The following is a 288,358-nucleotide window of genomic DNA, read 5'->3' as shown; positions in this document are numbered from 1 at the left end:
TAGCTCACTGCTGTGGCGCTAGGCCGCAGCTGTGTGCTAATCAGGCTGCATGTAGCCTGCGGGACGTGTGTTGAGAATCACTTATCTAGGTTGTATATCATAGAATCATAGAATATCAGGGTTGGAAGGGACCTCAGGCGGTCATCTAGTCCAACCCCCTGCTCAAAGCCGGACCAATCCCCAACTAAATCATCCCAGCCAGGGCTTTGTCAAGCCTGACCTTAAAACTACATTCCTAGTTTGTTCATGAGAAGATCATACGAGACAGTATCAAAAGCCTTACTAAAGTAAGATACACCACATCCAATGATGAACTGCCAAAATATGAAGAACCTGTTCCTTCAGTCACTCTGGGTCTTCGGCGGCACTGACAGACCGACTGCCGAAGTGCCATCGAAGACCCGAAGCGAGTGAAGGACCCCCACCGAAGTGCTGCCAAAGACCTGGAGTGCCACTGGGTGAGTAAAAAGGGATTCTCAAGGGGAGCCTCCCCAGCCGGGAGCTCATGCAGGCCGGACAAGACGGTCCTGCGGGCCAGATGTGGCCCACGGGCCGGAGTTTGCCCAACCCTTTAACAACCGGTTCTAAACCGGCTTCTAAATTTAACAACCGGTTTGCGCGAACCAGTGCGAACCGGCTCCAACTCACCACTGACTGCTTCCCCCCTATCCACAAGGCCTGTTACCCTGTCAAAGAAAGCTATTAGGTTGGTTTGACATGATTTGTTCTTGACAAATCCATGCTGACTGCTACTCATCACCTTATTATCTTCTAGATGTCTGCAAATTGATTGCTTAATTATTTGCTCCCTTATCTTTCTAGGTACTGAAGATAATTTGACTGATCTGTAATTACCTGGGTTGTCCTTATTCTCCTTTTTATAGAATGGCACTATGTTTGCCCTTTTCCAGCCCTCTGGAATCTCACCCATCTTCCATGACTTTTCAAAGATAATCGCTAATGGCTCAGATTTGCCAGAAACTGGAAATGGGGGACAGGGGATGGATCACTTATATGTATTCCCTTGACTTGAAGTATTGACATCCCTCTGGGGCACTTGGCATTGGCCACTGTCGGAAGACGGGATACTTGGCTAAATGGACCTTTGGTCTGACTCAGTTTGGCTGCTCTTACATTCTTATGTCCTCAGATATCTCCTTAGTCATGCCCTTGTGTATTATACAATGTATTTCATCAGGCCCTGGTGACTTGAAAACATCTAACTTGTCTAAGTAATTTTTAACTTGTTCTTTCCTTATTTTAGCCTCTGATCCTACCTCATTTTCACTGGCATTCATCAAGTTAGATGTCCAATTGCTACTAAACTTTTTGGTGAAAACTGAAGCAAAAAAGTCACTTAGCACTTCTACCATTTCTACATTTTCTATTTTTTCCACCCACCCCCCATTGAGTAATGGGCTTACCCTGTCTTTGGTCTACCTTCTGATTCTAATATATTTGTAGAATATTTTCTTGTTACCCTTTAGGTCTCTAGCTAATCATGTCTGGTGCCTTGGGCTTTCTAATTTTGTCCCTACTTATTTATTTATATTCATCCTTTGTATTTTGACATAGTTTCCACTTTTTCTAGGATTCTTTTTGAGTTTCAAATCATTGAAGATCTCCTGGCTAAGCCAGAGTGGCATCTTGCCACACTTGACATACTTCCTATATTTCCTATGCAGAGGGATAGTTTGTTCTTGTGCCCTTAATAATGTCTCACTTTGAATATTCACTTTGAAAGGGTAAAAACAGAAGGATCCTTCTTTTTTCTGTCCATATAGATTTTTTATATATTCCACTAGGGAATGGGCAACTGTTCATTCACTAATTTTAGCCATGTTCTTTCTGTTCTCAGGTTGTCTGCAAACAAACTAATATTTTAAAAATTATTTGATGAATATGTTATACAAACATATTTCAGCCTTTGGATTGTTTTTTAACTATTCACTCTGAATATGGTCTTACCTTCACACAATTTTTTGCACCAATTTAGCTATATAAATTTAGAAACTGATATAGTCAAATTGGTGCAACCCTCTCACATGGAAACAGTTATATCAATTTAAAGGTGATTATATTGGTTAGCTAATGTCCATACATTTACCAATATAGTAAAATCTGTAAAAAAAAAAAACAACTGTATGTAGGCCAGCTCTATGAATTGGTTATTCATGGTGTTCAACTGGTTACTAAAGTGATGTGTTATTTTTTCTGCTCTCTGAAAATGTTGGCTAAAAGTTTTATGCATAGGAATAGGGAAATCTATGATATTTCAAAGTGGTTGCATGAACACTTCCAGCATCAAACTTTAGATGAAGATACTACCATGAGTGTCCACAAGAGCTTTGTTTTCTATGAACATTCTTGAAAACAAGGAACTCGCTCCTATGAATGTCCATGGAAAATTTATATAAAAGGCTGTGAAGATCAAAGCAAATTTCTGCTTATTAATTCAAATTAATATTTTAAAAACAATTTTATTGAAAATCTTTCTATATGTTGGCCTCTTGTTTAAAGCCTCAACTCCCATAATCAAGTGATTACATGAGACTCTTAGCTTTCGTTTTTAAAGTATCTAGTCCTCAGAGATGTGGAAAAAAGCTTGAAAATGTGAATCCTAAAGGCTCAAAACCAGAAGGCAAATAAAAAGAATCCAGAAGTATTTATTTTCAAAATATTGTGTTTTTAAGCCAACTTCCGAGTTTTGGGGCCTGACTCATAATTTCAAAGTATTTGTGGTTAGAATACTGAAAATTATTAATTATTATTATTATTTATTAGTAGTAGCAAAAGTAGTATTATCATAGCACCTAGAAGTCCTAATCATGCCCAGGTTAATTATAACTTTGTCACATTCTAGAAGAAGAGAAAGGGAAGCACAACTCACTCTCCCTTCCTTTTCCATGGTTAGGAGGAGTTCAGTTTCCCCAGAGTTCCTCCTTCTCTTGCTTCTTCTCTGGATGGTGAATGAAGACTCATCTGGCTGGAAAATCTGAAGTGGGAACACCAGAAGCTAGTGACCAGCTGGTGTTTCACTGACCTCCAAGCCTTCTTTCCAGTAGATGGAACAATACCTGCCCCTGGGAGAAAAGAGGAACTGATCAAACCATGAGATCATTAACTGGCTTTTTTCTTCTACAAAGAGATCTACCTCATTTTCTGGTGACAAGTTTCTTCTCCCCAGTCTAGGGGAAGCAGAATGGTCTTGTCAGATTCCTCTCCTCTCCTGGTACATTACAATTGGGTATGTGAGTGGGAAGTGTGGTTAGGTGCATAAGGGATATTCCTACACATAGTTTCACACACACACACACACACACACACACACACACACACACACACACACACACACACACACACATTTAGCTATCTAGGGGCATGCTTGGGGACTTTGAATCTTTTCAGAGACATGTATTCCTTTTATCTCAGGGTGTGTCTACATTTATAATGCTACAGTCATGCATGTGCAGTATCTAAGACAACAAGAGGGCTTCTCTCTTCCCTGAGAGGCAGTAGCTAGCTTGATGGAAGAATTCTCCTGTCAGCCTTGTGCTGTCTACACTGGGGGGGTAAGTAGGCACAGCTACATCTCTCAGGAGGTTGGATTTTTCACACCTCTGAGAGATGTAGCTGTACAATATACATTCCTAGTGTAGACCTGACCTTAGTTTTCATTCTGGTGTCATGTCCCATAGCACACAATGCTGCAATGTCACTTCACTATGTGACTTCTGATGCCATACTGATAAACAGCCACCAGAATGACTGAGTTTCCCTTTCTGTTTAGATCTGCTTTAATCACTCAGTTTAATCATTTGATGCTGAGACAAAATGCACCCTGAACAAAAAGACCAGATACCATAGCAATAATACAGTTGCCATCTATTATATTTTACAAATAAGTTCTAAGCCCTGGTCTACACTGGGGGGTGGGGTGGGAGGGAATCGATCTAAGTTACGCAACTTCAGCTAAGTGAATAAAGTAGCTGAAGTTGACGTATTTAGATCAACTTACCGTGGTGTCTTCACAGCGGTGAGTCGACGGCTGCCACTCCCCCGTCGACTCTGCCTGCGCCTCTCACGGCGCTGGAGTACAGGAGTCAATGGGAGAGCGCTCTGGGTCAATTTATCGCATCTAGACTAGACACGATAAATCGATCCCCGCTGGATCAATCGCTGACCGCCAATCTGGCGGGTAGTGAAGATATACCCTTAGTTTTAAATGCCCTTTTGCTCTTATATTTATGTTTCTTCTTTCTGTAGCATTTACTGGGAACATTATTTTCCTGCATCCTTTAGGTACTTTCATTGCTGCTCTTTTTCTATTTATGTATTTTCACCATCTTCTTTAAATCAAATGCTTAAAATCTATCCCCTAGGGAAGAAGCTGCCTTTGAGCCGGAGTGGAAGCACTTTTTTGCATTTCCTGAGATTTCTTCTTCCTTTGGCTTTTGTTCTTCATCCCTTGCACACTGAACTTTTTTTCTTTTTCTTTCTTATTCCTTCCCCCCCCCCCAAATAATTTGAATTTGTTTAAGGTGTTTTGACTGCTTACTTTTAGTGGCTTAGTGATATCAAAGAGCACAAATAAAATCGTAAACCCATGCTGTTTACTAAAGTCCCAGTTCTGCCATTCTCCTCAACTTCTTGTGCTGTGAAGTATCACTTACAGTAAGTGAGTTCAAAACTTGATTAAATCTGGAGCACTTTCTCAACAATGGAAATTAAAACTGAGGGTTTTTCACTGAGTTAACCACCCAGGAACGTTGAGTGAACTTCAAAATGAGTGGATGGCCTGGACTCGTGCATAGACAATATGGGTGAGGAGCAAAGTTTAAACACTGCAATAGAATAGTTTGGTACAATCTGTCATCACTCTGAAGTTGCTGAAGGGACTTTGATTGCTTGAGCCGCAAATGGAACTGAGGGGATCAAATGAGTTCTAAATATACTTCAATCAGCTGACAAGGGAAGCCCAGACCTGTTCTCTTTTATGGATGAACTGCGCTACACAAATTTAATAAGAAAGATTTGATCTACAGGGAGAGGAAATACAGGATTTCTATTAGAAAGACTATAGCCTAACCAGATCAGCAACACCAGAGTTAATACAATATCTCTCTGTGATCCTCACGGCAGAGATTAAAGCCTGCAAGCACCCATAAGATTAAGAAAATTGCTTACATAAAACATAATCTGTTACTTTTCTGGGATTTAGTTTAACCACACAGCCAGGCAGAACAAGCATTTTTTTTTTGGCTAAAAATAATTGTATAATGATGCTTCTTCGCAAAAATGAGCATTTTTATACGATAGTGATTTCCAATTCTCTTTGAATTGGTGAATTGGCTCCTGCAGGACAGCCACAATGGAAAGTTAAAGAAAAGAATCGGTCTGTATGTCACAAACCATTGCCCAATACTCAGGGTAGTCCCTGCTCAACTGACACATTCTGGATTTCAAGCACCCTCTCCTGATCAATGTAGAAGCAAGTTTCGCCACCCTATACTCCTCACCCTGCACACCTTTGGCATGAGAGTGTTAACAGGCTACAGTCTGGCATTTTTATCTGCACAGCTCACAGGAGGAAGTCTATAAAGGCATTCAAGAAGCTCAACAAAGGGAAGAGCCGGGCCCCTCTGTTCTCTGTATATAACTTTATATATCTTTTCAGAGGGAGATTGTTGAGAGGAAGAGGTTAGATGATTGTTGTTTTATCCCCATTTTCATAAACATGGCCAGTTCATCTGTTAGTTCCCTGTTTATATCTATTGGCTAGCTATGCTCTTTGGTGCTTATTCATAACTGTGTGTGCAACTGCTTTATTTTCTTCACAGCCTCCTGTTTGATGTTTAGTCACTGAAAAAATGTGGCACATCCGACATTTCCCAGGTCTTTTTTCCAACATAAAACACCAGCCAAAACCAGCCATGAAACAGAACTTGAGATTGGCCAATGGTCACTGACCTGGCAAGCTAAGGTAAGAAATGACTTTTGTACTGCCAATTCAGCTCACTAATGGACATCTCCATGCCCAGAACAAAAGGAAGAATGTAAAAATACGTATCTGTAAGCATTAAAATTATTTATCTGAAGATTGCTGGGTAAACCAGATTAATTATTTATGACTATTCTTGTGGAATTATCAGCCAAGGATGTTAGCTGGGTAAATAATTTAGTATACTTATACTGAATAAATCCATTTGTAAAATATCAAGACATTGATCAAATTAATCATCAGATGAACATTATTTGACTGCCTATACTCATGATGACCATCAAAATGATATGCAAAAGTTTTTTACAATGCATAGTGCTGCTGATCACATTCCCAATGAAATAATTAGGCAGCAGTCTGGAGTGCGAGACGTTGTTGAAAGCAGGTCTCAGCAAAATGCAGTGGGTGGGACATGTGGCCTGACTCAGCGACAACAGATGGACCGAGCTATATGTGCGAGAACAGAAATGGCCACGCAGTCAGCCTCCAAAGAGGTGGGATGATTTCCTAACAAGGAGATATGGACAAGCATGACAAAGGATGGCCAGAGTGAGAAAAGATTGGAAGACGTGTTGTGATCGGCTCAGTCTCAACTGATGAAGGACCAACAGTCTGCGCAGTGCTATTGAAACTCCATCTTATTATATTTAGAATAATCATGAGCAATATGATCTAGAAATCTAGGCGGAGATGAGAAATACTGCAGAAAATGTTAGGGAATTTGAGAGTGTATTTAGTCTACGGAATAATCACTCCCATTCCTTTCAGTAACATGTAGCAGAGATCTGCTGCAAGTGGAGGTCACACAGTTGTTTAACACTCTATTATTCTTGACTGATAGGTCCACCCAGTCTCTGCAATGCTCCATAAAATAGCCTTGATTATTAGTTTGTCGTTTGAAAAACAACAGGAGATTTGTACAATATTTATAGTTTATGGACTAATCAGTTCTCTTTGTCATCCTGCTGAGCTTTAATATTTGGGTTATAGCTCTAAGAGTTTTTAATTGTATTATTTATGGAGAAAAGGTTTATTTTTCTTTTGAAACTTTAGATTTTCAACAGGCCCTTATCCTATGAGCATAATACTTAAAATATATATGGGCCACAGATAAAATGCAGCCACTTCTGGGGTGTAACACAGCAAATGAATTTATAGAACTAAGGTAAATTAATTCTACAGTTTGAATATCATGGTGCTGTTTGGGAAGATATTGATGTACTTATTAGAGTTGGGATGATGTTAGACTAAATCTGATCTGAATGCTAAGGTTCAGCATTTGTGGATAAATCAAATCTAGGGTTTGGATTCAATAGTACTGAAATCTTATGAGCTATTGTCAAATGATTTTAGCCCTAAATGTTGGAAATCCCATGAGAACAGCTGCTGTTCTAGGAGTTTGTATGAATCCAAACATTAACCTGAAAAAGGCCCCCTGCTGACTTTCACTTTGACCTGGAACCAGAACTACAGGAATTCAAATCCTAAGTCCTTTCTGAATTTGAAATAGTTGACATTTTGACACCTCCCTAGTTTCTACCAGAGATTGTGTCAACAAATGCTTAATCACTAATGAAACAAGTTCATCCTAATACATTGGTATTACGTATCACATGCTTATAGAAATAAACAGTTGTGAAAGTTTTAATCTTAAATTTAGATTTGTTTTCAGATGACTGGTATAACAGGGGTGGAAAGAGATAGAGATGAGGTCTTACACAGGCTCCTAAAACATATAGGGGGATGGTAAGACTGGCCCTATGCTCTCAGACTTCATACAGAATTAGCGACGATTAGTACAAAAACATTTTTTTGGAAGAATGATTAAAATGTTAAAACATTCATTTAGGGTTCAGTTAGAAGCAAAAAAAACCAAAACAAAAACCTCACATCCAGTGAGTCTCAGAACCCCAGGCAACTGACTCGGACTTGTGTCAAGGCTGATTCCCCACTCTGGCACTTCGAGTGCAGAAGGTGGGGATCCGCAAGGATTCTAAAAATTAATACTGGACACTCCAGGCTTGTATTAAACTCCCAAGGTTACAGCTTCTCTCTGACCTTGGATTAGCAGCTGTTGCCGCAACCCAAGTGCAGAACCCCTTTGAGAGCCCAGGAAGGCGCATTTGGGAATTCCTTCCTGTGGGGTACCTTCAAGCCCTTTCACCCTCCCTCCCTCCGCCCACGCGGAGAAAGAAAAGAAAGGAAATCACCTGTTGCCACCAGCTAATTAAACAACATGTGCACAAACCTCTTAGGACACAAAAATCCAATTATGTTCTTAAAAAAAGGTACATTTGATTAAAAAAAAGAAAGAAAATACATCTGGAAACTCAGGCTATTGCTAGATTTTAAAAGAATAATTACAAGGATTAAGCACCAAGAATAGCTTTCTCTGGGTCCCTCTTAAAAGTTACAAGCAAAACAAAAACACCTGGGGTTAGCACAGAGGAGTCCACAAGCCATAAAGAAATAAAAGAGACAAACCTAATCACGTCTTCCTAGATATTTCCTGGTCTACTTACATATCTGGGGTTTCAAATGAGTAGTTTCTAGGTATGATACTGAGGATTTTTCATACCTGGCCCCAACCTTCTTATAGCAAAACTCTGCCCTTTCCACCTCTCCCTGGGAGCACAACAACAGACAGACAGACAAAGGGGGAGTTTTTTCTTAATTTTAAGAAGTTCTAACCTTACCATTGGCTTTTTTGGCCAGGTGCCCATTTACTTCCTTTTACTTATGCATAACAGTGAGACTTTTTAACCCTTTACAGGCAGAGCAATTAGAGAGCAGCTACTACAAGGGATTTTAAAGTTACTGGCTGGCTAGGTGTCCATATAAGGGAGGTTTCAGAGTAGCAGCCGTGTTAGTCGGTATTCGCAAAAAGAAAAGGAGTACTTGTGGCATCTTAGAGACTAACCAATTTATTTGAGCATAAGCTTTCATGAGCTACAGCTCACTTCATCGGATGCATAAAAGTGGAAAATGCAGTGAGGATATTTTTATACACACAGACCATGAAAAAATGGGTGTTTATCACTTCAAAAGGTTTTCTCTCCCCCCACCCCACTCTCCTGGATTTGTGCTGGAAATGGCCCACCTTGATTATCATACACACTGTAAGGAGAGTGATCACTTTAGATAAGCTATTACCAGCAGGAGAGTGGGGTGGCAGGAGAGAGAAAACCTTTTGAAGTGATAAACACCCATTTTTTCATGGTCTGTGTGTATAAAAATATCCTCACTGCATTTTCCACTTGTATGCATCCGATGAAGTGAGCTGTAGCTCACGAAAGCTTATGCTCAAATAAATTGGTTAGTCTCTAAGGTGCCACAAGTACTGCTTTTCTTTTTGCATATAAGGGAGCTGCATCCACCGCCCTTCATTTATCACAGCCTGTGACTGGGGCTAAGAATAGTAGTGTTGACATTAGGGCTGGGGCTGGAGCCTTCCTCTGAGACCCTCCCCACTTGCTGAGGTCCAGAGCCCAGTCTCCAGCCTGAGACGGAACATCTACATTGCTATTTTTAGCCCTGTAGTGTGATCCCCACAAGCCCAGGTCAGTTGACACAGGCTCTGAGACTTGCTACCATGGGTCTTTTTTTTTGCTGCATAGAAGTGCCCTTAGTAACAAAACATTAGAATAAAAACCAGTTACACTGAATTACCTAATGAAACAGTAAACTGACCTAATCACGTTGATTTGCACCACTGACTTTAATGATTAGTGTTATGGGATATTTCACCCATGTCATAGCAGCAAAACATTTAGTGAAAGGAAGGAATGTGTGAACTAATAGGGTAAGAATTGTAGCACAGATGAATATACTGCAAAGTGACCCACCCGAAATATAAACCTCCTTTATTGTATGATTAGATGAAGATAATATATGCCTTAAAAAGAGAAGCAAGGAAAATTTGGGGTGGCTAATGACACCCAGGCATATGTGCCAATATGTTTGGGTCTGGTTAGCACCAGGATCTTTTGATCAAGCAACTTTTAAATTCATTGCCTATGAGAGGAAAGAGAACTGTGGTGGTGAAAGCACTTGACTGGAACTGCTCCCCAGTTGTAAAATGGGGATAACAGTATTTCTTTAACCCCCTCTATGTCTGACTTGTCTACTTATTTAGATAGGAAGCTCTTCAGGGCAGGGACTTTTGGGGTTACTTAATACAATACCTAGAACAATGTAGGCCAACTGGTACAACTTTGTAACACCTAGCACAATGGGGCCTCCAATCTCAGTTGGGGCCTTTAGACACTACTGTAATACAAATAGCAGTCATAGGGGTTGCTCAACTTATTGAGTCAGATTTATCCTTGGTGCAATCCCAATGGTTATAGGATGGATTAATTTGGTCCTTCAAGTATATCTAAATAGAATTATTCTCTGGAGTCAATTAATGTACTGAAAGACCAACACTCCATTGACCTCAAAGTAATGACATTAGGTTCTTTTCCTTGCAGAAAGAACAGGTTAAGGTTTAAGTCTTACGTATCCCAGGTGACTCTTAGAGAGCTGTGATAAGCTTTGCTTTGAACATAGGTTACTCAATGGTAATTTACATTATGGGTTTATATGCACATGCTATTGCTATTAATGATCACATACACACACACGCACGGAGAGGTGTTCAGATGTCCTGTTAAGGAGACAAAAAGAATAAAGTTACTGAGAAAGAGAAAGCATCTGCTCTTCAGGTTTGTTTAACTTGTGGTGCTTCAGAGTCAGCCAGGAACTGTAGTTTGGGAAATAAAGGAACGTCTTCTGGCTGAGGTACTGTCATGCTAGTGGGTGTCATTCTTGGATCAGATGGCTGGTCTGCAAGGTCTTTTTCTTTGCTTTCCTTGGAAAAGGCAGTAACAGCCTCAGACACCATGCTGTTGTTGCGGTGACTCGACAGGAGCACACTTCTCCCTTGTTTTCCTGGCCTTTTATGGGTGAAAGTCAGGGTGGTATCATTCCACAGAACTTCCCCTGTGATCTTTGGATTGAATCAGGGAATTTTGGGTTACTCACCCCAGCTGCACTGATTCTTGGTCCACTTTTGGAGTTCTTTTAGGGCAAAGTTTCTTAGTCTTTTCCAAGTGTGTGTGTCCTTTGTGAATAAGCAACACTGAAGGAATAAAAGAAGGTGCTGACTTAAAATGATCTCAGCCCATTGTGTTTAGGTGAACAGCTGACACTCTCCAATGACAACTTGAATACTGGCACCTGTTGTCTTCCTTATCATAACTTATTACCCCTTGTCCTTTGACGTACAAAAGAACAAAAATACAAAAGTAGTTTCTTATCCATTTAAACATCTCATGCTTACACTTCTTCAAGATGGACAATGCCTCAATCAAAATAGGAGTTTGCAGAACTATCACCACCTCTGGGATACTGGGTGAAAGGTTATTTCCTTCTACCAAGGCTCAAAATCAAGCTGTGCCAAAGCTACTTATTAAATACACTAACATAAGCATATTAACATATAGCCAATTAAAGTTTATTCTCAATGTCTAAATGACTATGTGCATACATATCCTACATAAGCATGGAGATGTAGGATAGGGAGGAACTGTAAAAAGCTTTGAAGATGCTTGCACAGGTAGCTTGTGAAAAGAGAAAGGAAGCCAGTGAAGGGATGAAAACAAGAGAGTGACAGGTTGGGAGAGGAAGATAATTTTAGTTGGTGGGTTTTTTTTATATAATGTAGTGCGGCAAGATGAGTTGCACAGAATCTCAAAGTGGATGACAGCATCACAGTAAGTATGGTTGTGGAGCTGTCAAATAGTTAAGATTAAGAGATAAGAACAGTCAACTGTTTGCTGAGTATCTACAGATAAGAGTGATTTGATGAAATTAGAAAACATAGAAAAGCTTGTAATGGTTGGGTTCAAGGGTCTTGTATAGAATTTCATGGTTTATTCTTGACACAGATAACTGAAAACCCTATATGATTAACCTATAAAAATCAAGGACATTCATTTGTTAATAGGATGTTATAGAACAGACTGGATAGGAAAAATGGCAACAAGTTAAATGACGGACTTTAATTTTGTGATCAAGCACTAATGTACAGATTAGAATATTCAGATCCAAATATCACCGTGATAACGACTAGAACATGGTAATTTAGAAGTGCTCATTCTGGATGGTGTTTTACATTTGTTTCAATTTGAAGGTTTTACTGGACATTATAACCGATACAGAATGAGCTTCAGAGATGGTTGTGTTGGATTTCTTTGGATGTGCATGTAATATTGAAGCAACTATAAAGCAGTTAATTTGCCATGGTTATCATATTTAATTAGTATCTTTAAATGACAGTGTATGAAAACAGTGCAGGAATTACTGGGAAATTTCAGAGCCAGAGATTATGCAATCAGTATACAGTTCACAGTAGAAAAAAATACTTTGTCAAATATATACACACTATATGTTCCAGGTGTGCAAAATGTTCACAGAATGAAACACAAACGATTCTAAACATCGTCTCAAATCTTGTTATAATCTAAAAATTCAATCAGTCTTCATTTAAAATTTCTCAGGTTCACAAACCTCCTTGATAGGTTTCAGAGTAGCAGCCGTGTTAGTCTGTATCCGCAAAAAGGAGTACTTGTGGCACCTTAGAGACTAACACATTTATTTATCCTCGATGTATCCTAGCCCTGCTTTCGGTAAATGTAAACCCTGTTTTCACCAAATCTAGGTTAATTTATGGTTTTGTATCATATTAATGCATATTTTGCTCTTTCTGAAACCAGGTAGAAATCTATGGTTTCAGATGAGTTTCACTTTCAGGTCTGGGGTTTGTTCAAAACATGATATCAAGGCTTAAGTGATGCCAAAGAAAACGTAAAGCAAGAGGATGAATGGACATGGAAAGGAAACTCAGGTTTGCAAAAGCACTCAGATGAAAAGCTAAGAATTTTTTTTCACCAATTCCCATTGAAGAAAACTGTTGAGTTTTAACCAGGTCAGTTGTTTCTAATTGAGACAACGCTGGTTTTAGGGGTATATTTAAGGTACACCAGGAAGAATATCTAGATTTTCTACCAATTATTTAAAAGACTATTGCATGGGCAAATGGCATACTCATGTAATGCACTGCTAAGGAACATAAACATCAATTTGGTAAAATTAACTTCGAAGTAAAAGACTCCGGGGAGTATGTTAAATTGGAAAGGCGTACATTTGATTGGAAAAAATACAGATGTTAATTAAATGTTTGAATTGCTAAGTGGCATGAGGTCAATAAAAGGGGGGGGGGATTATTAGAGGCGATTGATCCAAAATTTTTAAACCACAAAAGTGCTACAAAGTGCTGTACAAGTGTCTAGCCCAAGGGTATATTTTCCCCATCTGTCACTGTGGGAGTTGGTTGTGTCAACTATCCTGGGAAAATGTAGTTATTTACTTTGCTATTCATGCTCTTACCCAAAGAAACAGTATCTCACATATTAGTGGTCTAATGTTCTAATATTCAGACTAACTACATGCAGAGAAAGACAAAAGCAGGTTTATTCACACAGAAGTTTCATTGTCAGCCCAGCCAACCACACAGTATTCCATCAGTGAGTAGAGCTGGGTCGAATCCAGAGTGTGGCCTCCCAGTGGTTCAGTTCAGATAGACAGAAAGACTATACCACTTCATATGTAGCCACTTCCTTTTCATGTGCATCTTGGGATGTATTGTCTTCTTGAGTATTTCTACCCTGCTCACCTTCCAGTCTGTTAAGAAGGAAACTCATTATTAAGCCAGAAGATGCAATCAGCTTAAACTGCCATATAGGTGTCCGTGATGGAAACTATACACAATACCCCATGAGATATGGATACTGCTATTCACAGTTTCTGGGTGCTCTGACAATATAAACAAAGGTGGGTCAAGGAGCTACAGAGAATAGGGCCCCCCGATGGGATTTTGTCCAAGGAGCTTCATTAGATTGTAAAATGAAAAGCAAGTGAAGACGACACTAAAAGCACCTGCCCTACTGAAAAAAACCTGCAGGACTTCATAACTGGTGTGAGGGGAAGGTTGTGAGACAGCAAATGGGACTATAAAAGACACTTTACATTATGTATGGTCTGCCCCAACTAGAAGTTTACAGCAAAACCTACATTTATTATTTAAAATTACAGAAGCACCTAAAGACCCCAACCAGGGATCAGAAGCCTTTTGTGATAAGCAGACTTTAAGCAACAAGTCCCTGCCCCAGATAGCTTGAAGTCTTATGTAAAAAGAAGAACGAAACACAGAAGAAGGGGGAAGAGGTCAAGTGAACCAAGTAAGTGTTGTACAGTGAACAATAGTCATGGTTCAGCAGCAGCCTAACATTCCCACAGGACAATATCTCAAGTAATAAGAAAACTGAAATTTAAAATTTGAAATCATTATCAGAGCGAAAGCAGGATAAATCAGATTTATTGAACTTAAAATAAGAGACCTCTTGTCCAGGTAGATGGCACTTCCGCACAGTGAATTAATGTGGAGAGCCACACAGCACAGAAATCAGATCTGGAAAGACACCTTTCTAAAACTAAAGTCATCTTTCCCTTGTAGTAAATTGGCTGGAACTGTGGCTTTTTTGTTCATTTGTTTTTGTTTTTGTTTAGAATAAATGATGTGTCTCTTTTCTAGGACAATTATGTGGAAATAGCTTTGTGTTCACCCTCTGATGGAGCAGCAGCAAATAATAGATCCAAGAGCCCTAAACGAAAGGTGCTAAAATGAACCAGTTTGCTTTTTGTGTCTAGAACTTAATCCTAAAGCAGATGCAGAATTTTGTCAAGGTGTCTGTGAGTTGCAAGGTATTCAGCTAGTCCCAAGCTTTGGCATTTTGAAATCCTGCTGAAGTTGGTGGCCACAACAGGTGATGCCGAGTGCCTTGTATGACTAAAACCCCTTTTAGGAAAAGGGGGAGTAGAGGGTTGTGCAGCCAGCAGTGGCAATTTTAGGTAGGGATATATGGCCATATAACACAATGGAACACTGTAAGTGAGAGGGACCTCAATGGAACACTGTAAGTGAGAGAGGGACCTCAGCAGTGTTCACTCACCTTATATATGGGGTAGGTCTCTCTACTCAGCTGCTTTCTAGCTTCCTCCATCCTGCCTCCAAGGCTGAGGAACAGTTTTGCTGGGAATGGCAGGATCCTTGTGTTAGTAAAGTTAATGCAGCAACTCAAGCCTAACAGGTAAGAGTTTCTGGATTGTTGATTAAGCCTTGGTCTACACTAGGAGTTGAGGTTGAATTTAGCAGCATTAAATCGATTTAACCCTGCATCTGTCCACACAACGAAGCCCTTTTTATTTACTTAAAGGGCTCTTAAAATCGATTTCCTTACTTCACCCCCGACAAGGGGATTAGCACTGAAATCGGCCTTGCCGGGTTGAATTTGGAGTACTGTGGACACAATTAGATGGTATTGGCCTCTGGGAAATATCCCAGAGTGCTCCATTGTGACCGCTTTGGACAGCACTCTCAACTCAGATGCACTGGCCAGGTAGACAGGAAAAGGCCAGCGAACTTTTGAATTTCAATTTCCTGTTTGGCCAGCGTGGCAAGCTGCAGGTGGCCACGCAGAGCTCATCAGCAGAGGTGACCATGATGGAGTCCCAGAATCGCAAAAGAGCTCCAGCATGGACCGAACGGGAGGTACGGGATCTGATCGCTGTATGGGGAGAGGAATCTGTGCTATCAGAACTACGTTCCAGTTTTCGAAATGCCAAAACCTTTGTCAAAATCTCCCAGGGCATGAAGGACAGAGGCCATAATAGGGACCTGAAGGAGTGCCGCATGAAACTTAAGGAGCTGAAGCAAGCCTACCAGAAAACCAGAGAGGCGAACGGCCGCTCCGGGTCAGAGCCCAAAACTTGCTGCTTCTATGAAGCGCTGCATGCCATTTTAGGGGGTTCAGCCACCACTACCCCAGCCGTGTTGTTTGACTCCTTCAATGGAGATGGAAGCAGGTTTTGGGGACGAGGAAGATGATGATGATGATGAGGTTGTAGATAGCTCACAGAAGCAAGTGGAGAAACCGGTTTTCCCGATAGCCAGGAACAGTATCTCACCCTGGACCTGAGCCAGTACCCCCGAACCCACCCAAGGCTGCCTCCCGGACCTGCCAGGCGGAGAAGGGACCTCTGGTGAATGTACCTTTTAAAATACTATACATGGTTTAAAAGCAAGCATGTTTAATGATTAATTTGCCCTGGCATTCGCAGCTCTCCTGGATGTACTCCCAAAGCATTGCAAAAGGTTTCTGGGGAGGGCAGCCTTATTCCGTCCACCATGGTAGGACACTTTACCACTCCAGGCCAGTAGCACGTACTCGGTAATCATTGTAGAACAAAGCATTGCAATGTATGTTTTCTGGCGTTCAAACAACATCCGTTCTTTATCTCCCTGTGTTATCCTCAGGAGAGTGAGATATCATTCATGGTCACCTGATTGAAATAGGGTGCTTTTCTTAAGGGTGGAGGGGCTAGCAACACACTGGGGGGAGGCAAAATGCGACCTTGGAACAAAAGCACATGTGCTATGTATGTAATGTTAACAGCAAGGTTTACTGTGAAAGAGTGTATCCATTGTTCTATAAAATGTGTCTCTTTAAATACCACTGTCCCTTTTTTTTTCTCCACCAGCTGCATGTGTTTCAAGGATCACAGGATCTTCTCCTTCTCAGAGGCTAGCGAAGATTAGCAGGTGAAAAAAATGTACTCGCGATTAAATGTTCTCTGAGCTCATACTGTCCTCCCACACTGACAGAACACAGACAAATGCATGGAGGCAGACAATGTCAGAGTGCAGGAAAGCACAAAATGACCGGGAGGAGAGGTGGCGGGCTGAAGAGAGTAAGTGGCGGGCTGAAGAGAGGGCTGAAGCTGAAAGGTGGTGGCAGCGTGATGAGAGGAGGCAGGATTCTATGTTGAGCCTGCTGGAGGATCAAACTAATATGCTCCAGCATATGGTTGAACTGCAGGAAAGGCAGCAGGAGGACAGACTGCCACTACAGCCCCTGTGTAACCAACCGCCCTCCTCCCCAAGTTCCATAGCCTCCTCATCCAGATGCCCAAGAACGCAGTGGGGGGGGCCTCCAGCCACCCGGCCACTCCACCCCAGAGGATTGCCCAAGCAACAGAAGGCTGGCATTCAATAAGTTTTGAAGTTTTAAACTTTTAAAGAGCTGTGTGGCCTTGTCCTTCCCTCCTCCACCACCCCTCCTGGTGCTTCTCTCCTCCACCACCCCTCCTGGGCTACCTTGGTAGTTATCCCCCTATTTGTGTGATGAATTAATAAAGAATGCATGAATGTGAAGCAACAATGACTTTATTGCCTCTGCAAGCAGTGATCGAAGGGAGGGGGGGAAGGGTAGTTAGCTTACAGGGAAGTAGAGTGAACCAAGGGGCAGGGAGTTTCATCAAGGAGAAACAAACAGAACTTTCACACCGTAGCCTGGCCAGTCATGAAACTGGTTTTCAATGCTTCTCTGATGCGCACCGCACCCTCCTGTGCTCTTCTAACTACCCTGGTGTCTGGCTGTGTGTAACCAGCAGCCAGGCGATTTGCCTCAACCTCCCACCCCACAATAAACGTCTCCCCCTTACTCTCATAGATATTGTGGAACGCACAGCAAGCAGTAATAACAGTGGGAATATTGGTTTTGCTGAGGTCTAACCGAGTCAGTAAACTGCGCCAGTGTGCTTTTAAACGTCCAAATGCACAGTCTACCACCATTCTGCACTTGCTCAGCCTGTAGTTGAACAGCTCCTGACTACTGTCCAGGCTGCCTGTGTACGGCTTCATGAGCCATGGCATTAAGGGGTAGGCTGGGTCCCCAAGGATAACTATAGGCATTTCAACATCCCCAACGGTTATTTTCTGCTCTGGGAAGAAAGTCCCTTCCTGCAGCTTTTGAAACAGAGTTTCAAAGTTCCTGAAGATGCGAGCATCATGTACCTTTCCCAGCCATCCCACGTTGATGTTGGTGAATCGTCCCTTGTGATCCACCAGTGCTTGCAGCACTATTGAAAAGTACCCCTTGAGGTTTATGTACTCGCCGGCTTGGTGCTCTGGTGCCAAGATAGGGATATGGGTTCCGTCTATGGCCCCACCACAGTTAGGGAATCCCATTGCAGCAAAGCCATCCACTATGACCTGCACATTTCCCAGGGTCACTACCCTTGATATCAGCAGATCTTTGATTGCGTTGGCTACTTGCATCACAGCAGCCCCCACAGTAGATTTGCCCACTCCAAATTGATTCCCGAATGACCGGTAGCTGTCGGGCGTTGCAAGCTTCCACAGGGCTATTGCCACTCGCTTCTCAACTGTGAGGGCTGCTCTCATCTTGGTATTCTTGCGCCTCAGGGCAGGGGAAAGCAAGTCACAAAGTTCCATGAAAGTGCCTTACACATGCAAAAGTTTCACAGCCACTGGGAATCGTCCCAGACCTGCAACACTATGCGATACCACCAGTCTGTGCTTGTTTCCCGAGCCCAGAATCGGCGTTCCACCACATGAACCTGCCCCATTAGCACCATGATGCCCACATTGCCAGGACCCCTGCTTTGAGAGAAGTCTGTGTCCATGTCCTCATCACTCACGTCACCGCACTGACGTCGCCTACTCGCCCGGTATTGCTTTGCCAGGTTCTGGTGCTGCATATACTGCTGGATAATGCACGTGGTGTTTAATGTGCTCCTAATTGCCAAAGTGATCTGAGCGGGCTCCATGCTTGCCATGGTATGGCGTCTGCACAGAAAAAAAGGGCGGAACGATTGTCTGCCGTTGCTCTGACAGAGAGAGGGGCGACTGACGACATGGCTTACAGGGTTGGCTTACAGGGAATTAAAATCAACAAAGGGGGTGGCTTTGCAAGAAACAGAATGGCCCCCTCAAGGATAGAACTCAAAACCTCAAGGATAGAACTCAAAACTGGGTTTAGCAGGCCATTGATTTCGTGGAGGAAGGGAGGAGAAAATGAATACAAAACAAATCTGGTCTATTTCTTGTTTTGGTCCACTTCATCTATCTTTATACATCTTGTTGGCAGCAGACTGTGCAGTACGACTGCTAGCCATCGTCATCTCCTGGGAGCTCAGCAGAAGACGGTGCAGTATGACTGCTGGCCATCATCTTCTGCTGCACTGCCGGTAGGACTGACTCGCCATGAGACGAAACTTAAAAGGGAAATGACCTGGCTGAGTCCTCCCATGTTTGCCCAGGCGCCCCTGACCTCATCGAGGTCGGTTAAAAGAGCACCCATGACTACGTCAATGACGGCTACCAGTCATACTACACTGTCTGCTGCCAAAAGGCAATAAACTGCTGCTGTGTAGCAATGCAGTACCGCGTCTGCCAGCACCCAGGAGACATACGGTGACAGTTAGCTGAGTGTCTGCACAGGTAACTCAAGAAAAAAGGCACAAAACGATTGTCTGCCCTTGCTTTCACGGAAGGAGGGAGGGAAGGGGGGCCTGACGATATGTACCCAGAACCACCCGCAACAATGTTTTAGCCCCATCAGGCACTGGGATTTCTACCCAGAATTCAAATGGGTGGCGGAGACTGCGGGAACTGTGGGATGGCTACCCACAGTGCAATGCTGCAGAAGTCGATGGTTGCCTCGGTACTGTGGACACACTCCGTCGACTACATGCACTTAGAGTATTTGCGTGGGGACACACACAATCGACTGTATAAAACGCTTTCTACAAAACGGACTTCTATAAATTCTACCTAATTTCGTAGTGTAGACATACCCTAAGAGTCCCTCTTTTGAAGACTTGGTGTAGATTTGGACAGTTGCCACTCAATAGTCAAGGCTCTTTCTGTTCCGGTCCAGGAGACAATTGAACAGCCAGAAGGTGGCATAGTGAACTCTGAATTCTTTCCCAGTAGCTCAACCCTAGCACTGAGCACAGAACTCAGAAGGCATTCACATCAAATATTATAAAGTTAATGTAAGGCCAAGAAGTTCTGTTTTCTTATCAGCTACTGTACTGATCTTTAACATAAAATATTAACATATTAACAATATCTACAGCAATGCACAGTTCAAACTATACATTTTAAACACATAAAAAAACATTTTCCCCCTTTATATTTTAATATTTTCACAGATTGTAACAGCAGTAAAGCCCTCTGTGTAGGGCATTTCTTGACATCTTATAACTGGCTGGGTTAAGACTATCAACTCCTATCTGGGCAGGAACTTTTCTACTAGATGCTCATTATTGGTCAAATATTAAAAGCATTAAAAAGCACAAAGAAAATGTTTATTAAAATAATCAAACTGCCAAAAATTCCAATTAGTTATTTTTGTTTAGAATGGCACCAATAGACCAAGAAATGGGATTCTGGTCTAATTTGCTCCTGTGTAAACTTTCAGGTTAGTTATTCCTGATTTACACCAAATGTGAGAGGAGAACCAGTCCCACAAAAAAAAAACACCAATGAGATTTTTTTTCAGTAAAATATTTGTTTTAAATTGCAGATATACAAATAAAATGTACCCAATTTACATTATAATCTGCCATGTAATCACATTTGCATTACAAACTTACTGATTTAATAATATTAAGCAGCTCTTTGGACAGATCTTTTTTTTTCTCCAACAACAAAATTAGCTTAAATAGCAAGCCTAAGAAGGCCTTGCTCATTAAATGGGTTTATTATTATCCGGAGCTCTATTTAATTACCCCTTTAAAGCCTGTGTTCATTGAATGTTTCCCTTTTAATCAGGAAATATAAAAGAAAAAGTTGTTGATAGAAATGGTTGATTTTACATATATATTAGTACATTGGATTGCTTAATGAATTGTGATCAATGAGAAATTTGTATTGTCCCTGAAACAATCAACTTCTTAATTATTGCCCATATTTTCTGGGGGCTTTTTATAGCTCTCTTTTAGGATTTACTTATTTTCAAGTCCTGCTAATTATTAATTATTATTGTTTGTATTTCTGGTTGCACTAAATGACTCCAGGCCCATGGTGTTAGGTACTGTAAACACATATAAAAGAGAGTTCTTGCACTAACTAGTGTACAATCTCAGCATACGACGAGGCAACAGGTGGATCCAAATGGTAACAATGACACAATTATGATAAGCAGTGGTGACACCAAACCAGCTGTTGAGGGCTTCCAGACATTTTGAGCAGATGTGCATATGGAGAAAGGGCTGGCAAAGTAAAATAAAATTAAATAAACAGACAGTAGTATGGAAAGGGAGGATGATCCAGCTGTTAGAGTGTTATCTTAGAAGTGAAGACGAACAGGTTCAGTTCCTTGCTCTGCCACATACTTTTTGTGTGACCTTAGGCCAGTCACTTAGCCTCAGTCCCCATTTGTAAAATGGAGTGAAAATCACTTCCTTATATCACGGGGGGGGGGGGGGGGTGGGCTGTGAGGATAAATACAAGGCACTCAGATACAATGGTAATGTGGGCCATAGCAATACCTAAGATAGTTGCAATTCTTTCACAATATATCCCTGACCATATTGTTGAACAAGGATAATTTACTTTACACTTGCTTATGCTCACAGAACATGACCCCAATCAAAAAGTAATCAGAAATTTGACCCGACACCTCAAGCTTTTTCAGTATCAGAAAACTGCACAAGAAAGCACTCACCTCAGATTCACGCCTAATAAACCGTGTGTAACAAAGGTCACTAGAGTTGCTGGATCTGGGTAAATTAATACTAAAGATAAGTAAATTTAAAAGTGGCAATTTTTTTGAATTTTAAAATGAATTTTCTTTGGCCAACCATGTGTCCCTCTTGAGTTCTCTTTTTAAGAATATTTGTATGAATAAGTCTAACTAACACGATAGTTTGCAGGAAGCAAATGTCAAAAGTTGTATATGTGAATATTAGCAGAAAACATTTTAAATTCATTCATCTGAGTATTGATGCTAAAAATAGTTGCAGGTTTCAGAGTAACAGCCGTGTTAGTCTGTATTCGCAAAAAGAAAAGGAGTACTTGTGGCACCTTAGAGACTAACCAATTTATTTGAGCATAAGCTTTTGTGAGCTACAGCTCACTTCATCGGATGCATACTGTGGAAAGTGTAGAAGATCTTTTTATATACACAAAGCATGAAAAAATACCTCCCCCCACCCCACTCTCCTGCTGGTAATAGCTTATCTAAAGTGATCACTCTCCTTACAATGTGTATGATAATCAAGTTGGGCCATTTCCAGCACAAATCCAGGTTTTCTCACCCCTCCCTCCCCCACACACAAACCCACTCTCCTGCTGGTAATAGCTTATCTAAAGTGACCACTCTCCTTACAATGTGTATGATAATCAAGGTGGGCCATTTCCAGCACAAATCCAGGGTTTAACAAGAACGTCTGGGGGGGAAGGGGGAGGAAAAAACAAGGGGAAATAGGTTACCTTGCATAATGACTTAGCCACTCCCAGTCTCTATTCAAGCCTAAGTTAATTGTATGCAATTTGCAAATTAATTCCAAGTCAACAGTTTCTCGCTGGAGTCTGGATTTGAAGTTTTTTTGTTGTAATATCGCAACTTTCATGTCTGTAATCGCGTGACCAGAGAGATTGAAGAAATGGGCGCCCCATCATCTCAGGCATTGGCACCCTAACAGCAGGATTGTCTGGCTATGTAGACTCCCTCCTCAGGCCCTACGCTACCAGCACTCCCAGCTACCTTCGAGACACCACTGACTTCCTGAGGAAACTACAATCCATTGGTGATCTTCCTGATAACACCGTCCTGGCCACTATGGATGTAGAAGCCCTCTACACCAACGTTCCACACAAAGATGGACTACAAGCAATCAAGAACACTATCTCCGATAATGTCACGGCTAACCTGGTGGCTGAACTTTGTGACTTTGTCCTTACCCATAACTATTTTACATTTGGGGACAATGTATACCTTCAGATCAGCGGCACTGCTATGGGTACCCGCATGGCCCCACAGTATGCCAACATTTTTATGGCTGATTTAGAACAACGCTTCCTCAGCTCTCGTCCCCTAACGGCCCCTACTCTGCTTGCGCTATATTGATGACATCTTCATCATCTGGACCCATGGAAAAGAAGCCCTTGAGGAATTCCACCATGATTTCAACAATTTCCATCCCACCATCAACCTCAGCCTGGTCCAGTCCACACAAGAGATCCACTTCCTGGACACTACAGTGCTAATAAACGATGGTCACATAAACACCACCCTATACCGGAAACCTACTGACCGCTATTCCTACCTACATGCCTCCAGCTTTCACCCTGACCACACCACATGATCCATCGTCTACAGCCAATACTATACAACCGCATTCTCTCCAACCCCTCTGCGATACAACCGCATTTGCTCCAACCCCTCAGACAGAGACAAACACCTACAAGATCTCTATCAAGCATTCTTACAACTACAATACCCACCTGTGGAAGTGAAGAAACAGATTGATAGAGCCAGAAGAGTTCCCAGAAGTCACCTACTACAGGACAGGCCTAACAAAGAAAATAACGGAACGCCACTAGCCGTCACCTTCAGCCCCCAACTAAAACCCCTCCAACACATTATTAAGGATCTACAGCCTATCCTGAAGGATGACCCAACACTCTCACAAATCTTGGGAGACAGGCCAGTCCTTGCCTACAGACAGCCTCCCAACCTGAAGCAAATACTCACCAACAACCACATACCACACAACAGAACCACTAACCCTGGAACCTATCCTTGCAACAAAGCCCGTTGCCAACTGTGCCCGCATATCTATTCAGGGGACACCATCACAGGACCTAATAACATCAGCCACGCTATCAGAGGCTCGTTCACCTGCACATCCACCAATGTGATATATGCCATCATGTGCCAGCAATGCCCCTCTGCCATGTACATTGGTCAAACTGGACAGTCTCTAAGTAAAAGAATAAATGGACACAAATCAGATGTCAAGAATTTTAACATTCATAAACCAGTCGGAGAACACTTCAATCTCTCTGGTCACGCGATTACAGACATGAAAGTTGCGATATTACAACAAAAAAACTTCAAATCCAGACTCCAGCGAGAAACTGTTGACTTGGAATTAATTTGCAAATTGCATACAATTAACTTAGGCTTGAATAGAGACTGGGAGTGGCTAAGTCATTATGCAAGGTAACCTATTTCCCCTTGTTTTTTCCTACCCCCCCCCCCCCAAGACGTTCTTGTTAAACCCTGGATTTGTGCTGGAAATGGCTCACCTTGATTATCATACACATTGTAAGGAGAGTGGTCACTTTAGATAAGTTATTACCAGCAGGAGAGTGGGTTTGTGGGGGGGGAGGGGGGGTGAGAAAACCTGGATTTGTGCTGGAAATGGCCCAACTTGATTATCATACACATTGTAAGGAGAGTGATCACTTTAGATAAGCTATTACCAGCAGGAGAGTGGGGTGGAGGAGGTATTTTTTCATGCTTTGTGTGTATAAAAAGATCTTCTACACTTTCCACAGTATGCATCCGATGAAGTGAGCTGTAGCTCACAAAAGCTTATGCTCAAATAAATTGGTTAGTCGCTAAGGTGCCACAAGTACTCCTTTTCTTTTTTTAAAAATAGTTGCACACTCGTCCAATCAATAACAATACCATATATCTTATGACAAATCATAGCTAATTAATCCCTCTGGAATAGCAAATGGTTAATTCTCAGAGAGATCTGTTCAATAGTAATTCATTTTTAAAAATTACTAAAGAATAATTTCAGAAATGTCTGATGGAATAGCAAACTGCTGATGAATACTCCCCTATACAAACAACAATAAAGAGAGAGATGGATTATACAAAGCAAAAGCAAAGCACAATCCATATGTAAGTTGTTGTGTGGATTTATTTAATGAGATAAAAGCTTTCTTGTTCCTTAAAAACCTAATCTAGAGATCGCTCACTAAATTCATAAAGGTAATTATTTGCCTACATGTTTATGGTAGACAAATTAATTAGGAAAAATTAAAACCGTGTCTAATTCTAAGGACAAGTTTCAGAGTAGCAGCCGTGTTAGTCTATATCCCATTGTTTCATGTTCTCTGTGTATATAAATCTCCCCACTGTATTTTCCACTGCATGTATCCGATGAAGTGAGCTGTAGCTCACAAAAGCTTATGCTCAAATAAATTTCTTAGTCGCTAAGGTGCCACAAGTACTCCTTTTCTTTTTTCTAAGGACAAGGTATCCCAGCCAATATCCTGCTGCAACCATGCTATTGATTCAGAGATTACACTGGCACTATGAACAGCTGTCTGTGAAGCCAAGAATTACATGAACTCCCCTAAGAATAGCTTTCAAAGCTTGGCACCTGATTCTTTCAATATTTAGCTGTGCTCCAGTGATTCTACTACTGCAGGAGGGAGGCAAAAAAGGAAAATAATCTTGGCTGCATTCTTTTTATTATTTTCCAACTGTATTTTACTGAACAAAAATGTTTTTATTGCAGGCATAATATGAAGAGAGATAAAACCGTACATGTCTTAGAAAATGTAAATGTTATATTCAGAAACATACAGTGATAATAGAAAAGTAAACAGAAATGCTGAGACAACTATGGGCCAGATTGCCTATTGAGATCCAGCCCCTTTGCACAACTCAGGAGGCACAAAGGGGCCAGAAACTGCCCACACATCACCAGAATAAAATTCCCCTGTAGGAGGGATACTTCCCATTAGTACACAGGTGCCAGATCTGTATCCTTACCCTGTGTCCCGCCCTCACTCAGCATACATTGCATGTTGCAAGCAAGAGAGGGCATGTAGGTGCAGGGAGAGTTGAGACAGTGCTGTGTCAGAACTCAGCTCTGATAAATCTGTGCTCCACTGCTGTATGGTCTAAAGATCTTAAGTCAGTAGCACAAATTAGAGCTGTATGGAAGAAGCTGAATGCAAGTTTAAGCTGATCCTCAGAATCCAGGAGACAACAAACTCCTTGATGCCCCTAATCCTGTGCCAAGCGGGGCTCTGGGGCAGAAGAGAATCCGCTCATGAGCTCTAACTAAATGTGGATATTTCTCTCAAATAAAGAGAAAAAAAGTCAGTTTTTCATGACTCCCTTTCCCACAGTTCCTATTATCTAGTTAATGACCAGAGACTCCTCCCATCGTTAAATAACGTGGAAGGTGTGGTTCAGTAAAAGCTCTGGGCCCAAGGTGTATGAAAAAGATCGTTTTGATTCAAGGATGCACTTCCCAGCTTCCTCAGCATAGCAGAACATGGGCTTCTGCAGCACCCCTCCCCCAGACTTCATGTCTGGGGAGCTGAATCACTTAAAAGGTGCAGTTCTCAATACCACAGAAGGGAAGGCCTGTGGTGTTTTCTGATCCCTTTGCCTGAATTCAGAAAAGTAAGCTTTAATTTGTGATAAAAATGATCTTACCCTGCTCCAAGATGGCTTTACAATTCCTTCTTTGTATGCTTTGATGCAGGGAGCCAGTTAGGTATTTCTTAGCTGGGACAGTTAAGCTATAGGGGGTTCTGCATATTTGGGACCAGCTCCCTGTTTGAAGGGAAATGCTCAGTATAGCATAGCAGACAGAGCCTCTAGTTTAAGAAATAACTCAGCACTGTCAGAATTGTGCGGCAAGGACGTAGTTCAGTCTGCGTGAGTAAATAACAGTGAACCAGCTTACCAAAGATCTGCCTGCCTCCCCCCCTCCTGGATTTGACTTGAAATCCAAGTTGGAAATAATGAATCTTTGTGGGCATTCCGTGATGTCCCCAACTCTGCATGCTGCGATAGGTCTTGCCATTGGGAGGCTTGTTTATTGAGTGCTTTTGTATGTCTGTGCAGGTTGGTTCACATAGTGATCATATTAAGTTTTTCTATGGAGTCCAGGTGCTCAAAACCACCTGAATGTAATCTGACAGGGTTTACAGCATAGTTACTTTCACTGTCATGTCTTTTATTTCCTGTAGTTTGGCTGAAATATTTAAAACTGAACCCCAAGACTAGGGTGAATAAATATGCAATGTTCAATCAGAAAAAGAAAGACACTTTAGTAAATTCAATGCTAAGGCCAGAGCTTCCACTTCCAGTCCAACCCTGAAAATAAATCAGGCCATACTCTTATCTGGATCCTTGCAACCTATCAGCATTCCCTCTGTGTATGGTTGGTTGCTCTTTCCCACTTTTTGAGGAGATAAGATGTCTGCTGCCAACTGGGTAGTAATTCTCCCCCGAGGAACTCATGCTAACTTATTAACCTTGAATTGATTAATTGGGTGAATAGCATGCAGAAGCTGTAATGTTCCTGATCAAGAGTTTTTTTCTCTTTTTTAGGTAAGCACTGGGCAATATCCAACCACCTGATAACATTCTGACCGGGAGTTCCAGAGATCAATGGGAGTTGCCTATGTTGTTATTACTAACAAAGGCTTTGTACTTCAATTTTGTAATCAAGGGATGTCATGTGCTGAGAAGGTACGTTTGTTGGGGTTGCTCTGATGAGGATTTGCAGTGGCCGTTAGTTGTGGAATACTATTTTCTGTGTTTGGGGTGTGAAATTTTGACCCAACTCACAGATGCGAGCTAGATTTGTAGGTTCACATCAGTCAGACCCAGTTCCTAATGCAATTATGGTGTAATGCTTACTGTTGGAATCCTCAAAATTATTTTCTTTGATATAATGAAGCTTCAGCCTTTATGTGCCAGTTTGGAGCCAATGTATGCTTAATTGTGGCTGATAAGGGAGATAGGGACATATGTCAGGGTTAATGCATGTAACTCAACAGCCAAGGGAAATCTGCCTTAAGGGAATTCCAGCTCAGTGGGATGCCTTCCAAAGACTACAGAACCTGCAGTTTCACAGAGCAGGTTACATTATTGTGCAGATTGAACTAAAATAGATTTTGAATATTTATATTAATGAAGTTAAAGGTTCATACGGATATTGCAAGTTATTACAGGCTGACAGTAGTACTGCTATAATTAAGACTGAATTGACATTTGCAATGAAGTCTCCAGTTTTTTCTTATTCAGTGTATTGTATTTTATTCAGTATATCAGTATATCAACTGTTCAAAACACATGAGTCTGGATTCATACCAGCTGGAGCCACAGTTTGCACCTCTCCCCATAGTGAGGAATATTATGCCCTTGTAGAGGGCAGTGCTGCCCTCCCTTGGGCATTCCAACAGAGCAGGGCAGATCCTTCCCAAGACAGAGTGTCCCACTTTGGGGCTGCATTGCTCTTCTCAGCGGGGATGAGTACTTGCAGCTACTTCGCCAATCTTCCTTCCTCATGGGCTTTCTACTGGAGCTCCGTTGTATACCTGGGAATGGAGCCAGTCCTTGATGTATTTGCACAGAAAGTTTGTCTTTGAATCGAGGTAAGAAACCCAGGAGTTCAGATTGCCATCTAAACCTCTTGCGTTTGTAAAATTTGGCTGGATATTTCTTGAATAGTCTGGGGTTTGCTGGTATTTCCTGCTTCTAGTCAGATGCCATGAAAATACCTATTCCAGTTATAGCGCATAGGAATTGGGGAGTATCCAGTAAATAGCTGGGGAGCCCTCTAGTGGTATTCACTGTGTTCTGTATTTCAGATCTCACCAGAATCCTGCCAGAGTGCGCGTGCGCGTGTGTGTATGTTTATTTCTAGGCCTGGTCAAATGGGAACCTGAAATTCTGAGGCAAAAGATAGGAGTGAGAGAAAGGAGTCAGCACCAGGAAGCAGTAGCAGACCTTTTTACAGATTTCATATTGCCCTTTCCCACGCTAGCAATACATTGTCCAAGGTAACGGGGCTAAGGGTGGCATCAGCAATGTGAGAATTCAGGGGAGGGTGGGGTGGGGGGGGGGGGGGGTTGTGATGACTCTGGAAAACACTACCAAAAGCATGTAAGCATTTATTTTTTACATCTCATCAATTCAGTGCACTGGGTCATGTATTCTTGTTTTGCCACATTGTGCTAAAGGCTTCATCATACACTGCCTTATCTAATAGTTTAGGAACATTTCTGGTGCGAAAAAATGATAGAGGTAATGTCAACATTCCTGCTACTCTTGGTAAATCATCTGATTTCCAACGCGTTAGTATTCATTTTCAGCTGCATTACACTGACAAGACTATGCTCACAGGCTAATATATTGCATATGTATCTTGTAGCTACCTTGTGAAACGGTTTTAGACTGACTTGCAGTTCAGCATACGTGTCTGCCTTGATCTTAACATAGTTTGTATTTTCCCTTCTGGAGGACAGGAACTCTGACATTTGTGAGTGTCTATTTCTTCATGGCGGTTGTGCCTAAGACCTAACTAGCTAGCCAAAAAAGGATTCAGAACCTACCTAGGTATATGTTATTAACCCTTTTGAATGGATTGCAGCCTCTTAAGTTGTTACACATGAATGAACCAGTTTAGTGCCAACTCTAACTCTTCAACAGCTGCAATTCTTACTAAACCACTTGAATTTTTTAAGTAGGTTATAACTCCTCCAGGGACTGCCTTGTGCCAGTGTCTGGCAGCTGGTACATCAAGAGCAAAAAGATAATAATCATTGCTAAGCTTATTCTCTGAACACAAACCTCTTGGACTGTATTTGAGTATCTGAGTGTGGCTGTGGTTTTTTTTAAAGCCGCTGTGCCACTTGGAGCAGCGATAGTCTTTTCCAGTACAACTATTCTAAAAAGTCTAAGGGTGAGGGGCTGATTATCTTATTGGTTAATGCGCTCTACATTGTCTCCCATCATATATAGAAGAGAACATAATGTTCTGATTTTGCCTTTCTCCACGCTTTAGCCAATCAGAATTATGTAAGATCATTATTCTGCAGTCATCAACATAAAATAGTTCTTAAACCTTTGGGTATTTTCCTTAGTACAGGAATTCCAGAAAAATCCAGTTAACCTGTGGCTATATTATCCTATTATAGATTCCATTTTGTAGCACTGGCAATAGACTTTACCTTGGCTTATGAAATACTTTGCAAAATATATGTATTTAAAATAATTTGGTAGAAAAATTATGCATAGTTGGGCAAAACCTATAGGTGCTGATTTTCAAAAGAAACAGGTGAATTGGGTGCCTCAGTTTCTGGATGTCCAGCAAGAGATGCCTTAAGTGTGCCCAGTGTTCAGAGGGCAGCCCTTGGTACAAATCAGTCCCTTAAGTGGGAATCCCAAAATCCCTGGTTGCTTTTGAAAATGTAGACCTTAGGGTTCACTTCCGAAAAATCAGGGGGTTGGGAGCAACAAAAAAAATAATGTAGTTTTGCACTAATTTTCGTGTAAGCTTCTTGCCAACTGTGCTAGCATAAGCAATTATTTGTTTAATAGAAAAGACAAACATTTCAGAAAGCTTTTTGTGTGGGGTAAGTTTGTGGTTGTTGTATGTACATTTATTTGTTCCATGTTTAGCCAATCTGCTTTTAGTTTTGATAACTGTTGATATTAAGCAGAGCAGCAAAAGAGTTAAGAACAAACAATCTGCTTAGTCTTGCCATGGAGGAGGCATGTGCTTTTCTGTTTTCATCAGCACAGTCTTGTCTTGACCACAGCCTGAGGAGGTTACTTGTCTTCTGTACACACACAATTCTGTATAATATGCTAATAAGAATGGGCACCTGGCTCACCCTCTGGCTCCCATGATTCACTTACAACAGCTGCTGCTTTGGAGGACTCTGCTGCTTGTATTCCCCTTTCTTACTATGTTACTGAACACAGAAGCATGAGTCCCTTAGATTCCCCCCAACTTAATTAAATATTGTGAGCTTCACTTCAGGAGTTGATTGGGTATCTGTTATAGCGTGCCTTCAAAAACACGACACTTTTTACTTGGGTATTTTTATTTACCAGTAACTGTATCCTGAGTTACCAATTACTGCCAGGGAGATATGAGCCACTCACTTGCTTTCCACTGTAATAAGGCTATTGCTGTTCCTTTTTAGTTTTTCTCTCTGGCTTGCTCATCCTGTCTGTGATGGCCTCTAGCAGAAGTAATGCTATCGTTATGTGCCAGCATATGGGCTGTGACTGAATCACAGTCCTAGAAGCCAATAGGTGATGCCCTCTTCTGCTCCATGAGTGGATGCTACTAATAAAAATGACCTCTCTGGGTTATGTGGGTGCTTTTTGCAATGCAGCTGCATACACTATGTGTTAGTAATGGGGAAAAAAGCAGAGACTTCACTATTGAACTACTAGAATGAAAATATACTTGAAATAGGAGAATGAGGTACAAAGTGATCGCTCTGGTTAGTAGCAAGGAGAGATACAGAATTAAGAAGAAATATATCTATTTTAGAGCTAGTCAAATAATATTAATCAACGCACACAAATCTCAATGATTTTGTGTTTGTAAATTGTTCATAAACTAGTGCTGTTAGCTGTGAATATATTCACTATTTGAAAGTATTCACTAAATATTTTGGACAAATACTTTGAGACCATGAGTTGTTCTCATAGAATCATAGGAATGTAGGTCTGGATGGGACCTTTGGAAGTCATCTAGTCCATCCCCCGCTCTGAGGTGGTATTAAGTATATCTAGATATCATCCTTCACAGATGTTTGTCTAACCTGTTGTTAAAACAAACAAAAAACTTCCCATGATGGAGATTCTACAACCTAGCTAGGTAACCTGTTTCAGTGATCATCTATTTTCTAGTTAGAAAGTTTTTCCTAATATCTAACAAAATCTCCCTTGCTGCAAACTAAGCCAATTACTTCTATTATTACCAGACTATTTGACCTGGTATTGGGTGTACATTATGATTGGATAAATGAAAATACCTCACAGATAATGAATGGAAAATAGTGGATATGAACAAATGAGTTCAGTTTCAGGAGTACTTGGCAATCACTCAAATACTGTAAAGTTACAAATAGCATAATTCCACAGTAGCAATGGCTCACTATTTATTTATTTAATTCACACACCCACATTATTCCTGATCTGTATGGGAATGTAGTGAGGCAATAGTGGATTTGTCCTACAAACTAGCATATTTACTTTTGAGTGCAGTTTTACTAGAAGATTTTCAAGAAGACCTCTACAGAATCAAAATGAGTCATTCAGGTCAAAGAGTGAGTTGAAAATTAAAGTAGTGTCTGAGGATACCTTATCTCTACCCCCAGATATGAGCAGCCAACTCCCAGGCAAAAGATTGAGAAGTTGTTTGCTTAAGTGGTGTTGTATGGGGAGGCTTTGGCAAAGTGCCTAAAACCATTATGGCTTATTGCTAAAAGCAGCCAAGTCAGCAGGCTGTAAATTGGCCATTCAGCAGTCTCAGTTTAACCAAGGCAAGGGGGGGGGGGGGTTGGGTGCTACAGAGAGGGCAGCTTGACCCCACATCCTTCCTGATAAGAACTGTGTTGAAGTTGCTGATACATGCATCTTAGAAGAGCAGGATGTGCCCCAGGAATGTCTATTGGGTCCTCACGTCTGCAAACTCTGGAAAACCCCACACCTTGTTAATTGATAATCAGAAGGAACCTCTCGCTTGACCATTGAAACTGCTTACTTAACAAGTTTGCTTTAAGGGACATGTCATTCTATTTCTAATGAATAAATAAGGGGGAAAAGTTTGAGACTCTTCAGGCCTGGACTCTCCCTCTGGATGCATCTTGTGTTCCCCACCAGCAGTGTCTGCAACTGTGCCACTCGAGAGCCACACTCAGCTTTGGTAATTATCAAGCATGGGGGTGTTTTACTAATCTGTTGCGGACATGTGTATAAGTGCTTGAGACTAAGTAAAGTTTAGCTTTAAGTGAAAGCACTCTCGTGTTGTCCTGTTTGTGCCAGCCATTTATCGGTCAGACGGCCATGTCTCCCCTGATTTATTTCCTGACACCACCTCGCACAGAATAAAAGTTACCAAGAACTTTGGGTTGAAAGAACCCCGGGTAACAGTGTTTGATAAGGAGCCCAGCACAAACATCTATTCTCTGTCCCAGAATGTAGTAATAGGTCAAATACACCTCTATCTACAAGACTAAGCCTATTAAAATAAAATATCTCCTCTACTAGGAATCAAGCAAATGCACAGATTTCACCCGTTCCTTAAACCTAGTCTCTCCTCTATCAGGGTCCTACTGCTCCCTTCCTTCCCCAGATATACCCAACAGCTAGGCCTGATAGCTTAGGGAACCCCGCTGCATATGCACAACACCCTTTAACTTTTCCCTGTCTGCATCTACACCTGTGCCAATACTGAAAGAGAGAGAGCGAGAGAGAGCGAGCGCTAGCTAGCTAGCTTAGCTGAGCTGAGGCTGTCCAGGTGAATTCAAGTCCACTTATAAGAGGCTCAGTGACACACAGTGTGTTCCCCATTTGCTTTTACATACTAGCTTCTTTGTGCTTTTTGTTTTGAAGTAAAGTTAATTCAACTGCAGATGTGTTAAAAAGCATCAGTGCTTTTACTGTGTTTTTTTAGTACTCACTGAATCCATTTAGTAGTCACTGAAATTACATTCTATCATAGTAGTCAGCACTGTGTGACGGGGAGGGGGGAGGAAAGAGACAGGAGCAGATACAACCACATGAAACAGGTTTTCCACCCTGTACACTAACCCGAAGTAGAACTATCAATTGACAATGGTGGCATGCAGAAGCAATTGTGTTCTACTTGTTTTCATTGGCCCAGCTATTACCAGTAGTCATCTAGCAATTAGGGGGAAAATTCATAATATGTAGGGTCAGCAAACAGAAAGAGGAGGAAATGGAGCACATTACTGCCCCATTTGGTTAGTGGTGGAGGGGGAGGAAGGGGGCAGCTCCCCATACTTACCGGGGGACTTTGTGTATGCCTGGTGCCTTTTCAAGCATATTAGAAACTGACAAAAGGAGGTGTATAACACCAATTTTCACAGGGGCTGGAGAGCAAACCAGCCCCACGCTCACCCAGCAGTCATGTCTCCTGTGGGGCTGTGCCCATATCCCCACTCCAGGCATTGTGTCATGGCACATGGGGTCCCCGTGGCACATGGCGGCATATGGCCCTGTAACACCATGCACCATCTTGCACCACCACACACTGAAATTTGGGTCGGCCACCCCTCTGTCATGATGGAGGGGCAGGGAGGCCAAACCTGAGTAGCTCTGAAAAACCGTGCACCAGGTTGCTACATCCAGAAGCTGGGTCCAGCCCAATGGAGTTGCCAGTGCGTGCAGGAAGGGCACATCTCCAGCCCTTCCCACCCCAAGCTTTTCCTCTGCACCAGGCTGGGATTAGGGCTGCAGTGCAGGGGTAGCAGGTGCAGCAGGCATGATAACGTGCTACCCAATAGGTTTGACTGAAGGTGGCACCACCAGTGACCCATCGCCCCCTGGCTCTGCTACTGCATTTGTGGTAAATCACCCCTGAAAACATAGCTGTGGTAACAGAAGGTACATTGCGTGCATGGTGAGTTGGGTTTATATATATTAAGTATATTTTTCATTAAAAATGTCATCCAACAAGTACAGTAGAGTACTAGCACTATTGCATATTTTATATAGTGTACCCTTGAAGGTGTTTAGCAAGTTCCTTTTATAAATGATTCTAGCTAGGGAATGTCATAAAAATGGATAACTTCAACCAAAGGTGGCTGTTATTTCTTTTAATTTTGAAAGTGGGGCTAATGTATTTGCATATATAATATGAACCACTCATTTGCTGTTATATGGGTGTCAGGTACCAAGGACTGTAACTATATATATAGACAACAGTCTGTGAACACATGTCTAATTTTGTAATTGCTATTATTCACAATAGCAGCTAAGTCCATTTCAGATAAATAATGTATATTCATCTGGTGCCTTGCTACCTGCAGCCAGAATAAAGGGTCATTTATAGAAATTAAAGCATGGGCAAAATCATCTGCTTCTACCATTAGAGTCATGAGGAAATAGAATTATCTACGAACTGAATGGATGGATTTGCACTGGTGTGAGTGAGGTCATCATATGAGACGGCAGCATCAAGAAGTAAATTCTCTCATGGGTTATGCTGACATGCAGGGCCCAGTTCTTCACTCTTTTGTACCTGTTTAGTCCTTCGCAGCATGTGGAACACAAGCATTCTGATTTGGAAAAGCTTTGTCCCTACTATGCATAGATTTAAATAGCTGCATTGTGACCAGTGGAAACTTTGTAACCCATAGACCCACAGGCATTTTGTTTATGAAATCTATACCTCAGCTGGAGGTCTTAACTAATAAAGTAAAGTAACAAGCTGAGTTTGCCTCTTCCTGAATGTGCAGTCCTAGATTATTACAGCTTGCACTGAGAGATAAGATCTTCCACAAATATGGCATGACAAATATTTGATCAGTGGAGAGAAATGCCATCTTAAGAAACAAAATGATACCCAGGAAATGTTCTTGTCCTTCTGGCTGGTAAGGCTTCCGGTGGCAAATGGCTTTCCCATTCTACAAAAACAAACTGAGATTTCAAGAAGTTCAAATCAGGATAAAAAGTTGAATTCTTAACATTTTTGGGAATTGAAAATAATAATCATAATGCCCACCTTCCCCCCAACCCCCCCCCCCCCCCATCACTCACCCATAGTTTGGGTTGATCAAAACATTGTGTTCTGTTAATTTTGAAACATTTCATTTAGATTTTGACCAAGTCTACTCACACTGGAAATTATACCTCCAGCTCTGGTATAGACATACACTTAGGCCCTGTCCAGAAGAATTTAAAGTCTATCTTGCTATATGTGCATTGCCCAGTAGGATGACATATTGGCTTCTGTGTGCTACTGTAATACAAATAGATAGAAGAAGACTGGGAAGAAATATGGCAGAAGTACACATCATTCATTACCTCTGCGAATTTTCTGGAACAAAATCTTAAAAGGGAGTTTATTGGACAGTTGAATGCCCATGAAAATCTAGTTTAGTTAACCATAGTAAGAGCTGGGTATTCTGTCCTATAATTTTTTCTTGATGCTAAAAAAAAGAGAAAGTAAGAAAGAAAGAAAGAAAGAAAGAAAGAAAGAAATTACGGTTACAATATGGGCTTGCTTAAAGGCCAACTGAAGTCACTGACAGACTCCTGTTGTCTTCAAAAGGCCTTGGATCAGACTCTGTATGCAAATGTCTTTCAACAGCTTGGAATACAAAGATCTACCCCTCTCCAAAAAGTCCATGAACTATAATTAGCAGATGAATTAAAGCTTCTTGTGAATAACAAGAGTCACAATCTGCCTTCCATTTCCCCCCTGCTCTGGACGTGGGAGGGATATATGTGGCATCAGCTCTTCTCATCCACACTCCTCTCACATGAAGGTGGGATGTAACAGTTCTATGCTTTTTCCTCAGCACTAACATCCATAGTATGGGCATCTGGTGCAAGGGGGGTAAGGGCACAAAGGATGGGCCACAATCTGTCCCTTACATGTCTTGCTAATTGTATTGGTTTTGTTTTTGTGCTTTTTTTGTATTTTTCTTGAAAAATCACTAAAGAATTAAAAAAAAACAAAACAAAACCTAAGAAAACATCGTCCTTACTTAGTTTAGGTGAATATCTTAGCTCAGTATCCTAAGAAATTGTGTGCCATTAATTCTGTTATTAGAAATATAGCTTGCATTTTTAACACAAAACAATTCATGGTAGGTAGTGAAGAGAAGTACTTTTTTATTAAAACAAAAATAGTAATTTAAAAATAATACAGTAATTTATGTCTACAGTAGCCACTTGAGACAACAAAGATCTATGTAATAATAATTTTACAAATTGACATCCTATCAAATACTTTTCATTTAAAATAACCACATTGGAGCTTTTTAGCATAAAGAGATGTTAGATATTTTAAATATTTAATAATTTTAAGTAGACAAAATTTGTGTAATTTGGCACTGACAAAAATGTTATCTGTAGATTGCTTCTGTCATCCTTAATTCTCAAATGTGAAAAGCTGAAGTCCCTGTCAATGCTTTATTCTGCGCTTGGCTTGTCTAAATGTCAGAAACACATTAATGATCAGTTCTGCTTTACTGAGACCTTTTATTGCTCATCAACATGGGTAATTTATTAGTCCTCCAACCAATACTCACCTATGCTTTTCCAAAATAAAGAATTAACTGTGATTTTAGGTCAACAACATTGATTTACTGTATATTGTAAGTGACAGAGACCCTGCACTGAACACTGCCTTGCAAAATCACTCAGCACTTACCACTTGCCCTTCTTGTTGGTTTCTGTACAAAAAGGTTAAAATGTAGTTTTTCTGTCAAAAAATCTAACAATTCTGAATTTGTACCCAAGATACAATATGGAACATGTACTCTATATATTTAAATAATGGCCATTTCTGATACTATAATTAATTCACGTGGAATGACTCTGCTGTGCATTTAGACATGGTACGTACTCCAAAGTATGTGCCCAGCAGACCACTCAGACCATCACACAACTTGCAGGCTTTGCTACCTAAACAACACAGTACCAAAATCAACTTTATGTTGTTATTTACAGCAAAATGCTGAGCAGAACATTAATAGAAATCACATATATATTCTCATTAGAAAGTATTAAATAAGCAAAGTGAACAGAGATCTGCAACAGTCTGTAAATACCTTATTTTAATTAAAACCAATATTTCACCTTAGGCCACTTACAAAAATATGGATTAAATAAATGTCTTTAATCTCCTTTACAACTATAATGGGGGTTTGCTTCTGCTCAAATAAATTTGTTAGTCTCTAAGGAGCCACAAGTACTCACTCCTTTTCTTTTTGCGAATACAGACTAACAGGGCTGCTACTCTGAAACCTGTAGAGAAATAAATGCATTTTCATTGTGCCATGAAAAATGTAAAGCTTATACTGTTTGTTAATATTCTGAAAAATATTAATGACATTCAGGTATTAATAAAATTATGGAGAGAAATGTGGTTTTGCATAGTTAAGGATGAAACTAGCCTATCATAAACCCAATTATGGTGCCCTAAATCTTCTAATTTTATGCAAACTAAACTAATTTGTTTGAAATTTCAAGGGGTGATTTTGTGCCAGTCTAGAATTTTTCAGACAAGCATGAAGTATCTCAGTGTCAAATATAGTAAATATAACGGGGGAAGTGACGACATGAAACAACATGAGAGGGTTTTGGGGGATACTCTAGTCAGAGCAGGAAGGAGACAGCCACCTGGGTGGTAAGGGGAGCAGTAGAGGCCATTTAGCTGTACAGAGAGCACTCTCCAGAAAAAGCCACTAAATCCACTTTACATGTCCTTTCCCCACTGTGGGGGAAGCAGATGAGAAAGAGAGAGAGGACCATTCCTGTGCAGCGGGCAATCCCCAAAAGGGCTTCTGTCACTGAGAAGCTTGTGAACTTTTTAAAAATGATTTTCAACATCGCAGGATGGTTAGGGGATCAGTCTTTCATATTAGTCATGTCCAGTCCATACAAAGTCAAACTTTTGACTGCACAAGGAAAGTATGCAATACAGTAATTTAAACTGCCCCCAGGTACAGGAGATGAGCTTAAAGTCCTTATCAAACCCTTTGTTGAAATATTTCTATTTTACATGTACATTGCGATGGATGTGCAGGATAGAAGGTTAGTGCTGAAAGAAAGGCAGAGTTAAAGATGTTTGGATCTTAATTATATTTTCACAGATTCCAAAGTGTTTGTAGTGTAACCTTAACTTTGAACGTCTAGAGTAATGTTGGTTTTTTTGAGAAAACTAATGCCTAATGTGTTTTCAGAAATATCTCCAAATGAAACCCCATCTTAATTAGGGGCTGTGCTTGTGAATTATTTCCAGGCTCAATCCTATTTTTGATTTTGGCCTCTTTGGGGATCCAAATTATATACTGAAGCAAACTAAAATTTGTTTTCATTATATGAGACACCCAGAATAGGTTTCTTGATATGTTGTAGTCTCTTGCTTGCACATATATCTACCTCTAGATGATTTAAATGTAGAGGGAAGGTTAGTAGAAGGTTGTGCCTTCCTCTCCAGAGTTCTGCTCCTATTTTTTTCACAATTAACCTATTTACCTCCCACAAAAATTATAGGGGTTTTTTTTCATTTTCACTTCATAATTTCAGCACTTATTTTCCTGCAATCATAGTCACTCTGTAATTCTGACAACAAGCTATGTTCTTTTTATTCTTTTGTGTCTAACAACAGCTGCAGTAACTAGCAATCTGCTGTTTAAACTGTTGTTTATATTGTGAAGAGCACCGTGAGGTTTGGGAAAGAAAACTTCTAACTAGCCTGATTATTATTTGGAAGCTATTCACAGCTTTTGTTTAAAAATACATACATAACGTTGCAATTTGTAAGAAGATCTATGCAATTTTGAAATTTAAACCTCTAGTTGTGATTATAATGTACACGCTGCATTATTAATGCAATATTTTCTTGTCTGGGAGAAAAAAATCACAATTGATGAGAAATTATTTTTAATACAAACAAAACAGATTCTGTGAGACACAGCCTCCTGGTTTTACAATCAGAGCCTTTTCAGATGTACAGTGTCTTTACTGCTGATGTTCTTTAAAGTTAAGGGTATTTTTATTTCTGATGCGGTACTTGTTCCAAGCTGGGAAGACTGCTGTGTTTTGATGAAAAGCTTTTTCCTTGAATTCAGGAAAAGAACAAACATCTACAAAAGACATTTTGCTTCAGCTGGTAAAACTATATCTAAGGATGCTTCAACAGAATTTTTTCAGTTGGTAGACCTGATTGCTGCACCTTCAATATGCTGCAGAGTTCATTAGTATTTATCACAGTGTTTATCTCCATTTCCTTCCTCCCCTTCTAGTGTTTCATATTATTTAGAGCATTCAGATCTGATGTGATAGCAGCAGCTTATGCTGATCACAAAGTAGGGAGGGATGGTGAGCAAGAAGGGTGGCTTTAGGTAAGTATTTGATAAAGATGGTCTATCTCGTGTTGTATGACCAACTTCGTTGTATCTTTAGGGTCATTTTGGTCCCTGGGGATGGTTCATGTCTATGTAGCATAAAAAGACTAGTCAGAGTAAACTAAATTCGAGGAAGAATTAAGTACAATTCGTACAGTCAGAATTACAATATGGGAATTTAAATTACATTGTAATTGATCTGAGCCAAAAAAAGAGAGAAGTGGTAGAATATAAACCCACCACAAGACTGGTTTTATTTTGAAACATACAGGGTGGGATTTTCAACAGTGCTTGTTGTTGCCCTATCTCTACTCCCACTGAAGTCAATAGCACTTCTCCCCACCTACTGACTTCAGTAGGAACAGAGTTCGCCTAACAATGAGCACTTCTACAAATATCACCCCACAAAGGGTAAAATTTTCAATAATACCCAAATGAATTAGGAGCCTCAGTCCCATTTACAAAAGTGACATACAGATAGGAGCCAAGGGGTGAAATCTTGGCTGCATTGAAGTGAATGGGAACTTTGCTATTGACTTCATAGACTCTTAGCAATGTAGGACTGGAAGGGACCTTGTGAGGTCATCTAGTCCAGCCCCTCATTCTGAGGCAGGACCAAGTAAACAGAGACCATGCCTAACTGATATGTGTCTAACCTATTCTTAACAGTCTCCAATGACAGGGATTCCACTGCTGCCCTTGAAAGATGATTCCAGTGCTTAACTATGCTTATAGTTAGAAAGTTATTCCTAATATCTAACCTAAATCTCCCTTGCTTCAGATTAAGACTGTTACTTTTTGACTTATCTTCAGTGGGCATGGAGAATAATTGATCACCTTCCTTTTTATAACAGCCCTTAACATATTTGAAAACTGTTGTCAAGTCATAGAATCATAGACTCATAGAATATCAGGGTTGGAAGGGACCCCAGAAGGTCATCTAGTCCAACCCCCTGCTCGAAGCAGGACCAATTCCCAGTTAAATCATCCCAGCCAGGGCTTTGTCAAGCCTGACCTTAAAAACTTCTAAGGAAGGAGATTCTACCACCTCCCTAGGTAACGCATTCCAGTGTTTCACCACCCTCTTAGTGAAAAAGTTTTTCCTAATATCCAATCTAAATCTTCCCCATTGCAACTTGAGACCATTACTCCTCGTTCTGTCATCTGCTACCATTGAGAACAGTCTAGAGCCATCCTCTTTGGAACCCCCTTTCAGGTAGTTGAAAGCAGCTATCAAATCCCCCCTCATTCTTCTCTTCTGCAGACTAAACAATCCCAGCTCCCTCAGCCTCTCCTCATAAGTCATGTGCTCTAGACCCCTAATCATTTTTGTTGCCCTTCGCTGGACTCTCTCCAATTTATCCACATCCTTCCTGTAGTGTGGGGCCCAAAACTGGACACAGTACTCCAGATGAGGCCTCACCAGTGTCGAATAGAGGGGAACGATCACGTCCCTCGATCTGCTCGCTATGCCCCTACTTATACATCCCAAAATGCCATTGGCCTTCTTGGCAACAAGGGCACACTGCTGACTCATATCCAGCTTCTCGTCCACTGTCATCCCTAGGTCCTTTTCCGCAGAACTGCTGCCTAGCCATTCGGTCCCTAGTCTGTAGCGGTGCATTGGATTCTTCCATCCTAAGTGTAGGACCCTGCACTTATCCTTATTGAACCTCATCAGATTTCTTTTGGCCCAAACCTCCAATTTGTCTAGGTCCTTCTGTATCCTATCCCTCCCCTCCAGCGTATCTACCACTCCTCCCAGTTTAGTATCATCCGCAAATTTGCTGAGAGTGCAATCCACACCATCCTCCAGATCATTTATGAAGATATTGAACAAAACCGGCCCCAGGACCGACCCCTGGGGCACTCCACTTGACACCGGCTGCCAACTAGACATGGAGCCATTGATCACTACCCGTTGAGCCCGACAATCTAGCCAGCTTTCTACCCACCTTATAGTGCATTCATCCAGCCCATACTTCCTTAACTTGCTGACAAGAATACTGTGGGAGACCGTGTCAAAAGCTTTGCTAAAGTCAAGAAACAATACATCCACTGCTTTCCCTTCATCCACAGAACCAGTAATCTCATCATAAAAGGCGATTAGATTAGTCAGGCATGACCTTCCCTTGGTGAATCCATGCTGACTGTTCCTGATCACTTTCCTCTCATGTAAGTGCTTCAGGATTGATTCTTTGAGGACCTGCTCCATGATTTTTCCAGGGACTGAGGTGAGGCTGACTGGCCTGTAGTTCCCAGGATCCTCCTTCTTCCCTTTTTTAAAGATTGGCACTACATTAGCCTTTTTCCAGTCATCCGGGACTTCCCCCGTTCGCCACGAGTTTTCAAAGATAATGGCCAAGGGCTCTGCAATCACAGCCGCCAATTCCTTCAGCACTCTCGGATGCAACTCGTCTGGCCCCATGGACTTGTGCATGTCCAGCTTTTCTAAATAGTCCCTAACCACCTCTATCTCCACAGAGGGCTGGCCATCTCTTCCCCATTTTGTGATGCCCAGCGCAGCAGTCTGGGAGCTGACCTTGTTAGTGAAAACAGAGGCAAAAAAAGCATTGAGTACATTAGCTTTTTCCACATCCTCTGTCACTAGGTTGCCTCCCTCATTCAGTAAGGGGCCCACACTTTCCTTGGCTTTCTTCTTGTTGCCAACATACCTGAAGAAACCCTTCTTGTTACTCTTGACATCTCTTGCTAGCTGCAGCTCCAGGTGCGATTTGGCCCTCCTGATATCTTTCCTACATGCCCGAGTAATATTTTTATACTCTTCCCTGGTCATATGTCCAACCTTCCACTTCTTGTAAGCTTCTTTTTTATGTTTAAGATCCGCTAGGATCTCACCATTAAGCCAAGCTGGTCGCCTGCCATATTTACTATTCTTCCGACTCATCGGGATGGTTTGTCCCTATAACCTCAACAGGGATTCCTTGAAATACAGCCAGCTCTCCTGGACTCCCTTCCCCTTCATGTTAGTCCCCCAGGGGATCCTGGCCATCTGTTCCCTGAGGGAGTCAAAGTCTGCTTTCCTGAAGTCCAGGGTCCGTATCCTGCTGCTTACCTTTCTTCCCTGCGTCAGGATCCTGAACTCAACCAACTCATGGTCACTGCCTCCCAGATTCCCATCCACTTTTGCTTCCCCCACTAATTCTACCCGGTTTGTGAGCAGCAGGTCAAGAAAAGCGCCCCCCCTAGTTGGCTCCCCTAGCACTTGCGCCAGGAAATTGTCCCCTACGCTTTCCAAAAACTTCCTGGATTGTCTATGCACCGCTGTATTGCTCTCCCAGCAGATATCAGGAAAATTAAAGTCACCCATGAGAATCAGGGCATGCGATCTAGTAGCTTCCGTGAGTTGCCGGAAGAAAGCCTCATCCACCTCATCCCCCTGGTCCGGTGGTCTATAGCAGACTCCCACCATGACATCACTCTTGTTGCACACACTTCTAAACTTAATCCAGAGACACTCAGGTTTTTCCACAGTTTCGTACCGGAGCTCTGAGCAGTCATGCTGCTCCCTTACATACAGTGCTACTCCCCCACCTTTTCTGCCCTGCCTGTCCTTAGTCTTAATTTCTCAAGACTAAACATGCCCAGCTTTTTAACCTTTCCTCATAAGTCAGGTTTTCTAAACCTTTTATCAATGGGCCAGTATTTCTCCCTCTGTTTCATTCAAAATCCATAGGATGTATGAGGGTTCAACTGAGCTCTTCATAATAATTTCAGTTGTAATTAAGAAATTTGAACATAGGTCCTCAAAGATTAAATACTATTGACTTAATTAAACATTCACCTAATAAACACCCACAGAGTTTGCGGAAGGGGAATCAACCTCTCTTTTTTATTTGTGAGAGGATGTATTTTTTGTTGATTTCTTCTATGCATGAATTCGTTATTAAATGTCACTAGTCAGGACAAGAAAAAGGAAGAATAAACTTATGAGAAACTTATGAAGTAGTTCATATAAAAGTCAACTTGCTGGAAATGTATTCATTATGAAAAGCATGCAGAGAAGCAACAATTCTAGACTTCAAAAATAGTGATGAAGAAATACAATATAAAGAGATTTCACTGATGGTTGGAAAGATAAATCAAGTTAAGTTGCCTACAGAAACAAACCAAAAACATCTCACTGCAAATCTAGAAAATTAAATTTGTAGTTTCTTGGGAATGTTGTGACTATTTGTGTTCATTTCCTTGACTTCTCTTCATTTATGTTTTGAGATTTGATCATTATTTGGGGAGCCAAACAACATCAAAATTTGTTCTTCAAAGACTCCAGGGGAACGTAATGTTTACCAAAGTAAAGCCAAGTGAAGAAATCAAAATGGGGCCCAGTACCTTTAAAAAAGAAAAAGGGAGAAAAAACTGGATAGTTAGAACAGGATGATTTTGCAACTGTTTCTTTGACCAAGAAGCTTCCAGCCGATTATTTTTAACCTTAATTGGATAGCAAAAAGCAGAAATGCAAACCATACTAAAAATTGGCTTCCAGTGACTCTGACCTTTGTGTATTTTTACTTTGATCATATTTGTCAGAATTCATAAGCAACTTCATTTCTCTTGATACCTACTGGCCCCTGAAAGTTCAACGGGAAAAAAAGTAAAATGTTCACCCCATTATTTGCTTCTCATTCATTTCATGTTAAGCCAATATAAACAAACTGCATTATTTAGGAAACTAAAACCCACAGAGAAATAATCTTGTTGCTTTAACTCAATATGATTTGCAGTTCTTTGTGTTTGTGTTGAGTTTGGTAGCACTGTTGAATTGAAAGAGAGTGGGATTAAATATGTTGGTGTGCTTGGTTATTGCCATGGCAATGAATTAATGCTTTTGGTATTGTGTTACACCTGAATGTTACCTTAGAGCAGAGGTGGGCAAACTATGGCCCGCGGGCCACATCCAGCCCGCTGGCCTGTCCTGCCTGGCCCTTGAGCTCCCCGCCAGGGAAGCTAGTTCCCTCCCTTGTTGTCCCCCTCCCCCGCGGCCTCTGCCAGCGCTCTGGCCCGCTGCTCTTGCTGGGCAGCGCGGCGACATAGCTGGCTCCGGCCAGGCGGTGGGGCTTCAAGCTGCTGCTGCTCTGACTGGCATGGTAAGGGGGTGGAGAGTGGGAGGGGGCAGATAGGGGGCAGGGCCCAGGCTTCGCTACCCGGCACTCCATATAGTTGCGCAACCCCGATGTGGCCCTTAGGCCAAAAAGTTTGCCCACCCCTGATTTAGCGTATGACTTCCTTAATTTTTAGTGTTTAAGCTTAGGGGATACAAAAGATTAGAGCTCCACCTTCAGCCCTGTGATTAGCAAAGCTGGGTTGTGGGGAGCCAGAGGTAGTGGTCAGAGGCAGAGTGCACAGTCAGGAGTTGTGAGTCAGCTGAGTCAGGATACCAGGTGATCAGAAGCAGGAGACAAACTGGAGTTCAAAACCATGAGTCAGAGGTCAGAAGCCAAGCCAGGTTAGAATGCCAAGAAGTCAAGGCAGCAGAGGAGTAAGGGATGGGAAGGGGAAGAGCAGGAGCAGGGTGGATCCCAGTTGCTCAGACACCTTCCTGTTCCTGTTGCTGGCTTAAGAAGGGCTGGTGGGCCAGTTGCCTGCCCTGAGATTCCACCAATGGAATGTCATGGGCAGTGCTTCAAACTAGGGCTGGGCTTCATGGCTCCTGGGTCAGCACTCATCAGCAGGCTGCTAAGTGGAGGGTTGACGCATAACTGTTCCTGTGAACCTGGGGTCGAGGCATGTGGGTTATGACAGTGATGAGCTAAATACAGGCAGACCTCGGACTCACAACACAATTGGTTCCTGAAAATTGCGTTGAAAGTCAAAACGTCGTAACTCGGAACCACAATCCACTCCACTGTGGTACCAAGTGTCCTAAAGTCGAAACCAATTGTCGTAAGTCAAATCAGGGTGTCAATTCAGAAACGTCATAAGTACCGTTCATCGTAAGTTGAACATCGAAGACTGACTGTACCCCCCACAAGCCCTGAAGGCCTTATGTTTCTGACCCTTCTATGAGCCCTAGGAAAGCTTGGAGACAATGAGGAGGGAATGAAGCTGAGGTGGAGAAGTAGGCGTTTGGTGCAGGATGCAAAGAGTAGAGAGGACTAGGTGGGGGAATAGAGGAGCAGCGGGGATGCACTAGTGTTTCCTCAGCTTCTGAAGCATATGGACCTACAGTGGTTTGTCAGAGGGAAGGTCCTGTGGACTTTTTTTCTCTGTTATTTCTTGCACCATGAATAAGGGTAAGAGTTTGTCATGGAGGTCACGGATTCTGTGACTTTCAGAGACCTCTATGACATTTTCCACTGCAGCTTCAGCTCCAAGATGGTGGGGCTGGAGTTGCCAGCCAGTGGGGACCCCAGAGCTCTGAGCCCCCACAGGCAGCGGGGGACCCAGAGTGCTGCAGGTGGTGGATGCTGGAATCCCTCCTCCTCCAAAGCAGGGTTTAGACTCTCATACCTCCTCCCCCACGCAGAGCTCAGGCTTCAGTTGTCCCCCATCAGCTCCACCCCCTCTGCCCACCCATTATTTTTAGTAAAAGTCACAGACAGGTCACAGGCTTAACCTTAACCATGAAGTATCATGTACTCTTTTTCATGCCATTTGTACTGGGTGACTTGCATCTTTAGTATTGCAAGCTACTGCTGTTCCAGCTGCACTGCATGTTGCAGAGTTAGCCCCAAAATTGAAGCTTCTTGTCTAGAATCCCAAGTACTAGATTATCGCTTACGTGTTCTTTCTTACGGATTGCAAAATCACTACACTCTGTTTGTTCACATGTGCCCAGCTGTGGAACTACAGATTCTGCCTCAATTTCCCCACCCTGAGTCCATAAATAAATCCTAAACACTCTTGTATCAAAGAATGCCTATTTTAATCAACAGAAAAAAACATGCCAAACAGGCAAAGACCTTCAACTCAGGTCCCACTCCTAGCTCCGGAGTTGCATAGCCTTTAGATTTTCTTACATAGCCTTTAGATTTTCCTACAATAAAGAAACTCCTAGTTTCTCTCTCCAGAGAAAGGGTACTTTTCTCACCCATCCTTTGGTTTCTGCTACATAAAGAACCCCTCAGTCCTCCTCCCCATCCTGTGTTATCTTTACCTAAAGCCTTTCCAGTTCTGCCACCCAGAGCTGAGGTTCAGATCTCACCAGTCCATCACACAGCTAGACTGTTCTCTCTCTGGGGTCTTTCCTCATCCAGGAGCCTTGCTTTCTCAACTGATCACCTTTCCACTCCCTTCCAACATAAGTTCTATCTGCCTTCTCATTAAAGATCAGGTAATCACCTACCAATTAAGCCACCTGGGCAATCAATTAGGTCTGAAGCTGGCTTACCAGCCTTGGTCACAGATAGACTGGCTTTGATTCTTCTAAAGGGACAGGTTTCTTAGGAAAGTTTCCATGCTTTATCTGGGCCTCTGTACCTTTTAGTAGAAACATGCACATATATTGTTAATTATTTATGTATTATATTCCTTTCTGGAATGGAATGCTCATCACATGTAACAGGTGGATTAGAGGGCTAGGCAGCCTAGTGGTTAGAGTGCATAGCTCTCAGCCACCTGCTTGGTTGCAGAGCCTCAGTCTTTAAGACCAGAGGGTAGGGAGATCCAGGCGTTCCCTCTTCACCATGTCTCTGTGTACATCAACCCCTGAACAGGGGAGGTCCCTCCCAACAAGGATTCAAAATCCACTGCCCTGGAATACTTCTTACCAGTCTGTTAAGTTTGGGTCATGTCCCCTCTGCTCCAATTTTCTGGGCAGCTTGCTTTCCGTAGGGTCCTCTCTTGGGCGGCACCTTGCCGTAGTCCCAGGCTCCTTCAGCCATGGCACCCACAAGTTAGTGAGGCTGAGCCTCTGTCTCTGAGGTGCACTCACTCAGGTACCTCAGGTGCTGGATGCTCCTAGGTCTCCTCCACAGCCTCCGTGGGCTGGGGAGACAGTGTTTACTCCTTGCTGGCTGCCTTGCTTGGCAGGCTAGTGCTCCTTCCCCTCAGGTAGGGAGGCAGCAAGCTCCTGCCTCTTCGGCAGTCAGCCCCAAACTGAGTCAGGCTCTCTTTCTTTTTCCCCCCTTCCAGGACAGGCATCACAGTTGCCAACTTTCACGCAGTAAATAAGCACCCTGATTTCACAATAAGTCAAAAAACAAGCCAATCCCTAAGAACCCTAACACTCTATGTGACTAGATCCCACCCCGGGGTGTAGTCTGAGACTGTGGTGGGCCTGCTGTGCACCCCTGGCTCACTCCCCTCCCCTTACTCCTGCTTGCCCCCCTCCCCTTTGCCGGAAGCTGATCAAAAAAAAGAAGCAACAAACAACAAGCCAAAAACTAGCCAACAAGCAACTCACAAGCCAATTAAGCCAAAAACAAGCCCAATTTCTGCAGGGTTTTTTCGTGGGTTTGGCATGTCTGCCTGGCATTACCTGCCGGTATAGCAAGGCAGGACTAGCTGGGCTCAAAAGCTCTTTTTAACCCTTGCTGTGCTGACTGTCAGTTTCCTCTGCTTCATCACATCATACTTGAAGGATGATGCCATGGTTCAGCCTTATCCCTTTTCTCAGTAAATGATCAATAAATATTTTTAGTTTCACTCCCTGTTGCATCATCTGGCCTGAGCTCCCTGTGTTAAGCTTCTGTGTGGTTTGGATTAGAATGAAACACTCCTTCCTCTCAGCATATGTGGTGGATTTAGCAAAGTGAAAGCCTTGTGGAGGGCCCAACTTAGTCATTTTTCTTTAGCTCTGGTTTTCCTGCAAAGGTAGGATGCTACTGGGCTGCTACCCAATCTTTTGAAGCACTAGGAACTTTCAGCTTTTCCTGTTCTTTCTTTTCTCTCGTGTCCACCAGTGTTGTCTTGTCTTCCATGCTGAAAAAGAAAATCAATCCACAAAATCTCCTTTCAAATTGTTGAGGTTTTGTACATTCTAATACAGTTCAAATTTCTTCGTTTCAGTTTTCTAGAACATGGGAATGCACCCTGGGATTGGCAGCTCCACATGAAGTATCTATATCAAGAACCTCATTCTTTGAAGCCAGTGAAATCTTTGCCACTAACTGTCACCAGTGTACTACTCGTATTAACACCTGCATCCGATGAAGTGAGCTGTTGCTCATGAAAGCTTATGCTCTAATAAATTGGTTAGTCTCTAAGGTACCACAAGTTCTCCTTTTCTTTTTGCGGATACAGACTAACACGGCTGCTACTCTGAAACCTAAAATGCAAGTGTAATATATGCCTATGGCCCATGTCAGCTGACTCAGGCTCGCAGAGCTCAAGCTGCAGGGCTATAAAATTGCAATGTAGGTGTTCAGGCTTGGGCTGGAGCCTGGGCTCTGGGACTCTGTGAGGAGGGTGGGTCCCAGATCCTGGGCTCCAGCCTGAGCCTGCACTCCTACACTGGGATTTTATAGCCCCATAGGCCAAGCCTCACAAACCTGAATCAGAAGACCTGTGCCAGCCACGGGTGTTTTATTGCAGTGTAGACACATGCTTACAGGTCAAGTGCCATGACACCTGAGATACATGGAGAATCGCATGATGAAGCACATAAATTAGTAGCCAAATATTTTGAGCAATCCGGCTGGACTGCTACTTTCTGATAGTGATTCTTGGGTAAAGTCTGAGCCAATATCTCAGCGACAGATAATCTATAACTCACTCCTTGATTATCCAGCTGAAAAAAGGGTAAGGTCAGTAGTTGTACCTCCAAACCAGATATAAAGGATTCCTAAAAGAAATGGGAAATCTGTCAACATTGTGGAACTGAACCCTCTCCCAAAAGGCTTGAAACAGGGGCAGTTGCATCAACACTGTTGAACTATATGTGCATGTATCTTCCAAAGGCAATCTAAGGAACTGTGAAATCTGTTCCTCCCCACAGCATTATCCTTCTGAAAACCACGCCAGATACTCTGCAACTGAGTTGAAATTATAAGAGGAAACTTTTCCATATCTGAGTCCTGCTGAACCTCTGAATCCACCCTTCCCTGGCAGCCACTGTGTGCTGGTAATGTGTCAAGGTCAGGCTTTAGCTGCCATGGTTCCTGTGATTTCCAAAATTTTCCATGAAATTGTCACTGTGGACAGATTCTTGGGCCCTGCTACAGTCACCCTTGTCTGAAGACATTGCACGAGCATGAGTTCACTGGCTAGAAACTCAAATGTCGGCACCCTCTTTGCCTAAGAAACTGCTGGATTTGCCATAGGGAATATTCTCAATGTTCACTGCTTGGGGGCCAGTCTACCCCACACAGTAATACCAAAAGCTGTCAGTATCAGCAACAGTGCTAACATGAGCACCCACTGCTAATCCACAGTTGCGCAAATTCCCTCATTTGACCCACCAACCGATTGGATTAGGTGTGAAATCAGTCAGTCAGACTTGGCACATTTCTGCAATGACTGGAACCAGCATTGTAGTGGAAATGGTAGCATTTAGAGAAATACTATAGATCAGAGAAAAGTTGTGAAACTTTTAAAACTTCGCAGAAAAGGGAAAAATGACACTTATGAGATCTTCAGGATCCTGCAGCTCATAGAGTAATTATATTTATTAAAGTGACATGAATCTAAACAATAAAAATAAATCCTTTCAAATATATTAATGGATACCCTATATTCTGTATTATCTCAATCCACAGGATGATTCTGTACATGCAAAAAACCCCACAAATCAAGATGACACTGTACTATAAAGTTTTATTAAAGGGAGTTTCTCTGGCATATTATGCATGAATAATAAATATATTTGTAAATATATCAATGTTTTGTTTAATTACAAATATGGCAAAAATGGTACATGAATAAAATTGATTGCAATGGTCCTTTCTGGCCTGAAAAATCTATGAAAATCATTATCCATGCTCCTGGATCTACATACAACTATTCAGAACTGTAAAGGACTAGTTTTGAGTTTTGTGTTACAGTATACACATCTCAGCTGACGTTCTGAGGCACATGATTTGGAGGCAAATGCTCCCAACATCTGAAAAATTACACAAATAGCATTATGGCCTGTCATGTATAGAACATATATACAAGGTTGGCAGTGGCATATCTATCCTAACTGTTCAAAAGGGAAGTCAGGATTCAAAGACAGATGAGCAAACATGCCCGAACACTCATCTGTAATCAGAGCAATAAACTGTTTCTAATAGATGCTCTTCCAAAATATGAAGACCTAAATAATACACCAAGATTCTGAATCAAATCCAGAAAATTTTTATGACTTGTAGCATAAGAGCTTGAAGACTTGGGTTTTTCCCCCAAAGATCAATGGCAAGCAAGGTGGAAGGATACCAATATCGCCAACTAACACCTCATGAAAGACCAAAGAATCCAGTGGCTTTTCATTCCCATGGAAAATATGGTCCACTTTGAACAGCATCCACACCTCACATGGTAGAAGCACCTACCTTCTTCATAAATGGGGACGGATACAATCCTATCTGTGACTGCAGAAATAGACTTCTTACTATGGAACACCTCATCAATCAATGTCCCAAATGATCATATCTCAGCAGTATCTCTGCCATCCACTCTGCATCACTTGAAGCAATCAATTGGATTGCCAACCTAGACTTGGACATCTAACATTACTGGTTTTAAGCCATACAAAAGAATAAGGTGGAGAATAAATATGGCAGCCCACTGTCCATCAGTTTGTATCTTATTTTCATTACAGTCTTATTTAGACACACACACACGATTGATGTTTTCCAGTAGTCTCCTAATTTATTTTCATTAGTTAGCTCTGTTTCATTTTGTGCTCCTGAAGAAAGGGGATGAAATGTTCAATGTTGGCTTTGCCCATTTCTTGAGGAGAATTCTGACACTGGTAAATCTTTTCACATTTGTTTGTGTAGGAAAGCACAGAAAGAAATATGACAGACTCATGTGCAGAAATCATTTTATATTTTTTGAACTTTTGTCTATGGGAGTAAGATATAGTGGAAGGCAGATGTCTTTATTTGTGTTTTTTTTTTTAAATACGTTCAGATTAGGTTTAGGAGCATCATGGCAAGGTGACAAGATAAGCAGCAATATATGATTTTGGATAAGAGTATGTCAACATGTATAATCTTGAAGGGAACTGTCAAGGTAAATACCTTATATTACATGCGTTACTACTAATATCTAATATGCTAAATACTGTTGTAATACAACACATTCTGATCAATTAAATCTGGACCAACTGCATTGATTTTAGTGAAGTTTCTCCAGATTTAGAATGGCAGAACAGAGCAGAATTATGCCTTTAAATTATTGTTGAAAGTATTATTCAAATTGAACTTACATATCACCCTTTAAGGTGCTTACTTTTTGCACTTCACTCTGCTACACTAAGAGAATCAGACTAAGTTTCATGCACTAGTTAGCACAATGGTGTTGTATTAAGGGTTAATGCAAGGGATTAAATAAAAAAATCAAGAAATTATTTTACTTAGATATAAAGGTGACTAGCCTGTCTTCTGATTTAGAGAGACAAATATATTTAAAACTTAAAGCAACACAGGACAAATCACTGGAAATTGAGTGGTCTTCTCTCCCTGGAGTAAGACTTCATGAGTTTAACATATCTTCCATTCATTTAACCTGGAAGAACTTCCTTCTTTTGAAAAATCTATTCACTTTTAGGGGGCCACACTCAACAGTCACACCATATTTACAGTAAATGAACTGCACCTATCTAAGCAAGATACTTCACATATATCTCTGAGCTACACGTAGCTAGACACACATCAGTGAATTCTGGTAGTGACATCCAGATAACCATCAAAGAAAGCTCATAGAGTGTGGGATGTTATAAACTCTCCAAGTTGCATGTTTAGGCACATTGGCCATTTATTATAGTTGGCATATCTGCGATTGTGGCGGGGTCGTCACCCCGCCATGCCTCGAAAGGCTTAAAACAGCCCTAAGAGAGGGCTGTAGCCAGAGAAAAGCTAGGCTGATTGGGGGAAGTAGCCACAGGTGGGGCCATGCCCCAATCAGGCCACAGCTGGCCCTAGAAGAGGGCTGTTAGCCAGGAGCTGAGTGGGATACTCTCTCTAGCTACATGGAGAGAGGAGGACTTGGCTGCCTGGGAAGCTGAGGTGGGTATCTAGGGCAGAGAAGTGCTGGGGAAGGACAGAGGGAGCTGGGGCGTTCCAGCCTAGCAGACTCCGAGACCGCAGGCTGAGGTAAAGGCCCACAAAAGGGTACTAGGGCTGCAGAGGAGCAGCCCAGACCTAGACAGAGGCAGCTGGTCTGACCCCCTCTCCCCTTGCTGATGAGTAGTACAGACTGTAGTCTGCCCCAGGGAGCGGGGGCTATGTGATGACTGACAGTTGCCACTGAGGCAAGGGAGGGATTGGGGGTTCCCCCAGGGAAGGGACCCCCAGACTGAGGGGGTACTGCCAGGGGGGCAGAACCCTAATCTAGAAGGGCAGCAGGGTCCCGGAGGGGCACAGGGCCAGCGGTAGGTGAGACACCGACTGGCAGAGGGTGCTCCTGGCTGAAAAAGCTAATTCCCCGGACAACCAGCAGGAGGCACCACAGCGGTGAGTCGTCACCCCGTGACAGTGATGAATCACATAAAAGATTCCCTCTGTCCTTCTAAACTCTAGCTCACCTCATCCTGAAGTATCAGTCTGGCACTTTAATGAATACAAAATGCACATAAAACTTAGAGCTGGCTGAAATTTTGTGTGAACCACTTTTTTCCCCACAAAAAAAGGCAGATTCAAACGAAACAATTCATAAATTTGGGTGGATTTTGGCAAATTGTTGATTTTTTAAATATTGACAGCTCATTTCTGCCTTTTGGAAATGTTTTCACCTTTTTTCAGAAAGACGTATGTCAGAATTTCATTCAAACATTTAAAGACATTACAAACCCTCAAAACCAAAATGTTTTGATGTTTTGTTCAAGCCAAAACAATTTTTTCTCCAATTTTCAGTTTGGCCACCAAACTGAAAAAATCAGTCATTTTATGTAATGCAAACAACAACATCTACGTAATATAGTGATACTAATAGAACATGGTTTCACACCATTGCCAGTATGAATTTTGGGACCTGATCCTACTTTCACTGAAATAAATGGGAATTTTGACATTCAATGAATGTAAGATTAGGTCCTCTCTCTGTTATTATGCTGCTCTGTTGCATGTGGTGCATCAGATATATTACTTAAATCAAACTGGAGGAAAGTTTAAATAATGAACAAAGATGGAAAAAAATACATTCCTCAAAGAAGCAGCAGAACACTAACATTTTTGGTTTAAAAGTTGGCCACTTGGAGTGCTAAACAATACACACTTCATTTTAATGGTTCATAGACTCATAGAAGTATTGGACTGGAAGGTGCCTCAATAAATCATCTAGTCCAGACCTCTGCACTCAAGACAGGACTAAGTAATAACTAGACCATTCCTGACAGGTGTTCTTAAAAACCTCCAGTGATGGAGATTCCATAACCTCCCTCGGTAATTTGTTCTTGTGCTTAACTACCCTGACTGTTAGGGAATTTTCCCTAATGCCCAACCTAAACCTCCCTTGCTGGAATTTCAGACCATTCTTCATTTTGAATTCTTTGAAGTCATTATTTAAATGTAAGAAGTGGATTTTCTTAAATTGTAAGAAATACATGAGCAATACCTATAGAAAACTTAATTTTACTTGGAGGAAATTGCAAACTTCAGGTAGAAAACGGAAAATCTGCAAAGGATCCAGACTGACTCTAAAGTATTTACATTAGATCTTAACAGAAATAAGCTCAGTAACTGCACGGAATATGGAAAGAAGACACAGGACAGTTTACTCCTCAGCTGGTATAAACTGGACTAGCTCTATTGACTTCAGTGGAACGATACTGATTTACACTAGATGCTTTATATAATTTGTTATTGTGGGATCTATTTTGTCCTCAATGCTCTCAGAAATCTAGTTGACATTAGTAAAAATCTACATAAAAATCAAGGGCAACAGCAATGTGTTCCTCATATATATATAGTAGCTCTCAAAGAGAATACTGTCTGAATTCTAATGCTAGAGACTAAAAATAAAAATTAATTGGCTTAAAATATTTATTAAAAAAGTTAAAATATTTGTTTATACAAAGATGAGAAAATTCTCATGCAAAATCTTCACATACAATAAAAATAACTCAAATATTAATATGATAGTTTTACAAGATAGCTTCTTTATAGTAACTTTTATGGGGAAGTGTTGCTGTAATCTGTGTGCCTGAAAGCACCATTCAAAGAAATTCCAAAGCCATATTTGAAAGTTTTTCTATGGAACTTATGCCAAGATTTACACACTCTTCACTATGATTAACAATTAATACCCTATTACTACTAGTACTCAGAAAACTAGACATAGACATATGAACACTGAGTGATGAATTCCTCAATACCACTGTACTTCTAAACAGTTTGTTAATGGATAAGTTGCCAAAAATAGATTTAGATAATTCCCTTAAATGATGAACATATCTTGAGATTGTAATGGATGACATCTGTTTTCTGCTTAATTACAAATCTGCATTGAATTTATAATTTGTGTATATTACAAGTAATTTGCATAATTAAAACAATTAAGGGATTGACATATCATGGCAATTAGAAATGCATCAAACTATGAATGTTGTACAAAAGAGAGCTTCAATATGAAACATTAATTCTCTGAGAACTAAATATCCTACAGGTTCCTGCAGAGGAATCTGAACAAATTTAACTTGTGTTCACTGAACCTCAGTATGAAAAGGTATTTCTCAGGGATATCTGGTTCTTCTTTAAATTTTTGGAACTTGAATCAGAAAAAGACAAAAAATGCTATTTCTTCATTTCATTTTCTATGGCAGTCACAGTATTGATTTTGTGTGTTTATTGCAGATTTCAAGAATTCTTATCTCATTTTCCGTAGCCTTATTCTGTTTTCTTTGTCCCTCTTTTTCAGAATAAGAATGAACTGGTTGAAAAAATGCTCTTGGTCTTTTTTCTTCTGAACAAGTCGAAACCGCTGATCTCTGCCATGTTTCTCTGCAAACTCTTTAAATGTTGTTCTGCAGAAAAAAGTCATACATGAGCAAGGCATTATTTAAAGCTTTGCACTTTTTAATAAATCATCTGATTATTTAGTCCTTAGTTTTACATCGTACTTTTCTTAAAAGTACCAAGATTGTTCCTCCTGAAACTATTTGTCAAGAAGGTCAAGAGATAAGAGGCAACGCCAAAGTCAAAATCAGCTTTGCTCCACGATTGGCTTGAGTTGTCTGCATTAATCATTATTCCCATATTCATATATTGTACATTTACTGATTTTTGTTTTACCCTGGTGCTGTAGAATCATGGACATGGTGGTTGTTAAAATATGCTTTTTATTTACTACTCTAGCTAGGTAATACTGTTTGTTGCTGAATGATATTTTTAGAGAGGCTTATCCTCTGCTTTTCCATGATTATTTATCATCAGAACAGAAAACACGACATCTAATTAACAGCAAAAACTTTTTCAGCAATACATGGCATATGATACCTAAAGAAACAACTGTAATGTGATCTCTTCTAATAAAAAACAGGAAATTTGCCTAAGAACCACATGATCAGGCAAAGTATTTTCAAAAGTGATTGCTACATATGAAAACAAAGCTGCTGGCTTATATTTGACTCAGATATTATGGTGGTGAGCATGGTAAGCACCTGGATAAATAGACATTTGGCTGAACAAAGTCATATGATGTGTCAGTAAGTTTCTCCTCAGAAATCGCCAATAGCAAAGTCAGGAAATAAGTTAATTAGTTATATAAAAAAAAATTGACATTCTGACTCACTCCAAGGTCATTAATATATTCTTTTCCTGGATGTCCAACTTGATATTTCCCTTAGAATACAAGGTTTTGTTGTTGTTTATTTTAAGTTACACTCAAATTATTTTGAAAAGTCCTGGAAAACTACAGAGGTAACAGAATATTGGAGAAAAGTAATTATAATATGTAGGACCTGGTTAACAGCATGTGCTGTGAACTGGAGATGGGCCCAAACTGCAAAAACAGTACTGGGATCTATTTCTAGTTCTGCCATTAACTTGCTGTGTGACCTTGCATAAAGTTATTTATCCTCTCTGTGCCTCAAGTTCTCCATATGTACAATTTGCATTGTGATACCCTCCTTTGTGAAGTGCTTTGCGATCTTCAGATAATTGGTATTAAACAAAATAAAAGATCTAAATGTCACAAAAGTTTAGTTGTAATGAGATCCAGAGTTTTGTCTTAATATCCAAGTGCTGCATGGATGCATTATTGCAAACTTATAAACACAGAATTATAAAAAAGGGGGGAAAGGGAAGTTGTGACACTTGGATCCAGAATTTAACTCTAAAGTACAAGGGGGTTTATATCTAGAGATGGTTTAGGATCATCTCTAGAATGAATTTTGGGAATTCTGGAGATTGGTTTGCTGTGTGTGCCTCTGTGTTTATTGTGGCAATACTTGTGGAGAGTTGCTTTACACTCCAATTGGTTTATTTTGTCACTGTTGGGGCTCGCTTGCTGCCTACTTCTTTATTTTAGTTACTGTTCACTCCCATATGAATGTTGGCAATGATGGCTGTTCACTAACTGTGTGCTGTTGTGTAGTACACAGATTTGTAATGTTCAGCTTGGAAATTACCTGTTCTTTATTTGATAATACTAAAGACTGATCAAGGATTATTTAAAGGGTGAGATTATTACTGCAGTTTGGGTGTCACAGATGACTAGGGCAACCTGAGAGTGTAAAATCCATGCCATGTAATTATCTTCAATATTTAGTACGAGAACTGTAATTTCTTCTTTATTTCTAATAATTTACCCAGAGTCAAAAAATAAAGAATATATTTATCTTCACATGATTTACAATGAAAAAGCAATATCATAAGAATTTCATTTCTTATATATAGTTCTTGACCCTATTACTTGAAAATAGTTTTGGAGAAACAAGCAATAGCAACTTGAAATCTCATTGAAACACATAGGCACGGTATCAATGATAACTTCTTTAGAAAATGTAATTTCTTTTTTGTCAAAAACCAAACAAATGGAAAATGGTTAGTGATTTTGCATTAAAGACACCTGTATGCTTGTTATTTTTTATCACACTTGTGGTATACTCCCCTTCCCAGTAATGTCACAAGGTACTACAAAGTATTATTGAGAAAGAAAGCATAAGATAACCTTAGTGTTTAGTGCAACAGTAAAAGGATAATCCAATGACTTTATCCCACCCACAGGACTCAATTTTCAATGTAATATTTTTTTTCCTACAAAAATTGACTTTGAAATTTTACTGGATGCCAAGAACAATCATAACCTAATGTTACCAGGCTTCTCCTCTACTTTTTGTTTTTATTAATAAGGGACAATAAGTATTAACTGCTTCACAAAGTAGCTCCATACCTTGGTGACAGTTTGGATTCCTCCAGAAGTTTTTTAAATTCTTCTTTGGCTAGCAATAATTTATTTTTCTTTTCCTTGTACTCGTCTCTTATTCTGGTCTTGACAAACTGCTCAAATATCTTTTTTTTTAAAAAAGGAGACAAATATAGATGTATTTATTAACAAACACATTGGGGTGTGCCTATTTGATCAAAGGGTTAGAGACTTTCACAACTGCAAGGCTTTATCTGCATAAAGGGTTGGAGGTGCCAATTTAGGCAGTTACTGTCTGCATCCTAACACAAAGTACAATCTTAATCAGAACTTCTTGTCATAGATGTAGATTACTTGTCATGCTCACAGCTAAACATTCATAAGATTCACATTGTGTTTGGTTTGAAGTATGCATCTTCCCTGAACTGCTTGAACTCCTGACTGTGGACCAGAAAACTGTCCATGATGCTCAGATAGCAATTTCATGGAAGTTACATAAAGAAAGATTGAATGATCCTTTGATGCACTGCACACATGTATATGAAGCCAATAATGCCTATGTGAAATCAGTGGGATGTAGGCACCTAGATTCTTTAAAAAAATCCCTCAAGATGCCTATCTGCATCTTTAGGCACCTAAATATCTATTTGAATTGTGCTCTAAAAAGAGAGCGCTGTGTAGGCACAAAATAGAAATTAAATGTTTTGCTTACAAATATTTACAATTGTTTAACACTGAAATGGTGGAACAAAAGGCGCTGTTCATCAAAACACTCTCAGTTCTGTTTATCTGCCAATTTCTTGTTTGCACTGTAAAAAGTGCACAAACCTAGTCTGGGCACTAGGGACTTTCCATTCACTGATGAATGATGCATCTGTGCAAATCTACATTTCATGTAAGATAAAGTGAAAAATCATTCAGTCTACTCTATGAAACTGAAATGAAACTGGTACGTAGTAACATGGATTCTTATATGGTGCACAGTAAAGGGAAGAAATAGATCTGGTAAAGTGTACACTCAAAAGTGGTACTGTATAAGAAAGAGGGACCAGGAAATGCAAGCCAAAAATGAAGATTAATTGATTTTAAGTGTTCTTACAAGTTGAGTAAATAAGTGCATGATAGGAAAAAATGAAATACATAAAACCAGTTGATGTTGCCTTTGCTAGTGTTACCACTATGCTTTCACCTTCAATATTGGCAAAGCCATTATCATTTAGTTCTATCTACTGCAAAAGTGCTGGGCTAGCAATCATAATTGTTTCCTAGAAGTACTAACATACGAGAGAGCTTGTCAAATAATATATAGTTTGCCTCTTGGGGTTCCAATGGAAGGCACACCCATCATACTGCTTACACAGTGATTATTCTTGTCCAAATCTCAACTATATGAGGGGAAAATACAATAAAATGTTCAATCTCTCCTCTATCAACAGAGAATGCCAACGAATAATGGAATTTTTAAGCAACCTCTTTGTTAATGTTACAGAAAAGGAGTCCCTAAAATGACACTTGGTGATCTTAATAAATCAGAATTAATAGATCACTCATTATCTAATACAATATCTCCTTTGCACATCACTATTTCTTGCCATAGGTTTCCCCATACTCTAATGTATGATGCTTTCTTTCCACTGAGTGGTGGTAACCCCTTGGGAAATACTGATAAGTAAACAGACCAAACATGTAGAATTCCATAAAAGATCATTCCATTCCTCAGACAGCACCAAGAAGTTACACACAAACATAAAAAACAGAGTTCACATCACAATCAACCTAATGCTAGTAAAAGATCAAGTCAAGAGACTCTGGTCTTTCAGACACCTGCAGATAAAATGGGTTCCTGCCCTTTCTGGTTGTGGGCAAAATTAACCTACACTTTTCAAGCTTCCTCTTCATCTGAGACCAAACGAAGGAGGCTGCATCAATTATTTATTGTATAAAAAGCCATCACCTGGACACTGATTCCTTTATTTTTTTTTATGTGGTCTTCACAAACTCAGAGTCTCCACAACACTAATTCATTCAGATAACTCCAAAACTGCATGGGCATGGATCTACCTAATGCCAGAAACTTACAGATTTACAGCAGAGATGATTTTTCTCCCCAACACACTGATAGTTTAACCTGAAATAAGGCCCTGGAGTCAGTGTCAGACAAGGAAAAATTTTCCATGCATCTGATGACAGGGGAAATAATTTCTCTTACTAATTTTAGCCATATTGAAACTAATATATGATGATTCATTAAGTCAGTCATCTAATCTTGTCCAAGGCCACCCTCCTCCTCAGGTCACTTGAAATAAAAGAGAATGATGGCTAAATAAGCGTAATTGCCTCCAGTCTGAGGCCACAACATCTAAGTGTCTATAATTGCAGTATTCAAACACCACCTACTAAAATATGTTAGACCTACGGCACTTGGCTCACAGTTCAATATTCTATCCAGCAAATCATCTAAAATTGTAAATCTCTATTTTGATTGACCTTTACTTACAATGAAGTATTTTAGGTAACAGTCCTCAAAAATGCATGGATTAGTTTTTAGTATATGCACATTTAAAAATTGTTCCCAGACTGGTTCATTTGACTGCTGGCTCAGAAAATCCAGGGCGTTCTCTCTCTCTCTCCCCCCACCTTCTCCATGCTTTTTAACACAGTGTCTAATTATTTTCCACTTCTACATTGATTTTAAGCTTGAATTATTTTCTGTCTCAGTACCAGCATTAGCATGACTTTGATCTTCTCTATGTAGTTATGCCAAGTCCTTGCTCTTCATAGTCATTTTCCTTGAGTATTTAATATATCCCATAAATGAGGCCCATGTCAGCAATACTTTAAGCTAAAGCCTATATGATATGTTTTTATTATGTGTATTCATTATGTTTTTTATTGTATCATGCATACACTTGATCAAAAGAAAGAAGCAATAAAGCTTGATTGATTGAGCAAGGTCTATATTGTGCCCTTGTTGAGTTACTGAAGGAAATACAAAGCCTTCTTGCTAAGTCATCCCAGCTCCTTGATCAAGTACTAAGCTCCCATTCTAACTGTTTCTCTCATTTTCACAATCAAACATTATAAAACACTTAAAGACAAATAAAATTTGGAACGGGATTACATGGAAAGGGTATGTTAATATATTTTTAATATTAAGGACAAAAGAGTATTACTGTATATGTTTCTTTAAGGAACTTTCTATATGTACTCTGTATCACAGGCAACTGTTCCTCCCTATAGAGCCCCACAAAGTTCAGTGCTCTTCATCATCCCATTCAATAACTATACAAAGCCATTTGGGGAACGATGGAGACAATATGGGTGGAAGCATCAGCAATACAAGGACACTTCCCAGTTCTATCTCTCTTGTATGACAAAAGTTAACATGATCATTTCCCAGCTTCCTCTAGCTCTTGGATGATGAGCATCTGATTGAGAGCTAAACCCAGAGTGATCGAGGTAATGATAAGATGGAAGCATTTTGGAGAACAGACCTTGTTCATAACATTCCTATTAGTGAAGGAAGTTGCCCAGAGGGATAGCTCAGTGGTTTGAGCATTAGCCTGCTAAACCCAGGGTTGTGAGTTCAATCCTTGAGGGGGCCATTTAGGGATCTAGGGCAAAAATTGGGGATTGGCCCTGCTTTGAGCAGGGGGTTGGACTAGATGACTTCCTGAGGTACCTTCCAACCCTGATATTCTATGATCTGATCAGTTTGTTAGGCTGGTTTGAGCCTGGTGTCCTTTTGGTACTAGATACCAGAATAACCATGGCTATAAAAAAAACCCAAAACATCCACTTCCATTCACAGCTTGCCAGAAAACTGTGGTCATCCTATCAGACACAGACCTAGCCATCACATTTCCATTCATCCATTAACTCCAGGGCTGACTACTGCAACATATCTCCATGAATAAAGCCAAACACCCTGAGAAAGTTTTAGCTGGTACAAAGTGCATCCGTCCATCAGCTAAAGTAACACAAATCACTGTTGGAACATTACCCTATTGTCAACCCTCCCTGATTTTCAAAGCTATTTTGGGGATTGGCCCGAGCTGTAGGAGAGCCCATCTATCTGTCTCTACAATCCTGGCCAACAGTCACAGCTGTGTTCTGTGGGTTGATCTTGTAAGTACAGGAGACAGGACTTTCACAAGAATAGCACCTAGACTCAATCTCATTCACAATTTAAAAAAATATCCTTAACTGAGGTTAACTTTTTAAATCCAGGGAGGAAGAGAGGGAGGTTACTCCTGTTTATTTTTTAATTTGGGAGGCTTACAATTACAATGGTAAGTGTCACCAATAAGATGTTGACTAAACAGATAGCATGCATTACCAATTCTCTTTTTAACTCACCTGTTTACGTTCTTCAGAGTTTAGCAGAAGGTAGCGCGGGTCAAATACTATTTTGTGTAATTCTTTTTCCCATGTAGAAAATGCGGAGACCTGAAGAAATACATGAATGCATCTGCTTTAGACAACATTACTAAGGCTCTGTAATAAAAAAGTGTTCCAATTTACAAAACCATGTTTAATTGCATTGATTCCCCTGGCAAAATATTAATTAAAAGGGGTAGAATGTTTCTGGAGGAAAATAAAATGTAGAATCAAAGTTAAGGGGAAAACTGGATGAAGAAAACTAACCTGAAAGTGAGAGGACCATTTCAGAGACTTGTCAACTCAAACAAACAAGATAGCCTTCTATCAGAATGCTTTCTTGAACGAGTGTGGGAAAATATTGTACCCAAACAGGACAAAAATAAGGAAGCAAACATATATGAGCAAATAAACAGGGAAAATTATTGTATTTTTTCAGGTTTCAGAGTAACAGCCGTGTTAGTCTGTATTCGCAAAAAGAGAAAGGAGTACTTGTGGCACCTTAGAGACTAACCAATTTATTTGAGCATAAGCTTTCGTGAGCTACAGCTCACTTCATCGGATGCATACTGTGGAAACTGCAGAAAACATTATATACACAGAGACCATGAAACAATACCTCCTCCCACCCCACTCTCCTGCTGGTAATAGCTTATCTAAAGTGATCACTCTCCTTACAATGTGTATGATAATCAAGGTGGGCCATTTCCAGCACAAATCCAGGTTTTCTCACCCTCCGCCCCCGCCCCCACAAACTCACTCTCCTGCTGGTAATAGCTCATCCAAACTGACCACTCTCCTTACAATGTGTATGATAATCAAGGTGGGCCATTTCCAGCATAAATCCAAGTTTAACCAGAACGTCTGGGGGGGGGGGGCGGGTAGGAAAAAACAAGGGGAAATAGGCTACCTTGCATAATGACTTAGCCACTCCCAGTCTCTATTTAAGCCTAAATTAATAGTATCCAATTTGCAAATGAATTCCAATTCAGCAGTTTCTCGCTGGAGTCTGGATTTGAAGTTTTTTTGTTGTAAGATAGCGACCTTCATGTCTGTAATTTCGTGACCAGAGAGATTGAAGTGTTCTCCGACTGTTTATGAATGTTATAATTCTTGACATCTGATCTGTGTCCATTTATTCTTTTACGTAGAGACTGTCCAGTTTGACCAATGTACATGGCAGAGGGGCATTGCTGGCACATGATGGCATATATCACATTGGTGGATGTGCAGGTGAACGAGCCTCTGATAGTGTAGCTGATGTTATTAGACCCTGTGATGGTGTCCCCTGAATAGATATGTGGGCACAGTTGGCAACGGGCTTTGTTGCAAGGATAGGTTCCTGGGTTAGTGGTTCTGTTGTGTGGTATGTGGTTGTTGGTGAGTATTTGCTTCAGGTTGGAGGGCTGTCTGTAGGCAAGGACTGGCCTGTCTCCCAAGATTTGTGAAAGTGTTGGGTCATCCTTCAGGATAGGTTGTAGATCCTTAATAATGCGTTGGAGGGGTTTTAGTTGGGGGCTGAAGGTGACGGTTAGTGGTGTCCTGTTATTTTCTTTGTTAGGCCTGTCCTGTAGTAGGTGACTTCTGGGAACTCTTCTGGCTCTATCAATCTGTTTCTTCACTTCCGCAGGTGGGTATTGTAGTTGTAAGACTGTTTGATAGACATCTTGTAGGTGTTTATCTCTGTCTGAGGGGTTGGAGCAAATGCGGTTGTATCGCAGAGCTTGGCTGTAGACGATGGATCGTGTGGTGTGGTCAGGGTGAAAGCTGGAGGCATGTAGGTAGGAATAGTGGTCAGTATGTTTCCGGTATAGGGTGGTGTTTATGTGACCATTGTTTATTAGCACTGTAGTGTCCAGGAAGTGGATCTCTTGTGTGGACTGGACCAGGCTGAGGTTGATGGTGGGATGGAAATTGTTGAAATCATGGTGGAATTCCTCAAGGGCTTCTTTTCCATGGGTCCAGATGATGAAGATGTCATCAATATAGCGCAAGTAGAGTAGGGGCGTTAGGGGACGAGAGCTGAGGAAGCGTTGTTCTAAATCAGCCATAAAAATGTTGGTATACTGTGGGGCCATGCGGGTACCCATAGCAGTGCCGCTGATCTGAAGGTATACATTGTCCCCAAATGTAAAATAGTTATGGGTAAGGACAAAGTCACAAAGTTCAGCCACCAGGTTAGCCGTGACATTATCGGAGATAGTGTTCTTGATTGCTTGTAGTCCATCTTTGTGTGGAATGTTGGTGTAGAGGGCTTCTACATCCATAGTGGCCAGGATGGTGTTATCAGGAAGATCACCGATGGATTGTAGTTTCCTCAAGAAGTCAGTGGTGTCTTGAAGGTAGCTGGGAATGCTGGTAGCGTAGGGCCTGAGGAGGGAGTCTACATAGCCAGACAATCCTGCTGTCAGGGTGCCAATGCCTGAGATGATGGGGCGCTCAGGATTTCCAGGTTTATGGATCTTGGGTAGTAGATAGAATATCCCAGGTCGCGGTTCCAGGGGTGTGTCTGTGTGGATTTGATCTTGTGCTTTTTCAGGAAGTTTCTTGAGCAAATGCTGTAGTTGCTTTTGGTAACTCTCAGTGGGATCATAGGGTAATGGCTTGTAGAAAGTGGTGCTGGAGAGCTGCCGAGCAGCCTCTTGTTCATATTCCGACCTATTCATGATGACAACAGCACCTCCTTTGTCAGCCTTTTTGATTATGATGTCAGAGTTGTTTCTGAGGCTGTGGATGGCATTGTGTTCCGCACGGCTGAGGTTATGGGGCAAGTGATGCTGCTTTTCCACAATTTCAGCCCGTCCACGTCAGCGGAAGCACTCTATGTAGAAGTCCAGTCTGCCGTTTCGACCTTCAGGAGGAGTCCACCTAGAATCCTTCTTTTTGTAATGTTGGTAGGGAGGCCTCTGTGGATTAGTATGTTGTTCAGAGGTATTTTGGAAATATTCCTTGAGTCGGAGACGTCGAAAATAGGATTCTAGGTCACCACAGAACTGTATCATGTTTGTGGGGGTGGAGGGGCAGAAGGAGAGGCCCCGAGATAGGACAGCTGCTTCTGCTGGGCTGAGAGTATAGTTGGATAGGTTAACAATATTGCTGGGTGGGTTGAGGGAACCATTGCTGTGGCCCCTTGTAGCATGCAGTAGTTTAGAAAGTTTAGTGTCCTTTTTCTTTTGTAGAGAAGCGAAGTGTGCGTTGTAAATGGCTTGTCTAGTTTTAGTAAATTCCAGCCACGAGGAAGTTTGTGTGGAAGGTTGGTTTTTTATGAGAGTATCCATTTTTGAGAGCTCGTTCTTAATCTTTCCCTGTTTGCTGTAGAGGATGTTGATCAGGTGATTCTGCAGTTTCTTTGAGAGCATGTGGCACAAGCTGTCAGCATAGTCTGTGTGGTATGTAGATTGTAATGGATTTTTTACCTTCAGTCCTTTTGGTATGATGTCAGCAGGAGAGTGAGTTTGTGTGTGTGTGGGGGGGGGGGGGGAGGGGGCAGAGGGTGAGAAAACCTGGATTTGTGCTGGAAATGGCCCAACTTGATTATCATACACATTGTAAGGAGAGTGATCACTTTAGATAAGCTATTACCAGCAGGAGAGTGGGGTGGGAGGAGGTATTGTTTCATGGTCTCTGTGTATATAATGTCTTCTGCAGTTTCCACAGTATGCATCCGATGAAGTGAGCTGTAGCTCACGAAAGCTTATGCTCAAATAAATTGGTTAGTCTCTAAGGTGCCACAAGTACTCCTTTTCTTTTTGTATTTTTTCCAATCCCTTGGGTTAATTTAAATTGATTTCTCACCCTTACTGTGCATTATTTTATAATTTCACTTACTAGACACCTCTATTTAGCCATCTCTGCTTATCTCCAGTTAAATATATCCTTTGATCTTTATTTATCTGTAATCTGACAGTCTGACTACTATTTCCTTAAATAGAGCCTTTAATACTATTTTTTCCTGGAAGTTTCAGTCCGTTTATGTGAAAATGTTTATAATCATAAGCCCCTAAAACAGAAAAAGGTTGGCCTTAACTAAAAAACAACAATAAAAAACCCTCTTTTTGAGGATGTGGTGTGGGGCAAGCACAGTTCAAAGCTGGAGAACAGACAGATAGTTAATGGGGGGGAAGAGAGGAGGCTACAGCATCTGCTGCAGCAGCAGCTAACAGCTCCAGGCCCTCGCCTCTCCGGGGCTGAAGCTACAGGGCAAAATGTCACGGGGGGTCTCTGAAAGTCATGGAATCTGTGACAAATGCTTATCCTTAACCATAATACTTCCTTCAACCACCCTTCTTCAAGTGTTCCAGCAATTCCATCCTGCATTGCTATTATCCCAGTTCCCCACTGACCCCCAGAGCAACCATTTCACCCTAGATTACATTATATATAGTGACAAAGTTCCTGCTCTACCTTGGTGAGTCTTGCACTTATTGGCAGATTTGCTCACCTTGGAGCTTCACAGCAGCCCTCAGCTTGGCCGTTTTTCTGAATTCACAGTCCAGGTCGACTCCTCCTGTGTCTGACCAGGAGTTGGGAGGATTTGGGGGGAACCCGGGCCAGCCCTCTACTCCAGGTTCCAGCCCAGGGCCCTGTGGAACGCAGCTGTCTAGAGCGCCTTCTGGAACAGCTGTGTGACAGCTACAACTCGCTGGGCTACTTCCCCATGGCCTCCTCCCAACACCTTCTTTATCCTCACCATAGGACCTTCCTCCTGGTGTCTGATAATGCTTGTACACCTCAGTCCTCCAACAGTCCGCGTTCTCACTCTCAGCTCCTAGTGCCTCTTCCTCCCAGCTCCTCACACACACACCACAAACTGAAGCAAGCTCCTTTTTAAAACCCAGGTGCCCTGATTAACCTGCCTTAATTGATTCTAGCAGCTTCTTGATTGGCTGCAGGTGTTCTAATCAGCCTGTCTTAATTGTCTCCAGCACGTTCCTGATTGTTCTAGAACTTCCCTGCTACCTTACCCAGGGAAAAGGGACCTACTTAGCCTGCTCTCCTGCTACTGCCCTCCGGCCTGGGCTTTCCTTGCTTTTTGCCCCTGCTTTCGACTTCCCCCCGACTGGGCCAGACGCTCTTCCCCCTTTCTTTTCTTTTTGTTGTTTTTTTCTTTCTCTGCTGTTGCTAGAGTGCTAGCCGGCTGCCGGCCAGCTGTTAGCTCCCCCTGCTCACCCTCGGATGCTGGTGCCACTCCACCTGAAACCCACCCCCCCACCCCGAGGGGGGGGCCTGCTGACCCACTCCCTGGACGGGGGTGAAGTGGAGGGACCCAGCCCCCAGACCCAGCCGCTTGCTGTTTGTTTGTGGACCCGTATTTGGCGGAGAGGAATTTTTATCATCTGCTCCGGCATCCCTGGAATTTTGCAGCTGCAGAGAAAGTCCGGAACAGAGAGAAAGAGAAACAGCCATCTACCAGAGGAACACTGCCCGGGAAACTTACAAATCGCCGTGGAGGGGGTCCAAGACTGAGTAACTTTCGAACTGCGCTCTCGTGTGGGGGGAGGCCTTGACTGTGTCGTGACTGTGTTTGTAGGACACAGGGGGTGTGGTACGGAGCTGCGCCCCAATCCATCTGTGTCCTCCCAACCCCCACAGTACTATCCTCATCACTGCCCCCTCCATCGTCATTGCTGGCTGTTTAACATCTGCCTCTGGACTTAGCTGCTCGCCCTGATTCCGCTGTGTGGGCCAGAAGCACCAGCCAACCAAACAGGACTCTCTGGACAAGCGTACGGTGGTTCATGTGCCCCCCCTCCCTGAACTGCCCATCCCACAGCCTGTCCCTTTTTACCTGACCCCAACTCCTGTTAACCACCTGCCACCGCCCCCATTGGGGCATCGGCAATGGAAGGGCATCGGGGTGTTCTCCGCCGCTGCCATGCCCACCGCTTCCCCAGACTCTAGGGGAGCCCCCCCAACCAGTGGGAAAGGCCAGGGCAAGAAGAAGGGGAAGGCCCCCGCTAAAACCACCAGGCCCTCCATGGCAGGGGCCACCCCCACTGCTGCGGCCCCGCCACCAACCACGTCGTCCCTCCCCGCTGCCCCCTCCACCAGCTCTGCGGGTGTCCCTCCCTCATCCCCCCCGAACATATGCCCGGGCAGTGGCAGCCCCCGCGCCCACCGCCTCCGCCACCATCAACAGCGGCCGGGGCCCCTTCCCCACCATGACAAGGAAGCACAGTGTCCGATGCCTCCTGTTGCCCACCTCGCCCCACGTGGAGACCTATGTGCGGGCGCTGGTGAGGGTGGTGGGGCCCTCGGCCATTGTGGCGGCCTCCGAAATGTATGGGAAGGTCGTCTTCTTCTTAGCATCGGAGGCTGCCGCGCACGAGGCGGTGGAGAGGGGCCTGGCGGTGGGGGGGGGTGTTTGTCCCCCTAGAGCCGCTAGAGAACCTGGGCGTCCGCCTGGTCCTGATCTCTGTCCCTCCTTTTCTCCCCAATGCTGCTCTGTTACCCACCCTTTCCACCCTGCGGAAACCTGTTTCTGTCATCAGCCCTCTCCCGTTGGGCTGGCAAGGACCCCACCCTCCGTCATATCTTTTCCTTCCGCCAGCAAGTGCAGCTTCTACTGCCGTCGGCAGCGCGTGATGGAGAAGCGCTCAAGGGGTCCTTCCTAGTCCCCCACCAGGGGGACCGTTACCGGGTGTATTTCTCCATGGGGGAAGCCTGGTGCTACCTCTGCCAGGCGTTGGGGCATGTCCGGAGGGACTGCCCCTTAGCCCGGCAAGGAGGGGCATCTGGGATCCCTGAGACCCGGCAGGACATCGGCCCCATCATTGCCGACGCCCCTGGCTGCCCGATACCCGAACCCGCCCCCCCTCCTCTTCGGACCACCACTTCTCCCGGTCAGGCCCAAGGAGCACCTCCCCTACAACGCCCAGACGAGCGGGAGAGCCCCGCCCTCGCTGCTGGCAATCTGGCGGGGCCTATGGAGGAGGGTGTGGCAGAGATACCACCACGCATGGGAGAGAGCCTGCCCCAGGGAGAATCCTCCCTCCCTTATGGGGCCCCACTGTCCCCCCCTCCTCCCCAAGTCCCTGAGTCATCGCCTTTACCCCCTGACATGACCGCTGCTAACCAGCCCCCAGATGATGCCATGGAGGGCTGGCCCCTAGTCCAGGGGAAGCAAGGCAAGCGGAAGGCTCAAGCTCTGCCTCATCTACCTGAGGTGGAGGCCTCCTGGCAGACCAGGAAGGGGGGCACCGATGCCGAACCTTCCGCTTTTCCCACGAGTGTGTCCCACCCACCGGTGTCAGCTGGGAAAGATGTGGTAGCACTGGAAGGTAGTGTCTCCCCTCCATGGAAGACCCCCCTCTCCGAGACCCTCGAGGAAGCCCCTTCTGTCCTGACACTACCCGAAGCCCCCGTGAACCCCGAGGCAACCATCGTGGTGGGTGCCAGCAGGGAGAATCCTGGGGCGACGGAAAGTGTCCTCTCCTCCATGTTCGAGGAGATCGAGGCTCTAGATCTGACCCCGGTCGCCCAGGGGGAGGACGACCTTTTGCCAGCAAACTCGATTTGGGAGACCTCACTCCACCCCTTTTCCCCATGCTCCCTCCCCCTAACTCCTGCTTTTGCTCCCACCTCCGAGGAGCCCCTGGACTCCTCCATCGACCCGGCCGATGATGGCACCCCGCTGACGACCATCGAGCCTGCTCAGGTGACAGCTGGTGCCACGCGGCCGGGTCACAAGTCGCCAGGGGCACCCCCCGTTGGTGCAGAGCAATCGATTTCCTTCCCGGGCGGGGGCCCAACAGAAGATAATTCACCTCCTGATACTGTGGCCGCTAAATCCACCATAGAGCCCGAGCCGGTATCACTGAGAGCTCCTTCCCCACCCCCTTAACCCTCGAGTCTGATCAGGAGGCGCCACCATCCAGCTGCTTGCCTCCCCAAACCCAGAAACTTGCCTCTGCCCCTGCCCCTATCCAATTTACCTCCTGCAATGTTATTGCCGCCACCAGGGCTGTCTCCTTCCCTTTCCCAACTGATGACCCCCAGGGAGCGGCCTTTGTGTTCTCCTGCCCCGACCCATTAGGAGCTGCTATTTTCCCTCCACCGCCCCGTATCGCCCCAGAGCTTGAGGCGGGCCTAGAAGCTCCAGCCCATCAGGCACCCTGTCAGGGGTCCGCACCCTGCTTGTCCATTTTAGTGGACTACGGGGCTGCACCAAGGGCCCCGCCGAGGAACAACCGGGAAACCGTAACCCCACCCCCCCCATGACCTGCAAGGAGAGCTGTGGAACTTTTTAGAGGATGTCCGTGGCTCCCACAACAAGGTACAGCTTGCTCTCCAGCGATGGGGGGATTTTTTTCAAATCCTCCGGGCCACAAGGGCCCTCATGGGGGAAGGTAAAGGGACGGGGAAGCAGGATGCTGCGGCCTACTGGCGGGTCTGCGTCCTCCGTGACCAATTACTCACCTACGGGATGGGTCAAGGACTGTTGTGTGGCCTGCTGGGGGATACGAGCATCCCTGCCAGTGAGGATCCCCCCCAGCCCCCCCCATGACACCTCTCACCATCGCAACGCTGAACACCCGGGGCTGTAGGATGGCTCTCCGCAGGTCCCAGGTGCTCTCCTTCCTTCGGGAGGGAGGGTACTCTGTGAATTTCCTGCAGGAGACCCATACGGATCCGACCGCCGAAGATAGTTGGCGGCTGGAGTGGGGGGACAGGGTCTACTTTAGCCATTCCACGATTCGGCAGGCTGGAGTGGCGACCCTGTTCTCCCCCGACCTACGGTCCGAGGTGCTAGGGGTCGCCAAGGACGTGCCGGGTCGCCTGCTGCATCTCCGGGTCCTTATAGAGGGGCTTGTGGTTAACCTCGTTAATGTCTATGCCCCGACATCGGGCCCGGAGCGGCTGCAATTCTATCAGCAGGCGTCCGCCTTCCTCTGCAGCTTAGATTCTCAAGAGTGCCTGGTCCTGGGAGGGGATTTTAATACCACCCTTGAGGAGCAGAGCCCGGCCGCCGTGGACACCCTCTGAGAGATAGCTGAACATCAATCCCTAGTGGACATCTGGCGTGACCAACACCCGGATGACACTTCCACGTTCACCTTTGTCCGGGTGGAAGCCCATCGGTCGAGCCACTCCCAGTTGGACTGCATTTACTTATCACGTTTCCATCTCTCAAGAGCCCACTCCTCCAGCATTCGGCTGGCCCCATTTTCTGACCATCACCTAGCCACCGTGACAGCCTCCCTCTGTGCGGAGAGGCTGGGGCCGGCCTATCGGCATTTTAACAACAGCCTGTTGGAGGATGAAGGCTTCGTGACGACCTTCTGGGAATTCTGGCTGGCCTGGCAAGGGCAGCGGTGTGCCTTTCCCTCAGCGCGGCGATGGTGGGACCTGGGGAAGGTGCGCGCCCAGCTTTTCTGCCGTGACTACACCCGGGGCACCAGCTGACGGAGAAATGTGGTAATAGAGCAGTTGGAATGGGAGATCTTAGAGCTGGAGAGGCGTTTGGTCGCCAGCCCGAAGACCCGCTCCTCTGCGGAGCGTGCCGGGAGAAGCGGGAGGAGCTCCGGGCCCTCGAAGACCAGCGGGCCTGGGGCGCCTTTGTTCGATCCCGCATCCGCCTCCTTCGGGAGATGGATTGCGGCTCCCGCTTCTTCTATGCCCTGGAGAAAACGAGGGGGGCTAAGAAACACGTCACCTGCCTCCTGGCAGAAGACGCCACCCCCCTCACGGAACCGGCGGAGATGTGAGGGAGGGCCCGAGCCTTCTACGTAAGTCTTTTCTCCCCAGATCCGACCGACCCTAGCGCTTGCAGAGTGCTTTGGGAGGAGCTCCCTACAGTCAGCGCGAGCGACCGAGACCGGCTAGAGTTGCCTCTCACTCTGTCTGAGTTCTCGGAAGCCCTCTGTTGTATACCCACTCATAAGTCTCCAGGCATGGACGAGCTGACCGTGGAGTTCTACGGCGTGTTTTGGGACATCCTCGGCCCAGACCTAGTCACCGTCTGGGCCGAGTCTCTGCAGAGCGGGGTCCTCCCTCTTTTGTGCAGGTGAGCTGTGCTCGCCTTATTGTCAAAAAAGGGGGACCTCCGCGATTTACGAAATTGGCGTCCCATCTTGCTCCTCAACACGGACTACAAAATCGTAGCAAAAGCAATCTCGCTGCGGCTAGGGTCTGTGCTGGTGGACGTGATCCACCCAGACCAGGCCTACACCATCCTGGACCACAGTATCTTTGATAACCTATTTCTGGTTCGGGACCTTTTGGAACTTGGGCGTAGAGACAGTCTGTCATTCGCCGTCCTGTCCCTAGCTCAGGAGAAGGTGTTCGATAGGGTGGACCACGGGTACCTCCTGAGCACTCTGCAGGCGTTTGGCTTCGGACCCTAGTTTGTGGGTTTTCTCCGGGTGCTGTACACTTCTGCAGAGTGTCTGGTTAAGCTCAACTGGACCCTGACTGAACCTAGCTTCGGGCGAGGAGTACGGCAGGGGTGCCCCCTCTTGGGCCAGCTGTACACTCTGGCGATCGAGCCCTTCCTCTGTCTCCTTTGCAGGAAGTTGACAGGGTTGGTGCTGCGGGAGCCGGAGCTGCGGCTGGTCCTGTCGGCGTACGCTGATGACGTGATCCAGGACCCCGGCGACTTGGCGTGGGTGGAGGCTTGCCAGGCCATCTATTCGGCAGCCTCCTCTGCCCGGGTCAACTGGGTCAAGAGCTCTGGCTTGGCGGTAGGAGACTGGCGGCAGGCGAGCTCCCTCCCACCCGCGCTTTAGACCATCCGGTGGAGCGCGGGTCCGCTGCTCTACCTCGGCGTTTGCCTTTCTGCCACGCACCCCTCTCTGCCGGAAAACTGGGAAAATTTAGAGGGCGGGGTGATAGAGTGGCTCCGGAAATGGACGGGACTACTCCGATGTCTGTCCCTCCGAGGGAGAGCGCTGGTGCTTAATCAACTAGTCCTGTCCATGCACTGGTACCGGCTCAACACCCTGGTCCCGGCCCCGGGTTTCCTGACCAACCTCCAGACATCGATTCTGGGGTTCTTTTGGTCAGAAATGCACTGGGCCCCTGTAGGGTTTCTTCATCTACCCCTGAAGGAAGGAGGACAGGGCCTGAAGTGTCTACACACTCAGGTCCGTGTCTTCCGCCTCCAGGCCCTACAGAGGCTCCTCTGTGGTGCAGGCAGTTCGGCGTGGAGCACACTGGCGCACGCCATCCTGCGCCGCATCCGAGGGCTCCTATATGACCGGCAGATCTTTTATCTCCATCCGGGAGGTCTTCCACGAAACCTCTCGGGGCTGCCAGTCTTCTACCAGGACCTCCTCCGGACTTGGAAACTCTTTTTAATGACCAGGTCCGTGATGGCCACCGAGGGGGTAGATCTCCTCACGGAGCCCCTGCTACACAACCCCCAGCTCCGTGTGCAGGTGGCGGAGTCCCGCTCAGTGCACCAGAGCTTGATCCTGGCAGAAATCACGAGAGTCGGAGACCTCCTGGACTATGATCGGGGAGATTGGCTGGATCCCCTGACGCTCGCCCGGCGCATGGGGCTCTCCAAACCTCGCACCCCCGGCGCGTACTTCAGGAGGCGAAGGCCGCTTTGCCGCCAGCTGCTCGAGCTTACCTCGACCAGGTCCTGCTCGAGGGCACGCCCAGCCCACCCTCTACCCCAGGCCCACCGGACCTTTTAATTGGACCCCTGCCCCGCAGACCCAATCGACCCTCTCACCCCTTCACTGTGAGCCGGCTGCATGAACTGCAGCCGGTACGCTTCCAAACCGCGACAAGGAAACACCTATACACACTCTTGCTCCACACCCTTCATGCCCTCACCCTAGTGTCCCGCCCCGACACAAAGTGGCAAGACCTTCTGCCACCTTTGAAGAGTGAGCATCCCTGGTGGGCCAGCCTATATTCCACCTTGGTTCCGAGGCCCGTCGGGGACATCAGTTGGCGGCTCCTTCATGGAGCTGTGAGCACGGGCACATAGTTGGCGCGGTTCACCCCCGTCCCAGATACTTGTCCCTTTTGTGGTGTGAGGGAAACCCTAGCGCACATATATTTGGAGTGTGCCAGGCTGCAGCCCCTGTTCTGGCTCCTCGCAAATCTCCTATTACGTTTTTGGTTGCATTTTTCCCCTCACCTTTTTATTTATGCACTCCCCATCCGTGGCCTCACAAAGTCGCGGGATCTCCTAGTTAACCGCCTCCTGGCCCTGGCTAAAACAGCCATCTATAAAACCAGAGAGAGGAGGTTGGCCGATGGAGTTTCCTGTGACTGTGGGGCTGTTTTCCGATCCTCGGTCCGTTCACGTATTCGGGCGGAGTTCCTCTGGGCGGCGTCCACCGACTCCCTTGATGCTTTTGAGGAGCAGTGGGCGCTGTCCGAGGTTCTCTGCTCGGTGTCCCCTTCCAGGTCCCTTTGTCTGACCCTTTGATTGGGGGAGAGAGTAAGGGACCCCAGCCCCAGCCATTGCTGCTGCGGACACCAACACCTTAGAGGGGTCCTTTCACACGTGGGTGCACATGCTCCCCCCCCCCCGATTGTCCACCCCACAGCCTGCCCCTCTTGTTGGGTGCTTTCAGAGGAGGGTATTGTTGGTGACACTCGGGCGTGGTGTCAGGTAACTCGAGGGGGTGGAAGACCACAAGAGTCGATGAAGCCCCCCGCTCTGGGCCCAGGCAAGCTTGAATACTTCCCTCCCCTGAAGCTAATGAGAAAACAATTGTGATTGGTTGCTGTGTTACACATTGCATATGCTGTTGTTTTTACTTTGTAAGTGTGTTATGCAAATAAAAAACATCTTTTGCTTCAAAAAAAAAATACTCTCCTATAGCCATCTGGCCTGACCCTGTCACTATATATATATATACACACTTTAAAAGGGCTTAATTCAACCAAACAAGAGCCATTTAGTAACATTATGAAAGCTCAGCTCAATCTAAACAAGTATATACACAAATCAATGGAATGGAGAGAAACACTCTAATGGGGAGCATCTGCCTTGTCCTTTTAAACTGTATACTCTTCGTTGGAGGGACTGTGCCTCCATCTGTTTTTGGAAAGCAGTGGCACTTTAGGTGAAAGAATAATCTAAATAATAATAATAAATTGTAACAAAAAGACTTCCTGATGTTCACAGAAACATCCCTGTGGTTCCTCACTCTGAATGTGTTATTTCTTTAGGAAGCCATCAGAGGCAAGCATGCAAACGACACTGCCTCTTTTGGTGTAGAATTATCTTTCTAGTGCCCCAGGCGGACTCATTTTGCTGCCATTAGCTCAATTATCAATCAAGCATTTTCCTTTGCAGCCAAGTCCCTGATATCAGAAGCATCATTAAATTCATAAGGCCAGAGGGGACAAAACATCAGAGATGAGGATCTTTTATTTTCTTATTGAACTTTGCCCAGAAACGTTTATGATGTGGCATCCTCAATACATAGGAGTTAAATCCCTAGCATCACTTTCAAATTCCTACATCTAATTACAAAGAAGAGTGAATCACAAAAAATAAAATAAGTAAGTGAAATACATTAACTATTCCTTTTTTAAATAATCAACCAGGAAACTTCTGATTATGTAAAATGGATCTAAAGGAATTGGCTTTGCTACTAGAAAACACTGGGAGCCAGAAAGTTTCAAAGTTATCTCAAGCAAATGTATAGAATTTAAAAAGATTGGTTAACTTAAAAGTTGCTAGTTAAACTGTTACTCTCCCTTATGTCCTTCTCTAACATGATGCCCCTGGATGGGTCATCATCTGTGAGGATTGAATGTGGATCCCTGGATCTAGAAGCACAAATCTCTAGAGCCCTGGGAATTTTTTTTATTCTTTTATGATTTATTTTTCAGGACTTTCATGTTATTTTGTTTAATCTGTTTTATCCATACAAAAGGGGTGTACGCCTGGGGTTGATGGCCCTGGATAGGGTGGGGTTTGCAGAGCAAGCTGGCCCCGTACACACTGCACAGTGGCAGCTCCTGTCCTACGGGACTGGGCCCAGTTTCTTGTTTCAGGTGTTGCAACCCCATGCATGGGGTCACAGTGCTGCTCAGGTTTGGCTCAGTCACCCCTCCATCATGATGACAGAACAGAGGCCGAGCCAAATTTGAGTGAGTGGTACTGTGATCCCATGCACCAGCAGCAACTCCACTCACTCAAATTTGGCCTGGCTGCCCCCTTTTCATGACGGAGGGGCAGTCAGGCCAAACCTGAGCAGTAGCGAGACTCTGTTCATGAGGTCACAAAGCCTGGAACAGGGTGCCAGGCCCAGGCTTTCAGGACACCAGCTGCGACTGCAGGGTGAGTTTTTTGTTTTATTTCATTTTATACACTGATTATGATTTCATTTCATGTTATTTTGCATTTGCAAAAAAAACAGGGCTCTAAAAATTTCTTGTCGCCTGAGCCTAAGAATCAGTGTAACTTAGTTCAAAGGCTGTAGCAGCCCTAAACCCCTAGAGGTGGAATAGCCACTATAGGGGACAGAGAGCCACGTTATGTTAGTGTGGTAACACTTCCCGGGTCTCCTTGTATCTTGTGGTTCAATATCAAATTAGACCAGATGAAGGACTTCTCCATTCTGAGTAATCAGCTCTGGGGATCTCTACTCCTGCAACTGTCTTCTGGAGTTTGTCTATGGCATATGACTGAGGAATGGCTTATCATTTTGTCTTCCCTTTTTATCCTTGGTATTTTTTAAATATCCCCCGAGTATACACACAAATTTTCTTGTTTGGAAAAAAAAAAGTTGGGCTATTAAAGTCATTATTGTTTCAGTTGCTGCTATAAAGCTCTGCATGCTGTTCCAGCTGTTTGTAATGGACATTTTAGAAATGAATTTGAAACAGTAAATATCCTGACTACAATAAACTAAACTCCAGGTGAACATTGTACTGTGGTCTTTCTACTGGTTACATGCTACTTTGTGAAAGATCTGGAGAATGCAGAATGGAAGACAGGTAGAGATGATATCCAGAATTCAAGCAAGAAAATCCTCCCAGAACAAACCATGACCTCTGCAGCCTTATCCTAGCACAGAAAGAAGAGAAAGCAGAGATTTGAGTTTGCTTTTTAATAACGCATTTGTGCTTTTCACCAGTGTTCAAAGCACAGTGAACACATTCATTAAATTCAATATATTGAGTTTGAAGGGTGTGTTTAGAAGTTTAAGGAAGTTGGAATACTTCATATTACTCTTAACTATGGGGCAAAGATACCTGAATAGATTCCAAGGCTGTAAGTTTAATATAAAAATTTATAAGAACAGAAAAGAGCAAAGAGTAAAAGATTCCCAGACTGATGAGAAAGAATGCCAAAGCATGACACCAGTTAGTGAGGCCATGCAAAAGTGGCAAGACATGGTTAGCTAGGCTGCCCTGTAGGAGATAGAGTCCAGGTGATGTTATTATTGTGGGCCTGTCTGGAAAAAGCAGCCTTGGAAGAAACTGTACATTATAGCATAGTTTTAATTCTGCTGCTCAGTTACAGCAGGAGCTATCTATTTAAGTGGACCTATGGGCTGCTTACCCCAAGTACTGGCCAGCCGCCATCAGCAGCAAAAGTTACATCAATGTGTGATAACTACTGCTATCTGTTGCATGAAATTTCAGGCGTGAGTGTGTGTGAGACAGAGATCATAGGAACTCTATTGCCTAAATACTACCATAAAAGTTATTGACATTTTAAAGTGTGTGCAATCCTGACACTCTTTAATAGCTGAATCCCATAGGACTATGAACTCTATTACTACTCCACAAGCATAAACAACATGCACGTCCTTTAGTATAATAACGTTAAATCAACCAGAGCAGCATGCCTCATATAAGGACGAGGGGGCCAGAGGTGTTTTCCACCCCTTTTCCATCCTCTGAATACTGGAAGTGTAACTTAGAGTACTCTCAGGGCTCTCTAAATCAGGGGTGGCCAACGTGTGACTCCGGAGCCACATGCGGCTCTTCAGAAGTTAATATGCGGCTCCTTGTAGAGGCACCGACTCCGGGACCGGAGCTACAGGCACCAACTTTCCAATGTGTCAGGGGGTGCTCACTGCTCAATCCCTGGCTCTGCCACAGGCCCTGCCCCCACTTCACCGCTTCCCGCCTCCTCCCCTGAGCCTGCCATGCCCTCGCTCTTCCCCCTCCCTCCCAGAGCCTCCTGCATGTCACAAAACAGGAGCTGCAGAGAGGGAGGTGCTGAGCGGCCGGTGGGCGGGAGGCGCTGGGAGCCATGGGCGGGGGGAGCTGATGTGGGGCTGCTGACGTATTACTGTGGCTCTTTGGCAATGTACATTGGTAAATTCTGGCTCCTTCTAAGGCGCAGGTTAGCCCCCTAGTGGCCACTGCAGTTGCAGGTGTCTCCTGAATTGAGAGCACTCCAGTCATGCTCTAGCACAGCCATGACAACCGGAGGACTGGTGGTGGGTGACTGAGTGCCAGAGTAGTTATTTCTATGTCTGCCAGGGGTTTCTAGAGTGTGTGTCAAAATCTGACCCTTCATCTCCAGTAAACCTATAACTGCATTAGTTTGTGTCTATATGAGTGCCTTATTTGACATCCCTTCACTCATCGAAGGGGGCAACTACAGAAATGGAGGGACTGGGTTACACAGAATCGCCATCCACAACCTAGCAGAAAATGAAATTTATTTTACTAATGGTTAATGTGAGTAGGGGCATAGTTCTGCAGTCCCTAATAAGGCGAAACTGCCTTTGACTTCACTCTAAATTTTGCCTTTGTACAGAATAGTCAGGACTGGGCCCTGGAGCTGACACAATCCTAAATAGGAGATATATAATTGAGACCTGGCTTTGTAATAGGAGAACTTGCCATACACTTACATGTAGTGCTATTGTTTTACACTATAATAAATAAAATCATATCACTGAAAACTATATTTATGTTTAACATTCTATTATTCACACACACATATACATATTTTATATATGTACACACACACACACACACACTCAAAATGTGGCAGAATACAAACAGAATATTCTGTGCTAAACAGAAGTCTGGTGTGCTTTGTATTCTTAAAAATGCCTGCAGCAGCACTAGTGCTATTCAAAGAAATCATCTTTGAAAAAACAATGGCACTGCCGGAAAATGGCAAACGATATTTAAATAATCAGTGTGAAATAGCAGTAATGACCTCACTCCACTGCACTTCTTGAGGAAGTTATTACCAACTGGGATTAACCATCAACTTGCCCTGGACAGTTCATGTTTAGTAAGTGCCTTGGGCCTCAGTCATTAAGGAATGTAGAATCAATATATATTTAAGTGATAACGGAAATGGCAAATTCCTGATTGTTCTAACAAGTTAATCTGAATTTCAGCAGTGTGCAACAATTTCAAAATGCCTTTAATGCCTATAATTCCAAAATGCCTATAACAACCCTGATCCTTTTAAACTTTGACCATGCCAGAGGAATCCCTGAATCATTGTACATTTATGGTGCTATAAAACATGATTAGTAATATTTTGAAGTATTCTGCACATTCATAATGAAATCTTAATAAAACAAGTTTGGTTTGTAGACAATTTACTGCTAGACTGCAGACACACATCTTAAATTCTGTCACCCCCACAGTTTGTGGATTATTGATTAAAAACTTTCCCGCACCCTACAGAGTGTGTGTGGGGGTGGGGATGGGGGAGGGTAAAGATATGTGCCACCACTTTGAAATGCTTTTGCTTAAAATCACATAGTTTCCTATAGGAAATATATTTGGGGTCTCTATCATCCTTTTGATGCAGGGAACATTAAAGGCCCTGATTCTATAACACTTATATATCTGAGTAGCCCACTGAATACAGTGGGACTATGCATGTACATAGTTATGTATGTGCATAATTGTTTGCAGGATCAGGATCAGTACAATGTCTGTTAATTCCAATAGGATTTTATACTTGAATCCATCAGTGTATTGAGAGCAGAGGAGACATTGGGGGCCTAATTTTGTGGATGCAATTTTATGGCCACAATATTTGACAGATCTATAATTCAGATTGTGGTGCGGATTATGGGACTGATATGTCTGATTTATTCTAGCTGTAATTTAAATGTACACTTTATCTACCTAGTCATAATGTTGATTATACAATATTAAAATGGCCTGGACAACTCCAAGCACTCCAATAACTAATAATAATCTGGGGTCCAGATTCACTGGTCTAGCTGAGGCGTGCTCAGCGCATGATTGGAAAAGGGGGAAAGACGGTTTTATGTCACTTTTGCATTCCCTTGACTCTGTGGTAAGTCTGAGGCCACATAGGCATAAATCCAAGTAGGCTGGTCTAATTTACAGACAGCAACCAATGGCCCTATCATATGGTCAACAATTGAATGCAGTTTGCTCCTCTGCAAAAAAGAGTCAACATCTCTACACCCGAAACCTGCACAACTTTCAGGAACTGTGTGGATTCCAGGGGATCTGCAGGAGGCAAGAGGCACTTGTGCAGATGCTCCTTGCATCCTTGCTCCTGCCCAGCTTCACTGGTCCCTGGTAATTCAGCTCTTGTGGGAAATGTGCTTTCAGGATCTTCTCTCTTCATAAAAGTGAGTTATCAGGCTGTATTAACCTGTGTTGCTTTCCCCTGATGCTTTGAGCAAAACATGGTTTGAGCTCAGCCAGTCCCACCTGCCTTTTAAACTTCAACTATATTAAGCTGGAACCAGGCTGAGTTCCTATGACCAGAGAGAAGAGCAGATGGCATAGTGCCCTACTGTGGCTCCAGTCTCATGATCACAAATAGTAATGGAGGGAAACATGGAGCTATTAATGCTTGTGTCATTCATCTTTGCCTGATATCTAACAAAACACTACATAGCAAGGAATGTACTGCAGCTGCAATTAGTGGAGGCCCCTGGGCTGAAGCCCCCTCCCTTCAGTATAAGAGAGTGTGTGTGGCTGGCAGGGTGTTCGCTGTTAGAACCCTGGACCTTTGGAGCTCACTTCTCCCCCAGGTTTGTAACAAGGTAAGTGTTAGCTTTCAGGGCAACCTCCAAGGTCTCCCTTTCCCTTTGTCTCAGGATGAAATGGGTGTTGGGTAGGGCTGGGTATGGGATTCTAGGGACTGTATGTAAGGTCAATTTATTTCAGTTATATTGATGTTGTTGCTGACTATTTGATTCGATCAGGGGGAATTGACAGATCTTTTAATTTTGGTGTATTTTAAAAAAAAAATTCTCAGTGGTGCCTACACATTAGTGCTAACATAAATCTAAATGAAGAAATAAATAATTAACATTTTCTGAACATCACTGATCAAGTAAAGTAAGCAAAAATAAAAATGTATTTAAATAAAAACTTCCACTTTTTAAAATATTGCAGTGACAAACTATGTATCTTTGCCGGAAGCTTTTATAGGCCATCATGCCAAAGCAAAACATAATTTCATGACAACACTATTTCACAGCCAAAATGCTGGGTTAAGACCATTTACTCTGGTTCATTTTAGGTTACAGAACAGGCAATTTTCAACAATTCTTTCCAAATTCTCTTTTCTATGGTGATTCCTTCATATAACAGTAACATGAAAACATTTCACAGTGCCAGATGTTTACAGGAAACTGACATTGCATGTCCAAGAGCAAGCAAAAAAAATATTCCATTTAATTTGGGGGCTAGAATTCCAAGGTGCTTGCTATAGATTTCAGATTCGGTACAAAGAAAAGGAGTACTTGTGGCACCTTAGAGATTAACCAATTTATTTGAGCATAAGCTTCCGTGAGCTACATCCGATGAAGTGAGCTGTAGCTCACGAAAGCTTATGCTCAAATAAATTGGTTAGTCTCTAAGGTGCCACAAGTACTCCTTTTCTTTTTGCGAATACAGACTAACACGGCTGCTACTCTGAGATTAGGTACAGTATTTCCATAATTTACAAGACTCAAATAAACAAAACCTGTTTCTTACCCCTCTTTCCAGAAGCATATCTCGGAAATGGGCAATGCGTTCTTCTAAAGGAAGAATAATCTGATGTGCTGATGTTTTCACAATTTTCTCTTCCACTTCAACCTTCGCCTGATCAGCATTCTGGGGATCTTCCATTCTTTAACAATATAAGATATGAACGGTTCAGTAAATACACAGTGTAAATTTTTTAACCCTCTACTTTCTCTAGGAAACGCTTCAGGAAAGTGGTTTAAATGCACGATTTCTTTGTAAACAGTATGTAATATTGAAAGCTAATTAGCTAAATCTAATCTTCTGTATTTAATTACTAAAATGGAATGGTTCTTGAGGGCCCTTCATTGAAGATTAGGACAAATATTTATATGGAACTATAGTATTTCTGTGTGGTCAGACTGATTGAACAATGAGACATTACACTGCACTTCAAGTGATGGGAAAACTACTATTCTCCATTATGTTTGACAATGAGTGAAGATTTCAGAGTAGTGACTGGAGAAAATAATCTTATTGCTTTTAAGCTTAAAAATCAACGCTAATCTTTTATGATCCCAAGAGTCCCTTAAATTCACTCCTAGGGGGGACAGTTTGACATATTATTACATGTACACAACCTGCAATGAGACATCAGTGAAGAGTGCCCCTATCAGTGCAAAAATCTTTATAGACATTTATAATAATTTTCCAGGATGACTTCATGTTAGAATAAATAGCTGTTTCCAAGGAACTAATTACCACTGTACTTTACAAGATTCACTGGAGGATGACAGACATTTAGCATGACTATGCTGATTACAGGAGATAACATCAAGTCATCAGCATTTTTACTTAAACGTGTATCAATAAGATATTAAAAATACATGGACAGATTTTCATCAGGTGTAAATATGCAGGGCTGTCTCTAGCAGGGCACGGGTTGGGAAGTGACAAATCCATCACTTCTGAGAACGACCCGTCACTTCTGGGACTGACCGTGCTGCGGGGAGGGATAGCTCAGTGGTTTGAGCATTGGCCTGCTAAATCCAGGGTTGTGAGTTCAATCCTTGAGGGGGCCATTTGGGATCTGGGTCAAAAATTGGGGATTGGCCCTGCTTTGAGCAGGGGGTTGGACTAGATGACCTCCTGAGGTCCCTTCCAACCCTGGAATTCTATGAATTGCATCGGCCCTCCAAAACACAGGGCCTGGAGCAGTCGCCCCAATTCGCCGTACCCAAGGGACGGCTCTGTAAATATGTATAGGTCCCTTGGAACCAGTGGAGCTACACCAATTTGCACCTACTGAGGATCTGCCCCATATATTTTTAACTGAGTCTAGTGATCACTAAAATTACCATTAAAAACTCCAAAACAAAGCAAAACCAACACACAAACAACAAAACAATGCACACCACTTGGACACTACCTTTTACTATTTTTCTACTGTGTAAGTACAGCACTGGTAGTACAAGCTCTGCCTGAACACTGGCTTTGTGAGGAACACCTCCAACAACAGGCTAATTAGAAACTAAACTTCAGCTTGAACCTGTTAATAGCTCTGTCAATAGCAGTTTTGTTTGTTTGTTGTGAAGCAGATATTTGTCCACATGGACAAAAGTGAAACCATAAACTCATGTCACGAAGACCACTGAACATCCTTTTTGGTCTCTACTAATAAATTGGATTACAGTGGCAGATAGGTCCACACTAAAGCTCTGGAGTTGAACACCCATAATTGAATTGTGGAAGTATAAATCTAGACTCAATTTTTTTTGTCTTATTCCCACCTCTATTATTTATCAATATACTGACTCACGTTTAAAAAATAAGGGCCAAAAGATGTGATAATATTGGCCAAATTTTTCAGACCTCAGTGCTACAGTAAGGCACTTTTATTTTAGGCACCTTAATAAAGGTGACAAGATTATCAGAGGCACTGCAGTTCTCATTGAAGATAACTAACTTTCTGCATCCAGATTTGGAACTGTTGATCATGGGGTGGGAAAGGGAGGAAATAATCTCCAAAGTGCTTTAACTTGCACAATTTGAAAATGGAAAAAGTTAAAATATTCTTTTCAGCTAATAAATTACATCAGGCAATAATGCAATATGAGTCCTAGCATATTATCTCCCTTCTATCAATAATTGCATTGTACTTAAATCATACTAAAATTGTATTATATAGCATTAGCAGTTTCAAAGGCATCAAATTGTTACTCTTCATATTATTATGGTGACTTTTATATTGTATTAGCAATTTTCATTTTCCCTAAATCATAATATTTCGTAATATGATCCATGAAACTTCCATTCCAATTTCTAGTATCCACAAAGAACTTTTTCAAGCTGAAACTGATAGAAACCCACAATGCTACTCAATCAGCTAAGACAGCAGGAGAGACTGTTTCTCCTTTATTTTGTTTAACTTAAAACTATCCTTCAAATCAGATGGATTTTTCATTTATTCTGAAACTAAAAACTACAATAAAGGCAACAAAAACAGTGACAGAATGCAATCAAATATGGAAATTCATAGTTAAAAAGACACATTTAAATAGTCTATTTTACTTTTTACTTTACTCCAATCACAGTTTTTGAAGCCTGCAAATCTCAAAATAGATAGGAAGTATTTTTTTTTACAGAGAATTCTGTTTCTTTAGTTGTACTGCAATTTGCAGTTGAATATGACAAACTTTCTATGGGGGGACAAGAATCACAGTAAAAGCTGTCACTCCTGATAGGGGATGAATCTTTCTAGATTTCTACACTTTCCAAATTATCACAGATGATTTACCTTAATATGCTCTTTGGATTACATTCTGACCAAATAAAGCAAGATAGCAGATGGGACTCAGTTTTGAAGATGATCAATGAAAACCTATGACATGAATCGCGCTGATGAATTTTTAAAGTAGACCAAAGCCTTAAGGCAAACTTGGTAGGCAAATGTGGTTGTCTGTGTTTAAAAAACCCTGATCTTAAACCCATGCACTTGAAGTTAAAATCTGGACTTCTAGAGCCTTTAAAAATCTAGTGTAAAAATTACGCTGGATTTTCTAAGCAGATAATTAAGCCATATGTTGCCTTCAGCTTCCACTAAAGTAAATGGGAGCCATGTGGTAATCCAGAGACTGAATAGGTCACATTACATTGCACATTTTGTCACATGAGAACTGAAAATTTTTCACATGATCTCACAAAAACAATTTAGTAGATGTACTCAAAATTGCCCCATATTTTTAAGCAATTAAGAATAAGCAATTTGAAGATGTTACAGATAAACTCCTGCTTCTAAGTAATCTGACTCTTTAGGAGAAAAAAAAAGATTTTGCCACCTTTGTATACAGTATAATTAGAGTGTTGCTTGAGTAAGTATTTGGCCTGCATACTTTAGGTACTATAATTAAACTGTATTTAAATGTAAATTAAACTACAGTAATATGTACAGAGTTTCTTAGAGGCAATAGCTTGTTGAATCCAAAACTACTGAACTGTAAGTGTAGATTCAGGACTGGAAATATGAAATAAGGCTTGATCCAAAGTCTATTGCAGTAAAATGGGAGTCTTTCCATTCACTTCAGTGGATCAGGCCTTAAGCCAGCTGTTGAAAATATATTACCACTGAAAAAAACAATGAAAGGAAGAGAATTAGAGTGTGAAGTATAAACCATTTCTGCTAATGTGCACCTGACCTGTCAATATGAAAATCAAGAAAGGCAACAGACATAAATATACGATTAGTAAACTTTAACATATATATACAGTAGCTTGACTTGCTGTGCTTTAAGTATAATGAATTATGGTTTAACTTTGATGAAAGTGGATATTAACATTAGAATAAGACTTTCTTTGTATCAAATGATTTATTGTGTGTCAAAGGAATAACGTAATTTACTTAGGTAAGTTTACTTTCAATGATGGAAAATAACTGAAAATCCAGTGAGGAACAGGGCAGGTTTTCCAAACCATGGCTGAGCTCAATTATGTTTACCACACTCAACGAAATTTGACATCGTAATTATCAAATGACATGTAGCTACAAGGGGTCTGATGCACAAAAGATAGTCTATTGGTTGGGGCACTAGGTATTTGGGAGTTCCCAATTTCAATTCACTGTTCTGCCAGACTTCCTGTGTGAGGTTGGGCAAGTCACTCTGTGGCAGAGTTAGGCTCAGTGTTGCAAAGCTAACTTTAGTTGCTGTGCCACCTAATGGAATCCACAGTCCGGAGGTAGATGCCCGGGCTCCCTATCCAATGCATGGGGAAAATTAAGTGCCTAAGAATAGGAATCACTGAAGCCAGCACACTAAGTGGAGAGCTGCCTGAGCTAGCAAATAGGTGTAGCCTGGTGGGCTAGCTTACCTCTATTATATTCACTGCTTTTTATTATATTCTGCTTTATTATAGTCAGCAGTACTGCACGGAACCTACAAGCCTGCATCCTGTAAGAGACTGGCTTCAGCAGTTAGCATGAGGCTTCAGGCCTATGAATTTTGGCATAAATAAACTTAGGTAACTCCTACATTTTGGGGAACTGGAAGTAGAGTGTAAGGGGGAATTTTGTCCATAATGATATCAGCCAACCACAGAACCATGAACTAACACCAGCTTCTGGAAGGTTTTGGATGGATCATCCAACTGTAAGAGTGCCACGGGAATGAATTGATATATATGATAATGGGGTGAAATCATAAATATACTAACCTATAGAAAAAGAACACCTTAACATCGGTAAGGGGAGGAAATAGAAATAAGGAAGAGGGAAGAAACCCCCACTGAATATGTATGAGACATGGTAATGGCAGCGTAACATCTTATAAAAGTGGCATCCCCGCCTGTAGGCAGTAGGAGAGAGAAATGTAGCGCTTGGGAGGGACCAGATTGACGGCCACTGGTGAAGATGAGGAAGGGGATGGTGATGAGGAAGATAATGGCTAACATTTCCAGTTGTTCTGCAAGGGATGGTGTAAGTATGGATGTTCAGATGTACTTTCTGTATTATATCCATCTACCTTACTGAGTTAGAGTGTGTGTGACTTTGCTAAATGTATTAATAAATTATTTATTTGTAAATATAGAAGAGATGCTATAGTATGAGTATTGCACCTGTGCACATTGGGGTTCCCAACTATATAATAATTCTAATAAGACTGGGCCTGATCTTGGTACAAGAACCTACGTACCCTCAAAGTGATAACTTGGGACTCTCATACATAATCTATAGATCAGGCTACATAGGAAATGTGGAGGATAGAAGTATGGTATAAACTCCACTCCTCCAAGGGAGTTAGAGGGAAGCACCTATCTCCACCTATCTCCACAGCCAGCCATGAACCTTCTTCTGGAGGTAAGCACCTAAGTGAGGTCTGTCCCCTCTCAAAAAAAAAATTGTTGTGGTAGTGGAGCTCCCCCTAATAGCCCAATGTTTAGAGCGCTCACCTGGGCTGTTGGAGAATGAGGTTCAAGTTCCTGCTCCAATTAATAAGTATTTTATACAAAGTGGAACAGTCTCAACAGGAGAAACGGAGAGACGTCTACCCCAGAATAACCTGTAAGTCTGGCAGAACAGTTAATGGAACTTGGGAATGCCAAATGAGTTGCCAAAGTCTTACACAGATATGAAAGGCAGAACCAAGACTACAGAGCCAAATTGTCCTCTTCATTCTGGACTCTCTGTGCTACTCAGGCAGCTGAAAAGGTGGATAGTCTCAATTGGCTAGAAAAGGTAGAGCTGGCTCCCACATCACCCCCCTTAAAGACTCTTGTGCTCATGCTATTCTTGGGTGGCATAACAGGTTTATAGCTAGCTGGTATATTTAGAGAAGCCGAGAGACTACTGTAAAATATGCCAAGGCAGGGGCCAATGTAGACTAGACCCAGGACTAGACGCTGCTATTGATTGTTCTGTGGCCCACCTGCTGCAGCAGCACAAATGAGAATCTGAAATAATGAATAGTAATATCCTCATGCTTCTAATAACAGTTTATACTGAGGCATTACTACAAATATACGAAAAAAGAAAAGGAGTACTTGTGGCACCTTAGAGACTAACAAATGTAATTAGTCTCTAAGGTGCCACAAGTACTCCTTTTCTTTTTGCGAATATAGACTACATGACTGCTACTCTGAAACCTACAAATATAGGACTTTCCAATGGCATATATATGTCATGACCTCCAACCCCTAATCTTTAGAAGACATTCACAACCCCAGTATTATGGCAGGAGAGCTAATTTGGAGTGTTAACTATTTCAAATTATTCAACAAACTTTTAAAGTGGGGATAACTGTACTATACCTTTATAGATACAGATTCTACCTGGCCCTTATGTGGGTCCACAATGAGAGGGAGGGAACCATCAATCGATACTATGAGCAGCCCAAAAGAGTGCCAGCCACAATTCCTCCCCTTGTGCTTAAGGGAACAGGGACAGCTCCCACTGTACTACCCTGATGGCGCACACAGCCCAAAGGGAACAGGGAGGAGGTGGAGCCATGACTCTGTTGCCATTACCCACAAGCCAGTGGAGCTGGCTGCCTTCATGGAGTTAGGGATGGAGAATATGCTGCAGCCTTCAAAGAAAGAAATTTGTAGGAGGCATTCTGTCACCTTGAGAATGCATCCTTATGCTGTCTCTGAGGTGAGGTATTTCTGCCCCATCTCTTACTATAGGCTATGTGCCCTCATTTTAAAATAAATTCTAATTTCAGCTACAGTACATCTTGTACACACAAACATGCTAGCATAGGGAACTTACTGCACTTAAGCAACTGTATTTCAGTTTCAGGTGCTGCTGGCTTTTCAGTGGTTCCTACTGCTGCAGGAGCAACACATATAAGGTATCGGCTTGAGGATACAAACATTTACTTGTTGGAGCAATTATCTGGAGAGACTAGAAATATACAGAAGGCACATTTGATGGGCTTTCTATTATCAGTGGGTTACACAGAATACCAGAACAACGACTAGTACCACAGGAAAGTCATCTGGACCATTCTCCTATGTATCTAATTAATTAAAAACCCCTAATATAAAAGAGAGAAATAGAACTAAGAAAGAAAGATAAACTCCGTTCTATGAAAAACTGAAGTTTATTTCTTAAAAATTCGTTGAATGTGTTAGTTTTTAATGACAGGTTTCAGAGTAGCAGCCATGTTAGTCTGTATCTGCAAAAGGAAAAGGAGTACTTGTGGCACCTTAGAGACTAACAAATTTATCTGAGCATAAGCTTTCGTGAGCTACAGCTCACTTCATGCATCCGATGAAGTGAGCTGTAGCTCACGAAAGCTTATGCTCAAATAAATTGGTTAGTCTCTAAGGTGCCACAAGTACTCCTTTTCTTTTAGTTTTTAATGTCATAGATTTGGAGCTACAGTCCAAATGTTGATATATTTAAAATATATATTTAGACTACATGTCTTTAAAGCACCTGTTGAAATGTTAGCTTTCTAAAAATCCATGTAAGTGCTGATTTTCTTGTAGGATAATTTGACCATGTCAGGAATTCCTTATGTGTTACTAGAAAGAAAGTAAAATTCAAAAGAATACTGCTTAAACCAGGTAGAAATTTGTGAATGTTAGCTATGACTACTGAGATATCAACACATTAGGAAGGTCAAATCATTGAGGGATTGGGATCACAGCAATGAAGTTTGAAGGACTACTAATTTTTTTAGCCAAATATTATTCTGTTTATGTATATGCATCATGTGAATACTGTCTATGATTTACAAACTGTGAAAGTAAGGCAACCATTCCTCATCAGGACAGTTATTTTGAAAAAGTAGAAAATTTGAAGTAGGTTCAATTGTGGGGCTCTCAGTGTCTTTTAAGTTATGTGTATATCTTCTCACGAATTTCAAATATGATAAAAATTGCACTATTTGTTACACTTGTGCAATATATTCTTTCAGCCAAGAGTGAGAAAACCTTGCTATCAAACTCAAAATTCAACATTAGGCAGTGTATTTTATAGACAGTATGTAATGCAGTTTTACTAGGTGCTATTTTGACTTCTACTGCTATGTAAATTTACTCCTGATAGCAGCCTCTGTTGCTTGTGAATCAAATTACCCTCAGAGTAAAAAAAGAAGGATAACTTGCCATCCTTTATGTACAATTCACTACGGGTAAAATTCATTTGTGGTGTGGATAGCCAATATAAAGCACTCTACAGTAATTATTCATAATACTGGAGCTCCCTGCTCTTTGCTCACTCTCTGTTTGCTGTGGAAGTGGTCTCTGTACTGGCTGTACAATGAGAGCTGTGGTGAAGGAGGTAAGCCAGAGGGGCTATATTTATGCAAGTGGTGCAGACATGCTGCTCTAGTGCATTGGGTGCGGAGGGCTGTGCGACAATTCAGAGGCCTGGGCCTCCGGGTGTGGGGCTGCATTTGACTGCCAAATGAATGGCATTTATGTATTTGTTTTAAAACAAAAATCTGTACTTTATGGACTTTGCAAAGAAAATATAGACAAGGTAGGTCAAATTTGGGGTCTCTCAATTTTGACAGTGCTCTTTTGAATGTAAAGAAGATAAGAGACCATAAAAGAGTCACCTTTTAAAAGATTAGTAAGTAATGGAAATCCAACCAACATGGGACAAATAATCTCTATTCACAAGTAGGCAGTAGAGGAGTCCTGACATTCTGGGTAGCAAGTTTTATATTATCAACACACAAAAATGGAATAAGCATGGTTTTCTTGAGATTACTAAAGGAGAACTGTCTGTGTGAGGAGTTCTTGGAACATATTAACAGTCAGAGGTTTTAACACTTTCCCACCCTGTCTTTTAAAAAACGCATCTTACTAGAATGTTGAAAATATCCACTTACACTGATAGGATGCAACTATGACCTATTGAAGAAGCAAAACTGACACTGACCTCTATAAGGGCAGGTATAATCAAGAGGAACTCCAGTGAAGTCAATAAAACTACAGTGGTAGAAAAGCAGCGTGACTTGGAAGATAATTAGCCCCACAAAGTCCATCTTGGAAATGTAGAAACACTTTGTCTCCACTGTTCAAAATTTGCCCAAAGCATATCAGTTGACATCTATAAAGACCCTATTCTGCAGACAATCCTTATGTCATCTTATATTCAGCAAGCATAGTTAGAAATAACTGACAATTGTTTGGGGTAGGAAAGAGTTTCTCACTAACCATCCTCCAGAATGCATTTATTTCCCTTTTAATTTTTTTTTTCAAGGAACTATTTTTGTCCTGTTCTGGTGTGACATGTGCAAAAGACTATTGGATGAAGACTCGTAATGAGAGACAAATCCAACAACACTTAGCAGAAACATCTTGAAATATAGTACAATTTTGGGACCCAAATTCCCTGATGGTTAAATGAGCACAACTTTGATGGAGTTTTGCCCAGTTAAACCAGCCGAAAATTTGATTCATTGAGAAAAATCCTAGTCCCATGGAATTCAATGGCAAAACTCCTATTGATTTCAGCGGAGTCAGGATTTCATCTAATGTTTTTAACAGTAATCATCTTTCTTGAAAGCTTAATTTAATCATTCATCTGATGTAAACAATTTCCAGTTACAAAACGAATAGATAGTGTGTATGGAACATGGTTCTTTTGAAGCACAAGGGGTACAACCAAAGGAATAGACATCTTGAGAATTGCTGTCACCATTGATGCATGTAGATGGCTATGCAATGAAAAATAAATTAGTTTCTTCTTAGTGCCATATCCATAGTAGACTTTGGCTTCCCTATAGAACATATGAATTAAGAAACAATAAAACTTACTTATTTCTCTTGGTTTTGGTGCTATGGTCATCACTTACTTCCTCTGGACAAGAACTATCACTTTTATCTGCTAAAAAGAAATGCATAAAATTGGAATTATTAGACAGTTACTATCTACACGAGAATCAAAGTCCTAAAAGTCCCCCGTCACTTGTCTTTTTGTTCTGATACTTACTCATAATATTGGCTAATATCTGCTGAGATTTTTTTTAGCTTTAGAAGATACTTTATAAAATCCTCATAGGTGAGCTCATCAAAACAGAGTGATAAATACCAAAAAAATGACGCTTTTCTTATTTTTGCCCTGAAGAGCGTCCCATCGTAAATTTGTGATTTTTTAAAATCTCACATTTGAGTGATAAACTGAAAAATATTATCACAAAGATATTTATATAACATTGTTATATCAATCCTGACAGGATGAATGATTTGAGAATTCTCACTTCCATCACAACTGCTTCCTTCTTCCTACTTTTCATTCCCATGTTACTGAAACATAATGCTGCTTTCTTGTTAAATCTGACACGCTGTGTGGGTATGGAAGCAAAGTTAAGCAGATATTGTGGACTCTCAATGTCACAACTCTCAAACTCACAATGTACCAAAACCTACTTAGGCCTGGATACTCTCCCAAAAAGGGCTTTGAGATCAGGTTGTAACTGATAATGAATGTGAAGGTTATTGCGAGGACATCTATTTTTACAATTTCAAGTACTTCATTGTTTTTTCCACATACAAATTACAATCTCCAACATAACAGTGCTCTGAATTCAAATGCACTGGCTACCAGAATTTACTTTCACGCAATGCCTAGGTTGATTTTTGGAGTTTTAAGTAGTTTACTGGATAAATATCATTCTATATGCGCTGAGCTCCTAGTATAGTTAAACAACAGAAAGACCAACCCTAAGCCTCTCTGCAGCCAATCCTGAGATTCTGCATGATATGAACACAGAACACTATGATGAGATGAAAAAAAAACACAATTTCATTTGTGACTTTAAAAATAGATCTGAATCCAGATTTCCAGATCCATTGCCTTACATGGATCCTTAGAATATAATCCTAGCCCCATTGAAGTCAGTGGCAAAACTCTGACTTCATTGGGGTCAGGATTTTACCTCTGAAGCCTACCCTAAGAAATCATACTAATATTAATATGTTAATTAAACTATATTTAACAATATACATTACTAAATTACTTTAAACCAATAAGTCCTTTGTATTTGTGCTAAATACTAAATTTACATTATGGGTCAAATCCTCCTTATATTGAGGCCAATTGGAATTTGGCATTTTACTTCAAAAGGAGCAAGTCTAGTCCTTGATTGTTTTTGTCTCCTTGTTTTAAGGAATATTAATTGTGATTCAATGAACAGAACATAAACCAAACTGCAGCATAAAGGAGAACTACAATAATATAAAAAGCCTCAAAAACTCTGATCACGGAATTTGGAGGTTAGGGACAGGAGCAGACACCATAACAGAAGGAAATATATACCAGGTTAAAATTATTTAAACTCTGCTGACTACAGAGTAAATTCAGGGGAAGCAAAAATGAATGGCACTTTAAAATAAAAAGGCTATGGCCTATACAATACAATACATCAGCACAAGTATTATGAATATACTTTGATATATGGTAATGAACGTAAGTAGTGTTTTCAGTATCAGTACAATGCATGAAGATAGCTATCCATAGCTGCTAAATTCTTCTATAGAGAAGCCTACATAGAAAACAATTTGGGTACTCAGAAGATAGAGTAAAATAATACAGTCTTGCTATTTTAAAGCTATTAATCAGGAGCTATTCATCCTGCTGAGACAGCAGTGATCTTAACTTTAATAAATTCCTAAGAGAGTAATATGTAATCTTTTAACAGTGTACTTGATGTTGCTTTCAAAGAGAATTCAAGTTAAAAATGACCTGAGATTCAGGGCTGATTGGGCAAACACAATCCCATTTCTACAAAATGGCATCTCTAGTAAAAAAAAAAAGAAAGCCATGCTCACCAGGCATCAACGCCAAATAAAAATCAATTGTCTCTTATCTGAGTTAAGCTTCAACAAGTTAGCAAACATCTTAGACTGAATATCTACAAAACAGTTTATCACACCATAGATAGCCCTCTCAGAGTTGACTAGAAGATATATACTGCAAATGTTATTAATCTCAATGTGAGACCATGTTTCTTAAATAACGTATGTAGGGAAAGCAAGTAGAAAGAATATGAGTCCTGTCTGAAGTTGTAAGATTCTTCCATTTTACATCTGAATAGGACCAGGAAAAGTAGGGAAAGCAAGTAGAAAGAATATGAGTCCTGTCTGAAGTTGTAAGATTCTTCCATTTTACATCTGAATAGGGCCAGGAAAAGTATTGATCAATGACAGTCCAATGAATATGCGAAGGTCTGAAGCAACTGAAAGTTGGATATATAAAATCGACTGAAAAACAGTTATAAGACCCCCATCTAGTTCTCCAAAGAAAACCATCTCTCTGTTAATCATTGCTATGAAACAGATATATAAACTGTAAATCTAAGAAACATAGCAGCAGTCAAAAAAGCTAATAGAATGTTAGGAACCATTAGGAAAGGGATTGATAATAAGGCAGTAAATATCATAATGCCACTATATAAATCCACCTTTAATACTGTGTGCAGTTCTTGTTGCCCTATCTCAAAAAAATGTATATTAGACATGGAAAAAGTACAGAGAAGGGCAACAAAAATGATTAAGGTATGAAACAGCTTCCATATGAGGAGAGATTAAAAAGACGACTGTTCAGCTTGAAAAAGAGACAATTGAGGGGGCGTATAAGAGAGAAGACAGGATACTGGATTGGATGGACCATTTGTCTCACGCAGAATAGTAATTTTTATGTTCTTATAATGTATAGTTACTGCATGCATTTTAGGAAGAAGAAAAAATATCCTTCCTAAATATCCTTCGCCCAGGATCCTGACACTACCTAAATTGATATAATTACAGATTCTCCATTATGTTTCAGCGGTGTGATGCTAGTGTAACTCCATTCAAGACAACGGAGTTACACTAGTGTGAAGCTGGTAATGAGGAGTGGAGAATGAGGTCTTCAGTCTCTAAGCAGCTGAGTATATTGTATTAAATCATACATTCCTTATCATGTTCTTACTTCAACTCCTCCCATAGATTTCAAAGACAATGGAAATTTTGCCCAGTTTTGGACTGAGAGAAATGGCCCAGTATGAACCCATTAGTAAAGAATCCTGACACCTTCATAAATTAGTAAGAACTAATTTTTAACAAAGGTGGAATAATTAATAAATGCCTAATCTTTCAGTCATCCCTGAATTACAAATGCACTTGATCTTTTAGGACAGTGATATGCTGATAACCTATGATACTCTGATAATAATTATGTTTGCCTTTGTGTTATATTTTTGCATATTTTTGTGTGCCTTTGATTTAAAAAAAAATTAATTAAACCCAACAACAGCAACTAAACTAAGTACATTTCTCACATATCTCACAAACATATAGCTTATTTGGTTTATTTATTTACTCAAGATTTTCAGCTAATGGGTATGCTGACAAATAATTTATTTTACCTCATCAGCTAATATATACTAATTATAACCTGATTTTCTGAAATATTCATACAAATCCCATTTAGATCAATGGAAGCTGCAAACTATTAGCAACAATGAAAATCCAGCTATATTTCACCAGAATAACCTGACACAATAGTCAAGGCATAATGTCACACACACAATAGCATGTAAAGAATAGGACACACAACAGAATAGGAATTTCTTAAATAACATGTACCAACAATGGCCTTGGCACAAAGACATTCTGAGGATTAATGATAGGCTATGGATAATGGCCCTCAGTTTTGTCTTGGGTTATCATCCCCACCTACCCAGTCATTAATTAATTCTCCAGAATGCCCTACACTTTTATTGCTATTGCTAAACAAAACTTATGTTGCATTGTGCTTTTGAACCGGAACTTCAGAAGATTTGGTCTTGGAGCCTTTGCTGTAGCTCACGAAAGCTCATGCTCAAATAAATTGGTTAGTCTCTAAGGTGCCACAAGTACTCCTTTTCTTTTTGTCACTGTGTTTATCAGAAAGTTGTCTGCTTCAAATGAAGAAAGCTTTGATTTTGTTCCAAGTCTCTTTTAAAATTGAATTTATATCTATAAAGGCAAGAAACTCATCTCTTAAATGATGTTAAGTGATATATAAATATATCCCCTATAGTAACAACAAGGAGTCCGGTGGCATCTTAAAGACTAACACTTCCTCTATAGTAACAGTCCATGGAATTTTTTCTATCAAACATTTACAACAAAGGTCCTGATTATCACTTACTCATATCAACTTGCAGGAACACCCTTTCATATTCTCAGTTCATCCTCACAACTCCTATTTAGGAGTAGTCCATTGAGACTTGTTTGTGGATCAACAATATACACTATGTCCTTTAAAATTTACTGTGTTTTTTACTTTCATCATAGATGAAAAATAAATCTCACTTGACATACCTTCATGGGAAATGTGGGGACTGTTTTCACTTAGTTACAAAGTATTATATTTTCAAAAATAATGTTTAAGTTTACTTTTCTTCTTCTTCTTCATGGACCTCACCACTAAAGTACAGACATGGATTAAAGGAGCTTTGCAAGTGTAACTATACTATGAAATACATTATTCAATCCATATGTTCTAGTGGTGATGATCCCCCAATCCAAACAGCTAATTAAATATGAACAGTGCTTCAAATAACTGGTCTGCATGTAGACCTGTTCCTAACAAGGGCAGAAAACTTGTTGTTCACCCATTGCTAATGTCCAGACAGCATGGTTTAATCTTTCCAGTGGTTTGCCACTTCAACCAAAAAAAAAACCCACCTGTCAAAGTACCACATTGGGGAGAGGGAAGAAGAGGGAAACAGCTGAGGTCTATGTTGAGCCCAACTCCCTCAGCTGCAGCCAAGAATTATCACACAGATCAAGAAGCAACACTAAATGGAGTGGAAACCAGTAACAGCCCAGGGCAGACAGCCATCAGCTGGCAAAGCATGTTTTTAGGGAGAAATTTTTACTTTTATAAGGCTAAATAACTGGTAAAGGGGGAGACTGAGGGCCTAGCTCATGTTACTGAGCAAATACTGACATGAGTTGTCTCAGTGGGGACTACTCCTATAAGTGGCTACTAATGTAAGTAATTGCTGCACCACTGAGGGCTGAGTGAGCAATTAAATAGGGGGTGGTAGATTAGAAATACAGTGAGTGAGCTGTGAGCAGGAAAGCTGAAAGAAGTGGGGGGTATGGGATAGAGATGGGCAGGGCAAAATAGTTCATCAAATTGATCTTCTTCATGGCAGACCAGATGGCAAATCTTGGTTCTCCAAGAAGCGATCTTTTAAAAAAACACATTTGAAACACTTAACATGCACTACTGCAAAGCAAGTTCTCTCTTCAGTCAACACCAAGAATGTCATTCCAAAATCTACAGTGCTTGAGGGTTGACTGGCGAAGCCATGTTTGGATTGTGGTACCCACATGTCTGCCAAACCTTTCAGCAGTCCTCAGAGATTTACTTTGGGGATTATTTTCTTACAGCTGGGTTAAATAATCATTTATTACTGTACAACTGCTTTTGGTAGCATGGTCAATAAGACATTTGCAGAAATCATGCTATGCTAACGCATTCCCAATGTACGTTGTGGAAATATGCGTGCATTAAAGGTAAAAACAAAGTCTTCCAAGGTGTTATTTTTTAAATCAAAGATTCTTTCACAATAATAAGCCACCTATTTTTTACTTCCTTGCTAACAATGAGAGAACTCCAATACAAATGTTAGAATTTCAGTGTAAATAAAGATTTTCTAAGCAGCATTACTGTTAACAAAATACTTTACACAAATCCAACAGGAAAATCATCATTCTGATCATTTTCACTTAATATATTTAACAATCAAGTTTCATTTAGCATTTGAGTTTAAATATATGCAAATAATCACAGCTTTAGTTACTTGCTGAAGTTTCCAGCTTGCGTTTATGAGGTGGATCTTCAATGATTCTATTAATATCACCACGATTCTTTAGATCCACTGGTTTCTCCCATACTGACAGCTGCATTGTAGGGTTGAAGAAGAAGACTCGGTCATCTCCAGTCCAGACTACACACCTATTTTAATTAATAAACTATGCTTAGATAATCTCACATACACATAGAAACAAGATATTAAACTCATCGCTAAATCAATATTCTCCATAGTCTTATACAGCCTGGGTGAAATTCACCTCAGGCTGATAGCCTGGCCAGGCTGATAGCCCTATCCAACTTAAGGTCTCTGCACTAAGGAAATTTCTCCCCATACTAATAAAATGTCATTATCAGTGGTCAGAATAGTACGCGGGCGCGGGCGCACACACACACACTCTCTCTCTCTCCCCCCAACAGGGAAAAAACAAAAACAAACAAACAAAAAATAGAAACAAGGTAAAAGAATGATGCTTGTAACAATTGAGGCCATGGTAAAGGATTACATTTCACATTTCCAGAATGTATCTGTGAAGATGGTGAACCACAGAGGTCTCAAGCTGTTTTGCATAGTCAATGCCTACTCAACACCCAGATATGATAGATTCAGAGGGTTTGCCCTTGCATAGAAGGCAGCCACAGAAACCTCATGTGGCTGCCTCTGAGGTAGAAGGCCTAGCCAGAATACCATTAGGCCTCCACGGCCATGGATCCCAGCCAAACCCAGGGGTTCCATGCCACAAAGACAGAAAGAGCCTGATCCAAAGTCCACTGAAATCAATTAAAAAAAACCCTCCCATTGATTGATTTAATTGGGCTTTTGGATCAAATACGCAATGTGACCAAGCCATGATTGCTATGCGAACCAGAAATTCCTGACTTGTGCAATTTAAATGTCAGCCTCAGCATTGCATTAACTTAGTTCCTTGCATTACATTTCCTTTTTAAAACAGGAAAAACATTATTTTAATAGGTTTCAGAGTAACAGCCGTGTTAGTCTGTATTCGCAAAAAGAAAAGGAGTACTTGTGGCACCTTTAGAGACTAACCAATTTATTTGAGCATAAGCTTTCATGAGCTACAGCTCACTTCATCGGATGCATGCATTTTCCACTTTAGGCATCCGATGAAGTGAGCTGTAGTTCATGAAAGCTTATGCTCAAATAAATTGGTTAGTCTCTAAGGTGCCACAAGTACTCCTATTATTTTAAAAATAGGTACAATATCACAATGATGGATATTCAAGTAAACCCGGATGCACTTGATTAAATGTATAGTTTTTATAGACATATAGTATATGCATCTGAAGCCTGTACTTTGTGAATACTTAAGAAAAGTAGTATACAACAAATATGCACTATGCCATTCTAAAATACATATAAAGGGCCAGCTCCTGACCTCCTTGAATCAGAAATACCTGGCAAGAATTGAGCTTATTAATGCAAGCTCTCCACCACTTGGCAGTTCTCAATGGCACAGGGGAATACAGCTATCAAAAAGACATGCTTAAAAAGAAATCTGTTCTGTGTAAAAGACTGAGAACATAAAAAGTGATATATAAATGCTAAGTACTATTATTGGATAATCTGAAGTTTTCTGTGAACTAATAGTAAGAGAGCACCATTGATTGCCTGTCCTGGTAATAAAAAATATATAACCTTTGGAGCGGCCTAAAGGGAGACTGTATATCTTCATAGTGCAGAAAACAGAGGCAAGAAATGTTCTATTGGTAAAAGTAAGAAGATAAAAGTAATTAACGATGCATTGTAAATTATGTGCATTTCCAAGGTAGAAGACAAAGTTGGAAGTGAACACAAAACTGTTGACTTCTCAGTTATAGTTATCCCTGATGCAAGTCCCTCGTATCTTTGGAGCTAAAATGAATAGTGGGGACCTGAAAATATTTTAATGATTTTCATATTATTATAATATACAAATGCTTCAGCTCTGAAAATAGCATCCCAGAATGGCTGACCTGTTCTTTTATGTGGTAATAATTAAGTGAAAACAACATTTGGTACTTTGTGTCTCAGAGCTACAGTTCTCAGTTCTATCACAGACACCGTTAATCAGATCAAAAACTCTAAATGTACCATTAAGCATTAGTCTTTGGCTCACAATAGATCAGGATAGAGTTGATGGAAGACTTTAGGAACAAAAAAACAAACTATCATAAATACCACAGTCCTACTGGCAGGCACCTTAGAAGCCAAGCATTAGGGAGAAGAAGGGAGTAATTAGCAGTTAACTGATTTATTTAATAATATGGTTCCATTTCTCCCTTTACCTAAATCTGTGGAAAATGGGCCCAAGAGTGTCAAATGGTGCATGCCTCCCACAAAATGCTGAGCACTCTCAACTGTAATTAGCTTTAATGGCAATTGAGCTCATTCAGCCCTTTTGCAGAATCTGTCCCCATAGGAGTGCTACGTGGAGCTCATGATGTACTTCAAAAGCAGGAAGCCAGTATACTGTGAGTGTCACAGTCATGCCATCATACACATTTAGGACAGTCTCAGCCCCTGCCAATTATGCACATCAGCATCTCTGGCCAGGAGGAGAAGAGAACAAGGTTATTTTCAAAAAGCTGTTGATCCTGCTCTCTAATAATTTAATAGTTACTTCTCCCATGCACAAGTTCAAAGTCTCTGATCTCACACACAGTTTCTGTCACTTTGGGTGATGGGAGACCACATTTGAGGCTGATAATGTATTAGCCATTTGAAGTGTACTGCTAGGCCATCTGGAGTCTCAGCATTTATCTAATAAAAACAAGGCGATTGCTAAAATGGAAATGGCACATTTCCACACCTGACTGAAAGACCAAGTAAGCATCTCCAGGGACCTGCAAAAATGGATCCAAATGGCAGGTCCCTCATGAAACCTTTTCATTTTTCCATAACTAACCCAATTTGACATTTAATTTAAAATTAGTACCTCCTTCCCCCACATTACATATCACCTGTACCTCTCTGGCAAAATAAAAACTTCATTATCCAAAAGGGGAAATATGGTATTTGGTGTCAGTCACAGATCACAAATTGAAAGTGCAGATGATGCTATGTTCTTTATACTGAAATTATTATCTAACTAAAATAATGACATTTAAATATATAAGAAAATAACCTTAATATATTATATGCTGTATTTACGTGGTAGTTAGGCAGGGTTAACTAATATTTCTGAGAACTGTTTAGTCATATAAACAAATCTGGCTAATTATTGCCCTCCTCTAATCTCTCCTTTTTATTGGAATTTATTCATCAGGTGGAGGCCAAGAAATGTTTATGAGACCTGAAGTCCTTAAATTTTAGTCAGACATTAGTGTTCTGGTCTCATTAATATATGATCTTCTCTGAGCAATAAACAATAGTTGGGTGCTCAAGTTACCTCAGTCCTTTTGATACCATCAGAGGTCAATCAGACTGTGGAGAAGAAAAAAGTGGAAGCAGTCCCTTCCCTTTTGGCTCTCCCCTCTTCATCTTGTTCTTTCACCAATGGCCTCTTGTACTTCCACCAACTGTTTCCCTCTTCCCCTGTCCCTAGCCCTTGAAGTTCTCTCACTCTCTCTCTGCTCCCCTTCCATTTCAGGCCCTGAAAACACTTCCTGAACTTTATGCACTGTCCATGGTCCTCATGAAATCAATGGATCTACTCTGTGCATAAAGTTAAGCATGTGTCTTTGCAGGATTGGGGCCTTAGCAGCTAATCTTTTCTTCTGTCCTCTTCTCATGGAGAATTCCATTCAGATCGGAAATTCTCCCTAGGAGTTATGGAATGAAATTAAGGAAGGGAAAATTCTGGCTGAAAAAAATTGGACAAAAATTCCGAATGATGAAGGCTGTGGAAAAGTCATCCATAGCGAGAGGGGATGGAAGCCTAACTTCTTGGGACCTTTAAAAATAGACCGGACAAACCACTGGAAACATAAATATAGTATAGAGAAAAAAGTGGCCCCAGGGGATGTGTAAAGCGACTAAGCAATCGTTTTCCATCTCTGACTACTGTGGTATCTATGGGTAAGTAAATTAATGGGCTGTTTCTGTTGTAATGCATCACTGAAGTAGTTAATGTTGTCCTTTAAATTGTTATTGTTAGGCTTCATGATTAACATCCCACTGGGACTGATGAAACAAGTTCACAGCTCTCATAGCTATTTGTAATTGCTAACTGTCGGAAGACAAAGGAAGACAGGCATAAATAGTTACAGTTTGAACTGCTGTTTTTGCAGACAAGAAACATATCCTCTGTTGTCTGTGATTCCATGGCTGCTGAATTTTCCACAGAATTCAGCAGCACTTGAAACAGAATTCTACACCAGAATCTAAAGCTTTCACTAAAAGATTTAAAGTAGAGATTCACAGTGTGTTCCATCTCTTTCAAGTCACTTTGATGTAAAAAAATTAGTGTAAACCCAGCTTAATTCACCAGCTAAATTTAGTTGTCCAAGCAGTGCAAAGCAGTCAGAGTGGACTGGTGAATTTGGGCCTAAATTTCTAGCCTTTATAGTTGTGAGGTGTATAAACTTCCAAATGTGAGTCCCATGTAAACCAATACTGTGTTTTCTGCCTGAGTCTGTGTACAGATTGCCTGCAACAACAGCTCCAAGAATCACAAATTGCTCGTATTCACCGTAATGGGATGTTAACTTCAAATAATATGCTTCACATGTATTTGTTATTCATTCTATGAAGTGTATTATACATATATTTAAAATCAAAGTAAAATATTTATTTTATGTTGTAAAATTGGTCAATTTCAATGGATATGTGGAAGAACTATATTTATTTAAAATAGTTTTAAATACAACACATTGTATCTAAAACATACTAATGGGATTCCATAGATTTTAAATATCCACATTACAACACATGTACATCAATGCTTTTACAAAGCACAACAAGTGGCTTACTTTTCTTCTTTTCAGGTGACCAGCCAATGGAGGGCTTCACCCTACTTTGCAACTGTTTTGCCTGAATAAGAAGTGCAGGATGGGGCTCAGAATTAGCTCATTCCATTACCTTTGGCACTTTGTGCTGAATGCCCTACAAGACTAAGAGGGACTGGCAGCACATTAACAATTGAAAACTCACCTTTTGGTTTGTTTTAAGAGGCACAACCTCCAGCCCCACTCAGGTTTCTCCAGTATGACACCCCAGCATACACCTAGTGATGTCACATCAACCATGGAATCCTGCGGAAGCATGGAGCCAACCTACAGGTGGAGAGGGGTTGAGGTAAATTCCAGGCTTTTGTTGAACTTGTTAATGTATTTAGCTATTTGGCATGGCTTTGTAAACCTGTTCTTAAAGAACTATTTTATATCCCAAAGGGTGTAAATCATATAGACGCCCCATACAGGCATGCTCCATGTTCCAGTGTGATTCACGGTGGATCTGAGTGCATCAGCATGGTGCATGTTGGGTATTGTCACATCAAGCAGGGGACAACTGTCAGTAATAGGGCTAGTCATTGTGGGACCTAATAAAAAGGGCCAGATTGTGATACCCTTACTCACAATGAGTAATGTCTTGCTCATCAAATAGTCTTATTGAAATCAATGGCACTATTAGAAAAGTAAGGTATTACTACTCATTGTGAGTAAGGGTATCAGAAATCAGGACCAAAGAAAGGGGCAATTTCAACTGATGTGCTGAATGGCCCTTTCACCATTCAGCACAAGCTGCTAAAGATGATGGAATGCTGTGAATTCCTTTTGCAGGTTTCCAGTTGATTACAGACTCTACTGTACAAAAATAGATCGCTAGAATATGCTATAAATGGCTTATGATACTGTTGGATTTAAATGGTTACGGTTCCCTAGATATCACCATTTATACATAGTAGCAGCTGTCATGGAGAGGAGTGGTTATCAAGAATCTTAAATATAGGTCATGATTAATAATGGCATTATGCTGTATATATATCATGTTGACCTGCAATAAGACACAATATAATAATAAATCATAATTACAGATATTTACATAGGACCTTTTATCCAGAGATCCCACAAATCTCTACAGACCGATGAAAAACAACAGGGATCACTTTCCCTGCCACTAAAATGTAGCCATGTCTGGGGTAAAGAAAACACACACACACACACACACACACACAGAGTTCAGGACAGAAAGTGAAGAATTATCTTTGTCCAGTTGAGACCACAGAGGGGTTTTAGTTAGGCAGATTGCCTGAATTGGGATTTGGCCAGAAAAACAAGCTCACAGGACACAACTTACTCATAAATATCACCTGAGATCTATTACAAACCTGTAAGACAATGAGTTTCCTCAACTCCCACTGAAGTCACTGGGAGATGAGAATGATCAGGCCCTAAATAATCAATAGTATTTCTTGCAGTACCAAAGTTTTCTTTTCAGGTCATTCAAGCACTAACCAGAGCTGACCTTCCTTATTTGTGAGATCTGATAAGATCAGAGCTCAAGCTAGTGAGGCTGAAGTTCTATATAACTCTACTTGATATGAACTAGCAAAAACCCCACAATCATTTACATTCTGGAGATAAGAATTGATTCTTAGCTTGAGTTGGTATCAGGTTCACACTCAACTTTTCTTATAAATGCTTGATAGCTGTCTTAGACTGTACATGTGGCTATGTCCTATCATTTTGTGTAGCTATATGAATAGTGATATAAACCTACAATGCTACTTTGTAAAAGAAAATAGGGCAATGTTGTTAAACATCCAGAATTGTATTACTGTTGCTATTATGCACTCATAAAGAAACAGACCACTAATATATGTTTGGCAATAACAATGATATTGATGATTCATTATTATTCATCCTGAATATACTTACCATGGTGACCCTGGTACAGGAGTAGATGCCACAGGCTTGTTGCCATTTGATATGCTGTCATCTTCATTTACTAGTTTCAAAGGATGATCCTTGACATAGAAAGACACAAAAATTAGTCAGCAGGTGAAACTGATGCTTAGGAGTGCTACTATTATATAAACAACTCTGTTTAAACTGGAGGTGGAATATTAAATCATCGTTATACCACTGGAGGCCATACGGACAACCATCTACCTCTAAACCAGCTACGTTAGATTGGAAAGAATATAAACACTGCCCTATTTGGAACGTTATACATGCAAAGCTTGAGAGATAGAGTCTTCCATATACAGCACAGGTACCAACTCACTTAGAATACTGTGTATAATTTTGTGCATTTCACCATAACTAGGATAGGCCACATCATCATCAGAAAGAAGGAAACCAACCAACCATGTGGGTTGGGATACTCAGAAAGCTCAGGATCAGGTGGGGTTTTGGAACCAGAAGGCCAGCGAAAAGTGCAGAATGCTCTGAAGGAACATGAAGGGGCAAGGAAAACTTGCACATCTGGACAGGTGTGAGGAAAAGGCTTGAAGGGAAGGAGTGCTAGTGCTTGTGCCTTGGGTTGGCAGCAAAACACTTTTGTTTGGCAGTGAAGAGCGTATGGTTGCAGGAGGCAGTTTGCACAGTAAGCAACTGGAACTGCTGGAAGTCAGGCATCAGGGAGGTTGAGGGTGCTCTGCATAAGTTAATAATTCAGTCATTATTAGGAATAACACCTATTTGTAGACAATTTTGCATTACTTTGCTCAAGAATAATGCTGTTGAGAGTGATTCTCCACTGGCCTGTGTGTATGTTCTGACAACAGTTCTTACGCTACCAGCCATTGCACTGAGATTTTTGCCCTTTGGCTGGAAGTCTGGCATATGTAGACCTGTTAACTATTTGAAAATTGCAGACAGGCAATCTCCAAAACATTTATTTATCAGGTAGTCTGGAAAGCTACAGGTAATAAGTGTTTTAAGCGTTAAAAATCAATTTATATCAGTAGCTTAAAGAAATGAATGGAAAGGAGGAAGGAGATGCTATGATAGCTCCCGTACAGTGTCAATGCTTGAGAGGATGATATGATTAAAAAATAATAAGCACATAGACAGAGCTCTTAATCTTCAAAGTGCTTTACAAATTGTAAGCATTCAATAATGCTTCTGAGAGCCAGTGCAGCACTCTGGATCAGCTGCAGAGTCTGAGGGATGATGGACTTAGACATTATGATTGCATAAAGCATAATGTCTCCAAGGTGCTGGGGGAAGGTGGGATAGAAATGGGAGTGGAGAGAATGAAACACACTGAACAGTGGCACTTGCTATACCTTTCCAGAAGGTTGAGGGTGCTCTCTACGCAGCGCTGCCTTACTGGGGTAAACTGGTAGGGCAGGGAGAAAAGAGAGGAGGAGAAGAGGCTGGCCACACCTATCACCTTTGAGTTGTGTAACCCTGCCAGGAATGGTCTCCTCTTGTTTTCAAAGGGACTAAGCGGACTCATTATTGTTACCTACACTGTGGAGGTGCTGGAGGGTGAGGTGCTGAGTATAAGGGTAGGACTCTCCCATGCCAGCACACTCATTACAGACATGTATCCCTAATTTGGCCCTAACAGTTTAATCTCCATATTGTCTTCATGAGGAAAGTAAGTCTTTCCACATATCTTAAAAGACTTTGATTCAGGCCCTACATCATAGAATCATAGGACTGGAAGGGACCTTGAGAGGTCATCTAGTCCTGTCCCACACACTCATGGCAGGACTAAGTATCATCTAGACTATCCCTGACAGGTCTTTGTCTAACCTGCTCTTAAAAATCTCCAATGATGGAGATTCCACAACCTCCCTAGGCAATTTATTCCAGTGCTTAATCACCGTGACAGTTAGGAAGTTTTTCCTAATGTCCAACCTAAACCTCCCATGCTGCAATTTAAGCCCATTGCTTCTAGTCCTATCCTCAGAGAGAAATTTTTTCTCCCTCCTCCTAGTAACAACCTTTTATGTACTTGAAAACTGTTATCATGTCCCCTCTCAGTCCTCTCTTTTCCACACTAAACAATCTTCCCTCATAAGTCATGTTTTCTAGACCTTTAATCATTTTTGTTGCTCTTCTCTGGACTTTCTCCATATCCTTTACAATCCACTGAGAAAGAATTTGGGTATAAAAAAGCTACACAGATACTACATATGTACAATGCTAGTGTTGCTGTTAATCTCTATTCTTACATTAGATAAAAATGTAATGAACATTAACAGTTGTAATCCATATATATAAAATTACCATCTTTACGTAATGATCTCATTAATTATCTTGAAGAAGGGGTAAAAGTATATTAATTACATACACAGAGGATATCAAATTGGGAAGTGTTGCAATGACAGTGAGGTAGAGGCCTAAAAATGAGTCCTCATGCACTTCTCTCTCATGGCTTGTGGACGTTTCTGCACACATATCTGGAGTTTGGGGATCTCTAGATGCTTGATAGCTGGGGCCTTGGAGATCCTGATTCTCCAAATCATTTAAATGCGCAAATAAAGGGACAAAAAGAGCTGGTCTCTATTAAAGTGCTGCCTTAATGTCCCCTCTCCTTCACTCCCCAGCACTATTTAGAATGTACAAGGTTACAAAACTGAGTGAGAGATTGGATGAGTAGATAGAAAGAAAGTCTCCCACAATGTCTGTGAAACTAAAACACTGTCAGAATTATAGGGAACTCTATTCTTCTCTTTAGTTTTCCATCAGCTGAGTTTCACACGTAGACATACCCTACACCCACTCACTCCTGCACAAACATAGACAAGTAAATAATAACAAAACAACAACAAGTAGTCTGGTGAGGAAGAAAGACACAGATTCTTATTTCTGTATTTAAATACTTAGGAGGCACTCAGATGCTACCGTAAAGGAGGCCATATATAAAGTACCACAATGGACAGATTTGACAGAAACCTCTAGAAAAATAGAGAGTAGGGAACAATCCTGTCTTGACAGGAAGAGCTCCAGATCATATGATAGTCCTTTACTCACTCTGATTTCTGCAGTTCAATTTTTTTAAAATGAGAACAAAATCCATAATGAGAAACAGACCTTATCCTCATCATTCTCTGTTGGCTTGCTTTTCCTGTCGGTATGCAAAATCAATGTTGGTGGGCAGGAGGCTCTGCTTGATTCTTTGCCTTTATCTGTAAGGGAAATATATATATATATATATTTAAATTCACAATAAATATATTCCTAATTACCCACCGAGATAGCTCAGGAGTTTATATTCTATCACTTGGGAGCTTCGAGTTTAGCTGTAAAGACAGAGTCCCCATTAGGGAATAAGCTGGATGGTGAGACAAAATTTTCCATTATTTAAAATGAGTGATTGTGATATTTGATAGAAGTGATCTATTCAGTTTCCAAGAGTATGTGGCCACATCCCAAGACCTGCTTGAATCCACTTTGAGGTGTTGGGGTGAAGGTGCACTAAAAATGCTAGGTCAGGGATAGAACAATGAGCCTGTAGTGCTGGAAAATATAGTAAATATAAGCATTCATGGGCTGGCTTGACTATGTGTTTATGAATTCCATCCTAGGACGTCATCCAATTCATGACAGCATGTTTTTTCTAGAACAAGAAATATGGAGAACTCCATGGAGATCTGAATCTTCTCCTACCTACCTCAAAACTCTCTCCCCACACATAAGGAGAGGAATATATTACGTTACAAAATGTTGACATAAATTCATACATTTTACTGTGATACATTCAAACACACTGTAACTTGCTGATTATTTATTGTACTGTAGTCTCCATCCTGCTCCTATGGAAGTCAATGGCAAAACGGTCTTTGACTTCTACCGAAGCATGATCAGAGCTTGTATTTGTCCTTAGCTGCTTAGAGCATGGAAGAAGCTGGAAAATCTTTGGAAGTTCATTTGTCTCCAAAGTGTGTTGGGCTATCGTCTCCTCAGTACAGTGAAAACTGTTTTAAGTAAACATTTAAGGGACTGACTGAAGTCTGGCTGCTTAACAGAAGTGGTCTAATAAATGGAGTATAAAGATGCATTCAGTAAGTTTGGGGATATCTTAAAGTTGTTCTTTAAGACAGGAGGTTCATAATGAGTGTGGTCTTCAGTACTACAGATTTCATTCTATTTACTGCTGTGTACCTTGTGTTATTAATCAATTACACCCAAGCAAAGTGACTGCAAACTGGGTGTAAAATACTGCCATATCAGAATAGCACATCTTACACTCACTTTGTATAGGGGCAAACAGCAACATAAGGAGCACAGGGGGTGGAGAATTAGCCCCTAACTTGTGTGATAAAAAGTGTTCAAAATGGAGGATAGGACACTTTGGCTCTTTCCTACAATACTGTTTTGCCACTCAGTGAAGACAATGAAGTTACACTGGTAAGTAGCAGAGTGGACAGCCAGGCCTACGCACACATGCACAAATTTCACCCTGTTTATGGACAAATTTAGTTCCAAAAAAGATAAGATCTGGACTATTTTTGATCCTTAAAAGAGAATGTCTCTCCTCATTCTCCTTTCCTGGATATGTCTATTTATTGATTCCTTCATCATTAACTTGCACTCAGTAATCACAATTTATTGGATGTGATTCTCTTCTTACTTCCAGTAGCTTTAACCTTTGAAACTCAATTGACTTAATTGGAATTACCCCAGTGTGAGTGAGTGAGTGGAGATTCATGCCCTGTATTACAAAATCTGGATACAGGATTGCCACGTTTTACTAGAAATTTTTAGCAGTAAAGGTGATTAACCACTGGAATAAACTACAAAAGGAAGTGATGGCTTCTCAATCTTTGGGTGTCTTCAGATCAAGATTGGATGCCTATATGGAAGATATGCTTTAACCAAACACAACTTACTGGGTTCAATGCAGGGATGAAATTCTAGGGTCTGTGATACACAGATCAGAGATGATCTAATTCTTCTTTCTGGCCTTAAAATCTACTAATCTATCAAATGGACCCCACACCAGGAAGTTCAGATCTCCAAAGTTCAGGGATATTTAGCTGTAAGGTTTCTCTGTTTGGAATCCTCCACTACATCACACCAAGCAGTGATGATGTTTCAACATATAAAAGTTAAAATTTCCTGCAGTAGCATTTACATACAAAATAAACATTACCATATTTTCCTGAATTCATAGCTGAAGAGCTCTGATCACATGACAGCCCTGTACAAATTATCAAAAGGAGAACTGGATTATGCAGAAATGAATCTTCTTACAACTCTTTGGGACTACAGTGCATCTGAGAGTCCTTGGCAAATATTAAGCCTGCTTCACAATGAGATAGGCATTTTCTGTTTTGTCACTTACTAATATTAACAGATTGTTCATAGTCCAAGCAATAGCTTATACTTGAACTCTCAAAGAGATCTGTTAACACTATAACATAAAGATGAGGAGATGCTTCCATCTTAGAGCCAGCTTGGTGGGATGAGGGCAATCCACAAGGGCATTCCAACACCCTCGTTGCCAACCACCTTAGCTTGGAATCCAGGAATGGTTGACAATCTGCAAACTATATTCTCTTACTTTTGTTCAGTATCTTACAAAAGGTATATTTGCAATAATTATTGGAGAATTCATGATAAAGCATGATTATTGCATGCATTATAAAGCAGAACCACATACAAGAATACTACACACAAATAATATGGATTTTACTCAGAGTCCAGAGTGTGAACATGTTAGCAAGCATATAACAGAAAACAAAGTGACACAAACAAGCATACACAACAAAATTCCAGTCTGACCATTACTCTCCTAGTAAGGGAACAGACACATTCTCCTTTTATCTATGATTTCTCCAGTGAAGTCTTCCCATTGGCATTCTATTTACAGTTGGCATGGCAACACCCATTTTTTCATGTTCTCTGTGTATATATATCTTCCTACTGTATTTTCCACTGCATGCATCCGATGAAGTGAGTTTTAGCCCACGAAAGCTTATGCCCAAATAAATTTGTTAGTATCTAAGGTGCCACAAGTACTCCTCTTTCTATTTGCCTATTCACAGGAAGAATGACTCCAGCCACTGCTAGTGTGCTTCCCCTCAGCACACACTTCTCAAAATCACAATACAACCATTATTTTGTACAAAAATGAAGAGGTAGGAGAACCTGATTTTTAGATTCATCTCACTCACACTGCTTTTGCTTAACATTGTAAAATGAGATGAGAGCTGCGAACAGCCTGTCTGACATAACAGCCTCTCACAGATCCCTTCACCCAAATCTAAGGGCTTGCATCCCATACTTCTAGGAAACAAGAAGCTTGAAGTTTCCCCCAGACTGTATTAAAGCCATGATGAACGAGAAACATTTTTTTAAAAAAAGCGAACACCACCCTGGAGAAAAATTGCTGGACGCATGTAAATATTCGACACTGCTCCACCAAAGTGAAAATATATATCATAGGGGATGATGGAGAAATCACTTTTCCAGAAAGGATTTGGATTAGGTGTTCTCTTGTTAAATATTATGCGTAATCAGGAGGAAGACTGAATACATTTATCAATTGATTTCCCCATTAGAGTAGGGAAGAGTGCAGAGTGGCTATTACTTATCAAATAATCTCTAAATATATTTTCCTACACTAGACACCTGTTAATACTGGATCAAAGCATTAAGGGCAAGATTCATATCTAGTGTAACACAATGAAGTCACACCTGGCATGAATTTGACTGTAAGTATTCTAAACTATGTTTCACTATATTTAATTTCTCAACATGCTAATCTCACATACAGAAAGTTTCCCAAATCAAAAGGAACACCACAGTGATTCTGGCAGATGAAACTTCAAACATGCTGAGAAGGAGGCTGTGATGTGCATATATATGTAATTGAAGAGAGATGTCTTGTTAAGGAGTGGCATCCTGGACTGATGCATGACTATGCTTTTTGTGTTTTGGTTCTATTGCTGACTGTAATGGAGTGAGTCATGGGGCTCTCTCTCCCCACTACTCACAACTCTCTCTCCTGAAGACTTTATTTTTGTTTTTATTGTTTGTTCTTTTCCTTAATCTGTAGTAAAAGTTCTCATTAGATTGAAAAATATGTTTTGGGAAAAAAAAGATTAAAAAAACCCTTCAAAACCTGTTTGTGAACAGGACTAGAGAGAAGTGACGTTTGACAATCCAAGCTGACTCTCACCATCATTAGAGAAATGTGGAGGATGCACCTAAGAGGACCTAATCCAGACTCAGCTCTGATATTATGTTATCACTGTTTATCACCTCTGAAATCTTTCTCAAGGAAGAAGATTTGCGATTTCTTCTGAATTGTTTCACAAAGTCATTCCTGTCCATTAGCTCTGCTCTATGATATCCTTCAATTAGTCAGATTCTCTCTTCAGTGTCAGTCTCAGAGCCAACTTCTGGTTGTTTGTTTTCTCTTTATTTTCAATACCACAATAGGTTTAGTTCTCTGCCTGGTATTTTACCAGTGAAATCGCAGATGTTCACCTTTTTATCTGAAACTGCAGAAGCAATGGACAAACAAAATGTGCTTTCATAAATTCCTCCCCCACTGATAGGGATTTTTAAATTAAATATTCTCAATGTGCCTGCTGAAGAAGCTGGAGAAATTTCCTTTTGTAGTAGATACTCCTTTAACAGACATTGATTTTGCTGCAACTTCAGAGGCGTGTGGGTTAACCTGAGTACTCAGGGCTTTTTACACACAAAATTGGCTCTGATGCTGTGCCTATTCTAGCACAGAATAACTTATTCAATAGCTCTCTGAGGGCTAGCGCTAGTATAAAATATAACATGTTTAAGTACTCCTTGCTTTGTGGATTTCCACAAACTCTGATGCTCTTGTCATGAAATAATCCCTGTATGGAAAACAGAATTATTTCACGACGGAAGAGTCAAGACACTAGATGACTATAAAGGTAAACTAACTAAATACTCCTAATTACATAATTATAATCAGAAGCAAGAAAACGTGAGGCAAAATCTTTTGTACATGGATGCCTAATAAAATGGGGATTGTGGTTTTTTCCTCACAGTTTAGGGGGAAATCACAATAGCCCTTCCTCCAGTTCTTGCTTCTGACTTGGATGATCCAAGGAAGAAGCTATTTTATGTTTTATTTATTTCTTTAGTATTGATCACTGTTCTGGTTTCAAAACTGGTCAACAGCTCTTTGATTCTTATTCATATGTATTTATATATATCGTATATATTTATAAGTTTGTGTGAGTAGCTCAAAGGAAAGAAAGAAAGCATTAGTAAGTTTAAATAGTCACAATTGTAATTTAATTGGTAAATATAATAAATTCACTTGGTACATATATGAAATATTGTTGCATATGGGATGGAACACTTAACTCAGCATATCCTCAACATCTTGTTCATAGACCTGAAATTGCACGAACTAATCAAATGAGATACACAAAGACATGACTACATCCCAAGCAGCTAAGACTGAGAGCACACACGATTACTAAATTTCTGCTGAGATACTGACATTGGTGAATGGTGACAGAAAATGGAGGCCTACAAATTCAGCCAAGGCTCTTGTATTTTTGTATATATGGGCACCTAACCTTCCCTCCACCCAAATATCTCCTACTCCTGACAGAATCCTGGCACCGGTGCAATATACTTAAATGGAAGATATGTGACTGCACTCTTCTGCAGATAGGATTACACACATACTCACAAAGCACAATGATTTTGTGTGAAAGAAATAAGAGGGAGTTGAATGTTAAGCAATAAGTATAGCTTCAAGTCCTTTGTGTCTCTCTCTCTTTTCTTCTGTCAGAAGTAACCTGGTTGTTACATTCCACATATATAGCCAAATGTAATGCTTTTCCTTGTGGAAAGGAGGAATTGAAAAGCTTTAAAATGTCCCCAAATTCTATAGTCCTACTCATGGGAATGGGGTGGTGGGAAGTATGATCCAGGATGGTAACATTCAAGATTAGAATTTTTGGGGGTGTGTGTGTGTAAGATTGTATGTTTTTCTAGAATTATTTTGTGAAAGTTCAATGGTCTGGGTTCTACAGAAGGGCAGACTAGGCAGATAATCACAATGGTCCCTTCTGACCTTAGAATCTATGAATCATCTCCTGCTTTCTTACCCTCTCTGAAGTTCTCCCCTTCTAACTATGGGAGAATCAAAAGCCAAGATAATTAAATTAGGTCCCATGCTCACTTTTTAAAGATTTTCGGCAAAATTTTCATAGGAACATAAGAATTGCCATACTGGATTAGACCCAACGTCCATCTAGTACAGGATCCTGGTACTTAGAGTGGCCAGCTCCAGATGCTTCAGAGGAAGATGTAAGATGGCCCTCCTCCCCTAGGAGACAGAGATGGGATGACCTGCCTCTCACATGTTTCTCATCCTGTCCTCTAACAGTTGGATCTTGGCTTAAGTCCTAAAACACAAAGTTTAATATCCCTTCCAAAATTTGTTGCCATTAATTATAATTCTGGATATTGTTGATATCCATATAAATATCCAACTGTATTTGAATCTTCAAGATCATCTCTCAAGGGACGGTTGGTAACAGATTGCCAGTGAAAGATACTTAGGTATCTATTCCCCCTTTGTTCCTTTAAAAATTGCCCCGTGTATCATCCAATTAGAGAACCGATATAACAATACATGATTTAGCTGACAAATCATATACAAAAAACAGAAGATTGTGAGAACAGAACACTTACATGAATCCTCCCAGGAAACAGGTCATAAGCAATCACAATAAAATACGTGTCATGACCCATGGGTCTCAAACCTGGGCCCACAAGTTTCATGGGAACAGTGACTCTCCAACCTTCTGCCTGACAACAGCTTACCTGGGACCCATGAAGCCCAGCTCTATTGTAAAGTTCCATCCCTGAGGTCCAATTGGTGGAGTCCCAGAGCAGCTGATTGGCCCACTGGCCCCACTTAAGCCAGCAGCAGGAAAAGGAAACTGTCTGAACAGTCTAGCTGTTCTAGACTGTATGCCTCATGCTTCCTGCTCCTGCTACCCATCCCTGCTTCCCAGGCTTGACTCCTGGCATCCAACTTGTGGTTCCCAACTTCCAGTTTGTCTCCTGTCTCTGACCCCCTGGTATCCTGACCTGGCCTGATTCTGGTTCCCAACTTGTGATTCTGATCTCCAATTTGCCTCCTGCATCTAACCTTCTAGCAGCCTGACCCAGCTGACTCTTGACTCCTGTCCCGTGACTGTGGACTCTGGCTCCAAGTACTAGGTCTGCCCACCCATGACCCACTCCAAGTACTAGGTCTGCCCATGTGAGAGACCCCATGTGACAATACGTTTGCACAATACATTTGCAAAACAATTTTGAATAGTGAAGGAATTCAACATTCTGACAACAGACCATTCATGAACAGGAAAAGGGCTAACTTCACCAGACACATTGCATGTTTCACTGATTTTAAGCCCAAAAGAAACCCTCAGAACCCTCTATTCTAACTTTCTGTACAGCACAGGCCATAGAATTTCAGCCAAGTGATCCTTGCATCTGACCCAAGAAATTGCAGTAGAACCAGAGTACAGCTAGCTGAGAATTGTTCTTTCAGCTCAAGTCTTGTTGAACTAATGCAGCAGCCTAAGAACTAGAAAAACAATCCATTAGAATTGGATTTGTCAAATAGGAAAGTAAGGTTTAGAGAAGCCACTCTACACAGTGGGAAAGAAGCCTGAGCTGCAAAAATGGGGAATCTTAACAGAGCACCTTGAAGATTTATCTTATCTTCTGAAATGGAGGATATCAAACAAGATGCATGTTTACCCTCTCTTCCAGTTGGTATACTTCTCTTCTACAGTTCTTCTCCTTTTAATCAATTCTTTTCCCACTTCAATTTGAAATAACTGTATAAAATATTCCACAGTATACACTAATGATGCCATTATATATTTTCAGCATAATCAGACATTTTTTTTAAACTTATCATCTTAATTAACAATGATATACTGCTGTAGTTGCTTTACCGCCACCTACTGGTATACTGGAAACTCTGCAAAAACAATGACTGGTTTCTCCAACTTGTTGCAGATTGAGTTGAATGAATAATATATTTTTAAAGTGTAAAAGTAAAAGTTGTATCAGCAACATTATTTTGGTAGCTAATAGTATGTGCTAATGTCTGTACACGTTATTAAAAATAGGACCATACTGAGCTACATATTTAACCAAGAGGGGAAAACAAACCCAAGTGGGAAAAGCAGCATTCATGTGAATGCATGCTATTCCTATCATTTATGTTAATTAACTGTAATGATTCAGGGCCATATCCTCAGTTGGTGGTAAAGCAGGAAAGCATGAATGAAAACTATAGAGTATGTCCTATTTACATCATCTTATATGGTGACCCGCAGGTACAAGATTCCTTAGACAGCATTATTATCATCCAGTTCTTGCATCTATAAAGCCAAATATATTTTTTCCCTTCCCACATCTCTTCTTTCATTTCATCATACTACCCCTCTCACCCCCTGGATCCTTCCTACACTCTTTTGCAAGACAGAAGAAAAATCAAGCTAGTCTCTAGGCTGTAATTCAGCCCTTTGCTAATTCTTGTTGACATGCTATCTTCCACTCTATGCTGACTTCCAAGACAATATCCAGTTTAAGATAGTGGTCCTAATCTTCAAAGTTTTCAGTGGTGTGGGCTCAGGGTATCTTTTAGATCACCTGAACTTCTGGGATGGGGACTGTTGTGGTTAACAACTCTGCTTCTCAGGTGCAACAGGACTTTCTACCACAAGGATAACACTCATTTGTGAAGGAGATAGAGCTTTCCTGTGGGCCGGTCAGACTCTGGAATTAACTCCTCCAGGAATGAAGGGCTAACACAAACCTCACCATCTTCTGTTTTAAGTACAATACATACATTTTTTAAACACATAAAACTTTACTAAAATAAAACACTACACCGAACACCCAATTCTTCCCCCAGGAAAAGGGGGAGAGAAAGAACAAACTGCATGTGACAGCTACACTAGAGAAAGGTACTCAGATACTGCAGTGATGATAGTGGTACAAGAACCTATGTAAAACAGAATAGATTAGCACAGAATAGAATAAAATAGTTCCCAATCCCAATTGCTAACAGAAAATTTAGAGATATAACTCATTTTGATAAAACATATCTGCCCTAATGATTGTAAAGGTATTTCTAGAATTTAGATGGGGCTTTACCAGTTGCAATCTAGTTGAAATAACTAAGCATACTGTATTTGTATGCGATCAGTGATATTTCACTTCTCTTAGTAAGTCTAATAAATGAATGAACTTTTCAGAGGACCATCTCTCTTGTTTTAGCATTGACTCAAGAAAGTGAGTTTTATTATGCTGTGGCTATCACCTTTGTAAAATCCCTTAATTAGAGTTATATTTTGACAGAAGGAAAAGCTACTAATGGGCCATTAAGTGTTACTTGTGATGGAGGAAAAAAATCAATATTATCTGTGTAGATTGTTGTACAGTGTTCTACAGAATATTTGTGGTGAATATAATCTTAATAAAAATGTTCTAGTGAGTGAGGCTAGTGAATCTGTCATTACAGTACAGTAAAATCTGGATTATATGCACTTGAGTTATCTGAAACTTTGTATTCTCTAAAACAGGGTCATACTCCCAAAGTCTATTAATCACATTCAAATTCTCCTCAGTTATAGAACCTCAATACTCTAATGTATTCACCTATCCCCCGTGACATTTGAATTATCACAGTTTTACTGTATTTTTGCCTACAGATAATGTAGCTCCCCTCTGTCAATGACAGTCACGATAAGGAAAGGTATATTTAGTATTGGTCATTGAATGATTAAAATATGTATGGTTATGAAATATAATTACCAGAGAAACATAGCTGTACCAGACCAGATGTCACCGGTTTGTGTCTAGTCCCTGATCTTACTAATATATAAACATATGACTAACTTTATAGATGTAAGTACCCCTATCTATGTAAGTCAATGGAACCACTCACATACATGAATTTAGGCACAAGCTTCAGTCTTTTTCAGAATCAGGGCCCTTTTTTGGTACCTTGGCTACCACAGTGGCAAGTACTTGATGTTTCAGGGAAAAGTTCAGAGCACTAGCTCAGTTATGCAACAGTGTTCCGTGGGGAAAAGAAGATGTTACACTATATCTTCCCTTTTGTATCTCCCCAAATTATATGCCCGGCATGAGAGTTGATAATCCTTGTGACATTTTGACACTTGGACTTGTGGTTGCAAATGTTAAAAGATCTATTGCTTTTTGGATTCCCCCAAACTATTTGCCCATGGCAGTGAATTTCCACAGATTAGTTACACACTGTGTAGGAAAGTATTTCCTTCTATCCATTTTAATTATTTGCCTTTAGAGATCACTTCATTTATGCATTTCCACAAGGTCTGAAAATGTTCAAACTTGGCAACGATATAAAGAACTACTTTAGTACAGTCAGAATACACAAAGTGCAGCACAGCACAGTTACCGCCCTAGCTAGACGATACATATATGATACATTGCACCACTAAGAAAGATAAATCTAGTTCCCCGGAAGGTTTATGTTTTGTTTTGTTTTATAAAGATGCAAATTCTGACCTTTTTAGGGATGTTTTCATCTCAGAGTAGTTTTCTCTCCCCTTTGTTCTGTATCTTGCACAGATGGGAACTTTTAAAATGGAGGATCCTCTGACTCCTTTGCAAACACCTCACAGTGATATACTGCTTTCCCTCTCTTTGCTTCTTTCTAGAGTCCAGGCAGGCAAGGTCCAATAAGCTCCAGCACACTTTCAATGGAAAGAAAGGGAGATCTATAGATGGAGTTTCCCTACCACATATGGATGGATCGGAGCCGGGGGAGAAAGGGAACAAAATGGTCCACAGGTAGGTGTAATCTAATATTTTATAGCCTAGAAGCCCTTTCAACAATCAAGAAAGCAGTGCACAGTTCTTGTGCATGCCACCTTCTTCTATATTTCTTCAAACAGAAACTTTGATATGGCAACACACTGGAAGGTAAGAGATCTGGGTTCTCTGCTCTGTTACTGAGTCACTTTGTGACCTGGGGCAAATCATTTCACCTTTCTCTGACTCCTCTGCAAAATGAGGACAATCATGTTTACCCACCTTTGTAAAGCACTTTGAGATTAGTGGATGAAAGGCCCTGTATAATTGTGAATTGTTATTGCTTATTGTTATTAATTTGATTTTTCCATTGAAGACAAAGACCACTGAAAGTGCTAACTTGTAGTAACCCATGGAAATACTGTTGTGTCATCTTGGATAGTATTAAAGAATAACTCATGGCATGGCTTTCCTTCAGTGAAATTACCAGAAAATTAAACAAGAAAAACTGGGAAAGATGAATGAGTTTAAGAAAAAACTGGAAGCAAAAGTATAATGCTCATCTTATTTACATTACATGGGTAAGTGGAAAAATATGATTGGTTTTCTACACCTATGACATTTCAATGAGCCTGGTGCAACAGTGCTCGTTTGATTGAGGAAACCTATTGAACAAATGTCATACCAGACTTACAGAAAATATTGATAGTCACGAAAAGGCTCTATACAATCAAATCACCAAACATTATTATGGATAAAATGGGGAGGTTGGTTGTTTTTCAGTCTGTCAATAGGAAGGTTATTAACAGGGTCTCAGAACCACTAGAAATCTTGTTACCCACCTGCAATTGGCTACACAACTACATTTCAGAAAGACTCTGAGTAAACTTTCATCTTACTTTCAGTTCATTCCTTAAAAAGTATTAGAGTCTATTTACTCCAAAGAATTTGCTTTCAGTAAGGAAACATAACACAATTTAGCACAGTCCCTTCATTCTTAATGATTCACATACAGGGATTTTTTGGGTCTCCAAGCAACATAACTCTGCAGGTAATGAAAGCAGCTAAACTTCTGAAGAGTAGATAATGACTGAAGAAAGACAAACACACCTGAGTTGAAATATATCAAAAAGGAAACACACACACACTTCTCTGAAGTTTTCCAAAATATCTCACAATGAAAATACGACTAATGCCTGAAAACTGTGTGTCTACGTGTGTAAGAAAGACAGACAGAGAGAATATTCAGTGCAATCACAAATAAATCAGAAGATCTTTTTTGGGGACAGACGTAACAAGAAAACAGGCAACTCTCCTCTTCAGGGGAACCTATGATTCCATTAATGTATTTGTGTAGAACAGCCCATAATTATCGATTCCATGGGACAAACCTTCAGCCCAGCCTACTTCAGACCTTAATTTTTATCCCGGGTGTATTTTACCAGCACAATTTAGATGACTTGAACATGGCTGCACCGTAATTTCTGAGCATGAAAAAGTAGGTCAGCTGCTGAGATGTGACCATCTCATTCTACAGCTCCTAGTGCAACACATTTTTTGTGCTAATATTGCTTAAACATAAGAGATCTGATATAATTATACCAGGACTAGAAACTATTAATTCTTGAATAGGCCTAAGTATTTCTCAAAAAAATATGCCCAAGAACATGTGCTTACCAACATGTCCAAGGGGTGGGGGGGGCTGCAACCACTTTCTCTTCCTTTATGCTAGACAGGGGAGGGGAGTTCCTGAAACTTTTTTCTGTTGTAACACGGGTTCAGGATATGGACAAGCCGGAGAACCTATGGCTTATATATTCTTCCAGCGTCTTGAGGTGCCTCAGCTCAATTCACCCCCTCATTCTAATAAGGAAGAAAAATCACTTTGCTTAGTCCAAAATCAGTCATCCTCCACTAAAGTGCAACTGTATTCATGGTCAGGCAGTCAGTATTTCACATAGTTCGGAAAGCATAATTACAATTTCACATCAACTTCCAGTCTCCCTTTAACCATGACTTGCCATGTGTAAAAGTGAATTGAGACAAATCCTCAAGGTCTCTCACACGTTTGGGAAGGACCAGTTCCCCTCCTTCCAGCCACATCCTTTCACCTACAAACACATGCACATTTAGATGGCTGTGGGCACAATACTTGGATCAGTGGGGCACATGCGGCTTCAGACAGTCTGACTCCACAGACCAACTCTGACAAGGTGGTTATATTACATCTGCAATGCCTGTGAACACTACTGACATGGAACATGGGAGGCCTAATGATGGCTCCAGAAATTAATCTTTTGCACCACCAAATGCAAAGCTGCTGCCAAGTGCCAGGCAGGGAAAACAGGATCTAAAATATTTTGAACAAGCTCATAAATAACCAGAGTAAATTCTGTAGCATTTGCACAGAATTTTTTTCAAAGTTTTGCATTACTATGCAGTATGGGAAACTTGATTTGGTTGCAAGTACACAAATGTGGAACATATGGTTTAGTAATATAATAAGTACACTGGAACATACACACACCTGTTAATGTCTGATCCATGAAATTGGTTGCCATGAAAGTCACAGCTGGCGTAGATACAGCAGCAACCCTGGTGACTTGCGTTGGCATCAAAGGAGTCATATGAGCATCCACTCTAGAAGCAGCACCTGCATACAGACAATAAGAAAAACATTACTTTTTTCCCCACTAGATACATTTACTAAAAATCTACTTTGCTTGTGCAATCTAATTTCAAAATTACTTTATTCAGTTGTCATTAAATATAACTGGGCAAATACTTCAAAACATTTTTGTGAATAATCATTTGAATGTTTAAACTAATCTATTTTCACTGTGTTCATGCCCCTTTTTGTGTTTGTTCATAGAGACAGTGAATTTTAAGCAAATATTTGAGAGTAATCACAGAAGGTGATTCTGAATTAGTTCATATGGAACAGTTTTACCAGGAAACAAATTTTCAGGGATATGCTCATCCAATCAAGGAACAGAATACACCAAATAACCTATTTGCCCATCAAAACTAACCAACACAGATCTATTTTCTAATATGGATTCCTCACAATGAACTGCTTCCAGACAAGAATTATTCTCCAAAATTATTTGGCAAATGATTTAAAACAAGAGTACATCCAAGAAAATCACAATTTTCTCACACAATTCAAAAACTGAAAAAGTCTAAATGAATCAAATACATTATTTATGATGAATTAGTCACTGTCGCTCAGCTCTATTGCTAAATCTATGCTAATTAAAACTGAGCTACTTAGTTTTTAAGATACATTTCAATTTAGAGCTACTGCAAAATTCATTGTTAAAATTTAAGCATTAATTTTGAGGTATGTGTGAGTTTATTCATATAATGTCTACTCTGGCCAAGCATGATGCAATATGACCAGATTTTTCCAGGCTTTTGCTCTATTGAATAGTATAACTGTAGTTGGGGTAGTTGTCAACCCCCGTTTTTCTATGTTATACAGTAGTTCGTGGGGAATATTTCTGTAGTACTTGCTCTTTATTGTAGCAGGAATACACAAACATTCCATAAAAACTCCATAAACACACTTGGAGTCTTTTGAATCGCTGATTACAAGTTTTTGAGGGAAGGTTAATAAGCAAAACTATTGATCAATATTTTATATGTTGTTATACTGTTGACTATAACCACCAATTCACAAAATAAATGATATATCTTAAATCAGACTTATTCCTTAAAAACTACTATTTGTGACTGTTTATACCATTGGTGGCAACTCAATCTGGTATTTCTTATTCATATCTGAGATATAAATAAGCATATACAAAAATGTTAGGACTTTTACATGCTATAACTGGCACCACAAGTACTTTAGAACTCAGCTGTCAAAGATACATAATGCATCCTAGCCACAGACAATTGAAGAGACTTGGCATGTTCAAAGGGTCACACATCTTAGCATATATATCTCCTAACGGATTTTATATAAGCTGCTCATGCAACGAGAATAGAATAAACTACTCCTGTTGAAAGTCCAGTAACTCTCCCCCAGCTCCTCCAGCTTTGATATTCAGGAGACAACAGTGAGATCTATTATTCGACTGAGAGAAACTGCCCCAGAAAGTGGTGCAAGCCACAGTAATTGAATCACTTACACCTTTGGCAAACTCTGGGAATGTACTGTAGTGACCTATGGCAGAGCGATGAAGTGGGTGATTTGATCTGTAGGCTTTGTCCATCTCTAGTTTCTAAGGCACAGATTGTCCTCACCCAACATGGGAAGGGCTAGGACCAAGGGAAAGTCCCATTGATTCCTGTTGCACAGTTTAAAATGATCCTGTCACAAATGGGGTTCTGGCTCCCAATAGGGATAAACTGCCAGGGTCTCTTTTACTTGTCACAGATTCTTCAACTACTGAAGGGGTTTCTACAGCACAGAGGAGTCTGCTAAAAACGTAATGAGTACTCAGGCTGCTTTAACTTTAATTGTTTTCCTGTTGGTGGGAACAACGCTTAACACCCATATCCACCTTTCAACATGGAATCTGGGGACTATACCACAGAGGTGTCTCACCTCCACTCTGAAGCAGTGGAAGATCCCCATGCACAGACTTGGGCATGCATGATCTGGGCCCAGAATCTCTACAAAAATACATCTCCAAGATCACTGACTAATATTTACTGTCTTTTCCAGTTAAAAGGTTATAAAGTTGCTAGTTTAATACATTGTTTCTCCTATTATCAATTACATTTTCCCAAATGAACACTGAATTTTAGGCTATAAACCAGCACCATGAGGTCTACCTTGCTCAGAGGTGAAGAGGATTTTAAAAACACAGTAAGTCATTTTAATGGTGCTCCATTTTTTATAAGACTTGATCTTTTACTGCAACAGAAGTGGCAAAAATGTATAATTTATTAAAGTAATAATGTTTTATAGAACTAGAAAGGAAAAGTTCTTATTAAGGGTTAAAATTACAAAGGAACCACCTAGGAAAAATAAACAAACAAACAAATAAAAGCTCTGCCAAAAATGACAGGTACTTGAGAAAGCGCTAGGAGTTATTTAAGGCATTAAAAGGATGGGATAGATTTTTTCAGTTCAGTGAATACTGCCGGTGATGCATTTTTACAATATAATCTACTATAAACCAGGATGGTTCCAAGACATCATAACATGGCACAGGATAGAGGTAAGGTGATTTAGTCATTTCAACTTTGTTTCATTTTTGTGTTGTGAAAGCAATGCAGATAGGAGTGGCACCAGCCCAGCAGGGATGCTTTCCAGCTCTAATTGACATCAGGAATACAGGACAACCATAGACCAAATGAGAGTCCAAATGTGCTGAGAGCATTGTGGAACTATCAGAGTTATTGAGGAGCAAGGACCTGAACCTATGTAGATGGATAGTTATTTTGGAGTCAGAAGTGATGAGTATGCTGCTTTTGCTATTGGCACTTAAAGCTACTGGCATATTAGTAGTACATAGTTTTGGAATACATAGTTTCCTTTAACCACAGAGTCAATTCCAGCCCTTCAACCTTCTGAGGTTGATAAATTGCATACTGTGTATGTGTGTACTCTGCGCGAGGGACTTTCAGCTGAGATCTTAAAATGTGAGGCATGTCTGCTTCATGAGTACATTAATGATCTAATAGCACTTTTCTATAATAGTAGGAGTTGGGCCTGTGTTCTGTTCATGCTGTGCGGTGGTAATGGTGGGGTTACCTTCGGATCCAAAAGTAGCTGCATGTCAATGGCACTGTTTTTCGACATACCTTGGGAGCTAGTGCAGCAGGAAGGAAAGGGACTCTGCAAGTCTTCCATATGAAACAAAGATTTACATCAAACAGGATTCAAACAGGAGCAAAAAGCCTTAAATCATGCAATACATGGAAAAGGAATGCATTATACATTAAGGAGCACTTTTATCTTTGTATTGCGGTAGCATCCAAAGGACCACATCAGGGCTGGCACCCCATTGTACTTAATGTTGTACTGACACACAAGTAAGTGTGAAAAACACCAGGAGGGAAGGGTCCAGATGTTGTGATGGTAATAGAAATAAGATCACATGGTTGCATAGCCCATGGTGGTTCAAAATCATCTGAAATACTAAATACAATTAGCTATCCCTAACTGCTGTACAATCTAGCCATGCATGGTTGGCTGATTTCTTGTAGGCATCAGAACAGATGTGTGTCTTAAGGGATATGAAAGATGAGAGGGCAGTGGCATTGTGGACTAATCCAGGAGGGCTTTCCAAGCACAAGGGGAAGCATGGAATAAAGCAAGGAAATGATTGCGGAAGAAGCGGTCAAATGAACAGCCTACGCAGGAAACGTTTGGCGGAGCAAAAGAGATAGGAGAGTCGATGATGCCAGAAGACCTCTCTGGTCTGCTTAACCTCCTAACAAAAACAGCCCACACTCTTCTTCCTGCTACCCTCATCCCTTTGGGAGAATAGTTGCCTGCTAGCAATTACCCTTGATGAGCCAGTAGGGGTTACTTGAGGGAAATGCAGAAAAGTTTAATTGCCAGCAGCTGTGGGAAACACTCCAGTAAAGAAGCATTTCATTATCCCTTCTTATTTTTAGTCATTAAATCAGTAACAAGAAATTCCTACAAGACATCTGAGTAGCATGAGCAAGGAATCACTTTGCAATGTACTGTAATTAATTTAATACAGAGACACTCAATGGAAGTCTCCAAAATAGATCATACGGAAGAGATTAATTAGATACAATAATAATAGGCACCTTAAATAGTGTTTTACTAAATATAGAAGCCTTTGAACTTGGCAATCGCTAACAAGATATCAAACCATTCTTCAGTTCGAGGAGATTCAGGTGGTCTTACTTTTTTAGGGCCTGCCTCTGCTCCTATTGAAGACAATGACAATACTTATATTAATTTTTAAAAGAACAGGGTCTTAGAAGATAAATGTCAGAGCGGTAGCCGTGTTAGTCTGTATCAGCAAAAACAACGAGGAGTCCTCGTGGCACCTTAGAGACTAACAAATTTATTTGGGCATAAGCTTTCGTGGGCTAGAACCCACTTCATCAGATGCATGGAGTGGAAAATACAGTAGCAGGTATAAATACATGAAAAGATGGGAGTTGCGTTACCAAGTGTGAGTTCAGCCTAACAAGACAATTCAATTAACAGCAAGATACCAGGGGAGGAAAAATAACTTTTGTAGTGGTAATGAGAGTGGCCCATTTCAAACAGTTGACAAGAAGGTGTGAGTAACAGTAGGGAGAAATTAGTATGGGAGAAGTTAGGGTTAGCTTTTGTAATGACCCAACCACTCCCAGTCTTTATTCAGGCTTAATTTGATGGTGTCCAGTTTGCAAATTAATTTTGGTTCTGCAGTTTCACATTGGAGTCAGGTTTTGAAGTTTTTTTTTTGAAGAATTGCTACTTTTAGGTCTGTTACTGAGTGACCAGGGAGATTGACGTTTTCTCCTACTGGAGCAATGCCCCTCTGCATCAGGAATTATAACATTCAAAAATCAGAGGGAGAACAATTAGGACTCCTCGTTGTTTTAGAAGATAAAGTAGCTCTGAGGAACAACCACTGCTCACAAGGGTTCTACCATCTGAGTCTCAGGTGTCTCTGAATATATAAGAAATCTCCACAGAAGATCACTCATATAAGGTGTCCCTCTGTCTTACAAAGCCTTCCCACCATATCCTTTGACATATTGAGTAAAATCTTGTTTCACATTTATTGGAAAACCATTTCTTAAACTATAATTGCTATGATTTATACTACATAAGCATGTTCAGAAACTAAATATATAATATTTATTATAGAACAAGGGATGCCATTTTAGATTGTTTCCTTTAGCTTTGTAAAATAGTATTAATGATAACAAGGAGGAAATATTTTTCCTATCACTTTAAACAATTACAGAAACAGGTTACAATGATATTCACTCTTCTAGACTCTTCTAATTTGGGTGAGGCAAGAATCAATATGTACATAATGAGTTTCTTGTTATCTCCCTTAGGAAGGAATAGACAGGGAAGGCTAGATAACTAGTTTGAATTTATTGAAAAGGGTCATTTTCAAGATAATGACAAGCTTCATTAAGAAAGTTAGAGAGAAAATGTCATGCTTTGTTCTCTCATATTATCAACATTTTAATATTTCCCTGTAATTTCCAGGCAGACTCTAGGAGCCAAATTCCCTGAAAGCCCATACTACACTATACTGCTGGGTTATTCCCTAGTGGCAGACCATATTCCAAAAGAGAAGGCTGTCGAGGTGCAATGTAAACACGATATACTGAAATTGGAGCCACTGGCTGGAAAGTGGCTATGCCCAGTGTGGCCGGTGCATCAACTGATGGAGTAGTTCTACGGATATTCTCCCACCAGCACAACTCCTCCACAAACGCAAGCCGTTAGAACTGCTCCCTAGTGGAAAACCCATGGAAGACAAGAGCAGAAACGATGCTTGCCTTTTGCCATGGAATTTATACCTCACTGTACCAGTTTTTGCCTTTGACTGAGAGACATCAGAGTGGCTAGTGTCTATAGTATATATCTGAATTCACCCCAGACAGATGATAAAAAAAACCTCTGAGTAACTGATGAAAGTCTAGTCTATGAAAAGAATATAGAAAGTCAAATTATTTTCCTGCTGGAAGGTTTGCAGCTGCTGGGGTTTGTTTTTTTTTTGTTTGTTTAACATGAGAGTGAACTTAGTGTTCATTACAATTTACTGATAACGCTTGTGTTCCTCCACATAGCTTTGCCTAGGTTCTTCAGTATTTACAATGACTTCCAATTATGATAACCTGAGTAGTGGTTCAATGATGTAGACAAATGGCAATTAAGATGAGACCACCTTTTTGCTTGTGAGATAAGAAAGGGTTTGAACTCAAGTCTGATACATGTGGCCAATCCCACACCTCCACCATATGGAACTAATGCATTGATCAGGTGACCTTGCCTGAGATAAGATATCCTTTAATGTATATATTTGGCCTGATCCTGAACCTCTGAAGTTAATGGGAGCTTTGCCATTGATGTCAATGAGTGCAGGATTGAGCCCAGATCACCTGAAGTTTGATATCCTGTCTTCCTTTATAGTTATTTCAACTTTGACACCCTCAAACCACAGATTTATATAAAAAAGTAATCAAAATAACTCATTTCTGATTGCCCACATTGATTTAATCTTTTTAGAAATGCACTGAAGTCCTTAGTCACAGCTTTGCTGCTGTTGATGAGCTGAAATATCATTATAAGCACTTACAACAATTATTCTCATTTCCTATAGTGAAAAGCAATGGAAGTATTTAAATAAAAAAAATATTAGAGATGAGCTTGAATTAGAACCCCAAGTCTATCCCTTCGCATCATTTATTTTGCAGGGGAAGGAGGAGATTCGGGTTCCTATCTGAAGATCTAAATCTTTCTCTGTGGTTTTCTTTCTAAGTTGGATTCAGTTCAGATACAGCACCAAATGCTGCAAATCTAACAAGAACAGCTCGTCTGAAGAGAGTTCCATATTTTTGGGCCAAAATCTTGAGAGAACAGCAATCTGACCCAAAACCTGAACCCCAGTCATGGCTTAGCCACCATGACTTACAAGGCAGCCTAAAGAAAAAAAAAACTAGAACTTTATGAAAACTACTTTAGAATGCATATGAGAAAGTCACAAATGTAAAACTAGTGCAGTGCCGTCCTGTGGCTTGCAATTTATTTCATGTTTGCAGGAACAAAGAAAATCATTCCATGGCTATCTTGACTACCACAATTCAGTGCAACTGCACTTCTATTCCCCCTTTGTGGTCCAGCAAGGGCACCCACTCCAGGCTCCTGACTCCTCAGCTGCCACCTCTCTTGGGCAGAGACCCATCTCCCTCTCTCTCTCTCCCCTCTCCTGACCAGGGTTTTCCCATGCTGCACAATTCCCTGTGAACACTGAGTTCCCTACCAAGTCACACTGCCTAAAACTCTATACTTGTTTCTCTCTCCAGAGGCTACAAACGGTGTAATTACCTACAAGCATAAATTACTATACAGCCCTTTCTAAGCAAGCAGATTTATTCTTAATGTTACATTACAGAAAAAAAAATATAAAACCATAGAAGACCCTACACACATGCTAATAAGTTTACCAGAGATCACCTCAACTCCAACCTCAGGTTCTGGCAGGTATCAGTCCTTCAAACCCCATCAAAGATTTTTTTTATGCGATCACAAATTCATAACAACTTCAGCTCAGAACAAGCATACCGGTGTATCTGTGTGTCACTCCTTTATACAGTTTGGGCCTTTGATCTTGGGACCCTGGGAACAGGTAATCAACAGACCCTCTTCTCAGGGCATAGCTTCAAAGAGCTGGGTTTTTGCATAACCGTTGGCAGGAGGGAGAGAATTTGCATTCACTTCTCCCTAGATATTTCCCAGGAAATTGACTACGCACATATTGTACCAAAGCTCATTCTTGTCTGCTATATTGTTCAATATAGTCCTCTGATCATCCAGGCCCACAATAATACATAACTTTTTGATTTAATACAATGGACTCCAAAACCTAATTTAAAAATGTGTCTCAAAGATATTAAAGGAAGCTGCCATATCTGTCACATTAACCACACATAGTCTGAGATATGAATGAGCCAGCAATTCAAAGCTAGGCATGCAAAATGCTCGCAAATATATGCACACAAATGGTGAGATGTCTAGGCACATCAGGCATCTGCATACAAAAATTAGGGATGCATAAATACCTAATACAATTATGTATGCCTAACTTTGGAAATCGGTGTAACTGTATTTGTTATGGTATATATTTCATTATTTCTTTATAGCTTGCCATATGATTTATATACATGCACCTTTTGAGCGGTTCATTCTATTCATTCTGTCAACATGTGTGTTGTATGTTCAGACATAATTCTCTATATTTCATTGCCTCTTTAGCTCTTTTCTCGATGCTGATTTATTTTCACATTTAGTTACAATAAAATTAATAGTGCAGCTCTCACCATGACTGAAAAAATTAGTTCACATCTCTCATCCAATTCATTCAGCCTTTTTTTTTTCATGTGTATGAACCATGTTCCCTTGTTCAGTTTAAGTGTATCTTGTGCCCATCCCAATACACTTGATTGATGTAAGGCAATCATATCCTTTAAGGAATAAATATTTGTGATTTTTAGCACTTCATGATCATAAAGCAATCTTTGCAATAGATTGCTTTGGTATGCAAATGCTAGATAAGCACTAAGGATTTGGTTTAATGTCATAATGTAACATAAGCTTTCAAAATGAACTTAATATAACCTTCAGGAATGGAATATTACCTAAGCACAAACCACAAAGAACCTAACACACACTCACATCTACAGTGAGCATTTTATGATTAAGTTAAGGAATATTGTGTTGCAAAATGATAATGAAGTATTCAACATTTATTTAAAAAATACAAGCAACTTGTGTGTAAGTGTAACTATGCTCAGGGAAACATTACTGGAAGCAATGAGACCATATTTGCTGGAGGTTCAGAAATCTGAAGAGTTATTGCAAATGAATCAATGTCCTGGTTTGCATATTTGATGAATACATATTACCTTATTTATATAAATGACAGAAAACATCCTGAATACCAGAAATTAAGACTGACATGGTTGCAGCATGGAATGAGCTTTAGGAACATAGCATTCTCTATTATCCAGACTGGCTCTGGTATTGTCTCGGGGCAGTATCCAGGTAACTCTGACAGCTCCTTGGGGCTCTGCCCCTGGTCCAGGACTGGGTGGAGGTCTGCAATTGAGGTGCTTGTTTCCTGTCTGGGGATGGGGAGTTCTGCTGTCAGCTGAGGGATGCTCTGCCTGGGGTGCTGGCTCCTTGCTGGGTGCCTAGAACTGGCAGTGTCTTATTATCTTTTTATGGGGGCTCTTGCTTCTCTGTTTGTGTGTGTTGTGGGGAAGTGGTCTCGCTCCCCTGCCTGGTTCCTGTAGCCAGGGAGAGAGTTTGACTGTACAGCCACAGAAGGGTTGGAGAACTATGCTCAAGGCTACAACTCTGAGGTTAGAGTCTTGGAAACATAGCATAGCCCTAACCCTCAAGAAACAGTACAGACTAGAGTATCAAACATACAACTCTTGGGTTGGGTTGGATCTGGTTCCCAGGGTGTAGCTGAGCAGCCTGCCTGACATATTCATATTGTGCAGAATAACAGCTGTTTTTAAAGGATTTTCTAGCCCTCATGGCAGTTGAGGAAACCCTCCAAATGTGAAGTAATTTCTGCCTGAGGCTTCAAACAGTCTGAAACAATGACTTGAAGAGGTGAACTCCACTGTTCCCTATTAATCTCAAGACGAGTGATGACACGTCATTCTTTTCTGGTTCCATCCCTCAAAAGATCAGCAAAGAGGGTGGGAATGAAGCTGTCCAGGGGTGGAAATTGGTAGTTGCTGCAGGGAGTAAAATGCAGAGAGAAGAATAGAGGAAACATGTAAGAACAGAAAAAAGGAAGAAGAACAGAGAAAAGACATTTGCGAAGAAGGAGAAACAATGAGCACAAAAAATTCCGGTTTAAAAGGGGTGGGAGAGTTCTCACTGAGTGATACTGAATGTGAAAATAAGGAACTGAACAAATAGGGTGAAATTGCAGTCAATTAAATTCAATGCATATTTTTACTTCAACAAGGGAAAACTGTCACGCATAATAAATAAAAATGTAGTTATTGCATAAAAATTGTATTCATCCCTTCATCCCTGTGCAAACCTTGCTGTGACATTGGTGACTGATCTGCTGTAGATTCAGAGGAATATGAAGTCCTGAATTATATATCCCAGCCCAGGGACCACAATTAAACAGGAAACCTAGTCCTCTCCTCCGAATGAGTTTGATACCTTTGACACAGGAAAAGGAGGAGGAGTACTTGTGGCACCTTAGAGACTAACAAATTTATTTGGGCATAAGCTTTCATGGGCTAAACCCCACTTCATCGGATGCATGCATCAGATGCCCAGCCAAAGCATCTCGTGGCACACCACGGGCTTACCCTGAACAAGTTGCGAACCAAGTTTGGGAAACCCTGATCTAGAAAAAGGATCAATTAACCAGTCTGTAAAAATAACATAGGCTTGAACCATGCACTTTTTATATATCCAAAGGGAACAAGGCTGTTTCAACAGATGCCTCTCAGTAAAATAAGAGAGTATGTCTATGTTTTGCAGTCTCTGATTAAGAGGGTCCTATGACTACTAGAATGCAGGCTCTGAAAATGTTTGTCATTCTGAATAAAAATTGGGTGTATGAAGCACAGTTTATGTAAACTCTCATCAAGACTACCTGTCATTTAACTGTCTGGAGAATACACAGACTTAACAAATTCTAGCACAACACCACTCCTGAACAAAGAGATCTATTCATTTTTAAAAAAAGAGACTTCACTATCATCTTGCTTTGGAGTACTTTGTTTTTCAAATGGCTAGTACTTTAGTACCCTAAAATCTGTCTAAACTCACTGAAGTGAGTGGGTGGATGATCTCCTTCATTACTTCCAATGTGTCTGCCTGGTGTTGCTCATTGGGGGGCTAATACCTAAGACACAGCTATTTTCACAGCCCATTTAGATGGAGTATAGAATGTTTAATGAGTTTGATGGCAAGGGAGCAACATAGGAATGTTCCTTTTTTCCAGGACATACAGTATAAGACTTCATTCATAATACTCCTATATATCCATACCTAGGTAGGTAATTTCATTAAAGATTAATCTAAAGATAAACAGATTTTATGGTCCTAATTCAGCAAGGTACGTACCCAACTATAAACATGAGAGTAGTCCCATTTCATTAAATTCCAAATAGTGACCATTTTAATTAAACATTCCCAGTAGGAAGCAGAGGTAACAAGAGTCCAGGGACCATCAAACTATTGCAGATCCTAGCCTGGCCCACTTCTGACAGCTAAGGCTTATATATATATATAACGCCTTATCGTTGGCATCAATATAATCAGCAACAGATAATAGTTCTGGATCTGGTGCACGAATGGGGCATGGAGTAATTATACCTTTGCACAGTGCTCATTTCTGTGTGTTTGTGTTTTTATAAAATGGCATTCAATGTTTTTAAATGCATTGTATACATGTGTGTTCACATATTTTTCTCTGAAAAATTCTAAAAATATTATGAAAAGTTGGTTTTCCAGATGGCTTAGTATACTTGTAATAATATCACTGGTGCAGAGAGCCAACTTTTATGAATCCCTGATTATGATTCATCCATTTTGACAAATGTATTGACATAATTTAGGTGATACTATATTTGGCCAAGACTAAAATGATGTGGTTAAATTAAAAATGGGCTAATTAATCTCCTAATACAATGACATATGTATTTGAGACTGTTCCTTTAGTAATGGTATGATTATTTTATGACTTTCAGAAATCTCACATTGGTATGTATTTATTGTTTTAAGAAATCCTGCTAACTGATTTTTGAATCAGGGAAAATCCAATTCCTTATTCCACACTCACTGGAGGACCTTTCAGCTGCAGAGCAGTGTTGTTCTTTTGTATAGGGGAGGAAGGTGCATAGAAATCACCAGCTGAGATCAATAGTCCAATATATTCTGGGACTATACACAGGGAATTACTCTGTGTGTTCTGGAAGCCTAATCTCTGGGATTAAATCCCATTTGGAAAAGTGGGGTTGGGAGCGATTCTGTGGCCCTCCTAGTCTATTGCCCATTTCCCACTGCTGTTGTGGGGAGTCACAAACCGGTATACTAGCCACAAAGTACCAGCCACCCGATGGGAAGAATATTCTATCCCAGTATTATCCCCACAGCTACTGAGACTCTATACAAGGAACAGGATTAGCCCCCTCAAACCATAAATTACTTATTTAATTAGTATAGATGTAACCAATGATCTCTTATCCTTAGAAATATAAATAGCAGATTTGTTCATTCTTTGTTTTCCCAGTAATAAATGTCCTGCCTACATTTGCTGGGCTAAATCCTGACTAGGAGGTGGTAAAGGACATTAAGCCATTTACTTCTACGGAGGCTGGCACCATACCATCCAGACCTATACAGGGAGTCCTCGGACTTACGACACCAATCAGCAATTCTGAGGAACAAATTGTAAGTCGAAACGTTGTAAGTCGAAACCGCTTTTCCCATAGGAATCAATCCTGTGAAGGGGGGATTGGTTCCCGAACCAAGGCTTGATACACTATTTTCACCACAATAACCCAGATTTTTGTAGTAAATGAATTATAGATGACTAATGTTGCAACATCAATGTATTTACTATACACTGTATTTTGTACACATATAAACTCACATATGCTGCTCAGAATGCTGGCAACACAGGTCAGACAGCCAGGGCGAACGGCATGGATGCTGAGCCTCAGCCTATCACAGTTCAAGCTTTTTGATTGGCTGAGCCCGGGGCCGGGAGCCAATCAAAAACGAGAGGCAACCCTACCCAGCAACAAACTACCCTGCTGCCTCGAAGCCAATCAGAAGCGACCCCTTCCAGATCCAAACCAGTATAACGCAATCAGGAAGTGATTTCAAGCTCACTTTATGCAAATCGAGCATCCTAAGGGTGAAACAAGCACCATGAGGCGAACCGGGCAGTCAGTTGAAAAGCGTCGTAAGTGGCGTTCGACGTAAGACGGGCGTCATAAGTCTGAGGACTCCCTGTGCTCAGCAGCTCAGACCCAATGTGAATCAGGGGTTGTAGAGTAGTTTTTCAGCCACTCTGTAGCAGAGTAGTGTGCTCAGGAAGGAGTGGCAACAAAGAGCTGTTTTTAAACAAGCTCCAGATACCCCCAAGGCAGACGTCTATACCTCCAGTCCCTCACTGTCCTTCATTCAGATTATTACAGCCCTGCGGTAAAACCAGGAGAAATGACACAGGGGAAAGGGGAGTGGTAGAAATGAGTCCCTGAACAGTCATGTCTGTACCAAAATGCATTCAGTACCTCTTGGGAGAGGGGGCTGCACAGGGAGAGATTCTTTCAGATTGCCATTTAAAGGGGGAGGGAAATCATCTCTCCAATAGGCCCACTGTCTATTACAGCTGACAGCCCTGTTTCAGAACTACCATCCAGGAGCCCAGTCTCAGCGTGCATCTACTCTGCATGGTTCTTTTGGCAGTGTAGAGTGTACATAGCTGTGTAGCTCCATTATCATGGGTAGAAACAGCAGAGTAGATTGTAAGGCACGGCTTAGGCAAGTCAAGACATGGCTGAAGGGTTTGGATAGGTACTCATGTGCAGTGATGAGCTGCCAAAATCTTAACAACGGGTTCCCTCCTCACCCCATGAGGGGGTCGTTGCGCACCCCCGCCCCCCAGGACTCCTGCCCCATCCAACCCCCCTGCGTTCCTTGACTACCCCCCCCCCCGGACCCCGCGGAACAACCGATTCTAAAAGGGCTTCTAAATTTAACAGCTGGGTTTAGCGAACCGGAGTGAACCGGCTCCAGCTCACCACTGCTCATGTGCATATCCTACCTGCTGTCTACTCACCCAAGCCATGCCTCCCTGTTGACACCGCTATTTTTATCAGCATAGTGACCTGTTGCATCCCTACCGCTGGGGTCTTTCCCTGGAAAAGACTCCAGTAGTGGGGAAAGGCTCTGGCAGGGAGGAGGCAGTGGGAAAGGCTCTGTCAGCTCCTGGCTGCTGGAGCCTTTCCCCACTGCAAGGAAAGACTTTCCCTGTGGCAGGAGAAGGGCTCCAGCAGCAGGGAGCTCCCAGAGTGCTTCCCCCACATCAGGGAAAGGCTCCGGCAGCGGGGAGGCAGTGGGGAAAGGCTGAAGCTTTCTCCGATGCCTCACCTCGGCCAGAGCCTTTCGCTGACATGTAGCTATACATGGTGTGTGGATGTGATGTCCTTTTTATGGTGGTGTGTAACAACTCACCACCAAGAGTGGTATGTGGTATAGATGTAGTCTTAGGTTATACAGTCCCAGTAACTTCTTCTGTGGCTGGTTGTCAACCTGCTATGGAGACATCCTTCCCTTTATTCCCCTGCCATACACAGTGCTTCCAGGACATAATTGGAAAGACCTCAGGGAGAGTGTCAGAGACCCTAGCCCTTTGGCATGGGTGAAATTTAGTGCCCTGAAACAGCACCACAGTCATCCCCGCAAAAATCCTTGGGATATATTTAGCATTTCATTGTCACAGAAGGATGTACAGCTCTTCCAGGCTCCGAATCCCAGAGGGAGCAGAGCCAGAATTTGATCTAGCATAAGTGCGTGTCCTGAATAAAAAACTATCGTCAATATGTAAAACCTCCAGTCAGTACCTTATTTTTTAAAAAATGGTAACCCACACATACACTTCCATGGGTGAAAACAAACAGACATGACAGTCATACAAAAATAGCCATTATTTCGCCTCATGTTTCCCCACAGAATATTTTTTTATCTGTGTATATAGGCACCTCAGCATTACATTCTTTAAAAGAAAAACAAACAAACAAACCCACACCAGAAATATATTTTGTTATTTATTAAAATCACATGTATGGATTAGGTTTTTTAAAAAATGTTTTTTGCAGCAGGAGACTTTGTTATGCACCATAAAATTCACAATTGTATCCACTTTGTAGTCGGAACTTGGTAGACAACAGTCTGTAAAGGAAATCTCAGATTCTGTTATTTTCTTAAACGCGCACACACACACACACACACACACACACAATAGATTGTTACTATTGTTCTGTTTGGATTTGTTCTACAAACTTTCCTAAGTTTTCCTTTTGAGTTTAGGATTAAACAAAGCTCAATTTGCACCTGGCTTGAGTGGACATATGATAGATGGAAATTAAATGATCTATAGTAATGTATACCAATCAACAAAAAAAGAAAAAGCAGTTAGACAGACATTGCCAATGGGACTACAACTTTGAACCTGAGAAGCTGTAAACAAAGAGTCTGAAGTTAAAAATTGTTTACTAAAGCTGAAGACAAAAAATCACCCAAAGAATCAGTTTACCATATATAATGCAGTAGACTATCATTAGAGAGTATCAGTCTAATGAAAGAGGTCATGCAACTTGTCATCTTTAACAGTTATTGTACAATGCAATATTGGTCTGTTATTAAATGGGGTGTGTTGTTTATGACCTTCCAGTCCTACAGATCTCACAGAAACAGTCATGGGAGCTGCTTATTTCAATTCCTGATTCATTGAGAGTTTTCCTCTTTAAAAAAAGAATGAAAATTTGAATATATTTTGAAGAATATTAACATAATGGAAAACATCTAGGAAGTAAATATACAAACCAAACAAATGTCAAGCCACAGAAAGGTTTGAAGTTAACTATATACTATTGCTAATATGCTATTATGGATTGATTGCCTTTGTTTGGCAAATAAGGGTGAAATGCTTAAATGATGATCTACAACCACACACACAAAAAAAGAGAGAAGCATAAAAGGCTAAAAGAAGAGAGCTGAGATGAGAAAAAAATGAAATGACACCAAATAGTGGGCCTACACTAGAAAATTTGGCACCCATTTTCCAGTATTGGTGCAACCACATGGATATTAGCAAGTGTAGCCCCGGCTCAGATATTTTCAGCACCATGCCATGAAACCTTGAACAGCTTTTCATTATACTATATTGGAAATGCCTGTAGTCTGTCTTTCCCTAGGAGCTTCATCATTGCTAGCCTTGGTGCAGCCGCATTTTTATTGGAATATAGGTACAAAATGTTCGAGTCTAGGTGCTGTCAAAGATGAACCAATGTTATATGTAAAGCCGGTCAGGAATTTTCAGGGAAATTTTTTTGTCAGAGAGGTTTTTCAGATCCAGGATGGATTTTCTGGGGGTGGTGAAGGAAGAAAAAGACCCCAGAATAGCCTGGTGGTCAGAGCACTCACTTTGGGTCTGGGAGACCAGGTTCGTCTGTGCTTTTGAATCAGGCATAGTAGATGGAGGTTCAAGTTGCTGCTTTACCTAATTGGGAGCAGGGATTTGAACCTGGATCTCCTACCTCTGAAGTGAGGGCCCTAACCACAAGGTTACTAGCTATTTGGGGATGGGAAGAGGAGGGCTCTGTTTTTTTCATGAAAATTTCTATAGGTCTTGGTTTTATCCCAATGCAAAATGAATCCCAATGTCAAAACCCTGAACTTTTTTTGAAAATAGAATTCTATTTTCCCTCACCACACCTAGTTATAAGTCTATTGGAGAAACTGTGATTCAAATGACCTAGCATGGATGATTTAGTTACAACAACTTTCTTAAAACTTAAAACAACTTTCTATTAATTAACATTTATTACAACTAAACGGTCAGTAATGTCCCTGTTATTCTGGTAATTTCAATCTGGTTTTAAAGACCCCACCAGATTATAATTAAAAAGGCTTTTCTGGCCCATGAGATTAGTTTTTTTGCTAGTACTTCTACTCATTGAACTCCTCTCCATGATTTCCTGGGACTGTATTCTTTTGCTGTGTGATACTGTAGCACTATTTAAATGACTGCCTTTGTGCTTTTCACTTGCGTAGCATACTTTATCTTGTCCACATTGGCAAACTGTGTAACACAATTTATTCAAACAGAACATGAAGATGAAGCAACATCATATGGAATTTTAAATCATGGCAAAAACTGACAAAGGACTTAGTGTGAAATGTTTTATATATGAAATGGGTAGAAATCGTCCAGAGAGAGAGTCCCAACTTCAAAAACAAATTGATTCAAGAAGATGGCAAACAAGACGTTTAAAATGGCCAGAGCATGACAGGGTGGGTCTCTGCAAAATAGAAGGAGGATCTTTGATATCACTTGAGTCCAAGTGGTTTCCCACTGTACTGCATGGTAATCACAGTCAGGAAAGCTCAGAGACTAACTGTGGGGAAGGGATAGCTATATGAATAAGGCAAAATGGCTGATCAAAAAAGCAAAAGGAAAGAATATGCTCTTTGGGGGTAGAGTTTAAGAACAGCAGTTGAACCAGAACGGAGGAGAACAAGGAACAGAATATGTAGGTGCTGCTTTTGACACATGGAGTTTTTTCTGAGAAATTGTAGCTACAGCTGGTCAGTAAATAGGACTAAAGGGGCAGGGGATTTTCAAGGAGTGGCTACTGACTATGTATCTGTATTCAAAGCTAATTTTTCAGGAACTGTATGGATTCTAAATTAGACTATGATAATTTATTAATCCTGGCTCTACTCATTTCTCTCCTAAAACAAAACTAAATAACTTACATGATAACCCAGATCCTGGTCACTGTTATTTCTGCTTTGTGGAATCCCCAGGTGTTGTACAGCACATAACCAGCTCTATTCCATGCCCCCTACCAGCCCTGGCATTGAGAACATGGCCAGAGCTTCACTCCAGCACCCTTAGCTGTTGGAAAGCACTGTTCTCCCACCACTGTCCCAGTCTGCCACATGTCCCAGGGAGCTTTAAGGTTGCCAGGTGTTGGAAATGCTGCCAAGCCCCTGGGAGAGGGAATATTACATGTTGCCCTACAGCACACTCTTTGGCCAGGATAGGAGCAAAGTTGATTAACTTCAAAATGAGAGGGTCACACAGAGCTCTCCCATGGCCAAGTGGAAGACTGTGTGGTGTTAAACTGAGTGTAATCCTTCCATTGAGATCTCCACTGTGAAGCCTTGAGAGGAAATAAAACTGTTGTGCTTTGTTGTTTTCTCTTTTTCAGACAGAAAGTTTTGAAATTACACAGGTCTTTGCAATAACAGTAAGCTTGCCTTGGCAGATTATGCAGTTGCCTGCAGATACATATAGACACCAAGGTAGATGTAAGGTGGGTGGGCGCTTTTGAAAATTTGGTCTTTAAGTAAAAAGGAATAGTTTGTCACCTAGATTTAGTTCAAATCCCTTTAATCATATTTCAATAAAACCAGTATGTTTCACGCAACAAAGAACTGGGCATTTTGCAGAGAGATTGCAATCTTAAGTAAGCGTAAGGGGACTGTTGCCCCCTTACTAACATTCAGTGGGGGGGTTTTATTTGCTAGCTCCCAGTACTAAAAGGGGAAAGGGTTGATGGGGAATCAGGACCCTGAGACTGCCAGTCCCTAGGAGCAATGGGGAGAGGCCAATGCTCCAGGTCAGCCTGAATGACAGAGCGGGCAGGCTAATCAGGGAGTCAGGAGGCCAGGGAGGTCCCATTCTCTGGGTGAGCTGGAATTGCCTGGGTCAGACAGAGTGGGGCCGAGCGAAGGAGAAAGCAGGGGCCCAAGCTAAGCTGGGGAGCAGAGCTGTGCCAGATCTAGAGGGACCGGAAAAACAGCCCAAAGACAGCAGACTTGCCCTGGGAGGAGAGCTGCAGCAACCAGAGCCAGAGGGGCCAGAAAAGCAGCCCACGAAGCAGGTCAGTGCTGGGAGCAGAGTCACAGAAGCAGCAGAGCAGACCTGTCCTGGGAGGAGAACTGTAGCAACCAGAGCCAGAGGGGCCAGAGAAGTAGCCCAGGGAGCTGGAGGCAGAGCAGCAGCCATGCTGAGGCAGAGTGGAGCTGGAGCTGGAGCAGTCCGGAGCTGGGTGTCATGAGCACCTGGAGAGAGCGAGGGGGACCCTGGCAGTGGGCCAAGCACAGGGAGATGCCTCAGCCAGGAGGCTCTGCAGGCCAGACTCGGTGGGGGATTGGTAACCCTGACAGGGCGGGGGCAACGCTGGGAAGAAGGCCCCTGCCACCTAGAGCCTGAGAGCATGTGGCCACCACCAGAGCGAGTTTCCAACCCACAGCATCCTACAGCACAGCCAGGGCCTGAGAAGAAGGCCTAGGACTTACAAGGAACAGACTGTGAACTGCCCTGACATTCCAGAGACACTGTTTGTGATGTTCCCTGCCACAGAGCGGGTTGATGTGTTTCCTTTAACCTTTCCCATTTTCCCTTATTCTTTTCAAAATTAATTGTTGATTAAATAACTTGCATTTACTTCAAATTGTATGTAATGATCAGTAGGTCAGAGAAGTGCCCAGTGCAGAGGGAGTACCCTGGATTGGGGACACCCTAGCCCCTGTCCTAGGTGACCACAGCAGGGTTGGGGGTCGAGCCAGGGAATCCTGGGCCCAGCCTTGTTGGGGTTATGAGGACTCTGCCAGACAGGAGAGTGGAAGGGGAGTCCTCAAGGGCAGGGAGGCCACTGGGTAAAGGAAGTGGGAGCGAGGACTCAGATCCTTTCGCTAGCCCACTTCACCGGGGTAGTGCAGAAGCCAGGAAAGTTCCCCACAATAGCAACACTATTCCCCCGCTTACATAAGCACACACAACTTATTTTTGCTATAGGGGAAAACAACCACAATGATACCTAATATTAAGCTCCTTATTTTACAAGTTGTCATAAATATAAAGGGAAGGGTAAGCCCCTTTAAAATCCCTCCTGGCCAGAGGAAAAATCCTCTCACCTGTAAAGGGTTAAGAAGCTAAAGGTAACCTCGCTGGCACCTGACCAAAATGACCAATGAGGAGACAAGATACTTTCAAAAGCTGGGAGGAGGGAGGGAAACAAAGGGTCTGTGTCTGTCTGTATGCTGCTTTTGCCAGGGATAGAATAGGAATGGAGTCTTAGAACTTCAGTAAGTAATCTAGCTAGGTATGTGTTAGATTATGATTTCTTTAAATGGCTGAGAAAAGAGCTGTGCTGAATAGAATGACTGTTCCTGTCTGTGTGTCTTTTTTGTAACTTAAGGTTTTGCCTAGAGGGATTCTCTATGTTTTGAATCTAATTACCCTGTAAGGTATCTACCATCCTGATTTTACAGAGGTGATTCCTTTACTTCTATTAAAAGTCTTGTAAGAAAACTGAATGCTTTTTCATTGTTCTCAGATCCAAGGGTTTGGGTCTGTAGTCACCTATGCAAATTGGTGAGGATTTTTACCAAACCTTCCCCAGGAAGTGGGGTGCAAGGGTTGGGAGGATTTTGGGGGGAAAGATGTGTCCAAACTACATTTCCCAGTAAACCCAGTTAAAGTTTGGTGGTGGCAGTGGAAATCCAGGGTCAAAGGATAAAATTAATTTGTACCTTGGGGAAGTTTTAACCTAAGCTGGTGAAAGTAAGCTTAGGAGGTTTTCATGCAGGTCCCCACATCTGTACCCAGAGTGGGGGAGGACCCTTGACACAGGTAAAGCTAAAACCTTTATGTGAAGGATAGCTGAGAGATGGAGATAATACAATACACATGACATTTGATTCTCAAAGGATCTGATCCAAAGTCTGTTTAAGTAAATGGAAAGACACCAATGGTCTTCCGATCAATCCCAAAGTGTATAAACCTTACTCCTAAACTTAATTAGTTCATAAAACAGAACAAAAGTAGCAGAGCATAATAAATTCCAAAATTACTCTTTTTCACATTTAATTTGAGCATACAGTCTCCAGTGTATGAATAAACATAAAATGTGTTTTTTGTAAATACTGCACTAAAGACAATACATGTTTCCATAATTATGGCAGAACTGAAAGTGTCTGTTCACAACAGGCAGAGGAAGGAGGACTATTTTCCAATTAAATGATACATCCTTTCAGAAGGCAGAATTATTCCACTAAGTCCATGAGCTCAAGAGTCCGAGCTTTACATTCTGATAAAAAATGTCAGTCTTTTTATTGTCACTTTTTTTTCCAGCTTAATCTTATGGTTGAGACTAAGACCCTAAAATTTATGTTGCTCAACTGTATAAAGTATTACTTATTGCTTGGGTGTATAGAGACAAGATGCTGAAATGTTTTCTATAAAAGCTTTATTCAATAAAATTAGTTCCTCTCCAATGTAATTGGGCTCAGGTCTGGGAAGATAAGAAGTTTGCTGCCTTTACATAATAATTTGCTTTACTGGCACCTTATCCACAGTCATTGTGGATTCTCCTGTTTGGTGAGGCATGTTATTTTTGCTTATTTACAAATGTGTTCTGTATCTTCTGTTGCATATATATATGGACTCTTATTGGTATCAAAAGATAGCAGTAATTTTCAATGAAAGCCATTGAGTCCAAGAGCAGGATTTTCAAAAGTACTGTACATTGATGATTTAGGAGCATAAATTCCACTAAAAGAGGACTTGTGCTTCTAAATCACTGATGTGCTTTTGAAAATTTCATGCTGAGTCCTGAGCAGAGCAGGTAATCCCTGGAAATGCATATTTTTAGGGTTAGTTTCAATTTTCAAATTATTAATTTTTAGAGTCAAACGGAGACAGAAAAGAGAATAGAGAAGATATCATATGTATTAACAACAAGTATTTAAAATTACTGGCACTCTAGGTTCTCCTTAGAAAAAGCCCAGGATGGACTCTTTCAAATATGTCTGGAAGGCAATATGATGTACTGCAGCTTTTATCCTCTTGAAACCATTTGGAACAATCTCTACATGCTGTACAAGAAAGCAGAGCACAGCATATAAATATGAAATATAATGGTGACATGAAATATAAACATTAAAATTAGTGCTCCCACCCAGGTAGATTTAGTTACTACGGCTTTGTATGGAAAGCATACACAAAAAGCCACTGTATTGGGCACAGACAGCATTACTCTTGTGTAATATACCAGCTACTTGTTATCATCAATATATATTGTCGATAATATGCTGCATGGCTGTAGTGTGATATAGCAGATGAATACAGTGCTTCAAGTTAGTTAAGAGACAATAGATAAAATCCCAGCCTTATTAAAGTCAATGGCATAACTTCTATTTACCTCAGTGTGGTCAGGACTTCAGCCAAGGTGTTTGAGTACTGGGGAGTCTGAAGGGTCAGTGCTTTGCCCAGAAGGGCTAGGCAGCATGACTGCTGGTTCCAACTGCAGGTTCTTATGGGGATGCCCCAACTGCCTACAGACCCTGAGACTGGGGGAATGGCAGGACTCAGCTCAGGCTTCACGAGCTTAAATCAACTCTGGGAATCCAGAGAACAGAGGCTTAGATTCTCTTCAAAGCTATCCTAATGGGTAGCCAGAAAGGGGCACTTACTTGGACCTGTGACACCTCAGTGCTTTGGAGTTTGTGGTCTAGAGGCCTGCACATGAAAGGTGCAGAGCTCCTACTGAAAGCATAGCAGGATGTTGCCATGTTACACCAAAACAACAACAGACTATAGCGGTAGATCTAGAGAAGAATAGGCTGAATGATATCCACAAGGGACCTGATTTTGCTGCTACATGATACATATAACTCCTATTGACTGCTAAAGGGCCCCTGGGCTGAATGGTGATCTTCATTCCATAACCACTACAAAAATACATTATGGTCTCATGCCTTTAGCTTTGTCAACCAAAAAGGTAATTTTAGGGACTTCATACATACAAACCAAAAGCCATATGCGGTACATGTACCTGGCTTGTTTTAAAACCATATAAAGTGAAAAATCACTAATATCCCATTAGCTACGCTCTAGAACAGGCATTGGCAACCTTTGGCATGCAACCTGCCAGGGAAAGCCACTGGCGGGCTGGGCCAGTTTGTTTACCTGCTCCATCTGCAGGTTCAGCCAATCGCAGCTCCCACTGGCCGCAGTTCACCGGCCCAGCCCAATGGGGGTACGGGAAGGGCAGCCAGCACATCCCTCAGCCCGTGCTGCTTCCCACAGCCCCCATTGGCCTGGGACGGTGAACCGCAGCCAGTGGGAGCTGCAATCGGCCGAACCTGCGGACACGGCAGGTAAACAAATGGGCCGCGTGCCAAAGGTTGCTGATTCCTGCTCTAGAATTCAGTTATATGAAAAATACACATTAATCATGAGTCATTTAAGGACTACCATCCATCAAATTTTGTCCCTACCCCCAATCCCATAAGGCCCTGCCCCATAAACCCCTCCACCCTGGGGTATGGCTTCCTGGCCAAAGGTTGGCATGTGTTGGAAGCAAGCTGTAGCATGTGACCTAAGAACTCTCCCCATCACCCTCTACCAATTGGAGAGGGTTTCAGCCCTATAGGACCTTCCCAAGAGCAGGGATAACCAATCAGGGCAAGATAAGCGGTGGCCCCGATGGAAGAGAGTCATGTGACCTGTGTAAGACCTCCTCTCACGTCCCTCTACAAATTGGAGTGATTTTCAGCCCCACAAAACTTCCCGGAATATAGATAGTATAGATATAGCACAAGAATCTAGGCTGGAAACCTCGGCCTCTGAAGCTTAACTGTTGGCTGGTTGGCCGTGCTGCCTAGGATCCCATTGCTGTGTGGAAGAGGTCATCTTGTTTTAATAGCATGTTTCCAGAAATCCTGGAAATGCTGAGAGGAAACATGGCCTCCTTCATCACCCTCATGCAAACTATGGAATTTGTTTCAGCTCCTAGGGTTGCCTGCAAAGAAAGTGCTAAATCAGTGACAGTTCTGCAGAGGGGGAAGCAGCTGAAAGGAGCTCTGTGGCTCAACCATTGCTGGATATCGATGAACCTGACAGTGAGACCTAGTTAACTGTGAGTCAGAGTGATGAGCGCTGTGCTCATCTGATGTCTGTCTCCCTGGAGAAAGGCAACCATGACTCCTTGGAGTCACCATTGAACAAGATTAACTGAGAAGACACTGTTCAGGTAAATAGACTACAGAAAGTGAGGTTCAAGGGGATGTAATGGGCAGGAATCAGCCTGGAGTTGTGTAAATCTAAAATAGGGGACTTACAGCTGTTTGTTTTCTGGAAATATTTCAACAACTCAACTATGCCTTTCTAGAGGAACAAGAGGCCCTAGACAGCTTTGCATCAGAGAGTAAAGATGAATCAAGCCTAACTTGTTTTTGCTCAACATTGAGAAAGATTGTTCAAGAGGACACCAAGTGTGAAGAGGAAGATGGCTATATGGATTTAAGAAAGGCACTTGGCATAGAGTTAACTGAGCCTGTGCCATGTAATGAGTGTAAAAGCATTATGCTTTTCCATTTGCCCCCCTTTCCATTTATGCTGTCTCTAATCTTTGTTTTAGGGAGACGCTTTCTAAAGATTGTGAGGGCTGTGTGAATTGGACTTCAGAGGGTATAAACTGCAAGTTCCTGGCCCTGTGTGCTGACATATGTCTTGAAAGCTAATTAAACACAGGTGTTGTTGTAGGTTATGCAATGCAATGTCTGTTCTTAACGCAAGAAAATTTAGCATAAGGGGTAGCCTTAGTAAATGCTGTGCAAAGCACTCGAGATCCTAACAGTGTTTTAAACAAAATTACTAAACCAAAGGATACCCATGTTAATGTATTATCGACTACCTAATCCACACAAAAAGCCACAGAACCCTACTTAGGAAAAAGACTATTTGTAAAAAAATCTAAAAGGATTAAAGAAAAGGAGTACTTGTGGCACCTTAGAGACTAACAAGTACTCCTTTTCTTTTTGCGAATACAGACTAACATGGCTGCTACTCTGAAACCTAAAAGGATTAAGTTAGCAAATGGGGAGGAGACCAACATGTGGTATTAAAACTTGGTATCTGAAGATAGCAATACCTATTGAAAAGAACTTTGTGACTCTCTCTGTTTCTATTACGAGGTCTGTGTGGTCCTTAAATAAAATGAAGGGTTTGGTTGAATCTGGTGGTTTATTTTCAAGTGCTGTATGTCTTTTAAATTAAATAGTTTGTGAGACCCCCCCCCCCAATATTGGTGTGTGTGGGAGCGGAACTAAAGACCTATTCACAGCAAAAAAAACCAAAAAAACCAAAAAACCAACCTTTCAGTAGTAGACTCCCGGGGAAATAAACATACCATGTATTTAAAATAAAGTTCCTATACTGTATGTCTTTATGAAACATGGAGGTTTGAGACAAGTGCTTGAATACAACAGATCTATCTCATCCCTATTGAACTGATTGGTTTAACAACAACCTGTTGAAAAAAACTGAGTTGTGTGGAACTATTGCATTCAGATGTAATTACTCACCTGGGCCCCCTAACCTCCCATCAGTGACAAAGATACTATGCCCCATAGAAGCTACAGTGTTATCAGTAAACAAGTTTGGTGAATGTTCAGACTAAGCAATTTAGGTAATGCCCACAGAGAGGGGGTGGTATGCACTGATTAATAGTACAAAATAATAGTTGTGATGGGTTGGGTGACAGAAACCCCCTTGGGAACTGCCAATTGATGCGTTGAGACTATTTCTGCCCCTGCTTTCGTGTCCTGGCAGCCTGGGACTTCAGTGCCCTGCCTGGTTTGAGCCAGACCCACTAGCCTGCTGTAAACCCAGACCCAGGTCTGAACAATGTCCCCTAACAGCTGTAGGCTTAACTGAAAGCAGCTTAAGAAGTGTTCCTGTCTCTAACACACAGATGCCCAATTCCCAATGGGGTCCAAACCCTAAATAAATCTGTTTTACCCTGTATAAGGCTTATGCAGGGTAAACTCATAAATTGTTCACCCTCTGTAACACTGATAGAGAGATATGCACAGCTGTTTGCCCCCCCACCCAGGTATTAATACATACTTTGGGTTAATTAATAAGTAAAAAGTGATTTTATTAAATACAAAAAATAGGATTTAAGTGGTTCCAAGTAATAACAGACAGAACAAAGTGAATTACCAAGTAAAATAAAATAAAACACGCAAGTCTAAGTCTAATACAGTAATAAAACTGAATACAGATAAAATCTCACCCTCCGAGATGTTTCAATAAGTTTCTTTCACAGACTGGATGCCTTCCTTTCCCCTGGTACTGCCCTTGTTCCAGCTCAGGTGGTAGCTAGGGGATTTCTCATGACTGCAGCCCCTTTGTTCTGTTCCACCCCCTTATATGGCTTTTGCACAAGGCGGGAATCTTTTGTCTCTCTGGGTCCTCCCCCCACTTCTAAATGGAAAAGCACCAGGTTTAAGATGTATTTCAGTACCAGGTGACATGGTCACATTTCCTGTGAGACTCCAAGCCTTCATTCCTCCCAGCCTGACTCACAGGAAGGCCTGCCTGCAGTCAGAGCCATCTGTCCTGGCTGATGGGAGCCATCAAGATTCCAAACCACCATTAATGGCCCAGACTTTGCTTAATTACAATAGGCCCTCAGAGTTATATTTCATATTTCTAGTTTCAGATACAAGAGTGATACATTTATACAAATAGGATGACCAGACTCAGTAGAGTATAAGCTTTGTAATGATACCTTACAAGAGACCTTTTGCATGAAGCATATTCCAGTTACATTATATTCATACTTACTTATTAGCATATTTTCATAAAATCATATAGAGTGCAATGTCACAATAGTATTTTGTAAAATGCTATGGGTCAGTTTTCTAGGAACTCAGGAAGTCATTAAAAGTTTTAAAACAATATATTTTCAAAAGTAAACTCTGGTCTAATGCATAACACACAAAAAGTACCCAACCTTAAAAGGAGCAGAATTCTAGACATTGTGTAGAGCATATGGGGTACAGACATCAAACACTAAAAAAAGGTATAAAGTCAATAGACGGAAATAAAAAGACATGTAGGGTGATTGCAAGATATTTAAGGAGTCAGGACCAAGGAGGAATAACAGATAACTGAGGAAAAAGTTGTAGCTATGGATCAGTAACAAGTCTAAGTCTCCATCTATATTTCTGTTACAAGGCCTGTCGGGGCTTTAATTAAAACAAGGTTTGAAGGGCTTTCAAGGATTGTATGTATTAAAATGAAAATAGTTTGTGAGAACCTTGCTATTGGTCTTTAAGAAAAGAGACCTATTTACAATGTAAAGCTGAAAAGTTTGTAGCTGAAACTGTGGGAAATAAAATTCTTGTGTTTAAAATAAAACAAAAAACTACTAAGAACATAAGGATGGTCCATCTAGTCGTGGTGGGCAACTTCTGGCCCGCAGGCCGCATGCGGTCCATCAGGGTAATCTGATTGCGGGCCATGAGACATTTTGCTGACGTTGACCGTCCGCAGGCACTGCCCCCCGCAGATCCCAGTGGCTGCGGTTCTCTGTTCCCAGCCAATGGGAGCTGTGGGAAGCAGCGGGCCACAGGGACATGCTGGCTACAGCTTCCTGCAACTCCCATTGGCCAGGAATGGCGAACTACGGCCACTTGGAGCTGTGGGGGCAGTGCCTGCGGACAGTCAATGTCAGCAAAATGTCTCACAGCCCGCAATCAGATTACCCTGCTGGGCCGCATGCAGCCCGCGGGCCACAGGTTGCCCACCACTGATCTAGTCCAATATCCTGTCTTCCGACAGTGGCCAATGCCAGGTGCTTCAGAGGGAATTCACAGAACAGCTAATCATCAAGTGATCCATCCCCTGTCACCCATTCCCAGCTTCTGGCAAACAGAGGCTAGGGACACAATTTGATAACTTTATAAAATATGGAGGTTTGAGATTTGTGGTTCAGAACAATGGCACTGAATCAAACCCATTGAAATGAATTGGGTCAACTTGGTTTAACCATCCTCTATTAAAATGGCAAGGGTGACTCTATTGCCTTCAGTTATATTGTTACTGTTGGCCTCAATGTGATTATCCACCCACATTTCCTTAACACTCCATTAGGATTAAAAATATTATGACTTATTGTGGTAGTAGATGACCGAACGAGGACTAATGGTCTCAAGTTGCAGTGGGGGAGGTTTAGGTCGGATATTAGGAAAAACTTTTTCACTAGGAGGGTGGTGAAACACTGGAATGCGTTACCTGGGGAGGTGGTGGAATCTCCTTCCTTAGAAGTTTTTAAGGTCAGGCTTGAGAAAGCCCTGGCTGGGATGATTTAGTTGGGGATTGGTCCTGCTTTGAGCAGGGGGTTGGACTAGATGACCTCCTGAGGTCCCTTCCAACCCTGATATTCTAGGATTCTATGAAATAGGTTTGGTGAGGGTTAACCCACAGAAATGGGGGTGGTGAGCTCTGATTAACAGTACATTAAATAAAGCCTCAGGTGTTTGTACAATGCTATTGGTCAGTTTTTCTAGCAACTGAAAAAATCATGAAAAGTTTAAAAATAATTAATTTTCAAAAGTAACACCTGGTCTATCCCAAAATGTAAATGTTGTAGGGAGCCACAAACCTTCACCGTATTTATAAAAAATAAGCATATACTTTAAGAACAAAATCCTCACTATCAAATATTTAAAAGCTAAGGATATTTGAGGGCTGTTGACTATAGTGCAGTGGTGGGCAACCTGCGGCCCGCGGGCCACACGCAGCCCATCAGGGTAATCCACAGACGGGCTGCCAGTTTCTTTACATTTGCACGGCTGCCGTTCCCAGCCAATGGGAGCTGCGGGAAGTGGTGGCCAGCACATCCCTGCAGCCTGTGCCGCTTTCCGCAGCTCCCATTGGCCAGGAACAGCAAACCGCAGCCACTGGGAACTGCAGGCGGCCGTGCAAATGTAAACAAACTGTCTGGCAGCCCACCAGCGGATTACACTGATGGGCTGCAGCTTGCCCACCACTGCTATAGTGGTATTACATCCACTTTTATTTAAAAACAATCCAAAATTTCAAGCACAAAAGAAAGACGTTGAAAAATAAAATAAAACAAAATACCTGAAAAGTCTTTAACCTGGACAGTACAATACCATTCAGGATTGTTGTGTATGGGGGTTTAATACTGTAAGCAGGCTTTGTAGTGTTTTGGTTTTAACTGAAACAGAAAAATATATTTTGACTAAAAATTAACCAAAGGTAACCAAAAGCAGCCCTACTGTGTAGACAATTTAATTTTCACCCTCAAATCACAAAAGGGAACGTCTGAGCAGCAGTGCATCCTTTCCTTATGTATCTATTAATTAAGAGCTGTAGTGATCAAATCAACTTGCTAACTACAGGCATTGAAGTTTGATTGAAACATAGGTAGGCTGGTATAATAATGTGAGCTTTTTTGTCTTTTTACAACAGAAACCATCTTGAACAGAATGGCTATCCTGGACTGCACGATGAGGGATGCTGCTAGTATTATAACGCTGAATATCTATATTATACATTTTTACTCTTTGTGCATGCTGTCCTTACTAATAATGATACATCTTTATTGCAGTGTGATCTGTTTAGTATGGAAGCAGTGATTTCAAACTGTAATTCACCAGAGCAAGGTAAAACCTCATATTGACTATGTTTGTGTTTAATATAGTTTTTTGAAAAATGGGTTTCAACAGGTTGTATAGGTTTTGTGCATGGGGGGGGGGGATAATACTAACTAATAATATTGTGTGTTCTTTAACCAAAAGGCCTAAATACATGTGTGTGTGTAAATTTCTGAAACCTTGCTTTTAAATGTATTTTTATTTATTTTTTTAAAAGCTAGTTTTAACAATTAAGTTGTTATTTGTGATTTAGAGGCATTTTTAAAGTTAGTTTTATTGCTTAAATTTGTGTTTTAGGGGCATACGCTATGTGTCTTTTTCCTGTGGGAAAATGTATATGTCCCTTCAGGAAAAGGGGAGGTACACAGATGTGTGTGGGTTTTTTTTAATCATTTTGTTGCAAACTGTTTTTGATTTTGGGTGCTTAAAATAATGGGGTGTTTGTTTTTGTTTGTTTCAGATACATCAAGCCAAAGAACAAAACAAAAAACTCTGGTAAAAAGCAACAATGCAAACACATCTCCAATTTCTCAGTGGTCGACACCACACAAAGTCCTAAGAACGCTGTGAGTGAAAACACAAAGATTCACAAACCCGAAGCATGTGCTTTAGAGGTTATGAATAAAAAAAACAAGGACTGAAAGCTCATGCAATGCAGGGGTATCTCTTTATGAAGTATCTGAAAATTGTTATGAACTATTCTCTTACCTCAATAAGCAAAGCACAGCTCTTCAGTATTCTAAAAAGATTTGTGAAAAACATGATGCTCTCTTCAGAAAACTGATGGCTATAGTATCCTCAGGGGTTCTAACAGAAAAGATAACTGGAGACTACATCAAAAATGCAAAAGCTCTTGTGGCTGACTGAAAAATTCTGCAGTTTTCCAGAGGGTGGTTCTGGTTCGGAGCAGGCATGACTAGGCGTGGAAAAGGTAAAAGGGGTATCCTCAAGGGTACACATTAGCAGTGGGGAAAACAACCTGCGGGTGGTTAGGTGTGTTAGTGATGACAATGTAGGATTCCGGCCTTTATATTTGCCTTGGATAGAATTTTGGGTCTTGTTTGCCCATTTGATTTTTGATACACTTATATCCTTACTAATGGGTGTGAACAAAGACACTGTGTGTTGTTTCTGTCTAGCCAGATGGGTTTGGTATATAATGGGAACAGATAAGAACAGCTAAAGTGCTACTGGGTATGGTGGAAGAATAATATGCTAATGTACACTTGAAGACTGCCTCAACCCCTATCTAAGGCAAGGTCAAGCAACCAGTTGGGAGGGGTAAACAGGAGGCTGAGGGGGAAGATATAAGAAACACTAAGGCCAAAGAAATAACTGTCCCTGAGCGAAACCCAGCCTCACTCCTTACCCCTCCCATAGTATACAAAAGAGGTGGGATGAAGCCCCCAGACTCACGATCCCCCAAAAAGGAACATGACCATAAATTGTAAGAGGTGGGACCAAGGGCGTACTACAGGTATATTTATGCCGGCTAAGGAGGGGGGCAGATGGGACACTGGGAAAAGACTCTGAGGTATCAGAGTTATGGATGTGGTTGCTTGAAACTAACCCCAATAAACATTGCTTTGCCTGCAGTTTGTACTTCTGGTCTTCTGCTTTCTGTCTGTGTCACAAGAACCAGGGTAGGGGGTGAAGGGAAAGCCCCCTAACAGGGGTCAGTGTTTGTATTTGCAGGGTTTGGGGGGCTAAAGGGACTGCTGCCAAAAAACTTATGGGGCAGGGTTGTAATAACATTTTAAAAGAAGCTAAAGAGATAAGGAGAAAAACAAAACAAAAAGAGATGCTCCTTAGGGAGGGTCTCAAATTCACATGCCAGAGAATGAGGATTTGCGATCTGACCCTGGGAGCCTATTGGGAAATGGTAACTCTCACACACAGTCTGATTTAGGAAATTCCCAGGTAGTTCTATAGGAGAGTTCACAGTCACTCCTGATGAGCCATGCGATAGTGATGGCCCCTTGGAGGATGACCCTCAAATAATGTCTCATGTAGAAGACACAGATTGTTCTGTAGAGGAAACCCCAAACAACCATTAAACTGCAAATGCAAGCCCCCAAAGAGATGTGTATATGGAGCAAGTGAGAAACTGGCATATGGAATTACCTATATGTAGGGGCTTGCATTGTGAGGAATTTTGTTTTGTCAATCTGGAATGAATAAATTCAAGCCAGCAGGTTGTGGAAGCATAGTGTGGGACAGTTAGTTTTTGACAGCGTTAATGGTAGGCTATCACGAGATGACTTTGTTCAGTTACGTTTAGAGAGCTAGAGTTTAAACAACCCTTTGTCTTCAGTGGAAAGAACTAGGGATGACCTGTCTGCTGAAGATTTCTTAAATCAGGGCACCGATCTGCTACAGAATAATAGAGACACGTGTTGACGAGACATTATGCCTTGTTGTGACAATTATAAAAACACATGGGTCAGGGTGGCCATAGAGTTTTAAATTCCATATCAAACTGTTTAATTGTCCATAAAAAGAGCGAGGTCACAAATAAGGCAAAATGCCTGCAAAAAAATGAAATAAAATAAAAAATAAAGGTAGGCCTACATGATATCCCATCCTGGTTTGTCAATGAAGAAATGGAAAAGTGGTTAAATTCTTCTCTCACTTACACAGGTGTAAATCTGGAGTAATTTCACTGACTTTGGTAAGGTTTGGATGAATTTCATCAGTTGAGGTGAATCAGTATTTGTTCTGCTAGCTCAAAACAAGAAAACAAAATAGCTACTTGAATGTCTGCAGTGGAGCAACAATGGCTTGAGATGGTGAGCTAACACTGGTAAAGGCACACGCGTAAAGTAAACAGAATAAAGCCTTGTCTACACCACTGTTACTGGCACTAGTCCAAGCTGCATTGGTGTTAGTGAAGTTGAGACCCCTTATATAGACCTCTCCCATCTCTGGCAGCCATTTTCAGCACCATGATGATTAGACCAAGTCCAACTCATGCAGGACTAAAGCCAAAGAGTGGTCTGTATTGGAATTCCCAATACTGCTGATCCTAGTGCAGCACAAATGGTCTCAGGGTTAGCTGGGATTTCTCCCCCTAAATTTCCCTCATGTAGACAAAGTTTAAGAGTGAAAAAGGGGGAAGCAACAAAAGAGCTCCAGCTGTCATTGAATATCTGGTAAAAGAGCTAGTGTTGCACTAACAACATCTTCTTTAGTGTCTTATTTTGTATTACAATAGCACCTGGAGGGCCCAAAGGAAATCAGGCCCCATTGTCTTAGGCACTGTACAAAGAATAAGGCCTTGTCCACACCATACAGTTTTATTGATAAAAGGCAGCGTTCATTGACAAAACAGTGGAGATGTGCACACTGCCATGTTCCTCCTGCCAACTTAATTCTCCTGCTACGCCGACATAATAAAACCACCTTGACAAGAGGCACAGAGCTTTTTGTGACAAAGTTAGAGCAATGCAGTGTCAGTGTAGACACTATGCTTGTTTATGTCACATTAAGTGGTCTGTAAGAGGTGTCCCATAATGCCCATCATGACCACTCTGATCAGCAGTTTGAACTCCCATGCCCTGCAGCCCGGTACACAGGCATGTGTCCCTTCACCTTTAAAGGCACAGGAATTCTTGACATTCCACTTCCTATTTGCTTGGTGTGGAGAGTTCACATAGTATTTGCTCAGCTGAGATATCAGCTTTGATCACCCCTGCCTCTGGAAAATGGTCCAATATTCAGAATAGTGTCCCTAGGCGCTTGTAGTGATCCCATCCAGAAATCAACCAGACCCTTTATCCTATCTTGCCCCTTCCCCCAGGCCAAACTCACCATGTTTAGGGCTCTCACCATGCTGTGTTCTTGCCAAGGGAAAGTGAGAAAGAGGTGTATGTAACTTTTATGATTCAAGGCTGTGAGCGCACTCACAATACTGCCTTTATTCAGTGTTTCTTTTGCTTTTGCAGATGTGCTCCTGAGAATCAACTCCTACACACCGGCAGAGCACCTCCATCAGATAAGGAGGTGAACCAGAAGGAGTAAGGAGCACATGTTTAGAAAATGCTGCAATCATCTAATGCTGCAGATTGTGAGCACAGAGTGTGGAGAGACACAATCCACAAAAAACTCAGAATGGATAGCTGGGAGAGGAGACGGGCAGGAGCAGATGATAGAGGGGTTGGAGTGGATGATAAATCTGATGGAGGACCAAATAGAGATGCTGAAGTCCCTGATTGTGCTGCAAATGGAACACATCCATGGTTGGCTCCCCCTGCAGCCCATACAGAACTGCATTCCATGCCCTCCCCAAACTCCCCACACACATTCCTTGCATGTTCCCAGCCTGTCACAGTACCCCTTGCATTCCAACTTGAGGGACATGTTTCATAACGACAGCCGGATGTACACACAGCTGGGAGAACTTCATTTGAGGGAGTCTCCTTAGTGTCATGTTCCTTGTAAGAAACAGAAATCTGTGTATTGCTGTTTAATAAAAATTTAGTCTTCGAAATACAATGAAATGTTATTTGTGTCCTACACACGGTGGTTCATACACAGTGGCAATCAGCACATTTTCAGAATACAATTAATACTCAGGCAGCAATCATTACAAGGATCATTCACAGCTGCAAGTAAACATTGCCTGGCTGAATGCATTACAGAAAGACACAATACTGGGGCTCATTGTCAAAATGCTGCTTCAAAGTATCTCTGATTCGAATTGCGCCCATTGAGCCCCTCTAATAACCCTGGTATCTGGCTATTCAAAAATCAGCTGTCAAGCAATCCACCTCAACACTCCACCCCGGGAAAACTTTTCCACCCTTAGATTTACAATGGTCAGTCTGCATCTGCCGAGCCTGTTGTTTAAGCGCTCCTTGCTGCTATCAATGTTTCTGGTGTAAAGTTTTATGAGCCACAGGAGTAGGGGAGGAGTTTCCCAGAATAACTATGGGCATTTCAATGTCCTCTTATGGAATCTTCTGGGGTCTGGAAGGAAAGTCCCTGCCTGCAACATTCTGTACAGGCCAGCAGTCCTAAAGATGTGTGTGTCATGCACCTTCCCTAACCACCTCACGTTGATGTCACTGAAACAACCCCGGTGGTCCAACTTCACCTGCAATGCCATAGGGAAGTAGCCCTTTCTGTTGATGTACTCTGTTGCAAGATGGTCTGGGGAAAATATTGAGGATATGCGTGCCATCTATTGCCCTGCTGCAGTGAGGGAATCCCACTGCCACAAAGCTATCCACTATTTCCTGCACATTGCCCAGAGCCTCAGTCCTTCACAGTAGGAGATAATTAATGGCCCTGCACACTTGCATCCCCACAACCCCCAGGGTGGACTTCCCAACTCCAAACTTATTCGCAACTGACTGGTAGCAGTCTGGAGTTGCCAGCTTCCACACAGTGATCTCCACTCACTTCTCCACTGTGAGGGCAGCAGGGCAGGGGCGAGCTCCACACACAGTTCCAGAAATGTGGCTTTGTGAATCCAGAAGTTCTGTCGCCACTGCTTGTCATCCCATGCCTGCATAACGATGCGATCCCACCACTCAGTGCTTGTTTCCCGAGCCCAATAGTGATGATCCACTGTGTGCAGCTGCCCCATGACTGCCAATATAAATCTTGCATCATTTCTTTCCATGGCACACAGCAGGGCAGGCACCATGGATTCATTGTCAGATTCGCAGGCCATGAAATACTGCAGGATCAGCCACATTGTGTTCATAACACTCATAACAAGAGCAGAGAACAATGCATGCTTTCAGGCAGAGATGGTGGGCACACAGTTTACAGGGACAGTTGAAAAACTGTGTGAAACATAGTTGGAAGCCGATGGCATGATGGGACGGAGAAAACTGCTTCGTGGTATGGTGAGCCCACCCCCATGATGCACTGCGATCCATTCTCAGAACTCCTAGTGGCAGAACTTGGTGAGTTGCACAGTGGGATAGCTACCCACGGTGCACTGCTTTCTATGTCGATGCTAGAGCTCCAACTCTGGATGTGCTCCGCTGACACAAGGAGCATTGTGTGAAAATGCACAGCAATGTAATTACAGTGGTTTATGATCATCGACGTAACTTAAGTTGACTTAACTCTGTAGAGCAGATGTAACCCACATACCTCCTGGGTGTGGTAGATGTGTGGATTACATAGACAAAGCCTAAGAGACACTCCCTGTCTTAAAGAGCTTACAGTCTCAGCCCTGGACTATACTACAAATTCATGTCAATAAAACTGTGTTGCTCAGGGGTGTGGAAAATCCTGACCTAACCCACAGTGTAGACTGACATAACCCCCAGTGTAGACAGCACTATGTCAATGGGAGGGCTTCTCCCATTGACACAGCTACCATCACTTGGCAAGTTGGAGTACCTACCTTAATGAGAGAAGAGCAACGGTAGCATTTTCACTAAGCCCTATGATGGCGCAGCTGTACCGATTCAGGGCGTACATGTAGACAAGTCATAAGCAAATGAGAGACAAAAGGTAGGAGGGAAAACAGAACCCTAGAGAGGTGAAGTGCTCAAGGTCAGACACCAGGTCAATGGCATCAAGAAAAGAACACAGGTCTCCTGACTCCCAATCCAGTGGTCTTTCTCTTAGACCATACAATTTTTCCAAGGTTGTCCTATATTAAATGTTGTAGTAGCAGGGTTTCATCTGAACCTATATAAGCAGACTTCTCCAGACCCCTTCATTCGTTCAACATTAGTGCTGGAGAACCTTCTGGGGAACCTCTATGGAGAACTGGGTCTCTCCTGATGTAATGTAAAGACGTGGCAAGCAGTGTTGTTGAAAACCTGCCCCATCCAAGTTCACAAGCTGAAATAAAAGTTGGCAATTATTATTTATAATGATGAAAGTAGCTATACTAAATGATACTGATTGATGGAACATACTTGTATAATACTGTATCTTGTTCATTGGTCTGGAACATATTAATATCCCATTCACTTTTCATTTGGAAACTAAAAAACAAGTTCAGTGAATTAGAAAATAAGATATAAACAGGATTTTTATTTGTTAGTGGGGGAAGGAGGAGGGGAGGATTTAGCTGAAAGAGTTTAAATAATGGATTCTCAACATGGGAGTCCAGGTTTCTGGATGTGTCGTGATCACCCATTGTTTTTTAAATTTAGATACGAGGATCCTGAGTTTTTTTCACTCCTGCTGTAACATGGGATTATAGTATGGACAATGTGGAAAACCACTGGTTTAAGATCTTTCTAATGACTGTGGGCCTGAATTGGAAGTCAAAGCAAATCCAAAGATTTACCAGGCCACAGACTATTAATGAAAACAAGAGGGGGGTGGGAACATCTGGAAAGCTAGTTGTTATCACAGCTAGAGTCTTTGAGTACGCAGCATAAAACTATTGCCTAGTCTATTTTTTTAAAAAGAGGATTTATGTGGATTTGTGGCAGCATAATTTTAGTAAGAGTGGGTAATTTCCATGATTTTCTTTATAGAGCTCAGTCATTGTATTATAACCATATATTGAAGTTATTTCTGTGCAAGAGAGTTTCAATCAGTTTTATTCCTAAAAGATGGTATGTAAGTTTGTGTTGTCAGGAGAACTAGGATATTACTTTTCTGCCCAGTCTCTTCTATGTTTTTTGATATAAATACACTTCCATTTAAAGCCAGGTCTACACTGCCACTTGCTTCGGTATAACTTACGTTGCTCAGGGGTGTGAATAAGCCACCCCGAGTGATGTAAGTTACACTGACCTAAGCACAGGTGTGGACACCTCTCACTAAGGCGAATTTATTATGCCGATAGGAGAGCACTCTCCCAGAGGCTCTGACTTTCTGATTTCTCAGGGATTGCTTGACCCCCCCCCTGCTCCCACTCCACTCCTTCCCTCAAGGCCCCGCCCCTGCCCCACCTCTTCCTGCCCCCACTCCGTCCTCTCCCTTGAGCACCCCCCCCCCGCCTCTTCCTGCCCCTGCTCCTCCCCCTCCTGCCCCAGTGCCTCCTGGACACCACTGAACAGCTGATTACTGGCTGGTAAAAGGCGCTGGGGGGCGGGGCAGAGGAGGAGCTGATCAGTGGGTGGGAGGCATTGGGGGAGAAGCTGATCGACGAGGTCTGTCGGCAGGTGGGAGGCGCTGTGGAAGAGCTGTTCAGTGGGGCTGCCAGTGGGTGCTCAACATGCACTATTTTTTCCCAAGGGTGCTCCAGCCCCGGATGTACCTATGGGTGCAGCTGCACCGATGTACCACTTCTAGTGTCGACTAGCCCTTAGAAGCAGTGCTGTCAAGTAATCAGAGAAAATGATGGATTTCAGGGGATATGGGATGAGATTCTAACTGCGATTTGTAAGAGGCACCTGCATCCCACAGATAGGGGAAGGGAGACAGAGCTAAATTTGGGTTGAAGCCACCTTTGAGCTGACCCAAACCTGGCTTGCTAGTCTATGGTACAGCAGGCTACTCAGGCTGTCCTATGGGTTGCAGTGCTGCTCAGAACCTCCGCAGGGCTGAATGTCACAGCTGTACCCCTAATGCTCCCCCATTGCGCCTAGCCTCACACCCACTTGCCAGGGCCTGCAGTGCAGGGTCCTTCGGCGGTAGCCTTTTGGCTGTCTATCACAGCATGTGCGCCAGTGGATTCTTCCTGTAGCTGAATACAGGGATTTGAGGGCCCCTTTATACTGTTCCAACCTTTTAACTTGGCATAAAGTGGCTGTAGTGGGAGTGAATATCTCACCCCTAGATTCCACTGCTGTTTGGCATTGTCTTTGCAGTTTTAGCATCACAAAATCTGAGCTTCATCTTTGCCATGTGTAAAAATGTGGTTAATAATGCATACACACCTTTGTAACGTATTTTGAGAACACTCTATGAAAGTGCAAATATTATCTGCTTATTTAATTAAATGTCAGTGTTTATTATGGGCCATATTCCAAGCAAATATATACACATAAGGGATTCGTTGCCCTCCCCCTCCCTCCCCCCCAAAAAAAATCATGGAGAAGTTGGTTTGCAATTTCATTTTTATTCTCTTTTCAAAATCCAATGTCAGGGAACTGAGTGGCATAGTGGGCTAAAGAGCAATTGTTCAACCCCTATCAAAATCTGGGTTCAGTTTTGGATCAGTTGACAAATGAAATGTGTTTGGATGTCTCAGTCTAGTCCCTACAGAACTTTGCTCCTATCACATAGAGCACCACATAATTCAGCAAAATTCTGACTGATTAGTGACCTCTGCTCATTGGAAGCATAAAGCTGGATTCTAATGGCTGCTGTAAATCAGGATTGAGGGAAACATGCATAGCTTGTGAATGATATTTATGGCTCTTGTCATTATTATTAGCCTCATGGTCCCAGTTTTAAGAAAAAGAAATGAAAAGTAACACAATTTCAAAGCCACTGTGAACAATCAACATTTGGGCATGGAGGTTTCAAAAAAGGTAGATAATAACTGCCACAAAGGCAAATATTCAGTATACTTTATCTGAATATTTAAGCAAATTTTCACATAAAAAATCCATCTGAAGCATAAGTATCTCTTACAGTAAACCAGTAACCCCATCACACAGTCGAGAGGGCTAAATTACGTGCATCAGCCAGAACTTCCCTCAGGTTTGAACATTCTCAAAACTACTGTCAAATAAACTGCCAGTCACTGCAAGCTAGTCAGTCTTTCACATTGAGAAACACTGTGAGGTTTGAATCGATCATTGCCCAATGGAGGGACAATAACTCTGCAAAGCAAATGGAGCACTTACATTGGAAAAAATACAAGGGATTCTCCAAATCAACCGTTTTGTTTTCTTTGTTTTTATGATTTAAGCATTGGCAGCATTCACTGGCTTTTGCAGAAATAGTTTAGTTACATTGCACTTGTTTATCCGGGCTTTTCTCTGGCTTACTCTTTTCATTGTTCTTACACCTTGTTGGTTTTCAATAAAGTAATGCAGGATGCACTGTGTACCTCTTGTGTTTTTATTATCAATTTTGTTTGTTTTATTATTTTTTGTACTACAATAGTGCTGAGGAACCACTGTTAAGGATCTATTTTGCTCACGTACTGACAAGTAAAACAGACAGTCCCAGCTCCAGAGAGCTCACATGGTGCATCTCAGACAGGATGAAAGGGTGGAGAATGAGTTGGTAGCAATAAAACAAACATATTTGCAGAAGAGCAGAGGTCTCAGCTGGTCGCTTTCCCAATGCCAGATGGAAGTGATTTGTAGGTGTTGCAGCAGAGGAGGGATTTAAAAGAGGGTAAGGTGACAGGTCTTATTAATTGGGAGGTTTATTTCATCCATATGGATGGCACAGAAGGAAACATGGAGGTACTTGAGGAAGAGGGAGACAAATTTGTGGTCAAAGCTGGCATGATTGGCAAAACTAAGAGTAGATGAATAAGTTGTATTTTGTTATAGCTCAGGGTTCTCAGTTCTAGGTCAAATGAGGAACAGTGAGAGGATTCAACATTAAAATACCAATCAAGAACAACACCGAACAAGAACAATAAAGAGTTGTCTGTAATTAGATGTTAGTGGAAGTTTTGGGTTCTCAAGGAATACAGGATCGGGTCCTGGATTAAGCAGAGAAAATAAACAATCAATCTGTCCATAAACAGCAATACATTGCTTGAGAATTGATGGTGAATGAAGCCATGTGACACTTAAAAGAAAAAAACTTACACTATTAAATGTCAGGCTGAAAAGAATCTCAAGTAATTTCTAGAGGATACATCTGACTTCCTACTCCGACACCTCATCTCCCAAATGTTGGGAATCAGATAACATGGAATCAAGAAGTTTCCTCACTTCATATTAATTTCAATTATTTGAGTTTCCAATAGTTACCGCAGCAGGTAAACTCTCACCTGCAGCTTTTCCCTTATGAAGCACACAGCCCAGTTTTGATGTGTGTCTTGCTGGCAGGTTCACTCAAAGAATGAAAAAGAAAAATGTGTGCTTAATTATTATTAGCCATTCATATTACTGTAGCATTTAGTGGTCCCAATGTTCTAGGCACCATATAAATGCACATACAAAGAGACAATGGTTCCCTTGAGTACAATATAGTTGCATTCTTGTGTACCCTATGATTAACTTTCAGGGAAAACCAAAGCTGCAACCAGCAAACTGAATCTATTGGATCCCAGTTACTTTGTGCCTAGACAAGGACATGGAAATGTTATAAATGTTGGCCCTGCCCTCAAGGTGCTACAGTTGAATGTCAAGAGGCAATCAGCCACAAACTTCTCTGTTCTTGCCTCCTAACACAACATCAGTGTCATCTGCCTTCATGAAACACATGTTAAGTCCCTTTTTGCAAGTTGGTTCATAAGCTCTGGTTTTGACCTCAAAGTACGGTTTGCATGAACAATATGGCTGAGCCACTTCCATAAAGTCCAACTTAGTTGATGTGGAAAGTCTACCATCTACTTCTAACTACTGTGACATCAGAAGCATCTGCCAATTTAAAGTGGCTAATGTCTACAAGCCCCCTAATCAGTAGTTGCCTCCTCCAGATCTACCATCACTCCAGCATCTAGGATGGAGACTTCAATAGCCACCACACAACCTGGGACTATAGAGAATCTGATCAAAGCAGAATAGACTTTGCAAACTGGGCCTCCCTCAATAAACTACACTTTCTTCATGACCTTCAGTAACCAGCAACTTTTCATTCTACCTGCTGGAAACAAGGCTACTTCCCTGACTTCAGTTTGGTCATGTCTACTGAAGACTGCCTTTTACAAACCACCTGTGGGCTAAGTTCCCTCTAAGCTGCGTGGCCGCACGGCCACCCAGCAGTCTATCAAGTGCCGTGCACTTCAGATGCCCCTCCTCCCATGGCCATGCTGCTCCTGCCCTCTGCCTTGGGTTGGAGCCCCTGGCCAGCTGCTCCTGGGAACCTCCTGCTTGCTGTGCATTGCAGGGGGGCGGGTAGCTGATGTCCGGGTGTCCCCCTCTCCTCCCCCCCCGCCCACGTACCTCATCTCCACAGATCGGGGAGAGGGACATGACAGGGCTCAGGAGTGGGAAATGGAATGAAGCTTACTGGCGGCTGCTGCTGTGTCTGAACAAGAAGCCTTCAGACTGGTGAGCGCTGATCTACTTAAAAGGACAGCATACTTAAAGGGGCAACGTGTCTCTCTTTCTCTCTCTCTCTCGCACACACACACCACTGTGTGTGTCTCACACTCACCTCCCAACACATACTTGTGTTGTTGTTACTTCTTGATACTTCCTGCAGTGCACATATATTCTCTGTAATTTTATTCTTTGAAAGTGCTGTTATTTTAGTTTCTGGACTGGAGTAATTATCCCTTTGGTAACTTTTAAAAAATATATATTATATCTAGGTTTTTTGTTTCTACTGGTGGTGCGCATCCGCACATGACCTTGATATTGGTGCACATAACAAAATTCATTCCGCACGTGGAAGGAAAAAAAAAGAGGGAACATTACCTGCGGGTCCCTGGAAATTCCCGCCATGGCCAGCATAAGAACAGCCATGCTCCATTTACCGCAGTATCCTGTCTCTGACAGGGGCCAGTGCCATATACTTAAGAGGGAATGAACAGAACAGGGCAATTTCAAGTGAACCATCCCTTGATGTCCAGTCCCACCTTCTGGCAATTGGAGGCTTAGGGACTCCCAGAGCATGGGGTTGCATCCCTGGTCATCTTGTCTAATAGCCATTGATGTAACTATCCTCCTTGAAGTTATCTACTTCTTTTTTGAACCAAGTTATACTTTTGGCCTTCACAACATCCCCTGGCAACAAGTTCCATGGGTTCACTGTGCATTGTGTGAAGTACTTCATTTTATTTCTTCTAAACTTGCTGCCTATTTAATTTCATTGTTCTTGTGTTTTGTGAAAGGATAAATATCACTTCCCTATTCACTTTCTCCATGCCATTTATGATTTTGTAGACCTTTACTATATCCCCCCTTATTTGTCTTTTTTCTAAGATGAACAGTCCAAGTCTATTTAAGCTCTCTTCATATAAAAGCTGTTTCATAACCTTAAATCATTTCAATGGCCTTCTCTGCACCTTTTCCAATTCTAATATATCTTTTTTGAGATAAAGCAACTACAACTTCTTGCAGTATTCAAGGTGTGGAGTGTAACATGGATTTATATAGTGGCATTATGACATTTTCTGTGTTATTATCTATTCCTTTCCTTATGGTTCCTAACATTCTGCTAGCTTTCTTTGCCTGCTGCTGCACATTTAGTCGATGTTTTCAGGTAACTATTCATAATGACGCTAAGATCTTTCTCTTGAGTGATAACTAACTTAGACCCCATAATTATCAACATTGAATTTCACCTGCCATTTTGTTGCCCAGTTTAGTGAGATCCTTTTGTAACTCTTTGCAGTCAGCTTTGGAATTATCTATCCTGAATAACTGCATCATCTGCAAATTTTGCCACCTCTCTGTTCACCTCTTTTTCCAGATCATTTCTGAATATATTGAACAGCACTCTCATCTGTCAGCATCCTCATCCAAATAGAGGTTATCATACCTATTTTGACCACTAGCCCAAAGTTTCATTCGAACTACAGAAAGGCAGACTGGGACAAAGCTCACTGACAGATATACAGTCTGTATCCAGTATAAACATCTCAAAAGACCAAAGCATATTCAGGGTTTACCAAAGTAAATTTTAAGGCTGTCTCCAAGTCACTCCCATGTGCCTGCCCAAAAATACTATATACAATGTCTGGACAAAGAATGTGCAGAACTCTTTAAACAGTATAAAAAAATCCAGTGATCCAGAAATAGCCAACCATCTCCTAGACAGCGTGAATGTAGCCCATGAAAACAGAAGGTGTCTCCAAATAGTGTTGCCATACACCTGACCAACATCTCTAAAGCAGGCAAAGATACAATTTTTGAGGTATCAATCAAAAAAAGAAATGGCATCAATACAAGCCATCTCCACAGCTCAACCAAGATGTAAACTTTCAACTATCCTCTAGTTCTAGAAAGAAATAGAAAAGGCACTGAAATGAATGAAAACAGGGAAAGCCTGCAGCTTTAACAATGTATTACATGAACTACTACAATATCTTTAGAAGAAAAACCACCACTGCCTGTCTATCTTCATGTCCCGCATCATAAAGGAGAACATGATACCAAAGATATGGCAGACATCTAGGGCAATTGTTTTTCATTTGGCTTTGGTAAAACTAACAAACAAAACTCCCACTGTTTAGCAGCCAGCTATCACTCACTATCACTCCTGATATGTAGCTACAAAATCCTGAAGTGGAAGATCCTACAAAGAATTATACCCATGACAGAACAACTTTTGAGAGATAATCCGGCAGGTTTCTAATCAAATCAAAACACCTGTGACCACCTACCATGTGCATTGAGAATTGCTTTCAAAGGGAGAAAAAAACTGGAACAGTCTTTTTTGACCTTAGAGCAGACTACGACACCATCTGGCACCTGATCTGCTGTATAAGATGTCAAGATTTCAGAGTAACAGCCGTGTTAGTCTGTATTCGCAAAAAGAAAAGGAGTACTTGTGGCACCTTAGAGACTAACCAACTTATTTGAGCATGAGCTTTCGTGAGCTACAGCTCACTAGATGTCAAGAGTTATTCCTAGATGTGGTGTCATTGGCAACTGAGCTGATGGTCAAGTAGACCTTTTCAGCTGCCTCTAGGCTACACCAGCACTTGGAGATTTCAGAAGAATGGACTCCCTCAAGTAGGGTGACCAGATGTCCCTATTTTATAGAGTCAGTCCCGATATTTGGGGCATTTGCTTCTATAGGCACCTATTCCCACCCCCACACACACCTCCTGTCCCAATTTTTCACTGTCCCAATTTTTCACTGTCCCAATTTTTTGCTGTCTGGTCACCCTACCCTCAAGGCTTAATGCTGGCACCAGCTTTATTTAATATATTCACTAATGAATGACCTACCAGACACCATTTCCAGGTGATTCATTTACACCTACAATATCTGCTTGGCCTCAAGGGACCATGATTTCTAAAAGATTGATGAGAACTGAACAGTGACATGGCTGTCTTTGATGACTATTGCAACCAACTACATCAAAGACCATCTCAACATGCTTCTATTTACACCATACTCAGAGCCAACTTGAACTTAAATCTCTTTGAATGATCAGGAATGTTTGAATGGTTGACACATGATTCAAACCAGTGTATCTACAGGTCACCCTAAACTGCACGCACATACAAATACCATCTAACTGAAGTAGCTCAAAAGACCAAGAGCAGAAACTGCTTCCTGAACAAACTGGTAGGGTCCACCTGGGGAGTCAATGCACAAACAGTTGGTGGTTACTGTGCCCAAGTTTGATTAAACTTTGCCCTCTCTAGGCTAGTAGACACAGAGCTTAATCATGCCATGAGAATTAACAAAGGCACACTGAAGTCAATAAAACTAGTATTGTTACCAGTCCTAGCCAATATTCCTACACTAACATTTGACATCAGAATGCAGCCAACAAACTGATCACCAAGACACAGCAAATGCCACTCTTGCCACTGGTCAGGGATATATGGGGTGCACCAATGACTGCACAGCAGTAATCCTAACTTAACAGTATTGCATACTTTGCATTCAGCTGTTAATATCATCAGCTCACTGTGGTCGACAGAATGAGAGACTGCTTCAGCCTCTGACAGGAACTCCAACATCATAACGAGCCCAGATGAATGGCTACCTGGCTTTGGGCTCCCACACCAACTTTGGACCCAGCTTAATGGGTTCAGGTTCACTGTACCAAGAATGACCATACTTAGGGCATCCAGGGCAGTGCACTGTGCATCTGTGGTGGATGCTGCACATGTTCTGGATGGTTGCTCTGGTTTTCGCTGTTTGCTTCCTTACTTGTTTATTTTAAAACCTTGCCTTGTCCTCCCGCCCCGTGTCTAGTTCCTGCTCTAAAGAGCTGATACTCTAAATAGACAAGGCAGAGAAAAATTGTGAAGCAAAGGCAGAGAAGTCTAGTGATTCACCCTGCAGGTCAGTGACAGAACTGAGGGTAGAAGCTAGGTCTTCTGTCTTCTAGTCCAGTGCCTTATGCACTAGACCACCCAGCTCCTAAGAATTAATTTTCTCAATCAAACATCTTTAGAATCTTTGAACACAGCAGCCCAAGCAGCTTTGACACGCAGGCTGTCTTGATACTGATCTTCCCACCACTTGTATTTTTACTGCTTTCTTGATGGCTGAGAAGCAATTATTTACAGTTATGTTTTATGCATTTGTGTACAATGAGTACAGATGGGGCTGAGCATAAACACTGGATGCAAGCACCTGCAAACACTGATAAGGCAGAGATAGGAGTTTGAAATTTGCAGCTAGATCCTATTTGCATAATTGAACAAACCAACTTAATTTCCCTTCCCTGAACTTTGGAGAAGTTCAGACCTGAACTTGCCTCTCAGGACCTTCTCTGCATATAAGCTACTTTATGATTCGTTACAGTAATTTGTACATTTCAAACTTTTATCAGGGAATAACGGTCAACCTGCCAGCATGCTGACTGGCCAGCTGATGTTTATTATCTTGGCAGATGTTTGTGTGTTATCTTGGCTGACTGCTGATTGCCTATTATCTTACCTTCTAAATGCCTTGTTTTAGTAGATTTGAACTCTACGGAATTAAGGACTGTTTTGTTTTAAACAGTGAATTCCACATAGATTAACTTTCAGAGTCTAATGAAAAGGGTGGTTCCCCATAGTAAATTAGTTAACTATGTTTTCTATGCATAGCATGTACCCCATTTTTTTATTCCTAGCATCCCTTTACATGTTTCATTTGCATAGTGAATATGAAGTGAGTTCATAAGCTTTTCTGCCTTGTAGAAATAAAGCTTTGCTCAGAGCCCCAAGAGTTCAAAAACTAGCTACAAATGATTGAACCAGATGTTTGAACAGTATGCCTGAATATTTCTGATATACAGAAAAAGCCCTGTGTTTTGAAAATATTTACATTTCATTAAAATTAACCTCTGTTATGTTTCTGAATGCCAGGCTGGCAAGTCAACTCTGGATAAAACAGCTTTTGGCTGAGTTTTCCCGAATTAATACATACGTAATGAGATGATCTCAGGGATCATGCCCATTGCAGCTTTGCCATTTCCACAGTTTCAGATCCTGATCCTGTAATTTCTTACCAATAGGACTAATCCATACTCATCCAGAAGATGTCACTGAAGTCAATGGGATTACATATAATATTGCAAGTATGAGCTGACTCTTATCACCATATCAGAACTAAGCAATGTTACTTTTTTATTTATTATGAAACTGCAGCAAATAGTAAAGAAAACTGGAAAACAAGACCCACACAGGTGAGTGTTCTCAGAAGTTAGCCAAAGTGATTAAAAATATGATCCATTCATGATCAGTAAATTGACTGAGACTCATAATGGATAAGAATAAGTTAATTTATGATGAAATTGGGGAAGTAGCCATAACATTGCCTTAGATTAGATCAGCCCCCTGCTCCTTGTTCTGTCATCTGCCATCTAGTTGAAGGCTGCTATCAAATCCCCCCTCATTCTTCTCTTCTGCAGACTAAATAAGCCCAGTTCCCTCAGCCTCTCCTCATAAGTCATGTGTCCCAGACCCCTAATCATTTTTGTTGCCCTCTGCTGGACTATCTCCAATTTGTCCACATCCTTTCTGTAGTGGGGGGCCCAAAACTGGATGCAATACTCCAGATGTGGCCTCACCAGTGCCGAATAGAGGGAAATATTAACTTTCCTCAATCTGCTGGCAACGCTCCTACTAATGCAGCCCAATGTGCCGTTAGCCTTCCTGGCAACAAGGGCACACTGTTGACTCATATCCAGCTTCTCGTCCACTGTAATCCCCAGGTCCTTTTCTGCAGCACTGCCACTTAGCCAGTAGCAGTGCACGGGATTCTTCCGTCCTAAGTGCATTACTGTAATGGGGTCCCTGCAGGGCCCTCCAGGCTCCTGCCCCCGCTGGGCTAAGAAAGTCACACAGAGACCTTGGTACAGTGCTCACCTGGTGCTTTTATTTACAGGTTGTGGTCCCACCACCCTTCTACCATACACATAGTCCCCTTCTTACAGTCCACCAGCGAGCGGGCGGGCGGGCGGGCGGGCACGCACGCACGCACGCACGCACGCACGCACGCTCTCTCTCTCTCTCTCTCTCCTCCCGCCCCCACTGCCTTTCCTCTAGAGCAGCTTAATGCCTGTCCAGCTCCTTCCGGGGCTTCCTTCCCCTGAGGCTTTTATCCAGCCCCAGCCTGATGAGGCAGCAGCTGTTCCAGCTTTCCCAATCAGGGCCAGGTGATCTACCCAGCTCCAGTTCACCTCCCTTAATTGGAGCTGGAGTGACAGAGGGTTGGCTAAGCAGTTTTCTGCTTAGCACCCTGTCACACAGACTCTGCACTTGTCCTTACTGAACCTCATCAGATTTCTTCTGGCCCAATCCTCCAATTGGCCCAACCCGCCAGGTCTCTCTGGACCCTATCCCTGTACCCTCCAGCGTATCTACCGCTCCCTCCAGCTTAGTGTCATCTGTGAACTTGCTGAGGGTGCAATCCATCCCATCATCCAGATCATTAATGAAAATGATGAACACAACCAGACCCAGGACCAACCCCTTGGGCACTCCGCTTGATACCAGCTGCCAACTAGACATCGAGCCATTGATCACTACCCATTGAGCCCGATGGTCTAGGCAGCTTTCTATCCACCTTATAGTCCATTCATCCAATCCATACTTTTTTTAACTAGCTGGCAAGAATATTGTGGGAGACCATATCAAAAGCTTTGCTAAAGTCAAGACATATCATGTCCACTGCTTTCCCCATATCTACAAATATTCATGGTAAATAGGCCCAATGGCCTGTGATGGAATGTTAGATGGGGTGGGATCTGAGTTACTACAGAAAATTCTTCCTGGTATCTGGCTGGTGAATCTTGACCATATGCTCAGGGTTTAGCTGATCGCCATATTTGGGGTCGGGAAGGAATTTTCCTCCAGGGCAGATTGGAAGACGCCCTGGAGGTTTTTCACCTTCCTCTGTAGCATGGGGCACGGGTCACTTGCTGGAGGATTCTCTGCTCCTTGAAGTCTTTAAGCCACGATTTGAGGACTTCAATAGCTCAGACGTAGGTGAGAGGTTTTTCGCAGGAGTGGGTGGGTGAGATTCTGTGGCCAGCATTATGTAGGAGGTTGGACTAGATGATCATAATGATCCCTTCTGACCTTAGTATCTATGAATCTATGAATCTACAGAGCCAGTTATCTCATCATAGAAGGCAATCAGTTTAGTCAGGCATGACTTGTCCTTGGTGAATCCATGTTGACTGTTCTTGATCACCTTCCTCTCCTCCAAGTGCTTCAAAATGGATTCCTTTAGGACTTGCTCCATGATTTTTCCAGGGACTGAGGTGAGGCTGACCGGTCTGTAGTTCCCTGGATTCTCCTTCTTCCGTTTTTTAAAGATGGGCACTATATTTGCCTTTTTCTAATCATCCGGGACCTCCCCCAATCGCCACAAGTTTTCAAAGATAATGACCAATGGCTCTGCAATCACATCCGCCAACTCCCTCAGCACTCTCGGATGTATTAGATCCAGCACCATTGACTTATGCATGTTCAGCTTTTCTAAATAGCCCTTAACCTGTTCTTTCACCACTGAAGGCTGCTCACCTCCTCCCCATACTGTACTGCCCAGTGCAGCAGTCTGGGAGCTGACCTTGTCTGTGAAGACTGAGGCAAAAAAAGCACTGAGTACTTCAGCTTTTTCCACATCATCCATCACTAGGTTGCCTCTCTCATTCAATAAGGGTCCCACACTTTTCCTGACCTTCTTCTTGTTGCAACATACCTGTAGAAACCCTTCTTGTTACCCTTCACATCCTTTGCTAGCTGCAACTCCAGTTGTGCTTTGGCCTTCCTGATTATACATCTGCACACTCGAGCAAAATTTTTATACTCCTCCCTAGTCATCTGTCATATGAGTGAGCCATGGCCTAGACACAGACCCACTAAAAAAAACCATGCAATATTACACTTTTATGGTTCTTATAACTCTTATTGCACTAAATATGACTCTGATTCCCCCTCCTTCCCCAAACTGATATCAGACTGTTACTGCTACTGTTCAGCACCCACTGGCCCTTTGGGAAAGCAATATTTTAAAAGATATTCAGGATAGGAGGTGGACCTACAATGTGGCTCAAGTCTAATTTATGAGCCAGAGAAAGTAATTTGTATGTGTGCAGCAGGGCTGGTACTCGATTGCAAGTAAGAGTGTTTTCAGCCAGGTTGATGTCAGAATAACTGAGTGACTCACAGGACATTTTGTGGCCACTGAACCTGAGAAGCACCAACGAACTGTAAGTCTGAGTCCTGCCCTTGCAGCATTCTTAGAATGGGTTTGTACACTTTTGTTGCATTCTACAGGGGCTGCCCGTAAGAGCTGGTATTTCAGTGTTCTCTAAAGCTATGTGCATACTCAAATTTTACTTTGAGAGTATAGTGAAGGAAAATAGTATTAATTAAATAGAGGGAAAGACTCTTCTTAGCAGAAGCATTAGGATAATGTAATCATGCCACGTGCTTTCAAAGAGTTAAGGTACACACCAACCCCACCCTGCTACCTCAACTCTGCTCCATTTGTGTGATTTTCAAACATACTCCTGGCAGACTTCATAGCTATCTCTCTCCTTCCAGATGGTATGGGGTATTGCAGGGATGCAGCACAGGGGAACAATAAGAGAAACTGCTAAACTGTGTCCTCACTAAGGCAAAAGCTGTGTTTAGGGCAGTGTGATGAGGTAGTCAGTCCCCAAAGGGTAGTGGGTTCTAATAGTCAGCCCACCCCATCACCCATTAAGAGGCTGAAAGGCCTGATTATATATACACACACAAGGACCTGGGAGACATTGGGAGAGAGAAAGTGGTCCCGGGAGTAAGAAGTGTTTTGGAGGAAATCCCATTACTGTTTCTTGAAGAGTTTGGGGCTAGGAGCCTTGTAGAGAGGGTAGGGCAAGACTTGCCTCTCAGCCAACCAATCGGGGATGAGCTGGGAGAAGAAGACCAGCATAAAGACTTCCTCTTTCCTCACAGCAGGAAATAACAGCAGGGAAAGGCTGCTCTGATAAGGAGCCCAATTAAGGAAAAGGGGCCAGCTGGGGGAAAAAGTGGTAAAGCCCCCACAGCTGGCTAATCCACAACTCAGTTCCATTGAGGAGAGCTGAGAGTTCCAGCTTAGAAAGGCCTCAAACATCTGAGTACCAGAAACCAGCTCCAGAAAGGAGGTTGGGAGGACTCCTGGGTAAGGAGGAAATGTGAAACTAATACTGCCCAGTTCCAAAGGGGAGAGCTGGGAATTCCTGCTTAAGGAAGGACTGAGAGGGGTGACCCAAAAAGGAACTGAGAAAGGAACCTGGACCAAAAGACTGCTTTCAAGTGCAGGAAAGAAGTGTCTGGAAGTAAGGAGTCAGAGATGGCTTGTTGGACTAAGCCCGAGGTAAAGAAAGTCCCTGGGTCTTTCGGAGTGAGCTTGTGCTTATGGTTGCCATTAATAAATGAGACCTGTGGAAGAGAGTGCTCTTTTGATTGAAGGAGGTCTGTCTGGACTTGTTTATAACCCAGAAAGGGAAGCTAGGCAGGCCTCAAGTCTGGCTTGAGGGGGGGCAGAGAGGTGAGCTTCATACCATCACAGACAGGTTTTGGGAACAGCAGCTGACTGTGCCTAGCGTCTGCTCGACCACTTCACTGCGATACGCAAGCCACAGCGTTGCCAGACGTTACTATCCCTTAACCCTTGTCCTAAGCATTTCCTTTGGAAGATCCCCTGCTCTGTCGTAGACTGTCATGATATGCTACCAGATTGCTACAAATCCTCACAGCAACAAGAGATTATTTGTGCTCCTCTACTTGCACAACCCACACAGCCCTGCACAGAAACAAAGGATCCCTGATTAGAGCTGGGCAGGAATTTGTTGATAAAACCTTTTCAGATGGAAAATGTTGGGCTATTGAAACTAACTTTTTGAGGGAAAAGGTTGGTTTTCATAAATTTCTCATTTAAAAAACACTTTGGAAAAAGTTTCAAAGCTGTCCAATTTGGACATTTTTGAAACAAAAAGTTCTGGTTTTTTTGCTTCAGAATGTCTTTGTTTTGCAATTTCAGTTAAAAAAATAGAAAAATTGAAATAGTTTGAGATTGAGCCACTCCCCACTCAATTTTTAGTTCATGAAATTTTTTTAGATTTTGGCGCTTTGCCTCTATTTGGAACAGGGAATTTTTTTTGAAATCTTAAAATATGAGAAAATTGTTTTCTGCCTTGCTCTATCAGTGATCTGTTTGAGTAGCGATACATCTCACCTCATATCACAGTGTAAGCGTGACAACCCGTGATGGTGATCCCTCCACCATTCAGTACAGCTGGAGTCCTTGCAGATGAATGAGAATCTAAGTCTGAGGGACACAATGTGCCACATAAAATGACCGATTTACTTAGTTACACTTCATGTCTGCTTATTACAGTACAGTGAAACATACGTACAGTGAAAAATGACTTTCTTGCCAGTTCCAGGGAGTAAAGTTAAGGTTGTGGAGCAACCTGGTGTGTGCCTTAACACTATTTCCTGGTTTTTAAAGATTTAAATCTAGATACATTCAACATTCTGGCAGGATCTGCAGGACCTCCCGTCAAACTTACCTCTCTGTTACTGAACTTTTGGGGGCAGCGAATAGTAACTGGAATCTTTCATTATGAACTTTCAGTGTTACAACTGACGAAACTTAGCCAAGATATTATATTTGTTAGCTGATCATGAAATACTGCTTAATAATTTAACTTACAGTTGTTCTTTTGCCACCCAATTTGTGTTCTAGTTTAACATTTCAAATCATAGAGAAGCATGACAATAAGTCAAACCAATTTCTTTGACCACAAAAGCTTTTGTGTTTTTTGGACATTTGTTGCAGAGACCTCATGAATAATAAAGAAGTGTGAACTGAACCATTATAGAAGTTAGAATCCAATATGTGCATTATTTGGTTTCCACTTGATGAAAACAAGCAAATTGACCTGTCCCCATTCTTTCATTCTGAATGCAAGTAATTTGAAATGATGCTGGTGAGTGAAGAGAGAGGGGAAGAAAGCAGAAAATAAATCAGGTTTAAATTTCTGTACCGCTCTGAATCACTATATGCCTTTGCTACTTATAAACTGACCCATTATCAGGAGTGTTAAAACATTTCTCTCTCTAGAGAGAGGGTCATTAGTACTGCACTCCCCTTCTAAAGTAAGGCAGTGAAATAAGTAAAAACACTGGCCCTTTGGTGACAGGATTCCTTCATGATATCTCCCTTGTGGAAACAGCATACTGCTCCACCTGTGAGATCCTCTCCTCCTGCACACTGTTGTACCCTCATAATCCATTTTTAAAAGTTTCCTGGTTTATTTCTATAACAAAACTCTCCCCTAAAATTCCCCAAACACTTAATTGAGTCAATACTTACATGAAAAAATAAATCATAACAGAAAATGAAGACACATATCAGTCCTAGGGCTGTGCATACAGAGTATGAGCCTTCCTGCCAGCAGTATGCATAACCATGTACGATATAAAATAGCCTAAGGTAAAACTTACATATGTGAACTAGCTGATTTCACAAAAGACACAACCAAAGCTCTGTACATTTCACAGCAAACTGGACTCAAAATTGTGATGTTCCTGGATTCAAAAGCACTCCAGTGTTTACTCCATAATTTCTTGTCATGGAATTTATTGGACAATCACCCAGACACAGAGGATGTAATATAGGAAGTCATTTCTCAGGCCTGCCCTGTAGCTTATATTGTCAGTTCAAATCCTATCTTTAGTAACCTTTCTACAGGAGTCTCGAGAGCAGAGATATTTTTCTCATGCATTTTCATTATCTGTCATATACCTTCATAGTATGTTTTCCCTAATTTTAAAAAAATGGTAGCTGTGTGGAATCCAGCTGTTCATTTGCTTCTGTATTTCATCTGGAAATGTTTGGTGGCTATAATCATTCAGTGGAAAAAATAAGGAAGCTTCTTACTCGAGCAGTAAAGTATTTTAAGATGGAGTTATTGTTTTATTAAATATATAGTCTTTGTTTTGGTGAAGAAACAAGCCATTGCCTAAAGCAACTGAAGGGGGGCAGCCTCAGAGTTGAAAAGTGGTAAAAAATAGAGGTCCTTCTAGAACCAAAAGAAACCTGTACTAATTTTATCCAAACTTGTTATGATGTTACGCTTTGACTTTCTCACCTCCACAGACAAAACTCCTGTGCTAGCACGTGTTACCAGGAAATCCAGAGCATCTCACCAGATGTGAAACAGCTGAGAGGTAAGTGTAACAAATGAAATATTTTCTAAAATAACACATTTTAAAAATATGCCAAACATATGTTTACAAAGATACTGATATTATAGTGCATTAAAAACAGATTAGGGTTTTTAACAAAATGAAGCTGTTTGGCACCATTTTTCCCCCCTGGCAGTGTCTCCTTTCAATGATTCCTGGAACTTACTTAGCATAGAAATTAGCATATATTATCACTAACGCTGTTTGGAAAAGTTCTGACAAAACATTTATTTGTTTGTTTGTTTTTGGTAAAAAATTTGCCAATTTGTTGTAATCAGAACATTAGGCAGAAACAGTTAGATTTCAATGAACTTCTGATGGACCCCATACAAGATTCCATTGGAAGCCTGTCTGGTTTCCTGCCAGCTTATCCACTCAGCTCCTTGGCAGCCTCCTAAACTAGGGGGCCTTCGAGCTTGGGAGTCAGTGGTCCCAGGGAATCCAGGCTCCTGACTCTCCGTTAGCCTGCCAAACTGGCTGCCATGGAGCTGGAGAATATGGAAGCCCTGGCAGTGGTGGGCTAGAATGAACATTCTTGTCATTTTCACTGTTGCCCACCTATGAATAGCAGCAGTGACCAGACTTTTGTTAAGGTGACAAGAGTCTGGTCAGTTTCTTCAATACATTGGTGGACAGCTGTGAAAGTAGCAAGAATCAGGTGAGTCCCCAAGCAGTGGGAGATCTCACGAGATCCCATCCCTCTGTGCCTCTCATTGCAGATGGAAAAAACTGGGCTTTTATTTATCTCACATTGTGCTACCACACAATTTTTTTGGCATTAGGATTAGGATTAGGCCAGCCCTAGACCAAATGGCACCCCATGTAAGGAGCAGTCTTCAGTTTCCCTCCTCCCATTTGTTAAACTTTTGAATACCTGATTTTTATTGTATTTGTAGCCCATTTCCCGACTTTGATGCACAAGTTGCATGCATGATTTATCTCTGTCATATAAGGAAATAAATTTGCAAGCTAGGATCTGTAAGTCTGTATTTATTCATGCTATATATATATATATATGAGCAAATAAAAAAATTGTTTCCTCTAAACTATAGAAACTTTTTAATTTTAAGAAATGTACTAACTGAAATGTACTAACATCAAGAAATTGAACGGGACACTAATATTGGGTGCACCAGTATTAAATGGTGTTACAGTTGGTGACAGCCTTAGAATATTAACCTTAGTCCTCACATTTCCATTCCTTATCTTCAGGTAAATCTGCTAATTTCTTAGTAATAGGACTTCCATCATTTATGCTTCACTCCTCAATTTCTTCTGCACTGGGATGATCGTTGCCTAAAGCCCAGTCTATGTTCCGTTTCAGATACTTCCCCATCAAATTTGCCCTTTGCTGCAAACTAAATTGCAATTGAGCTTTTCACTTCTTATACTGAGCTCCTGATGGCTTCTTTGGGGGCATGATTTATTTTCTACAGGGGAAAACAGACAATATTAGGGAGAGCAAAAGTCTGTATTCCACAGTCTTAGAAAGTCATCAAACATTACATGTTAAGCATGGCAAAAGAAGTAACAGTATTTCTTTTATATTGTTGTGTGGGGTTCAACAGAGATCTCTGGTGCTGCATTAAATATGTCCTTTATTAGTCACTACTTACACTCTTCAAATCTTAAAACATTACATAATAAAATAAGGTTCACAATATCGCAGCTGGGCTCTCACTTTGTTCTTATATTTCACTGATTGACTGGTGATGCCCTGCTCCTTATAGAACCGCGAGAGTACGACTGACCACATTCTAGGTGGTTCAAGGAAAATGTAGTTCTGAAAGTCTGGAAGGTTCCACAAGATTCTACAATGCCAGACAGAGATTGTAGCACTCAAGCCTTCCAGGTGTTATGGAGCACTGTGGAGATATAACACGTGGATAAATACAGAGAAACTGTCAGACCATGTCCTAACTAATGCAAAAGTTGCATTAGTTACACTCAACCGATCTTGTAGACCCAACTTTTACCCTGAATAAATTTAATAAAATGTTGCTTTCCCAAAAGGACAGTGGATGCCAAACATCAGGTGAGATCAATCCCTAGCAAGTGATATCAGTTTGGCAAGGATTAAAGCTATAGTTTACACCACCTCATGTGTGCCCCCCCCAAAAAAAGTTTGTCACATGATTTAAATGGGGGATGGTAACTTATGAACCCTTTGCTAAATTAGCTCAGATTTCAACCACGAACCCTATTCCAAATGCTCAAGACACAGCAATTATCAAGAAAGCATGTGGATTTAATGCATTTATAAAAAAATTGCCTGCTAAACAGTAAACTAATCTCAACCTTAACTGCCACCTCACTATAATTGTATCTAAATATTTCTATACTGCAACACCTAAATTGTAAACTGTGATTGGTTGGTAATGATGTGTTTAAGAAAGTTAGTCTAATAAGATACCAATTTTGAAGGTATCTCAGTATTCTTAGACAACTTTCAACAGATATCTCTGGAAAATTCTAATCTCTACTATCTGCTATCCGAAAACCCCTTGTTACAGTTTGTCCATTCCAAACAAATGCTGAATATAAATGCACAGATTATTAGGTCCCTTTGGTAATGGAATAGTAGGACTGACATTAATAAATATTTCAAGAACTTAAACCACCATTGTCTTCCACCGATCTTTGACTAGCTGTTGTTGTTCTGGTCCCTCAGCACAATTTAGAGCAGCCCAAGGACAGTTCTAAATTACACTGCTGCACATGTCCTCAAAAAGTAGATCCTGGAGGATCACAGAAAAGCCATGGTTATGTCCTTATGCTGGCCACAGGGTGAGGATGGATGTGAAGGAGTCATTACACCAGCTTCATGCCATTAAAAGTAACTGCCAACATTGCTGTAATCCTCCCAAGGTCAGCTGTTTTGGTTGTAGGCCAGCTTTGCTCTACCACTGTGAAGTAAAACAGTCATAGGGTAGCCCAAGATCTGAGCCATGATGTATAAATTAATGTATTTTTGAAAAAGTCTTATCACCAGAAAACTGCAGTAACCTTACATTTATTGTGGCTTCCCTATTGTTGTTCCACCTTACCTATCGTTTAGAGAGACCATGTGATTACTTGAATTTGCACTTCCAAAATCCACATAACCTATAATTTTCACACCCACACACACCCACACACACCAGAAGTATCTTCCCCATTTTTCAGCAATAATTTAATAGCAGAGTGCCCTAGTGAGGTCTGAGATTACTAAAATGTATTTACTTTTAAAAAAATATGCAAACACTAATACACTATCAATATGATCATAAATTATGACAAGTATACTACACTCAAATACACAAAGTACATTTTGATTGTACTTGATTTATATTAATTGTATTTGATGCTTACCTCCCATTTCACAGAATTCAGTCATTACTGTCAATTAGCAATGTTTTACTTCAGTTATCATGGGTGTTCTTAGCTTTTCACCTATTCTGTTAGTTTGCTTAGACTCAGGGCAAAATATTCCAGGCAAACCAAAATATTGATTGCCTGCTCAAGTTCACATACACTCTAGATATTACTACAGCCAGTCAAAATATGTAATGAAGTATATAACTCACAGAGATGTTTTGAATCTTAGTGTTTGCAAAGCACTTTCAGAATGTCTGATGAAAGATACTAAATAAATGAGAGTGTATTGACAGGTTTCAGAGTAGCAGCCGTGTTAGTCTGTATTCGCAAAAAGAAAAGGAGTACTAGTGGCACCTTAGAGACTAACCAATTTATTTGAGCATAAGCTTTCGTGAGCTACAGCTTCACTTCATTCCACTGAATGCATCCGATGAGGTGAGCTGTAGCTCACGAAAGCTTATGCTCAAATGAATTGGTTAGTCGCGGTGCCACTAGTACTCCTTTTCTTTTTGAGGGTGTATTATTATTCAATACATTCTTTCACCTTAGTATACAAAATATTATTAGTTACAAAACTATATAAAGAAACAACAGGCTGCATTGTGAGCATTACACAACTTGAGAACAGCTGTCTTCAATGATACTAGGCAGATATGTGAAATTACATATGAATTTAAGTGTTTGAAAGGTTGGGATCTGAGACTAAGTTTTTTGGAAGGGACTATATCTTCTTGTATGTATGTTGCCTAGCACACTTTGGGTGCTGCCACAATATAAATAAATAAATGTGTCTGCTTTTGTTCCCACTTTTCTAAAACCAGAATTGTCACACTTCTCTGTATCGAATGAGCTATTCTAAGCTGCACTGCAGTTCGACATATTTTCAGCTGGTTAGCAAATGTAGTGAAGAAGCAGAGACAACAAAATGTGAAATCTATACTTAAAAATACCCATAAATGGAGTTCTTACAATGTTCTTCTGAGAAGATTTTGTGCTTTGAGCTACTGCATAGTATTTGTACATCTGTATTTAGTCTGGAACTGGGAGGGGTACAGTACTATAAATGGAGTACTTGTGGCACCTTAGAGACTAACCAATTTATTTGAGCATAAGCTTTCGTGAGCTACAGCTCAAGCTCACGAAAGCTTATGCTCAAATAAATTGGTTAGTCTCTAGGGTGCCACAAGTACTCCTTTTCTTTTTGCGAATACAGACTAATATGGCTGCTACTCTGAAACCAGTACAATAAATGTTTGTTCTCTGTTCTTTTGGAGCCATATATACCCAACTACATTGGTGGCAGTGAGGTGAACTAGAGATCTTCCAGAGTTGAGCTAAGACCTTCAAATATCTTCCAGCTGTTGCTTACTTTGAGCAGGACACACCTGCTCTGATAACTGTCATTAAGACATCGCAGATGGCAGTGCAGTTAATCACAAAGTTGCTAACTGAAGAAGATTCCCAGTTACCTGACCGGCTATGTAATATGGATCGGAACAACTTAAAAATGACTTAGTACCTCTATCCTTATCTATTTCAATCAAAGTTCCTTCTTTCCTTTGCTGTCATATACACAGTGGAAACTCAGCCTGTAGTGGGGAAAAACAAGAGGGGACTGAGGTAGCGGAAAAATCTCTGGAAGTCCAACAAGCTATTTCCAGATTATACTTCTCATCTTCCTGTTGTGAACCCCACAGTTATCAGAGCATAGGAGAGCTGTGCAGGATCCATCCTTTCTTACAAACATCACACCAACAAAAACCCTCTTCAATCTTATACTTCCAGCATGTACAGAATAGATGCTATTACACTGAACACCACCAGTGTTCTGAAATAACTTCAATCCAGCCCATGGATGTATTTACTCATTGTAATTAACATTTTAATGTAATTTGAAATAGAGATCACGGAAAGAGAGGAGAATTATGAAATACCAATGGTAATTAAAAAAAGTAAAATGTTGTTAAATTCCCTTGGCCTTTTATTCATTTTACATTGTGCTTAGTAATACAGCATGCTTCTAAACCTGTCCCCTTGAACACAACAAATAGTTTACAAAGGCTGACAGGCTTATTTTTGTTCCAAAAGCAATTCTGAATCTGGAAAAAACTTTTTTTCTTGTGGAGCCATGAAAATTGGGATTATAGCCATAAAAATCACAGAAGAAACAGATTTTCTGCTCTGCAGCTGAAGCACCAAAGCGTAGTCTTATTAAGCAAACAACCAAAGGAAGGGGGAAAAAAATCTATGAAATAGATGGGGAGAAAGGGAGCAAAATACAAAATCCTGGATCTGGTTTTGATGCATTTGGGATAAATTAGACACTTATTTAAATGCATATTGAAAATCAATTGTATATTGTATAATTTTTAAAACAAATAAGATAAATTTTAATTTAAGAATATAAGACCCTTCTTTTGCTGAAGGCTATTTTCAACAGAAATCCATCATTCATTATCTTCTCAAGCACAGCAGAGGAGCTGCGGAGTTTTACACCAGGCATGATCATGTTGCAAAAGAGAGACTGTGCTAGGAAGCATCTGTCAAAAGCTCTGTGCACAGTTTTGCCCCTGCAGCAGCTAGGTCAAAATTTGATGCTAATTGATTTTCTCAGACAAATTTGTGATGGAATATTGTTTAAGGGGGAGATTTTCAGAGGTACTAAGGGGAGTTTATGGGAAATGAACTACCCTTTGTACCTTTGAAAATTTCCCCCTAATATTGAAAATGGTTTCAGAACTGTTTAAATCAAATTATGACTCATTCACAGTAGAAGCAGAATTCTGCCAGCTAAAATAGCTTTCAGAATTTGAGGTCTCTCAAACACTTACTTTACTACTCAGCATAAGCCTGAAAGCTGAAGTACATGGGATTACCTCATGGTTGTAAGCTTTATGCCCAACAGTACTAGAAAGCCAGTGCAAAACCATTCCTAGTATGGTTTTCTGTAGTGTAGACAAACACTTGTGGGGGGTGGTTTACTTGTATTTGCCTACATTTTATGCCAATAGCATCATCGTATCATATGAGTGCATAACATAAAGGATCTCATTTGCTTGCCCTCTTTCTCTCTCCTCCCCCTTTTTAAAACTGGGTTAAAGAAGTGCATTTTTCATTTTGTTCTGACAGTGGCAAGATTTGTGCTCATCCTGATGTGCTCTATAGTCATGAGCCAGCTCACAAACAACCTCTGTCACCATCATGCAATAGCCTCTGTCATTTTGCTGCCAAAGAAGGTAGCTGCTGATGGTTCACATGATGGCTAATGGTGAGACGTCCCTTTAGGTATCTTGCATCCTTTTCACTGCAGGCCCTAAAAATAAGGACTGAAGCCTTGAACCTGACTCAATATTCAGCAGAAAACCATTGTAGTGAGTGGAACACCAAGGTGAAGTGCTGTTGGTAATACCTGGAGAGCCCAAAGGCTGCAGTAGAGGGATTTCGTGATCTGAGGAAGTCACCCCAGATAGAACTTCCATCGAATGAATATGTTCTGTTCTCTCTCTCTCTTTTTTTTTTTTTTGATAAATTGAATTCCTCTAAGTATTTATTGTTATTTGAACTACAAAACTCTGGTTATCTTTACACATGGGGAACAATAGTTGCAAAAGACAATTAGTGCTGTGTAAAATACATATAAAGAAAGAAGAATGACAGTGAGGGCCTTGTCTACACTACAGAGTTTGTTGACAAAAGTCATGTCGACGCTCAGAAAGCACTATAATAAAAATCGGTATCGAATGTTCACATTTTCTCACTCTGTCGGCAGAACGTGTCCACAGTTGGGGCACTATCATCGACAGTGTGAGCAATGCACTGTGGGTACATATCCCACAGTCCAGCTCGACACCTTCTGCCTCTAGGTCTTGTGGGAAGGTAGAGTGAATCATGGCACATCTTGGGACTGGGCTCAATGTCCCATGATGCAATGTTTTCTGTCCCAGTATTCCATGGACTTCCGGCTTTCTTTCAGAGCATTTTTCAATGTCCTTTGTTTGCTATGTATCCCGGCATGTTTGTAAGAAAGGATGGATCCTGCACAGCTCTCCTATGCTCTGATAACTGTCATTAAGACATCGCAGATGGCAGTGCAGCTAATCACAAAGTTGCTAACTGAAGAAGATGCCCAGTTACCTGACCTGCTATGTAATATGGATCGGAACAACTTAAAAATGACTTAGTACATCTATCCTTATCTATTTCAGTCAAAGTTCCTTCTTTCCTTTGCTGTCATATACACAGTGGAAACTCAGCCTGTAGTGGGGAAAAACAAGAGGGGACTGAGGTAGCGGAAAAATCTCTGGAAGTCCAACAAGCTATTTCCAGATTATACCTCTCATCTTCCTGTTGTGAACCCCACTTCAAATACAAAGTAGGATGAGAAGAGAAAGACTATAAATAGGATCTAGCAAAGTTCCTTGTTTAGGATTTATACAAAAAAAGAAAAAAAAGTAACATTTTCCCTAGTTCCTGAACTTTTAACCTGATCTCCCTTATGCTGCACTATACAGACTAGCATACAAAAAAAAATCAGATGAAGAATAGTTTTACATAATACGTTATGCAACCAAGGCAGCTTCATCAGGGTTAAAGCTTAAAAAGATAGGCCCCAATGCCAATTTACACCAGCAGAGATTTTGGCCTGTATGTGACTAGCCTTTCTTTCTTAGGGCACATTAACTACCGGAGGCAACAGCAATCATCCTTTCATTTCTTTGTTTAGACAGCTGTGAAAGAGACATGATACCAGGTTTGAAGGAAAAGAGTTAAGTACAGGAATTATCCTTAAACTCTGTCCATCCTCAACACTATTAAGGCATTAATTTCACATTCATTTTTGACATAGGTGTAAATCCTAATTCTTTCTCAACAACACTGGTATTTTCATACACCATACATTCATTTGCTAGGCAACTCTTAGCATCTGAAATTGGCACAGAGTAAATGAGTGGCATTAAACATAAGTACCTTCTTTTGTCCATGCCATTGCTTATTACTTGTATTCTACTAACTGCAATCTACCAAAGCAGATGTGGTATTGAGGAAATGCCAGCTCTTTGCAAGAACAGTATGCCTTATGCCAAGTCATTTATGTGAACATGACACTTCTTTTGAAGTTTTGAATATAGTAGCACATCATTTTTCCTGTACAAATTATGTACATCTTTTCATATGATGAAAAGCAATGTTTTTTTCCATTCCCATAACTGAAAAACATGCTAAAATGTGAGCCATTTAATCACCTCATCTTCTGTAAATGAGAGAATAAGTTTATATAAGACTTTTTTTTTACTTGTACAATTAAGATTCTTTGAGTGGTGGGTGATTCTAGAAATGTGTGCAATTGACATAGGAACATAAGCTTGAAATTCCTGACAAGGATTTCAAAATTACTAAAGCTGCATTTAAAGTGGCAAAATTTGGGCCCATAATTCACTGGATTAGATGACACAGTGGTAAAAATCCTGAGTTCTTTTTGTATCACAGCTTCCATCACTGCTACCACCAATGGTCCTGCACTGGTGATGAATTATGTATCTGATATTTCCTAGTGCTACTTTCATAGACAAGGCCCAAAGTTCTTCCAGAGAATCTTTTTCACAATGTACACCCAACCAGCTGCATCCTGGTATGGAACTGTGGGTGTTCAGCAAGTGCTGTATAGGCAGGCAGGGCCAGAACAGTCAGTAAAGCTTGCTACTCACTGCTTTGAGTTGCCTCGGAAGCTTTGTAACAACTGGCACAGCTGAAGAAACCTGGAAGTTGTTTGGTTTGGATAAGCATCCTTACAAATCTACAATGTGGACTAGAAATTATTATTATTTAATATTTATATTGCAGTGGCACCTAAAGCCTACAATCATGCTGTGGTGTACTGTACTTCAGCTCATATAAACACATCATAAAACAGTCCCTAGCCCCAAAGAGTTAGAAATTTCTATCAACAGAGGCTATAATCAAGAAGTGAAGAGGTGCATGACAATATATAATGGGGAACAAATTATTTTGATTTTTTAAAAACTTTCAACAAAGGTTTGATTCATGTATATCTTATGGGAGTGGTGAAGGTTTGGTTCTCTTTTATCCTTATTTTATCCAGTCCTGTGATGAGAGTAAAATCATCATAGTAATATTGGGGAATAAAGTGGTACCTGTAAGGACCGAACAGTTTTTTGTCCAATTGTATTATAAAGTCATTTCTATTCTATTTGTATCTGCAAATCAGAATTAAAATTTCAACAATTACTTGGATCTGAATGGGACTGTTAGTCTCTATAGAAGCAAAACCATACAGGGAAAGGGAGGACAAATAGTCTTCTTTGTTTGATACTCAGCCAGAGTCACTCACTAAGGTTCTGGAATTGCTTCAGGAATTCCACGTTATGGCCTGAAAGTTAGACTTTATCATCCAAAAAGGAAGAGTCTAATTAAGACATTATGACATTCACATTGGACCTAGATAGTGCAGTTTAGTAATTTTATGGATTCACAGATTATAAAGCCAGAAGGGACAAATATGATAATCTAGTCTACCTCCTATATAACACAGCTTATAGAATTTACCCAAAATAATTAATTTTGAACTAGAGCATCTCTTTAAAAAAAATCTGAATCTTGATCTAAAAATTGCCAGCGATAGAGAACCCACCATAACCCTTAATAAATTTGTCCAATAATTAATTAGTTAGTCTCGCTCTTAAAATTTGTATTTTATTTCCAGTCCAAATATGACTATCTTCAAATTCCAGCCATTGGATCTTGTTATGCCTTTTTCTGCTAGAACAAAGAGCCAATTATAAAATTTTTGTTCTTCTGGAAGTACTTATAGTTTGTGATCATGTAACCCCTTACCCTTCTTTTTGTTAAGCTTAACAGATTGAGCTCCTTGAGTCTATCGATACAAGACACATTTTCCACTCCTTTAATCATTCTTATGGCTCTTCTCTGAGCCTTCTCCAATTTATTAACATTCTTGAATTTTTGACATCAGAACTGGACCCAGTATTCTAGTACTGGCTGCACCAGTGCAAAGTACAGAGGTAAAATAACCTCCCTCCTCCGACTCAAGATCTCCTGTTTATACATCCAAGGATTGCATTAATCCCTTTGGACACAGTGTTACATTGTGAACTTATGTTCAGCTGATTATCTACCCTGACCCCAAGTCTTTCAGAATCACTGCTACCCAGGACAGAATTTCCCCGTTATGTAAGTATAGCCTACATTCTCTGGCTGTATAACTTTGCATTTGGTCATATTCAAACACATATTGTTTGCGTGAACCCAGCTTACCAAACAATCGAAGATTGCTATTTATCAGTGATCTATCCTCCTCCTTATGTACCACTCCTCCAATCTTTGTGTCATTTGCAAACTTTGTGATGATTTTATGTTTTCTTCCATGGCACTTATAAAAATGTTAAATACTGTGGTGCCAGGAACTGATCCCCGTGAAACCCAAATAAAAACACACCCACTTGAAGATGATTCCCCATTTACAATTATATTTTGAGATCTGTCAGTTAGCCAGTTTTTAAACAATTTAATTTGTGTCATGTTAATTTTATGTCATCCTAATTTTTTGATCAAAATGTTATGTGGTACCAAGTCAAACACCTTACAGAAATCTAAGTATATTACATCAACATTATTACCTTTATCAACCAAACTTATACACTCAATCATCAAAAAAATTCAAATTAGTTTGACTGGATGTATTTTTCATAAAAAAGCTATGCTGATGGGCATTAATTGTATTTTCCTCTTTATCAATCAAGTCCCATATCAGCTACTCCATTATTTTGTCCAGGATTATGTAACCAGCTGAAATTGGAGCCAGGATGAGAGCCCTTTGGCTAAAGTCAATCCGGATAAAGCAGAGTTAATGTGTGTTAGCTGGGGTAAAAATTAAGAGCTAGTAACATTAAAATATCAGCATTAATTATAGCTATTAGGTACACCTTTGAGGTAAATAACCGTCAGATTTAGGCATTTGAGGGAACCTCAAATGGAAACATTTTATCAAAGCTATGTCTACACTTAAAAAGCTGCAGCAGCACCATTGCAGTGCTTCAGTGTAGCTGCTCACTTCAGCGACGGGCGGTGTTCTCCCATCACTGTAGTTAATTCTCCTCCCCGAGAGGTAGTAACTAGCTCAAAGGAAGAATTTTTCTGCTGACTTAGCATGGTCTACACTGGGGGTTACATTGGCATAGCTATAGCTCTTGAGGTGTAGATTTCTCACACCCCTAAGAGACTGTCACAACCCAATGGCCCCCTCCCTGAGGGGGTCCCCTGGGGAGGCAGATCAGCACTGTATGTTGCTAATGCTGGTGCAGGCATTGCAAGGCATTTTGGGAAGGGTTAAAAATGTGAGTGTGGAGTGAAACATTCCTTTGCAGGTTGTGAGAAGCCGAAGGGGGAGGAAGAGAGAGACGGAATGGGTTAACTCAATGCTCCAGCTAGGTCCAGCAGAGATAAGATGCTGACTCCAGCCCAAGGACATGGCACACAACTGACTCTCGGCTGCCTGTCAAGACAGACGGGGGGCTGGATTCCAACCGCGACCAGCCGTAAGAAAGGAGGCTTCAGCTGAACAGACTTGTAGGGGCTGCGAAAACTAGTGAGACAGTGAAGGCCAGCAAGGAGGAAAACAATGGTTTTCGCATCCCAAACAACAGTTTTTGTTTCCCTGAAGCCGGTGTGTTTTGGAAAAGCTGAGGAAGCCACAAAAGGCTGGTTTGGACTGGTACGAAGAGCACGGGGGACAGAGGTCCCTAAATGAAACACCCCCAAGAGACTCCAGGACTTAAAACCTTCCCGGTATCTAAAGCAACTCAGAGCGGACCACGGACGACCTGTGCACAGGACAGAACTCCGATCCACCTCTTCCCCTCTTCTTTTTATGTTACACCCAGGCTTGGCCAGCCTCGGGTAGTACGTGTGAGTATGAAAGTGGGTTAGGGCTTGGGGCACTAATGGTTTCTTCCTTCCTCTGAGTGATGTGGGGAACTCTCCGCTGTTATTTTAATTTTAATTTTATTTTATTAATAAAGCTTTAAAATTGAGACACTTGGTGCGCTCCTTCATCCCCTCCCCAAATGATCCTGCGGCCTCAGCCTGATCACCTGATGCCTCAGGAAGATTGGTAACTTAAATCTGTTACAATATCTAGCTATGCCAACGTAAATTTTTAGTGTAGATCAGCCCTTAGGTGCTCTGTTTGGTGTGGCTGTTTGTGTCAGATTAATAGAAAAGATTTAAAACAGTTGTAAGAGATAGTTATAGCAAAACCTAATAAAGTTTTCCCTATGAAGCAGCTGCTACCTGCTCTTTCTGTAGTAACTCAAACATACATTGAGGGCCCTGTTAAAGGCACACAAGAGTCACTGTCTATCTCAAGACATACAGACTGTTCATTTACACCTTTTATGAATTTGCTAAAATGTTGTCTTGGTTAAAACCTCTTTCAAACTGATGTGTGAATAGAATGGGTGGAGTCTGCCTCATCCAGAAATTCCACAGAACCAATAGGCGTTCTGAGTGCAAGGGGATCCCACCCTGGTAGATAAAAAGAAATCCAGGGAGAGAAAAGCCCCAAAAGAGATTTGCTTGGTAATAAAATTATTTTATATCAGGGATGTCAACCTGTCCTGACAGAAAGACACTGTAAAACAGTGGTGGGCAACCTGTGGCCCGTCAGGGTAATCTGCTGCCGGGCCACGAGACAGTTTGTTTACATTGACCGTCCGCAGGCACAGCTGCCTGCAGCTTCCAGTGGCCGCAGTTTGTTGTTCCTGGCCAATGGGAGCTGTGGGAAGCGGAGGCCAGCACATCCCTGTGGTGTGCACTGCTTTCCGCAGCCCCATTGACTGGGAACGGAAAACTGCAGCCACTGGGATCTGCGGGCAACCATTCCTGCAGATGATCAATGCAAACAAACTGTCTCGCGGCCCACCAGTATATTTACCCACCACTGCTGTAAAGAGTTAGACTTGTATCAATTGTAATGTAGTAGATTATTTCTTTTCGGTATGGGTTATTGTGTGTCACCATTTTAGGCCTTATCAGGATGATAAGAAAAGCTGAGGGGGAGGATAGGGTGTTATGAGCTGGGTGAAGCCTTGTTATGGCTTGGGTTAAAATCTCCTTCAAACTGAGGTATGAATGAGTCACCCATTTAAGACAGTTGTAAGAGACAGTTAAGGGACACACCTAAAACAAAGCCTACTAAAGTCTGCCCAAAAACTAGGATCAGGTGGGTGGAGGGTTCAGGTGGAATTTGTAACCTGTCGGTATGTGGGGATAGTGTAGGAAAGAACACTCAAAAACTGCAAAAGACTAAGGGCTTGTCTACACTTGAAATGCTACAGCCACTTAGCTGTAGTGTTTTTTCCATCAACCTAGTACTGTCTACACTGAGAGCTAGGTCAGCTTAATTATGTCACTCGGGTGTATTTTTAAAACCCCTGAGTGAGATACCTGGGTTGATCTAGTTTTCTAGTGTAGACCAGCCCTGAGAAGGAGAATGAGCCTGAAGAAGCAGCTCATGGTAGCTAACCCTGGAAGAAACTTGGGAAAAGGTTTTTGGGTTAGGAGTGCAGGCTGAAAAAAGAGTGCTCTTGGTGCTGTGAGCAAAAGAAGTTGTTTCCTGCTATTTGATCCCTTCTCAATTCAGAGACACAGAACTTTGTACAGTATTTCTAAATAAACAAAACTGCATCAAAGAAATATCTGTTACCAGTTTCTGCCCCCTACAGGAATACCCACAGGCTGCTCACGCTGAAAAGAGATCACAGACCCCATCTCTTTCCCCAGTTCTTGCCTAAAAAACAAACCGAAAGGGGGGGCTCTGTTACTAAAATCTGCAATCTTTGTTGCCTCCACACTCCACTTATTTCTAAGCTCTTCATTACAGAGCTGGTGGCAGAGTGTAATGGCCAGGAATGTAACTGTCAGTTCTCAGGGATGGCTGAGATCCGTAACTATGAGCTACTCAACCCCAAGAGATTTTGTCATAAAACTCTTTTTGGAATTCCCTGTTCTAACAGCAAGGTTGGTTGCTCCCATCTATTCTCCTGTAACTAGGTTTCAGAGTAACAGCCATGTTAGTCTGTATTCGCAAAAAGAATCCGATGAAGTGAGCTGTAGCTCACGAAAGCTTATGCTCAAATAAACTGGTTAGTCTCTAAGGTGCCACAAGTACTCCTTTTCTTCCTGTAACTAGGGTGACCAGATGTCCTGATTTTATAGGGACAGTCCTGATATTCGGGGCTTTTTCTTACATAGGTGCCTATTATCCCCCACCCCCGTCCCGATTTTTCACACTTGCTATTTGGTCACCCTACCTGTAACCTCCTAGTTCACAGAGCACATAGTGAAAGCTAATACAGCTCTAATTTTAAGGTGTTTTTCATGTGTAACTAAAGCCAGTCAGGAAGGGAACATGCCATGAGGAGCAGCAATTCCATTCCTCTACCTTTCTTCTCTTGAACCCACTGTGGTTGCCCATGCTCTCTAACAGCACAGAAATGATCTGGAGTGCTTTGTGCTGCAAAAGGAAAGCTACGCCATGGGGGACGCCTCTCTCTTGAACATAGTTCTTTGAATACACTTTCCCCACAAATTTGCTTCCCTCTATTCCACACATCAGAAGGAAGTGTATAGCATGTAACTGTGGCATTTTGAGTAGTAAGACTGGGTACCACCAAACATTCTACACATGCTTTTGAAAGTGCTACATGGAACTGTTCACTAAAGGTCTGATTTAGCCGCTATTATTCCTGTGGAATGGTGCTCGCTCAGTGAGTAGTCCTATTCATTTTAATGCATGTGAGTCAGGTTAGCAGAATCAGCTCCTTAATAGCTAATAGGTACAATGCAGGGGTACCGGGGTAAATCTTCCACTTTAGGCCTAACCTGTCTCTAATAATCTATGAAGCAAAGCTGTCATGTTATTGTGCTCATTCAAAAGAAAACCCTTGGAGCTTTTTTTTATATTTTGCTGCTACATTTTGTTGCCTAAGAAACTCTGACTTAAATCTAATCTGTATCACAGTTTGGTACCTTTAAGTAGGGAATACATGAGGTGTGATAGAAAAGGACTATGATGAGTGATAAATTGACTCCCCAAAAGCCACAAAAAAGACAGTGGTGAGTTTATGATTTTCACTTTGTGGTGTGTAGCTAGTACTAGTTCACTTAAAATTAAAATTAAATGTAATTTAGAATTTCAAACAAATGGCAAGCTGTGAGTCTGCATCATTCTTAAATAATTCAGTGTTGCATTTTGGAAGAGAGCCAAGTCAAGATAATAGTATAATCACTAATATGGACCCTAGTCGAGATAATATCACCCCTTCCGCCCCCCCCCCCCCCCCCCCCCCCGGTTCATTGCTTTAAATCTCAGCATTTACGTTGAGAGATTTCAATGAAACAAAAGCACAGAAGCCTACAGGAAACCATAACAGTTGTAGGGTTAGGGCAGCATTACTAAACACTACAAAAAATGTGCATGGAATTGCTGAACACTTTGCTTGAATGTAAAAATCCTGTGAAAACTGACTCATTGTTAGTTAAATGCAGACGGGTAGCTCACTGGCACTTTTAGTGAATAAGGGCCTCCGAATGACAGTAGAGCTGTGTCCATATCAGGACAGTCTCAGACATCGTATGTCTGGCATCAGGGCAATGAGTCAAGTATCATGTATCTCCCTCCACTCCCATTTATATAAACCAGTTAGAGGTTGGCATAGGGGAAATAATTATTGTTGGAAGGATTTTATCAGCCACTCCCTTATAGCAAATGCAAAGAAGTTATTATACAAAACAAAGGGAGCTGGGAGCAGGAGACGAATGATGTGATGCATACTGTGCAAAACAAGCAACCTCACCCTTTTGTTCTATGTTTTCCAATCTCTCTCCCTCCCTGATAGTAGACCTCTTTCTGTGTCGTGACAAAAAACACCATATGCAGCCTGCATCTATGTGCCTCGAGTGAAGGGACTGAATATTCAGTCTCTTTGGAAAGTACCATCCACTTCTATGCTGCTATATACACATTTATTAATAGCAGCAGCTGCACAGGAGCCAGGTGTCATGGATCAGACACAGGTGTTTTATCTGAACTTCCTCAATGCTGTACTTGTCAGGTATTTATTTCACTCCTGACCTCCAACTCATTTTTCCCCATGTAAATGAACTAATTTCATAGGATCAGTTTTGTCTGTGAATTTAAGATCTCCTGCTGGAGCGTGGAACTTTATAACAGTATTTCAAAGGGAAATTCCCTTCTGACCTAGGACTGTGGAAACTGTCATGAGACTATAATTTGTGTATTTTTTGTTAAGTGAATGAGAAGGTGGGATTTGCTGTGGTAGAGGCAACTTGCCTCCTAATCTCCCTGAAAAACTATGGTAAACATCTGTTAACACTAAATGTGAAAAAACTACAGGCATCAGCTTCCATCATTTTGTTGTATTGAGACTCTTTTTATAGTACAGTCATCATATGGCCTTCTTAATACCTTCCAGGTCATTGCAAGCTCAGCATCAGCAATTGGATGCTTCTAAGCGCAGTAAATTCTGAAATTAATAAAGAAACCTCTCCTTTCCCTACTTAAACAATACATGCACAACAAAGTCCCTCAACAATTTCAGTGTTCATAGCCCTCTGCAGCGTTCACTGTACTTGATTTCTTTATTTAAGCAGTCTTGAGATACAATAATTCCCTAAGTGAGGGGAAAAAAAGAAAACTCACTTTCTCCCTGCAGAAGCTTGAGTCATCATCAGAAAGGGGAGTTGTAATTAGATATTCCTTCAGGATGCATCTTTCCACATTTAATAGTCACACAAATACTCCATATCAAAATACAACATTTGCACTTGCACATAACACAGGCAGCTAAATGGCTGTGAGGATACATGTTCTATTTGTTTAAATCTGTAACAAGAAGCCAGGCAGGAGGGTTTGGGGAAGGTTCTATTGAAGCAGAGTAACTTATTGGATAATATTGTTGCCCTAATTACTAATCGAGTTCTTCAGTGTTAGAAGAATGCAGCTATTTCTGGGATTCTTTACCAGTGCCACATGACAAAAGTGGTACACGTTTCTTGCACAGAAATATTCTTTGCCATATTACTCAATACCCTGGTCAGAATTTTCAAATATAGGAGCCTAAAGTTAGGCTCCTGTATCCTGAGCTAGGCTCCTAAGTAAGTGGATTGATTTTCAAAAGTGCTTCCTGTTGACTTCTATAAGAACTGCTGGGTGCTGAGCATTTTTGAAAAAAATCAGTCCACTTACATAGAAGTCTATGGCCAGATCTACACAACCACTTATTTTGGTATAACTTACATTGCTCACGGATGTGAATAAGACACCCCCGTTAGCAACATCATTTACACCAACTTAAGCGCCAGTGTGGACAGCAGTATGTTGGCTGGAGAGCTTCTCTTGTTGACCTAGCTACTGCCTTTCACGGAAGTGGATTTATGATGCTGATGGGAGAGAGTTGTCCCATTGGCATAGAGCGTCTTCGCCAGACATGGTATAGCTGCGCTGATGAGGTGCTTCTAGTGTAGATTATCCCTAAATTAAGATTCAGAAGTCTAAATTTAGGTCACTGTTTTTTTGGAAATCTTGGCCTTCATTCCCCCTTTAACTAGTCCTACCTTCCAATGAGAGCCCCTGCAGCAAGCTCACAGAAAGGCCTTAATCAGTCTTATTTACTGTTTGGGGCAATAAGGGATTTGAGAGAAATAACAGTCATACTGACCAATTTAATTCTATCAATCAGAGTTGGATACACTTGCTTATGCAAGTAGACCCTTATTCGGGAAGCAGTCCCTTGAACTTCAGTGTGATTTATCAGAGATGATACCCAACGTTAGTAAGGGGATCAAAATCTGCCTCTTGGCTCTCATGTGTGAGCCCTGAAATCTGACATCTGAGGAGGTTCTAAAAAGGACAGTGTGCTACCAAAAAAAGAGAATGTGGCCAAAATGGAGTCTGTCAGTTATTGCTAGTGTGCATTTTAACATTCACAATTACTGTTCTATTATTTCCAAGCAAACTGAATTGCCAGTAAAAAGGCATTCCCAACTAACTATTTACCTTTTCCATTCAGCACAGATTAATGTGGTGATAGTTTTTATACCCCAAAGTAAAGAAAAAAAAAGTTTGGACTGTACCATTTTGATTACAAATCACAAATCTACTCTCTGATATGTAACTTTTATTGAATACGATATTTAAGAAGACAATTGATTTAAGTGACGTATAGAGAATAAGATTTCATTATCTCATGTAGTGCAAATAAGGTATTTTCAATTCAAATCTTAAAAGGGACATTGGGACACAACTGAGGTTAGACCTAAGTTTGACCCACACTGAAAATAATGCCACCTGGTACTTATCACCTATAGAAATCGATCTCAGTATATTTTTCCATTATATTTTTCTCCTGATTATTGCCACTGAAAATATATATTTTTTTAAAAATTAGACACTCGATATTTTTGGTAAGACTTCATACTTAGCAAGTTGTTGGAAATATACAGGGTCTGATTTTTCCATTGCCCTGCACCTTGTATATTCATTAACACAACTGCAAAGTGGTGTATAACACTAGCAAATGAAAATAATAGCATTTTATATCAACTGTGCATTCATTTTTTATAGCTGAAATGACTACACAAGATGCAGACCACCAGAGAATCATGCTCATGGTCCCTTCTGACAATGTACTGGTTTGACAGAATATAAGTATGACTGAACAATTATACAATAAAAAGTTTTATTTTGAAACACATGCAGTGACACCGGAAAGCAGAAGTTTCCAGATGGAGCCTAGTGTGAAGGTACAGGAAATCTGGTCTGTGTGCAATTTAAAAAACAATAACTAACTAGCCAGTTAATCCCTGGTTATAGAGTGAGCTGCAAATTTCATATCCAAAACCCTGATCCTACAATTTGACCTGAGTAAACTGATCCCTGTACCTCCACTGAGCCCCGTTGACTATGGGAACATCTCTACTATGAACTTAAAGTCAAATCTTGTAACGATTTATAATTTTTTGTAAAAAAAGATTATACATTTGCTGTATTGTACCAATATATGTTCATAATGTTTTAGGAATTGTCAAAATACTTCTCTGACAAGTGTTTCTGTGCTAACATCATGCCCAGAGTGACATATTCAGTATTATAATGATTTATATCAAAGTCACTGCTGCAATTAATTACATGATTTCTGTCTACTTAGTTTTCATGTGGAACCGCCATACAGGGGAGCTGTATTTTTGTAAATTCTTCATATATCATTACTCTTTTCGTTTGAGTCAAGGGCCTTCTCAAAATATGAAATTTCTGCTTGACCATGGAATACTTTAGTTGATTTGTGCCTGATTAAGTAGAAAAGCAGAATGGAAAGCTGTGGATTTCTCATTAATGTTAAATGTTTCGTAAATTTCCCTTAATCTTAACACTTTAAGATTTTAAACTATTGGTCTCTACTGCAACTGACTTTGCTGCAAAAAAAGGATCCTTTTAAAGGAATTAGGCAAGTGCAGAATACAGTCTTTGCATTTGAACTACAGAAGCATGTGTTTAAAAAATAAATACATTCAGTTCATTTCTTAGTATCTAACAGGATCACCAGGAAACCAAACCCAAAATTCAGAGCTAGAGAAATAGCTATCTAAATGCAGGGGAAACCCACTGCTCATTGTGGAAAGCTTGAGTAAACCATGTCTTTATTGGGAATAGTAGGAAATTAGAAGTGGGTGAAGTGAGATGGAATTAAATTCATAGCCATAGAGATGCTATGGAGCTGTGATAAATGAAGGGGGTGGGAGGTAGCTCCCTTTTATGGACCCAGCCAGCTAGCTATAAAATCCCTGTTAGTAGCTATTCTCTACTTGCTTTACCTGTAAAGGGTTAAAAAGTCCATAGGTAAAAGGAAGGGAGTAGGCACCTGACCAAAAGAGCCAATGGGAAGGCTAGAACTTTTAAAAATTGGGAGAAAACTTCCTCTTTGTCTATTGTTCTCTGGAGAGAAGAGACAGGGCTGGAACTATGCTCTAAGAGCTTGTGCGACGTATGAAAAATCATCAAATAATACTTGGAAACTACTCATCTGAAACCCCAGATATGTAAGTAGGTCAGGAAAGGTCTAGGAAGACGCAATTAGGCTTCTCTCTTTTATTTCTTTATGGCTTGTGGACTCCTCTGTGTTAACCCCAGGTGCTTTTGTTTTGCTTTCCAAGTGAGCCTTCCTGGGTTCCCAAAGGGGTTTTTTGCACTTGGGTGGTGGCAGCATCTGCCCATCCAAGGTCAGAGAAAAGCTGTAACCTTGGGAGTTTAATACAAGCCTGGAGTGGCCAGTATTAATTTTTAGAATCCTTGTGGGCCCCCCACCTTCTGCACTTGAAGTGCCAGAGTGGGGACTCAGCCTTGACAGGGGCTGCAATTGCAACCTGGCACTTTAGCTGCAGCACAGGCAGATCCAGTGGCCAAGAACTCCTATCTCCATCTCTGGCCTGTCCTAAACCGAAGAACCCATAGGAGACTTTATCACCACACAAATTGTTCCAAGAAAGATCTGTAGGTCAAAGGGGACAGTGCATAAGTCTGCTGCTGGTCAAAATGCATCTGCATTTTAATGTCGCTTTTTGGGAGACGGAGTGTGGGAACAATCTTGTTTGACAATTTTGCTTTATTGCTAACCCTGTGTTTTAACTTTATATGATCTGAAACCTAAGCACTGTACTCAATTAGTCCTAAACCACAAGCTTCAGTGCCGGACATGGAAGTGAGAAAAGCAAATGTTCACAAAATCCTATGAGAACTTGTGTTAATTATTATGTACGAGAGTTACATTGTCCAGGACATTTTTGTTGTTTATTGCAAGATCTCAGAACCAGATATTTCAAGGATGCACAATAGCTTGAAAAATGCTACAGTTATAAGAACTGAGTGAAAATAAACACTTGAATAAATTGTGATACAAACCCAATTTTGAACTTCAAACTACAAATATCTGCATTGGCAATGGAAGGTATCAATAGCAATAGCTTGGGACTGACTACTGGACAAGACAGCAATAAAGCAAGGCAGGCTATTATACTAGCGCTCTGCTCTACACTAATCTCCAGATCCACATAGATGTTCTTTTATTTGTCTTTACAGTTCTTAGCAGGCTGGGAATATCTAACTTTGAGGCTGTTTTTCTACTTCCTTGACCCTCACTCTCATATATATCAACAGGCACATGGTAGCTTGCTAATCACAGAATAATATACAGTAGTTGTCATTAAAATCTTTAATTATGGTAAAGTTGCTGCAGTAAACACAATATTATTGGAAATACCAGAGTAATATTAATTAGGTAAAAGGCAATATGTAAAGGTTTTAATAGCAATCACTGTGCAGTATATATCCAAGCACAGAATCTGATTGTTAAGGGAGAGTTGGTTCAGAAGACTGTCTAAACCTCCTGACCCCTACCAGTTCTTTCCATCCATTTACGTCAATCTCCGTAATGAAAATGAAACTCCTACAAAGTATGAGGGTCACACACAGTATTAAAGATGGTAAAATACAACAATCCTGCCTCAGCGTGCTGACCTGCCACTAGCTGACCTCGTGATGTCCCTCCTACCCCTACATTTCCATAATTCTATAAACTGGTCCATCAAACAGCAGGATTGAACTTCAAATGAAATTCTCATTTCTAGTCCATTTCTCTTCATTATCAATCGAATCAATCAATCAGTCCCAACATGAAAATAGGAAATAAAAACCTGATGAAAGGCCACGTGAAACAAAACACTGAAAATATATTTTGCCCATTCTTTACATTTACAAAATATATTTTGCCCATTCAGACTTGTAGGAAGAATTACAAAGAATGCATGTGTACTTCAACACAAGTATTATGAGATCTATCTAAAATAAATCTACCACTTGCTGTCTGAACAAAAGACCCTCAGGATGCATGGAAAGATCCCCATAAACCTGCATATCCCAGAGTCTCACTCTTGCCCTTCAGGTCAATCTTCCGTCACTGACTTCCACGCTTAATTCCATTGGCCTCAAGAGGAACAAACCTAATGCATTCCTAACAATCAACATATTTCATAATCCATTATTATGTATTATTTGTATTACCATAGTAGGTAGGCATCCTAGTCATGGAGTAGGGCCCCACTGACTTAGGTATAAACATATTGTTGCATCTCTCTTCTATCCACTTCCCCACCCACTATTTATTATCATGCTATGTAGTGTTATGTCTAATTTAGCTTTTAAATTCTTGGGGGATTGATACACAGTTGTAAGGTATTGTGATATATTAACAGAGCTCCCCTAAATGGTGTTTCTATAAATATTGTATAGTTATTCAATTCGCTAATGCAGCTAGGTCTGTAAATAAAGCCTAACAAAGTCATATTTGGCCATAAGGATGTATTTAAAGGATCTGGCTAAATGATCTGGCTTACTGATTTTGATCTGATTACTAACTATTGTATTAACACTCCCATTCAGTTGTAAAGACATCACTGAACCTAGGCACAATTCCAGCCTCGCTATTTTAAAAACCATTCGGCAGATCCCTAGTCCCAAAAGCATTGTGGCATTGGCTTAAAAATCAGGAGATTTAAAATAAAAAAAAAAAAAATCTTGTCAGTTTGTGGCCTGATTCTTTGACTCTCAGCAGAAGAGCTTCCTGAACACCATTTGTATGTGTGTGCAGATGTCAGCATGAAAATTCACCCGAGACAAACACAAAATGGGAACTCATTCTGCTGAAACTAAGACTAGTTTTCCCTCACAGTCCTGCACTTGACACTGTTTTCCTCACTGAACCCATTCCCTTCCCACCTTGCCCTACCCAGAAGCCTCCATCTCCACTTTCCTCAGCCTTTCCAGTTGTTTTCCCCCTTTCTCCTCCCAAACCTGATCCCACGCTCCCTAACAGCCTATTGTCACTAGTCTTTATTCCTGCCTCCCCCAACCTGGGCATGCTCCAAAGGCCTACCCACATCCTTCTCCTTCCCCCTATGTAAGCTTCAAAAACCACAGCAGTTTTCTTCCTCCCACTCAACAGGCTCCAAAGTCTGCTTCCATCCTGCTCCCCATTATCTTAGGGCTGTGTCCAGTTTCCCCTTGCCTATAGAACTCCTTGATCTTCCACCCCCCAAATAGCTGGATTCATTGCCTGCATGGATTCCTGTGATGACTGAGAATCTCATATTGAAAGACTACAGTAGTTTCTTTTTTCAAGTACTGTAGCAGATGACAAAGGTAGCATCCATTTTGAGCCTTACATGAAGTAAACCTCAGGGACTTATAGCTATTTTCCAAAGACATTTGTCTCCAAAACCCACTGTCATAACAGAACATAAGGAAAACAGCATCCTGCAGAGTCTATCGGTACATACATGGTAGCACTGAAGAATTTAAACCAGCACTGTGAATACAGAACAGATTGGCCTTGTGCTTTGAGAGATGGTTTAGCATCTGGTCTGAGATATGAAGCCATGCAGAATCATTTGCTAACGGAGGATGACCTTATGTTTTCCAATATGGAGACTCCTTTAAAAGACACAAAAGAAATGCTGCATGGTCAGAGTGATTTATTCGTGAATAATGCCTCAGTACCCAAGTGTTGGACTGAATAACCTTGCTTTAAGAGTTTGAGTGGCTGAACAGACCATATAGCAGAGGACTGTCATTTCAAAGGGGAGTTGTATTGGAAGTACCATGAGAAAGGACATGTACAGTGTATGTATAAAAGTAAATGTAGTTTTGAGAAATTCATCTGAATAAATTAAGCATTTCTGCTGTAGTTCTGGCTGTAAAAGAGTGATCCTCTGCCAGTTGAAGTGACACTGGTTGCAACTGTGTAAACAGAGCCAATATGCGTATATATATTACACAGTAAACCAGTCCCAGAAAAAGATCTGTCATCATTTGGGTAGAATTGCTAAGGGCTGGGAATTCTTTAAGCATGTTCGTAGAGAACTATGTACCTCAATGGTGCTGCATAAATACCTCAGCTCAGTCCAAACTAGCTTGTATTCAATGTACATTTTTTCCTCGACTTTGCTCATGCATCACTATTTTAAGTATCAGTTCCCTGGAAATGGTTGGATTGAGGTTGAGGATTAGTTACTCCCTTGCTCTCATTGGTGAGCAATTATTCACACAAGTATTCGCATTTTCTTCAGTGGGGTGATTCATGTGAATAACCGTTCAGCAATAAGAGTAAATTCATAATTCATAATTTGGCCCATTGAAAACATAGATGAACAGGTGCCCCAGATCCCTGCAGAGTTCCACATAAAATACTCTTAAGTACATTATAAAGTTATTGCCATTTAGCCTGGTGACCTATTTCACAGTGTTCCTTGTTATTTTGTGTGCAATTCTGCCTGATGAAATTGAGCTGAAAATTGTTTGCTCAGCTAGGCATAGAAGAAACAACATGTAAAAAGTTTATGGTCTGTTTTGTGTCTGATCAGAGGTATGAGAGATTTCTTAAGATATTTCTAAATTTGTTCCTTTCATTTTTTTAATCTAGAGCAACAAATATAAACATCATTAAACCAAATAAACGGATAACGTGTGTCAGCACTCACATTTTAATAAAGTGTCATTTCTCCAAAAGAAAACACAAAACTAACTGTGGTGTGTATGAGCAAGACAGTAAACATATTGAGAATAACAGTTCCCTTAAAGTAACTACAGAAGATGGACTAAACCTATCTAAATCCAAAAGTCATGATATAAATACAAATGAATTCCGAAGACCTTAGGTATGACAAAATGCCTATTGTTTGCTTTTAGATGCTTCCTCAATGCTTCTTAAGCAGAAGTATCTTCTACAATTGTGTTTTTGGAACATAATTTTAAGTTTTCACTTCAATGTGCTTTCATACAGCAACTTTTCAAGCAATAAATGAGGAAGTAAATTGTTCGTTGAAGTGGGAACTAAAGGTGTACAGATACTACTCTGGCAAAAAATATTATATGTCAATGCATGTCACATCTGCTGCAAATGAATAGGTATTGGATAAGATGTCTGCTATTTGTGTTACTTTATTGTCTGCTAACAAATGTTTCGGTTTTTTTGTTTTAAATAAATTCCTACAGGTGATGAAAGAAACAAGGTGAAGAGGAAATGGGTTTGAAAAGTCAGAAAACTTTGAAAAATAGCAGTTGAATTGTTCAGTTAAATTTCTTTAGCAACTGACTACTTTTATTATTAGTGCCTGTAAATACTGTAGATAAAAAGTGAGAAGGTAATAATTCAGAGCAAACACGCATTTGATTTGGACTTCAGAATTGTGGCTGTCCTAGAACATGCAAAGTAACTAGTCTAGCAGAGATAAATCTGTTCTATAGGTCAGAAATCTTGCATCTTGGCATCTGAATAGTAAACTAAAAGGAGATTACACAGTATATTATTATTACTCAGTAACTTTCCAATATTGTGCTGCACCACCGAAACTTATATTGGTGCTTTGTATTGAACTATGCAAGGCAGGAAGAACAGACTTGCAGTTACAGCATAAGACTGGAAGACAGGATATTTGGATTCTCTACCTGGTTGCAGATTTGCCGTGTGACAGGTAGAAAAACTTAAGCTCTCTGTGCCTCTGTTTCTTCATTTGTGAAATGGGGATAATTACTTAGCTACCTCACAGGGATGTTGGGAAGCTTAAATAATTACATGTTGTTAAACCACTTTGGTTACAGTTTAAAGATGAACTACTCCCCTCTGCAGAGGATGGGGACAGGTTTACTTACATCTCACTTAAGCCCTCAAAAGAGGAGCGTACATAGTACTGTACATAGGCCTTGTACAGTCCCCGAGTGAGTAGCCACAACTTTATTCATTATGCAATATGGACAACCCCAACACCAACTACCTGGCAGGAAAACTATTCCAATAATTACCTGCTCAGGCAACAGGTGTAGCAGGCTTCCAAAGAGAAAAGAATACCAGAAAGACACACTCATTGAGATGATGCTCAGGAAAGAAATCTGCCAGCAAGCTCTCTCTTGGTGCAAACTGGGCATGAACGAGGGATGCTTCTAATCTGTGTTTCCCCTATCTCAAGCACTCACTGCATTCCACATCTCATTCCTTTCCATCCCTGTATGTGGGTTTGCAATATTCACCTTTGGATTCTGGCTCATAAAAGTTGGAATCAATCTGTTGCACATGAAAAGCTCCTCCTTACCCCACAATGGTGTATAACCCAGAGTAGACTGGGAAGCATATTACAAAACTGGCATCCCATAACATCCAGTTAACATAAACCCAATTGCACTGCCAGTCTTTTAGAAAGCATGTTCCCCGATTCAAACTCCTATCTCCTCATCTTCAACTAATAACCAATTTGCTGGGAAGGGTTTTTATTGAAGCACTGAGGGGGGAAATGGACTCTAATCTATTAAATCTTTAGTAAAGATACTACATCACAATATTCTAGTTTATTTTAATTTAGGCAAACTTATTGAATGAATGTATGATTTTCATAGTCGGACGGCTGCTGAAGAAACTTGGAGAAATCTGTTTTTCCCCACTGTTTAAACATTTAAAAGAAAATAACTACAAACAGTTAGACTTCTAACTGCTTTTAGAAAGCATCTACATGTTACATTTTTGAAAGCAGAAACTTCTAATTTTTAAAGACTCCTCAGAGGGATCATTTTCAGATGGGTTTTTAGCTTCTTGTTCCTTTAAATTTTTTTTGGCTATGGCTATAGAAGTCAACAGATTTCCCTGAAGAAATATCCCAACAGAGAGCATGACTGGGTCTGCAGTCCCTAATTCTACTTCTTTTATGACAACTCTCTTTACACCTGAATAAGGTCAAAGCCAGGAATTAATTCCTTCTGTGCTTCGGATGAGATATCTTCTCTGTACATGGGGTTTTAACAGAGGCTGTCTCGAGTCATTTTCCAACATGTAACGAGATTTCTCACTGCAGTAATCTTAAAAAGTAAAATATCATTTATTCATATCACAAATAAATAAATAAAAAGCATGGTCAAATAATAATACAAGACTAACGGATAACTGTTATGACTTTTTAAACCTACTCCTTTTCTGAAAAAGTAAATTAGCTAAGCTTAAAGAGTCTCAGATAGTATCCTCTAACTCCCCAGCTGCCTGAACTTCCATTGTTTCTAATGCTTGTGACATTTAACTTGTGATCAGTTTCCACTTCTTTAAATAATCCGAAAATATAAATCTTGCCAGGAAATTTGAGTCTTATTCTCGCAGGATATAAAACTGCACAGTTAATCCCCAGTGTCCTCACATGAGATCTGACATCTCGAAAACTTTTTTTTCTTTTCTTCAAAATATAAGCCAGAAAATATACAATTTTTGATCCGTTAAACACTGATTCTCAGTTCTACTAGAAGCTTCAAGGGTAGAATTAATCATTTCTAGTGTTTCACATTATCATGGCAATCCTGGGGAGAGCTGGGATGTTCTCTTCTAACATTTAGCGGAAGTAAGCTAATGCACGTAAAGTCTCTGCTCAAAGAGAGACCTCGAATCATTTAGCAAAACAATTCCCTCAGCCAGCATTTTAAGTATGCTCTAGAACTGCTTCAAGAAATGCTAGGTTAGATATCTTAATTTTGCTTTCATGACTGAGCTTTTCTGATCTATCATTGTAGCAAAAATGATGCAATAACCAGCAAAGGAGTGCTATGTGGCTTGATGCAGGTTGGGACCTTCACAAACAATTCCATCTCTAGAGTTTTCTTTAATACAGTCTATTTCACCTACCTGAAAGCTTTTTTTCCCCCAAAGAATCCAAACTATATTCTAAGCTATCACTACTTTAATTGTTTCCACTGATATTTCAGGATAATACACAGATGTGTCTGTCTGTTCCACATCAATCTTATTTCCATGATTAAAAAAATACTTCTGAGTATTAGTGGCTTCAACATATGTCAAGGTTACCGTGATTTTTTTTTTTAAAAGTGAAATATTTGCATTAAATAATATAAAATTATTCAAAGTCCAGTTTACCAACCCACATAAACTAAGATGAGATTACATTTTCAGTCATCAAGAAAATGCATATAAAATTTGTTATAAAATGTGTTATAAATTATGTTTTCTATTTTTATGTACTACTGGTTTTGTGAACAATTGTATTTAGTACTTCTTTTAAAAGGTAAATGTCAAGGATAGTTTGGTTTGTATTTCTATTTTTAAATCAAAATTTTTCATTATGGACCATGTAGTTTTATTATACTACACATTTGAAGTAGTATAAGAACAAAGAGGCTGAGATTTAGGGTTTCGTGAGACAGGAAATAGAGGAAAGATGGTGAAAAACTACCAGGAAAAACAGTGGGTGACTTTAATAGAGCCAGGACATCTCCTCTAGAAGACCTGCTCTCAGACCTCTACATCCAACGGTCTCCACAATCAGGAAAGAATTGAGCCTGTGGTTCCATTTGTGACAGACTTGAAATGTGGCCATGGGCAGGCCAGTGAAATTTCTGCTTGGAGAATAATTCCAAACACTTGTGAAAAATATCACTTTTTGCACATAAATTTTTAAAAGGAAAACGGGTCATTTTACATAATTCTATTCACAGGTGAAAATTTGTATGGAGTTTTCATCTTTATACTACAAAACCACTACTCCTGGCATGGTTTAACAGTCTATTAAACAAGCATCTAGAAATGGACAAAAAAAAAAAAAAAGGGTGGTAGGATTAAAAGTATTCATTGACAGTGTTCTCTAATGGAAAACTTACCCAGTTGTTGCTACACTTGGCTCAAACCAATGGGATGCATCACTCATTTTTAAAAGTACTGAAATCATACACAAAAATATAAAAGGTTTATGTCCTATCTGTAAACGGCATACGGTCAATACTGAAGAATAATGAGTGATACAAAACTGCCATTAGCACAACGTTACTTTCTAAGCTTCTGGCCTTTTCTTTCTAACTGAACTTTTCAGCAAATGGGTGATGGCAGAGACTGTTGTTTTAAATTAACTTCCCAAACCTAGTTTTTTGGTAATATTAAATGAACATAGCAATTCCAATAAAATTCTGTTAATTTAGCTCAGTTAAGTTCCTTCCAGACTTTAAAAGGAAATCTCAGGAGGCAGCACTGATCCAAGAATAGTCACAAATGAAAATTAGGTTTTTAATCTTTCAGCCTGTCAAAGATAAACTGTGTAAGTGTAACTGTCTCATATTATTCTGGCATTGACCTTAGACAGTAGGAACTAATTTAATCTTAACATATTATAATTTACAGTGTATTAAAATTCAGTAGTTCAGTATGAATTTAATCTGAAGGTTAAAGAATCTGAATAGAGACTACAGATTAATCATTGACACTATTTTCCAAACCCAAAAGCAAACAAGTTATTAGGGACATCTACAAACCTTACAAAAGACAAAAGACAAATAATTTAGTAGCATCAAATATATGCAAATTTTTATAATTATTAGCCTCAGTTAAGCATATACAAAGTAATACTGATATCTAACATTTTAAATTCTATAGCATAAATACTGTAGGCACCCCAACAGCACGCTGCATTTGACTTGTGAGTAAGGCACAATTCCTATGACTCTACGTTGATATGTAAAAAAGGAATTTCAAGGAGTTAAGTACATTACTCCCATTCAGTAATTTGTACAACTTGATTCTTCATCGCTGCCGCTGTTTCAATACCATGCTGTTTTTAAATGGCAAAGTCCTAAGCATATGTAGAAACATGGCTCAGAAAAAGGTAGTTATTGTCATTCACAAGCTGACATAATGCCAGTTTTTCTTTTTGTATTGATGCAGTTTAACAGGTTCAAGCATTTCTTGACAACATAAGCTGGAAAAGAAAGAAACAACTGGTGCCTTCTTGCTCTGTGGGCTTGCTAGCTGATTGTCAATGTGAAACAAAACAAGACACTCCACTTTGTCATGGTGATGCAATGGATTTATGAGAGATTCTGAAGCACTCCCTGAGAACAGTGAGCTTTTGCTGCTGCAAACTCAGCACTCCTATTAACTCAATTATACCACAAAATGCAAAGCAATTTATTCTATTTCCCTCCCCACCATGATATTTGGCTACAATTAGCTCTTATTTTGACAGGTAAGAGTCAGGTTAGCTCTGTTTCCTCTGCCACACTTTTACCTGTCTGCTCTTAGAGAACTCGGTCTTCTTCTGTTTGAAATCTACAGAGTACTTAAATGCATATAAAATTAAAGTGTCAGCTGTTCCTGCCATGCCCTCATTATTGTACATCTGCTCCACATAGTCTATATGTGTCTTAAAAATATAGTGGAAACTGCAAGCAATTGATTCTCTTACTGATGACTCAAAATTATTTGGAATTATGATGGGTTTCTACTTGATACTAAAAATGTGTTGGAAGAATGGAAATGTCGCAGTTTGAAATATATTTTGTGAACACTATGCATTTTCTGTGATTAGCTACTATCATTTATCACCATGCAGAATATGTCTCACCTCTAGGTTTCTTCTTATATTTGATACTCACTGATGGTCTAGCTGCCTATTTTCTGAAGAATTAAAGTAATATTACTGGGGGAAAACCAAGATATTACCACTAAAAAAATTGACAATATTGTGCCATAACAGGTTAGGATTCAGGCAGACTGCATCTAGCATTCTGATTATAGTGATGAAAGTTCATGAGACAGTAGGCATTAGAATTAAATACAAGATCAAAGACAAGATATTGATAATGTGTATCTCCTGCATATCTGCTTAGGATTTATAATACAAAGGGGAAACTCTTCCACTGAAGTCAAGGGGTGTTAGACACCTAACCTCCTTCAGTGGTTTTGAACATCCCACTAGGTGCTGATCTGTATCTTTCAGTGCCTAAATCCATTTGAAAAGTTGGCCCTTTGTGACTGTCTTATGAGAATTCGGCTCCTAAGTCACTAAGACACTTTTGAAAATGTTACCACGACTCTCAAAAAGGACTCTTTAATTAAATAAATTGTAAGCTTCTATTCCATGTCAATATTGATATAGAAGAGTTAGGGTACCTTTGAAGTAGTACCAGTCACTGTTTTTGTAGGATTAGATCTCTCCTAAATGGATTGTCTGATCCTCCTTTTATTTGCCTCCCAACATTCTCATTGAGTCACAGAAAACACATGCAAAAATTGGGATGAAAAAAACACATTTGGGGAAGAATTTAGCAGCTGGGAAGAATTTAGCAGCTGGGAACAGCCTGGATCAGCATCTCATTTAAACAAAACTTTGTACACCCACAGTTTCACAGAGACAGTGTTTCTTATGGTTTAAAGTCATAAGAGCTTACTATCCAGATTTTATGGATTTATTCTGTGCTGTGGGCCTTTCAGCCAAAATCTAAATATTTTTCTGTGGCATCTCATATCCCCAGACTTCTCTTTTAATGTTACAGTTGGCGTTACTACCTGCTGCTGTGAATGGGCTCTTAAGCAAACTTGTAGATACCAGTTTTGCCTACCAAATTTTACATGTTATCAACCTATGCCATCACCCTGCATTTTTCTTAAAGCCTGTTGGGCTCATTTCTGTATCTTGCCCCAGTTTCAGAGCAGCTAAATTGTAGCTTTGCTCATTTCATCAAGGCTAGATCCTAAAACTCTCTCTGTGGAAGTGAAGGGCTCAATTTTCTGTCTGATTATGTGAGAACTCAATGGAGTTGCACTAATGCAAAATGGGGGCAGGTAGGGAAATCATGAGTAAAGTATTTATAAACTACTGTAAGCATTTAGGGACGATTGCCCACATTCAACTATAATTTGTACTAAAACGCACTGTTCAAATGGCTCAAGGACATTATTTGGACTGCACTGTAATCCTGCCATGGCATTCCTAAAAGTTACAGGCAATAGCCATGTCAAGGTTCCTCCCCCACTCTGAACGCTAGGGTACAGATGTGGGGACCTGCATGAAAACCTCCTAAGCTTATCTTTACCAGCTTAGGTCAAAAAGTTCCCCAAGCTACAAAATATTCCACCCTTTGTCCTTGGATTGGCCGCTACCACCACCAAACAAATACTGGTTACTGGGGAAGAGCTGTTTGGAAACGTCTTTCCCCCCAAATACTTCCCAAAACCTTGCACCCCACTTCCTGGACAAGGTTTGGTAAAAAGCCTCACCAATTTGCATAGGTGACCACAGACCCAAACCCTTGGAGCTGAGAACAATGAGAAAGCGTTCAATTTTCTGACAAGAAGACTTTTAATAGAAATAGGAGTAAATAGAAGTAAAGAAATCCCCTCTGTAAAATCAGGATAGTAGATACCTTACAGGGTAATTAGATGCAAAACATAGAGAATCCCTCTAGGCAAAAACTTAAGTTACAAAAAAGATACACAGACAGAAATAGTTATTCTATTCAGCACAATTCTTTTCTCAGCCATTTAAAGAAATCATAATCTAACACGTACCTAGCTAGATTACTTACTAAAAGTTCTAAGACTCCATTCCTGGTCTATCCCCGGCAAAGGCAGCATAAAGAAAGACACACAGACTCTTTGTTTCTCTCCCTCCTCCCAGCTTTTGAAAGTATCTTGGAAAGTATCTCCTCATTGGTCATTTTGGTCAGGTGACAGCGAGGTTACCTTTAGCTTCTTAACCCTTTAGAGGCGAGAGGAGTTTTCCTCTGGCCTGGAGCGATTTTAAAGGGGTTTACCCTTCCCTTTATATTTATGACAAGCCAAATCAGTTTTCTGGACAAATTCTGTTCTTAGTTACATCAGGGCACCCCCATTAACTTTAACAGTAACTGACAACAGAATGTAGCCCTTTGTCTTTTAGAAACTGTAACTACAATTCATTTTTGTGTATTGGGAATAATCTCCATTTTCATAAATTATATGAATATGCAAAGGCATAAGGATAATTTAAATTAATTCACACAATACGTTTCTTGGATATGTGTGGCTAGTAATGTATGTTTGCATGCATAACATACCCTGTCATTGAACTGTTCTGCAGTGAACACTAACAGGACTGTTATCTTTATCCTTTTCAAAATGATTACAGCCTTCTAAAAGCAAGTAAATACGATCCTTCAGAAAGCAAACAATATGCTAATTCAGAAAAAATTCAAACACTACCATTCTTCCAACAAAATAATCTTTGCCTACAGTAAACAGAGTGCACCTGTTAGAGATAATAAAAGAAAGGGCACTAGATTTGTGCAATACTATATGGAAAGCCAGACTATTCTTTTGTTAAAAATTAATGAAACTAGCATGCCTTTATTATATGGTTTGCAAATCTTGTAAAATGACATCATCCTCCAGGTTTAGTCTAGAAATAACAACATCAACATGTGAATTGAATTCAACCATGTTTCCCCAAAAATAAAGCTCCAACAAAATATGTTTTGTTTTACCTTTTCATTTTAAAAGCCTTCTCCCTTTCCCTCTCATTTTAATACAAGTTAAAATTAATACCATCTGGCAAAGATGACAACATGTAGATTTTCATTTCTGAAGTGACTTTTACCATTTGTGCTCATTACAAGGAAAACTGAAAACCTCTAGCTTGAGGGAATTGATGCTTTGAGTTACTGGTAATGGGCTTCAGAGCCGTTTAGTGTGTGGGTCCCTGATTCAGATTCAGCTCAACATCCAAAGACTGCTTGATGGCATACTATATGTGTAATAAATCTTAGGCTAGTTCCTAATGAACCAATGTCCATGTCACAAAAAACTTCCACCAAAATGGGTACAAGTGGTAATCTCAGCAGAGAGGCCAAGAATGACTATAGCAATGGTGCCTAAACTTTTCCTGTAACACTCCCTCTTATCAGTAATGGAATCTGGCTATGCCCACCCTTTATTGCTGTGCAGTTGGCTTAGCAGAGAAGCTTGGACTGACAGCAGAACTGGGAGCAGAACTGGGGACAGTGGAGGAGCTGGGGCAAGAGGCAGAGCTGGCCTGGGGGTGGAGAGGAGTTGTGACTGGGACCGGAGCCAGGGCTGAGGGCAGAGCTGCGTTGGGCGGCGCTCCCTCCCTGCCCTCTGTGGGGGCTGGCCCTGGCCCTGCCATGCACCCCCAAACATTCCTCATCACCCCTTTAGGGGCATGCACCCCATAGTTTGAGGACCACTGGACTATAGAGACTGAACTTCCCATACTCTTCCCTAGAGGCAAAGTCATTGAGGTCAAGGATGAGGTGCATTGGTGGGGCAATATGATAACACTTCACAGAAGCTGTCCATTCTGTACCTATTTTTGAGTTTTCCGTGCAAGTCTTCCATGCAGTCATCAGATGACTTTTCAGGCACTAAACTCACTTAAAATAATTTCTGCCTGCCATATTGGCATTACTATAAAAAGCATAACTTCTGTTTACAAAGTTATCCTCTCACTCCTGTGCTTTTGGCATGCAAACATATTTATTTTCTGGGCTTCGTACTCAGATAGGAAAAACAGATTTAAAACGTCAAGGATCTCCAATTATTTTGCTGTGACTATATACATTTTGAAAATTCTTCCATCAGAAGATGACTGCTTGAATTAGAGTAACTGTCATGTATGCATACGTTCAAGTCCTTTGCATGTTTGTGCTGCTGTGGCCTTATGTGAAACCTGCTTCTGTTTTGGGTATACAGCTCTGGAAAGCATATTGCAACAAACTGCAGCAAAGCATGTCTCAGAGCCTTCAATATGTACGAATAAGCCAACCTCTTAATTATTGTACCACAATATCTCAGATATCCTAAAGTGAAATTATTTGTTTCAGATAATTTAATATTTCCAAAAGATGTGCTTTAGATGATAGCACTTCACAGGTGATATACTCTTAATTCCCTGTTATGCAGAGCATCATCAGGGCATTATTACTTTAATCCTCAGTAAAAAGCAAATGAGATGTAACTTGAGTTCTAAAAGGCTGGAGCAGTGGCTACTGAGACACAGCATGTTTCTATGCCTGGTTTGTAGGTGTTTCTAGGATATAGAACAAGAACGCCACTGAATCCATTTTAAGCACTGTTGGTTCTATTGCATTAAAGAACATTATTATGGTATCCTCTATGAGGGAAAAAAAAGAGATATTACAATTTCAACTCGTTCTCCAAAGCAGTGACATTTAACCTGTGTGAACGGCTTACAGTGGAAGGCTTTCCTGAGTGAGCTATGCGTGATCAGGCACTTCATGAAGGATAGTTTTTGAATTATTCATTTGCTGTATTGCATAAACTTAGGAATCCTGAAAAAAAACATGACCATTATACAGTCACACAGCCAAACAGTTGTTCATTTGCATCCAGTGCAACCCTGCAGATTTCCATAATTTAGTACAGGATTTGAGCCATAGTCTCAGGTTGCAGCGTCTTTTCTTTAGACAAAATAAATATTACATAAAGGTAGGCATAATTTATGCTGTCATTTCTTTCCCCAAGCCTTCCTCCTTCCAAAAGTCATCAGGCCATACACTTGGATCTGTCCATGGTGCACCCACCACAGCTTATGAGTCAGTGGGGAGGTAGAGAAGGGGGAGGTGAAAAGATCTAGATAAAATTACGGTAAGGTGGGTACACAATTTGTGGGTACACAAGACCATACTCAAAGACTAGTTATCAATAGTTTGCTGGCAATCTGGTGGAATCTTGCAGGGGTCAGTACTGGTCCGATACTACTCACTATTTTCATTAATGACTTGGATGATGGAGTGGAGAGTAGGCTTATAACATTTTCAGATGACACCAAACTGGGTGGGGTTGCATGCACTTTGAAGGACAGGATTAGAATTCAAAACAACCTTTGCAAATTGGAGAATTGGTCTGAAATCAACTAGATGAAATTCAATAAAGATAAGTGCAAAGTACTTTACTGAAGGAAAAAATCAAATGTACAACAACAAAATGGAGAGTAACTGGTTAGGCAGTCGTACTGATTAAAAGGATCTGAGGGTTAAAGGGGATCACAAACTGAAAGAGTCAACACTGACAATTGTTAAAAAAAAAGACTATCATTCTAGCATGTATTAACAGGAGTGTTGTAGGTAAGACATGGGAGGAAATTGTCTCATTCTACTTGGCACCGGTAAGGCCTGAGCTGGAGTACTGTGTGCAATTCTGAATGCCACAGTTTAGGAAAGAAGAGGACAAATTGGAGAGAGTCCAGAGGGCAGCAAAAAAATGACTGAAGACTTAGAAAACCAATCCTATGATGAAAGGTTAAAAAACCTGGGCATGTTTAGTCTTGAGGAAAAAAAAAGACTGAAGGAGAACGTGACAACAGTATTCAAATATGCCAAGGGCTGTTATAAAAGAGGACTGAGATCAATTGTTCTCCATGTCCACTGCAGATAGGGCAAGAAATAATGGGCTTAAACTGTAGCAAGGGGGAATTCATTTTTTCCCCTCTAATATCTAACCTATCTATAAAACTAGTTAAGCTCTGGAATAGGCTTCTAAGGGAGGGTGTGGAATTCCCATCACTGGAGTTTTTAAGAACAGGTTGGACAAACACTGTTTGTCCCAATCCAGTCCCTCATGAAGTAAACTGGAAATCTTCCACTGACTTCTGACTTCCCCCAGTTTATTAAATATCATGAGATTCCTACACATTTACTTTCCAGTGTCTAGGTGACTGAATAAACATGGTTCTCTCACTGGCAAAAATATGTTATCTGTATTTTCTTCCTGTTTACTTCTATCTCACAGTCCAGTTATCTTTGATGTCCCTGGTGGTAATGGTTAAAAGCTGCAGGACTTAAAGCAATTAGTAAATGGAAGAGAAGGCACCTTTCCATGGAACAGTTTTGTAAGCTAAATTAAACAGATCTTAAGTGTCCAATCTGAATTGCTAATGGACAAGAGCAGATAATTGCTATGTTTTACTGAAATTAACATCCAAATCCAATTTTCTTTAGAATAAACTTCCAAAGAAATAGTACCAGGTAGGCCTAAATTACGTTTAACTTCCAAGATTAAATGTAATGTTAAATTATCTGAAGCATACTTTTGGGGCATGGAATTTATTTGATATCTATTAGGTTCATAATTACGTTATACAAACTGTTAAGTAGAAGATTAAAATATTAGCCTTTTGAGCATGCACTGCATTCTCAACTTCATGGAATGCTCAATAACATTTTCTTATGCAACATATCACAAAGTATATTTTCTATCAGAATTTATAAATTGACAGAGACCAAGGAAATTTTTTCAGCAGACTTCGTTTTTCTGTAGTAGGTTTTAATTGTTGATTTATATTAGATAGGGGCCATTTCAAAACCCTAGATCAGAATCAAACTTTGATGAAGTTTGTGACAGATGTGACTCAACTTCATGGCTGAGTCACATCTGTAGTTTATAACATTAAAACAAATCAAAAGTACAAGTTGAAAAACAGAACAGTTTGATTAAAAAAATTGAAGATTACAATGAGTGAGAAATAGTGCACACGTGCACTAAGGCACCAAAATAACTAAGGAAGAAAATCTGAGTGTCTCTTGACTGATACATACTTAACACAAAATACTTAGCACTGATGCACAATTTCCATTTACTTGTAGCGACCAAGAGCAGAATTTCGCTCTTACGCTATACTTAGCAGCTTTACAACATTTCTCACTTCTACATATCACTGCATCAGAGAAGATGGTTTTGTGTCATTGGAACTTAGATAGACTCAGACTCGTAGATTTTAAGGTCAGAAGGGACCATTATGATCATCTAGTCTGACCTCCTGCACAATGCAGGCCACAGAATCTCACCCACCCACTCCTGCGAAAAACCCCTCACATGTCTAAGTTATTGAAGTCCTCAAATCATGGTTTAAAGACTTCAAGGTGCAGAGAATCCTCCAGCAAGTGACCCGTGTCCCATGCTACAGAGGAAGGCAAAAAAACCCCAGGGCGTCTTCCAATCTGCCCTGGAGGAAAATTCCTTCCCGACCCCAAATATGGCGATCATCTGAACCATGAGCATGTGGACAAGATTCACCAGCCAGATACCCAGGAAAGAATTCTCTGTAGTAACTCAGATCCCACCCCATCTAACATCCCATCACAGCCTATTGGGCTGTAGTTACCCGGATCACTTTTTTCCCCCTTCTTAAAAATAGGAACTATGTTAGCAAATCTTCAGTCATACAGTACAATCCCTGAGTTTACAGATTCATTCAAAATTCTTGCTAATGGGCTTGCAATTTCATGTGCCAATTCCTTTAATTTGGATGAAGATTATCTGGGCCCCCCGATTTAATCCCATTATGCTGTTCGAGTTTTGCTTCTACCTCAGATATGGTAATATCTACCTCCATATCCTCATTCCCATTTGTGATGCTACCATTATCCCTAAGATCCTCACTAGCCTTATTAAAGACTGAGGCAAAGTATTTGTTTAGATATTGGGCCATGCCTAGATTATCCTTAACCTCCACTCCATCCTCAGTGTTTAGCGGTCCCACTTCTTCTTTCTTTGTTTTCTTCTTATTTATATGGCTCTGGAACCTTTTACAATAGGTTTTAATTCCCTTTGCAAGGTCCAACTCTACTTGACTTTTAGCCTTTCTCACTTTATCCCTACATGTTCTGACTTCAATAAGGTAGCTTTCCTTACTGATCCCTCCCATCTTCCACTCCCTGTATGCTTTCTGCTTTCTCTTAATCACCTCTCTGAGATGCTTGCTCATCCAACTTGGTCTACAACTCCTGCCTATGAATTTTTTTCCCCTTTCTTGGGATGCAGGCTTCCGATAGCTTCTGCAGCTTTGACTTGAATTAATCCCAGGCCTCCTCTGCCTTTAGATCCATAAGTTCTTCAGTCCAATCCACTTCCCTAACTAATTTCCTTAATTTTTGAAAGCCAGCCCTTTTGAAATCAAAAACCCTAGTCGCAGATTTATTTTTGTTTATCCTTCCATTCAGTTTGAACTTAATTAGCTCATGATCACTTGAACCAAGGTTGTCCCCTACAACCATTTCTTCTATGAGGTCCTCACTACTCACCAAAACCAAATCTAAAACGGCATCCCCTCTAGTAAGTTCAGCAACTACTTGATGAAGGAATCCATCAGCTATCACATCTAGGAAAATCTGAGCCCTATTATTATTACTAGCACTTGTCCTCCAGTCTATATCTGGGAAGTTAAAGTCTCCCATGATCACGAAGTTTCCATTAGTATTTACTTCATTAAAAACATTAAAGAGGGCTCTATCCATATCCAAATTAGATCCCGGCGGTCTATAGTAAACCCCAAGTACTATCACAGGGGAGGCTCTAGTAGTTTTCTTCCCCAATGTGATTTTTGCCCAGACGGACTCGGTCTTATCCATTCCATTGCTTCTTATTTCTTTACATTTTACCTCATCATTGATATACAGTGCTACTCCACCACCTTTACCTTTATTTCTGTCTTTCCTAAACAGCACATATCCTTCAATAGCTGTAGTCCAGTCACGACTACTATTCTACCATGTTTCTGTTATCCCTATAACGTGTGTTATTTGTAATGTAGCAATGTAACATCATAACCATAAACATATATGGTAAAAGGAGATGCATATAACATTTGTAATAGTATTCTAATACCAATAAACTCAAGCAAATGATAACAGCAATAACCAGAACAATATATTAGTTCACTTTAACTCCAGTTAAAGTAAAGACTCATGAACACACACAATAAATCTTGCCTGCAGTTCTAAGTTTTCCTATGGGGGCTACTGCAATTATTTTCCAGTCTAAATCTTCTATTCTCCCTTCACCACTTCTGCTTCCTAGTTTTAGATACACTCTTTCTCTTTCGATTTCCAACACTCGTACAGAATCATAGAACTGGAAGGGACCTTGAGAGGTCATCTAGTCCAGTCCCCTGCTCTCATGACAGGACTAAGTATTATCTAGACCATTCCTGACAGGTGTTTGTCTAACCTGCTCTTAAAAATCTCTAATGATGGAGATTCCACAACCTTCTTAGGCAATTTATTCCAGTGGTTTATCACCCTGTCAGGAAGTTTTTCCTAATGTCCAACCAAAACCTCCCTTGCTGAAATTTAAGCCCATTGCTTCTTGTCCTAACCTCAGAGGTTAAGAAGAACAATTCTTCTCCCTTCTCTTTGTAACAACCTCTTATGTACTTGAAAACTGTTATGTCCCCACTCAGTCTTCTCTTTTCCAGACTAAACAAACCCAATTTTTTCAATCTTCCTTCATTGGTCATGTTTTCTAGACCTTTAATCATTTTTGTTGCTCTTCTCTGGACTTTCTCCAATTTGTCCTGAAATGTGGCACCCAGAAGTGGACACAATACTCCAGTTGAGGCCTAACCACCATGGATTGCATGGAAGAATTACTTCTTGTGTCTTGCTTACAACACTCCTGCTAATATATCCCAGAATGTTGTTTGCTTTTTTTGCAACAGTGTTACACTGTTGACTTATATTTAGCTTGTGGTCCACTATGACCCCCCAGATCCCTTTCCACAGTATTCCTTCCTGGGAAGTCATTTCCCATTTTGTATGTGTACAACTGATTGTTCCATCCTAAATGGAGTACTTTGCATTTGTCCTGATTGAATTTCATCCTATTTACTTCAAACCATTTCTCCAGTTTGTCCAGATCATTTTGAATTTTAATATTATCCTCCAAAGCACTTGCAACCTCTCCCAGCTTGGTATCATCCACAAACATTATAAGTGTACGCTCTATGCAATTATCTGAATCATTGATGAAGATATTGAACAGAACAGAACCCAGAACTGATTACTGCAGGACCCCACTCATTATCCCTTCCAACAGGACTGTGAACCACTGATAACTACTCTCTGGAAACGGTTTACCAACCAGTTTTGTACCCACCTTACAGTAGCTCCATTTAGCTTGCATTTCCCTAGTTTGTTTACGAGAAGGTCATGCAAGACAGTATCAAAAGCTTTACTAAAGTCAAGATATACCACGTCTACCATTTCCCCCCCCCCCCACCATCCACAAGGCTTGTTACCTTGTCAAAGAAAGCTATCAGGTTAGCTTGACATGATTTGTTCCTGACAAATCCATGCCGACTGTTACTTATCACCTTATAATCGTCTAGATGTTTGCAAATTGATGGCTTAATTATTTGCTACATTATCTTTCCTGGTACAGAAGTTCAGCTGACTAGTCTGTAATTCCCCAGGTTGTCCTTATTTCTCTTTTTATAGATGGGGAAGTATACTACCATTTTCCAGTCTTCTGGAATCTCTCCCCTCTTCCATGACTTTTCAGAGATAAATCGCTAGTGGCTCAGATATCTCTTCAGTCAGCTCCTTGGGTATTCTAGGATGCATTTCATTAGGCCCTGGTGACTTGAAGACATCTAATTTGTCCAAGTAATTTTTAACTTGTTCTTTCCCTATTTTAGCCTCTGATCCTACCTCATTTTCACTGGCATTCACTATGTTAGATGTCTAACCACAACCAACCTTCTTGGTGAAAACTGAAACTAAGAACTCATTAAGCACCTCTGCCATTTCCACATTTTCTTTATTGTTTCCCCCCCTCCAAAGTAACGGGCCTACCCTGTCCTTGGTCTTCCTCTTGCTTCTAATATATTTGTAGAATGTTTTCTTGTTACCCTTTATGTCTCTAGCTAGTTTGATCTCATTTTGTGCTTTGGCCTTTCTAATTTTGTCCCCACATACCTGTGTTATTTGTTTATATTCATCCTTTGTAATTTGACTTAATTCTACTTTTTGTAGGACTCTTTTTTTCTATTTTTAGATCATTGAAGATCTCCTGGGTCAGCCAGGGTAGTCTCTTGCCATACTTCCTATCTTCCTTACGCAGTGAGATAGTTTGCTCTTGTGCCCTTAATAATGTCTCTCTGAAAAACTGCCAACTGTCTTCAATTGTTTTTCCCCATAGACTTGCTTCCCATGGGATCTTACCTACCAACTCCCTGAGTTTGCTAAAGTCTGCCTTCTTGAAATCCACTGTCTTTATTTTAAGCAATTTATTTGAGCATAAGCTTTCGTGAGCTACACCTGAAGTGAGGTGTAGCTCACGAAAGCTTACGCTCAAATAAATTGTTTAGTCTCTAAGGTGCCACAAGTACTCCTTTTCTTTTTGCGAATACAGACTAACATGGCTGCTACTCTGAAACCTGTCTTTATTTTGCTGTTCTCCCTCCTACCATTCCTTAGAATCATGAACCCTACCATTTCACAATCACTTTTACCCAACCTGCCTTCCACTTTCAAATTCTCATCCAGTTCCTCCCTATTTGTCAAAATCAAATCTAGAACAGCCTCTCTCCTCCTAGCTTTCTCCACCTTCTGAAATAAAACATAATGGTCTCCAATACATTCCAAGAACATGTTGCGCAATCTGTGCTCTGCTGTGTTATTTTCCCAATAGTTGTCTGATTAGTTGAAGTCCCCCATCACCACCAAATCCTGTGCTTTGGATGATTTTGTTAGTTGTTTAAAAAAAGCCTCATCCACCTCTTCTTCCTGGTTAGGTGGTCTGTAGTAGACCCCTACCGTGACATCTCCTTTGTTTTTTACCCCTTGTATCTTTACGCAGAGACTTTCAACAAGTCTGTCTCCTATTTCCATCTCTCAGTCTCAGTCCAAGTGTATACATTTTTAATATACAAGGCAACACCTCCTCCCTTTTTTCACTGCCTGTCCTTCCTGAGCAAGCTGTACCCTTCTATACCAATATTCCAGTCATGCGTATTATCCCACCAACTTCTCTGTGATGCCAACTATGACATAGTTGTGTTTATTTACTAGCATTTTGAGTTCTTCCTGCTTATTCCCCATACTTCTCACATTAGTATGCAGAGTTCTAAAATACTGATTTGATTTTCACCCCACCAGTTCTGTCTTGTCTCTCCTTTATCCCTGCTATAACAGCCCATGCTCCCCACAAATTCCAACCCTATTCCCAGGTCTGTGTGTAAAGCTTAGATAAGACTCTGCACAATAAGTGACAAGAAATGTGAACTCAAACAATTCTAATTCACAGCATTTAAGTGTAGGATATACATGGTTCCCTTAACGAAGAGCCTCCAAGTATGAAATTTTTGGTGCCACTTATGGGGGAAAAGAACTGAACTGCATCATTCTGATTCACACATGCAAGATAATGAAGTAGTCACTGTATAAGGTGATCATATTAAACCAAATATTCACACACATGAAAATTACTCCAGCCTAAAGACAAACATTTATTTTGTAGTTGGTGGGTGAGCAGGCAGGTTAATGCACCTGAGACGAAGGAGTAATGTAAAAGCTCTCTACCCTTGTGCATCAATTGTGCTACTTTTTTGGAGGAGCAGAGGGTATATATGTAACCCATTGCAAATCTCTGAGGTTATGCTCACTTAGGAAAGAAAATGTGTTTCTTCCAAAGAGATCGCTATCTTGTTGTGCAAGCCTAGGTGGAGACAAGGCACAGGTAGTTTTACCTTGATGCAACTGTTCAAGATAAACACTGGTGGAAAGATTATGACTGTAGTACTCACAACCCAAGAGTTAAAAGTCATGGTCAGACCACAGAACAGTGTTAGATTGGCCTAATAATCATTGTTAAAAAAACAAAACACTCAGAAGTCACGGTTTTGGGTCTCTCTTCTGGCTTTTGAACTGCCCCAGCCACCTCCTTCCTCCCACCCCCACATCCTCTCTGGCAGCAGCAGCGTGGTGTGCCAATCACAATTCAATATGCAACCGTCATTGCATGTAAAATGTGTACACATAAATGCAGGCCCAAGCTGCCCTGTATACCTGCTACCCAGCTCTTGTTCCTACTGCCCAGAGTCCTCCATCCTGGCAGTCCTCCATTCATCTCCATCTGCTGATCTCTGTCTCCAGCCTTCAGGGGAGAGGTCTGATAGTATGTTTACATTGCTGGAGGGAGCCAGCATAGCTAGTGTGCTAATAATAGCAGTGCAGACATTGAAGTTCTATTACAGACTCGGGCCACCCACCCAAGCTCAGATCCAGGAAGGTCGGGTGGGCTTAAGAGCCCAAGGTTCCGCCCTAGCTGCAACATCACAGTGCTATTTTTAGCACACTAGCTCAAGCCCGACTAGCACAAGTCTGTCTGCGTAGGCTGGGAGGCTCACCGCCACCTGCAGTGTGTAGGCATACCCCACAGTGGGAAAGGGATGAGGCCACTGTTTCTGTCTTAGATAGAGGACCGTTCTGCTGTACTCTGTCAGATCTGGGTCTCTTCCCACACAGAACACATTAGCAGCTGTCTGCAGTACTAGAACCTATGTCTGCCCCTTGCACAAGTGGCAGAGCAGCCTCCAGTGGTTAAAGGAAGAAATTAGACAGACAGACCTTGCAAAAATCCTGAGCTGTCTCTATGTTTTGCAGCAAGGCCCCAAAACAACGCTTGTGATATCACGAGTGTGGGCAACATTAATTGCCGAGGTTTACATCTCTCATACCTTATCTGGATGAGACCAGTTTGGGTTGCAAAGACTCATATTACATGCAAAACTCAATTAAAGGTATTCTAGCAGTGCTGCAGCCTAGTGACATTTTGGGGAAAAAAATACTGCTTTTTATTTTAACAAGCCAAAAGTCAAAGTAAATTAAGTCTCCATTTCATGATATTTTGCATGCAAAGAGTTTAGCACGTATGAGGAAATTCAATTTGTCTGCATTCTGTAAGTACTGTATAAAATATTTAATTAACTTTTTGCCATTGTCAATAAGTTTCTATTATAGCCAAGACATTGCTGGGCTCTCTCCACTAGCAAACTGAAAAAAAAAATGGAATGTATTGTTCATCCCTCCCCCTCCCTCGGAAAAAGTATGTTTATCTTTGTAGATTAAGCAATTGACTTTAGTAAAGAAGGCTATAAGCTCAAACCCTATTGCTGCTGTGTTTTCACTAACATGCTATTAAAAGCACCTGTTTTTCTTCTAACCAAAGTCTGGTGAATACATTCTCACCACTACTTTATTTTTCCTGTAAAACAAAAAACAAGAGAAGTGACATTGAGTAAAGACACTTTGAATTATGCACTAAGTAGAAAGAAAAATGCAAGCCATGTTGCCTTCCTCCTCTTCCCTGGAGCCTCGCAGGTAGGTAGGTAGGGAGGGAGGGAGGGAAGGTGTGTGTGTGTGTGTGTGTGTGTGTGTCCGTCCAGCAGGAAAAGGAAAACCCTAGGGTCTTTTAAATATTCCCTATTCCCTGCCCATAGGTGCTCAGCCTTCTGGTGTCCTTGGGATGGAGGAGGTGCTCTGTAACTTATTGCTTGGATTGAGGTGTATGGTGGAAGATTACTAGTTATTTACACCCAAGAGGAAGGCCTATAAACCCTTTTCCCTTTTCAGAGTACCATTCTACACCTGCAAGCAACAGCTCTCCCTTCCCCATTTCGGATTAGAGTAGGAATGGGGTTTGATGCCTTGCTGAGGAAACCATTGTAGTCACCTTTTGGGGACTGGGAAGACATTTTTCCCAAACTGCCAAATTGGCCTGGGTGAAGTGGGGTTTCCTCACTACCACCTTCCTCTCTGTAGCTCAGAAAACCAGTACGTAGGCTAGGTCATAATGTGTTCACGTTGTTGCAACTTGCTAGGGATCTAGTCCAGGCAATCCTTCAATATGAAGTCTGTTTCCCTGATAAACTGGTATTGGAGTCATGATTAGGGTAGGGATCCTGGAAAGGAGCTTGAGGCTTTTAATGTCTGGTACTGTGAGGAGACACCCCACTTTCCCCCATATCCTTAAGCCTCATATAGGAAAGGTTAGTGGGCTCACTGCTGGAAATAGGTTAAGGTTTGGGAGTGTTGACATTGCCATGTTAGATGGGGTGGGATTTGAGTTACTACAGAAAATTCTTTCCTGGGTATCTGGCTGGTGAATCTTGACCATATGCTCAGGGTTTAGCTGATCGCCATATTTGGGGTTGGGAAGGAATTTTCCTCCAGGGCAGATTGGAAGAGGCCCTGGAGGTTTTTCGCCTTCCTCTGTAGCATGGGGCACGGGTCACTTGCTGGAGGATTCTCTGCTCCTTGAAGTCTTTAAACCACGATTTGAGGACTTCAATAGCTTCAGACATAGGTGAGAGGTTTTTCGCAGGAGTGGGTGGGTGAGATTCTGTGGCCTGTGTTGTGCAGGAGGTCGGACTAGATGATCATAATGGTCCCTTCTGACTTTAGTATCTATGAATCTATGAATAGGAGCTAGAGTTTTACGTATTGTGTCTTGTCTTCTATTCTGTGGTATCCAGAACAAAAAAACTGTGACTAATACAAATACACACACACACACACGACATGGGGTTTGGTTCAGTACATTGGGAGTAATTTACCCATCTCCATAGGTTTCATTAACCCATACTTAAGAGTTTTCAATATCTTATATCTGTTATTGCATATTTTCTTCGCCCTGCACTTCTAAATGAAAATAAGTTGCCCTCCCTGCTGCAGACCTACCTGCAAAAGGGGACACACACACACTGGATATTGCAGAATTAGAGAGTGTTCGCAGTATGGTGCAAAAATTGTTACAGACTCATATGAAGCAAGACTGAACAGACTGAAATTGTGTCTTAGCAAGGAGATATGATAAAAATATATATAAAATAATAATGATATCGCGACGGTAGATCAGGAGCGTCTGTTCTCCTGATCTCATAACACAAGGACAAGGAGAAATTCCATGAATGAAAAGGTTGCAAATTTAAAATTGATAAAGGGAAATACTCATGGCCACAGGAAGTCATTGAGGCCATAAATTTAGCAAGATTCAAAAAGGGATTGGACACTTACAAGCATAACAAGAATATCCAGTGTTATCATAATGAATTATAAGAAGAAATTTATAAGGGATATCAAGCTTCATGGTTTACACCAATCTCTAACTATTAAATGTCAGCAAGAACCTAATGTGGGGAGCCAGATTAACCCACATCTGCCCACTGTATGGCTCTGATGCCGTTGAAGCATCTGATACTGGCCACTGGACAAGATGAACTTTAGGTCTAATCCAATATGGCAATTCCTACGTTCCTAAGAACTTTCTTTTTGTATCTGTCTCCCCCACCACCTTCCACTCCTTCACCCCACATCTCTTGTCCTCTATATAAAATGTGTGGTGTAACTTGACAGTCAATAATACACCGGCCACTCTCAAAATTACTCTACACAGCCTATAAGAAAAACTGACTTACTAATCAAGACAATTTAGTGGCGCTGTTTATGTAAAACACAGCACTATTTTATCAAGAGACTAATCTTTACAAATACATCAAAAGAGGTTTTGAAAATGCTAAGAAACCACTCTCACATTTTATCCCTAAGCATGATGTTTCACAAAAATCTTTGACAAATTTTATAGGAAAATTGCTTAAGATACCATATCATAAATAAGAGATCAAATTGCAAAGAGAAAATAAATACTTTGAATAATAAATAATAATAATAAAAAAATAAAAATGAGAGGCAAGCTCTACTCATGCTATTTTTACTGTACTGTTGCAAACATAGATTTCCCTTTTGGCTGCCCCAAACTTGAGACAATGAAGCTTGCTGAGCAGAACAAAGGATGGCTCGGGGGGTGCCTAAACTTACTTTTCAACATCTTATTGACTTATTCAGGGTACCTAATTTATGTTCAGATGGTGTGTCTCAAGTCAAATATATAAATCCCCAACTGGAGTGATATGCCTTTCTGGTGAGCCTACTCAGCATCTAATAGAAAGTGACTCTTTAATAGTATGTTATTTTTATGGATTATTCAATTTTTTTGGTGTTTAGTTTCCTTTGGTATTTGAAAGTCCAACTTCCAAAAATCCTATAGTTTACAACTACCATAATATATGGATAGTCAGCTGTTTCACAGTTGATTTCTTGTACTTTACCCTAAGGGAACATCTGTAAATGTTTACTGCTTGCTGATACATGGATTTCAGTGATGGCCATATTGTTTCATGTTTAGAGTTCAATGTTTTGATCAACAGAGAGCATTACAGAAAGGACAGTGGGCCACTAGCATTTCTTCTCTTACTGGCTTGTTATAGCTTAACTCGTAACCACTGAAGTTAATAAGTTTTGCTGACTTCAGCAAGAGCAGGAATGGGTGCTTAATCTGTGAAGAAAGAACAAATAGCCCTAAAGTTTGGGAAATAAACACCATCTCATTTTATGATTCCTGAGCTATATGATGCCTATACATAAGACAAAGCATGTAAGTAAAAAACCTCAAATTAAAAAAAAAAACCCAAACCCCAAAATACTTTGTATTCTAACATGCTGTCAAAACTGTTTGTAAAGACATGTTGCAATACCATCTAATGGGTATGGACAAAAATTAGTCATCTAGGCTCATAGACTGCATTAAAGAATTAGAAAATCCATACCTCAACAGCAAGGCAAGTACATTGCCTTTTGGCCACTGTATCATCAGTCTTATGTATATCAAAACATAAACTGAAGAAAAGACCACATCTTAAAACCTACATAACTTCCTTTCTGTGATGGAATTTTCACTGATTGTTAGCTTGGTCTGGTTCATTTGCCATTTCTGTTATGTTTCACTTCAAGGGTACATGCTGATTAGGGCAGCCTTCACTTGGAATAATCTTTAACAGTTTTTGAGGGGTACTATATGTTGTAATTATCTTTTCTTCCTCCACCTTGCACATGAACATTTTCTATTTTCAGCTGTATTGTGGATAGTTGTGTGTTGCTGCCATTCATAACATGGAATAGAAATGGCCCTGTTGCACATGTGTTTGCATCACTTTCTACATTATCTTGTGACAGTTTTCTCTGTATATTACCTACATGAGGGGATGGCTCCCTCAAAGAATTTTTTGTTTCAGCTATCATATTTCATTAAATACTATTATTGTTACACAGCCCCTAGGAACTCTCATCATGGATCAGGATCCCAATGCCCTAGGTTCCGTACTAGCACAAAACAAAAAAGATGATTCCTGCCCCCAGAGAACTTACAATCTATATATGACAGAAGCAATAACTGATGGACACAGGCAGAAGGGGAGAACAAGGAAAAATGAGACTATATTGGTAAGCATGATAGGCCATAGTCTCAACGCATTAGCAACTTAACCATTGCCAAGTTTTCTGTAGCTTCATAGAAAAAGAGTTTTAAGGAGGAATTTGGAGAAGGATAATAAGGCAGCTTTCAAGATGTTTATGGGGAGATTCTCCCAAGCATGAAAAACAACATGGGAGAAACCACAAAGGGCCTAGATAGCATAACAATAGCTTATGTTTTATGTAAAAGAGAAGAAGGAGCCAGTGGAATAATGCAAAGAAATGGGTGACATGGAAAATGATCTTTGCCGCGGCTTTCTGAATGGATATGAGGCAAGATTGTATTTGTCAAGGCAAAAAAAAAAAATGTAGTAAATCAGGATGTGAAGTGGGAGTTCAAGTGAGAGTTTTAGCAGTGTGCATCGGCTGTATCTTAGCGATGTTGTGCAGAAATAAATCAGAAAGATTTAGATTATAGCCTGGATGTGAGGATCTAGTGAGTCATCAGAGATGATGCTCAGGTTACAGGCTTGAGTGACAGTCAAAATAGTGTGCTATCAAAAGAGAAAGTAGCAAAGATAGCTCTGTTTTTTGAGGGGGGAATAATAGGAGCTTTATTTTAGCAATGTTGAGCCAACTGCTAGACATTCACAAGAATATATCAGAGAAAGACAGGCAGAGATTTTAGTTTGGACAGAAGAAGCCAGGTCTGGAGTCAAAGGTAGATCTTTGAGTCATCAGCATGGAAATGAGAGTTGAATTTGTGGATACGATTACTTGGAGAAGGTGTAGAAGGAGAAGCAAAGGAGACCCAGGACAGTCCTTTCCACAGAAATTTGGAGCGGGAAAGAGGATGATCCTCTGAAGGACAAGTTCGATGAGTAGTTAGAGAGGTAGGAAGAGAACCAGGAGGGGGAAGAGTCAATCATGGAAGCCTTGGAAGGACAGGATTTCAAGACTAAGACCATGGTCAGTGGTGTCAAAGTTGGCTGGCAGGTCAAAAAGAATCAGGGTGGAGTACTGGTAGACAGTGCGTTCAGTGAGCTTATAGATTAAATGGAGAAGGAGGTCAGGAGAGAATAGTTGGAGATGGGGTCAACAGTGGTGTTTTCTTCTATTTTTTGTTTGTGTGCTTGTTAAGATGGGAGAGACTAAAGTGTGTTTGGTTTGTGTTGTGTTGTGAAGGGATGGAACCAGAGGAGAGTGAGAGGGTAAGTAGAAGAATAAGGGTGGGGGGGAGTTGAGAGTGGGCAAAACAGAGATCAAGACAGGAAATAGGATGGAGCACTAGGGCAAGAATAGATGAGAAATCTCTGCATCTCTGAGGGGAGAAAGAGGAGAGAGTTGCAGGAGGGGAAGGGGTAAGAGGAGACAACCTGAGCCGAGGGAGAAGGTCACATTATATTTTGTCAATTCTCTTAGAAGAAATTGGTAAAAAAATCAGCACAAACAGAGGAGAGAGGAGTTTCAGAAGTGAATCAAAAAGGCAGCTGATATTGAGGACATAATATTCAATTATTTTGGTGAAGTAGAGTTGTTTAGCTAAGAAGATGGCAGAAATGAAGGAAGGATTTTGTAGTAGACCAAGTCAGTCTGGTCACTGAATTATCAGAAACTAAATGTATTTCAGAGTTATACAGTCTCTGCAAGTAACAATTGTATTTTCACCACATTTGAGAAATTCTAATCTTGCTGAAAAGGTTCAAGAATTAGGAAGACAACAGATTTTCTTATTATTATTATTGGGGCATGCACCATGCCAATGACAAAAACAGTATCAGTGAGAAATATTTTCCTAGATCCATTCTATCCTACCATACTGTAGTTGGACATAAAAATCCAAGCTCTAGGGATAAACTAGTTGAACCACCCATAAAGCCAGCTGGGATCTAGTCATTCTTAGAGCAGTGTCAGAGCAATACATGCATTAACTTTTGGGAAAAAATTATGGTATGAAAATCTTTTGCCTTAGTTAAGTCAGGGAAACCAAAAATTTCCATTTCCCTTTTCTAGGGTACATTTACCCTTGCAATGATCCTTCATTATGAAAGACATTATTGGTAATTTCAGAAGATCTTTAGGTAAAACAATTAAAACTTAATAATGAAAGAAATAGATGGTTGTTTCTCCTTTTAAGAGTAAAAAGGACCTTAAGAAGTATCATCCAATTTCTAGAGACTTATTTAGAGAAGCTGAACATTCACAGATCGCAATGGGTGTTTGCTCTCCAACAATAGAAGAAAGTTGACATTTGATAGTGGCTTTATCTCAGCTAGGAAAGCAATCCAAAGACAAAATTACTTTTCAGATGGATATCTATGCCCAAGATTAGTTTGAGGAGAAAAATATCACTTTAACAACCATAGACATTCATTTGTTTGCTCCTTTACACAGCATTAAAGCTGGGAAAATAATTTGCACCTTGCATTATTTTGTGATACAATAATTCATAGGAGACACACAAAATTTGTAATAGTATAATAGCACCAATAAACTCAAGCAAATGATAACAACAGTAATCAAAACAATTTATTAGGGCCTCTCGGAGTTTTGCTATTAACATCAATGAAGACAGGATTTCATCTACACAGCCTTCAGAAGCAAGCCTCGAAGCCTGGGTCGATAGACTCAGGTTTGTGGGGCTTGGCACTAGCACTCTAAAAATAGCAGTATAGACAGTGCTGAAGCCCACTCCCCTCTCTAGGCTTCAGAGCCCAAGCCACAACTCCAAAGCGCTGTCTACACTGCTATTTTTAGAGCCCCGCTAGCCCAACTCTGTAAACCCTGCTGGGAGCTCACCTCTGTGGGCTGTGTGGATGCACCCATAGAGTCCCAGCTTGCAAGATGATGAGTGCCCTCAAGAACTATTGAAATCAAAAGGATATAGTCCAAGCTGACAATTTTTTTTTTAATTTGTCTAAGCTGTCTAACTTAATTCCTCTATTATAACCCCCAAAAGATGTTTATCTTTGGCTAGATTAATCCAGCCTTATTCACATTGAGTAGGTCCAGAGTGAGTAAGAATGAATGAATCTGGCCCTGTGTGAGGAATATGAATTTTAGGATTGCATGGGTAATTCCTTTGCTACTGAAACTGCAATAAGTATTATGACAATTTTGAATTGGCCATCAGTTTTGTTTATCACAGAGAAGAAATTATCCCTTCTAAAAAAAATGCTAACCAAAAATGTTTAGATAATTGTTGTTATAAAATCTTGTTTTTACTATCAGCAAAATTTGCTAATGAGGTAAGCTGACAGACACGTGAAAGGCCATGTAGCAAACTCCTGGCATTAAGAGGTGTTTTTATATGTAATGTGCTTGGTTGTTAAGTTACTGATAGGAAAAATACTTGGTCACATCCCAGCTGTTCTGTGTAAGGCTAAAACATTAAATTTAAACCATTAAGTAATTCTGAAAGCAAGAGAACAGGTGGCAAATGGTTTATATGGCAGATGGCGCCTTTTTTAATATTTGTACTCACTGCTCATTTACAATACCAGAGTCCACAACTACCAACTCATATTTTACCTTTTTCACTTGAACGATTAGAAAACTGTAGGAGAAAGTATGAAAATAGACACCATAATTATTTTTAAAAGGATAATTTTTCACTTGCCTTACTTGATCTTCATTCAATAAACATAAAGCCAGTAATTTCTAATTGCAGGACCCCTAATGTCCTCAAATCTGAATTAAATTCCAGAAGTTTATCACAAGTTTCAATTTTTAAGTTAATTTAGAGCTCTTGAAGGATGCTGTCTTGACAGCACTCGATAATGAATTCCTCTCTTTAACCATATAGTAGATTAAGCACAGGTGCTATAGTGCAATTTTCCTTACTATAATTTATTGTATCTCTAGAGGCAAATCAATAACTTGTGTGCTGAGTTTAGCACATGGATCCTGTGATGGGGTGTACTTACCCCGCACTGGAAATGAAGGGGTTAAATCTGTACTCTGGGGAGAGGAAGCCATGCCCCCTCACTCTTGATGAGCATGTTCTAACTGGGGCAGCAGTATAGAAGGGAGTAGCCCAGTTCACTACTGAAGAGAGAGGACACATGGTTCATGCTCCCACCAGGGAGCTGATGGAGACCCAGATTGTGGAGGCCAAGCCCTCTGAGACCCGGACAGATACGCAGGTACCTGTGTACACCCAGGAGACCTTGGAACTGTGAAGAGCTCCACAACCAAAGACCTTGGACACCCATGGACCATACTGCTGGAGGACAGGATAGGAAGTAGTCCAAGGGGGTTGCAGGACCAGGAACTTAGTGTGTTTTGGTTGGATCCCCACTGATTCAGTGGCTAGTATTCTCATGGCTGACAGGGCCCTGGGATGGGATCTGGTGGAGTAGGGAGGGCCTGGGTCTCCTTACCCCAGCCACCACTCCTCTAGGTGGTGGACCATCCCCCACTGGTCATTAGCTGAGCAGCCCTGTGAGAGATGGCAGCCATATTGACTGTGGCCACTAGGCCTGGTTGCCCTGAAGCTTAGGGCGTCAGGTGGACTCAGCCACAGGACTGTAGAACCCCTTCGTCCACCCCAAAGGCTCAGCATAAGTGTATGTAAATAGTTAAATCAATAAATATTTAAGAAAGGGAAACAAGTCAACTGAAAAATGAAATATAATGTAATTTCTGGAACTTTTTCACTTCCCCTAAGACCCGTGGATTCATTCGTGTCTTATCTACAACCTACAGCCATGAAAGCATGCTGCTGTGTGGATTATTATTGCATTCCCCTTTCACAGTCCTCCAACCCAGACTTTTTGGTATTTCACAACAAATGTCTCCACTGCCCACACTTCCTGTTATTGCTGAAAATGAGTGAATTCTGCCTCAAACAAAGATCGTAAGAGTCAGTCAAACTCACCAGTTACTCTAGATTTCTTTCCACCCTGCCTCACCTGTGAGGCCGCACTGTCTCAACTTTGAGCCCCTTTCCAGTTCATTTGCCCTCTAGACCTTTCTTTTTCTTCATTCATCATCATTTGCAGTCTTCTGAACATCTTAAGGCACAAAAAATGTCTACATAAGCTCAACAACAAAGAGGCCAACCACTGGGTTTTCCTTTGCGCCCCTTCCCCCACCCCACCAAAGGTGTGGTTTCCAAAACATTCACTATTACTCTATTACTCTCAACTAAATCATAAGAATCGCTGTTCACTTATGAGAGAAGAATGAAAGGAATCTTTGGCAAGTGAACTACAAGAGGTCTAAAATCAGAATATGACTGCAAAACTTGTTGCTATTCCTCCATCAATATGTTGTATTGCATAGATTCATTTCCCAATTTCAGAGAGAATTATATTAACAATCTAATACTTTATTGCGCTGATACTTTGTAATTTTCCATATGTTTTGATGTGTTTAGCGGAGAGTGTGGTTGGGGGTTACTGCAAGGTATGTAGCAAGAGACTATTTAGTTTTTCTTGCATTCAAATTGTTGAAATTGCCAGAAACAACTATTAGGTAGATTTTTCTGTCTTTGCAGTGGCTCAGGCATTTTCAGAAGCAGACACACACCTTGAGCACTGTATTAGTTCCAACAGGTGAAGCTGCTAGCATGGTGGCTATAATCTAGGTATTATTCAATGCCTTACCGAAGAAGTTGGTCATGATTAGTGGAATTCTATTTAATTTCATCATGCATCAGGATATGCTGTGTGCCAAAGTAAGTTTAGCAATGCTTGACGATATACTGAAGGTGAATTTCATCATTTCAAGAGTTCTTAATTACCAAAACTTCTGACCACTTTTAGAAGAAGTTGAATCAAATATTTGGGATGGCTGATGTTCAACAGCACCAGATGGTTAAGTCAAGACCATATGTTTTGTTGCTTTGTACAGTGTATGGAAGGTATCACATTGTTCTTTGTTCAAAACTAGCAAGCTTGCAATTGGTAAGTGACTTGATCTTTTTTTTTGCATAATCCACTCAACACTTCAATGTACTATATGTAGAACATCAAGTTTGAAGAACGATGAGTTAAACATAATCAAATCTCATTAAAAGAAAATGGACCTCAAAATTATTTTTCAACAATGGAAAGCTAGGAGTATTTCACTTCATTAAACATAAACATAAATTCCTTTCATGGACAATACTGGAAACAAAGAAGTGATCTAGTCATATTAAGCTACAATTGGGAAATTGTTGGAAATATTTTCAAGATGGATTCTTAAGTTACAAAAGCTAGCAAATATACTACAATTCATCAGGTCTCAACACGCAGATACGTATGAAGAAGATCTCTACATTATGGGTCTTGAGTGGTTATACAGCAAGAACCTTAAGACAGAGATAGTTGAGTTACAGGGGAATTATCTGGAAAAACCAAGATGGAGACCTCAGTTCCAAGCCGGAAAATATCAACTATTATAAGACTATTCCTTTTAATCAATGAACTTCCTGAAGTAAAATGTCAATTTGGATTAATACTTTATTCAATAAAAATGCAGTTTTGATCGATCTAAAACCATTCACAAATTTGACCTGAATTCATTGAATAGTTTTGGCCAAAAAAAAAAAATGTTTGGGTCTAGTTTCACATGGGAACTAGGTGCCATTCACCAAATGGCCAGAGGAGGTTGTAGTAGTACCACCTCCCACCTGTCAGGAATCAGGGCCTGCAGTACAGCCAGTCTCTGGGTAACCTACTGAGGGCTGCCTGATTGATTTGACAAGTCAGCAGAGCTGCTCTTAAGCAATTCAGGGTAACCTACTGAGCTACTTTTAAGCCCAGCAGCAATTCAGGAGCTATTCAGAGCATTTGCCCATGGCTGTGATAGCTCTTGTGCCTGGTTGTTCCCAGCCCTACTCCTGCCTTGCCTCATTCCAGGCAGGAGTAGGGCTCGTCCTGACTCTGGCTCTGTCCTCTTGTCCTGACTCTGGCTCTGACTCCGACTGTGAACCTGGGCTCTGACACCTAGCTTCTGAACCTGGGATCCAATTCTTGGCTACTGAAGCCTATGTCCAGCCACTAGGCACAACACCTGCTCTAACCACAAGGCACAATCGCCCATTCCCCAGTTTTTGACCCACCTTATAACTTTTATCTTTATGTTAGGGCACTCACATGGAATGTAGAATATTGCCAGATTATTTTGTTTTTATGAAAAAGAAGAAAAAAAACTAGCCATAGCTTTACTGATGACCTTCAGTTCCCCACACACCTATCAATAACTTTTATAACCATAAACATCAAGTTAATTGCTTTGGCATCAGAAATTAATTAAGAAATTATATGAGACCAGCATATGAAGTACAGAAAACTATAAAACAAGCCTAGAATTGAAATGCTGTCCTCCAAAAGTCAACAGCAGAAGTCCCACTGACTGTTGGAGAGCTTCCTCTGAACTTTGGGCACATAATGTGATGCTGAGCAACTTTTGTAATTTCTTGGCACACAGTACAAACTATTTGTCATTGCTGCACTAGCTGCATCCGTATCTTGAAAGGATCACGTCAAGAGACAGTCAAAAGGGTGGGTCATTATCAATGTGCATTCAGTCCTTGGTTCGCTAAGAATGTCATTTGTCTTTCTGCTTTTTCTGATGTTGACATTTGTCCACAGAAAATGGACTAAGGCCACCAATTCATATTCTATTGCCTAATGAAAAGCCATTCATTGGTAACAGCTTGTGACTACCACTTGTGGCCTTGGATAGAACTACCTACAAACATGTGAAAGCCTTTGTTATCCATGATCAATGGCTTAAGGTTAAATGGGACTGATTTTCTCTACCTATACCTCTTAAATAAAGGTACTACTTCAGATGTGATAGTCAGAATGAAGATAGTTATTCTTCATCACATTTCTTGTGAAATCAAAGTATTTCTTCTTTTTTGGCTGTATAGAGCTCTCTAGTATACACACACACACACACACACACACACACTCCAAAGACAGCGCTTTCCTACTCAACAGACCAGTCCCTCTCATGTTTTCCTTTCACATCTAAGCCATGATCAGGGCTGTCGGTTTATGAAGTGTGGATAAGAATGGACTTGATTTGAGCAGTCAGTTGCTAGATCTCCCCTCTAGGCCACTGAGTTCCAGTCTGTCTTTTGTATCTTTTCCAGAATCTTTTGGAGTCCAGCTGACTCCATGAATCTTTAGGGACTAACCAAAATGTAACTATCACTTTGGCTCTATCACAGGAATAGCATTCAGTCTTAGGCCTGCTTTATGTTTACCCTCACAGACTCTCTTACATCTGAAGGGACCATCATGATCATCTAGTCTAATTACCTGCGCATTGCAGTTCACAGAACCTCATCCACCAACTCCTGTACACCTATAACCTCTGGCTGAGTTTAAAGACTTCAAGTTACAGAGAATCTACCACTTATACTAGTTTAAACCTGCAAGTGACCCATGCCACATGCTGTAGAGGAAGAAAAAAAAAACCCTAGTGTCTCTACCAATCTGACCCAGGGGAAAATTCCTTCCCTTCCCAAATATGGCAATCAGTTAAACGCTGAGCAGACGGGCAAGACCCACCAGCCAAACACCTGGGAAAGAGTTAACTCTTTAGAGTTCAGAGAATTATCTAAAACCTATGGAGATCATTTTGTAATTATATAATCTTGAGACTTGGAACCTGTAAAATAATCTGATTGTTTATATCAAATATATTTTCTCATTTTTAAAGACTGTCACCCAGATTATCTGATTTGAGTGAGGTGCACTCAATACTGGGCCAGGTGATGCAGGGTAACTGTGGTTTTAAAGGTTTCAGTGGTAGCTGTGTTAGTCTGTACCAGCAAAAAAAAAAAAAAAAGAGGAGTCCTTGTGGCATCTTAGAGACTAACAAATGTATTTGGGCATAAGCTTTCGTGGGCTAGAACCCACTTCATCAGATGTATGAAGTAAAAAGATACAGGAGCAGGTATAAATATATGAAAGGATGTGGGTTGCTTTACCAAGTGCTAGATCAGTCTAACGAGAAAAATCAATTAACAGCAGGACACCAACGGAGGAGAAATAACTTTTGCAGTAGTAAGAGAGTGGCCCATTACAGACAGTTGACAAGAAGGTGAGAGTAACAGTAGGGAGAAATTAGTATTGGGGAAATTAAGTTTAGGTTTTGTAATGACCCAACCACTCCCAGTCTTTATTCAGGCCTAATCTGATGGTATCTAGTTTGCAAATTAATTCCAGTTCTGCAACTTCACGTTGGAGTCTGTTTTTGAAGTTTTTTTGTTGAAGAATTGCCACTTTGAGGTCTGTTACTGAGTGACCAGAGAGATTGAAGTGTTCTCCTACTGGTTTTTGAAAGTTATGATTCCTAATGTCAGATTTGTGTCCATTTATTCTTTTGTGTAGAGACTGTCCGGTTTGGCCAATATACATGGCAGAGGGTCATTCCTGGCACATGAGGGCATATATCACTGTAGGAGCAAGGTTGCGGAAGATTGGCGAGGAGCTAAGTGGTGGACTGAGTATGTGACTGGATGTAAGCGGAGGATGCAGGCAGTTTCAATTAACTTTGTCCGACAGACCCTGCCAAAAGATATTGTAGCATAGCTCAGCATATTTTTGCCTGTAAAAAAGTCAGTTTATGTAATAAGCATAAATTATACATGTAAGAATGTAACTGGCTGTTGATCCCATGTAACCCCGAGATAAGCGCGGAGAATATAGCGCCGCAGAGGACTCCCCCTGGCGGAGTCCTGCCTGGTCAGCTGTCCCGAATGGCCAGAGTCCCCTGCAGCCCCTCCGCGCGTCCTAGGGGCTCCCCGCGCAGACTGGAGCGTAAGTTCTTCCTTCCTTCAATAAAGCATAGTTTACTATTCTTAGGCCTGAGTGTCCTCCTTTCGCTGGTATCTTCCCCCCCAGCCCTTGCAGGCACAATCACATTGGTAGATGTGCAGGTGAACAAGCCCAGGATGGTGTGGCTGATGTGGTTAGGTCCTATGATGGTGTACCTTGAATAGATATGTGGACAGAGTTGGCACCGGGGTTTGTAGCAGTGTTTGGTCCCTGGGTTGGTGTTTTTGTTGTGTGGTGTGTAGTTGCTTCAGGTTGGGGGGCTGTCTATAAGCAAGTGCTGGTCTGTCTCCCGAGATCTGTGACAATGAGGGATCATTTTTCAGGATAGGTTGTAAATCTTTGATGATGTGCTGGAGAGGTTTTAGTTGGGGGCTGAAGGTGACAACTAGTGGTGTTCTGTTATTTTCTTTGTTGGGCCTGTCCTGTAGTAGGTGACTTCTGGGTACTCTTCTGGCTCTGTCAATCTGTTTTTTCACTTCAACAGGTGGGTATTGTAGTTTTAAGAATGCTTAATAGAGATCTTGTAGGTGTTTGTCTCTGTCTGAGGGGTTGGAGCACATACGGTTGTATCTTAGAGCTTGGCTGTAGACGATGGATCGTGTGGTGTGTCCTGGATGGAAGCTGGAGGCATGTAGGTAAGTATAGCGGTCAGTAGGTTTCCGGTATAGGATGGTGTTTATGTGACCATCGCTTATTAGCACAGTAGTGTCCAGGAAATGGACACTTGTGTGGATTGGTCTAGGCTGAGGTTGATGGTGGGATGGAAATTGTTGAAATCATGGTGGAATTCCTCAAGGGCTTCTTTTCCATGGGTCCAGATGATGAAGATGTCATCAATGTAGCACAAATAGAGTAGGGGTGTTAGGGGATGACAGCTAAGGAAGCGTTGTTCTAAGTCAGCCATAAAAATGTTGGCACACTGTGGGGCCATGCGGGTACCCATAGCAGTCCCACTGACTTGAAGGTATAAATTGTCCCCAAAGCTGAAATAGTTGTGGGTGAGGACAAAGTCACAAAGTTCAGCCACCAGGCTTGCTGTGATGGTATCAGGGATGCTATTCCTGATGGCTTGTAGTCCATCTTTGTGTGGAATGTTGGTGTAGAGGGCTTCTACATCGATAGTGGCCAGGATGGTGTTTTCTGGAAGATCATCAAAGGACTGTAGTTTCCTCAGGAAGTCAGTGGTGTCTCGAAGATAGCTGAGAGTGCTGGTAGCATAGGGCCTGAGGAGAGAGTCTACACAGCCAGATAATCCTGCTGCCAGGGTGCCAGTGCGTGAGATGATGGGGCGCCCAGGATTCCCAGGTTTATGGATTTTGGGTAGCAGGTAGAATACCCCTGGTCGGGGCTCTAGGGGTGTGTCAGTGTAGATTTGTTCCTGTGCATCTTTTAGGAGTCTTGAGCAGATGGTGTAGTTTCTTTTGGTAATCATCAGTGGGATCAGAGGGTAATGGATTCTAGAACCAGTCAGGGACCAACCTGGTCCCCACAGTAAACTGTAGCAACTCAAAGACTACTCTCCTTTACACATGGTTTCCCACATCTCCAACTGGTTGTTCTGATAAATGAGGATAGCCAGAGTGGAGACACATCCCAGATCCATACTGTTTCCTCAAGAAATCTGCTGTGTTCCAGGGGCCAAGAGGGAGTGTCTAAACTAGCTCTCCATCAGCCATAGATCACCCTTAGACAAGAGAAATTGGTAGAAGACCAGTTAAACTGGCTTTTCAGCTGCCAGGGCAGCTCAGCGCTCCTGGAGCTGGACTGAGAATTTGGCCCAACACATTCTGGTATATAATATAAATTGACATTGTGCCAGACTATAGGTACAGCCTATAAAGCAGGAGCTTTCAATGAGCAATCTCATTTCAACGTAATCCCCAACAGAAAACAAAATAGCTGTTTTAATTTTAGTCAACAAAGACAATTTGAGTATCCTCTTTCCCCAGATAAGAAAGGAATATTTAAAAAAAATTTAAAAAAAAAGACCTGATAAATATAAAGACAAACCTGAAAGGCTGGCATTGATGTTAAGAACAAATGAAAAGTTGATCATGAAAGTTGAACTTACAAATGTAGAATTATGTACAAAAAAAAGCCGCATTCAAAAATAAAACAATGTAAAACTTTAGATCCACCAAAAAAGAAAATCAACCTTCTGCTGGTGGCATCCGACTCAGATGATGAAAATGAACATGTGTTGGTCTGCACTGCTTTGGATCATTATTGAGCAGAACCTGTCATCAGCATGGATGCATGTCCTCTGGAACGATGGCCAAAGCATGAAGAGACATATGAATCTTTAGCACATCTGGCACATAAATATCTTGCAAAGCCAGCTACAACAGTGCCATGTGAATGCCTGTTCTCACTTTCAGGTGACATTGTAATTAAGAAGTGGGCAGCATTATCTCCCATAAATGTAAACAAACTTGTTTCTCCTAGCGATTGACTGAACAAGAAGTAGGACTGAGTGGACTTGTAGGCGCTAAAGTTTTACATTGTTTTGTTTTTGAGTGCAGTTATGTAACAAAAATACACACTTGCAAGTTGCACTTCCATGATAAAGAGATTGCACTACAGTATTTGTATGAGGTGAATTGAAAAATACTATTTATTTTGTTTATCATTTTTACAGTGCAAATATTTATAATAAAAAAATATAAAGTGATCACTGTACACTTTGTATTCTGTGTTGTAATTGAAATAGATATATTTGAAAATGTAGAAAACATCAAAAATATTTTTAAAAATTGAATTTGTATTCTATTGTTTAACTCAAAAAAATTAATTGCGATTAATTGCACTGTTAATCGCATGAGTTAACTGCGATTAATGGACAGCCCTACTTTAAAGCATTCAGAATCAAACACACACACACACACAAATTAGGAATTACACTGCATAACTAGTAACATTTTAAAACTTAGGTCTAGCAGAATTAGCAGATGAGAATCAATGTTCATAATTATGTTAAGTGGGGCTGGGTGTGCCAGGTGCTTTCAGGCTGCAATGGATTTATATTCGTCTTCCTCTTAAGGGATGGAAAGCTTGTGTTGTGCTCCCCAATAATAATAAGTGCTGGTGTGGTTTTGTATCAGAACTGGAATCTTTGCTTTTTTTGGATTAGTCAAGCCTCTTCATTTTACTACTGCATTACAGTGGTTCTTGTTGGCTCACTGCCACTTGTTTCTACCTAAAGTGATTCTTGGTTGCAGTTGCTGGCCTTAAGGAAATGGCAGCAAAGTAGCATTTGTTGAGCTGGTATTTGTACAGATATTGATATAATTCATTTCAGGTCACTGCCAGTTTCTGGAATGCACAAGTTTCCCCCTCAATTCCACCCCCCCCCCATGGAAAAGACTATGCTGGGCTCTAGCCACCCTTACCAACATATTTCATCTCCATCTGAATCATTACCACCATGGTCAGCTTAGTGGAGCTCTTACTCACATACCTGCTCTTTGCTTATCGTGGACATTCACTCTTCTTGACTGGCATGAACCTACCGCTCCAAAGAGAAACTTTTACCTTCAGATCAGTAAAATTTCTGCCTGTCACAATTAAGGCCCCTGCATGCCTAGGAGGGAAACAATTTACTAATCTTTATCTTACCCAGGTAAGTGCCCCCCCCCCAAAAAAAAACTCAAATGAAGGGTAAACTTTAACCAGACTCCACCTCCAAATAAGTACCCTCTTTAATTTCTGAGGTCCAACCAGCCAAACATATCATCTCCATAGCAACCATCCTGTGCTAGAGCGGGTTTGTCTGTGTCAAACTGTAAACCCAATTTTGAATTAGGGCCTCCATTTTCTATTATGTGCTCAACACATGCCAAAGGCAAAACACTGATTTATTCCAGAAGGAGCCCAGCCCAATATAGATGCTTGATACCTCATTGAAGGAGCATCATGGAGGAGACATCACTGAGCAACCTAGACCCACCAACTTTGATTGTATCTCAACTGCTCCCCTCCTCAAAACAGAGCTTTTTCTATACAGGGGCCTCAACATGACTGGTGGGTCTCCACCTTCTCAGCCTGAGCACATGGCAACAAGAGACAAAGGCTGTACTTAAGAAGTGGTGCCATTCACTGCAGGGGAAAGCCAACCACGGCCATGTGTAAGTGGCACATGCAGGAGAAGAAGAAAGGAATGCCTGAAATATAGACATGCCTCAGACTCACAGAAGGCGTAAAACACCCTCTCCTAGTCTGATATTTTGTTATTTTGCAAAAGTTCTGTAACTCTCAAGTGTAACTCTTAAAGAGTACAAACATTGTGGTTAAGAACTTCCTTTGCTAAGCCTGTGTTAATTGCTTTCCTGCCATGTTGTCCCCAAAAGGAGTTAAACTAGAAGCCAGAGTTCCCACAGTGACACAAAACTCTGAAGGAGCACATGTAAGCAAGTAGGAGACTTGGGAGATCTAAAGCACTGGTATCAGGGTCTGGGCCTGCTGGATTGTTCAGTCACAAGTCAGGGCTCAGACAAGAGGTCTGAGCCTGCAAGTGTGTCCTATAGATCCAGACCTAGAAAGGTGACCAGACTCTGCCCAGACTGAGTTGACTTAGAAGCATATGGGACACAGCGGATGGGTCCACTTACAACAGACTGGTGCCATACACAGTATGTCCTCTCTCACCACGTCCTCTTAATGACATCATTATGGGGGGGGGGAACCAACCCATTATGGGGGGAACAAAACCTCTCATGTTGCTATTGCTGCCTTCGATTGAATGGCTGTGTCTCTCTCTCCTAAAGGGTCTCATATCTTGCAGTGCCAGGTTCAAGACATTTGGGAAATACAGGGAGGTCACAGGCAGGGGACTTGTATGAACCCTTATGGGTGCTATTTGTAAAAGGCTTCAGCCTTGGCCTAAGACTGCTCCCAATGAAGTCAAGGGGAATTTTACCATTCTACATGACTAAATCTGACTCACTCTTGAGGGTAGAGAATGTTTCTTCTAATTCTAATAACATTTCTGCTGCTCCTGCATTAAATTGAATCATTCCACTGTCCATCCAAGGAGAATATGTGACAATTATGGCAACTGATATCTAGAAATGATATTACAGTGAGGACTAGAAGTGGGGGTCTTTTGTGTTATCTTTTCCTTGAGTCTTTTTTAATCATTGTTTCCTGGTTCAGGTTTTCAAACTTATATGAGATACCAAAGCTTATATTGTCATCTTCTCATGGAGATTTCTCAAATCAGAATTCTGGTTCAAAAGCCATTTCCACTTCTGCCCTCTTCCTATGTGGGCATTATCTTGGGAAGAACTATTGTGTTGCCATTTATGATTAGGCTGAGAGCTACGTGAAATCTAAATTAGTCCCTATTTAGGATCCTAAAGAGGAGCAGGCTGCATTTTAAACATCCGTTTTCATTGGAATTTTGAATAACGTAAAAAAATTTGTTTTTGCTGCTTCTGCGTTTCCCTTGTTCTAAATTTATCACTTTCAACCCCTAGAAAACCATATAACATGTCTATTAAACTATATTTCTCATTACATATACAATGTTTTTCTCTTTTAAATTATTCATATTTATTGTAATTATTATTATAGAGTTCTGACACTAAAAATCCTTTTTATGCTGAGGGATCTGAGGGCTTGGGAGTTTTTCCTCCTTTTTTATTCAAAAGAATTAATTCAATATGCATGAATTCTGTAGAACATGAATTTTTACAGGGCTTAATTATTTCAATTATGAATTACATTTTAGTAGGCAACACAGCTCAACTATTTAGTTGTATAAACATCAATATGAAAAACTTGCTTAAAATATAAATGCAATTAATTATAATAAAAAAAATCACTGGTCAGTTATTGTGATGGGGGGAAAATGATACTAGTTGTCATAGGGTGATCTACTCACTACTGGGTAGTGCCTCCTTCTGGCAATTCTGGGGATTAGCTCCACCTAGTTCAGCACCCCCTTTCTCCTCCTGTATCTTTGCAACTGTCCTCTTGCTCATCAAGTTTCAGTGTCACTGCTTTATGATTCAGTCCTCCGATCAGTTCACATTGTGATTCCCTTTTGGGGGGAGTCTTTCAAAGTCTCTCTCCACAGGCAGTGGCAGACAGTCCTCATGTCTGCTTCCCTGACTATGTCACTCCCTCTGTGCCTCAGGCAGTCTTCCCATTCAGTGCTCCATGCAATGCCACTCTGCAGTGGGTGGTAGAGGAACACAGGCCTGCCCTGTACTCTGGATTCCAGTACAGGGCCCTACAGTGAGCAGTTACTGTCTGTGGCTATACCTTACTGCTCTTGCCCTTGGACTACTTCTTAGCATGCCTCTCATTCTCCAGCTTTCCTAGGCAAACCCTTCTCAGGGGTTCCTAACCCACCCTCTTCCTTCTCCCTTACGTCAGGGAGGAAGCCTACAGCCTTCCTCCCTGCAGCCTCCCACTCTGTTGACAGCATCCTGACTTTATAGAAGCCCCACCTGTTCCTGCATAGGTGAGCTTCCTTCTAATTAGCACCCTCTACACAGCCTAAATCTCCCAGCATTTGCAGCATAATTGACTGATTAGGCCTGCTTGAGCTAATTCAACTCTCTCAGGGCCAGTGTGAGTAGTATACCCATCACACTAGTGTAATAAGCGCTGTCCAGTATAACTGATTATAGAGATTAGATTTAACAAGATAATGTTAAAGCTGATAGCTTTAAAATGGATATAACATATTCTGCTATTTTTGAACTTTTTATGCAAATTATTTTGACATTGCCTTACATAAACTTTATACAAGGAGAAAATGGAAAGATCATTAATTACCAAGTTACTTTATAAATCATACATGAGACAAGGAAAATACAATTGCCCCCAGGGTACACAAATTATATTCTTTTAAAGATTTATTTTTCTTTGAGAACAATAAGTCATCCTTAATAAATGTCAATGCACTGATGTTTTTAACGGAAAGGCAGACAGTGTTGTAAAGTATGTCCTACACAAGGGATTATCGGTATATTAGATTATTTTTCCTCGCTGCTTTTCCAGTCATTAACTTCTGTGGAGAAATAGAAATGTAATTTTGTTCTTGACAGCAAAGGGCTACTTTTGACCAACTGACCATTTTTTTTTCCTGCAAGGGAAGGAAGTTTAATTTAAATTCAGTATCTCATCCACTGTGTATTTCAATTGGAGAGATCATGAGCAGTCATTTTACAGGAGTTATGTGTACTAGGTATATGACTAAAAATATGCAGCATCTGCAGAGGATATAACTGATGTAATGAGAAGCAAATTCAGCTCACTCCATTAATATTTACATGGTAAGTTAGGCTGTCAAACAGGTGTTTCTTGCATTAGCATTTATGGGAATCTTTCTATAATTTTCTTTATAAACACTATAAATTTATTTGCATTTCTGTGAACTCAGTCACAGAATGCCGTATACAGTTTGAAAATATATGTGTCCATTATTAAGACAATGGGAACAAGCATAAATAGAACAAAAACCTTAGACTCTGATCCAAAGTCCCTGGAAGTCAACAGGAGTCCTTCCATTTGGCTTATACTGAGTAAGGTTGTCTAAGATGGACACCTTCAGCCCCATCTCACTGTTAGCATATTCCATTAAATCCCCTTCTACTGTGTTTTACATAGGCATATTGATAGTCTTTGCAAAGCGAACAGCATCAAATGTATGGGCTGACTGATTAATGTTTAGGTGAAATCCCAAATCTATTTAGCATGTTCAAGCACATGCTTTCAAGCTTGTCTGTCTTCAAGAAGCAACTATATACTCCACAGGAGAAAATACCCATAAAAAAGTGGTTTAGTGTGAAAGATTGATAATGGGATTATTGCTCAGACACTCAAAGCTTGATATTTGATATCCTATCAGCCTTTCATTTGTAAGGCAAGCAACAATTGTCCTAGCCTGACATGTTTATCATTGCAAAGCTGAGCCAGTTATCTAAATGTGATAGCTCCTTGGTTTGATAATATTCTATCATGTCTATGGCAACCCATGCAGAGCATGTTAGTGCAACTGTAAATCAAAAGTACATTTCTTATGGTGACGTCTGCTTCTTAGAATACTTCAGTATTTCAATTCAAGAAACCTTTTCTCTAAAAGGATAGATCTGGCATGATGTGATTTTTTTTTTTTTTCAGTACAGGAAAAGTATGACTCCTCTGTATTTAGATTCTTCTCAAAGAACCTGTTTTTAACCACAGACCTAGAGAACATAATTTTTAGTATATATATATATACACACACACACACACACACACACTCTCCATACATACATCTTACAAGGATTTTAATGACTAGTGTGACCCAGGCTTTCACTAGAGATCTAATATGACATTGTTCCTGTGAATTCAGTGGATCTCTGTACCCCGATATACCCCAATGCCCTCTGCCAGTTAGCATCCAGATGTTCTTGAGTCACAGAGTATAACTGATTAACTCACCAAAAACTAACACTTCTTTATTCTTAATCAACTCCCACTGTATGTCTAACAGAGGCCTTCCAATAGTAGGTGATTACAATATTGAGGGCCACCCAACCTGGCACAGATTTACAGTGCTCTTTCTCACTGAAGTAAATAGAGTGGTATGGGATAAAATTTAATTGAGATTTTGTGCCCATATTTTTGTAGTGCATAAGAATTACATAACTACATGGAATGAGTTCATATTTGAGTTTCAAGCTCACCTCTGAATTTCCTCTCATTTGTGCATGTGAATCAAGCTGAATCAAAGTAGTGGCTTTATAAATGCATGGATCGTTTTAAAATGACACCTCAATCTAACACAATAATAAATAATAACTGTTTTTCCCTCAGGACTAAAATACACAAACCCACATATATCACAAGCTGTTAAATTCAATTCCTACTCAACAATCATTTAACAAAAAGCATTTGTGACAAAAACCACACAACACACAGACTCTGCATGATTCAGATTGAATAAAAGTGGCTACATGGTATCATAAAGAAAATCTCTTACCTGGAAAAGGTGAAGTCAAAACTGGTATTTTGACAGGTGACAAAGTGAGCACATGGCAAGGTTGGATACTTGTAGGTGATGGTCCCTCAGGTGCTTCTGAATCTACGGACACCATGGCAGCCGCTGCTGCTGCAGCAGCTAACGCAATTGTCTGATTATTGCCCACTTGTTTAAGGCTATTCTGGCAACCACCTATGGAAGAGTTAAGTAAAATTTGTTTTATTTTACATTTGAAACAAATATTTGTTGGCAAGTTAAGACACACACTCTATAAATAATAGTGTTTTTCAACATTACAATATAAAAAGGCACTAAATTGTCTTTTTTATTATTGCAATATTAGTAGCTTAGTCCTCTACTGGCTGCACATCCAGCCATTCAACTTAATTTAATGGGACATCAAGATGCATCAAAATTCTGTGTTAATACACTGGAGTGGTAGGTGTCATTTTACACAGTATAAAACTTGCTTCACACTCCGACTCGCCCGAGGTCACACATGATGTGTATGGTTGAGCCAGTAATTGAACCCAGATTTCCCAAGTCCCCAAGGAGCGCCTTATCCACCAGAGCACCCTTAACTCACAGCTTTTGTGCCATAGACTGCTTTTTGTGTTATAAACATCCCTGTATAGTACATTTTTTAAAACAAAAAAAATAATGCTTTCATGCTTTCAAATATAGGTTCTAACATAAAAGGATGGTGATTTGTGCATGATCTGAAAACATGTATATTGTAACTTACCTATATAGTTATCACAATCAAGTGAAGAGCTCTGGATGGAGGGGCACAACAGTAGCAGCTGCTGGCACTTGCCCCATCTTTGGCCTAGGGGAAAGTGCACTGAACCATGAAGAGACCAAGAATTCTAATTTCACTGATTGGTGTTAATTCTGTATACTTTACTGTCCTTATAACTGAGCAAGGTCTCATACCCCTATCTTATAAAGGCAGACAAGTGTCATATGCCCATTTTACAAATAAAGTAACCAAGAGGTAGCATGAGGTCACTTCTGGCATGGCTGTGACTAGAACCCAGGTATCTAAAATGGTAAGTCTCATCTACTTTGCTATGCTACTTTTTATGATGAACGTGCTAAATCTTTGTACTTGGCTGTGATATCTGTAACTACTAGGTCACATTAAGATCAGAACTAGGAATGGAATCCTGCATGGGCTCTGCATTCCTGTATTTCCTGACTTTTGACTTTGCAATTTGAACCATTTGTATTTTTTTTAATATTATCTATATCTACAGGACTATTCTCCTGTAATTATAGGCATGTAATTGCCATCAGTGATACCAAGTTTCATGTACATAGACGCACTGCCACTGGAAGCACTCTATCCACAGAGATCCCCCTGATTTAAATGGGAGCTCCATTGGGCCTGAAGGGAAGAATGTACCCAGTACTATGAAACATTTACCTTTAAAGTGTAACAAGCTTAGGGGAAGACCTTTAGAGCTCAATCACATCTAAGTATGTTAAATAAACAAGAAAATGAGTAGTAAAAATCCTAAGAAGGAAACCTAATTTGGCAAACACCAGCTGTTACCCTCTCTACACTGAGCTATGTATTCAAAAATTAAGCAATCATTAGCTTATTATGTCATTTAGCAAATGTTTTCAGTTCACGTGGAAATCCTTTAGGCAATAAGAGCCAACTGGTAATTCTGCAAAAATCACTATTTAATCAGAGCTGTCACTTTAGGCATTTCACAGGTTTATAGCATTTCTTTTTCCAAATGAATTTGGAGACTAAAGGGACCCTTAGGGTCAGATCCTGGTACCTCTTGTGGCCATTCCCCACCTGCGTACTGACATAAATCACCTGAGGAACTGGGAGATGTGGCTATCTGGGGATTCCTCTGGCATGGGAGAACCCAAGGGTGGTGTGAGGCCTGCCTAGAAGATATTAGGATATACCTCTCCTGCCCCCTGTGGAGGGTGTTTGGCCAAGATAAAAGTGGAAAGGTCAGTGCCCCCTGTGTTCTGGTGATTTCTGGCAGCTAGAAGAATCCCTTACATCCATGTACAGCTCACACAACTTGGAGCAGTCCTGAGGCTGCTCTGTGTTGTGCATTGTGGCCCCCAAATCAGGGAACATGAAGGTGGCCTTATACCACCACCCTTATGCCCCACTCCACCACTGAACTGGGTACAGAAGGATTATACCGGAGACTCTGACCCTTGATTCTTACTGGATTCTTACTCCAGTAGATTTCTAAAAAGGTAAAGTAAACCAGCAGCCAAATTTAACACAGGAGTCATTCCACTGAAGTCAACAGAATTGTGAATGTTTCGAATTTAGCTAAACAGGAGAGCGGGTTGTGTGGGTAAAGAGATTTCCTTCAGTATCGATATTTCCTAAGCTTGCACTCCCGTCTTTATTAGTCTTTGTTTGCAATGCAGATGTAAGCAAAATATTTTGCCAGAAAAATAGACTTTACAACATTAGCAACACATACCAAATATATACAGTAGTCATTTCAAGTAATTTCTATTATTCCTGATATTATTGTCAGTTCTAAGATATTTTCTATTAAAAAACAAAAGCAACAAAAAAAAGCCACATGTAAGCCATATATAAGCACATGTCCTTGTTAGTACAACAAGCACATAGGCCAGAGAAACAGTAACAAACACGAATACCAAGTCTTTGATATTCAACCTGCAACAAATGAAAGAAAAATAGATTACATCTATCAGGGCCAAAATGGAAATATTCAAAAAAGGCAAGTCAAACCATCTGATGACAATGATTTTGTTGTTGTTTCTAACATTTCTTTCTGGGATCCCATGGGCCTATGGGTTAAGTTAATCAAATCCTCATTAGTAGTCTGCCCTTGGATAGAGAGTCTGTGTTTCCAATTCTAGGGATTTTCTGCTGTCACCAAACACAACAACAGAAAAAATATCCTCTAACTGTTCATGGACTCTGACAAAGTATATAAAGAAAAGACACTTCTACCAGTTTCCCCAAAGGCTGTTATTAAGCAGGGAGAGTGTTCTCTTCTAGCTCGATTTTTTCATTAAAAAAGGATTCTGCAACATAAAGATACAATTCTCATAATGGGTGAAGGAAAGAAACAAAACAACAGTATAGGCATTAGAACAGTGGGCAAACTACACCCTGCCAGCACCTTCTTAGCATACGCACAACGTGCCTCAGATGGCACGTGACCAGAATTATCACCAAATTTGGTCTTCTGTTTGGATCATTAGCTTAGAATCATAGAATATCAGAGACCTCAGGAGGTCATCTAGTTCAGCCCCCTGCTCAAAGTAGGACCAATCCCCAATATTTGCACCAGATCCCTAAATGCCCCCGGATTGAACTCACAACCCTGGGTTTAGCAAGCCAATGCTCAAACCACTGAGCTATCCATTCCCCGGCCCAGACTAGGTTCTAATGGAGAGTGTGACATAAATGCTGATCCATGCCCCCAGCCTTGCCATGAGCACATGTGGGTGAAATTCGTGAAGTGCTAAAAGTTTTCAGGACTTGAGCCGTTTGTTAACATTTCACCAATCACTTAATAAAGTTTTGGTGATTTTCCTGCCTATGATGGAGTTTACTCTCTCTCTCTCTCTCTCTGGACAGTATTAAATCATTCCTGGCAGACAGGACATATCTAAAATCCTAAAATTCCACGATATGCTATGCATCCGATGAAGTGAGCTGTAGCTCACGAAAGCTCATGCTCAAATAAACTGGTTAGTCTCTAAGGTGCCACAAGTACTCCTTTTCTTTTTACTAAAATCCTAATACATTGTTCAGGTAAAACTTTCTTCTCTGGAATATATCAGATTGTGCCAGATAGCAGATATTTTCAAAAACATTTCTTAGAATGACTGTTATAAGGTCAACACTCAGATACTTGAAAAAGTTGAATAATGTTCTACACTATCATCAATATATGTCTGAGAAACAAAGTCTAAGCTTTTCAGTGAAGTTCACTTCTAAGAAAGTTTTATTTTAAACCTAGAAATGCTTGCTTATCACAGAGAATTTCTATTTAAGTGCAAAAACACATTAATATGTTGCACAGTTCTTCGCCACACCTCTTTACAAGCAGACATCCACCATCCTGCTACAAGATGTTTACCACAGGTTAAAGGGAAAATATTTGTGGGAGCCTTTTGTTAAAATGACGGCAGCACACTTATGTATGAAACAACTGAAGAACAAGATAGCAGGGGCAGCCATAAAGACAAGAACAAGAAAGGACAAGAGAATCAACCAAAGATTAAAGAAAACAAGGGAGTAGGTAGATAACCCAGGTTCCACAGCAGAAGCCATTTGATCCCCAAACATCCATTATATAGGCAACTACATGGTAAAGTGTCTAGACACACAGCAGTCAAAGACTAACTGTTCCTGTTAGACCTGCTTCTTTATTCTCTCACAGGGCTATCTATGTAGTTTTGGGATTCAGGAATTGTCCCTGCTTTCCTATTCATGACCTCATGTCCATCTGACAGTTCAGACATCCTGAAGTTCTTATTACAGTTCATGCATGGTGTGTTTAAAGAATGAACCATTATTCCTAAAGACCTACAGGACTAACCAGCCTGAGGAGCCACACCACAGAGCATACCACAGATTCATGACCTAAATGGAGCACAATTATCCTACTTTTTCTCTTCCACATTAGCACACTTCTTCCGTTCACATTGTCTGTATGTCATGGACAAAGTCAATGAAACAAGATTCTGTGCTGCTGTTTTGTCTGACCAATGTCCTCCCAACCTCTTGTTCCTTTTATGACTTCTTTCTCTGCAGCCATAAAGGACATAACAGAATTTGCTCTCTCATTATTACTACTATTAACAAACAGTTACAACCATTATATTTCTTCTCTAGGATCAACAAAAAAGGCTGTTTCTTTTCTTTAACAAAACAGAAATAAGGATTTTGGATGCCACTGGAATTTATAGGTTCAGTCCTGTCTGAAGAGGGCAATTTCAGCTCTTCTTTTAAAAAAAAGTTCTTTGTACTATAGAATCTCAGTGTGCAAATTAACTGATTAAACTCATTTTAAAATGTTCTCCAGTTTTACAGGCTTACAGTCTTTTTTTTTTTATTTCTGCCTACAATGGACTTTTATAAAGATCTTTCCTATAAGATCTACCGAAAAAAATTAAAACAGCAAAATCAAGTCATTCACAAAGGAAAGTAAATTCTGTGATTGCATCAAGCAGCAGAGGTGCTAAAACAATTTTTATGGTAGGGGTGCTGAGAGCCATCAAACCAAACTGTAAACCCTGTTTATAGTGGAAACCATTTCATGCTGGGGTGCGGCAGTACCCCCAGCACCCCTAATTCCAGCACTTATGTCAAACAGTTAAAAACCATTGGGATACTTCTGTCATCTAGGAGGGGTGGAATAACTTAAATCTAGCAGTATAGTGCTCCTTGCAACTTGCTTTATATCTGTTCATTAGGATGGGTGAAATATATGGGGTTTGCTTTTAATTTTGTTTTAATTTGTGTTGCAGATTCCTGTCCATAATTTTTTTTAAATGCCTCACAGGGACTGACTTTTTATATTAAAATGGCGTCTTCTTTGCTCTGATGAGAAAATTAGTCAGACTTTAATTTTGCAGTTCTTTCTACTTCACCACATATCTTCAAAAGATGTCAGTGTAATACAGATAGAACTGTGTTTCAATGTGCGTGTGTCTGTATCTGCATGCAACCCCTCCATATGTATTGATAATAGCTTTATAACAAACTGTAAAACAGTTGATACATCTTACAATTCTAAAACATTTCTAAAATACTTTTTTCTGTAACATATATTGTATACACGTTTAATAGTAGAGTGTGGGGGGAAATACTGAGGCCAACACTCGTAAAAAAGTGAAAAACACTTTGAAACTGCTACATCTGTATCTATAAATTATGTTTAAACATAATTTAAAATATTTTTCAAGCCTTATAAATATATTTGTAGCAAATTAAAGTGCTATAAAATGAAATATCACTTAAATCTCTTTAGGATTATAAATGTGTTAACTTTTAATTTATAGTTGTTGACCTTTTTAAATTTAACACATTTGTACACAGGAAGAGATAGACACCCAATTTTTTTTAAAGACAGAGGTTTATTTTTTTAATTCATAAAACCCAATTTGTTGAATGTGTATTTCCTTGTTTGTTTAATAGCCTGAATCAAGGAATTAGTAAACAGAATAAACAAAGGGCCAGATTCCCCTCTCACACCTCTGACCACATGTGTAATGTCATCATGTGGCCACGCATATTGCCATGTAATTCGCCGTGTTTTTGAATTTACGAAGTAATTGTGCTGCAGAATCCAAGCTTTCACTTAACAAGGAATTATGTCTATCACTTACGATTGCTAAGACACGTGTAAAAATGTGAATCTCAAGTGATGCAGTGATGTTTGCCTGTGGTCTATGGAGAGCTTCAAACAGGAGTTCTGAGAGGTCTGAGCTGCCCCATTTTTACCAACTGAAACCTTAGGCCAGACTCTACCCCACAGAAAGGGGCAGCATGTGGCTGTGCTACCCCTGGAGCAGCCCTGGAGGGAATAAAAGGTGACAGGTCCACATCTGTCACAGCATATGATCCTCCCTGTCAAACTGCGTAACTATGCTACCAGATATGTTAAAGGCTCAGAGTCAAGGTTTCACCCACTCCCACCCACCTGTACAAAGTGGTGATGTAGCAGCTCCACAGACCCTGCACACCGCCACCTCCATTGCTCAGAAAGCGGAGGTAGTGCGCCTGTGGGAATAAGTAAGGTGGTGCTTTAAATTCCTTCTACTCCCTTGAGCTGGAATGCAGGATAGGCTATCATGAGTTCCCTAATTAGGAGTCTTCTGATTACAACATTATTAACTATTTCACTATCAGTTATTTTAGCAGAAAAAAAAAATCAAGCTACTGTCCTTCTCTGACATTGCAGGATGTAGTGGCTGATACTGGGGCACTGTGTGACAGGGCAGCTAGTTGCCATCAATGATTTCAGAGATGAGAAATGAGAGATTCAATCCTGTTCCCAAACCTGAAGTCAGCACCACCCTTCCCAAAATGGGGAGGAAAAAAGGAGATACATCCTCAAGCAGAACTCCCTTCCTCTTCCTGAGTGCCAAAGGCCCTCACTGTCAGCTATCATAGAATATCAGGGTTGGAAGGTACCTCAGGAGGTCATCTAGTCCAACCCCCTGCTCAAAACAGGACCAATCCCCAGTTTTTGCCCCAGATCCCTAAATGACCCCCCTCAAGGATTGAACTCACAACCCTAGGTTTAGTAAGCCAATGCTCAAACCACTGAGCTATCCCTCCCCCATGCCTCCCCATGGCAGAACTTCTAGCTTCTACCTGACACCTGTACAATGCAGCTTACATTTTTAAATACAAAGGTCTAGTGCAGAACAGAAAAAAAAATTGTCAGCTTGGGTCCTGTGTAAAATAAGCTGAATTTATTATCAGAATAAACATACAACACAGATATTATATTAACTGGAATGAGGAAGGGCAGTTGGGACTTAGGGGTCAGAGTCTCAACCGTCTGGAAATTATATCACATAATTCAGGGCTCCAGGCCAAATAATCTGGGTCTCTGAGTATTGCAAAGAACCCAGGGCCTTGCTTATATTAGTGTGAATCAGGAATAGCTATACTGAAATTAATAGAGATACACAGATATATGTTTAATCAGGATTATATACAGAGTTTAATATTAATTTTTACACAAAGGTTGCCATATTTAAGGTATTCAGCACACACTAATATAGTAGCTGGAAAGGAGCCGTGCCTACTTGCAAAAACATCACTTAATCCTAACATATGATTGTGATACTTCCTGAGCTAACTGCACCTCTGACCTCTAGGTGGCCCCCTTGAGGGCACTCCACTTAGGCTTCTGGCTATTACATTTCTCAGGGCAGTAGCCTGTGATCCTCTCCCTCCAGACTGGGGACCTACATCTGCAGATTCCTGCAATTCACATTCAGGTCTCACCTTAGTTCAGCACAGGCAGTCCTGTTCTCTCAGGGGTAATGACAGGGTTAACCAGTGACTAGCCAGCTCTCGTAAAGCAGAGTACTATTTATTCGGTGAGACAGATATGGCAATTTCTTGCATATCTTTGGCAGATCTTACTGTATTAATTTTATGAATCATTTTGGGTCAGGGATTGTATGTAATTTCATGGGAGAGAGTAACCACACTTCCTCCAGGAACTAAGAACTGTGGGGAATGATTAGGCAAATTCACTCAGGCTGTAGCACCTCCAGAAAAGTACCACCACCTGGAGATGCTCGCATATAATAGTTCAAACTGGATTCTCCAGACACCAATAGACAAAGAAAGGACTTTTGGATAAATAGCTTGAATTTAAACTAACTCAGGCCTGCTTTCTGGTCCGATCAGGTCTCAGGGTCCAGCCATCACTTGTGTCTGGGGAGGGACCCATATCCCACTGCCTTCTGACCAGGAGTCTTAAGGCCGCACAGCCCCCTGCCATACACTGCAGTAACCTCAGAAAGCCAGTCTACCTAACAGCCAACACCTGTGCTTTGCTTTCTCTCCAAGGGCTATGACCAGCATGGCTAAAAGTTACAAGTTACCACAAATCTCTCTCTCAGCAGAAACTTTTCTTCTTAGGATAAAAGCATCACAGAGAAGACACAAAAATCAATACCTCCCTATTAAACACGGCAAAATCTCCCATCTACAATCCAGAGCTCCAGTTCCAGTTCGATGTGGTTTCACCCTTGAGGAATATGAAGGAAGCCAAGCCTCTGACTGAGGGATGCATTTATGAGGGACTAAAAGAGGCCTAAAGAATGGCTCGCCCTTGTACTGTGACATCATCCTTTCTTTTCCTGCAATCCCTTCTCACTTACATGCCTTCCAACTTTAGCAACAAATGAAGCAGGGATCCACCTCCTTCAATACACTGCCCTGATTCATCCTCAGAACAAGTCCAACCTGTGCACTTAAACAAACAAGGGGTGCTGAGCTAACAATAGTATGTGATCCTGTAATTAAAGATTGTTTTGTAATGGATATGAATTAAGGTCTTAAGTGCTTGCCTTTGCAACCTTAATATTCTTTTAAAATATTTTGTGTCTGTAATTTCCTAGGTTTTTATTAAAAACAAACAAACAACTGAATAAACAAATTCCATCATGTGTACTCATATGGGTCATCAGCAGGATGGGAAACTTTAGATCCACCATGCAGACCTCTGCCACCTGATCTAACAGAGTAACTGATAGCAGTAGAAGGTTGTCATTCTCTATGTGGGTCAGCATACAACACATCGTCAACCTGTGGAACTCCTTGCCAGAGGCTGTTGTGAAAGCCAAGATTACAACAGGGTTCAAAAAGAGAACTAGATAAATTCATGGATGATAGGTCCATCAATGGCTATTAGCCAGGTTGGGAAGGAATGGTATCCCTAGCCTCAGTTTTGCAAGATGCTGGAAATGGACAACAGAGGATGGCTCACTTGATGATTATGTGTTCCGTCCATTCCCTATGAAGCACCTGGCATTGGTCGTTGTTGGAAGACAGGGTACTGGGATAGATGAACATTTGGTCTGACCCAGTATGGCTGTTGTTATGTTCTTATTAGAGGGGCATGGGTCACTTTGCCTATGAGTTTCACAGATATTTGCTGACAGAAGAGGAACGGTGAGACTCAGGAATCATGGGTTCCACTCCAGGCTCTGGAAGTTAGTGCTCCCTAATGGGCACAGACTTCTACTCATTTCAACACCCTCCCCTGCAGCATGACTGCTTCTGTTCTATTTCCTTCAACTTGTCCTTGTCCCATTCATGTCTCTTCTCCATCCCTGGTTCCTTGTCCCAGTCCCATCCTCCTCATCTAGCTAGTCCCAATTCAATTTCTCAAGCTTCTCATCCCACCAAGTTCCAGTCTTCTTCATAGCAAGTCCTAGTTTCAGGAGTCTCTGGACTCCCTGGTTCAGTCTCCTCTCCTCACCCCCAGCTCTCAGCCTCCTTTCCCACCAGTCCCAGTTCTCTCCTTCCTGGTTCCTCATCTGATCTTTCTTCCTCACCACCACACTGGCCTCCAATCACCCCTTTCCCAACCAGGTTTCTCATCCAATCACACTCCCCATGTCTTTGTCCTAGGTTCTTGTTCCCATCTTTATGCTCAGCCCATCAAGTTCTCCCCCAGTATACTAGCTATTCCTCAAATCTGTCTCCACTGCCCACTCACGTCTTTACTCTGCCCCACTGGTTCTTAGTTCCAATCTCCTTGCCCAGCCAGTTGCAATCTCTCCCCCTGCGATGGGTCCTCATCTAATTATAGTCTCCCTCCACCTACTAGCTCCCAGTCCACTCTATTTTTCCTTTCCATCTCCCAGTTTCAGCCTCATTGCCCAACCAGTGCTTGTCTCTCACACCTGCACCCAACTTCCAGGTTCTGCCCTTCATTGCCATCTCCTTGCCCAGCCAGTACTACTCTCCTTCTGCTCCCAATCTCCTTGTCCAGCCAGTCCCAGTTTCCACCCCCATCCACAAACTCTTTGTCCCAATTTACTCCGTTCTCCCCTCCCCCTGCAGATCTGGCTGTTATCCCCCTTTGAACCAGGCCATTTCTTCCACCATGCTGCCTGGGCCCAGCAAGCTCATTGATAGCACAGGACAGACAGGCTCACTGCTCTCAGTTTAACCACCCAGACCTGGATCCAGCATGGCCTGTAAGAGCAACTGAAAGGCTGGATCACGCTCATTGGAGACCAAATCTTCAGGAAATTTAGCAGCTAAAAATGTAAAAAATCTCTACTGAGCATGTGTGAACTGCAATTTTTCAAAATCTTATAATTTGCCAAATTTGGGCAGATTTTTACAGGGACAGGAAAGAGTATACCCCTGAAACAAAGGACACTCCTTTGCCAAATTTCAAGTTCATGGTCTAAGGTATGGAGGTTAGAACTGTTCAAAGAAAAGGTCACTAGAATTTAACATGGGCAAGACAATGTATTTTCCCTATCTTTGTTCTTGGAAACAGATGAAATATATTAGTTAAAATTTTCAAAAAGAGTCAGCAAGATTATAACCTACTGAAGATGGGGTCTTAGAATAGGAATAGTAGTGACCTTATTATGGGAGGGGCTGGAAACAACATGTATTATTAAGATGTTCCATCTAAAGATCTTAAAGCCTTCTGCATACTTTACCAAATATGAAAAAGGACATCCGTTTGGATATTTCCCTTCAAGCAGATGAAAGAAGCAGAAGATTTGCTTCTTTGAGCACAGTGTGTTGATGGGAGAGCTAGTCAGGAATTGTCCATTGGACTGATTTTGCAAATGAAAATGCAATTTCATCAAAACAATTTTTCTTTTTGCTGAAAAAAATTGATTTTCCATTAGAAAAATTTGGAACTGATCAAAAATGTTTAATCTCAAGTCAGTTCTAAAAACATTAAACTACAGTCACATTGCCTTACAGAAATGGGAGTTCTGGCCAACATTTTCTCTCATGGGCCAGTCTCTTTGGAGGACAACACTTCCCATAAAGTATTTCTTCTGCATCATAGGTGCCACATGATTAGATGCATTATGGAAGGTGTAGTCTAGCCAGGGAGCTTGGTCCAGATGAGAGAATGGAGGCCAGAACTACAACTCCCATAAGGCAATTGGGAAACACAGTTTAATGTCAAACTGAGGTTTTACAATCCAAAACAAAAATTTCTCAGGAATGCCAAAATATTTCATGACTAAACAAATGTGGACGTTCTCAGAATTTTGCTCAGCTCTAGTGGGATGGGTGGATTGAGACATTACATCATCATTTATCTAACAAACCAACTGAAGCCCCTCCACATGTCAGAGTACCACAGGTTCTCAGACTGCCTCGATGACTGTTTGTCCAGTTGCTTAAGAACAGCCCAATGTGTTGGCACCCAGGAACATTGCATCTGCATTCTCTCTTAACAGGCTATGAGGGGTTGTAACTCGCTATATATTTGAGTTTATTTGTACATTTTGCCTGTACTGATTGTAATCAGCAGTCAAGTATTTTGGGATACTTCATAAAATGGAATATATTACTTCTACTTAAGTAGCAGCAACTCTGTTTCTTAATATAATGAAGATACATTTCTATTTATAACTCTTCGTTTCACCTTCACAGCATGCTACATGAAAGCCTTGTTCTACAAGATTTTATGGAAAGCCTTTTGAACACTAATAAAAAGTGTACTACTTTAAAAAAAAAGGAACATTGCCTGCAAAACAGTGATTGAGAAGCAAACCTGCCAACAAACTGTAACCACAAATCTTGAAACATTAAAACAATTTCAATAATTTTAATAGTAATGATATGAAACAGTGTTCATACAGCTTTGGGCTTGTCTCACCACCTAAGTGGGGACGAGACAGCTATACAAGAAAAAGAAGGCACATCTGACTCATACCAAACCAACCATGACTTTATTCCATATGGCAGATTGCACAATGTAGTAGAAAAAAATATAAATCATTTTCCTTGCAAAAAGATGTAGACACTGTATCCCCAACATAAAATACAGGATATTGCTTTGTTTGGTGGAAATAAAAAAAAATAAACAATCATTTCTGGGTGAGAAAATAATGTGTCATTATTTTCTTTAGATAAATAAAATTGTAAGTGCATAAGGTTTTGTAATCCATTTTTATCTGCCAGGGAATAATAAATGATTACTTTTCTTCAGAACAAATAATACCTTCTAGTACCTAGTATGTGTAAATGCCAAATTATGTGTGTTAGCACTAAACTGTGTGTGTTAGCATTTACCAGCGCCCAAGAGTTCATAGTTAGTCTAGGAAAGATTAGATTTTTATCAGAAAATATCACACTGTACACATACAAATCAAATATTTATATCAATAATAGAAATGTACAGCTAAACAAGAAAAATATTGCTTGAGAATTTATTAGCTTGATTTACGACTATTTACTTTGTGAATTTTGATATGTGATCTTGACAATGTGTTTTAATAGTTATAAAGCTGTAACTTTTTGAATCTCAAGGTTTCCTTTCAATAAATAATTGTCTGACCTCCCTACTGCCTGACACCCCCTCACACTCCCAGTTTCCCATAACTGTGAAAATTTAAAAAAGAAAAAAAAGCTTAAAAAACAATCAATATTATCCATCAAAATTATAAAACAAAAATTGAATCCAACAAGCCTATTCTTAATTAAATTTTCTTTTTTCATTCTAAAATGGCCATTAAACTGAAGAAACAAGGACATTGATACTAATAACTGACTCCTGGTATGGATCCAATGTACGGGCTTGACTGGACAAGAGTCTCCCATGGCTTTTTTTTTTAAACCAAGGGAACCATTCTGATCTAAGCAGGGCCAGCATCTTCCACAATTTGCCACTGAAGCATCTGATTCCAAGTGGTGCGGGTTTCCATTTCCTTTTATAGTTGTGTCAAGTAATCTGAAAAGTTAGGATTTGTAATGCAATAAAGGCTCAACCCTTCTGATAGTCAAAGCATTATAGAGTAATGTGGGTTTAGCAACACTAGACCTACTTGTAATATCATTTTTATTTGGCAGCTCAAGATTTAACACCTGCTGCAACTGGAGTGGGCAAAATGGTAGAGAAAACAAACACCCATTTCTTGTTGGCAAAGCTTATTTGCTGTCCCTACATTGCAGCTTTCCTAGTGGATAGAAGTCTCTGCTGTGTGCCACAGCTAGAGAGGGTACAGAGAACAGAAGGTTTGCAGCAGGCTTTCAGAGCCCATACTAGCCATGGCCTTTGCATTCCCCTTCTCCCCGTCTCCCTTCAAACTCTTTGTTGTGTGCATGCTCCAACAGTTCAGTCCAGGAGAGATTAGACAACATTTGTGGCTTCAGGAGAATGCTATTGATTTCCACAGTGACAACATCTATTGTTATAGCATGCACAGACCTTAAATAAGATTGGAGCCCCACTGTGATGGACGCTGTACAAATTACAGCTAAATGAAAATGTCTATCCTGGAGGGCTTAAAAGACACAAAACAGATGAAGGGTTGAGGATAAGGAAGACATAAAAGCAAATGAATATGGTGAAGAATTGGCACAACTCTGTTATTTTTCTTTATTATTTTTTTTACATTGAAGGTAGAAAGAGGGTGAGAAATGGCAGGGATGGGTAAATTAATAAGAACGAGGGAGTAAAAAGAAAGGAAGGGAAAGAGGAATAATCACTATAATAGCCATAGTCAGTAGACAGTGTTTTGTAGGCATCACAGCAGAGGTGAGTTTTAAGAAGGGAATTGGAAAATAAGGCAGGGGATGAATGGATAATAAGAACATAAGACTGGCCATACTGGATCCATCTCATCCAGTATCCTGTCTTCAGACAGTAGCCAGACGCTTAAGAGGGAATAAACCAAGTAGGACAGTTACTAAGAAATCCAACCCATCATCCAGTCATAGATTCTGGCAGTCACAGGCTTAGGGACACCCAGAGCAAGGATGTCCCTGACCATCTTGGCTAACAGCCATTGATGGACCTATACTCCATGAACTTATCTAGTTCTTTTTTAAACCCAGTTATACTTTTCCCCTTCACAGCATCCCCTGGCAATGAGTTCTTCTGTACTTTGTGTGAAGAAGTAGATGTTTTCAGAGAACTATTCACTATTACTCCAAGATCTCTTTCTTGAGTGATAACAGGTAATTTAGACCCCATCATTTTGCATGGAGAGCTGGGATTATGTTTTTCAGTGTGCATTACTTTGCATTTATCAACATTGAATTCCAGCTGCCATTTTGTTGTCCAGTCACACAATTTAGTGAGATCCCTTTGTAACTTTTTAAAGTCATCTTTGGGCTTACAAAATTACTCAAGAAAAAGTTATCAACTGCAAACATTGCCGGCTCATTGTTTACTCCTTTTTCCATATGGTTTTATGAATACGTTGAACAGCACTGGTCCCAGATTCTTGAGAGACTCTATTTGCGTCTCTCCACTGTGAAAGCTGACCATTTGTTCCTACTCTTTGTTTCCTAGCTTTTAAACAATTATTGATCATGAGAACCTTCTCTCTTATCTCATGACTGCTTACTTTGCTTAACAGCCTTTGGTGTTGGACCTTGTCAAAGGCTTTCTGAAAGTCCAAGTACAACTATACCAAGTGAATCACCCTGTCTATATTTGTTGATACCCTCAAAGAATTCTAACAGATAGGCGAAGTATACTTTCCCTTTAGAAAAGCCAAGCTGACTCTTCCCCAACATACTATATCCATCTATGTGTCTGATAATTCTATTCTTTAGCACAGTTTCAACCAACCAATTTGCCAGGTACTGAAATTAGGCTTACTGACCTGTAATTGTCAGGATCACCTCTGGAGTTTTAAAAAAAAGAAATCAACTCTACATTAGCTACCTTCCAGTCATCTGGTACAGAGACTGATTTAAGCAATAGTGAATACCATCTAGTCCTGGTGACTTATTACTGTTTATCAATTTGTTCTGTATCCTCTTCTACTGATACCTCAATCTGGGACAGTTCCTCAGATTTGCCACCTAAAGATGGTTTAGATGTGAGAATGTCCCTCACATCCTCTGCAGTGAAGACCGATGCAAAGAATTAATTTGCCTTGTCTTCCTTGAGTGCTCCTTTAGCACCTTAATTGTCCAGTGGTCCCACTGATTATTTGGCAGATTTCCTGTTTCTGATGCCCTTTTAGTTTTTGTGTCTTTATACTAGTTTCTCTATAAATGCTTTTTTGGCCTGCCTAATTATACTTTTACACTTGACTTGCCAGAGTTTATGTTCCTTTCTATTTTCCTCAAAAGGACTTTACTTCCAGTTTTTAATTGATGTGTTTTTGTCTCTAACTGCCTCTTTTACTCTTTTGTTTAGCCATTGTTTCTTTTTTTGATCCTCTTATTGTTTTTTTGGTGGGGGTACACATTTAGTTTGAGCCTCTATTATGTTGGTTTTTTAAAAGTTTTGATGCAACTTGCAGGCATTTCACTCTTGTGACTGTACCTTTTAATTTCCATTTAACTAGCTTCCTCATGTTTGTGTAATGCCCCTTCTTGAAGTTAAAAGCTATTGTTGTGAGTTTATTTGGAATTTTCTCCCCTACAGGAATGGTAAATTTAATTATACCAGGGAGTTTTCCTTCTGCATAAAGGGCAAAACAGAAGAAAGTGCAAAGGTATTTGAAAGTGAAGCTGACTGGTGGATAGTAAAGGCTGAGAACATTGCATAAATAAAGGCAGGGGCTGGCATCATGATAAGTTATTAGGGGAGCATCACTCACTGTGGTGAGGGGTTTAAAAGGTGAACACAAAGAGGTGAAATCCTGACCACATTGAGATCAATGGCAAAACTCCCATTGACTTCAGTGGGGACAGGATTTAACTCAAAAAGCTTAAGTTTGATGTGGAGATGAAAAGGGAGCCACTGAAAGCACTGATGGCATGAGGTGGGCAGAGCAATGAGCCAGGCAGATGATCATTTTGAGTGAACTTGAGGGGGGCAAAGGTGCAGTAGTCCAAGCCAGAGAGGAGGCAGTTACAATAGTCAAAACATGAAATGAGGACAATTTGGAAGAGAATTTTAGCTGTTTGGAGAGATGGAAGGCTGGATTTTAGAGGTATTGTGTAGGAAGTAGCAATGTGTTTTAGACATGGCCTGGGAGGGCTGTCAAAGATGATACCCAGGTTATGTGTATGAGCAACTTGGAGGAGATGATGGTGCATGCCGTGACAGAGAAAGAAGATGGTATAGGGGAAGGCAGGAAAGGGCCTGTGGAGAGACTCCAAAGATGGCTGGAAATGTAGGTATCAGATTCACTGAGGAAGGAGAAGTAGAGCTAAGAAGATGGCACAACTAAATGAAGGAAGAGTGATTTTGTAATGGAGAAACTCAGCATGATCAGGAGACTTCTGCCAGACACACAGCAGAAGAACAAGAGCTGAGAAAGTGAAGTCAGTGGAACTATACTGATTTATTCCAGCTGAGGATTGACCCTGTTTGTCTATTTGAGTGCTAATAGTAGACTTGATCCTGTGGTACTTATTCAGGAAAAACTCCTCATTGAATTTAGTGTAGATGGCCCAGGCCTCTGGTTAATGGTCCAGGATCTTGGAGGGATCCACAACCATAGAGGTAGATGGCCCAAATCCACCTTTGATAAAAGAATGATGAAGAAACTCCAAGAAATGCAAACATGGCATTTCCAGTCCCCAGCATAGAAATAAACTTAACAGAGGGTCGGAGGAGGGGGGTGAGTAGCGGGAAGGTATTTCTTAATGGGTGGGAATTTCAAAAGCTCCTAAGTATGTTAGGCACCTAACTCTCATTGAAAATCAATGTGAATTAGGCACCTAATTCATTTTGCTGCTTTTCAAAATCTCATTCATAGACTTCAATGGGAGCTGGAGCAGACTAACTCCAGTAGTTTACATTTAATTACATTAATGTGAGTTTTACTTAATTTAGCACTACAGTAGTAGGCCCTCTTTGTGTATTACTACTGGGAGGTACTTGTAGACAGAAGTCAGAGGGAAAAATATCAATGCTACCAGTTCCTAGACCAGCAATGCATGTGGGAACCAGTATTTTACTTCCAAATACACTCCATCAGGCATTTATAAAAGCATCCAACAACATGGCAGCCAGCCACAGATATAAACTTCAAACAATGCATACATTTTGGGGACACAAATTAAGTAAAAGTCATCCAGGTAGAGATGCATAAGCAGTATAATTGTTTTGCCCATCAGTATACTTATTTATGGTCCCTATCATCCATTATGGAAAGCTGAACAGCACTAAAGTTGATCAATAATTAGTAGTGACAAGAACAGAAGGCAGCTTATTGTAAAGTATTATTAAAACCATTGAAATACAGAAATCATTTGCAATATTCTGCTTAATTCCTAAACGCTAGATAAGATTAATTGATAATTAAAATAAAAGTCTGGCAAAACAGACAGAACATGGATTTTTCCCCTCATAATGAATCCCTGCATTATCCAAAAGAATGTTGCCGTATTACATGTCGCAGAAAATTGAGAAAATACAAGAAGGTAGAAAATTACCTGTCTACAGCACAGTTTCAGATTAAGAACAATTCCATAATAATGAAGGCTGGGGGCAGCTATGGTTTTGCCATTATTTAAAATGGCATTAGCTTTGATCTCAGTAAGACAGACATTTGTTTTAAAATGTATCTTGTTTTTTAATGTGAGTATCTACATTTGTGCTTCAATTATCTTTATTCTAATTATTTGTTTATTAGTGTTTTCTATGGGGCAGCCAGTGTGTTAGATCAATACAACAAAATACTCATGAAAAGTCACATCCATCTTTGCAGCAATACATTTTCTGACCTTTTCCAGGTATAAAATATAGTATTTATACTATAGCATATATATTATTGGACCACTGGCAACTGTAACATACTTATTTATGTAGATTAATGGAATTTATTTCATGCATGTTATCTTGCATAAGTTAGTTTTAATGAACTGATGGATCAGTTAGTGTTCTATTAATAACTAACTGTCTATACACAGACTATATCAAATTCTAAAAATAAGCAACTGATGTTAAAATTACACATTAAATATTATGTCAGTAATCTCATTAGTGTGTTTTGAAGATAAACCAAGTCATCACTGGGCTGGCTATACCATAGGTCAATGGAGTGGGATTGCTGGTTGCTAAGGAATCTGGGTTCTAATTTTCCATAAGTTTATACTTTCTCTTTTGACATCATTTTTAAAATTTAAATAAAAGGTGAAATGTTCTTGTTCTGGACCTTGTTATCAAGGTTACAACCAAAATGGGAATTTTGCCTGAGAAAAGAATGCAGGACTGAAGCCACTACCTAAAGTAAAAATAAGATCAATAGAATGAAAATGCATAGTGAAAAAAAGTGTTCACAGTTATTTATTACTAACCTGGTATCGGCTGAGGTGTTAACACCACCGTGGGAAGAGGCCTTGAGGCAGTAGCTGGCCTAGATATAGCCATAGCTACTTGATTTGTCATTAAAAGAGGCTTCTCGTGTCCCTGGAAGATTCTTGATTCCTCAGGATGTATCCATGCTGAATCCAGAGCAAATGCATTATTTAAATATACCTGCCAAGGATAAATAAAAAGTATGTTGAAGTTGAAGATAACATAGTTTCGTTGCTTATTGTTTTCCTGGTTTTTATGTCTTTGATTCAAGCTCTTATAGCTATATATACACGTTTGTAGCATAGATCATGTCTCAAATCATGAACGGTCTTATAAGACTACATTGATTTATGTTTCCTAATTATTGGGAGGGTGTGATTATCTAACAAACAAACTATCTCATAATGGGACTATCCAGTTTAGGAAGAAGTACTGCCAAAAAAAAAAAAATCCAAACCCCACAGTATGAAAGAACAAGGCCAATCCTACCCCAGAGACAGCTATGGCAGAACAAATGTATCTACCACATTTGGTAGCCCAAGGTTGTTCCAGTGAGGGCTGAGAGACGGAGGAGGTGAAAAAGTTACTCATATGCTTAAATTTTCAAGGCCTGAGGTTGCAAATACTGTGTGAAATCCTGGCTTCACTGAAGTTGATGGCAAAACTCCCATTGACTTCAGCTTTGTCGGGATTCCAGCTGCTGAGTCCATTTCTAACAAATTTATATAAATGTGCAGTCAATAGCAAGGTGTTGCAAGTAGCCAAAATATGGAAAACACATCAAAATCAATTATTTTTGGTGGTACAAACATATTTTACCTGACTTAATACAGAACTAATGTTAAAGCTATTTTAGTCTTTTTCACTATTTAAGAGAACTGCTGACTTATACCTTCAGAAACAGCCTATTTATTGATCAACTTTTTATAGCATTAATTTTTCGAGAGGATTTTTGCTTGACAGATTGCTGACCTTGTCCATGCCGTCACAGTTTACAAAACTCAATGTTTTCCAGTTGTTATGATAAGATCTTAATATAAAAATGTCCCATGTAAAGCTCAGAGTTACCTTGCAATTAGGTAGTCTCTTATCTCTCCAATTTTTCCTGGCATGAGGTGGAATAGTAGATGTGTATACATGTGGAAAGACAGGAACAAATTCCACAGTAGAAGAAGGTGAAAATCCTATAACTGGAGAATGAGCTCCAAACATCCACTTAAAAAAAAAAAAGAAATTACAAAATTAAATGAATGAAAAGTATTCTACAATAAATCAACCAAAGTTTGTACACACTGCATTTAAAAAGTGAATTTCAAGCTAATTTAATTGAGCAACTTCTTTAGTCTAAACATTGGGTTTTCAAAAAAAGCATTATTGTTCAGTCTCATATGTATTGTGTGCCACTCAAAGCTAAACTGCTACAGAAATCTACAAATAGAAGGCTCAGAGTTAGAGTATCTAGTCAATGCTATTACTAATCACCAATGAACTGGAAAAAAAATCACATATAAATAGAAAACATCATCATACAAGATTGTGTGTGTGTTTCTGTCTCCAGAGGCAATGGAAAAAACAAAGACAAGGCAGAATATGTGATTTCCTGACTCTTGAATTCTTTGGACAAATATATTGATATTGTAGAAACATTTCTGCACTTCAATCAAATTTCCTCCCACTTCAAAATAATTGATGTTATTCTTCCATTAAACACAAGAGCATGTAGCTTTTTCTCCTGCCCACCCTCTTTCAAATCATTAACTTCCAAAAGACATTCATAGCTAAAATGCTTGACTGGGAATCTCTAAACAAAATTAATCTAAGATTATTAAGTTCAAAGTTTTATGTGAAACAGCATTAAAAATACAACAGAAGTGCTAAACTACTATGAAATTAACATAGCTATTAATATCTAATACATTAAAATTTAAGATGATCATTAAAGCTGACCAGCAAAAGTTAATTTTAAGTGGCCTTACAATACTGACAAAAATTGAAACATTTATCAGAAAGCACCACTGAGATGTATTGCTTACATTAATATGGTTCAAAACATCTTAGCGTGTATTGTATATCTATCTATAAAAATCAAAATAGGAGAACTGAATTTAATGGCCTATATTGTTAGAGTGCCCCTTCATTACCAGCCTGCTTTTTCCATCGCAAATAGGAAAAGATCAGAGGGTTAAAGGATGAACAAGACAAGCCTTAATGAGCCAGTGCATGAGCCATCCCCCACCCCCTTCTTTTATTAAGAAAAAGATATTGCAGGTTTCTAAACATTAAGGGGAAAAAAATCTAGTTCCTGGACATTAAATACCTCTAGTGGCAGCATCCTGACACAACAACATAAAAACATGTTGCAACAGCATCCAGTTGTATTTTTTTTAAAATTATATTATGGATCTTGGAAAAGCCTTATGGGACATTCACAAACATTATAAAAATAGGACTGTTCAGGTGATCAATGCCTTATCTCTTCTAGTAGGCCAATATTAAAAATGGCAAGACAACTTTGTTTTAAAGCAAGAAGGAGAGACAGGCTTGAGTTACTTGGCTGAATGAAAGACACCCTTATATCTTTATCTTCCTCTTATTTAAATGGGGATAATAAACGCTATTCCTAGCCTGCTCTTTCGCAGCAATTATAAAACAAGATGATTTTCTATGGAAAATAAATGCCTCTTCCTGGAACAAATACACTTTGGAACCGACCAAAACCAGCAATCTGTTCATTGCTGAGCCCCAGCATTTCGGTTCTCTTTGCAACGCAATCTCTGCTCTCTCAACCCTCAGCTTTTTACACTCGAACTCCCGCAAACTGTGGCGTGCCATTGACCAACTGTACGGCCCAGACACTTACAGAACATTAACTCCTAGCACACTGGAGTCTGACCGCAGGGATTGCGGTTCTATACGTTTTCAGACACACAAGTCCGTAGAAACACACACGGTATGTGGCTTAAGTACGAAGCCACACGTCCGGAATCCGAAATAAATTCCGATTAATAGTTTATGCGGGTTCCCCCGCCTTTGAAGTCTGACACAGACGGTGCAGGCAGTTACTAACGGATGCGCAGAAACTGTGTGGGTCTGCAACAACCAGGGCTGTGCGCGGCAACTTCAGCACCACCGCGCGTTGGACAGCAGGCAAAAGTTCTGCCCTAGGCTTTCTGCCCAGGCAGTCATCACCGCATCCCTTCCCTCTGCGCCCCCCCCGCCCCCCCCCCAAACCAGCGCCTCACGAGCATGGCTTTTTTTACTGACCCTGAAAATGACACGCACGAACTTGCGTGGATCAAGTCGGCTGTGCTATTCTAGCAGCACTTCGGGAGTCCAATACCCCGATCGGGAAAGAGGGAGGGGGGAGGGAGGCGCGGGGAACCGCATTCATTACCTGCCCATTCAGGAAGGGATACTGGTGCACGGCAGGGCGCTGATCTGGCGCAGAGGGCACTGACAGAGGCAGGAAAGGCTCGCAGGGGACTTGCCAGCCGGGAAGCCCCTGGAGCAGAGGAGCAGGGTGGGGAGGATGCGGCGAAGAGAGCAGAAGTGGAGGGGGCACCACCCCGGCCCCACCTATCCTGAAGACCCCAGCCGCACTCGGGACCATCCAAATCCAGGGAGGAGGTGGGGGCTCTGCATTCATCTGCCAGAGGAGAGGCTGCTGCCGCTTGGCTCTCGGAACCGGGAGCATTCTACATGATACGGTACCGTCCCTCCGCTCGCAGGGCTCGCCGCCGGGACGCGCAGGGGCAGGCAGCCGCGGGAGCGGGACCGGGACAGCTCCGCCGAGGGGGCGATGCCCATCCGTGCCCCCGCTCGCTCTGGCGGCTGGAGCAGCGGCGGCAACACCAGAGCCGAGCGAAACTCCGCTCCATTCAGCGGGGCGGCTGCTGCCAGGCTCCGCCCTCTGCCCAGTCCTCCCTCCCCTTCTGCTGATGCATAGCTCGGCAGGAGACACCTACGGGGGCGGGGGGCGCAGCTGGCCGGTCTCCGGCAACGTCCCCTCCAACTCCTTCCCGCTCTGTGTGCGGACAGCAGGACAGCCCAGGGCAGCCGCTCAGTCCGCGGGCTGGGGGGGAGTGGGAGAAAAAGAAGGAAGGGGGGGGGGAGATGTGTAAAGGAGGGGAGCTGGGCTAACAGGCGGCGGGGGGGGGGAGCACCCGAGGGCCGCTGCCTCAGAGGGGTGGAGGGAGAGCCTGGAGCCCGCTGCTCTGCCTTGGGAGGCAGCAGGGGGAGAGGGGGCTGGCGGGGAGGCCCGGTCCCAGCTCTAATAGAAGCCCCCCCCCACACACACACACCCGGATAACCCGGCTGAAGGTGCCCCTAGGGGAGACCGCTGGGCACTCGGTCCTTTCCACCGTCAGCTCCCCAGAGAAGGGGACGCGAGCGGAGCGGGGCCCTGCTCCCAGGAGAACACCGCTCCCAGGCACTGAGCCAAGGGGCTTTCCACCCTGCCCACCAGGAACCCCCTGGCTGATCATCACCCCAGGAACCGGGTGACAGGAAAAGCTGGTGGAAAGTCAGTATTTCCCTTTCACAGAAATAGCGACGTGTTTTCATTTCATTCCAGGGAAAGAAAAACAACAAAAGTTAAAACATCAACGTAAGTTCAAGATTTCTGGCTGGGGTGATCATAAAAATTGTTGGGGGGGTCAACGGCAGTGTTTTGTTTCGCCAAAATTGAAATGTTTTGTTCTGATTTTGACTTTACACGTTATATTACATAATGTTTAAGAAGATTTGACCAAAGTCATTTCAGAGCTTGAAAAATGCCATCCTGAAATGAAACATTTTGCCCTTATAAAAAAAAAATTAAAAATTGCCAAATTTCCAATAAATGGTTTGATGAAACAGCATTTCCCTATGGGAAAACAAAACAGACAAAACAAAACCTTCTACTGGAAAATTTCCAGCTAGCTCTAGTTATAGGTAGTCTGGGTTTGATGCAGAGATTTTCTCTTTTAACACACCTGCTTATAATTTTCTAAGCAAGTGCTAAGTTCCTGGGGGACTGGACATTGCTACAAGTCACTGAACATTTTTACCAACAAGTGGCTGATCTTAAAAACTCTTATCCACAGTTACTGATAGAGGCAATGCACCCAGTGGTTAGGACATTGGATGGGGATTCAGGATTCTTAGGTTTTCGTAGTGGCTCTGCCACTGACCTGCCACAGCCACTTCACCTCTTTACCCATTTTCCCTTCTATCCTGTGTCTGTCTATTTAGACTACTAACTGTTTGAGACAGGGACTGTCTCTTACTTTGTGTGTATAGCACCATGAACAAAAGGACAATATTAAACCATAATACAAATCAAATAAAAAAAGACACAGCAAACAGGCCAAGAACTAAGTTTTCACTAGAATGTACAGTGCCTTTGAAGAAATTGAGGAAAAGATTACAATAGAAAGCAAAGATAACCTGGCCCCTAGAGTGTGTCCAAGTTTGGGCTGAGGTACTTTAGATACTGCTGTAGAGAAGGCGCCTGTGTGAGGACAAGTCTTCAGTATCCTAGAGAGGCCCACCTCTTCTAACAAAATGAAGAACGGGAAATTGCTCCTTCCTATCAAAAACATGCAGGAGAGAGCTTAGGGCTGGCGAACATTCCTTCAGATCTGCCAGTCAAGGCGACTGAATCTCCTTGCTCTCCTCTCCGTCCATTATCTCTCTTGCAGAAGATATTTAGTTCCCAGAACCCACACCCATCAGGGAATTTGTCAAAGGCACAGGACCATCTACACAAAGGCCCAGAGTCATGGCAGCTCCATAGCACCCCTGCCTTCCACCTTACCCCTATCTCTTCTGGCCCCTTCTTTGCACAAAAGTGAATGCAGCCTCATGCTATATTAATGTTTTCATAATTTTTTTAACTGATGGGAGAATAATGCACCTCCAACTTCCCTTGCTCCCTAGCCTCAACCTTCAGAAGTGCAATGCAGATGGAGAAGGATGCTGTAAAGGCAATTTAGACCCCATGGGAAGATCTAAACACAGAGGGTTCTCTCCATACATAGATGGGGGAGTGCAGTCCAACACCCAAATAATGTATATAGTCCCATAAAAGTCAGGAGCTTCATTTAAAAAAACGCAACAACCACCACCCAGAAGTATTCCAAACTCTCAGCCATGTTCTCTTATATAGGTCTATTTTCTGATCATTAGTACATATATCATCCCCCATGAACATTATTTTCTTCTTCATACAAGTGAGCAGCTCCCACTATAGACAAATGTATCAAGAGTTTAACTGTCAAAGAAATGCACTTTCAGCAGCACGTTTGGTGCACCGCCGACCTCTATTGGCACTATCAGTTAAAAACACATAAGTGCACTCCCACTATTTCTAAAACAAAATAATATCCATGGCCACTAGTTATTCAGACTTATCTGCTATGTTTTTCCAAAGGATAAAGGAGAGCTTCTACATTATGCTGCTAACAATATTATTTGTTGCATATTTTTAAAATTAGACCTTCAAGATAAACACATGAAAACGTCAGATATTCTGTGGTCACATTTAAAGCTTTGATGATAATTTAAACGGAGTGGTGGAGGGTTGACAAATTTTAGTGTGTTGATTTAATCAGGGGTTAAGGAAGAGGGAGTGTGAAAGTGTGTGTAGGGGGAAACCAGAGTTCCTCTTCCCCTGCTAAAAGCAGAGAGGAGCATTTTCTCTCTCTCTAACTCTCTCTCCTCCTTGGCTTGGGCAAGCACCCCTCCTCCACAGCACCTCTTCCTCTCTGGTGGGTGCAGTGAAAGCTCCTCTCCTGTTTCCATCTACTTTAACCACTAGACTTTTTGCTGCTCAGTCATTTAAGTTAACTGACTGCTTTTTCCCTGCAAGGCATAAGCACATAGTAAGGGTCAGGAAATAACATATAGATAAGAGAACATTTAAATATTTTAGTGCCAGAGTTATTATTTTGTACACACACCACTCCACATTTCATATTAACACCCCACATTGAGGCCAGAGCCAGAAAAAGCAGTAGACCTAGGAGGTCTGAATCCAGCATTCCAGTCTCTTTCACTCACAAGGTGTTCAATATTACAGTGAAATAGCAGGTGAAGAGCTTGGTTAGTAGTAAATGTTGTAAAATAGCTGTGATTTGGGGGGGGGGGACAGACATTGTCTGTGCATATTCTGGTTTTTTAAGAGGCACTCTCTTTCTCTTTGCACCTTTTGGGTTAGTGTAAGATAATTATAAGGTTCTCAAGGTTTCAAGTGATCTTTAATAAAAAAAATAAGTAAACAGAGTTGTGGATAGCACAAGTTATTTTCTCCCATAAACAGCAAAAGTTGAAAAGAACCATAGTTCTCTTTGAACATATTTCTCTCTTATGCTCAGGGGAGAGGTTGTTTCTTCTGAGGATTTTTTCTATTTGAAAAGGATGCTGTTCAACTCCTAATTGTGGGTATTTGGTTTTTATCTCACAGATCGACATTTTTTCTTAAAAATAATCACTAGGGAGTCCAAGATTATCTATAGAAAAACCAGATACTAATCATCAAAAACAGTTTTATCATTCAGATGGCTACAGATCACCTACAAATAAACCAAAATCATAAGGCTAGATATTCCATTGCAACCGGAATATTTCAATGTAGTTGGAGGACTGGGGCAAAGATTTTCTCATCTTTGTGCTCTCCTGATTCTAGCAATAGCCAAGCACCAGTCTGATCCTTGATATATCATGAAGTTTCTCTATAGTGTGGCCAGCAACCCATAGGCCAAAGGGCTATTCCATTACCCAATTGCTGGTGTACAGGATGCCTCAACCATACCCTTTTTTTCTGGGAATACTCCTTATGCCTGGAGTGATGGAGGAAACAGTTGTATAGAACTGAACCAGCTCTGCCCCTCCAAAGGATTATCCTTACAAAAGAGGAATCCTCAGATAGCCAGGTCAAATAATAGCTAGAATGAACACTGCAAGGAATCCAGTCTGTAGTCCTGGTTGAAACAAAAACTCTTTCCCTGTACCATTAATGTTCATGGGAGTGTCAAAGAGCATACCTGCTCTGCAATACCCCTTGCTAGCCTGCATGGCTCTACTGAGGCCTGCCTTAGTTTGCTAATTCACTCCTTGAAACGTCCACAGAGTCCGGATGTTCAAAACATTCCTCTTTCTGGGGTCCAGTTTACTAAGGCTTCCCCCAAAGTCTTTCAAAAAATGTTCAGACTTACAACGTTTTCATCCCAGTTTCAGCTAGGACTTTCCTCCCTGCAAATCTGTCTTCTCTTTAAGGGTTCGTTTCTCTCACCTCACTCCCAAGATGAGCACAGCTCCTCTTCTCCAAAGGTCTGTTTTGGCCTCAGAATTCAAACAAACAAATGATTGTTTGCTTCTGTACAGAGTTAGGTAAAGCCATTCCTCTGCAAGAGTCTGTGTCATTGTTCTCCACCAGACTACAGCTTAGCCTTCTCCACAAATCTTCCATGCTGCTATCTTCTCCCTGCTAACTCATAGCCACTGCAGGAGCTCCCTGCAGTGTCTGTAGGCCTCTACCAACACCAACTTGCAGCAATCTCCACTTAACTAGGCCTAGGTGCATTCCCTTAAACCCAGCTGATCAACTTAATCAGTCCAGGTAAATTGGACCATGCACCTTTGTAAAGAGGCCAGTAACCATGTGACAGAGAGGTATAGTTAAGGCCCTGTGCCATCAAGCTGAAAATGTGTATCCATATGTATTTTGCCTTGCTCCTTACTACCTTCTGTGTTCTGTATATGTATTCTCTTTTCTATCTGGGTTGTGGGAGGGAAAATTTAATCAATAAAGATGTGATTCTAAGGCTCATTTCCATAAAAAGAGGGACAGTTGTAGTTAGCATATTGAACTAATGTTACATAAAGGTGTGGGGGATAGAGGTACACAGTATGTCATGCTACATGGTAATTGTTTGTATTTGTCTTCGTTCCCCCTCCACCTGAAAAAAATCCACACCTCACATGTTATTATGGTTTGTTATCTAAGGAAAACTCTTGCAAGATTCTAGTATACACTGTTAAATGCCAGAAACGTGTCTTGTTTTTAATTTGTTACAAATATCAGCATACCCAACCAAACATTTTGCTGATCTTAGACAAGAATGCTTTGTTTAAAACAGATAGGTGAGAAAGCCACTTCTGCTTTTAGCTGATCAGAATAAAGTCTATGATAGTGCATCATTTGGTAGAAGAGACACATTCTATAGCCTACCCTCACACACACAAATATCAGTTGCTTTTTCACTCAGGCTTCCTCCTCTCTAACTAACTAACTAAATCAAATAAAATTGATGTGCCTTTCCTCTCTATACCTGGGAAAATCTTTGGTTGTTATCCAATCTAATTGTGTAGCAGCTTTATAACATGCCGATATTCAAGAGACTCAGCTTTATGGAAATTTAGTACTGTCATTCTACAGGCTCGTGGAGGATGAGATAGTTGCAGAAGTGAAAAGCTTGATCACCTTAGAAAATCCTAATTACACTGTTCTCATTCTGCCTTTCTTGATCAATCCATGGAGTGGCAGGGGTGTTGAGTTTGGCTGAAGCAGAGAAAAACAAACACCCCCGTCCCTCCCAGTAACAACTTCCAGATGGCCAGAGGTTACTAGGGAACAATCCCAGCAACAAAATAGGGCTTGACAGGAAAACTCACACCCTACTCTATAAAGCTAATATTCGGAATATTTGGACTGAATTCACCCTTTTGACAAAACTCTGCACCCTGAACTGAATGAAGCCAGCATAGTGGTGGAGTGCCGTGCATAACCAAAAGAAAGATCTGAGTATAATTTCCACATCTTGGCATCATGCCCCATACATGAGTTCCCTTCCTTAGGGTATGGTAACCACTGGTCATTGCAGTAGTAATCCTTCTCAACTATTCTAACAACATTAACTATCTTCAAAAGGATCTCTGTCCAGTACTTCATGCTAGAGGAAATTCATAACGATGCTGCTAGTTGGTCTGTTATTAAGATGGAAGGTTAGTAAGGAGGCCTGGGGCCTGTGGAGGTTACACAATGTTGTGTGTTGCAGCCACACTCCCAATACACCCCTTTTGCCCCCGGTAGGTTTCCATTCTAGAACTAGTGAAAGGGTCAGTGGGAGGCAGCCTTACATATGTCCTCTACGGTACCTGCCCCTTTGCACTGTTCAAAAAGACTAGATCAGCATAAATGGGGTTGTAGTGGGAATGAGGCTCTCATCTGATGTTTTTGATACATGGAAGAGTGCAAGTCTGAGCAGGTTTTCCTCTTATTATGCAGAATCACGCTCTTCCCCTTCCACAGCAGTGTAGGAATAATGAACCCCATTGTAGGAGGCGTTATTTCTTTCCCCAAAAGAGGTGTCAGAATGTTCAGCCAAATAAACAACTCAATTGACTTAATGTTATTTTGTGCTTTCTAACAACAACATAGTAATTGACACAATTGACTATTATGCGTGGTCTATGCTACAAAGTTAGGTCAGTGTGAATTGCCTTCTGTCGACCTATTTTTGCATCTATCTACACTCTAATTTGTATCCCATTGACAAAAGCACCCTGTAATGGTGCTGCAGTAAAACCATCACCTCAACTGGTGTTGAGCAATGGTTAATATACCATGGTCAATGCAGTATGAATGTAAGCACTGCGTGACCTATGTTGACCCTAACAGTCCTTCAGCAGCTATCCCATAACACCTGATACAGATGGCTCTTGTCACAATTGTGAACTCCATTGCACAGGAGTCATGGAAACTGGAAACCCACCGACATTAAAACACCCTGCATATTTTTGAAATGCCTTTCCCTGACTTCCCATCTTGGTGAGCACAAAGAGCAGCTCGCCCTTGTTGTGTGCAGCTACCCAACAGACCATGCTGGTTACACATTCCAGCACACTCCAACCTGGAGTAGACAGGAGATATTGGATCTTCTGGGCCTATGGGAAGAAGAGGGTGTGCAGGCACAGCTATGGAGCAGTCACAGAATTGTGGCCTTCTATGAAAGGACTGCACGGGGGGTGCAGGTGAAAAGGTACAATGGGGATCAGCAGCAGTGCTGCGTAAATGTGAAGGAATTGCAACAAGGCATACCACAAGGCCAGGAAGGCCAACAGTCAATCTGGTGCTGAGCTGCAGTCTATGACGAGTTGCATGCCATACCTGGTGGAGGCCCTGCCCGCACTGCGCAGACCACCTTGGATACCTCAGTGGAGCCCGAGACATAGATCTCTGCCATGAACTCCAAGGAGCAGGAGGAAGGACACATGGTGGGGGTTCTGGCTATGCCTTGAGCCAGAATATGTTTGAGACTCTGCAGTATAGCTAAGCATAGACGAGCCCATTCCAAGGAAAGAAACCTCAGGTAAGCATGTGCATGCATTTTGCCTTACAATATTCAAATGTAAAGATGGTGCCTGCCCATCCCAAGTTACCAAAGACATATCTATTAATTTTCGTTGTTTTACTTGTATGAGAATAGGTAGTGGTACAACAAACAGAGGTAGAACTATTATCTGGTTTTAATTCCCTGTAGGATTAAATGGAGGTTCTGGAGCAGCTTATTTATGTACAGAGGGATATCCCTTGTATCCTCCTTAGAGATCTCAATGAAACTTTAATGGATATAGTCTGCATATATGTTCAGCAAGGTTCTGCAAGCCAGTGCTGCATTGGACCACAAACCAAGAGTGTGGCAGGCCAACACTGGAGGGGCCCGGTGAGGTATAGAGGGGACAGGAGAATATGGAGAAAGACCCAATAATCCCATCAAGAAAGGGACAGGGAGATGCTCCAGGACACAATGTGGCTTGTCAGGCAGCAAACACAAACGATACAAACTCCAATTGCCCTACAGGTCCAACAATCAAGGACTTGCCACCATTTTCAGTCCCTGGAAAGCTCCATGGTGGCAGCTCCCTACATCCCTCAACAGTCTATTTGGCACTATGAGTTGAATCCCTACCCCCTACCACCGCACACTGGGGGACAGTAAGGACAGCCACAGCTTCACATACACTGATCTATGAGAGTCATGGTTGAGGTATGTGTAGCCAAAATGGACTGCAATTCTGCACTGAAATGGACAGAGCTGTTTGCTGCCTTTCTAAATTTAAAGTTCCATTCAATTTATTTGTGGTTGAAGTTTGTACTGTATTGTCCATATTTATTTGCACACCATTTTTCCCCAATGCTTTTGTCAGCCACTAAATATTTATTTTTAAAAAAAATAAACTTCATCTGCATTAGTTCACCACACATACTATGGAACATATAGCACTACTCAACGCACCCTATACTTGTAAGCGTACATCACCACAGACCTCATAGATTCAAGAAAATACCCAGTCATATGTGTAAATATACAGAAAGCACCACATAATCCATAACTTCAGTGGAAGACAGTGTACTAGCTATATATGTGCAGTAAAACACAATAATTCATAGGCTCATTATAAGACACAACGTTATAGGTATACATGTATACCAAGCACTGCACAATTCCTAACAGCCCACAAACCATCAGGGCCAGAGTGCAGTCAAGCACAGTGCATTAATGTGGCTGACTGCTAAAGTGCTCTTTGAAAGCCTCATGCATAGCTCCATGTTGTGCTCTTGTAATGGCCCTTGCATCTAGCTGTTCAAACTCAGCAGAAAGCAGTTCCACTTCTGCCCTCCACCCTGGTGGTAACTTGTTCCCTTTCGCCTCACTTATATTACTCAGCACACAACTAACCATTGGAATACTTTTCTTAGAGAGGTCTAATTTGTGAATAAATATCTATCAAAAGCACATTCAACTGTCCCTCCGTACCTGCAGAGCCAGTAGTTGAATCTTTCCTTGATGCTGTCAAGATGGCCATTGTATAACTTCATGAGCCAAGTGACCAAAGAGTAGGCTGGGTCCCCCAAAGTTCTACTAGCCTTTCAAACATCGCCAATGATAATCTGCTGGTTGGGAAAGAATGTTCCTGCCTACAGCTTTCTTAACAGTCCAGTGTTCTTAAAGAGGCAACCATCATGCATCTTCCCTGACCAGCCAAAGCAGATATCAATGAAGCATCCCCGATGATCCACCTTGGTTTGCATAACCATGGGAAAGATGTACTCTGTGGCAAGGTGGGCTGGTGCCAATATTGGGAATGTGTGCCATCTATCACCCTGCTGCATTTCAGCGGCCACATTGCTTCAAATCCATCCATTATGTCCTCTATGTTGCCAAGAGTCACAGTCACGCATACCAAGACATGATTTATGGCCCTACACATTTGCATGACAATGGTCCCCACTATTTTCCAACTCCAAAGTGATTTCCCACTGACTGATAACAATCTGGCATTGCAAGCTTCCAGAATGTGATCACCACTCATTTCTCAGTTGTAAGCACGGCTCTCATTCTTGGTGTCCATGCTATGAAGGCAAACTCAGGACACAGATCCAGGAATATGTCCTTTCTCATCCTAAAGTTCTTCAGCCACTGCTCATCATCCCAATCCTACATTATGATGTAATCCCACAAGTCAGTGCTTGTTTCTCAGGCCTCAAAGTGGTGCTTCATTGTCTGAAGCTGCTGTGTATGCCACCAACAACTTTTAACTCTTTTTCACTATATCCTTCAGCAATCTGTCCTCAAAAAAATCATCATGTCTCCCACTGTTGCAGTTCTTCTCGTGGCTCCGATGATGCCAGATAAGTATGTGTCCTGTATTTGCAATGTGCATGAGAATAGTGCAGAGCTGTATGGGTTCCATGCTTCTGTCAGAGATGTTGACACAAACAAAGCTGTGTGGGTTTGTGGGACCTTAAAAACAGGTGTAAAATTAAGAGGATAGGGATGACATTGTGGGATGGAGAAAGTTGCATGATAGGAACTTGACTCCAAGCTCCCAGAGTTCCCTGCGTGACTCATTTCTACTGCACAATACATTGGCATAATGCCTTCTGGGAAGTTTTCACAGATGGCTGCATGTGGCACGCTGGGATACCTACCCATACTGTGCATTGCCACAAAAATTCCTGATGAGTACGTCAAGTGGTGATGCAAGCAGCGAAGTATGCACACACAAGTGATATACTAACTGTGGCAGCTATATGCTGATGTAACTTGTGTCAACCAAAGTTTATAGTGTAGACAGGGTTTGAGTCTATCTGCTGTAATACAATCATTTGTTTCCAATAGCAGTAAATATCAGATACCTCAGAAATGTATCAAATAAACCCACACTGCATCTAATTGTGCAATACTATACCATAAAGGATTATTTGTTTGATTCCAGCGAGTGATCAACTTATGGCCTGTACCATGAAGATTGATTGCCTTTATACTTTTTATTCTAGCTAGCATAACAACAGATGCTATTTTTATCCCTATATACATCTAAAATAGACACTTGACAAATCTCTCTTTTTTTTCTGAAATAGTGGACATCAAATAGTGTTTGATTTATAACCAAATAGAGGGACTAGACCCAGAAATATCAGAAATGTTATGTTCACATATTATTTAGCAACTGCACATGCTAACATTATGCCGCTGACTGAGCAATGTCAAAGCATGGGAAACAGACTGCAAGTCTCTCGTAGAATGCAACAAGTCAAAACTCTGCTCAACAAATCTTGAAAAAAACTAAGAGGTAAAATGCTAAATGCCATTTCCAGTTGTTAAGACTTATGTTTTTTCACAATGGGCTTGATCCAATATTCACTGGAATCATTTGAAGACTTTCCACTGATTTTAATGGCACTGGATCATGCTTTGTAAGCCCAGTCCAACTCCTGTTAAAAGTAACAGAATTACTCCAATGGATGTAACCTGAGATCATATACAAAAATGGGTTGTGGGTTTTGTTCCCTCAACAGGACTAAACACACTGAACCAAATCCTTCACAGTATGGAACTGCACATTTTCTATGAAACACCTTCTCGTGTACAATGATATCAATAAAGGGAATGGGGCAGCAAAGAACGAGAGAAGCTGGTGCCCAGAGACAGTGGGAGAAAATATCTGTCAGTGACTGGGATATGGGTGGTTGTACCCAGTGGTTAGAGCAGGACTCAGGGCCAGTGGTTAAAGCCAGGAATCAGAGCACAGGGTCAGAGCTGAAGACAGAGGCCAAAGCCCAGGGGCAGAGCCAAAGTCAGAAATCAGGAATCAGAGCTGAGGGTCAGAACCAGGATTTCTGGAGTGAGGCAAGGCAGAAGCAAGTTTGGGATGAAGGCAGAAGCAGGACTGAGTCCAAGGCTGGAACAAGGCAGGAGCAGAAGCTACTGTAGCTGTGGGCAAATGCTTTGAGTGGCCAATGAACTGCTGCTGCTGGACATAATAGCTGCTCTGCTGACTCTTGCAACCTATCAAGCAGAGTAGCCAATCAGGCAGCCTACTGCAAGCCTGCGGCCCAGAGACTGGCTCTGCTGCAGGCCCTGATTCCTGACAATGTCAAGGAGCTACAGCCAGACTTGTCTAGCCAAAATCTTTACATTGCAGAAGACATGCTGCTCTCAGAAACTAGCCACATATTCCATTAAAGAGAATGGAGAGGGAAGCTAAGAATCTTACCAGAAATGGCACGTAGTTTTTGCACATGGGAGTGACTATAGTTGTTTCAAGTGTAAATGTAAATCTCTTTCACACACACAGTTCAGTGTACAATATGTATTTTATTTTTTCCATGAGGAATCAGTGACTCCAGATACGTGGGGCTTAATCCTGTCCATATTTGCTGGGGTTGTGCTGTAATGTAAATGGCATAGTGGTGGCTATGCAGTACTTACTGAAGCCATTCTGCTAGCACAGGAAAAGATGATTTAGAATGACTGAATAATGTGTTGGGGGACACATTATTACTACTTTAAAAGGAGCTCAGTGCACACCCAACTGGCACATGTTCTGGGGCTGGGACCTGATCATGCTTTCTAATCATCAGATTGTATCCCCTTGTGAAGCAGTCAGTCATGCTAATTTTAGAGTTTACAATCTAAACAAGTGCCATACAAAGGGTGGAGTGAGAGATATACAGTAAATTATATATGTTTATTTACATTTACATTTTTCCTTGATAAATATGAAGTGTGAACTATCCATTTCCTCTACAACTATTATTAACCAGTTGCTTTCTTAGACACATTGTGGCAGAGGTGGCTTTGAGGAGGGACTTGAAGAGATATTGATCACATAGATTAGTTCAAAGACAGCATTTCTTGTGTGGAAGAAGGCACAGAGATGTTTCTTTGAGAAGCTGAAGGGCACAGCTGGCTGTCCAGGGGATGAGGGTCCAATGTGCAAAGACTATAGCAGACAGGTAGGGAGTAGTAGAATTGTGAACAGCATTGAATGAGTAGAGAGGTGATGATGGCACGGGCAGGAGTTTGGGTTGCCTGGGCAGAAAGACAAGGATGGAACATAGAAATGTTACAGAGGAAGAACTAGCACAAGAACTAGGAGACCCACATAAAGGAAGCCCTGATCCAAAAGAATGTATCACATGTAGAAGGGATTGGTGTTGGGTAGCTGAATGCCCCTTTATTCCAATGGTGATAAAATTTCCTGCAAACTGCCAATTCCCACTCATCATCCTGTGGAGAGAGAGCCTGGCATTGCGAACCTCCTAAGTTCCAAAAAAGGGGAATGTTCGGCGCTGTGAGACTGCAGGATGTCTGGATTAGGGTTTCTCTCCTTTCATCTACCGGACTTAGTCTCTTCTCCTAAGGTCTGCAAGCAGGTGAGGAACATACATTTGTTAGAAGCAGGGCTGTCGATTAATCAGAGTTAACTCATGCAATTAACTCAAAAAAATTAACTGTGATTAAAAAAATTAATCACGATTAATCACACTGTTAAACAATAGAATACCAATTGAAATTTATTAAATATTTTGGATGTTTTTCTACATTTTCAACTATATTAATTTCTATTACAACACAGAATACAAAGTGTACAGTGCTCACTTTATATTAATATTTGTATTACAAATATTTGCACTGTAAAAGTGATAAACAAAAGAAATAGTATTTTTCAATTCACCTCACACAAGTACTGTATTGCAATCACTTTATCATGAAAGCGCAACTTACAAATGTAGATTTTTTTTGTTACATAACTGCACTCAAAAACAAAATAATGCAAAACTTGAGAGGCTACAAGTCCACTCAGTCCTACTGCTTATTCAGCCAATTGCTAAGACAAACAGGTTTGTTTACATTTACAGTGCTGACTGCTTCTTATTTGCAAGTCACCTGAAAGTTGAGAACAGGCATTTGCATGACACTTTTGTCACTGGCATTGCAAGGTATTTCTGTGCCAGATATGCTGAATGTTCATATGCCCCTTCATGTTTCGGCCACCATTCCAGAGGACATGCTTCCATGCTGATGATGCTTATTAAACAAATAAAGCATTAATTAAATTTATGACTCAACTTCTTGGGGGAGAATTATATGTCTCTTGTTCTGTTTTACTCATATTCTGCTATATGTTTCATGTTATAGCAGTCTCGGAAGATGATCCAGCACATGTTCATTTAAGAACACTTTCACAGCAGATTTGACAATATGCAAAGAAGGTACCAATGTGAGATTTCTAAGGACAGATACAGCACTCAATCCAAGGTTTAAGAATCTGAAGTGCGTTCCAAAATCTGAGAGTAATGAGGTGTAGAGAATGCTTTCAGAAGTCTTAAAAGAGCAACATTCTGATGTGGAAACTACAGAAACTGGACCACCAAAAAAGAAAATCAACCTTTTGCTGGTGGCATCTGACTTAAGTGATGAAAATGAACATGCGTCGGTCCTCTCTGTTTTGGATCATTATCGAGCAGAACCCATCATCAGCATGGACATGTCTTCTGGAATGGTGGTTGAAGCATGAAGGAACATACGAATGTTTAGCATATCTAGCACATAAATATCTTGCAATGCCGGCTACAACAGTGCCATGTGAACGCCTGTTCTCACTTTCAGGTGAAGTGGGACTGAGTGAACTTGTAGGTTCTAAAGTTTTACATTGTTTTATTTTTGAATGCAGTTATTTTTTTTTTTTACATAATTTCTACATTTGTAAGTTCAACTTTCATTATAAAGAGACTGCACTACAGTATTTGTATTAGGTGAATTGAAATATACTATTTCTTAAGTTTTTTATAGTGCAAATATTTGTAATAAAAATAAATATAAAGTGAGCACTGTACACTTTGTATTCTGTGTTGTAACTGAAATGAATATATTTGAAAATGTAGAAAACATCTAAAATATTTAAATAAATGGAATTCTATTATTGTTTAATAGTGCAATTAATCACACGATTAATCACAATTAATTTTTTTAATCACTTGACAGCCCTACTTAGAAGGCTTGGGTCAGCAGAACCAGGTGAAAGAACATTCTTCCCCCATCTTGCACAGTGTTCTCCTGTTATTCTCTAGCCGCATTTCAGGGGGGTCCCAAGCAGAGACAATTCCAAACCCTCATCTCTGCTGTCTTCTACTGCTCATCTTCTTCCAGGTTGTGGAATGTACGAGCAATAGTAGTCCTGCTAGTAACCCCTTTCAATTAACATTTTTTCATACTCATAATTGATTTTTGCTCTCTTTTTGCTCTCTCCACCTCGCCTCATAGTTATCCAGCTTCCTTCATAGCTTCTTGTGAGGCATTTTATCAATCTGTAATGTGCTGTGTGCTAGACTACTCAATGACAGTTTTGACAGCTGTCCAAGATACTCAGTAAGGCACAAGCAAGGATGATTAATTGACAATTTTTGTATATATTGAAAAGGTTTTTTTTAAAAAATGTATCTCCTTGCCTTTTAACTTAAATCAATTTGTTTTTAGTTATGCAAGTATGAGACCCTAAAAGAGAGAGATTGCTAAAGGAATGTGGATTTATTAAAGTAAATATGGAGTACTTCCAAGATCATTGATCATTTAGGTGTAAAAACACAGCTTGGCTATTACCGAATTTAATTTTTTTTTTTGGACTTGAATACCGAAGAAAATGGGAGGCAAAGAACTATTAACCATATCTGTTAAGGTGACTACCAAGCCTGCTTCTTACAATCTATATATAAACTAATCATAGTGGAATGAGAAGTCAAATATGCATCATCTGTGTCAAGAATGCTTTTTTTGATTAAATATGCAATCTAGAATAGGGCACCATGCTGTATTGCATGTAAGAAGTCCTTTTCAGTTGAGTTATTCAAATTAAGGTAGTTGAAGAAAGAAATGGCAAGGGGCACAGAAGGAGAGAGAAAATATTAAATTATTAAAATAAAAACATACATATGTATTAACAGAATATTTTACATATGCATATACAGGATAGCAGATTCCAGTATTAACTGGGGGTGGGGGGAAGTTAATAGGACTCAGAGGTGATAGGACTAAAAGTCTTATTTTCCCTTTCAAAATTAGCAGGGGGAAAGCAGTTCAGCAGTATAATGATGCATCTACAAGACTGTCCTATTAGGAAAGATTTTCTTTTTAAATTGTCAAGTTAAATGAAACAAAACTCAAATGACTCACTCACCCTCTCGTTCTCTAGTTCCATCCTTCACCTGAGCTATACTCAGCACAGGACCAGAGGGGTGGGGGCAAAATTGGTTTAAAGCCATCTTTGAGCTGCCCTAATCCTGGGGGCATAATTTGGAACAGATCTGAGGCTACTCTAATTCATTCCTGCTTGTAACAGTCCTGTGAGAGCTGTTATGACACTTGGATACTGCCAGCATTCAAAATATTTTGGCCACACCCTATTCTGCTCCTATGCTGATGTGAAGTAGATATGGATGGCTACACCCATTGAGGATTCCCCTACACATCTTTATATCCCATAATATAATCAGGGCCAAGATATGTCCCTTCTAGCTCCAGTGTGTCGGTATATAAAATCAAATATGACATATTATCTAAATGTGAAGTGTTTAGCTCCCTGTAAAAGCTATGAAAAATATTTTCAAAACCTTGGAAAAACATTGCAATTATCGTTAAGGATCATAACCCAGAAATTAATGTCCAAAAATAGTAATTTAACATAAAAACATGAAATTATAAATTTTGGCAAATTTAATGAAAAACATTGATCTTCATTGGAACAAATGTTGAGGCTTTTGCTTGACAGTGGAACTGTTTTCCACTCAGAAAGGATCATTTTTCAAAGAAAAAAATATTTCACAGTATTTCAGTCTCTTTTTAAATAAATTGGAGCAATCTCCAATTAAAATAAAATGAGCAAACTTCATGTTCTGTTCTGTTTTTAATTTTTTATGAGTACTTTGCACAATCCTAATCTTGTTTAACTTAAACTCTTAAATGACTATGCCCTTTTTCTAAAGGGATGATATTTATAGATATTATATTGTAACCTATCTCATGAGCTGGGTTGTTGGTAAGTACAGTCTGAGAGACAGGCTGGGGAATGGAAATTGAACAAAGTGCTTGTTTTGGGGTAGAGCTGCTGGTCACCCTGGGTAAGGTAACAGGGGCGGCTCCAGAACAATCAGGAACTTGCTGGAACCAATTAAGGCATGCAGGCCAATTGGGACACCTGGAGCCAATTAAGAAGCTGCTAGAATCAATTAAGACAGGCAGGCTCATCAGGGCACCTGGTTTAAAAAGGACCTCACTTAAGTCAGTGAGGGGGTGTGTTGCTGGAGGACCGAGGAGTACAAATGCTATCTGGCATCAGGAGGAAGGTCCTGTGATGAGGATAAAGAGGGTGTTGGGAGGAGGCCATGGGGAAGTAGCCCAGAGAGTTGCAGCTGTCACACAGCTGTTACAAGAAACACTGTAGACAGCTGTGATCCACAGGGCCCTGGGCTGGAACCTGGAGTAGAGGGAGGGCCCGGATTTCCTCCATCCTCCCCAACTCCCTGTTGGATACAGGAGGAGTTGTCCTGGACTGTGTGTCCCACCAGAGGGGAAGGTCCCTGGCCTGTACCCTGACCCACTAGGTGGATCAGCAGAGACCGTGGGGATTGTTCTCTTTCCTTTTCCCCATGCTGGCCAATGATGAGGTTAGCTGAGTGAACGGCAGGTTTGAGCCACTAGCAAAGGTGGCCAAACTGAGGGCTGCTGTGTATCTCTGAGGTGAGCAAATCTGTCAATAAGTGGAGGACCCACCAAAGCAGAGGAGGAACTTTGTCACAATATGAAATACTTGAAGCAGATTTTTTATTTCCTGCTTTAAAATAACATCAGCTGGGCCCAAACAGGTGGATTAATGTGCCTGTGGAAAGTCCCAGACCCCTCCCTCTGGGGCTGAATTGCATAGGTTGAATTGCACAGCAGAGTAGATAATTGTCACGGCCATGAGTTGCATAATAAATACTTTGCTTTTTAGGGACATCACGCTACAGCACAAGAGGATTGGGGTTTTTTTGTGGAGTAAGCCTGGGGAGAGTGACTAGGGTTTTTTTAAAAGGAATCAAACCAAGTAATTTTGAAATGGAGGTAATCAGAATTACCTGCCTTCATTTTGAGGCTGACTAATGGGCAGGAAGAACCCATGGATGCTTAAATCAAAGATGTTATAAAAATGCAAAGTACTTAGAATTAGAGTAAGACCTTTTTAACCCCTCAAGGAAGTAAAGCTATAGTATCAGGAAAACAGCTAAGCTTAAATTTAGCATTTTGAGAAACTTTAATATTTTGAGAATATACTGGTCTGTAGCTAGTCAGGCTCAAACTCTCAATGGGGCTTATATTGGTGCTTTTATGCATAGGGACCTTTTCCTCAAGCATAGTCTCTGGCTGATGCTGAAAACCCACTTGTCCGGGCCTTTGTGTCACAATACACCTCACATCCTGCTTATTCATTAACTTCCCTGGTAGAATAGGATGTAAATTTACACTTTCACTGAAGTTTGTTCAGCTAATTACTATCCACTCCGAACAACTTATGTACAAATTTACAGTATGTTTCTTTTTTAAAACTACTTTTATAGAGTGACTGACGCACATAAAATGTCTGTTCTCAAAGCAGCCAGAAAGCAGTACATTACAAAATGATACAACAAACAACAGATGGTGCCACCTTACATCTACCTCTTCAAACTCAAACTAAAGTGTTGCTTCATGGATAGTCCGACAAACTCCTTGAAAAAGCTCAGCCCTAAACTGTAAGGTATATGTAATTCAGACATTTCCCTATATCTATTAATAGCCTGGCTTATGAATAAGAGGATGAAGAACAGCAGTCAAATTCTGCATATTGCATAGCAATAGTAGATGAATGTAGGGTAGATTACAGTGCAATGTCAGGATCCTCTCACATACACAGCAACTTTCCTATTTACTTTCAGAAGCAAGTGGCAGTAAATACTGGAGGAGCATGAAGTTGTCCTACTCTTACTGCTGTAAGACACTACAATTTAGCAGTTTGTGGTGAAACTTGGAAATTGGAAAATGGCTATTCTTCATATCAATACTTTTAGTCACATGTGAACACCAGTATCTGTGCATGAACAAAAATATTTGCTATTTGTCATTCTCCAGTTTTAAAAGATTCAGTAATCCAATGAGGGCCGAGAAACACCAATGTGTGATGTAGCACATCATAAATAATACACCGTGATTAGTTGAAGAAAACAATTTATATCCTGAAAATTTTGTCCAAACTATGTGCTGAATATTTACAAATAAGTAATATGAAACTAGCATTATTTTGTACGCGACATGCAAACAGAAAAGGGCTAAAAAATTCATAAAATAGTTTTATCTGCAAACATACTTCAGCCAGCTCTAATCTCGATCTATAAACTGGTCCATAAAAGTGACACGTTAACCATGATTTACATTTTGTATTGTGGAAAGTGTTTTGGGGTGAAAGTCTTTGCTTAAATTCAGACAAAACAGTCCCTAGCACATATTAAACTATTCCTCCAGCTTTGATTTCCGAGAGGTACAGTGTCTGCCTAACCTCAGAAACTAATTATGTAATCCATCAAACCAGCAGGATTCTGGGTAAAGAAATAATATTGTACAGTTTTACCCTGGATATAAAGTAGGAGTGTTTGAAAGGTGCTGTACCCACCCACAACACTACTGTTGCACATCACATACACCAGATCAGTTGATGAGTCAATAGTAATATTTCATGCAAAGGACAAACTTTTCCTAAGGCAGTTAATTACCATCAGCCCACATGCTATTTCTTTATTTTCACAAATTGTTTAGAAGGGCTTGTTGCCTAGTCAGGCAGCATTATAAGACAGCTGGTGTGCTCAACACAGGTTATTTCGAATATTATGGGGGTGGATATTGGGTACTTTGGTCTTCTTAGAAGGTGGTAAATCATTGCTTCCTATCTTTTTTTACATATTGTTCCAAGTAATGACTTTTTTATTAAACCTCAAAGCTCTTAACTTTATCCAACTCATGTTAACATGGGTACATACAAGCACATTACAAGTCTCCTTCATTAAAACTTCATCTTATGAGCCACCAGTTTCATTTTTATGAATACTGTTCTTTTATTTTACAATATTTTAATCCAGAAGCTAAGGCTGAATTCCTTTGCTCTCACCACTCTGAGTGCTGGCCAAACTGGCTCCTATTCCACCTCCAGATCCTTAGGAAGAAAAGCTTTTACATTCATTCCCTACTGCAGCTGCCCTGGGCACAATCTCCCGATCTCCCTGGGTCCCTTTAAGGAAGCTTTAGACTTCAGCACTATTAATTTGTGATTTTTTTTCCCTGCAGTTTTGGATAGTGGTTGAGTTATCTCTAGAGAAGTGAGTGACTACTTCACCCCACCTCCAGCGAGTACCTTCTCCACCCCTTCAAATTCTACAGAGGAACGGTACAGACCTCTCACAGAGAGACAGATATGATTTCACAAAAGACAGAACAACTCCATTCTGCAGACACTTGCTCCATTCCATATTTAGAAGGCTGATAGGTCACTCAAGGAAAAGTTACGTTAAGATCCTCTAACCAAGAATTACCTAACACAAAACATGGCTAGAGGTATTATCAGTACCAAATTAAGACTGAGCTTGATAAGTTTATGGAAGGGAAGGTCTGATGGAACTGCCTACGATGGCATGTGGCCCATTGGCAACTGCCAGTAGCAAAAATCCCCAACTGCTGAAGGTAGGACACGAGATGGGGAGGGCTCTGACTTACTAGGGAGAATTCTTTCCCAAGTATCTGCCTGGCAGGTCTTGCCCACAGGCTCAGGGTCTACTGATCGCCATATCTGGGGTTGGGAAGAAATTTTCCGCCAGATCAGATTGGCAGAGACCCTGGGGGTCGCCTTCCTCTGCAGCATGGGGTACAGGTCACCCGCAGGCTTAATCGAGTGTAAAGGGTGAATTCTCTGTAACCTGAAGTCTTTAAACCATGATTTGAGAACTTCAGTAGCTCAGCCAGAGGTTAGGGTTCTATTTCAGGAGTGGGTGAAGTCTGCAATGTGCAGGTGGTCAGACTAGATGTTCACGATGGTCCTGACCTTAGAATCTATAAGTCAAAGCTCCATGGCAAATATTTTCTAAAATAAGAGTCCTACATGCATATTTAGGCACCTAAATAAGTGACCATATTTTCAAAAGCATTAAGTACCAATGATGTTGAGACACAGTAAAGCTATTCCAGATGGCAGGTGTTGCAAGGGAAAAATCTTTTAGCAGTTAAGGTCGGATTTTGTGGAGGTGGAGAGAATGTAGAAGCCTGAATTACAAGAACAGAGGTCAATAGGAGCTGACAACTTAATTATAAAATAATGAACATACTTTGCACTTTTGTAGCTCAGTTTTCTCCCTAGATCTCAAAATGCTGCAAAATGATGGGTAAGCATTATTTCTATTCACAGATGGAGAAATAGGTAAAGAGAGGTTAAGTGACTTGACTGAGTTCACAATCAGCTAATTACAGAAATAGGGCTACAATCTAGGTCTCCTAGTTCTCATTCCTGTACTCTGTGCACTAGAGCACAACCACCCTTCTGTCACAAGCCTACAGTCAATATTTGAAAGTACATTTTAAACAATTAGTTCCAATATAAATATAACAAATTTAAAGTGTGTCTGCTGGTTCATTCCATGTTCTAATCAATTGTAGACAAAAGATGAACTGGTATTTTAAGGCAGTTATCCCTAGCAGAAGCAAAATAATTGTTTTTTTTATTAGACCATTAATTTTCTTTCCATTGACTATGAATTCCAGATTTTTCTAGTGAGCTAGGAGACTGCAGTGAGACAAAATTATTCTTAGTATAGCAATCAGTCTTTTCTAATTGCACTGTACATGCCTCACTTTTATTAAACGCTTCAAGCCATTAAAAACAACAATTAGCTGTCAATCATAGTGTACTTCTTCTTGAAGCCCTCAGGAAAGTAATCCATGACTTTCTACTTTAGGAAGGGGAAACTGTACTCCATGCAATGTGATTCAATGAAGTCATCATTTCAAATATGAGTCTGACACAAAATGAATAGCTGTGGATAATATTGACATTATGCGTAGAGAAGCTGCTCATTAGGAGTAACTAGTACGTTTTTCAAATTTTAAGGAAAATGGAGAGCATTATTGATTACCATGTACAGAACAAATTGTGAATAGTGTTGATTAGATGGTGGCTTACTGCCTTTTTTCTTAATTAATGCAAAACCAAGTACCACAAATAGTTATTTTCATATTTACTAGGCAACAGAAAAAGTCTTTTCCTGGGAATGAGCTATGGATCTTTTTGAAACACCAAAATACTGAGCAGGTAATGGGGGTGGGGGGGAGGCAACCCAACTGGCAAATGAAACAGAGACTCTGAAGCTCAGATTCCTCAACATCTGAAGAATATCTCCGTCAACTTCCGAGAAGTTAAATGCGCGTGGGTGTTTAACATACAAAGGAACTTGAGTCAAGATAGGAACCTGGGGAAATGTTGGGAAAATTCATGGGATGGGAGAAGATTGTTTATTACTAAGGGTAGAGTTTTTTTATTTTGTTTTTAAATATTCAAATAGCCAAAGAAATATTAAATCTAAAATATCTAAAAAATCAGATTCAGAATATTGAATAAAGCATTTTAAAATACATATTTATAGTCTTGAATGGTGCCAAATCCCAATACCCACCATTAACTT

General features: G+C 40.9%; 1 protein-coding gene across 1 annotated transcript; it reads right to left on the bottom strand.

Annotated features, from left to right (window-relative positions):
- Positions 1 to 50,368: 50,368 nt before the first annotated feature.
- Positions 50,369 to 266,198, bottom strand: TCERG1L (transcription elongation regulator 1 like). The gene is given in 14 exon segments (XM_007053034.4): positions 50,369 to 55,881; positions 58,251 to 58,369; positions 62,583 to 62,672; positions 82,482 to 82,617; positions 92,220 to 92,289; positions 98,243 to 98,397; positions 105,073 to 105,161; positions 108,187 to 108,281; positions 121,466 to 121,591; positions 243,368 to 243,559; positions 262,299 to 262,479; positions 263,368 to 263,514; positions 265,694 to 265,957; positions 265,960 to 266,198. Coding segments are annotated over 14 exon segments (1,968 nt in total). The 5' UTR covers positions 266,107 to 266,198; the 3' UTR covers positions 50,369 to 55,724.
- Between the last annotated feature and the right edge of the window lie 22,160 nt (positions 266,199 to 288,358).

The sequence above is a fragment of the Chelonia mydas genome, chromosome 7, assembly GCF_015237465.2.
Source record: "Chelonia mydas isolate rCheMyd1 chromosome 7, rCheMyd1.pri.v2, whole genome shotgun sequence".
In the NCBI taxonomy this organism is placed as follows: Eukaryota; Metazoa; Chordata; order Testudines; family Cheloniidae; genus Chelonia; species Chelonia mydas.
The sequence above is the reverse complement of the archived record's forward strand: the minus strand, read 5'-3'. Positions and strand labels throughout refer to the sequence as shown.